At 45.6% G+C, this 288,358-nt stretch overlaps 1 protein-coding gene across 3 annotated transcripts; it reads left to right on the top strand.

The window, feature by feature from the left end:
• Positions 1-59,093: 59,093 nt before the first annotated feature.
• LOC148501293 (follicle-stimulating hormone receptor-like) lies at positions 59,094-239,611 on the top strand. 3 transcript variants are annotated; one of them, XM_088450734.1, is made up of 10 exons: positions 59,094-59,248; positions 119,870-119,941; positions 154,298-154,372; positions 163,127-163,201; positions 197,435-197,506; positions 208,131-208,208; positions 210,761-210,829; positions 210,910-210,984; positions 215,117-215,305; positions 238,269-239,611. In XM_088450734.1, exons 1-10 carry the CDS (start codon positions 59,109-59,111, stop codon positions 239,470-239,472), a joined length of 2,049 nt encoding a protein of 682 aa, XP_088306860.1. In that variant the 5' UTR covers positions 59,094-59,108; the 3' UTR covers positions 239,473-239,611. The 3 variants fall into 3 exon arrangements, with proteins under 3 accessions (XP_088306860.1, XP_088306861.1, XP_088306862.1); XM_088450735.1 differs by having other exon boundaries at positions 59,120-59,248; positions 163,130-163,201; XM_088450736.1 differs by lacking the exon at positions 215,117-215,305 and having other exon boundaries at positions 59,120-59,248.
• The last annotated feature ends 48,747 nt before the right edge of the window (positions 239,612-288,358 follow it).

Below are 288,358 nucleotides of genomic sequence, written 5' to 3'. Positions count from 1 at the left end.
TCCAGTCCAAACCAAAAAAAAAAAATATTTTCTGTGTTTGTGAATTGTGTGCTGCAGTAGCCGCACGTGCATCAACAAAGTAGTGCCAAGCGTGCGCCTGTGTCATAAGTAAAGGGCCGGCTGGCTTGACCGTTAAGGGTGCTGTAACCCCCGAAAGTACACTCCAGTCCAAACCAAAAAAAAAAATTATTTTCTGTGTTTGTGAATTGTGTGCGCAGTAGCCGCACGTGCATCAACAAAGTAGTGCCAAGCGTGCGCCTGTTGTCATAAGTAAAGGGCCGGCTGTGCTTGACCGTTAAGGGTGCTGTAACCCCCGAAAGTACACTCCAGTCCAAACCAAAAAAAAAAAATATTTTCTGTGTTTGTGAATTGTAGTGCGCAGTAGCCGCACGTGCATCAACAAAGTAGTGCCAAGCGTGCCGCCTGTGTCATAAGTAAAGGGCCGGCTGGCTTGACCGTTAAGGGTGCTGTAACCCCCGAAAGTACACTCCAGTCCAAACCAAAAAAAAAATTATTTTCTGTGTTTGTGAATTGTGTGCGCAGTAGCCGCACGTGCATCAACAAAAGTAGTGCCAAGCGTGCGCCTGTGTCATAAGTAAAGGGCCGGCTGGCTTGACCGTTAAGGGTGCTGTAACCCCCGAAAGTACACTCCAGTCCAAACCAAAAAAAAAAATTATTTTCTGTGTTTTGTGAATTGTGTGCGCAGTAGGCCGCACGTTGCATCAACAAAGTAGTGCCAAGCGTGCGCCTGTGTCATAAGTAAAGGGGCCGGCTGGCTTGACCGTTAAGGGTGCTGTAACCCCCAGAAAGTACACTCCAGTCCAAACCAAAAAAAAAAATTATTTTCTGTGTTTGTGAATTGTGTGCGCAGTAGCCGCACGTGCATCAACAAAGTAGTGCCAAGCGTGCGCCTGTGTCATAAGTAAAGGGCCGGCTGGCTTGACCGTTAAGGGTGCTGTAACCCCCGAAAAGTACACTCCAGTCCAAACCCAAAAAAAAAAATTATTTTCTGTGTTTGTGAATTGTGTGCGCAGTAGCCGCACGTGCATCAACAAAGTATGTGCCAAGCGTGCGCCTGTGTCATAAGTAAAGGGGCCGGCTGGCTTGACCGTTAAGGGTGCTGTAACCCCCGAAAAGTACACTCCAGTCCAAACCAAAAAAAAAAATTATTTTCTGTGTTTGTGAATTGTGTGCGCAGTAGCCGCACGTGCATCAACAAAGTAGTGCCAAGCGTGCGCCTGTGTCATAAGTAAAGGGCCGGCTGGCTTGACCGTTTAAGGGGTGCTGTAACCCCCCGAAAGTACACTCCAGTCCAAACCAAAAAAAAAAATTATTTTCTGTGTTTGTGAATTGTGTGCGCAGTAGCCGCACGTGCATCAACAAAGTAGTGCCAAGCGTGCGCCTGTGTCATAAGTAAAGGGCCGGCTGGCTTGACCGTTAAGGGTGCTGTAACCCCCGAAAGTACACTCCAGTCCAAACCAAAAAAAAAAATTATTTTCTGTGTTTGTGAATTGTGTGTGCGCAGTAGCCGCACGTGCATCAACAAAGTAGTGCCAAGCGTGCGCCTGTGTCATAAGTAAAGGGGCCGGCTGGCTTGACCGTTAAGGGTTGCTGTAACCCCCAAAAGTACACTCCAGTCCCAAACCAAAAAAAAAAATTATTTTCTGTGTTTGTGAATTGTGAGTGCGCAGTAGCCGCACGTGCATCAACAAAGTAGTGCCAAGCGTGCGCCTGTGTCATAAGTAAAGGGCCGGCTGGCTTGACCGTTAAGGGTGCTGTAACCCCCGAAAGTACACTCCAGTCCAAACCAAAAAAAAAAATTATTTTCTGTGTTTGTGAATTGTGTGCGCAGTAGCCGCACGTGCATCAACAAAAGTAGTGCCAAGCGTTGCGCCTGTTGTCATAAGTAAATGGGCCGGCTGGCTTGACCGTTAAGGGTGCTGTAACCCCCAAAAGTACACTCCAGTCCAAACCAAAAAAAAAATTATTTTCTGTGTTTGTGAATTGTGTGCGCAGTAGCCGCACGTGCATCAACAAAGTAGTGCCAAGCGTGCGCCTGTGTCATAAGTAAAGGGGCCGGCTGGCTTGACCGTTAAGGGTGCTGTAACCCCCAAAAGTACACTCCAGTCCAAACCAAAAAAAAAAATTATTTTCTGTGTTTGTGAATTGTGTGCGCAGGTAGCCGCACGTGCATCAACAAAGTAGTGCCAAGCGTGCGCCTGTGTCATAAGTAAAGGGCCGGCTGGCTTGACCGTTAAGGGTGCTGTAACCCCCGAAAGTACACTCCAGTCCAAACCAAAAATAAAAATTATTTTCTGGTGTTTGTGAATTGTGTGCGCAGTAGCCGCACGTGCATCAACAAAGTAGTGCCAAGCGTTGCGCCTGTGTCATAAGTAAAGGGCCGGCTGGCTTGGACCGTTAAGGGTGCTGTAACCCCCGAAAGTACTCTCCAGTCCAAACCAAAAAAAAAAATTATTTTCTGTGTTTGTGAATTGTGTGCGCAGTAGCCGCACGTGCATCAACAAAGTAGTGCCAAGCGTGCGCCTGTGTCATAAGTAAAGGGGCCGGCTGGCTTGACCGTTAAGGGGTGTTGTAACCCCCGAAAGTTACACTCCAGTCCAAACCAAAAAAAAAATTATTTTCTGTGTTTGTGAATTGTGTGCGCAGTAGCCGCACGTGCATCAACAAAGTAGTGCCAAGCGTGCGCCTGTGTCATAAGTAAAGGGGCCGGCTGGCTTGACCGTTAAGGGTGCTGTAACCCCCGAAAGTACACTCCAGTCCAAACCAAAAAAAAAAATTATTTTCTGTGTTTGTGAATTGTAGTGCGCAGTAGCCGCACGTGCATCAAAAAAGTAGTGCCAAGCGTGCGCCTGTGTCATAAGTAAAGGGCCGGCTGGCTTGACCGTTAAGGGTGCTGTAACCCCCGAAAGTACACTCCAGTCCCAAACCAAAAAAAAAAATTATTTTCTGTGTTTTGTGAATTGTGTGCGCAGTAGCCGCACGTGCATCAACAAAGTAGTGCCAAGCGTGCGCCTGTGTCATAAGTAAAGGGCCGGCTGGGCTTGACCGTTAAGGGGTGCTGTAACCCCCGAAAGTACACTCCAGTCCAAACCAAAAAAAAAATTATTTTCTGTGTTTGTGAATTGTTGTGCGCAGTAACCGCACGTGCATCAACAAAGTAGTGCCAAAGCGTGCGCCTGTGTCATAAGTAAAGGGCCGGCTGGCTTGACCGTTAAGGGTGCTGTAACCCCCGAAAAGTACACTCCAGTCCAAACCAAAAAAAAAAATTATTTTCTGTGTTTGTGAATTGTAGTGCGCAGTAGCCGCACGTGCATCAACAAAGTAGTGCCAAGCGTGCGCCTGTGTCATAAGTAAAGGGGCCGGCTGGCTTGACCGTTAAGGGTGCTGTAACCCCCGAAAGTACACTCCAGTCCAAACCAAAAAAAAAATTATTTTCTGTGTTTGTGAATTGTGGTGCGCAGTAGCCGCACGTGCATCAACAAAGTAGTGCCAAGCGTGCGCCTGTGTCATAAGTAAAGGGCCGGCTGGCTTGACCGTTAAGGGTGCTGTAACCCCCGAAAGTACACTCCAGTCCAAACCAAAAAAAAAAATTATTTTCTGTGTTTGTGAATTGTGTGCGCAGTAGCCGCACGTGCATCAACAAAGTAGTGCCAAGCGTGCGCCTGTGTCATAAGTAAAGGGCCGGCTGGCTTGACCGTTAAGGGTGCTGTAACCCCCGAAAGTACACTCCAGTCCAAACCAAAAAAAAAATTATTTTCTGTGTTTGTGAATTGTGTGCGCAGTAGCCGCACGTGCATCAACAAAGTAGTGCCAAGCGTGCGCCTGTGTCATAAGTAAAGGGCCGGCTGGCTTGACCGTTAAGGGTGCTGTAACCCCCAAAAGTACACTCCAGTCCAAACCAAAAAAAAAATTATTTTCTGTGTTTGTGAATTGTGTGCGCAGTAGCCGCACGTGCATCAACAAAGTAGTGCCAAGCGTGCGCCTGTGTCATAAGTAAAGGGCCGGCTGGCTTGACCGTTAAGGGTGCTGTAACCCCCGAAAGTACACTCCAGTCCAAACCAAAAAAAAAATTATTTTCTGTGTTTGTGAATTGTGTGCGCAGTAGCCGCACGTGCATCAACAAAGTAGTGCCAAGCGTGCGCCTGTGTCATAAGTAAAGGGCCAGCTGGCTTGACCGTTAAGGGTGCTGTAACCCCCGAAAGTACACTCCAGTCCAAACCAAAAAAAAAATTATTTTCTGTGTTTGTGAATTGTGTGCGCAGTAGCCGCACGTGCATCAAAAAAGTAGTGCCAAGTGTGCGCCTGTGTCATAAGTAAAGGGCCGGCTGGCTTGACCGTTAAGGGTGCTGTAACCCCCGAAAGTACACTCCAGTCCAAACCAAAAAAAAAATTATTTTCTGTGTTTGTGAATTGTGTGCGCAGTAGCCTCACGTGCATCAACAAAGTAGTGCCAAGCGTGCGCCTGTGTCATAAGTAAAGGGCCGGCTGGCTTGACCGTTAAGGGTGCTGTAACCCCCGAAAGTACACTCCAGTCCAAACCAAAAAAAAAAATATTTTCTGTGTTTGTGAATTGTGTGCGCAGTAGCCGCACGTGCATCAACAAAGTAGTGCCAAGCGTGCGCCTGTGTCATAAGTAAAGGGCCGGCTGGCTTGACCGTTAAGGGTGCTGTAACCCCCGAAAGTACACTCCAGTCCAAACCAAAAAAAAAATTATTTTCTGTGTTTGTGAATTGTGTGCGCAGTAGCCGCACGTGCATCAACAAAGTAGTGCCAAGCGTGCGCCTGTGTCATAAGTAAAGGGCCGGCTGGCTTGACCGTTAAGGGTGCTGTAACCCCCGAAAGTACACTCCAGTCCAAACCAAAAAAAAAAATTATTTTCTGTGTTTGTGAATTGTGTGCGCAGTAGCCGCACGTGCATCAACAAAGTAGTGCCAAGCGTGCGCCTGTGTCATAAGTAAAGGGCCGGCTGGCTTGACCGTTAAGGGTGCTGTAACCCCCGAAAGTACACTCCAGTCCAAACCAAAAAAAAAATTATTTTCTGTGTTTGTGAATTGTGTGCGCAGTAGCCGCACGTGCATCAACAAAGTAGTGCCAAGCGTGCGCCTGTGTCATAAGTAAAGGGCCGGCTGGCTTGACCGTTAAGGGTGCTGTAACCCCCGAAAGTACACTCCAGTCCAAACCAAAAAAAAAATTATTTTCTGTGTTTGTGAATTGTGTGCGCAGTAGCCGCACGTGCATCAACAAAGTAGTGCCAAGCGTGCGCCTGTGTCATAAGTAAAGGGCCGGCTGGCTTGACCATTAAGGGTGCTGTAACCCCCGAAAGTACACTCCAGTCCAAACCAAAAAAAAAATTATTTTCTGTGTTTGTGAATTGTGTGCGCAGTAGCCGCACGTGCATCAAAAAAGTAGTGCCAAGCGTGCGCCTGTGTCATAAGTAAAGGGCAGGCTGGCTTGACCGTTAAGGGTGCTGTAACCCCCGAAAGTACACTCCAGTCCAAACCAAAAAAAAAATTATTTTCTGTGTTTGTGAATTGTGTGCGCAGTAGCCGCACGTGCATCAACAAAGTAGTGCCAAGCGTGCGCCTGTGTCATAAGTAAAGGGCCGGCTGGCTTGACCGTTAAGGGTGCTGTAACCCCCGAAAGTACACTCCAGTCCAAACCAAAAAAAAAATTATTTTCTGTGTTTGTGAATTGTGTGCGCAGTAGCCGCACGTGCATCAACAAAGTAGTGCCAAGCGTGCGCCTGTGTCATAAGTAAAGGGCCGGCTGGCTTGACCGTTAAGGGTGCTGTAACCCCCGAAAGTACACTCCAGTCCAAACCAAAAAAAAAATTATTTTCTGTGTTTGTGAATTGTGTGCGCAGTAGCCGCACGTGCATCAACAAAGTAGTGCCAAGCGTGCGCCTGTGTCATAAGTAAAGGGCCGGCTGGCTTGACCGTTAAGGGTGCTGTAACCCCCGAAAGTACACTCCAGTCCAAACCAAAAAAAAAATTATTTTCTGTGTTTGTGAATTGTGTGCGCAGTAGCCGCACGTGCATCAACAAAGTAGTGCCAAGCGTGCGCCTGTGTCATAAGTAAAGGGCCGGCTGGCTTGACCGTTAAGGGTGCTGTAACCCCCGAAAGTACACTCCAGTCCAAACCAAAAAAAAAAATATTTTCTGTGTTTGTGAATTGTGTGCGCAGTAGCCGCACGTGCATCAACAAAGTAGTGCCAAGCGTGCGCCTGTGTCATAAGTAAAGGGCCGGCTGGCTTGACCGTTAAGGGTGCTGTAACCCCCGAAAGTACACTCCAGTCCAAACCAAAAAAAAAATTATTTTCTGTGTTTGTGAATTGTGTGCGCAGTAGCCGCACGTGCATCAACAAAGTAGTGCCAAGCGTGCGCCTGTGTCATAAGTAAAGGGCCGGCTGGCTTGACCGTTAAGGGTGCTGTAACCCCCGAAAGTACACTCCAGTCCAAACCAAAAAAAAAATTATTTTCTGTGTTTGTGAATTGTGTGCGCAGTAGCCGCACGTGCATCAACAAAGTAGTGCCAAGCGTGCGCCTGTGTCATAAGTAAAGGGCCGGCTGGCTTGACCGTTAAGGGTGCTGTAACCCCCGAAAGTACACTCCAGTCCAAACCAAAAAAAAAATTATTTTCTGTGTTTGTGAATTGTGTGCGCAGTAGCCGCACGTGCATCAACAAAGTAGTGCCAAGCGTGCGCCTGTGTCATAAGTAAAGGGCCGGCTGGCTTGACCGTTAAGGGTGCTGTAACCCCCGAAAGTACACTCCAGTCCAAACCAAAAAAAAAATTATTTTCTGTGTTTGTGAATTGTGTGCGCAGTAGCCGCACATGCATCAACAAAGTAGTGCCAAGCGTGCGCCTGTGTCATAAGTAAAGGGCCGGCTGGCTTGACCGTTAAGGGTGCTGTAACCCCCAAAAGTACACTCCAGTCCAAACCAAAAAAAAAATTATTTTCTGTGTTTGTGAATTGTGTGCGCATTAGCCGCACGTGCATCAACAAAGTAGTGCCAAGCGTGCGCCTGTGTCATAAGTAAAGGGCCGGCTGGCTTGACCGTTAAGGGTGCTGTAACCCCCGAAAGTACACTCCAGTCCAAACCCAAAAAAAAATTATTTTCTGTGTTTGTGAATTGTGTGCGCAGTAGCCGCACGTGCATCAACAAAGTAGTGCCAAGCGTGCGCCTGTGTCATAAGTAAAGGGCCGGCTGGCTTGACCGTTAAGGGTGCTGTAACCCCCGAAAGTACACTCCAGTCCAAACCAAAAAAAAAATTATTTTCTGTGTTTGTGAATTGTGTGCGCAGTAGCCGCACGTGCATCAACAAAGTAGTGCCAAGCGTGCGCCTGTGTCATAAGTAAAGGGCCGGCTGGCTTGACCGTTAAGGGTGCTGTAACCCCCGAAAGTACACTCCAGTCCAAACCAAAAAAAAAAATATTTTCTGTGTTTGTGAATTGTGTGCGCAGTAGCCGCACGTGCATCAACAAAGTAGTGCCAAGCGTGCGCCTGTGTCATAAGTAAAGGGCCGGCTGGCTTGACCGTTAAGGGTGCTGTAACCCCCGAAAGTACACTCCAGTCCAAACCAAAAAAAAATAATTTTCTGTGTTTGTGAATTGTGTGCGCAGTAGCCGCACGTGCATCAACAAAGTAGTGCCAAGCGTGCGCCTGTGTCATAAGTAAAGGGCCGGCTGGCTTGACCATTAAGGGTGCTGTAACCCCCGAAAGTACACTCCAGTCCAAACCAAAAAAAAAATTATTTTCTGTATTTGTGAATTGTGTGCGCAGTAGCCGCACGTGCATCAACAAAGTAGTGCCAAGCGTGCGCCTGTGTCATAAGTAAAGGGCCGGCTGGCTTGACCGTTAAGGGTGCTGTAACCCCCGAAAGTACACTCCAGTCCAAACCAAAAAAAAAATTATTTTCTGTGTTTGTGAATTGTGTGCGCAGTAGCCGCACGTGCATCAACAAAGTAGTGCCAAGCGTGCGCCTGTGTCATAAGTAAAGGGCCGGCTGGCTTGACCGTTAAGGGTGCTGTAACCCCCGAAAGTACACTCCAGTCCAAACCAAAAAAAAAATATTTTCTGTGTTTGTGAATTGTGTGCGCAGTAGCCGCACGTGCATCAACAAAGTAGTGCCAAGCGTGCGCCTGTGTCATAAGTAAAGGGCCGGCTGGCTTGACCGTTAAGGGTGCTGTAACCCCCGAAAGTACACTCCAGTCCAAACCAAAAAAAAAATTATTTTCTGTGTTTGTGAATTGTGTGCGCAGTAGCTGCACGTGCATCAACAAAGGAGCAGCGCCAAGCGTGCGCCTGTGTCCCATAAGTAAAGAGCCGGCTGGCTCATTTCTTAAAGGGTGGTGTAACCCACAAAGTGCACTACTCTCCAGCAAAAATAAAATAATATTTTCTGTGTTTGTGTGTGCTTTAGCCGCACGTATATATATCAATATAACATAAATGGAGGACCAAACTTTCTCCGATAAAAATAAAATAGGGAAAGATCAAGAACCACTTCCTCCTAGTGCTGTTGCTGCTGCTGGGAGTTGTTCATCATCCCAGAGAGGAAGTAGGAACATCACTACTTTTACTAAACAATTGACCCTCCAACAGTCCCTAGCGATGAGGATGAAGTACGACAGTAGTCATCCTGAAGCAAAACGTATAACTGAGGCCTTGACTGCTATGTTGGTGTTAGACGTGCGTCCGGTATCCGACATTAGTGCAGTGGGATTTAGACAATTGATGGAGGTAGTGTGTCCTCGGTTCCAAATCCCGTCTAGATTCCACCTGCATCCTCAAAGCAGCAGCGACAAGCGTGCGTCTGTCTGTTAAAGGGTGGTGACACCCTCAAAGTGTGCTACACAAACAATTAAAATATTGTTCTTTTTTTTTCTGTCTTTGTGAATTGTGTGGGCTGTAGCCGCACCTGCATCCTTAAAGCAGCAGCGACAAGCGTGCGTCTGTCTGTTAAAGGGTGGTGACACCCTCAAAGTGTGCTACACAAACAATTAAAATATTGTTCTTTTTTTTTTGGTCTTTGTGAAATGTGTGGGCTGTAGCCGCACCTGCATCCTTAAAGCAGCAGCGACAAGCGTGCGTCTGTCTGTTAAAGGGTGGTGACACCCTCAAAGTGTGCTACACAAACAATTAAAATATTGTTCTTTTTTTTTCTGTCTTTGTGAATTGTGTGGGCTGTAGCCGCACCTGCATCCTTAAAGCAGCAGCGACAAGCGTGCGTCTGTCTGTTAAAGGGTGGTGACACCCTCAAAGTGTGCTACACAAACAATTAAAATATTGTTCTTTTTTTTTTGGTCTTTGTGAAATGTGTGGGCTGTAGCCGCACCTGCATCCTTAAAGCAGCAGCGACAAGCGTGCGTCTGTCTGTTAAAGGGTGGTGACACCCTCAAAGTGTGCTACACAAACAATTAAAATATTGTTCTTTTTTTTTTGGTCTTTGTGAAATGTGTGGGCTGTAGCCGCACCTGCATCCTTAAAGCAGCAGCGACAAGCGTGCGTCTGTCTGTTAAAGGGTGGTGACACCCTCAAAGTGTTCTACACAAACAATTAAAATATTGTTCTTTTTTTTTCGGTCTTTGTGAAATGTGTGGGCTGTAGCCGCACCTGCATCCTTAAAACAGCAGCGACAAGCGTGCGTCTGTCTGTTAAAGGGTGGTGTAACTCTCAAAGTGTTCCAAAAAATAAAAAACTATTTTTTTAATGTGTTTGTGACTTGTGTGCGATGTAGCCACACTTGCATCCTCAAAGCAGCAGCGACAAGCGTGCGTATGTCTTTTAAAGGGTGGTGACACCCTCAAAGTGTGCTACACAAACAATTAAAATATTGTTCTTTTTTTTTCTGTCTATGTGAATTGTGTGGGCTGTAGCCGCACCTGCATCCTTAAAGCAGCAGCGACAAGCGTGCGTCTGTCTGTTAAAGGGTGGTGACACCTCAAAGTGTTCTACACAAACAATTAAAATATTGTTCTTTTTTTTTTGGTCTTTGTGAAATGTGTGGGCTGTAGCCGCACCTGCATCCTTAAAGCAGCAGCGACAAGCGTGCGTCTGTCTGTTAAAGGGTGGTGACACCTCAAAGTGTTCTACACAAACAATTAAAATATTCTTCTTCTTTTTTCTGTCTTTGTGAATTGTGTGGGCTGTAGCCGCACTTGCATCCTCAAAGCAGCAGCGACAAGCGTGCGTCTGTCTGTTAAAGGGTGGTGTAACCCTCAAAGTGTGCTCCACAAACAATAAAAATATTCTTTTTTTTTTCTGTCTTTGTGAATTGTGTGGGCTGTAGCCGCACTTGAATCCTCAAAGCAGCAGCGACAAGCGTGCCTCTGTCTGTTAAAGGATTACATCGGTGACAGCATCCAAGTAGGCATGTCAGACAGTCCGTACCTGTACTGGCAGGAAAAAGAAGCAATTTGGAGGTCCCTGTACAAACTGGCTCTATTTTACCTGAGTTGCCCCCCCTCCAGTGTGTACTCCGAAAGAGTGTTTAGTGCAGCCGGGAACCTTGTCAGCGAAAGGCGTAGGAGGTTGCTTCCACAAAATGTGGAGAAGATGATGTTCATAAAATGAATTATCAACTCTTCCAGGGAGACCAGCCTCCAGAACGTACAGAGGGACCTGTGGTTCCAGCAGGGACGAATTAATACTCTGTGAGGATGAGGATGTACACACTGAAGAGGGTGAGGAATCGGTGGATGAGGAGGATGAGGATGACATCTTGCCTCCGTAGAGCCAGTTTGTGCAGGGACAGATAAATTGCCAGCTTGTTTTGTGGGGGCCCAAACGAACCAATCATTTCAGCCACAGTTGTGTGGCAGACCCTGGCGCTGAAATGATTGGTTTGTTAAAGTGTGCATGTCCTGTTTATACAACATAAGGGTGGGTGGGAGGGCCCAAGGACAATTCCATCTTGCACCTCTTTTTTTTCTTTGCATTATGTACAGTTTGGGGCCTAGTTTTTCAATGCCATCCTGTCTGCCACTGCAGTTTCACGCCTAGATGGGTCACGTGTTTGTGCCGCCCACTTGTGTCGCTTAGCATAGTCATCCAGCTACCTCGGTGCAACCTTTTGGACATAAAAACACTATTGTGAGGTGTGAGGTATTCAGAATAGACTGGAAATGAGTGGAAATTAAGGTTATTGAGGTTAATAATAGCATAGGAGCAGAAAAACCTACAAATTCTGTGATTTTAGCTGTTTTTATGCTTTTTTTCAAAAAAATACAGATCCAAAACACAAAACCCAGAACCCAAAACACGCAAGTGTGGTTTTGGCAAAACCAATCCAGATCCAAAACACGAAGAAAGATCCAGATCCAAAACCAAAACACAAAACACGAAAAGTGGCCGGTGCACACCCCTAGTAATAATAGAGGTTGTCCCCTCAGTCTCTATCTCTCCTGCCGCTCAGTCTCTTTATCTCCTGCTCTCAGGATCTTTCTCTCCTGCCCATCAGTCTTTCCCTCGTGCCTATAATTGTTCCTGTTTAGTTTCTGCCCATTGTTACCCCTCAGCCTCTTTCTCTCCTGCCCCTTATTGCTCCCCATTTCCTTTTTCTCCTTCCCTGAGGTCTCTTTCTTTCCTGCCACTCAGTGTCTTTCTATCCTGCCCCTTGTTGCCCCTCAGTGTCTTTCTTTCCTGCCCTGCAGTCTCTTTCTCTCCTGCCCATCTCTACCTCACATCCTCTTTCTTTCCTGCCCATTGTTGCCCCTCAGTGTTTTTCTCTCCCATCCATCAATCTCTTTCTCTCCTGTCCCTCAGTGTCTTTGTCTCCTGTCCCTCAGCCTCTTTCTCTACTGCCACCTAATTGCCTCTCAGTGTATTTCTCTCCTGGTCATCAGTGTCTTTCTCTCCCACCCATCAATCTCTTCCTCTCCTCACCCTCAGTGTCTTTCTCTCCTGCCCTTCAGTATCTTTCTCTCCTGCAACTCTGCGTGTTCCTCTCTTGCCCTTCAGTATATTTCTCTCCTGACCCTCAGTGTCTTTGTCTCCTATCCCTCAGCCTCTTTCTCTACTGCCCCTTATTGCCCCTCAGTGTATTTCTCTCCTGGCCATCAGTGTCTTTCTCTCCCACCCATCAATCTCTTCCTCTCCTCACCCTCAGTGTCTTTCTCTCCTGCCCTTCAGTATCTTTCTCTCCTGCAACTCTGTGTGTTCCTCTCTTGCCCTTCAGTATATTTCTCTCCTGACCCTCAGTGTCTTTGTCTCCTGTCCCTCAGCCTCTTTCTCTACTGCCCCTTATTGCCCCTCAGTGCCTTTCTCTCCTGGCCATCAGTGTCTCTCTCTCCTTCTCTCCTGCAACTCTGTGTTCCTCTTTTGCCCTTCAGTGTCTTTCTCTCCTGCCCTTCAGTGTCTTTCTCACCTGTCCCTTAGTGTCTTTCTCTCCCACCCATCTATCTCTTCCTCTCCTGCCTCTCAGTCTCTTTCTCTCCTGCCCCTTGTTGCCCCTCAGTGTTTTTCTCTCCCACCCATCAATCTCTTTCTCTCCTGTCCCTCAGTGTCTTTGTCTCCTGTCCGTCAGCCTCTTTCTCTACTACCCTTATTGCCCCTCAGTGCCTTTCTCTCCTGGCCATCAGTGTTTCTCTCTCTTGCAACTCTGTGTTCCTCTTTTGCCCTTCAGTGTCTTTCTCTCCTGCTCTTCAGTGTCTTTCTCGCCTGTCCCTCAGTGTCTTTCTCTCCCACCCATCAATCTCTTCTTCTCCTGACCCTCAGTGTCTTTGTCTCCTGCCTCTCAGTCTCTTTCTCTCCTGCCCCTTGTTGCCCCTCAGAGTTTTTCTCTCCCACCCATCAATCTCTTTCTCTCCTGTCCCTCAGTGTCTTTGTCTCCTGTCCCTCAGCCTCTTTCTCTACTACCCTTATTGCCCCTCAGTGTATTTCTCTCCTGGCCATCAGTGTCTTTCTCTCCTGCTACTCTGTGTGTTCCTCTCTTGCCCTTCAGTGTCTTTCTCTCCTGACCCTCAGTGTCTTTCTCTCCCACCTGTCAGGGCTCTGCCGGCGATCAGCGCGGCCTTACCTCCTCGCCGGCTTCCTTTGATCTCCCGGGCGGTCGGGCAGCTGGCACGGCGGCTGAGAGGACGCTGAGCATTCTCCCCGTGCGTAGGGGACTGCGGGCGGTCCGGTGTCTGGACTCGGGGTTCCCGGCATAGGCGCCGCCATGTCAGTCGGCCCATGTGACTGTACTTCTGGCCTGGGATAGGTGAGCGTCAGCTGATCGCTGTGCACCTATCAAAGGGTTCTGTGGGGTATATAGCCTGCTTCCACCTTTCTGCAAACTGCCTGAACAACGGTTGTCTCCTAGTCCCTAGTTGAGTTCCGGTCCAGGTTCCTGGCGTTCTATTTCCTCTACAGTGTGTTCCATCTCTGCCTGTGTGCCAAGATGTTACTGTGATCCTTGTGCAACAGTGAGTTACCATCTGCCTGTGTGCTAAACATGTCTCTAGTGAACTTCTTGCAACAGTGTATTACCATCTGCCTGTGTGCTAAACGTGTCTCTAGTGAACCTTGTGCAACAGTGAATTACCATCTGCCTGTGTGCTAAAACGTGTCTCTAGTGAACCTTGTGCAACAGTGAATTACCATCTGCCTGTGTGCTAAACGTGTCTCTAGTGAACTTCATGCAACAGTGTATTACCATCTGCCTGTGTGCTAAACAAGTCTCTAGTGAACCAGATGCAACAGTTAATTACCAGCTGCCTGTGTGCTAAACGAGCCTCTAGTGAACTTCATACAACAGTGAATTACCATATCTGCCTGTGTGTTAAACGTGTCACTAGTGAACTTTGTGCTACAGTATTGCCAGACTTCTTTATGTTGTTTGTGGATCACTCCACAGTGCCTTAAACCTTAGGCATCTCTTATTAGGGCCACGGTTATTTGTGTCTCCAATTCCCACTGAGCTCGGGTACCTGGTCAAAGGACCGTGACCTGCTCACAGGGTGCAGCTAAGCCCAAATCCCGATTGGAGGGGTCACTGGCGAACACCATCCTGTGGGTTAGACTCCGCACCATTGCCCAGGTCTCGTCAACACTCGAGAGCTGTGGATGAGGAGAACATATATCCAGGCCCCTCGCCTTCGTTTCCTCCCGCAACCCAGACCCAGAGTTTCCACTCCCCCAGCGCCAAGCGTGACAGTTTGTTCAGGCCGCACAATGGAAGCCGCTGGGTCCCAAGGTACAGGGTCCCTTCAGGACCTGGCCTCTCGGATGGATAACCAGGAGGCAGCCCAACAGCAAGTGGCCCAGTACCTGCAGGAGCTCTCTAGACAGCTGGTCTCGATCCAAACTACATTGGCATCTATTCTCCCGGTTCCACCAGCTGCAGCCGCTGCACCCCCTCCACCTGTTTTGCCTCAAGGGGCTTCGGGATCTAAATCTCGTCTCCAGTTGGCAACCCCGGAAAGATTTGATGGTAATCCCAGGCGGTGCCGAGGGTTTATTAACCAATGCGAGATCCAATTTAAATGTCTCCCCCAGAATTTCCCCACCTCTCGAGCAAAGGTGGCATATGTTATTTCCCTGTTGACAGGGGCTGCTCTGGACTGGGTCTCTCCCCTGTGGGAATGAGCTGACCCCATTGTGTCAAATTATGAAGGATTTGTTTCAGCATTTAAAAGGATTTTTGATGAACCAGGCTGCTCCGCTTCAGCCTCATCCGATTTGCTTCATGTGCGCCAGGGGACCTGATCTGTTGGTCAGTATGTAGTTTATTTTCAAACCCTGGCATCTGAGCTAAAGTGGAACGAGGAAGCTCTCAAGGCATCCTTCCTCCATGGACTATCAGAAAGGATGAAGGACGAGTTGGCCTCCAGAGATTTACCGGCGTCCTTTGCTGATGTCATCTCCCTCTGCATCAAGATCGACCTTTGCCATCGGGAACGCTGGGCTAGTAGAGGCAGGGGGGAACGCTTTCAGGTCCGTACTCCTCCTGTGAACCAGTCTTCTCTCTCTCCTAGTAGTGAAGAAGAACCCATGCAGGTCAATAAGTCCAAGCTTACAGCTGTAGAACGCAACAGGCGTTTCCAAAATAAATTACGCATTTATTGTGCTGCTCCCGACCACATTTTGAAGAATTGTCCTCTGCTTGCGGGAAATGCGTGACCCTGACTGAAGTAGGGAGCATTCAGGTAGGGGTTATGTCCAAGTCATCCCAAATAACAGACAGTCTTCTACCAGTGTCGCTTTCCCATGGGTCCAGGACAAAGAGGGTTAAAGCTCTAATTGATTCCGGAGCAGCAGGCAATTTCATTTCAGATACTCTCATTCGGACTCTAGGTATTCCTGTCGTTCCATTACCCAATAAACTAGTACTCTCCGGCTTAGATGGTAAAACAGTGCTAGGAGAATCTCTTTCTTCTCTCTCCCATCCAGTATCCATCAAGATTGGATGTCTTCATCAGGAATGGCTGGAATTATTTGTGTTACCTAAATCTCCCTATGAGCTGGTGTTGGGGCTACCCTGGTTAAAAAAGCACAACCCTGTGTTCAATTGGAATAAGATGCAAATTTTGTCCTGGGGATCAAGTTGTTTACAGAAGTGTTTGACCAAGGTGGTTCCTTTGCGTAAGTTAACCACAGTTACCTGTCCATCCGAGATGTTCTCTCCACCCTCTATCTCTGTGGGTTCCTCTCAGTCCAATTTACCAGAACCCTACCAGGATTTCGCTGATGTATTCTGCGAACAAGCGGCAGATAAACTCCCTCCGCATCGACCATGGGATTGTGCTATTGACCTGCTTCCGGGGAAGACCCCTCCTCGTGGCCGTGTTTATCCTTTATATGTTCCTGAGACTACCGCTATGGCAGAGTACATTAAGGACAACCTTGCTAAAGGATTTATCCGGCCGTCATCCTCTCCTGCTGGAGCAGGGTTCTTCTTCGTAGGAAAAAAGGACGGAGGGCTCCGCCCTTGTATAGGTTATCGGGGCCTAAACCAAATTACGATAAAGAATCGGTATACACTACCCTTGATTTCTGAACTTTTCGACAAGGTCCGAGGAGCTCAGTTTTTCACCAAACTAGACTTACGCGGGGCCTACAATTTAATTCGAATAAAGGCAGGGGATGAGTGGAAAACCGCTTTTAATACTAGGGATGGACACTTCGAGTACCTGGTAATGCCTTTTGGACTCTGTAATGCGCCAGCTGTATTTCAACGAGATTTTTCGGGACATTCTCTATAAATTTGTGGTAGTTTATCTCGATGATATTTTAATTTTTTCTACAAACTTACAAGACTATCATTGGCATGTACTAGAAGTGTTGTCTCGTCTCCGAAATCATCGTCTCTTTGGAAAGTTGTCAAAATGCTTCTTTAATCAGACCTCGGTACCCTTCCTGGGGCATATAATCTCTGGAAAATTTCTTCAAATGGACCCTGATAAACTGAAAGCTATTGCCGATTGGCCTCAGCCTACTTCGTTGAAAGCTACTCAACGTTTCTTGGGTTTTGCAAATTATTATAGGAGGTTCATTCCACATTTCTCCACATTGGTCTCTCCTATCACTTCTCTCACAAGGAAGGGAGCCAGCCCATCCTCTTGGCCTGATCCAGCAATACAAGCTTTTAAAAAATTAAAAATTGCATTTTCCACAGCCCCAATTCTCCGCCAGCCTCAGCTGGATCAACCATTTACGGTAGAAGTGGACGCATCCTCTGTTGGAATTGGGGCCGTATTGTCTCAGATCGCTGAAGATGGGAAGATCCACCCCTGCGGATTCTTCTCCCGGAAATTCTCTCCCGCAGAGAAAAATTATATTATTGGAGATCAGGAACTATTAGCTATACGTTTGGCACTAGAGGAATGGCGTTATCTTCTGGAAGGAGCTAGATTTCCAGTTACGTCATTACAGACCATAAGAACCTAACTTATCTACAAACTGCTCATAGATTGAATGCCAGGCAGGCCCGATGGTCTCTTTTTTTTTCCAGGTTCAATCTAAGGCTTCAATATCGACCAGGCATTTTAAACAAAAAAGCGGATGCTCTCTCCCGTTCTTTTATGACTATGGTAGAGGAAGAGGAGCATCCGCAGATACGTCCAATTCTTGATCCAATTGTTTTCGCTCCTACACAGATATCCTCTCCGCCTCCGGGAAAAATTTTTGTTATCCCCAGTTTACGTAAAAAATTGTTGACATGGGCTCACGCTTCGTTATTTGCTGGTCATACAGGAATCACTAAAACTTACCAATTCCTACTACGTTCCTACTGGTGGCCCACCATGAAGGGAGATGTCAGAGAATTTGTCCTGTCCTGTATTAAATGTGCGCAGCATAAGACACCTCGCAGGAGGGTGATGGGTCCATTACGCCCATTACCGGTTCCAGTTGCCCCATGGACTCATATCTCTATGGACTTCATTTCCGAGCTACCTCGATGCAAGGGACACAATACGGTATGGGTGGTTGTGGATCGCTTCTCAAAAATGGCACATTTTGTTCCTCTGGTTGGTCTTCCATCGGCTCCTCAATTGGCTGGGATATCTTCAGATTACAAGGTCTCCCTAAGGAGATAATCTCTGATCGTGGGGTCCAATTCGTGGCCAAATTTTGGAGAGCCCTGTGCAATACATGTGGAGTTATGTTAAAATTTTCTTCAGCATACCACCCTCAGACGAATGATCAAACCGAAAGGGTTAATCAAGAACTTGAGACCTTCATCAGGCTTTTTGTATCATCTTCTCAGGATGATTGGGTGGACCTTTTACCATGGGCAGAATTTTCTCACAATTTTAAGTATCATTCGTCATCCAAGTCCACACCCTTCTTCGGTAGACATCCCCGAGTCCCTGACTTCGAACATCTTCCAGCGGTAGAAGTTCCGGCAGCAGTCAAGGAGATTGAGTCATTTTCAACCCTGTGGAATAAGATTCACCATTCCTTGGTACAATCCTCAAAGAATTACAAGAAATTTGCCGATAGGAAACGTTTGGCTGTTCCCTTTTTAAAAGTTGGGTATAGGGTTTGGTTATCTTCCAAGAACATTCGTTTGAAGGTACCCACGATGAAACTTGCTCCACGCTTTATTGGCCCCTATCGCATCATTAAGATAATCAATCCAGTAGTGTATAAGTTGGAACTTCCTCCACAAATGAAAATCTGCAATACATTCCATATTTCTCTTTTACGTCCTCTGGTGCTCAATCGATTTCAAATTGTTTCTCCCAAATTGCCTCAAGTACAGACTTTACAGGGTACTGAGTTTGAAGTGGAGAAGATCTTGGATTCACGCCTTAAGTTTAATACTCTTCAGTACCTCATCGATTGAGGGGCTATGGTCCCGAAGAAAGGGCTTGGGTCAAGGCTTCCGATATGCATGCTCCACGGTTGGTCCGAGACTTCCATAGGAAATTTCCAAATAAGCCTATGGGGTGTTCGGTGCCCACCCTGAAAGGGGGGGTACTGTCAGGGCTCTGCCGGGGATCAGCACGGCCTTACCTCCTCGCCGGCTTCCTTTGATCTCCCGGGTGGTCAGGCAGCTGGCGCGGCGGCTGAGAAGACACTGAGCATTCTCCCCGTGCGTAGGGGACTGCGGGCGGTCCGGTGTCTGGACTCGGGGTTCCCGGCATGGGCGCCGCCATGTCAGTTGGCCCATGTGACTGTACTTCTGGCCTGGGATAGGTGAGCGTCAGCTGATCGCTGTGCACCTATCAAAGGGTTCTGTGGGGTATATAGCCTGCTTCCACCTTTCTGCAAACTGCCTGAACATGGTTGTCTCCTAGTCCCTAGTTGAGTTCCGGTCCAGGTTCCTGGCGTTCTATTTCCTCTACAGTGTGTTCCATCTCTGCCTGTGTGCCAAGACGTTACTGTGATCCCTGTGCAACAGTGAGTTACCATCTGCCTGTGTGCTAAACGTGTCTCTAGTGAACTTCTTGCAACAGTGTATTACCATCTGCCTGTGTGCTAAACGTGTCTCTAGTGAACCTTGTGCAACAGTGAATTACCATCTGCCTGTGTGCTAAAACGTGTCTCTAGTGAACCTTGTGCAACAGTGAATTACCATATCTGCCTGTGTGTTAAATGTGTCACTAGTGAACTTTGCGCTACAGTATTGCCAGACTTCTTTACGTTGTTTGTGGATCACTCCACAGTGCCTTAAACCTTAGGCATCTCTTATTAGGGCCACGGTTATTTGTGTCTCCAATTCCCACTGAGCTCGGGTACCTGGTCAAAGGACCGCGACCTGCTCACAGGGTGCAGCTAAGCCCAAATCCCGATTGGAGGGGTCACTGGCGAACACCATCCTGTGGGTTAGACTCCGCACCATTGCCCAGGTCTCGTCAACACTCGAGAGCTGTGGATGAGGAGAACATATATCCAGGCCCCTCGCCTTTGTTTCCTCCCGCAACCCGGACCCAGAGTTTCCACTCCCCCAACGCCAAGCGTGACACCACCCATCAATCTCATCCTCTCCTGCCCTTCAGTATCTTTCTCTCCTGCAACTCTGTGTGTTCCTCTCCTGCCCTTCAGTGTCTTTCTCTCTTGCCCTTCAGTGTCTTTCTCCCCTGCCCTTCAGTGTCTTTCTCTCCTGCCCTTCAGTGTCTTTCTCTCCTGTCCCTCAGTGTCTTTTTCTCCTGCCCTTCTGTGTCTTTCTCTCCTGGCCTTCAGTGTGCTTATCTCTTGCTGCTCATTTTTATCTCCCCTCTGTGTCTCTTCCACTTACTTTTAACTCCATTCCCCCTCTGGAGGCCCATCATCTTCAGATGCCATATATCGCTAATGACCAATCATTAGTCGAGCAACACTGGCCGGGTGGGTACAGCACACATGCACACCCAGCAGGCATTGCCAAAATTTTTGTGGCTGGTGCATGTAAGGTCCAACGCATGCATACCAATGCAAAATCGTTTTTATTATCATCTGTCATCTTTATTATGTAGATACTGTACTATATTGGCAATTACTTGCTGTACAATAAGATACAATAGGACCGTTAATAGCAGGATATAACAAGTTTTACTAAAATTTTCCATTTTCCAACTCATCAAAGATGATACTACAGTAATTGAGCTCACAACATAAATTTAAAGAAATGTCCAACCTTGAGAATTACAAATCCTTCTGCTCTTTAGGCACTAAAAAGCTGGGGTTTCCTCTTGTCTGTCCACCACAATTACTACACTGTGAAAATGTGTGTCCTTTAGGCACCGATACATGGAGGAATGTGAAAAGTGTTCAGCATATTATGTAAAAAGCTTCTGCTATCCAACCAGGTAAGACCTTCCCTTATTCTAATTCTGGCATCTGGGGATTGTCTGGACAATACACCTTGTTTATGATTCATGGGGTTGAAGGTTGAATTATTATTATTATTATTTACTAAAGTGAGAGTTTTTAAAAGTGAGTTTTAAAGTGATGTTGTCCATAGCAACCAATCAGATTCTACTTAACATTTAACTAGCACCATCTAGAAGATAATAGCTAGAATCTGATTGGTTGCTATAGGCAACATCACTTTTAAAACTCACTTCTAAAAACTCTCACTTTAGTAAATTTACCCCCAAGACTTTGAGTCCTAACAATCCTATTGCTGACGTTAGATCACAAGAACGCCCAGAAGACCATTCACCTAATATGCATCACTTGCATCACAGTTTTGATAATTTTGTTGTTTTTAACAAATTTATAATTAGACTTGATTGTATTTATGTAACCAAGATTAATATACAATAAATATTATGTCTATTTGCTTTTTGTTCTCACAAATCCAAATGCTTGACATCTTATGTGTTTATGTAAGTCCCGGTGACCTTTATTGATAAAAGTGCTCTTTTACTTCTGGTTTGATTATCAGTTTGTACATTGTAGGAGTACTACTGTATATGTCAATATAAGCATTTCAATAGCTCTGACTAGGGTCGTACAATAACTCTTTTACTTACGTTTTCTAATGGCAAATGGAACAAACCTTTGTACAGTACCTGCTATTCATACTTGGCGACTATTAAATTTTCCTCCCCGGGAGAAACCCGGGGGGTGAAGCGGGTGGGCGGAGTTTGATGCGGGGCGGACTGGATTGCTTCATTAAGCCCCGCCCCCTCATGAGAATTCTCCCCCGCGATTGTGCATATTTAAAATAGGGGTGGGGCTAAATGACGTGACGTCCCCAACACTCAGAACCGCCACTCCCTGCTAATTTTCTCCACATTCTGCCCACCCTTCCGTGGGTGCGGTGGGTTACCCGAAAAATCTGGAGCCTTCTGCGAATTCCGGGAGGGTAGGCATGTATGCTGTTATTCCTGGAGTCATTTAACAAAATAACTATTTTCTTTGCAATTAATTTTGGGCACCAGTTGCTCACTTTGTGCTACAGGCCATAAAGTTATTTATGTGTGGTTCCTGATATTTAACTTGTTTATTGCATATGCACCTTTTTTTATTATAAACTGTAACCCTAGTCTTTTCCTGTAGATCAATTTATAGCAAATAAGTTTCCTGTTTATACTGTATCATTTATTTTTTTATCCCGGAGGTTCTGCATCTGTGAGATGTGGACATGTGTTTATTTTTAGTGTTTTTCACTGCAGCTATTTATTTTGGGCTAAATCTCATTTACAGCTTTTCTAGACTGAATCCCCCCCATCCCCCCCAGTGAGTTTCTAGCACTGACACAAGTAAAATCTCAGATTTTATGTGATCCCTATTATTTTTAGAATGTTAGTTTGCTCAAGCAAATCTCTCATTACCTTCTTCTGGGCCTTTACTACAATCTGTAATCTGATTTTATTAATCATTGACGCTTCCAAAGTTGTACACTTTATTAAAACCCTGGGGTTTTTTTTGAGGTCCCAACAAGACCTATATTATTACCGGATGTTTAATGACAGAGCTGACAGCATGGATAGGTGAGCGTTACAATGGTTTGCAGCGAGAAGTGAGCAAACCACTCAGTAGGTTAATGGTGACCCTGGCCATAGGCATCGCGACTTGTATCAGAAATACAATAGCAGTAGTATATAATATGATTTTTCTAGAGCTGTGGCCACAATATGCAGTATATGGGTCAGAACGGAGATGCTACACATGCCCGATGGAAGTTGCTTCTCCTATCTGCTTTTCCTTCTGTGTGTGCAGATCTGAGCACTCAATCAGTGCACCAAACTAGTGAGACCGGAGAACAGCTGCCAGCAAGAAGAGACAGGCATCTTACCAAGAAGTGGGAGTATGTGTACTTAGAAAGCTTCCGTGTCCTACTGGTTTATTATGTATGTATATGTATTATGGGAAGTTTAACCTTTCATGACCACTGTTATTTAAATGAGATAAATATGCTTGATACAGAAAGTCCATTTTTTAGACTCGCTCCACTACAGCCTATACTATAGACGATCTATAGTGTTAATTATAAATACTGTGTTACATACACTATTCAAGGAAAAGGAGACCAATGTATACATATATGTCCACGGCCAATTATATGTTCTTCCGCTTCCCTAGATTCATGAACTTGCTTCAATGCTCCACAGCATTTTTTGTTCAGACATGATTGTCCTACTGCCACCATAATGGCTTACCATGATGGCAGAAGTATTACATGCACTGCACGTTGTATGAGGCAGACTATAGCATGTTAAGAGCTAAATATGCCTCCTCTATGGGCTATCCACACTTGCTCTAAAATAAAGCATTTGGAAACCATCATCTAGAATTCCTACATGCGCCCCTGATGGCTCCAAAATAGGGAGGAACTGCTGCCAATTAATTCAGAAAAAGAATTCACCAAACATACTGTATGCTTTTGATAGAACTACTGTAGAATGCATTGGGACTAGTAGAACTGACACATCTCTTCTCTCCAAGGTATCAGTAGTGATAAAAAAAGAGCTAGTAAGAAATAAACCAAATACATATGTAAAGAAACGGGCATGTGGTCATAATCCTGACAGTCGGGATGCCAACGCTTAGAATGGCAGTGCCGGAATCCTGACACCTGTCAGAATCCTGGTGCCGGCATCCAGACGGTGAGTACCTAGGTTAGGGGGAGAGTTAGGGTTAGGCACTAGGGGTAGGGTTAGGTTTAGGGTGAGGATAGGTGGGGGTTAGGTTTAGGCACTAGGGGGGAGGTTAGGTTTAGGCAGCAGGGAGGCTGGGTTAGGGGTAGGGAGAGGGGGAGGGTTAGGATACTGACCGACAGGTATCGGTATCCTAACCTTGTCAGGATGCCATAGTTGGGATTCTGATCGCGGGGATCCCGAGCGCTGGCATCCCGTACCCAACCTGAAGAAAAGTAGAGATGTGCTATTCGATTTTCCTAAAAAAACAAACAAACCCAAACTTAGGGGTTCAGAGTCAAATCGTGTCCCGGATCAGGTCTGCTGTAAGTTCGGAACTCAGATTTAAAAAACAAATCTTGGTTTTGGATTGCATGTAAACAGGTCCAAATTTCTGTACTGTACATGATTTTAGGTGTTTTTATCAATTTTAAAGCAATCTAAAACCAATACCGAATCCGAACCAAAACATTTGAGAGTGGTTTTGCCAAAGCCAAAACAGGGGGTTCTGCATACATCTCTACTTGCTAGCAGGTTTATACATAGGATCACAATAATCAAATACTGTATAAAGGTGTTCTAAATCCACAGCTGACTTGTGTACAATGGGGCTGATTCAGAGTTTACATACAACATCTGGAGATCTGGAGATCTGCTCATGTGCATGATCTGTATCAAACATGTGCAGCGGCCAGATGCTGAAGCCTGATTGGCAGACTGTGGCTGTTTGGGAGCGGAGCACAGCCATTGTCAGGCAGTATACCAGAAAAAGGGGGTAGTCCCATTTTCTGTGCGTGCTGAAGCCAGTGGCTCCGGTCTTGTATGCAGCTTCACTGGCTTAAGCTGCATGAATATTCAGCCATCCTGACCAACCTGAAGCTTGCTCAGATGACCGATGGTCATGCAGAGTGATTCGTTGCCAGACACAGCAGCGGATCACATAAGCCGGCAGGAGGCGTCTATTCGCATAAAACGCCTTCTGCCGCATTAACACATTTTAGCGTCCAAAAATGCAGCTGCTGTGCTAATATCGTACATCTCTGATTCAGGTTCAATATAAATTTTTAGACCTTCAACTTAATGATGATGACTTTATGTAATCAAGGCCGCCATCGGGGGGGTCTTCCGGGACTGGAGTCCCGGGCCCGGACCCTGGCTGAACGGGGCAGGGGGGCACAGCCGCTGCTACTGCCCACCACCAGTCACTGCTGGCTACCACCCGCCGCTGCTGACCTGGTCCTGGTCCCATTAAGTTTAATAAAGTTTGTTTAGGAGTCGGCGCGCGTGACCTCAAGCCGTAGCGGGGAACTCGGAGCCTTCTTCAAGGAAATAAGGTAAGTGGGAAAAAGCTGTGGACAGCGGGCAGATGGATTTAATAATAATAAACAGGAAGGGGGGGGAGTGGTTTGGAAAAAAGAGCTGGGCAGGGCACAGACTGGACTTAACAAACAGGGGGAGACTGGACTTAGTAAACGAGGAGGTGGGAGAGGGGGGGAGAGAGCGGGGCAGATAATGGCACATATTGGATTTAATAAACAGGGCGGGGGGCAGTGAAGTGGGGAAAGAGCTTAATAATTTTTGCCCAAAACATTTGACAATTTTTTGTTTTATTTTTATTGATAAGGTAGGGAGGAGGGGGGGGGGCCGGGTCTGACAAAATAGGCAGTCCCGGGCCCCACAATTTCTGATGGCAGGCCTGTATGTAATAGACTTACCTGTAAAATAATGTCACCATTAAATGGCTTATGCGCCAGCAATATAACATGCAATATAAAGTCACCCGTAGCACACTACTGTGAAGCAGAGAAGTCAGGTAAGCTCCATGTAGGTGTGGCCCTGCCAAGCTACTAATGGGCTCAATGAAGATGTGCCACTGGGTGAGCACTGAGCGGGGCTATGAGGGCCCAGATTCCAAAGGGATTTCCGAGCCTATGAATCTATTTAATAAATGCGTCCTCGTTATAAGAGAGAGCTGAAGAGGGTCTCTAGAACCATTAAAGAAAAATGTTATAATTATTGGTGCAAAAGCAATTTAGTAACTTAAATTGCTTTTCATAATGTAGGTTCGCTTAATTTATGAATCACAATGCAACGTTCTGTTTTCACCCACTCAATTTACAATGAAACCAAACAGCATTGATTGGAAGTGTTATCTTTGATTTCTGTGACCTTAAAGAGGCAAGTAGAGCTTAGCTTTACTGCAGGTGATAGTTTATGAGACAGGAGCTGATCCCAGCAGACCCAGGAGCTGATCCCAGCAGACCCAGGCTGATAGGAACAGGAAGGAGCTTTTAGCTCTGCACCTGTTTGGAGTCATCATATGTTGGAGGGACTTTTACTGTGGAATATGATGATTCTGATGTTCGTGCTGGAAGCATTTTATCACACCTTACTTCCAAAAATATTAATATGCTTCTTGTCCATTTTTCCACTGATAAGATGAATTATGGCATAGGACACAATGGATTGCAGGCTACGAAATGGCAACATTGGTTAGAGTACTCTAAACATTGTGTTACAGGTTTTTTCTGATCACATGACATTGATTCTGCTAAAACAGTTACTCATAGACAGCCTTGACGGGGATTGATTTTCTCCAGGTTTAATTTTGTCATAACTCCCAGGACAGCATCAAAGAACTCTGATCCACTCCTTTGTACTTCCATTATTCCAGCAGAAAAGATTGTTACTGATCTTACTCATGATTTATCAGCTTTATTGATTGATGCTCAGAGACAGGATCCATCTGCTACACCACCTAGTAAATAGGTTATGCCTGAAAATGTAAGACTAGCGAGACAGGGGAGGGCTCAAGAGTGCAAAACTTCAGGCCTAAGGGGTATTGGCACAACAATTGTGCCCATTCTCTCTTGTGATCAACTCTTGCCAAAGATTCTAAAGAATTGGTCAAAGCATGTCAGGTCTGTACCCAAGGTAAAAGCCAGAGGTCAGTGTTTTTGTCCTCTTATGCTAGGGGTGGGCAATAAGTGCCAACCCCCCCAGCTGTTGTAGAACGACACATCCCAGCCTGCCCTGCCACAGTTTTGCTATTTGACCATGCTAACACTGTTGCAAGGCATGCTGGGATGTGTAGTTCAACAACAGCTGAAGGGACGCTTATTGCCCACGCCTGTCTAATGCTATTACCCATACCCTCACAGTCGCATAGTTTAATTTGAGGTAGAGGAGATTTAGGATTCCAAAAAAGTTCAGGTGCAGGTGCACTATTTAATACACTGCAAAGGTTCTGGCCCCAGGTTCCAGCTAGGGATGTGCATTTCGGAGTCTAAGCTGCTGGCCCAGCAACAAAAGAAAGCATAAGAAAATGCAGGTGAGCTTTGAAGGAATCATGAGAAAAAGGCTGAATCAACAGCGGCCCTGACATCAACCCATACATGACCACCCTCCTGGTTTTCGAGGCAGGCTCCCGATTTTTTAGGTAACCCCCCGCACCCCGGAAGGGTAGGCATTTCTCCCGCATTCGGTCCACTTCCTAGTGAAGTGGGCAGAATTAGGATAATTTCTGCAGCGATCGCGGGTGTCAGTGCAGGGTCAGGGCTTAATGACGTGATTTGCGCAATTTGGCTCCGCCTCTATTTAAATTTAAGCCAATCACAGGCAGTTTACCACGAGGGGGTGGGGCTTAATGACGCAAATCGTCATGACCCGCCCCCATCACCACCCACTTGCCTCTCCTCCCAGGGCTTCTCCCGGGGAAGAGACAGCAAAGGTAGGCAACTATGCATCAACCTTCATTTGTGCATCAGTTGATCAGTCTAGCACACCAGGCGGTACATTTACTACAGTTCGATTTTGTTCTCTGCTCAATTTTGCGTTCGATTTTGGTTCGATTCTGGTTAGATTTTTATGAAAGGATTTACTAAAGGCAAAATCGAATGTCAAATCGAACAGAAAAAGGAATTTGAAATGAAATAGGATCCCTTCATTTTAGGGATGTGCAGGCTCGGTTCTACTCGGTTCCGTTCGTTTTTTTTTACCGAATCTTATTGGCTATCCAAAACTCGCGACAGCTGAAACCCAATAAGATTCGGTAAAAAAAAACGAACGGAAACGAGTAGAACCGAGCATGCACATCCCTACTTCATTTACTAACATTCGATTTGTAAATCGAATGAAAAACGAACTCAAGCTTGAACTGCTAATCCCCAAATGAATAGAAGAACTTCATGCATTCATTTTCAGCTTGAGCAGTTCGATATGAAACAGATACATGCATACATCAGTGAGATCTATGCATGTATCTTATTGTAACAAGCTTGGAAAGAGTTAATGTTAAAAAAAAATTTCTTGGGGTCCCCGCCTAAATACACAACCTGCCCTGAACTTTTCATAGCCAGTCTTGGTTGTGTAAGTACAGGGAAAAAATTGTGCTGGGTTCCCCCTGTACTTAGCAGAACCAGCACAAGGCTCTGATCCGGTCCTGGTTCTGGAATTACAGGGGGAAAAATGCGTAGGGTTCCCCTGTAATTTCCACAAACAGCACCGGACCCTTTCTAGCGCGGAGGGGGTAATGTCAGCCAGGGAAACCCTATCACCAGGTTCCCCAAACATTACCCCTGACTGCTAGTCAGCCCAGGCTGGGGAGTTGGGGACCCCCCGAATAAATGGGTCCTTCTTTCCAGGACACCCCAGGCCTAGACTGATAGACCGGGGCTATCCCCGCCACCCCTGAGTGGTGGGTGGTGGGTTGATAGTGTAAATGTAATGTAAAAAAAGATAAGTGTAAACATTGTCTTTACAGTACAACTGTAGGTCCCAGCAAGCCTCCCCCGCATGCTGGTACTTGGAGAAATACAAGTACCAGCATGCGGTGCATTAAGGGCCCACTGGTACCTGTAGTTCACCTGTAAAGAAATGCTTAAATAAACACAATACACACACATTGTGACCATATAGCTTTAATACATACATACTCACCTACATTACCTGGACTGGTCCCCTTCTTTCTCCCTGTAGGCATCCATGGTCTTCGTAAAATAAAAAAACAAGAAACGTGACCCACGAACTAGGTAACAACCATTATGGTTGTTACCTCCCGAATGAAGAGCTCAGACATGGCTTCTCCCGTCTCTGAGCATTCTTTGGCTGAGAGAGGTCAGCCCCCGCCTCTCTCAGCCAATGAACGTCTCCCTCCATTGAAGTCAATGGAGAGCTGCATCGTTACTAAAGTTTATTCTGCGGTTCCCACCATTAACTTCAATAGAGGAAGCCGTTCATTGGCTGAGAAAGGCGGGGGCTGATGTTTCTCAGCCAATGAACGCTCAGATGCGGCTCTACAAAGGGAGAAGCCATATCTGAGCTCTTCATTCAGGAGGTAACAACCATCGTGTGTCACGTTGCGGCCTAGGATCGGCCGTTACTCACCTTAGCGCCAACTTCCCCTGGTCACTTGCATGGTCAGATGCCAGGTGCGGCAGAGGGTGACACGCTGAGTATTATTCCTAGTGCCATGTAGACTGCCTTGGTTGTGCTGTGCCTTGGTTACTGCGGTCGCCATCATGGATGCAGCCATGACAGTTTGCATCACCTGATTACTCTGTACCCAATGGTAGCATGGTGGTGGTCAGCTGACTCTGGGCCTGATTGCTGGGACCTACAGTTCTACTGTAAAGACAATGTTTACACTTATCTCTTTTTACACTGCACTTACATGATCAACCCACCACCCACTGCCCAGGGGTGGTGGGGATAGCCCCGGGCTATCAGTCTAGGCCTGGGGTGCCCTGGAGAGAGAGACCCCTTTATTGGGGAGGGTCCCCAACTCCCCAGGGACCCCCGGGCCGGGGACTAGTGGTCAGGGCTAATGTTTCGGCTGGGGAACCCAGTGATAGGGTTTCTCTAGCTGTGACATTACCCCCCCACTAGAAAGGGTCCGGTACTGGTTGTGGATATTACAGGGGAACCCTACGCATTTTTTCCCCTGTAATTCCAGAACCAGGATAGGATCACAGCACGGTGCTGGTTGTGCTAAGTACAGGGGGAACCTACACTATTTTTTCCCTGTACTTACACAACCCGGACTGGCTATGAAAAGTCCGGGGCTGGTTATGTATTTAGGGGGGGACCCGATGTCATTTTGTTTTTTAACAGTAACTCTTTAAAAGCTTTTTACTGTAAGATACATGCATGCATCTCACTGATGTATGCATGTATCTGTGTGAAAATTAACTGCTCATGCTGAAAATGAAAGCATGAAGCAGTTGTATTCATTTGTGGATTTTGGACATAAACATGCAAAATCAAACAGCAAATCACTTCTTGAACTGAAACAAAATCAAATTCGAGTTGAAAATCGAAAGCAAAATCCATTATTAGTAAATTTGAGATTTGCTAAGGGATTTTGCTGTTCTAGTTCAATTCGATCTCAGGAGATTTCAGAAATTCATAAAAATGAATCTCAAATCGAACCATAGTAAATATACCCCCAGGCTTTTTAGCCCATCATTCCTCACAACCCATTAATATTTTACAATGTCATTTTAGGTCATGACACATTTAAGTGTTCATAATTTAAGATTCTAGGCCGGATTCTGAGGTGCACGCTAAGTGCACGCAATGCTGTTTTTCACGTAGTTGTGCGATTATTTCCTACTGCGTATTCTGAAAACCTCTACGGCACACCCTGAGTGTATGCCCAAATGTGCTGTTGCGTATGGGGCCGCTGGTTTCAGAGATGGTGAGGGAAAACCATGGGTGTTCCTGGGTGGTGACTGTGAGGTTGCCTGAAATGAGCGCAAAAAAAAAAAAATTAGTCGCGTGGGCGTGTTCTGGGAATATCACGGGCGCATCAGTGAAAACAGCAGTATTCATAAATGCAGAGCCGCAGCCACAGAAGCCATGTTCAAATGGAGACACTGCGTCTGCCATTGGGCTTTTGCAAGTGTTGATGGTGTGCGCTATGGTGTGCCGATGGTGGATTGCAGTGTGCACAGGCACTGAAAGTGGGCATCTCATGGCTTGCACATTCCGATGCACGCTAGTACACAAGGGGAAAGCTAAAATTAGCACTTGGATATTATCACCGTCGCGGCTCCGCAAACAAACGCAGTCATGGTGGCGATTGCATGCACCTCCGAATCAGCCCCTTTGTGTCCAACATTCTAAAACATGATATTTTTTCTGTTTTAGATTTAGGGCCGAATTCACTTAGGTGCGAAAAGTCGCGTTTGGCGAAAAGCGATCGCATGGCGAGATTCACCAGTTTTGATGCAATCTTTTCAAGTATGTTCTCAATGCATATGTGCGATAATTGTGCATGGCGAAACTAGCGAAAAGTTCAGCACATTTTGGGGAAATCAGCCTGTACCCCATAAAAACCTAACTGACACTGGAAATCATTATAGAAGTGTATTAATAGCCCTGATAAAGGTATTTTGGGTTATTTAATTGAGTCAAATGGCTGTTATATACATATTTGCATAAGTGTGGATAAATGATATTAAACAATTTCTTTTGAAAAATAAATGGTGACAACTTTTCGCTGGTGTCTGCATACTGTATGGAGTATTCACACATGCGAAAACTCCGGCAATTAGCGCAATACATGCGTTTGCACAGAAAGCTAACATCCGCAAACGCTTTTCGGCAAATGCGACTTTTCGCACCTAATTGAATCCGGCCCTTACTCTGGGTTTAGGCCAGTTGTCATGCTGGATGTTAATGTTTTCTAAGCATTAGCTAAAGTATGTATACGCCAAACTTCAACTAATGAATTTTCTAGTACTATTCAAAACTAGTTGGGGTACCTACCGGTGCCCGGGTTGAAGAATGAACCTTGAAGTAGATCTGCAGATTTAATTTTTTACATTGTCCTCACCTATAACCCCATTCCATTGATCCTGAAAGGACCTCACTGTCTGCATTTATGTAGAGTATTTAGACACTATTGCCTCAACACTGAGGTATAAACAATGTTGTTTGTTTTTCCATTAGGAGCCACAATGAAAAGACTTTCGGAAGCCCGCACTCTGACTGTTTGGAATGGGTATATCAGGAGCAGAGTGACTTACAGGACAGAAATCATTATACATACTGTAGTTTCCCAAATCACTGCGGTATCAGAAATCAGTGCAGAACAGAAATCATTGCCGAGCAGAAATCTCTGCAGACCAACATTGGTTTCCGGGGACTCTCGCGCGTGGTCTCGGGGACTCACGCATGAGGAATCCCCCCTAATTGAATTAGATCAGTAAGACAATTAGTCGTGGGTGAACTCCCACGGCTGATTGATTATGGCCCAATGAGTTTCACAAGAGCAGAGTACAACATTTATGAGCTGGGCCGAAGAACACTTGTAATTATCAAATATTGAATGCAGGAGCAAATCTCCTGCAATAGGCTACAGTCTACGAGTGCTCAGGTTGAGCAAAGATGGCAAAATGCTGCGATCCATGCCAGTGGGTAAGCGGCTAAAACCACCAGAACACTTGCAGTGGGTGGGAACAACACAGCCATTGAAAGTCACACAAAATGACTCTCAGGAGTTCCAGCACCATGGATGACATCACTGCCAACTTTGTGTAAGTGTCACTTGTGACAACCCTATCTTTTATTAACTCTGTCTGTCTGCTGGAGCACTGCATGGTCCCACTGGAGATTCACTGGCCCACTGTCTGGTTCCTATTCCTATCATGGATCCAGTGTCTCAATGTACACCCACCTCAAACCCCGAAACCCTCAGATCCAATCGGAGTACTGGTGCATATTCCTTCCTGTAGTTATGGTTGAACTACAGGTACTGTACATTGGGATGTGGTTAATTTACCGGCTCCGTAATGCCGGCGTTCGGAATCCCAATGGCAGAAGGCCGCCCCAGGACTAAAGATAAGCGTGGAAATGCAGATGCCTATCTTTAGCCCCATGCCAAAATCCCGACGGCCATCATCCCGAGCCATCATAAGCCAGGGATAGTTAAGTTGTAGCCATGGGGGGGAGGTTAGGTTTAGGCACCCTTGGGGGGACTTAAGGTTAGACACCCCCAGGGAGGGTTAGGGTTATGGGAAAGGAGTGTTAGGCTTAGGCACCCCCGAGGGGGACTTATGGTTTGGCACCACCCCAGGAGTTTTAGGGTTAGGCACCACCAAGGGATGGTTAGGGTTTGGGGGGGGGGGACAGGAGAGGGCTGGCATACTTACGAGCTGCTGTCAGGATGTCCTCTCTTTGGGCTTCCGACATCGGTATGAGAACCGGTGGCTATTCAGCTGTCTGTATTTCATACCGATTCCTGTACATTATCTTCCTGAATGTCAATGTACAAAGTCATTAGCAATGTTTATTTAACGCTTTCCAGCCTAATGAGCATTAACTGTTTTCTGAATTGTGAGACAATAATGATAACCTACACACATACATAAACAGTTATATTGCCTTGTCTGTTTACTGACAGCCCGTTCACCTTATAGCAGTGTGACTGTCAATCAAACAGTGCAGGAAAGAGAGCTGGCTAGTGTAGAAGGACTCCAATCAGAAAATGTTAATAAACCTTGGCAGCATTTCCCAGGTTCATGCTTACAAAATCAGACCTTAGTGTTTGCTAAAAGAGGCTAGCCTGACGGTGAAGATCTCATTTAATACAGTAATCATGGGCGGTTTGTACAGTATATCTTGCAAACAAGAGTTTTCCCAGTGTTACTCATAGGGATGGCTATAACATTTACTAGCACATAAAAATGGACATAGCTCTGCATATTACTTTTGTTTGTTCTAATTACAATTAGACACGCATTTTATTGGACTAATCTTAAAATACAAATTGCTTTATATAAAACCTCTAGTAATAGGATTCACAAAACAGACTTTATCAGAACTGAACATACTGTGAGAATAATCTGATGCCAGCAGCTACCGTACCTCATCAAATTTCTAGAGACAGGCATCTTATAACAAGTGCAGTGCAAAACATGATTGCTCTGCAGTGACCATATATAAATACAGTATTTTTATTATACTGCAAAAAATCTACTAATAGCTGGGGTGTCGATGTTGGCCCAGTGCGCATGCGCACGAGGGAGCCGGCTCCGTCGTGCGCATGCGCGAGACCCAGATAGCAATGGCCAAGCTGTCGCTCTGGGTCTCGCTACAAAGGGGGCGTGCTGTCGATGGTGAGTGACAGCATGCCCCCTTTGGTGGGCGTGCTGGGGCCGTGTCTGGCCAGACGGAGGTGTTCCCATGGGAACACCTACCGTCTGGGGCCGGCACCACTGACATCACAAGTGATGTCAGTGGGAGTGCTCTCGGCTCTGATAGAGCCGAAAGCACTCCAGGGCTTGCGGCAGATGAGACCCTACCACAAGGGTCTTGTCGCAAGGGTCTTGACCATCGCGACCATCTTTTTGGCCTCTCACTATAGCTGTGGGTGGTCACCCACAGCTATGCAAGCGGCCAGGAGGCCGCTAAAAAAAAACAGAGGGACGGCCCTGATTCAGAGCGAGCGCTCTATCAGAGCGTCCGGCTCTGAATCAGGGCCTGAGCCCCCAGGGGATGTTTAAGAGAGGAGGGTGTCTGTGTGCAGTCTCCAGTAACATGGTGCCATGGTCCAGAAGACGTCTCAAATCTCCGAGAAAATGGCCACTGTGCTGCTTCAGCACCAATGCACAACTCTGGAGAAATAAGTATTAAACATGGGTGCACGGTGTGCGGTGTGAGCCCCCCTGCACCCAGGGGACCCTGTGTACTGCACACCCTGCACCCATTATAGATGCCCCATGGCTGTTTGAATGTGTGCCTCCCGCGCAGAGCACTGGTTCCCTACGATTGTGATAAATTTGGAAAGATGGTGTATGCGCAGAAGAGCAAAGACATGTTGAATTGCATCATTGTGGCCCCAGCATTGCATTTCAGGTATCAGGGGCCATGATGATGCCATAGCGCCATCAAACTCCAATGTACCTCCCACTTGCCCATGACACACCCTTTGCAGTGCCGACATATGCGCCACTGTTTAACAGAGCCGTAACTAGACTTTTTGGTGCCCTGTGCCAGAAAGAGCATTGGCGCCCCCTCATTTCTCAAAGGGACATAATGCACCCAAAAAAGGGCTATGGCTTCATGGGGAAGGGCCAGGGAAGAGATAGGAGAGGCCAGGAGATGCTGGGGATGAAATAAGAGTAAGCTACAAGCAATAATGATAGTAAACAGAAATCTGACAGGCCCAAACAGCGCCCCCTGACCTGTGGTGCCCTGTGCGATGGCAACGGGCACACTACCCTAGCTACGGCCCTGCTGTTTAAGTACCATTCACAATTTAAAAAAAGAAAACATCTCTGTACAAAAAATTATTCTAACCACAAATCAATTCTCCTCCCATTTGGAGCACAGTGAATAAAGGTCCTGATTCAGAACTGGACGCTCTGAAAGAGCGCTCGCTCTGAATCTGGGCTTTTTTTTTTGTGCGGCCTCCTGGTCGCTCACATTGCTGTGGGTGACTACCCACAGCTTTTGCGTGAGGCCAGGATGATGGTCACGATGGTCAAGACCATCGCAAGCATCGGGCTTGCGACAAGACCCTTGTGGTAGGGTCTCATGGCCGCAAGCCCCAGAGAGCTTCTGGCTCTAATAGAGCCCGGAAGCTCTCCCACTGACATCATTTGTGATGTCAGTGGGGCCGCCCACAAATGGCAGGCGTTCGCTTGGGAACGCCTCTGTTTGTGAAGCCACCCCCCGGCCACGCCTACCAAACAGGGCGAGCAGTCACTCACCATCGACAGCTCGCCCCCTTTGGAGCGAGACCCGGAGCAACGGAGCACCCATCGCTAGCCGGGTCTTGCGCATGCGCATGATGGAGCCGGCTCCGTCGTGCGCATGCCCAGTGGGCAAACATCGACCCGGTTGTGAGCGCTCAGCGCTCGCGAACGGGTCTGAATCAGGCCCAAAGACAGATATCTTTTATAATATTTATTTATATTTAAAAAATGTAGAAAATGAGCAAAGGTTTTATGAAGTTGATTAATTGATTTAAGTTTATTTTAAGTTGATCATTCAATTTAAGTTTATTTTAAAATTATGTGTCTTAATTTTTATATATATATATATATATATATATATATATATATAATAGGCAGTAATTTTATAGGCCCATGTCTTTTATACTGGTGGCCCATGGGGGTTGGGAGAGCCATAGCGCTTTTCAAACTGCAGCTGGGAGAGGAGGACGTTGTTTGTTCCCCATTCGCTTACACCCAATAGATTACATACTCATTGTCTCCTGGATAGAGTGAGAACCAGCCCCAACAGAATAGTGCTGGGGCTGGCTAAGGTTATTGTATGGGGCAGGAGAGCCAGGTCAAGTCACCGGGTCATCAGTGCTGTAGATAGAAGTTAAGTGATGGTGGATGCAAAGTGCTTTGGGACAACCTGCAGCTCACCAGAGAGGGATTGGAAGATCCCTCTCCCCAGGGCAGCCCCACAACAGGTGAAGATGGCGTTAGCCCATGCAATCAAGAGCCGCAGAGCATGTTATATACCATCCCCATAGATAACTATGGGGACTGATGCTGCGGGAGCCAGCGGATGGACAGCAAGAGATATCTCTGATACTACTGTTTTCCTCTATTGGCAAAAATTGCAAAGTATTTCAGGACACATTGCAGCCCACCAGCAGGTGGCAGGTGGAGTCGGCTGCCTTTGCGGTCATTAGCGGTGGAGCGACCCGGCAATGGCAGTGGGTGGAAGCGGGGACATGGCGGCGGTTGAGCTGGCATCAGCAGCGGTGGTGGAGTGGGAGGTGACTGTGGAGCTGGGTGACAGCGGCATTGGTGTGGACTACAGCAGCGGTGGTGGTGCTGCTGGCTGCGGGACCCGGCGATGGAGGCTGCGGGACCCAGCGTGTTTGCAGGTGTTGGTGGCAGGCCTGGGTCCGTGAGGATCCAGTCCCTGCCAGCCAATCTGCCAAGTTCGGCAGCGGAGCCCATTTCAAAAATGGCGCCTCAGCGCCATTTTTGAAATTCAAATATGGCTGCCTCAGCGCCATTTTTGAAATTCAAAGATGGCTGCTGTGAGCTCACTAAGTGAAGATGCCGAAGCCCTGGTGGGTTGGTGCCCACCAGGTGAAGATGACAAAGTCCTGGGGTGATGGTGACGACGAAAAAGAGCTTAAAGGCTGCCGCCACCACCCAGGTGAATGTGCAGACTAGATTTTAAAATCTAGTCTGTTCATTTTAATATTTCTTTTACAGGTATACTACAAGTACCAGTGGGTCTTAATTACCCTGCTTGCTGGTACTTGTGGTTTTCCAAGTACCAGCATGTGGGGGAGGTGTGCTGGGACCTATAGTTTACCAGTAAAATAAAATATTTTTAAAAATGCACCACATTACACAATCAACCCAACACCCACCGCCAAGGTGTGCTGGGGGTGCCTTAGAGAGGGAGACCCCTTTTTTGGGGGGATCCTCAGCTCTCCAGGGATCCCCAGCCTGGGCTGACTAGCAGCCTGGGGTGCCCTGGAGAGGGGGATCACTTTATTGGGGGGGTCCCAAGCTTCGGCAGGGATACACAGCCTCTGCTGACTAGAGGCTAGGGTTAATGCTTCGGCTGGGGGGCGCGGTGAAAGGGCTCCCCTGGCTGTGGCATTAGACCCCCACTAGATAAAGTTGAGTGCTGGTTCTGGACAATACAAGGGGACCCTATGCATTTTTTCCCTCTGTATTTCCAGAACCAGGACCAGCTCAGAGCCCAGTGCTGGTTGCGCAGAATATGGGGGACCCCTACGTCATTTGTCCCCTGTATTTTGGGAACCAGGACTGATTCTGAATAGCATGGTGCTGGTAGTGTTAAATATAGGGGACCCCTATGTCATTTTTCCCCTGTATTTTCACAACCAGGACCGGCTGTGAAGAGCTTGGGGCTGGTTGTCCTTTAAGGTGAGGGGGCCATGGTGTCAGGCCTGGGGTGCTCTGGAGAGAGAGAACCCCTTTATTGGGGGGTCCTCAGCAATTCCCGGCCTGGGCTGACTAGTGGTCAGGGTTGATGCTTTGGCCGGGGGACCCCGTGGAAGGGTTCTCTTGGCTGTGGCATTATCCCCCCACTAGAAAGAGCTTGGTGCTGGCTATGGATTATATAGGGGACTCCCTATGCTTTTTGTCCCCTGTATTTTCAAAACCAAGCCCAGTGCTGGTTATGCTAAATACAGGGGACCCCTATGTCTATTGTCCCCTGTTTTTTGACAACCAGGACTGGCTCTAAAAAGCCTGCTGCTGGTTGTGCTAAATGCAGGGGACACCTACGCTTTTTGTCCCCTGTATTTTCACAACCAGGACTGGCAGTGAAAAGTCCGGGACTGGTTGTGCTTTTGGTGGGAGGGAGGGCCATGTCCTTTTTTAAAATGAAAAACATATTCAATTTTTAACATAGATGCATAGATATATCTCACTGATACATACATGTTATACATACATCTTATTGATTTTATTTTCTCAGATGCATGACCAGCGCCAGTGAGCCCCTCTGTCGCCTGCTGATGCCCCTGTGCACTGCCCCACTGCTCAGCACGCCCGCTGCTGCCACTGCCCTGCACTCCTGCAGCCCATCCCTGCAGCTGTCTCTCCCTGTGCACCCCCAAAAACACCTCCTGTGTGCCGGCCTTCCTCCACCAGCGCTAATGTACCATTTTGTTGTCCTTCTCCCCTACAGGTGGCCCGGTTTGCTCCTCCAAACCCTAATAGTTAATACATTTTAAAAAGCAATGAAATTCCAAAAACCTTACGGTTTCACATGTCCCATTAAGGCTTCTTAGACATGATCTGAAATTTCACAAAACCTATTGAATTTCTGCCAATCAAATGTAAAAAAGCAATGAAATTCTGATCAGAGTGAGATTGCTGTCACTCACAAAATGGTGGAGCTGCTAATTCACAGAATTGTGTGCTCATTGGCATACACACATGCAGTCTACGCAAGGTATGAGCAGAAGAGTGGTGTGGATGGGGGGAGGAGACTGAGCGTCATGGATGGGTGCGACATATTGAATGCGGATTGTAGTGTGATATTACCGAGTGAATTTGCATTGCGAATTCAGGCAATATCACAGGGATTTACTATAAATCCCTTCCAGGGACAGAGCTTGTGATAAAGCTCTGTCCCTGCGGATCCCATCCGCACTCTAGTCGCGGTATTTTTGGAAAAATACCGCGACTAAGAGCCCGCGCATGCGCCGACCCACCGTCGCTGCTACCCCCCACCGACGCTAAGCCCCGCTCACCGCGATCACGGACCCCCGCGATCCCCCCTCCCTTCATTACACTTACCTGCATCCTCCTGGCCTCCGGTGATCTTCTCCGGGCTTCCCGATCAGGGGATCTCCCATACTGCACTGGGACCCGATCACCTGATGACCGGGCCGCAGTGCACTATGGGAGACCAGCTGACCGAAGAGGAGCCATCACCGGAGGCCCGATCACCGGTCCCTGGATTCAGGTAAGTAAAAAAAAAATGTTTCAATTTTTTTTTCTTTTTTTTACAGCAATCAGCTTGCGGTCTGTTTAGACCACATAGCTGATTACTGGTACCGGCTCCCGCCTCTGCTCTCCCCGTTAGAGCAGAGTGGGAGCCCGGTAACCGGGGGAGACCCTGGATAACGCCACCTCCAGGTGGCGTTATTATCACAGGGCTTCCCCCGGTATTTTTTTACAATTTATTTTTAGTAACTCTGGTCGGATCACATTTCCCATTACAATTATGGGAAATGCGATCTGCTTTACTAAAAATAAGTGATACTAGGGGTTTGAGTAGAATTTTACTAATTTTACTCCAATTGCACTGTAATAACTACAGGTGAAACTAAAATAATGTGAAAAGGGTGTGAAAACACCCTTTTTCACTTTATTTTAGTAAAAATAATGTTAATAAATAGAGCCCATAGTGAGGGAGCCGGCTCCTTCGTGCGCATGCATGAGACCCGCTACGACCGACAGCGCTGGTCGTAGCGGGTCTCTTTCCAAAGGGGGCGAGCTGTCGATGTTGATTGACAGCTCACCCCGTTTGGAAGGCGGGCCGGGGGGTGGCAGCCATGGGAACGCCTGCCGTTTGGGGGAGGCCCCACTGACATCACTAGTGATGTCAGTGGAGAGCTTCCGGCTCTGACAGAGCCAGAAGCTTTCCGGGGCTTGCGACAAGTGAGACCCTACCCTAGGGTCTCGTCGTAAGCCCCGATGGTCGCGATGGTCAATGAGCATCGCGACCATCACCCTAGCGGTCGTTAGAGCTGTGGTTGTTAACCCACAGCCTAACGACCGAAACAGAGGCGGCCGGTCAGGATGCAAGTGGCTGTCCAGTTTCTGAGCGACCGCTTGCATCATCCGACCACCTCTGAATGAGGGCCACAGTGTGGGTTGGATACAGTGCAGGCCATATACAGTGCGGTATACAGTGTTGGTTGAATACAGTGCAGGTCAGATACAGTATGGGATACAGTGTGGGCCTGATATAGTGTGGGTTGGATACAGTGCAGGCCAGATACAGTGTGGTATACTGTACATTGTGGGTTGGATACGGTGCAGGTCGGATATAGGCCCTCATTCAGAGCCGTACGCTCTGAGCAGAGCGCACGCTCTGCATGAGGGCCGGGCTCCTTTTTCATGGAGCGTCCTCCTGGACGCTCGTATAGCTGTGGGTCACCACCCACAGGCTATACGAGCGTGCATTTTGATGGCCGCGATGGTCGTGACCATCGCGACCATCGAAATTGCGAGCCGGAGCCTGCGGTTGAGGTTTTCAACCGCAAGCTCCGGAGTGATTTTGGCTCTATCAGAGCCAAAATCACTCCCACTGACATCACTAGTGATGTCAGTGGGCCGGCTTCTGACGGGAGGCGTTCCCGTGGGAACGCCCCCGTCAGGGAGGCACGCCCCCGGCACGCCCACCAAAGGGGGCGTGCTGTCAATCAACATTGACAGCACGCCCCCTTTGATCGGACACAACGAGCGAAGGAAAGTCCTTCGCTCGTCGTGTCTGGCGCATGCGCACGACGGAGCTCCCTCCGTCGTGCGCATGGTCAGTGCAGACCATCGACCCACTTGCGAGCGTACAGCCGCTCGCGAGTGGGTCTGAATCAGGCCCATAGTGCGGGGTACAGTGTGATTCAGTTACAATGCATGTCTGATACAGTGCAGTTTATAGTGCAGGTTGGATACAGTGCAGGTCGGATATAGTTTTGGATACAGGGCCTGATTCAGACCCGCTCGTGAGCGCTGAGCGCTCGCAAGCGGGTCGATGTTGCCCAAGTACGCATGCGCATGACGGAGGCGGCTCCGTCGTGCGCATGCGCGAGACCCGAATAACGATGGCCAAGACGTCAATATGGTACTCGCACCAAAGGGGGCGTGCTGTCGAAGGTGATTGACAGCACGCCCCCTTTGGTGGGCGTGCCGGCGGCGTGGCTGCCCAGACAGAGGCGTTCCCATGGGAACGCCTACCGTCTGGGGCCGGCCCCACTGACATCACTAATGATGTCAGTGGGAGTGCTTTTGGCTCTGATAGAGCCAAAAGCACTCCAGGGCTTGCGGCAACGAGACCCTACCGCAAGGGTCTCGTCGCAAGCCCGATGGTGGCGATGGTCTTGACCATCGCGACCATCATTTTGGCCGCTCGCTATTAGCTGTGGGTGGTCACCCACAGCTATGCGAGCGGCCAGGAGGCCGCTCCAAAAAGGAGGAGAGACGGCCCTGATTCAGACCGAGCGCTCTGTCAGAGCATCCGGCTCTGAATCAGGGCCACAGTGCGGGTTGGATACAGGGCCTGAATCTGTAAGGATCGTAATTGCAAAGCTGCAGCTTTGCAATTGTAATCCTTTGCGAATATGGTAATGCACAGGAGGCATCACGCCTTCTGTGCATTACTTGACCGAGCTGCGTTCAACGCAACATCCGTTAATCTGCGTACCATTGGCCAGCTGTGTGACCCATAGGGTCCCGCAGCTGGCCACTGCAGTTTAGAGGAAGAGGCCAGGAAATCTCCAGCACCCGGGTAACGGAGGCTGTCGCTGCCCCCTCCCCACCCCCAAACCGCAGCAGACTGTCAATCACTGATAATCTACTGCCGTTTTGCAAGCGGACTCACAGACCCATTCTGCACATGCGTAGAATGGGTCTGGCGCCTGCACATATTCCCAAACATCGGGAATCTGCGTTCAGCAGTGCACAGTGAATCAGGCCCACAGTGTGGGATACTGTGTGGGTTGGATACAGTGCAGGTCAGACACAGTGCAGTATACAGTGTGAGTTGGACACAGTGCAGGTCAGACACAGTGCGGTGTCCCCAGTGTGGGGGTGCTGTCGGTGTCGGCAGTGCGGGGATGCCAGCGGTGTCCTCGGTGCAGGGGTCCCGGCAGTGTGGGGATGCTGACGGTGTCCTCAGTACGAGGGGTGGCAGTGTCTTCAGTGCAGGGTGCCAGCTGTGTCGGCAAAACGGGGGTGCCAGCAGTGTCCTCAGTGCGGGGGAGCCGGCATAGCATGGGTGCCGGTGGTGCCCTCAGAGTGGGGGTGTCTGCAGTGTCGGCAGTGCAGGGGTGTCAGCAGTATCATCAATTTGTGGGTGCCGGCAGTGTCCTCAGTGCGGGGGTGCCGGCAGTGTCTGCAGTGTGTGTTTTCCAGCAGTGTTGGCAGTGTGAGGGTGCTGATGGTGTCCTCGGTACGGGGGCAACAGTGCAGGGTGCCTGCAGTTTCCTCGGTGCAGGGTGCTGGTGGTGTTAGCAATGCAGGTGTCCCTGCGGTGTCAGCAGTGGGTGGGCAACGGTGTCATTGCGGGGGGATGGGTGGCACCTTTCTTCCTCTTTCTGTGCCCATTGAAATCTATGGGCATGCGCTTATTGGATGTGACAGACAGCTCTCTCAGCCAATCAGCGGCAAGCCCATAGACTTCAATGGGACTTTGAAAATGGTTGCTCGAGGCAAAACTGCGAGATCCGACAGCGGGATCTCGATTAGGGATCTGGGGAGGGCGGGGAGATCTGAGCTGTGTAGCGGATCACCTCGGATCCCTGAATTTCGGGTGGCCTCGGTTCCCTGAGAACCTGGCCCACTCATCTCTAATATATATATATATATATATATATATATATATATTATATATATATATATATATATATATATATATATACTTCATATATATGTGTGTGTGTGTGTGTGTGCGTGTGTGTGTGTGTGTGTGTGTGTGTGTGTGTGTGTGTGTGAAAACATGGCTTGTCGCAAGACACATTTTTCAGATGTCAAGTATGGAAATTATACAGTAAATCATTATACCAGAAGAATGCTCTATGTATTCTCTGCATAATATCACTTTAGCAAGATGCTATACTATGAATTTCCTTGCAGAATCATTCGGCTGAATGATGGCCAAAACAATGCAGTGAAAGGAACCTACTTGTGATTCATTCCATATCTCAACACACAACTAATTTATCAGAGAGATTATCTTTTTTTGTCAGTTCAGCAAAGAGCACTTACATTAATTCTCACTAGCTTAGTTTTTATGCAGCTTAAATTTTAAGTCATACTGTGGGTCGCATTTAAAGCAAATATTTTGAAATCATTTCATTTTTTTTTTAAATTCTTTTTATTTCTGAACCAGAGCTGTATTGAGATTTATGTGGACCCCAGGGCGAATTAACTATAAGGGCCCCATGATGCAGTTTCTCCCAAAAGCTGCGCGCAAGTCCATTTTGCAAATGTATCTGGTGATTTTCACACTGCGCACAAAGTGATTGGACACCCCTGCACAAGCGAAATGCATACCATGCAGACCATTGCACACGGGTTCCCAATGGCCACTAATGTGGCAGTTTCGACAAGAACACTTCATAGGGAGGCCCATGCACTTGCAGTTCTATGGAAACCACAAATGTTTTAATCAGGACAACAATGCCACTGGTCATGAGAACCTCTGGGATAAATTGGAGTCACAGGTGCATTGGTCGACCATCTTCAGTGTCACAGTTGGTCACTGTACTTAAGGCTGAACAAACCGATTGCTGTTGTCCAGGAACTTGTTGACAGTTTGCCAAGTAGGGTGTCTGCAGTAATCACTACAGGTGGTGGACCTACAAAGTACTGATGTCAATAACATCTCGTTGATCTATTTGCTGTCAGTGTCCAATCTCTTTTGTCTACATTGTGTATGAGCAATTCGGAGTCGTACGGATCTCAGCCATATCTCTACTTTCAGATGAGTGGATGTAATTGGGCGCTTGCATATAGCATATAAGTGTTCCACGGCATGGGCGTGTGGTTGTAATTGTGGCTATTCAGGGGTGAGTATGCAAAGACACGGATCTTTGGCAACAAGGATAGGGCTGGTGCAATTGTGCGCTGATCTGCGTATAGAGAGCAGTGGTGCAGCAGAAAACATGCAGCCATGTCTGACTAGAGGCAGAAGCGAACAATGCAACAGCACCTGTAGCTGTCTTATATTGTACCTGCCTATTCTCCCAGAAGGGCCAGGACAGGGCAGAGTGGGCAAGTCTCCCTGAGCTGTCCCCCCCACATCTGCCAGGTGCTGACCACTTCCCAAGTGAAGTGGATGGTCTGTGCGGCTGATGACTCAAGTCGGGTTGAATCATGTCATTGTAGCCAACCCCCCACTTTGCAATGCTGTAATCTCCACATTGTATAGAGGGACGGGGCCACGTTGATGTGAATGCGCCACCACAACCCTCGCATCACCCATCTGTGCCTTGCCAATGCACCCACCGTGCCGATCTCCAGGAGAGGGCATACAGAAAGTCACCTAATATGCTTGTATGAGTCAGCCTCGCAGTCTGGTGGGAGTGACTGACCTTGTGGCTGTATAGGGAGCAGCAAGACCTGTGCAAAAGCTGCTGATCCATACTCCTACAGAATGTGAGTGTGACTGTGCTGACACTAGGAAGCAGAAAGCTTGTGTCTTCCAATTGTCTGTGTAGAACACTGGTACTCACTTGTTTTGCACCCAACTAATGTTTGCAATGTGTCAGAAAGGGGGTAGCACGATGGCATAGTGGTTTGCATTGCTACCTCACAGCACTGAGCTTGTGAGTTCTATTCCTGGTATGATTTGTCGACAACCATAATGTTGACAGTCATTATCTATAAACCATAATGTATACACTTGCACAATGTTTACAGACTATATGTTAACACCCCAAAACTAACCTTAACCCCAACCTAATCTCAGATCGTAGTTACTCTCAGACCCTAGATACTAAGCTTAACCATTTCTAATGACTCAAACATTACACTGTGAGTTAGCCTACCACTTTCATGGACCACGAGAAAGAAAGGTAGTGAAAGCAGGATTGGCCACTAATTTCCATGTTATATCATACTCCTAACGTATAATGTATGGATATACAAGATATAACTTCCTTTGGATAGTCTATGCTTCCAGTTACAAAATCTGATATCCCAGTCATTGACCATCCTGATCCCCCTTTAAGGGGTTGACTGCCTCTTATTATTATTGCATCAACTTAAGAACTTTCAGTATTACAAACAGTTTATTAGATGTCAATAGTTCAAGAAAAGAACAATGGAAAACATGCATGACAAAAATAATAGCACTTAATGGCTTCGGGGCATGAAAAATAAAGAAAGGAACAGAAATGAGAACAGAGTGCCCTGTAACAAAAATTGGCTAGTTAATAAGTTCCAAGAATAGCAGCTTGTTATTTGACTGTATTGTAGTCCCAAGTCAAATAAGCTTAAAAGTGCTACTACTGTATTCCTGTACGCTGTTGATGTCCTCTTAATAAGTTATTTGCCATTGTAGTATAATAAATGATGCTCGACAAACGAAGGTGCAATATTCCCCGATACCTGACATTTGAGAAGTTGCCCAACTCTACAAACAATTGATTATTTCCATACATTTAAGCCATTGGTTTTGTACATTTATGTGCTATTTCTGCTAACTTCATCCAAGAGATGAAGTTAGATAGGTTAGAAGGGACTCAATATTAGAATTTAGATAATAGCTCCTCTATAAAAATTGTATTATTTCATTTTCAGTATTTGTAAAGAAAGATTTCTCCATCCAAAATTGACAACTGAGTGTGAGGGTTAGTAAAATAAGTCACAGAATTCTACTTACTTTTTTACTGTCAGGACGAGAATCATTCAGGCTTCTCCTAAGTTCACAGGAGATACTGTAAAGAGTAGTAGTAAGAGAGAGGACTTTTGGAGCATCCAACAGCACTTGTATTTATTTTACCAAGTTAAATCAGTTCCTTGGATTTCATAAATACAACATTTGAAAATGGGTAAAATGGAATCTGAAACACAGACCACGGAGTAAATTTACTAAAGGGAGAGTTTTTGGAAGTGGAGATGTTGCACATAGCAACCAATCAGCTTCTACTTAACATTTACATAGCACCTTCTAGAAGATAATAGCTAGAATCTGATTGGTTGCTACAGAGCCGTAACTAGACTTTTTGGTGCCCTGTCCCAGAAAGAGCATTGGCGCCCCCCTCATTTTTCAAAGGGACATAACGCACCCCAAAAAGGGCCATGGCTTCATGGGGAAAGACCAGGGAAGAGATAGGAGAGGTCAGGAGATGCTGGGGATGATATAAGAGGAAGCTCCAAGCAAGAATGATAATAAACAGAAATTTTACAGGCCCAAACAGCACCCCCTGACCTGTGGTGCCCTGTGCGATGGCACCGGCCGCACTACCCTAGCTCAGGCCCTTGGTTGCTATGGGCAATATCTCCACTATTAAAAACTCTCACTTTAGTAAATTTACCCCCATGGCTCTACCTTGGATTTCAAATATAGGAGGTACTAGGAGCAATTTTTATCACAAGTCCATTGGTTTCTGTAAAAAGGATACATAACTTCTATTTTGCTGTCTGGGTTTGTAGCAGATTCACCCACTATGTGATAGAGCATCAGTAGACAAAGAATCATCCCCCTTTTACACTGGCCACATAACCCAGGTTATTGCCATGTCAACCAGTGGCTAGGGTTGGATTCCCGGGTCGAGTGACCTGGCAATCCAACCAGGGTAGCGAGCAGGGTTGAATACAGGAATGACCCATGTTACCCTGCAGTGTGAACGGGTGACCCGTGTCATCTGACATAGGTCCCATTCACATCATAGGAAGACGCGGATCCCCGGCACTTGGAGATGATGTCCTCTACAAGTGCCAGCAGGAGAGAACCACTGCACCCATGTGCAGTGTAAATGGTGCTGACCCAGGAATAACCCTAGTCAGAGCCCTGTCTGAAAGGGGATTGTCCCGGGTCTGACTCGTTTTGGAAACGTGTTCCAAATCACAGACCCGGGATTTTGGTGTAAAAGGGGTATAAAGCAGGGTACAGGCTTTGACACTCGACGTGATTGTTCTAACAATTTTACTGATGATTGAAATCTACCTTGTGATCCATCATCCTCATCTCTCAAAATCATCTTTTGCATATCTCTATGTGCTGTGAGCTGCTTATCTATTTGCCCCAACTGGGTGCACTGGGTGATTACTTTTTATTCTGGACATAAAACAAAAAATCCTGATGCGACCCTTATTTCTTGAGATAAAATATGATCGTAGGCGCATACACACTCTCACAATATCTCAACAACAGGTCGTAAACTGTTTGATCTTCAGGACGGTTCTATAGGTTGTAGCCAGTTTATGATTTTGGGAAAAGCCTATCCAAGGCAAACTTGGTGTGAAAAAAAGAGATCGGGCAAAGTAGCGTCACAGGTGCGTCAATGAGTTCATATGTTCCAATAAGGGTCTCAGAGGAAATGCACTGCAGAGTTCCCAGAACAAGAGGATGAGGTCAATAACATGGCCTGTAAATGGAGAAACGCGCTGTAACACTGCCGGTGATCGGTTACACACCACCATCGGTGCACCAGCGGCACTCGCACTTACCCTATGGCAGGTGAATTTTCTCCATCTGAACATGGCCTCTGTGGCTGTGCACCTGAGAAGTGAAAGCAGCCACTGTCACTGACACACCTGCGACACTCCCATAACACGCCCATGAGGACCATTTTTTTTTGCGTTCACTTTATACCACCTCACAGCCACCACGCTGGAAAGCCCAACACTCTGCCACCCCATTTCTGATACCGTCGGTACCATTTGTAACAGAACCTTTGAGGGTACACTCTCACGCATGCGCCATAGGGGTTTGAAGGACATCTCGTGCATGCGCAGTTGCAATAATCCCTTAACTACGTGAACATCGGCTTTGGGTTCGATTTGTGTGCGCCACTGAATCAGGACCCATACGAGGGGTCATTAGTCAACTACTGTATATATTTTGTCTAGTGCTGTAAATCATCTACAGTATATGAATAAAACATAATGTGGCAGGTAGCACAGTTCACTTTGTACTCTCATAAATATATTATTAGCTGGGTACAGAAAATTTGGAGCTGAGCCAAAAAAACATTTTGATAGATGATACAAAAGTGTTTATGCTGCAATAATAGTATATGCTCAAGTGATCGATGTTGGTGCTTTGTGAGCTAGAGAACAGAAGGTAGGCAGAAACTATGTAAAAGATTAATAAATATATAAGTTTGTAAATTAACCTATAGGATGATATGACACCAATTATTTTGTATTAATAAATTGTGGAAACAAAATAATTGGTAGCTGCACATCTAAAATCCAGGGATTGTGATTCCCTGGTACAAAGCAAAATACAAAAACCAAATAAGACTGCGCTAATCTGATAATAAACTACTGGACAGTGAGATGGCAGAAAAACAACAACAGTCAGGGCTAGTATTTGGGGGTCCTCTGACGGGTTTATAACCAAGATTTCATTATATTTTCCAATCATCTAACAAGCATCCCTTGCACATACTTATTATAGTCAAGAGAAAGATTCAAAGTCAATGTTCTCGTTCAGACCCCAGGATATAAAGTATGTAACCGGAAAATCCAAAAGGACTATTATGGCAAGCTACTATCACTCCTTGAAAAAGCCTCTATGCTAAGAGGCGAAATGCGTCAGAAAGGACCCTCAAATACTAGCACCTAAAAGTGTCTCAAGTGAACTATAGTATTGGATTACTTTTGGATATATACGGAGGTGATATGGCAAGCTATTACCTTAATCCCGCTGGGCTGTCATTTGACTCCGGAGACACACACACGGATCTATCAGCTGTCCAGAAACATATGTGATATATGGTCAATTATATTGAATGTGTTTAATATAAAATGAATTTTTGATAAACAAGAAGTCCTGACTATTGTTGTTTTTCTGCCATCTCACGGTCCAGTAGTTTATTATCATATTAGCGCAGTCTTATTTGTTTTTTCATATTTTTCTTTTTTTTATTCTAGCCTAGAATAAACCCTTCCTGTTTACAAACACCTGTAAAAACTATTAGGTTTATCATGAGTAACAACTATTTTGTAAAGTATCTATTGTGTAATACAAATACCCAATCAACATTACTATATATATATATATGTAACATGATGGCAATTGTATTATTGAATCATGGTTTCTTGGATTAAAAAATCAGTACACCTTGCTCTGTGTGTGGATACTGGGGTTGATTTCTGGGGCGTCTTAAGAGAGGAGGGAGCCCATGTGCACTCCCCGTGTCGGAGTCCCCTCCTCTCTCCCCGGTAGCCGGCAGCCGACCGACGCGGCTGGCCAGCCACTTGAGCATAAGTAGACTCCGGGCACTAGAGTGTCCGCAGCGGCCATTTCCCGGTGCTCTTAGCAGCGCTAACACCCGATGTGGGACCACGGATAGGTGAGTTTAAAATAATATGGGTGAAGGGTGTGCGGTGCAGGGCCCCCCTGGACCCGGGGGCCCATATGCATGCCCCTGTAGCGGCATTCAAACACACTGACGCTCCTGTGTGTTGCCGACCACCACCCTCGTCACCAACCCCCAAACGCTCTAACAGTATCCATCCACATAGGATAAAACATAATTATTGCTACTGTATACTATTACTTTGCCTCATTTCTAAACTGACTTGTGTATGTTACTTTACTACATGAGAATTTGGGCCTGATTCAGAGGGGCACACAGTGTCGAAGCCGCACGTAAGCGGCCAATGTTATCAGTCTGCGCATGCAGCCGAGTCGCATTGAGCATGTATTTCGATGCTTACCGGCCGGACCCGAGGAACAGATTTGGACGTAGAGGAAGGCGATTCCTGCTGGCGTTTTTGGAAGGTAACGGGGGAGGGTGACTAGCCAGAAGTGGCCAATTTGTGGGCATGTCGCGGTTAGCGACTGAGTTTTAATGTGCAGTCGCACTGACACAGGCGGCCATGTTCAGATGGATAATCTGCGCTTCCATAGGGCTGGTGCAATGTTCAAAGGTTCAAATGCTTCCGATGTTGCATCTTCATAGTTCATACGCACAGTGGAGGATTGGCGCTGCAGTCAGCTGTCGTCTCAGTGCCAACACCATCGGTTGCAGCAGTATCATAAAGATGTAGTCTTGCTGCGGCAGAAGCCGAAGTTGCGGCTCCCGTAGTGACCACCTCTGAATCACAACCTTTATCTCTGGATATTGCATATTAATATACTAACTGTGTGACATACAGGTCTATTGCTATTCAAATTATTTACGTCTTAAGCACCTTTATTTATATAATAAAATAGCAAAGTTAGGTTTTAACTTTACAGTAAACCACAGTTCTATAAGTGTGCCCCCACAAAGGAGCCCTTCTTTCTCCTTACTTCAACTCAGGGGTCTATTTACTAAGCTGTGTTAGGAGATAAAGTGACCGGTGATAAGGTGCCAGCCAATCAGCTCCTAACTGCCATGTCACAGGCTGTGTTTGAAAAATGACAGTTAGGAGCTGATTGGCTGGCACCTTATCACCATTCACTTTTCCTCCTAACACAGTTTAGTAAATAGACCCCTCAGTCTCTATACACTCCTGAAGTTCACTACCAATTCGTTATTGGAAAAAACTTTTTCCTAAATTAAACGTAAGTTGGTTTATGTCCTGGGAATCTAAGCTCTTTATTAATCCTATCAAAATTTAATGATAGAATACATACTTTAAACAGTAGTAAAAACACACAATTATCCATACACAAGTGTGGCTCAATGTCTCTCCAAAACCTTAGATGCGGCTGTTTTAGATGTGTTTCGACTCAGAATTGCCCCTTCTGTGTTTAAGGCGCCCATCTGAACCCTGTCTCAAAGCAACCATCTAGGTTAACCTAGTGTTGGCCCCTGCACTGATTCTTACCCAACCATTTAATGAAAACATTATTAAGCCGCACCATCTGTTAAGCTGGGTACACATTAGCCGATGTGTATCCAGTGCTATATCGTCGACGACGGGGACCGTCAGGGGAGCTGGCATCAGCAAGTGCATACACACTTGCCGATGAAGGCAATGACGGAGCGATGGCAGGGGCCATGCTGCATTCGGTAACATGGCTCTCGCTAACGATATCCCCCATCAGCTCTACATGTAGGATCGACAGAGGATGCCGTTGACGATGCGCGGGAGCGCGCATCTTCATTGACAGTTAGGGTACACACTAGACTATGGGGCCAATATGTTTGTTCCGATTCACCGGATTGGACGACATATTGTCTAGTGTTTAGTTTTCAGGTGTCCCACTCTCAAGGGCAGCTATAAAAAGCAGTCACAGTATTTATAGCATTCCCACGTCCTGTCCTAAAATGTACTGACATACTAAGGGGCAGGGTCATATCTATAATGGGTGCAGGGCATGCGGTGCTACACTCATTGCGCTGCCAGACGCTGGAGAGAGGAGGGGGCCCCGGACGGAGACTGCACATGGGCTCCATGCCCCTGCTTAGCAGTCTATGTACTAAGCCTTGGAGACAGGTAAAGTGGATGGAGGTAAAGTACCAACCAATCAGCTCCTAACAGTCACTTTAAAAGCTGTGTTTGAAAAATGACAGTTAGGAGCTGATTGGTTGGTACTTTACCACCATCCACTTATACATAAGACCCTTCTACCTAACTATAATATGTACTGTATATAGTAGACTATATATATATATATATATATATATATATATATACTTCAACTTGTTATACTTGTTAGCTTAAAAAAAAAATGTGTTCATGTATCAGATATGAAACTAACACCTGTTCTCAGAAATGACATTGTGTAATATATGGTGAGGTACATCCTGTTCCACTGCTCAGAGAAACAACATGTACTAAAAGTACATATAGGAGTAGGCCATGAACCCCTGTGTGCTTTGTGCATGATTTGTATAAAAATACATATATCAACATTATATATGAATGTTAGTTCTTAACAGCTAGGCTCTACACAAGTGATACAGTATGTGTAGACAAAAGTGACTGGACACCCCCGTGCAAGCGAAATGCAGACCACTGCACACGAGTTCCAAATGGCGACTAATGTTGGGATTTTGACAAGAAGACTTTGTAGGGAGGCCCATGCACTTGCAGTTCTATGGAAAGAATGTTTTTATCAGGACGATAATGCCACCTGTCACATGTTTCCAGGGCAACGCTGGACTGCTATACAGAACATTCTGTAACCCAGACTGCCCGGGTTAGGAATGAATTCCTGGCTTTCGGGATGCCAATGTTCAGAATACAGACAGTGGCATCCCGACAGCCAGAAACCCCACACCCATATCGGCTGGTAAGTATTTCCCTACCCCTACCCTAACCCTCCCCGGTGCCTAAACCTAACCTCCCCCTCCCCGCACCCTAAAACTAACACCCCATCCCCAGTGCCTAAACCTAACACCCCCTCCCCGGTGTCTAACCCTAACCTCACCCCTAGTGCCCGCACCGTAAACCTAACACCTTTACAGGCTGTGCTACATAATACAAATCAGAAACTGATTGGTTGCTATGAGCAACTTCTCCACTCTATGGACCTCATTCAGACCCACTCGCAAGCACTGAGCGCTCGCAAGCGGGTCGATGTTTAGGCCCTGCGCTCCGGAGCTTACTACAAAAGGGCCGGCTGTCGATGTTGATCGACAGCTCGCCCCGTTTTGTTGGCGTGACGGGGGGGTGGTTTCACAAACGGAGGCGTTTAAGGAACGCCTGCCGTTTTGTGTGCGGCCGCACTGACATCAGCAGTGATGTCAGTGGGGAGCTCCCTGCTTGATCAGAGCACGAAGCTCCCTGGGGCTTGCGGTTGCCTAGACCCAACCTTAGTGTCTCGTCGCAAGCCCCGATTGTCTTGACCATCGCGACCATCAACCCACAGCTTAGCTAGCGACCAGGAGGCCGCACTTCGAAATACAAGCGGCCGCCCACATTCAGAACGAGCGCTCGCATTTTGCGAGTGCCTCTGAATGAGGCCCTATCTCTCTCCAAGATACACCCCCACCCAGTATTATACATCTACTGTATATCACTGAGTGCTACCAAACAAGAAGTATATTCTGTGGTCATGTGTGTGGCTAAGCAACCAGATGCCAGCAGTGCTGTCACCGAACAAATCAAGAAACTTCAGTGCTGACTTTTGTATATACTTTTGTTGCAGTTGTGCCAAACAGCACTTCTTGGCACGCTGGGTCGCGTGTGGTATGTGGTTTGAGCCAAATGTCTTTTCCACTCTAAATGCAATTAGTTGCAACGCGAAACGAGACTGTACTGATTCATTTTATATACGACACTTGTTTATCTGTGAGCTTTTTTCCATGCCAATTGTGCTTCGTATGAAATAATGGTACTGCCGCACACTGGTGGATCCAGGGGTCGATTGATGTGATCACCCCCCCTAGCAGACAGAGCAGCACAGACCCCACTGCCGTAGTACAGCGATCCGCGTCCCTAGCATCCAGCAGCCGGACATGTCACGCTGCTGCAGGCATCAGGGATTGGCGATCCAGGTACTAGAGGGCAACTTAGAGTAGTAGCAGGTGTCCCCTGGCTTTATCTGTGTACAAGTAATGAGGAGCGGCGCCCATTTTCTCGAGGACCAGCCCCCATCAGGAAGAAGTACCATTGTAGCATGCCCGGATCCCAAGTCCTGCATGCCGATTCAACCTCTCTGCTATAGGTGAGGTCCAGGAGCTGTGGGGAGCAACTGGTGAGACTGGAAGAGGGGACTGATGGGGGAGAGTGTTGAAGCGGAGAAAGGCACAGTTCAGGCTGTGGTAGTGGGTACATCTACGGAAGGGGATCTACAACCAGTAAATACATCACAGGAGAGCACCTGGCTCAGGCATAACGTGGTACCATAACGAGATAGTAACAGCACATAAATTCCTAATATTTTAGTGTGTGTATATATGTTGCTTTCCGTGTGTGCATATGTGACTGTGTGTATATATGTGGCTTTCCGTGTGTGCATATGTGGCTGTGCATATATGTGGCTATCTGTGTGTGCACATGTGGCTGTGTTTATATGTGTGGATATATACAGTATGTGTGCATATGTGGCTCTGTGTATATATGTGGCTATCTGTGTGTTCATAGGCTGAGTGCAGAAACTCACAGAGTCACAGGTCCATCTCTCCTCCTCCCAGCTCACCTCATTGGCTGGCAAGGTGTTAATTAAATTAATTGGAGGGGAGGAGTCAGGCCTGGCAAAGGGAGGAGTCGGGACTGGAAAGGGGAGGAGTCAGTGCTAAACAGTAACCACCCCCCTAAAAGAAGAGTCTAGATCCGCTACTGCTGCCGCACTTATTATATAATTTTACTTAGCATGACAGTCGCTATAAATTTCCAAGACACAATTTTAAAATGAAACAATTTTATTTCCTCTATCTAGTTATAGGGGTCCCTGTTAATTAACATTCTAACTTGCCGCGATCCGAAAATCAGCTGTCCCCACGAGCGGGCTTCACTGCTACTTTCAAAGCAGTGACACAAGTGTGGAGTTTAATTAATTCTGTCCCCATGCTAGTGTATAGGGACAGCGGGCCATTCCACGAGAGGAAGGTAAGCAGGAGATATCTGTGATAAATCCTGCTTTACCTTCTTGATGAATGGCCCGGACACTTAGGGGTAAATTTACTAATAATCGAGTTTGGGTGAGATTGCAATCCCATGTGAGTTTAGGCATGTTTTTCAACTCGCAAATTTACTAAAGACAAACTGGAGTGAGTTTGGAAGAGAGTTCTCTCTTTTCACTGTTAAAATTCGTGTGAGATAGCAAACTTGAAAAAACTCACCCTTTGCTTCCAGCTCCTGACACACTGACCAGCCCACGTGGGAACTGTCAGGAGCCGGAGCCAATCAGCAGCCGCTAACTGTAGAGTGGCTGCTGATTGGCTGATGGCTCCTGAAAGTTCTCACTGAACAGTCGGGAGCCGGTTAGCGGTGTATGTGGTCACACACATACACCGCTAACGTAAATATATGGATCGCGTACTTGGTTTGTTTACTTTTGCAAAGACCCCTCCTGGATTCTACGGAGACCAGCGCAAGGATGGAGGTGAGTATAGGATCTTTTTTTCAGGTACTCCAAACGGGATCTACGGGGACAAGGGGACGTGAACATCTGGCAGCAGGTAAGTATGTGTGAGTGAGGTATGTGTGTATTAAACTTTTACTGTATATGGTGTGTGTGTACTGTCTTTGTTTAACTATTTTACAGTGGAGGTACGGGTGCCTGTCGCCTGCTGGCACTTGTAGTTCCACAAGTGCCAAAGGGCAGACATGCTGGCACCTGTGGTTCCACTATAAAATACAATAGTTTACTTTGATTTTACACTTTATTACCCCCATACTCTCAGCCCACGGGTGTGGGGAAGAGCCCAGGCTTCAGACCAAGCCTGGGGTTTTGGGAGAGGGGGATCCCTTTTTTCGGGGGTACACACCTCCCCTGAGATCCCCGGCTTGGCCTGACTGGCTTGGGGTGAGAATGCTTTGGCCCTGGAGACCCGGTAATAGGGTCTCCTGGCTGTGGCATTACACCCCGGTCTGTTTGGGTCCAGTGCTGGTTTTAAATATTGGGGGCCTCTACACATTTTTTTTCCCCCTATATTTAAAAGCAGGACTGCCTGTAGCCTGGTGCTGGTTCCTAAATTATGGTGTAACCCTACTCGTTTTGTTTCCAATAATTTTAGGAACCAGGACTGGCTGCCAATTCCAGGGCTAATTATGCTTTTGGGGGGGCACCATATGTAATTTTTTAATTATTTCAACCCATTTGTTACAGGTACAACACAAGCAGCCTTCACATATCTCATTGATATGTGCAGGCTGCTTGTTCGGGTGAGTTTGGCAGAGAGAAAACAGTGCAATCTCGGGTGAAATCTCGATCTACTTCACCATCGGAAAACTCACTTTCAGCTAAACTCACTACTTAGGAAATTTGCGAGTTGAAAAACAGAAAACTCACCCAAGTTTCGTCGAAGTAAAGAGTGTTTAAAAAAAAACAAATCTCGACCAAACTCGATTCTTACAGGTGAAAATGTGCATTTTCACCTGCTTTTGTAGAAATTAAGATTGGAGAGCAGGCACCATATTCTTAAGCCCTGCCCCTTGCGGTAAAATTCTGCGATATGAAATTTTTAAAAAAATTGCAGTGCCCCCCCACCCCAAAGCATAACCAGCCACAGGCTCTTGACCCAGTCCTGGTTCTAAAAATACCAGGAAAAAACATGTAGAGTTCCCCCGTATTTTAGGAACCAGCACTGGGCTCCTTGCGCCAGTCTTGGTTTTAAAAATAATGGAAGAAAAATGGCATAGGGTTTCCCCTATTTTTAAAACCAGCACCAGACTCAAATCTAGCCGGGGTGTAATGCCACAGCCGGGGGACCCTTTCACCAGATCTCTCCGGCCAAAGCATTAACACCCCAAGCTAGTCAGCACAAGCTGGATATCTCAGGGGAGGTGGGGACCCCCCAATAAATGCCATCCCCACCTTCCTGAGCACCCTATGCTTATGCTGAAGTCCAGGGGCCCTTCCCTGCACCCCTGGCCATTGGGTGCAGGGGTAATAGTGTGAAATATAGAATTATACTATTGTTTTTTACAGTGGAACTACAGGTGCCAGCATGCCTGCCCTTTGGCACTTGTGGAAATACTTGTAACAAAAAACTACCGATCCATTTCGGACTGTAGAGATGTATGTGTTAACACATACATCTCTACCGCGGTGAATGACAGAGACCCGCAGGCTTTTGTAATTCTCCGGGCCCGCCAGCCAATCAGAGGCCGCTCTACAGTTAGCGGTCGTTGATTGGCTGTGGCCCACATGGCTGACAGTCAACAGCATGTAGGTCACAGCCAATCAGCAACCGCTAACTGTAGAGCTGCTTCTTATTGGCTGGTGGGCCCAGAAAAATGACAGAAAGCACGCGGCCTCTGTCATTCACCGGGGTAGAAATATATGTGTTAACACATACATCTCTACAGTCTGAAATGGATCGGGTACTTGTTTTTTTGTTTTGCCATGTCCCGTGGAGCATACAGCAGAAGGGGACTGAAACGATGCCAGGAGGTAGGTGAGTATTGGATTATTTTCACAGGTAGCCCCAGCTTGTGCTGACTAGCTTGAGGTGTTAATGCTTTGGCCTGGGAGACCCGGTGAAAGGGTCCCCTGGCTGTGGCATTACACCCTGGATAGATGTGAGTCCGGTGCTGGTTTAAAAATAGGGGGAACCCCATGCCATTTTTTCCCCTATTTTTAAAAACAGGACAGGCTGTGGGAGCCCAGTGCTGGTTCCTAAAACATGGTGGAACCCTACAAGTTTTTTTCCCAGTGTTTTTAGAACCAGGACTTGGTCAGGAGCCCAGGGCTGGTTATGCTTGGGGAGGGAGGTCCCGTTTCAATATTTTTTTCAAATTAACCATTTAGTTACTTACACACACACAAGCAACCTGTATGTTTCTCACTGATATGTGCAGGCTGCTTGTTCAGGAGGGAAGCATGAGCAGGAAACACGGTAATTAAACACGGGTAGGAACAATTACATACACCATCGGGAAACACGATCCTGACAAACATGGGAGCTTGGTAAATTCCCGAATTTATTGTCTTTAAAAATCTCCCGGGTCTGATCATTCCTACCCGTGTTTTAAAATGGACAGACATGGGCAGGACACGAATCTTAGTAAATTTACCTCTTAGTGTTTCTTAGAATAAGATTTTCTCAGCAGAGCCCTTACCTATTTGCTTGGATGCAAATTGTGGGGGAAAAAATTTGCATGCCTCCAATCAAAGTCAGTTTCTTTATGTGGGACTTCAAGGAAAAATGTTTGGATGCAGGGGGCATCCCTAATGTAGTGGATGATAGGTTCTTGATTTTCTTTTCTTGATCCGGCATTTGCACATTTTAGCACAGACACTGCGTACAAGGACAAACCAGCTGTGCTCCTACATCCATCTATGAATCAGACCCTCCGGCTGTGCTAGGAACAAATGGGCATCCTACCAACTACTAAAAAGATGTGCCTTTATCTATATAATAAGCAAGAAAGCGTGTCTGTTTGTCCTTTATGCATGGCCAGTGTTTTGGATCTAAAGTAGCTCCACCAAATTTGGCATGGTGGTGTTTTTTTCCTAGGCTTGAACTTCGTCAGGGCCACACACTGTCACACAATCCCTAATAATGGGGACACTCTTAAATTACACAGGTTCTGGGACTGGCTCAAGTGAAAATTGTCAGTCTGCCAAAAGCTACAAAATTGTCAATTTAACCTCATGGTCTGTGCAAGTGTCAAACTTTATGACTCATGCAAGTTCATATTAAATCAAGAGTTCAGCTAGGTACACATTAGACGATCAGCAAACGATGCAATGGTCATCCAGATTTCCCTTGAACTCCTGGACAAACAATATAGTGCATACACACTGTGCAATCTTCCAACGATATGTCCTTCCCCGCCGCATCTAAATGTAATGGGTCAAATCCTCAGATTGAGCAGCATGTGCAGCAAATCTGAAGATCCGATGGACGATGATGCGAGAACGTGTATAGTGTATACACACTTGATTTGAACGCTTTGCCATTCCAATCCATTGGAATCAGACAAATCATTAAAAATATCGTCCAATGTATACCCAGCTTTAGTCCTTTTTAAAGTGACCATATATATTAGTCAGCCCTCTGTGTTTGCATGCAGCAAGGGCATAACTAGAACTTTGGGGGCCACATAGCAAGGTCTTAAAGGCCCCCCCCATAGGTAAAAAAACACATACATTTGTCCCTAAACAGAGCCCATGCCTGTTATGCCACACAGAGCCCATTCAAGGTATGCCACACAGTAGTACCCATTATGCCACACAGCAGTAATGCCCCTTGCACATTATACCACACAGTAATGCCCTTTAGAGATTATGCCACATACATTAGTAGTAGTGTCCCATATAACACATTATTCCACACAATAGTAGTTCCCCTTGCACATTATGCCACAGAGTAATGCCCCTTATAACATTATACCACAATTTTATGTGGGTGGGGGGGGCACCAAATCAAAACCGCTGCCACCCAGGCTCCCCTTTGGTGGCCCTGTCTGGACCGGCCCACCTTGTGTGTGTGACTAGGTGCAGGGGGCGCGGTGGGGCACAGTGGCAGCTCGGGCTCCTTAGTAGCCGCACCCCTTACACCCGCGGTAGTTATGCCACTGTTTACATGCATGTTAGCAAACAGTGGGGTCCTTTTCATGGTCATGGAATCTGGTTATAGGTGAGGATAATGTAAACAAATAAAGGCTGCAGGTTTATTTCAGGGTCCAGTCTTCAACCCGGTCAATGCCGGGTATCCCAAATAGTAGTTCATATATGAATATTTAAATTATGGGGTTAATTTATCCCTAAAAAGTATAAACATTATTAAAGGTTTGGGGTTTTCCATGACAGTCCTTTAATAGTCATATACAGGTATATAGCACTGGCGAGATATTCAAGGACATTTGTTACTTCAGAAGTTCAGATAAACAACTTGTTTGAAAAAAACTGACTGTACTTGCTGTAATGTTGTGCTGTTATCTCTTGTAAGTTTGTGCTTCAAGGTCATTGTGAAGTTGGAAAACTATTTCATATAAAATTGTCACAAAATTGCCACCAAATTATTTGGTCACTATAAGGAATTTTGACGAAATGAATTATTTACTCAGCACTCTGGGGCACGGCTCTGCTGAAGGCGGACCTAACCAGGTTTGTTGTCACAGGACACAAGGATTTCTCACTGAATGGGCAGCCAGCAACGTACTCTAGGCAGTTATGAGGCTTCTTGTTTACATCTACACATTGGTTTTCATGCATCCATGCTGTGGATGTAAATCCTATAGCAGCATCTTTATCTGTCAGGGGAGAGATGTGGAGTATGTGTCCGGGGATATTCCAAAAAACGCTACAGAAGTGTAAGTACAAAACTTCCAGCTTAGAATATTGAAAACTGCATTGATACATTTAGGCTATATTGTGTTCTGCATCAGCAACAACAGTCTTGATATCAGCAATTATGTTTGCATTATAATATATATATTTATATCTGTAATATTTGTTTAATATTTCATATATATTTATTAACGTCATCCTGGTCTGCCTCAGCACTCTAGCTGCAGTGATTCATGTGCAAGTCTATGTTTGTATTCATAGTGCAAGTAGTTGTCTGTAAGTGGCTATTAGCTTACAGACTGTATGTAAGAGATTAAATCTATTTATACAATGGTCTTAAACTGGATAGGAAGATGTTGGTTATAAATACATTATTTAATAAAGTCAATATTTTGCCGATATTTTCGTAGTTGAGAGACTATCGATAAACCCAGCATGCGTCTAATGGTGCATACACACGGTCAGATTTTTCCTTCAGATCTGAGCGATAACGATATAAAAATCGTTCAGTCGTTCATATCTGAAGGAAAATCTGACATATCTGACATGCCTGAACGATGGACGATGAACGATGCGCGTTCCCGTTTGTCAGATAACGATATCTGACATCTGATGTGTTTGCAGTCAGACTTGGACGATTCCATTCATTTTAATGCAGTCAAAAATCGTTCAATCGTTCAAATCGTTCAATCGTTCATCTGACAAATCTGACAAATCTGACCGTGTGTATGCTCCATAAGTCATACTGTGCATGCCTCAAGGTACATTGCCGTAGTCACTCGCAGTGACTTTTACTGACCGTGCGACTGACAGTTAGGGAGCGTTGGGGGAAGGCAACAGGTTGTGGCGACAAAGAACGCAGGTGCGTTGCCACCGTTTTTGGAGTGTTTCACAGTCTGCGCCCTCGATCCTGTACGTAGTGAAGGTGACTCTGGTGTCTTAGGGCCTGATTCAGTAAGGATCGCTATTGCAACTGCAATAGCGATTACGCACACAGTTCAACTGCGATAGTATGGTAATCCATTGCGATTGCTATGTGGCTGCAGCACTACATAAGGATGCCCACTTTACCTTACACACATCCGTAATGTTTAGCAAGACTGTGAAACCATCGGTAACACTGAGTACCATCGCAGCCTCACGCACACTTGCACAAGCTCTGACCTTACTCAGAAATTGCTAACTTCAGCGCACGCTTTCAGACCTCAGGCTGCGTACGGCATCGCAGTGGATAATATATGCATGCCCCTGCAATCACGTTCAAACACACTGGCACGCCTGTATTTCGCCAACTACCCCTCTCCGTCACCACCCACAAATGGCACTTCCTGTCAATCACTCTGTGATGGGATTGCATGGTTACAGCGATCGCAGTCCCAATCGCAGTAGCTGGTTTGCGTACGTGCACTGCGATGCATATGCCTGCACAGTATGCAACAGTCAGACGATTTCTTGCGTATTAGCAACTGCGATCGTTGCTGAATCAGACCCTTAGTTCCTGCGGCCATACTGTGTAGCCATAGGGTTACTCAGAACTGTGACATACATGCCGACTTTTTCTGGCAGCCCCTTCTGGGAGGGGGCTGCCAGAAGCTAACATAATGCTAATCACTTCTGGGAGGGGGCAGCCAGGTCGGTGCAGCAGGGGGGGTGGGGTCGGTTAAAGTGGTCGGAGCGGGGGCGTGTCCGTGCATTCGCGTAAATGCGGCACCACCACCAGCATTATAATACCGATACTACCGGCATTACAAAGCAGACGGCGGGGCTATGATGGCGCAATTCAGTGTGAATTGCCTCATCACCCCCCCGAAACGCCCACTTTCACATACGGTCACGGGAGGTCGCCGGGGGGAGCGGCTGGTGATGTGGGAGACTTGCCTCCTCTTGCGGGGTGCCAGGAGCAGCACCCGATTTTCAGGGGGCACCCGACAGTCCCGGGAGTGTAGGCAAGTATGAACTGTGATAATCGATTGATCAGTGACCGGCGCTGAGTCTTGTACGCAGATGCTTGGACTTGCCGAGCAGCCGGTGGGCGTCACACTATAAATCCAGGCGGCTGCACAGCAGCTGAGTTCACAGACGCAGCAGTGCTGGAATTAGCGGACATCCCTGAATCAGGCCTAAAATGTCAACATGCTCAGCTTTGCTCTTAGTAAACAGAATAATTCAGTAACCGCAATGTTAGGAGTTAAAGAATTTTATTAAATATTGGGCAAACTTAAGCTAACATAATGCTAATCACTAGATGTAAAGCAATTGAAGACTGTTTTTGCACTGATAACCGCTCAACCACATGATAAAAGTAAAAAAAAAACACTCACTTTGCAGTTTGCATAGGCTTATTCAAATACCCTGTGTACTCAGGGCCTTATTCAGAGCCGGAACTCTATTTGCGAACGGTCATTCAGAAAAAGGGGCCGGCTATTTAAATTGAGTGCTCGCTCTTTGTGGTCTATTGACGCCTCTATGTCTGAGCGAGCGAATGAAACATGCGCTCGCTATTTTGTAAAGACGCCCCCTGGCCGTTCGCATCATACGTCATCTCCGCTATTTATTAGATTAATCGAGTACATCGAAAGGCGTCTGAACTGCTCGCAGTGCTTGTGGTTGGATTTTCCTACTGCAATCATGCGAACAGTTAAGACTAAGAGACAACCAAGTGACGTGGCCGATGACGCTGCTTTGTTAATTATGCACACCCTTAAAACGCCCGTTTTGACCGTTTGGCACGCCTGTGTTCGGATCTCCACTCCCCGTTTTCAAGCACCTTCCCCTGTTACCACCCACAAACGCCTAATCCTGTCACTCAAATTAGCAGGCACTCGCTATTTTGCGAACACACGATTTCCGACCGCACTGACTGGTTGGCGCATGCGCATTCCGACCCATACGCATGCGCAGATGTGCAAACATCGCTTGGAGCAAACGAGCGGCCGCTTACGTGCGTCTCTGAATCAGGCCCTCAGGCCCTGATTCAGAGCCGGAATCTCTGACAGAGCGCTCGCTCTGAATCAGGGCCGTCCCTCTTAATTTTTAGAGCGGCCTCCCGGCCGCTCGTATAGGTGTGGGTGACCACCCACAGCTATAGCGAGCGGCCAGGAAGATGGTCACGATGATCAAGACCATCGCGACCATCGGGCTTGCGACGAGACCCTTGTGGTAGGGTCTCGTTGCCGCAAGCCCTAGAGTGCTTTCGGCTCTATCAGAGCCGAAAACACTCCCACTGACATCACTTGTGATGTCAGTGGGGCTGGTCCCAGACAGTAGGCCCCACTGATGGTAGGCCTCCGTCTGGGCAGCCATGCCCCCTGCACGCCCACCAAAGGGGGCATGCTGTCACTCACCATCGACAGCACACCCCCTTTGTAATGAGACCCGGAGCGGTGGCTTACCCGTCGCTATCCTAGTCTCGCGCATGCACACGACGGAGCTGCCTCCATCGTGCGCATGCGCACTGGGCCAACATCGACCTGCTTGTGAGCACTCAGCGCTCGCGAGAGGGTCTGATTCAGGCCCCCAGTGTGATTACATGATGGCTGTATATAATTGGCATGCAGATGAATGTGGTGGGCATGACACCCTTATCCTGGGCACAGGGGCATCTTAAAAGAGGAGGGGGCCCGTGTGCATCCCCTGTGTGGGGCCCCCTCCTCTCTCCCCGGTTGCTGGCCGGCTACCACAGAAGCAGTAGACTGGGAACTAGAGTGTGCCCAAAGTCTACTGCGCATGCACAGAACACCAGAAAAGTTGCCACGGACAGGTGAGTTTTAAATAATATGGGTGCGGGGCCTATCTGGACCCAGGTGCCCGTGTGCCACGCACACCCTGCACCAATTATAGATATGCGCCTGCCTGGGCACATGGCTGTGTATGGTGTAAGTGGGCAGGTATGTGGTGGGTGTCAGGCCTTTATTCTGCACACCTGCTGTGTATGGTGTAAGTGGGCAGGTATGTGGTGGGCATGACACCCTTATCCTGGGCAAAATACTGTGTATGGTGTAAGTGGGCACATATGTGGTGTATATCAGGCCTTTTTCCTGTGCACATGGCTTGTATGGTGTAAGTGAGCATGTGATGGGTATCAGGCCTTTATCCTGTGCACATGGCATGTATGGTGTAAGGGGGAAGGTATGTGGTGCGTATCAGGGCTTTATCCTGCGCACATGGAAATGTATGGTGTACATGGGCATGTGATGGGTATCAGGCCTTTATCCTGTGCATATAGCTGTGTATGGTATAATTGGGCAGGTTTGTGGTGGGAGTCAAGCCCTTATCCCTCACACATGTGTATGGTGTAAGTTGGCAGGTACATAGATGTAATTTCAAGCCAGAGGCAAGATAGAGTTTGGTTTAATTGGATATTTGAAAATTTTACCTGCATTAATTGATTTAAATGTGTTTTCGGTTTGGTTTTGGATCTGGATTTTTTTTCAAAAAATTATGAAAAACAGCTAAAATCACATAATTTTGACTGTTTTTGTTCCAACAGTATTATTAACCTCAATAACATAAATTTCCAGTAATTTTCAGTCAATTTTGACCACCTCACAGCTCATAATATTGTTTTCATCCAGTTTAAGCCAAAAGGTTGCACGTAGCTAGTTGGCTGACTAAGCTAAGTGACAGTAGTGGGCAGCACAAACATGTGACAGTTCAACTTCCAACATGGCACATCTAAGAAACAGAGTGGCACTGTAGTGGCAGACAGGATGGTTAATAAATTATACAGCCCCATATTAGAACCCAAGAATGTTTTTATTAATCAAGAACTAGATCAGAGGCCTGAGGGAGATGTAATATGTATGTAGTGGTAGGCAGAGAAATTAAGGATTAGTTTGTTTGTAAATTTAAATACATTTTTACATTCCAAAGCAAATTTATGAGTGAGGAGGGGGATTCGATGGGATCTGAGCCCCAGCTCAAGTTTTCCCGCCAGGCTCAGATTCCAAATTGAGGCAAAACGTCATCATCCCGGCATCGGATTTCACTGGTTTTGGATTAGAAATAAGTCCCTCCCGCCATGTATCAGGCACCATTTCACACAGGACTGCTGGAAGGAGAGCACACACTAGCCTGCCAGGGCAGAGATTACTTAATAATTACAACTGGGTGAATATGTACCATGTTTTGCAGTTTAATAAACTATATGACCCCATAGAAGAAACCAAGAATGTTTTAATTAATCAAGAACTAGATCAGAGGCCTGAGGGAGATGGAGTATGTATGTAGTGGAGGTAGGGAAATGCAGGAAAGATTGATGTGTTTGTAAATTTAAGTACATCTTTTTAGTCCGAATCAAATCAATGAGGGAGGAGGGTAGCGTTTTACAGAGAAAATGTTCCCATTCACATCAGTCCCTGCCCAAGTGGAGCTTACAACAATATATGTTCCCTATCACAAGCACACATGCATATACACTACGGTTCATTTTTGTAAGAAGTCAATTATTAACCTACAAGTATATTTTTGGAGTGTGGGAGGAAAACAGACTATCTATAGGAAACCCACACAAGCACAGGGAGAATATACAATCTCCACACGTGATTAGTGTTAATAATTTAACCATAAAAAAAAAAATCAGAGAAGTGCAAAGCATTGTTAAAAAACAAGCAACCAAAATCCCAATGAAATGAATTCCTCAGGATTTAAGGCCTAGTCAAATTGAACAATTAATTATATCTTTTGATTATACTAGTCTTCATCTGCTGAGAAACTGCAGGAAATGGGGCCAATATACCTGGATGACAAGCTGATGATGGATGGCATTGCAAAATACAAAGGAACATGAATGCCCCAGTAACATACAGTACACTGCCTGTCAAACATACAAAATCTTGGCAAAGCCCATAATGAAAAGTGGTGCAAGATGGAATTGTCCTTGGGCCTTCCCACCCACCCTTATGTTGTGTATTAAAAAGGTCATGCACAGTTTAACAAACCAATCACTTCAGTGACAGGGATTGCCACCTTTGTGGCTGAAGTGATTGGTTTGTTTGGGCCCCCATAAATTAAGCTACCAATGTGCAACTAATGGTGTTGTTAATATTCTATAGGGTGGCAAGATGTTGTCATTATCATCCTCAGACTCATCAATGTTTATGTCATCTTCACAAAATATTAATTAATCCCTGCTGGAATCCAACATTACAGAAGACTCTGTACTTTGATGTAATTACCGATAAAGCACTTCCTTGTGGAATTTATAGTTCATTTTGATGAACATAATTTTTCCACATTTAGAGGAAGTAGTTTCCTGAACCGATTGGTGACAATGTTCCTGGCTGTGCTGAAAAGTTTCTGAGTATACATTGGAGGCTAGGCAGCTTAAGTAAAGCAAAGGAAGTTTGTACAAGGGCCTCCAAAATGCATTTCTTTCCTCCCAATAGTGAAAGTAACTGTCTATTTGTACACTCTCATTAAAATAACCCTCCACCATTCTATGGATGGTGACCGTATCAGATTGCGTAAGAGGTGTCACTAATTTTAGGCAACTCTTTTAAACCTGACCAAATGTTAAAATTTAGTGTTAACTCTGAATCATCTGCATCACCAGTGGGTCTCTTGGAAAAGCTCACTTTTTTCCTGGCAGCTGCAGTTGCTGAAGAAACTGAAGGAGGAGAAGTCGTTGTGTCATGTGCCACTTGAGCTGAAAAGTTACTCACCAGGAGCTGTGTTAGTTGTAAAGAAAAATATGACGTACGACTTAAACATGGGATCAAGCATGATCGACAAAATATAGTGATCCAATTTCAAGATCAAGATGTTGACAATCTTTGAATCCTGGCGAAGTGAATAAAGGACTTGATCTACAAGTCTGACATACTTAGCGGAATTGCTTTGTTTCATCTCCTTCTTCAATTTATCAAGCTGTTTTTCCAAAAGTATAATTAGAGGAATCACTTGACTAAAGCTGGCATAGTCTGAATTGACTTCACAGGTGACTACTTCAAATGGTTTCAGCACCTTGCACACGGAAAATATTCTCAACTCAGCTGGACTAAGTACATTCCCCCTCCTCTCCCTATGTCATGGCTTGTTGTTTAGGTTTGGATGGCTTGTTGCTGTTTCTCCATTTGCTGAAACATATAAAGGGGGGAATTCCACCTTGTTACTACCTCTTACTTCAGTTGGCAAATTTTATTTTTCATGCAGCCATGTTTGCTGAATGGCGAAAATGTCCTGACATTTTTCGGGTCACAGACGCTATCTCCTGTACGCCCCTGTAATTTTTTTAAAGATTTTGCAACACCAAATTTATTGTGTGAGCAAAACATGGGACATGTTTGAATTCGCGCAGCTGTAATGTTCTCAAAATACTTGTGGCATTATCAGAAATCACAAATCCCGAGGAGAGTCCAAGCGGGGTAAGCTGTTTTGCAGTGACATCACTCAGTTTTTAGAAGTCTTAGGAATCTGTCAATGCGCAATAAACTGAGGGCATGCTACTCAGATTTTCAATAATAAAATCAGTTATACACCTGTAACTGGATCACATAGAAAAATTGTAAAGTATTTGAAGAGTAACTCCAAGCACTCCCCTCAGAAAGAAGCACGGTATATTTATATAAATTCCATATAATATGCAAAATTTATATCAATTATGAATAAAAAATATTAATATAAATATATCTTTGTCAAAGCAAAACACATCCCTCAGTTTTTCTAAGAGGTTAACACTGCCATACCTTTTACTGAAGCTGGTGATACAAAGAGTAGCCTGCCTGGGAATGATCTGGTGTTTTCTGCTACCTACTGCTGCTGAAGGCGATACACTCATCTAGTGGGCTGTCACAGTTATGTAATCTTTTGTTTGCCCAGTATGGCTTTTCCACATATCTGTGATTAATTGGACAGTGGGTACAATTGCATTTTTCAGGCATTAATTATGTTTATTTTGTTTAATGTTCTGGCACAGGCGAGGAATTGCTTTTCTAGTAAAATGGAATCGAGATGGAATTTGGTAGTGGAGACACAGGACCTCAATTAACTGTCTAAAATCAGATGCATTGATGGTGGATATTGGACTCAGAGCTAATACTAGCATAGCTGTCATGGCGTCAGTTATCAGCTGTGCGACTTGATGACAGATATCATACTTTCTTCCTTTTTCAAAGGAATATTTAACAGTCAATTGTTTTTTTAAACTACTTCTAGTAGTATTCTTGGTCCCCTTCTAGGATGAAGATCCACCCCTAGCAGCAGCAGCAGGCCTAGCGCTCCAGGATTCTTCTGAGGAATCCTGGATAGATGAAGACTCAGCCTTAGCAAATTAGATACAGTTCTAGCTACAAGCATTAGTGAGGATATTGATGATGAAGGTGTTAGTGGCAGAGATTTCAGGTATTGGGATCTGGCTGAGAGAAGGGAGGTAGCTGATGCTGGACTGCTTGTTGTTAGTTATTTAGCATAAGGTTCTGATTTTGCCAAACACATTTCATGAATACAGTATGCTGCAAATGACTTAACAGGGAGGAGGTTCCTATGTGGTTAAGGTTTCTACTTCTACTTACTGTGGCTTTACAAACACAACAGATGGCAAATCAATTGTTGCCAGAATTTGGGTAAAATTAGACACATAAGAGGTGGATTTTTTAATCTTATGCCCAGGCATGACAATGGCCTTCTTCTTATCATAGCCAAGAACTGCTTCCACTAGTACCTGACTTCCAGAAACAACATCCTCATCATCAACATCCTCATTAACGGCATCAGCTACACACATCTTCCTCACCGTGTTGCACATATACAGTAGCATCCTCAATTTCTAAATCAGCATATTTACTTGAGCTGCTCATCCCCACTTTGCAGAGCATGCAGAAATGGTGGAAATCGGCATATCTATGAGTACAGTATCAAAATGGTCAGGCTCACACCTATTACTCATGGACATATTTAGACTCTCCTCAGGGATTTATGATGTTTCAGAAGAACGCAAAGTTTGTTCTTTTGCTTTAGGGTTTTTTCAGTACTGATTTTCCAGTTTTAATTTATTTGACACCTCTTCTAGCACCTGAGTGAGAGGGTCTTGCATCATCATGTGAGGGAGAAGAAGATGCCTGAATAATAGCAGTTGCAGAACCACCACTCAGAAATTAAGGCAAAGGCCTGAACCTTTCTTTGCCACTGTGTATGGTAAAGGGCATGTTGGCAATTTTATTATTTTCTGCAGTCAACTTTACCTTTATTAGAGGTGTTTTATTTGTCCTTGGTGTTGAATATTGTTTTGATTTCAAATGCTTTGACTTAAACCCTCTATGCTAGGGGTGGACAATAAGAAGCCCCCCAGCTGTTGTACAACTCTACAATAAGAAGCCCCCCAGCTGTTGTACACATCTCAGCATGCCCTGCCACAGTTTTGCTATTTGGCCATGCTAAACTGTTGCAAGACATGCTGGGATTTGTAGTTCAACAACAGCTGGAGGTCTGCTTATTTTCCACCCCTGCTCTATGCCCTTGAGCACTTGCTTTAGTAGATGACACTGAAGGAATAGTATCACCCTCATGACTGGAGGCAGCAACTGCATTGCTAGTACTTGGTTGCTGCTCCTGCTGTTCTATTAATTGTTCTTCCTGATCCATATTGACACACAGTGTAGATATTATTAACACAGTGATGCTGAAGCTACTGTGCATTAGTCTTGTATCACGGGCCTGCCTGGCGTTCACTAGTCTGAAAGACACAAATTAATTTAAACAAGTAAAATATGATTTGATTTATTTTTATAACTTTGCAGAAACTGCCTGCAACACACTGTGCAGATAACACGGTGACCCTGAATCTACTGTGCATTAGTTTTCTATCACCAGCCTGCCTGGCATTCACTAGTATGAAAGACACAACTTATTTTAAACAAGGGACCCTGAAGCTACTGTGCTTTAGTCTTGCATCACAGGCCTGTCTGACATACACTGTTCTGAAAGACACAAATTATTTTAAACAAGAAAATATGATAATTTTGCACAAACTGTCTGCAACACACTGTACAGATAACATAGTGATCCTGAAGCTACTGTGCATTAGTCTTGTATCACGGGCCTGCCTGGCGTTCACTAGTCTAAAAGTAAAAAATTATTTTAAACAAGAAAAATATGATTTGATTTTTTATAACAATGCACAAACTGTCTGCGACACACTGTACAGATAATACGGAAAACCCTGAAGCTACTGTGTGCTACTCTTGCTTTACAGGTCTGCCAGGCGTTCACTAGTCTAGACGAAAAAACTCACAAATTTAAAATTAAAATAAAAAAGTTTTTTCTCAAGTTTTAAAGTAGTGGCCAACAGTAAATAGATTTTTTTTATTTACAGGTGACCAACAGTGACCACCACAAACAGTAATCATTTTTTTTTTCCGGCTTAGCGCAGCGCTAACAGCCGTGCGGCCAGCACTTTAGTCAGAGAATGTCGGGTCTTGCGACTAAACACCCAGGTTAAGTCGTGAGAACCAGCATTCTCAAACTTAACAGCGCGCTGAATTGAATCGCTCCGGGAGCTCCCTCCCGGGGCTATTCAACATAGAATTTAACTAAATTGTGCTCAAAGTGCCCACTGGCCCTGCTTGAGACTGCAACACAGCTCCCTCGCTTAGTCCAATCTACACAAACACAGCGCCCCTACCTTATATACAAGGGACACTCTGTGACTGTGCACTGCTGTCAAGCTAAGTGAACTAGCCTTTTTTCTTTCTAGTGCCAGAGCCCTACCTGCACTACCTCCCCCACTGAGTCTCCAGCGTGAAATGGTGGCTGAACACATGGGAGGGACTTTTATATGCAATCCAAAACACAGCGAGATCCAACGGGATTATGATATTTTGCGTAGTTTTGGGATCTAAGGCCCTCATTCAGAGCCGTACGCTCTGAGCAGAGCGCACGCTCTGAATGAGGGCCGTCCTCCATAACTATGGAGCGTCCCCCTGGACGCTCGTATAGCTGTGGGTCACCACCCACAGCCTATACGAGCTGCAGTTTGATGGCCGCGATGGTCTTGACCATCGCGACCATCGAAACTGCGAGCCGGAGCCTGCGGTTGAGGTTTTCAACCGCAAGGCCAGGAGTGATTTTGGCTCTATCAGAGCCAAAATCACTCCCACTGACATCACTAGTGATGGCAGTGGGCCGGCTTCTGACGGTAGGCGTTCCCTTGGGAACGCCCCCGTCATGGAGGCACGCCCTCGGCACGCCCACCAAAGGGGGCGTGCTGTCAATCAACATCGACAGCACTCCCCCTTTGATCAGACACAACGAGCGAAGGACTTTCCTTCGCTCGTCGCGTCTGGCGCATGCGCACGACGGAGCTCCCGCCGTCGTGCGCTTGCGCAGTGCACAACATCGACCCACTTGCGAGCGGACAGCCGCTTGCGAGTGGGTCTGAATCAGGGCCTAAGCCCGATGGAGATAACCAAGTCGGGACTCGGATCCCTTTGGACATGCAAACTTCTGGTGGGTTCGAACCCACTCATCCCTAATTGATCCCCTTGAATATGAGGCTGTAACCAAATGTATGATAAGCTGCTATAACTATATTCACATTAATATAATCGTTGCTGCGGATACATTTATATGTCACATTATTATATAATACAGTATCTGTATTATTTTTAATACATTTTAATCATCTAGTTTACCTTCATCATTTTCAGTTATAACCCCTTCTTATAGCCCAGCTTTATTTTGTCTTTTACTCTCCCTCCCTCTTATGTTCTGCATAGCCCCTTCCTTTTTAATGTGCTCCCGCAGTGCCTACGCTAAATGTAAGTATGCAGCTTTTTTGTTCTTGCTCAAAGTCCTCAGCTCGACTGGGCTCTGATAGGTCAGGTGTCAGTGTCGCGGCCAGGTGCCTGGAGGAGGTGCCATCAGTTGCCATAGCAGTGTGCACCAGCACCCCAGTTACAGGCCTAAGCTGGGCGTACTTTCAGGACACTTAGCCAATGGAGGAGGAACCCCCTCAGGGCTGGCACCTGTTAGCGCCTTATTTGTCTCCAATAGTTCTACCCCTGGGCAGGTATGTGGTAGGTATCAAGCCTTTATCCTGTGCACATGTCTGTGTATGGTGTAAGAAGGCAGGTATGTGGTGGGTATCAGGCCTTTATCCTGTGCACATGGCTGTGTATGGTGTAAGGGGGCAGGTATGTGGTGGGTATCAGTCCTTTATCCTGTGCACATGTCTGTGTATGGTGTAACAGGGCAGGTATGTGGTGGGTATCAGGCCTTTATCCTGTGCACATGGCTGTGTATGGTGTAAGGGGGCAGGTATGTGGTGGGTATCAGGCCTTTATCCTGTGCACATGGCTGTGTATGGTGTAAGAGGGCAGGTATGTGGTGGGTATCAGGCCTTTATCCTGTGCTCATGACTGTATATGGTGTAAGGAGGCAGGTATGTGGTGGGTATTAGGTCTTTATCCTGTGCATATGAGTGTGTATGGTGTAGGTGGGCAGGTATGTGGCAGGGGGAAGCAGTCGGTAAGCCGGCGGACGCAATGCCGACCGCCAGCTTCTCGACTGCTTAATCCCGGCAATGGTGAAATGACAGGCATCGAAATCCCGACGCCTGTCATTTTACCTACGTAGGTCGCCCACGGGGGGGAGGGTTAGGTTTAGGGCCTAACCTTCCCTAAGTCCCCCCAGGGAGGTTAGGGTTAGGCGGCGGGGAAGGGGGGGTTAGGATTAGGCACTTAGAGGGGGGATTAGGGTTAGGCACTGGGGGGGAGGTTAGGGCTAGCCACTTAGGGGGGGATTAGGGTTAGGCACCTGCAGCCGGCAGTCAATCATACTGATTCTGTGGTGGGTATTAGGTCTTTATTCTGCGCACATGGCTGTGTATGGTGTAGGTGGGCAGGTATGTGGTGGGTATTAGGTCTTTATCCTGTGCACATGGCTGTGTACGGTGTAGGTGCTGTGGCATATCTATAATGGGTGCAGGGTGTGCAGGGCACATGGGCCCCCAGGTCCAGGGGGGCCCACACTGCACACCCTGCACCCATAGGTTATTATACTTACCTCTCCGCCAATTCCCGAAGTGCTGCTCCGCAGCGCCGGACTGGTGCTGTAGAGCAGCAAACACTCACTGGGAAAATGGCAGCGGACATTTTCCCAGTGATCTGCACATGTATGTGGTGGGTAACAGGCCTTTATCTTGCGCACATGGCTGTGTATGGTGTAGGTGGGCAGGTATGTGGTGGGTATTAGGTCTTTATCCTGTGCATATGGCTGTGTATGGTGTAGGTGGGCAGGTATGTGGTGGGTATTAGGTCTATATCCTGTGCACATGGCTGTGTATGGTGTAGGTGGGCAGGTATGTGGTGGGTATCAGGCCTTTATCTTGCGCACATGGCTGTGTATGGTGTAGGTGGGCAGGTATGTGGTGGGTATTAGGTCTTTATCCTGTGCATATGGCTGTGTATGGTGTAGGTGGGCAGGTATGTGGTGGGTATTAGGTCTATATCCTGTGCACATGGCTGTGTATGGTGTAGGTGGGCAGGTATGTGGTGGGTATCAGGCCTTTATCTTGCGCACATGGCTGTGTATGGTGTAGGTGGGCAGGTATGTGGTGGGTATTAGGTCTTTATCCTGTGCACATGGCTGTGTATGGTGTAGGTGGGCAGGTATGTGGTGGGTATTAGGTCTTTATCCTGTGCATATGGCTGTGTATGGTGTAGGTGGGCAGGTATGTGGTGGGTATTAGGTCTTTATCCTGTACACATGGCTGTGTATTGTGTAAGTAGGCAGGAATGTGGTCAGCATGAGGGACTTACCCAGCACATATGGCTGTATATGGTGTAAAATTCTGGGGAAAGAGAATTTTATACCGTATGTTGACCATATGACTTAAGGATATTATGCTGGGCACGGTAAGTTTGTTATGTCGTGAACAGGTCTTTAAGAGACGCAGACAGAACCTTATCTTATATGCAAACTAACAAAACAGATTGTGTGAATTCTGACAAAATAGTTATACGAGGAGATGATGTGAACAGGAGGTAAACTAGTTCAGAAAAGTCTGTTTCATTTGAATTATTTTTAACAAATAAACATTTAACTGGATAACAGTGTAACTGAATAAAACAGTTTACATTTTTCTCTAAGAAACTTGTATTTCTGTCAGTGATGGACTGATGTGCTGCTGTCAGTGAGGCGGTGATGTGATGTTGTCAGTGAGGCAGTGATGTGCTGCTGTCAGTGAGGCGGTGATGTGCTGCTGTCAGTGAGGCAGTGATGTGCTGCTGTCAGTGAGGCGGTGATGTGCTGCTGTCAGTGAGGCGGTGATGTGCTGCTGTCAGTGAGGCGGTGATGTGCTGCTGTCATTGAGGCAGTGATGTGCTGCTGTCAGTGAGGCGGTGATGTGCTGCTGTCATTGAGGCAGTTATGTGCTGCTGTCAGTGAGGCGGTGATGTGATGCTGTCAGTGAGGCAGTGATGTGCTGCTGTCATTGAGGCAGTGATGTGCTGCTGTCAGTGAGGCGGTGATGTGATGCTGTCAGTGAGGCGTGATGTGCTGCTGTCAGTGAGGCAGTGATGTGCTGCTGTCAGAGAGGCAGTGATGTGCTGCTGTCAGTGAGGCAGTGATGTGCTGCAGGCAGTGAGGCCGTGATGTGATGTTGTCAGTGATGCAGTGATGTGCTGCTGTCAGTAAGGCAGTGATGTGCTGCTGTCAGTGAGGTGGGCATGTTCTGCTGTCAGTGAGGTGGGCATGTGCTGCTGTCAGTGAGGCAGTGATGTGCTGCTGTCAGTGAGGCAGTGATGTGCTGCTGTCAGTGAGGCGGTGATGTGATGCTGTCAGTGATACAGTGATGTGCTGCTGTCAGTGAGGCGGTGGTGTGCTGCTGTCAGTGAGGCGGTGGTGTGCTGCTGTCAGTGAGGCGGTGGTGTGCTGCTGTCAGTGAGGCGGTGGTGTGCTTCTGTCAGTGAGGCCGTGATGTGATGTTGTCAGTGATGCAGTGATGTGCTGCTGTCAGTAAGGCAGTGATATGCTGCTGTCAGTGAGGCGGGCATGTGCTGCTGTCAGTGAGGCAGTGATGTGCTGCTGTCAGTGAGGCAGTGATGTGCTGCTGTCAGTGAGGCGGTGGTGTGCTGCTGTCAGTGAGGCGGTGATGTGCTGCTGTCAGTGAGGCGGTGGTGTGCTTCTGTCAGTGAGGCCGTGATGTGATGTTGTCAGTGAAGCAGTGATGTGCTGCTGTCAGTAAGGCAGTGATGTGCTGCTGTCAGTGAGGCGGGCATGTGCTGCTGTCAGTGTGGCAGTGATGTGCTGCTGTCAGTGAGGTAGTAATGTGCTGCTGTCAGTGAGGCAGTGATGTGCTGCTGTCAGTGAGGCAGGCATGTGCTGCTGTCAGTGAGGTGGTGATGTGCTGCTGTCAGGGAGGCAGTGATGTGATGCTGTCAGTAAGGATGTGATGTGTTGCTGTCAGTGAGGTAGTGATGTGCTGCTGTCAGTGAGGCGGTGATGTGCTGCTGTCAGTGAGGCAGGGATGTGCTGCTGTCAGTGAGGCGGTGATGTGCTGCTGTCAGTGAGGCGGTGGTGTGCTTCTGTCAGTGAGGCCGTGATGTGATGTTGTCAGTGATGCAGTGATGTGCTGCTGTCAGTAAGGCAGTGATGTGCTGCTGTCAGTGAGGCGGGCATGTGCTGCTGTCAGTGTGGCAGTGATGTGCTGCTGTCAGTGAGGTAGTGATGTGCTGCTGTCAGTGAGGCGGTGATGTGCTTCTGTCAGTGAGGCCGTGATGTGATGTTGTCAGTGATGCAGTGATGTGCTGCTGTCAGTAAGGCAGTGATATGCTGCTGTCAGTGAGGCGGGCATGTGCTGCTGTCAGTGAGGCAGTGATGTGCTTCTGTCAGTGAGGCAGTGATGTGCTGCTGTCAGTGAGGCGGTGGTGTGCTGCTGTCAGTGAGGCGGTGATGTGCTGCTGTCAGTGAGGCGGTGGTGTGCTTCTGTCAGTGAGGCCGTGATGTGATGTTGTCAGTGATGCAGTGATGTGCTGCTGTCAGTAAGGCAGTGATGTGCTGCTGTCAGTGAGGCGGGCATGTGCTGCTGTCAGTGTGGCAGTGATGTGCTGCTGTCAGTGAGGTAGTAATGTGCTGCTGTCAGTGAGGCAGTGATGTGCTGCTGTCAGTGAGGCAGGCATGTGCTGCTGTCAGTGAGGTGGTGATGTGCTGCTGTCAGGGAGGCAGTGATGTGATGCTGTCAGTAAGGATGTGATTTGTTGCTGTCAGTGAGGTAGTGATGTGCTGCTGTCAGTGAGGCGGTGATGTGCTGCTGTCAGTGAGGCAGGGATGTGCTGCTGTCAGTGAGGCGGTGATGTGCTGCTGTCAGTGAGGCGGTGGTGTGCTTCTGTCAGTGAGGCCGTGATGTGATGTTGTCAGTGATGCAGTGATGTGCTGCTGTCAGTAAGGCAGTGATGTGCTGCTGTCAGTGAGGCGGGCATGTGCTGCTGTCAGTGTGGCAGTGATGTGCTGCTGTCAGTGAGGTAGTGATGTGCTGCTGTCAGTGAGGCGGTGATGTGCTGCTGTCAGTGAGGCAGGCATGTGCTGCTGTCAGTGAGGCAGTGATGTGCTGCTGTCAGTGAGGCGGTGGTGTGCTGCTGTCAGTGAGGCGGTGATGTGATGTTGTCAGTGATGCAGTGATGTGCTGCTGTCAGTGAGACAGTGATGTGCTGCTGTCAGTGAGGCGGTGATGTGCTGCAGTCAGTGAGGCGGGCATGTGCTGCTGTCAGTGAGGCAGTGATATGGTGCTGTCAGGGAGGCAGCGATGTGCTACTGTCAGTAAGGATGTGATGTGCTGCTGTCAGTGAGGCAGTGATGTGATGTTGTCAGTGTGGCAGTGATGTGCTGCTGTCAGTGAGGCAGGCATGTGCTGCTGTCAGTGAGGCAGTGATGTGCTGCTGTCAGTGAGGCGGTGATGTGCTGCTGTCAGTGAGGCGGTGATGTGATGTTGTCAGTGAGGCAGTGATGTGCTGCTGTCAGTAAGGCAGTGATGTGCTGCTGTCAGTGAGGCGGGCATGTGCTGCTGTCAGTGAGGTGGTGATGTGCTGCTGTCAGGGAGGCAGTGATGTGATGCTGTCAGTAAGGATGTGATCTGTTGCTGTCAGTGAGGTAGTGATGTGCTGCTGTCAGTGAGGCGGTGATGTGCTGCTGTCAGTGAGGCAGGGATGTGCTGCTGTCAGTGAGACAGTGATGTGCTGCTGTCAGTGAGGCAGGCATGTGCTGCTGTCAGTGAGGCAGTGATGTGCTGCTGTCAGTGAGGCGGTGGTGTGCTGCTGTCAGTGAGGCGGTGATGTGATGTTGTCAGTGATGCAATGATGTGCTGCTGTCAGTGAGACAGTGATGTGCTGCTGTCAGTGAAGCGGTGATGTGCTGCAGTCAGTGAGGCGGGCATGTGCTGCTGTCAGTGAGGCAGTGATGTGGTGCTGTCAGTGAGGCAGCGATGTGCTACTGTCAGTAAGGATGTGATGTGCTGCTGTCAGTGAGGCAGTGATGTGATGTTGTCAGTGTGGCAGTGATGTGCTGCTGTCAGTGAGGCAGGCATGTGCTGCTGTCAGTGAGGCAGCGATGTGCTGCTGTCAGTGAGGCGGTGATGTGCTGCTGTCAGTGAGGCGGTGATGTGATGTTGTCAGTGAGGCAGTGATGTGCTGCTGTCAGTGAGGCAGTGATGTGCTGCTGTCAGTGAGGCAGTGATGTGCTGCTGTCAGTGAGGTGATGTGTTGCTGTCAATGAGGAGGTGATGTGCTGCTGTCAGTGAGGCAGTGATGTGATGTTGTCAGGTATGAAACCCAGCATCTGGTGATGTCTATGCGTTCCAGACTTCAGGCTGTAATTGCCTGCAAAGGATTTGCAACAAAGGATTAAAAAGTGAAAGTTAGATTTAGGATTGTTTAGTTTGTCCCATTACTTTTGGCCCCTTAAAAAGTGGGAGGCACATATTGAAACTGTTGTAATTCCTACACCGTTCACCCGATTTGGATGTAATTACCCTCAAATTAAATCTGAAAGTCTGCAGTTAAAGCACATCTTGTTTGTTTCATTTCAAAACCATTGTGGTGGTGAATAGAGGCCAAAATCTGAAAATTCTGTCAATGTCCCAATATTTATGGACCTGACTGTATATATATTTATATATATTAACAGATGTGCCCGGTTTCACCCAGGTAGACCTTCAATATTTACTACTTCCATTTCCATCTCTCCTCTCCAGTATCACATTAATCCTTGTAAGACACAACCTTTCCCCACCAGTGTGCTAACACATTCCCCTCCCTCACCTGTGTAGTAACACATTTTTCTCTCTCCCCTCTGTAGTAACACATTTACTTCCCTCACTATTCAAATATGGGAGCCACGCCAACTGCCTGTGATGTTTGGCAGCATTTGGGGTGACAGTTGGTGATTGAATATGAACTATGCTACAGCCACGATGAGCCAGTGAGGCAGGATATTGCACAGGGGGGAGGAAGCAATTTAGCCCTTTTTACCCCCCTAGGAGTTGAATTTCGAAAAATCCATTTTTAGTGGGCACCTACGTCATGGAAGGTATATACTGCCCGATTTTCATGTTTCTAGGTCCAGGGGTTTAAGCTGAGTGTTGACAAGTTAGTCAGTCAGTCAGGACATCTGATTTTATATACTGTATATAGATAGATACCCCTAAATGCATATATTAGCTGCCTGCAGATATGTACTCTTTTTTGCAGCCATGCCACCCCTCTCCATATGCTCGGTTGCATAGCCATTGTCATTATTAGTGAGCACTTGCACCTCCCCAATCCTTTGCACTCAATTCTCCACAGCTCACAATTTTGACGACACTCCCTCACTGAATTTGCCTATGTGAGAACTATACACCTCCAATGGTTATTTCTCTGCATTGTCATGCAATGCAAGGCAGCAGAGAGCCAAGCAGGGCCCAGGTATGGGGGCGTGACTAATTCCCCCTACCCTGGCAAAAGAGCGCTACAAAAGGGGTAATTTGTCACCTCATCAGCACTGCAAAGGGGTACATCTGTCCTCCTCAGCAGCTGACCCGGAACCCTCCACCAAGCCTGGGCCCGGGTAAACACTACCCACTCCAGCCCCTCCCAGTGCCCCTGCTTGCGTATGCTTGGCATGCAGAAATTGCAATATATGCTCCACGAGCAAATTTCTGAGGTACATACTGTATGATCAAGATGAGTCATATGGGGAATATACTGTATACAGTATAGGTCTAGAACTGAATCTGATTTATATTCTGTGTGCAGAGCTATCTCACTGGTCAGTTATCTTGTTGAGAATAATTAATGACTTCATTTGTTTGCTGGAAAACATTGCTCATTTTTTTGTAGCACACTTTCCAAATAAAGTTTATTCACCAAGAGGCAGTGTACTACAAGATGGCAGCACACAGTGGCAGAGGCGCCACAATGTTTTTAGTTTGGGGCAGTGGCGTATCTAGGGTATTTGGCGCCCAGGGCAAGATGAAAAGTGGGTGTGGCAACATACCACAAAGGGTATGGCTACTGAAAAATGGGGGGGCTGTCAATGTGACAAGCCACCATTTCTCGTCACTCTGGGAACATTCCCAGAGTGCCCCTTATGCAATGCCTCTAGTAGTAGTGCCCCTTATGCAATGTCCCCAGTAGCAGTGCTCTTTATGCCCCCTATAGTGCCCCTTATGCAGTACCCCCAGTAGTAGTGACCATAATGAAATGCCCCCTGTGGTAGTGGTGCCCCTTATGCAGTATCCCTAGTAGAGCCCCTTATGCAGTGTCCCTAGTAGTGTCCCTTATGCAGTACCCCCAGTAGTGTCCCTTCTGCAGTACCCCCAGTAGTGTCCCTTATGCAGTGCCCCCAGTAGTGCCCATTATGCAGTGCCCCCAGTACTGCCCATTATGCAGTGCCCACAGTGGTGCCCCTTATGCAGTACCCCAGTAGTGCCCCTTATACAGTACCCCCAGTAGTGTTTCTTATACAGTGCCCCATATGCAGTGCCACCAGTAGTGCCCCTTGTACAGTGCCCCCAGTAGTAGTGCCCCTTACACATAAAACACACAGACACAAAGAACACAAAATTATACTTACACGAATCCCCGGTCCTGCGCCCACCACCGTCTGCTCCTCCCATCCCTCTCAGCACCTTGGGAGAGACGTCTCTCCCTTCTCCCACTACAGGAGCCGTAAGGTGGAGCTAATGTGTGCAGCAGCCAATAAGAGTCTGTCTGACTCTTATTGGCTGCTAAAACAAACACACCACCGCCGGGTAGTACATTCACTAGCACTGTCAGTGAATGTACTACCCGGCGCTGGCATGTTTTACTGTGTAGTGCCACTGTCCAACCCCCTCCCCTCCCGCCGCCAGGTTTGACAGCACCCAAGGCACGTACTCCGCTCGATCCCTCCTAGTTATGCCACTCATTGGGGGGCAAGATTTAATTTCATTTTGGCGTCCCTAATTGGGTAACTTGCCACACCACCTACCTGAGGACAGTGGGCCTGATTCAGAGCCGGACGCTCTGACCAGAGCACTCGCTCTGAATGAGGGCCCTCCTACATGAAAATGGAGCGGCCTCTTGGACGCTCGCATAGCTGTGGGTGACCACCCACAGCTATAGCGAGCATCCATGATGATGGTCGCGATGGTCAAGACCATCGCGACCATCGGGCTTGCGACGGAGACCCTGCGGTAGGGTCTATCAGAGCCAAAATCACTCCCACTGACATCACTAGTGATGTCAGTGGGGCCGGCTTCAGACGGTAGGCGTTCCCATGGGAACGCCTCCGTATGGCAGCCACGCCCCCGGCATGCCCACCAAAGGGGGTGTGCTGTCATTCAACATCGACAGCACGCCCCCTTTGGTGCGAGACCCGCAACGACGGCTGTCCCGTCGCTAGCCTCGCGCATGCGCACAACGAAGCTCCCTCCGTCGTGCACATGCGCAGTAGGGCACCATCGACCCGCTTGCAAGCGTCCTGTGCTTACGAGCGGGTCTGAATGACCCCCAGAGATCAGTAAGCATGAGAGGTCTTTGCTTTTGTTGATTTGGCCTACAGTATGTGTGTGGACATCACTGCTCTCTCCCAGTCTTCTGACTCATAACACAACACTAAGAAAGTGCTACTGTGCAGCTCCAGGTACACATGCAGCCAAAATTGCAGCCCTATACAGACAATTGATGACACATATGGGCATAATATAGGGGCACCAGGAGGCATAATATGGTGGCACACAAAATTATTGCATTATATGAGGAACCTTTGAATAGTCACAAAATGTACAGATAGAGTGGTGGCATAATGTGAGGTACCCATTGGGTGCTGACAAGAAAGTGGACAATGGATGTGGAGAGGGAGCTTGGTCAGGGTCCTGTACTCCAAGTAATTTAGCAACATAGCATTACCAGTGTTGGGAAAAAATAAACATCACCTTAAAATGACCAGCTGCTAAGACTTTAAATCTTCATTTTGGCATGTTGGTGCAATAATGAGATCAGTTCTGTGCCTCATTCACACTAATGTTTTGGTTTTACAGATATGACACATTTATTTCCTTAAATTCATATATCGCTTGACAAAATAATCAGCTTGCTTTATCCTCAAACGGCAATAAGAAAAAGCAAATCTAACCGTATAAAGGCCCTCATTCAGAGCCGCTCGTTAGCGGCAGTACGCTCGTTCCGAGCGATGTTTGCACATCTGCGCATGCGTACGGTTTTTAGTACGCATGCGCGAACCAGTCAGTGCGGCCGAAAATCGTTTGTACGCTATATAGCGAGTGCCTGCTATTTTGAGTGACAGAATGAGGCGTATGTGGGTGGTAACAGGGGAAGGTGCTTGTAAATGGGGAGTGGAGATCCGAACGCAGGCGTGCTTAAAGGTCAAAACGGGCGTTTTATGGGTGTGTATATTTAAAACAGCAGCGTCATTGACCACGTCACTGGGTTATTTTATAGCCAGAACTGCTCGCAAATTTGTGGTAGCAAACACCAACCACAAGAATAGCGAGCAGTTCATACGCTGGTCGATGTACTCGATTAATCTAATAAATAGCGGACATGACGTAGGATGCGAGCGGCCAGGGGGCGTTTTTAACAAATAAACGAGCGTATGTTTTGCTCGCTCGTTCAGACTTAGAGGTGTGAACAGACTACAATGTGCGTACGGATCATTTGAATAGCCACCCCTTGTTTTTAAACGAACGACCGCAAATAGCGAACGGCTCTGAATGAGGGCCCAAGTCTGCTACAAGCTTCAGAGAACACACAAACATTTCCTGTAATTTGCTTTGGTATCTGTTTTTAAGGGCATTCTTAGTTACTTTTAATGTATCTCCTTGGGGTCAGCACATATTCCGGGTGTCCTGTCTTTGATGTTCCAAAGCGAGACACCTCTTGTTAACCGTAGTGTTGAATTAGATGTTTGCACGCAACAGTTTCATTGGCATCAATCAAAAGTGGGAAGGAAGTGGAGCATCTAGGTAGAACGTGGTTTTGCCACCAACTGGAGGTGACAGTTGAGAACACTTGATTGGGGAACCCCTTTTAAGGGTTCTAAAAAAATGTTAAAAAGAAAAACCTTCGGATCTCTGCTGTCATGGCAAAACCATCAACTTTTGGTGTCATACCATCAATGGTTGTTAACCATCGATGGTCGATGGCCATTCCTACCTGCGGGTTTATAAATCTGAGAAGAGAATTGCATAAACTGCCAGATTATTATGCTTCTCAGCCTTGATCCAGTGCTTCTCCTGCTTTTACTCTTTGCGTATGACTTTACTGCTCTTTGCCCATCATTGTTGCTATGGACATAACTAATTACCTGACTCCAGCATGCACCAGAGATCCTCCTGGCTCCATCATCTTGACCAGTGTGTCTACTTTAATTTACAGTATCCTGGTCTCGACCTATTTTTCCTGGTCCAAATTTCTAGTCCCTATAAATTTATCTGTCAAAGTTTATACTTAGAACGCCATGGTACCTGGAGAACATTAAAGCTAGCAAAACTAAATACATTAAAAAAAACTTAAGAAGTAATTTTACCTAATTCCTAGGGAAATTTTGTTCTGATCCGAATCATGTCTCCCTGTTATTAGGTAAAACAAAGACCAGAAGCATCACACTGGGTGGTGACACCCGTGCGGTACCTACTAACACCCCTGCTCGTGCCCACTAGGCCACGACACTTTAATCACCCCATTTTGGGGACGTTACTGTGTGTCACTCTCCCATTGTCATCACACGGGGGGCTTACCCAGTGCTCCGGGAGCTGCGGGGAAGCCCCCAGCCTCTCCAGGCAACAGGGGTGTGTGTAATGGATGACACGTGCTGCTAGCCGCTCAGTGATACCATCAGATGGGGTGACACCCAAATAGCAGAGCAGATCTGCTATTTGGGTTTCATGCCCTCAGATGGTGTCACCCGGCATGGCCCGCACCCCCCTAGTGATGGCACTGGCTGATTCAGAGGTGAACAGAGAAGCGGGCACGGCTGCTTTTATTGGGGGTTGCAAGTGCGACCCTATGCACATGCCGTTACAAAATCCTACCCTGGTGTACAGTACATCCGTGCGTCCAAATGTGCAAGTACTGAGGCGCCCACTGTCAGCGTCCATAGATGAAATACCGATTGGTGCATCTCTATGGCAGGTGCAGTTTCTCTGTCCAAGTATAGCACCTATGTGAGCAGCTGAGTGTCTGTGCACACAACCACTTTCACCAACGTGCCTGTGACACACCCATAACACGCCTCTAAGACAGACCATCGCCATGTGTGTGCTCAGCCACTTCCCTGTCACCGCCCAGAAATTGCTCACTAAACTTTCATTACACTGGTGATGTCAGTAGTGGACATCCTGCTCTATTAGAGCAGGCAGGGTCTCCTCGCAAGCCCGATGGTCACGAAAATACTAGCTGTGGGTGGGTACACAGCTTAGAGAGCGGACAGGAAAAAAAAAACTCCCCGACCTGATTCAGAGCGTGCGTTTGCAAATAGCAAGCGCCTCTGAATCAGGCCCTCTGTACGGACACAATCGGGGCACATGCATAGTAGCAAAAAATTGTTCCACTACGGGCAGACATCAGCAGTACGTCCACCTCTGAAGCAGACCGCAATACCTGGCAACACTACTCCCAATCAGAGTCATATCTCACCAAGATTTACACTGCTCCATGCCACTGGAATCGTTTAACTGTATTGAACTGATGAGTACAGAAGATTCCTTTATCTCCATATAGCCATGGTTGGATTAAGCCTTTGGGGTCCCAGGGGAATTTAAGACACCCCCTGTCTGCCCACACCTACTCCTCTGACTCTCCTCTTCTTGTCAGTACCGCCCCCATTCATCATGCTGGGACTTGTAGTGCTACTAAAGCAGACAGTGACCAATGGTAACTGTGCCAGCAGGAAGCAGTCTGTATATGAGTGACCTCACTCAGGGAAGTTCACACTCATTTAAGGACCATCGATGATTCAAAATCATCTATAGTATGTTGAATATTTTTACCATCGATGGCTAAGAGCAAATGGTTCTTAGCCATCGATGAATGAGTGGGAGCCGATGTTTTTTCTTGTTTCCTGGATGGGGCGGAGGTTAGCCCCGCCCCCCTCAGTGCCGCTAAACCTCCCCCTGTGATTTGATTGGCCCATGGCCCGGCATTCTCTCACGCACAGGCAGCCATCGAGGGTTGCCATCAATGGTTTGTGTGCCATCAATGGAAACCCCACCAATGACCATCCCTACACTCATTTGTCACTGACTGGTCATCAGTCACCTCTCGTCCAGTGGTGACTCAGTCACTGTAATCGCCGTGCCGCTCACACAGCATAAACACATGTAATGTCCACTCTCATTGATCCGCATGCATGCGTCCAAGTGCTCTGATTGGTCAGAGCCAGCCAGACAGTTCACTCCTCTACCCGCCCAACACACATGGTTTCAGCGTGTCCGCCCCCACTCATCATCCAGTCCCTACTACGGGACTGCAAAGCAAGTGCAGCAGTGTGCTCCGGTTGGGGGAACACTGAGAAAGGGGGGCTTGAGCCACCTCCATAATCTGGCTCTGCATATAGCAGCTCTACTACACTTTCAGTAGTTTATGTATATAGTCAAAAGTTTTTAAGAAAAACATTCTACTGTATGTCGGATTTTTTCTTCCCCATCAGAGTTCTTGGCAGGCAAAGAAAAAAGTATTCACTATATTTTCAGTGCCAGAAAATACAACTGAGAGACTCTATGAATCTTTCACTAGTCTATTGTTGCAAGTGTTCTAGGAAAGGTCTAAATGTTACTACTTCCTTCCATACTGTTTTCTGTAGCTCTCTAGGGAATTTTTCTCATTACACTTTAAACATTGGTAGAGATGAGCAAATGGCCTGATTCAGAGATGTACGCTAACCCGATGGTTAGCGCACATCTCTGATTGTTGGAGGACTGCGGATGCGCAGGATGTGTACTGTGCATGTGCAGCCCTCCATCTGCGAATCCGCTCACAGTGTCTCCCAGTCGCAGCCTGATTGACAGGCTGTGGCATTTGGTAGGCGGAGTGGGGGTCTTCCAGGCAACCCTTCATGGAACAGGGCTGTCGTTCCCATTTCCTGGGAGGGACGAGGCCAGGGGGTGAACACAGATTTCCTGACATCCTAAGTGACAAGGCACTAGGCAGGCTAAGGTAAGCTTCAGCTTACGCAGCCTGGCCAAAGGGACTACCATTGCAACCATTAATGGTGATCTAAGACTGCGTCTACGGATGCTGCACTCGGATCTCTCAGATGCAGCAAGGAGGTGTTTATCATTTTGTTGAATGCTTCTGTGCGGCTGTGCGATACTGTCCATCTCTCAATCACGACCAAAGTGTCTAAAACCTGCAGAATATTCAATCGATTTGCAAAATGCAAACTTACAAATACAGGGCCTGATTCTGACTAATCAACTCTGGCTGCTTTCTACAATCAGAAGCTCCATGTGAACATCCACCAGCTTTCTGAGTTGGACCCATCTATTGGACAGAACCACCTCTAGCCCTCCGTTCCCGAAAGCAGCCGCCATTACTGTCATCAGCATTTGCCCCTTGGTGCAGGCAATTTGACTTAAATCAGACAGATCTCTGTATATGCGCAGCTCAAAATAGCAGGTGACCTGGGCCCCTGCTGGGTCCCTCTAACAAAGCCCGAGGCCATGTAATTAGTACCTGCTCCCCCTTTCTTGGCACCCCACAGCAGCAGCAGCAGGGCAGCAGCAGGACGGCAGAGAGGAGGGGACTTGAGGGTGGGGAAGCATGTGCCATCAGAAGGAAGCCTCTCCCTATAGGTGTGTGCACCTCTCTATTAGTCATGCTTGCCGGCATTTTGGCTGCCCACTCTGGGAGAGAGCAGCCAGGTCGGCATAGCAGGGGGCGTGGCCGGCATAAGGGGCATGGCTGGACATATTATCGGGCATTTATGATGGGTTGGGAGGCCAGGGGCGCCGAGAGGGGGGGGAGCAGGTACAGATTACCCAGGCCCAGGCTTCCTGAGGGGCCCGGCGGGGGCCCGGGTCTGGTGCCACCCCCCCTCACTCACAGCAGAAGGGGGAAGGGGGCGTGGCCATGCATCCCGTGATTAGGCCACACCCCCTGTTACTCGGGCAAGCCGTGGCTCTTGGCAGACCGGTGGGAGGCATGGCCACGCAATCACATAATTTGCATTGTGAAGCAAGGGGCGGGGTCATGATGACGCGATACGCGCTGAATCGTGTCATCGGCCACTCCCATACATGCGGGTGTGTCCGGAGGGGTCGGCGACCACCGGGAGGCTTGCCTGCCTTTCTGGTGGGCCGGGAGCTGCACCCGGTGTTCGGCAGGCTCCCGGCCAAATCGGGAGTGTAAGCATTTATGCTATTAGTAAGTAAATAATGCTAAGATTTATTGGTAGTGCTCTTGACCTGGCTATAGCCCAAACACAAATGATGGTTGATAAGTATAGAAATAAAGCATACATTTAAATAGATGTTTGGAAATTCTTGTCGGAGTTTGTGTGGGTATTATTCTATAATTTGTCTATAAACACAAACTATGAAGTGTACACAGACCACTGGCTGATCAGGTGTTTCCTATAAAGGAACAACAGCTGTTCCTAAAAATATTTTTAAAACAGCAGATGTTAAAGTCAAGGAGACAATTTGTTACAGTACTTGGGATTTCGTGCTCACAAAATTCCCAGGCGCTATACTTGCACGATGTACTCTTATGGAAGATTAGATACTTAGCAACAATAAGAATTGTCTGAAGTCACCAAGAGAATAGTGAAAGAATATTTTCGGTCCCTACTCTCTTCGCCAGCATTTCCATCTGTGTTCTCTTTCTGGGAATATTGTACAAACACCAGGTGTAGCGATAGGGCAATTGCTTCTGTACTGATAATGGGTTAGGAGGAGTTTGTCCTACAAAGGAAAAATAACTACACATGGGTGTAATTGATCTTGTGTATGCTCATTGTTTTATAAAGATAGACAGTGAAGAGATAGAGGATAGAGGAGGAAAGAAACTATGGATATATGCCCAGCCTGCGCTCATAATGTCTGACAAACATGGACAGGAATATATAGGTCACTTTCTATCAATCCAACAATGAAATAAGGCAATATCGAGCTAAGAATGGGTACAGGAGCTGTCTACTGGGATCCATAACTCTAATAAGGACACAAAGGAATCATTAAATTACCTGACACAATTATGTGAAAAATCTGTGTCAATTAATTAGGATGTGAACAGAAACTATATAATTCCCAACGTAAATGAGACAATTCTGTAAAAATGGAAAAGAGAATAGGGTAAGGCAATGGACCCTCAATCTAAAGGATAGATAACGGTATTTGTGAAATAAAATAATTTAATTATACTCAAAATTCATATACTTAATTATATCATATAATAAATAATTTAATAAAATCAAATTGTTTAAGTAATACAATATAATGAATATCATATAATCAATACAATATAATACAATATAGTCAATAAATAGCATATACATTTTATATATCAATTAGAGATGGTTTTGGATTCAGCTTTGTGTTTTGAATTTTGGTTCTGGTTTTGCAAAACCTCCCTCGCGTGTTTTGGATCTGTTTTTTTATTTTTTTAAATGAAAAAAAAAAACAGCTAAAATATGTAATTTTAACCTGTTACCATGTAATTCAAAAACCAGAGTTAGGGTTTTAATTCCGAGTTCTGAACCGCAGGAAGATCCGAACAGGGACCCGGTTTGATTCGGGACTCCTAAATTTGGTTGTTGTCAGTTTGAGAACCGGACCTGCACATCTCTAATATCAAAAATTTCTACAAAAGCAGTTGAAAATGCACATTTTCACCTGCAATTGTAGAAATTAAGTTATCGGGCCATTCATCAAGAAGGTAAAGCACAGATATCTCCAGCTTACCTTTCTCTCGTGGAACGGCCCGCTGTCAATATATAGTAGTATGGATACAGAATTCACCAAGCTCTGAAAATACAATATTTTCGGAGCTTGATTGCAGAAGCATTCGCCATCTTCAGATGGCGAGTGATCCCACTGCCCACTCCTTCACTATGGGAAAGAGTCCAGGGTCGCGAAAAGGGATCCTTTCGGATCCCTCTGCCCCTGTCCAGCTCCTTCCGCCGGACATCAGGGCTCTTGTGCGCATGCGTGACCTGTAGGTCCGAAAGGAGCAGTGAAGCTGCTCGCAGAGACAGCTGATTTTCAGATCAGCTGTCTCCGCGCCGGAGCACGCTCGCGGCGAGTATGTTAATTTAGGGGCCCGTTTAGCCCCCCAATAATGAACATAATAAATAGACCCCGTGGGAACAATGGGCCTGATTCAGACCCACTCGCGAGCGGCTGTCCGCTCGCAAGTGGGTCGATGTTATGGACTGAGCATGCGCACGACGGAGGGAGCTCCGTCGTGCGCATGCGCCAGACGCGACGAGCGAAGGAAAGTCCTTCGCTCGTTGTGTCCGATCAAAGGGGGCATGCTGTCAATGTTGATTGACAGCACGCCCCCTTTGGTGGGCGTGCCAGGGGCGTGCCTCCCTGACGGGGGCGTTCCCACGGGAACGCCTCCCATCAGAAGCCGGCCCACTGACATCACTAGTGATGTCAGTGGGAGTGATTTTGGCTCTGATAGAGCCAAAATCACTCCGGAGCTTGCGGTTGAAAACCTCAACCGCAGGCTCCGGCTCGCAAATTCGATGGTCGCGATGGTCTCGACCATCGCGACCATCACAATGCACGCTCGTATAGCCTGTGGGTGGTGACCCACAGCTATACGAGCGTCCAGGAGGACGCTCCATGAAAATGGAGCCCGGCCCTCATTCAGAGCGTGCGCTCTGCTCAGAGCGTACGGCTCTGAATGAGGGCCAATGTTTTCAATATTTCACTGCGATAATGTAATTGATTGATAATACAAAAATAACAGAAAGGTAATCCATAGTGTCTATTTTTTAAGTATTTCTTTTGCAATAAAGAAAATTATAATAATACAGTACAAAGATATTAGATAAATAAAGCTCTCACATATTATTAGCTCTTACTGGCCTCTTAAGACATACAACTGAGTTAATGGTGCTCATCGCTCTTGTGTAAATCACAATGGCGTGGCGTTTTTGTACTGACATGTTCACCGGAGTTTATGTACCGGAACTTCTGTCAACATAAAATGGTGGCAAATTAACTTCTCCACCCAGCAGCCTTAGATTTGGCGGCACTGTATAATACAGAAATGTCTGACACAGAGCAGTTTTGTGTCATTTTAACCCCCCCCCCCCCTCTTCATAGACCCATGGTTTGTATCATTATGCTGCAATGGTGTGGGAACTAAATATGCAAAGCGCTTGCCCCATCACCAGTCAGTTGTATCTCCCCCCTGGGCTTCTCCTGGAAGGGAACTGTAAGGACCTCATTCAGAGGCGGTCGGAGGATGCAAGCGGTCGCTCAGAAACTGGGCGGCCACTTGCATCCTGACCACCCGCCTCTGTTGCGGTCGTTAGGCTATGGGTTTACACCCACAGCTCTAATGACCGCCCGGGTGATGGTCGCGATGGTCAGAGACCATCGCGACCATCGGGGCTTACGACGAGACCCTAGGGTAGGGTCTCACTTGTCGTAAGCCCCGGAGAGCTTCTGGTTCTGTCAGAGCCGGAAGCTCTCCACTGACATCACTAGTGATGTCAGTGGGGCCTCCCCCAAACGGTAGGCGTTCCCATGGGAACGCCTCCGTTTGGGCTGCCACCCCCCTGGCCCGCCTTCCAAACGGGGCGAGCTGTCAATCAACATCGACAGCTCGCCCCCTTTGGAAAGAGACCCGCTACGACCAGCGCTGTTGGTCGTAGCGGGTCTCACGCATGCGCACGAAGGAGCCGGCTCCCTCGTGCGCATGCGCACTGGCCAAACATCGAGGCGGCCGTGCGGTCGTAGACCGTACGGCCGCCTCTGAATAAGGTCCTAAGTGTGGTGACAAAACGTGCATAAATTAATGTTTGAATGCATCAACACTATCATCAGCATTTGCATTAACCCCATCCGTTGGGCACAAGACTGAAATCGTATGGGTTTCTGCCAAGCAGAGGGTGCAAGTCTATGCACAGTTACATGGCATGCCCACGACAAACAATGCTACCCAGTAACACTTATCAAGCCACCTAGATGCACAATTTAAGATGCGTATTCAGTCCGTGACAGTCCCTTAGTCCTTATGTTGGACACTAAAAAACATAATGAGGCAAATGTTTCTCCTCATCTATAAAAATCCCTTTCCCCATATGTCTTGAAGGCTGTGCGCCACCCATGTCACTAACGTACAGAGAAAGATTGTGTGACCAATTACATGTAATTATAGTGTGACCATCTGCTGTACCAGAATCTACATCAAGCGCCTCTGGAACTTGATAGTCTCCGATGAAGATCAAAATGAGCTGCAGTAAACAGGTCAAAGTATTTTTCTTAATTTTGCAGCCAAAAACAAGGTAGAAAATTTTGCAATAGGTCTTATGCTCGGTTCATACTTAACGATGTGTACCCAGCCGATAGCAATGGTACGACAGTATACGTACTTGCCAAAGCCGTGACGCAATGGAACGACAGCGGCAGCCATGCTGCTTTCGGCAGCATCGCCCTAGCTGACGATATCGCACACTGGACCTGCATGCAGCTCCGACACAGTGGCAAACGCTGGATTTCTAGAGGGGGGTTTCCAAATGCTTGATTTTAGAGTGAGTGTGGCCAGTCCATGAAGAGGGCATAATTACCACCTATCCAGCTTTAATATGCATCATACAAAGTGTATTGTGTGTCATAATTCCAGCATATACAGGACCAGAGATCACAGTAAGCCATTAAATGCGGCAGTAGGGCCATCCTGCCTGAGCAGAATGTATTTATTTTAGATGTGGGCACCATTCCAGAGCATTAGAGCAAGTCCGGGAGCCTGGAGCAGCAGCAGAAGAACTTAGCACTGCCCTGGACATATATGTAAATATTGGGCTCTATAGCAGTGCACCCCTAACAGTGCATGTTTTCCAAATCCCCTAATTGGTGCACAGGTTATTTATTACTGGCTGATACATGTTAAAAGATCCACAGGTGGTGCTAATTATTTCGTTTATAATACTGAGACGAACATGCAGCGCTAGTAAAATTCCATTATATTACTATTTCTATTGTGGTCATGGTGTGGGCTGGGGAAGGGGGTTTCCAGACAGACGGAAACCCCCCCTGCGTTTGCCTATGCGACAGGCGATGCCGCTGACGATGCGCTGGAGCATGCATCGTCGGCGGCATAATGGGTACACACTGGCTGATGTGGATGATATGTACGACATATTGTCTAGTGTCCTTGACAATAGTCCTTGTTTCAAAAACTTACCATGCAAACTGTTGATTACTGTTATAATAGTACCTTAAAATTTGCATTATTTTGTCTCCTGTTCTTTAAGAAGTTCTCTATATATGTTCTATTTCTGTATGTTTTACCATGTTAAGATTCATTTTAAAGTGAGCATTTGTAAACTAGAGATGTGCGCTGAGCACCGAGTTTTGGTTTTGGATCTGGATTTTCTTTTTTTTAAATGATAAAAAGTTTTTAAAAAACAGCTAAAATAATTTTTGCAATCAAAAACCCAAAATTTGGATTTAAACTACGAATTCCGAACTACTGTAAGATCAGAACCACAACTCCTCAGGAGATGAGAATTGCGTCTCGGATATGTCCGGATTCAAGAAATTCTGATGGATTCGGATTTCTGGAGAACCGCACATCTCTATTATAAATAAAATAATTGTGTGGGACATTTAAATACTGTTCATCCAAGTAAAGGGTTGCACCAGTGGGGCTGCAACGTATTCAAAATTCAAATAGAGAAGCCACACCAACTGTCACCCCATACGCTGCCAAACGTTGCTCCGTGGGACTCACTGGCAGTTGGTGTGGCTCCCCTAGTTGAATTTTTGACTGCGCTGCAGCCCCACGTCTGGAACGGCCACTGGGTTGCACCATCTTAATAAGGTATTAGTCATCCCCAAATAGTTTATTCTATGTTGTATTGTTTGGTGAAACATGAGGATAACATCAACGGAGCAGCTCAGCTCTGAACAAAGGCGGATTTAGTGGACAGGCCACCACTAAACACAATATTATTGGCTGCGTCCCACACACACACACACATGGAAACACATCGCCCCGCATACACACACAATTCATGTCACTGCCCTCCAAGTCGGTTTGGGAGAGGTAATGGGATCACATAGGTATTGGGTATACAACTGCGGCTGTCTGAAGTCATTATTGCTTTTGCTGCTGCTATAAGGAATTTAGAAGCAAAGTGTTCCACCATCAGCAAAGTGTTTTGTGGCACTGTTCTTGTTCCCTCTGGGAAGAAGGTGGTGTCCTGGAGTTCTTCAAACATCTCTTCCCTTATCATGAAATCTGACTTTTGCATGTGGGTGCATTGGTTCAGCCTAGGCCACATTCACTAAGGAACACCCCAAATTTTCCAGTCCAGTCACTAAAATCCAGACTAAAATTGGACACACTCATAGTATACTTGTCTACCCTTCGAGACTCACAAATTTTAGGAAGTCCTCCCAGACTCCAGGAATTGCTATCATCTTTTTCCCTCCCATTTGCCACGCCCACTGCGCTTGTCAGTTGGCTGTCCCCTCAAGAAAGTATAGTACATATGCTTCATAGTTTACCACATTAGGGCCTCATTTATCAACGAGTTTTATAATTTACACCGAGTGATAAAACTTGGTGCAAATGATAAATGGTCCTAAAGCCAATCAGCTCTCAACTGGCATGTCATTTTTTAAACAGATGTCAGTTGGGAGCTGATTGGCTGGTGCACCATTATCATACGCAATAAGATTTATCACTCGTTGTGCCTTACGACATTACAAAATCGCAAACTTGCGAAAACATTTGTGCAACAAATATGCCAATGACACCACAATTTATACTGCAGATTCATAAATGATTTTTGTAATAGGCTTATGTTACCTATTTAGCATTTTTTTAAGTATTGTGTTTATTCCTTATCTATTTTGTACCTACATCCTTATTATACAGATTAGGAAGACAGATATGGACAGTACTATATACGTATTAGAGATCTTTTACATTCTTAGGCCTTATGACTACCCGATGTTGTCTTACCCCTGTATGTGTTTTATGATCTGGCTATTCAGCGCTCTACTGGGCTTCCACACTGATAATTTATTGGTCCGATCAAAAAACAAATCAGTTTTATTATGAAGTTATATAAACCAGAAGAAGAACAAGACCAGTATAAATCAAAAAAATGCATTTGAACAATTGGTTTGCAATGGGAGACCTACAGCCAGTGGCCGGTGATAATTGGTTTCAATTGAAGGTTAGGGGTGTGATAAATCCAGCAGCTATGATTTATATTACTTTTTAATACACATTTTAAATCTGATAGGAAATAATTGTCTAAACAATTAGCTAGGTGCATTTACCACTGATCTTAACATGCTTTGTATACAAAAGAGCTATAGATATTTGAGACACTGGCTATTTACTGCATTAATAATAAACTTACTGACTTTGCCACTCAAGGTTAACATGATTAAAGGAGGAAAGGCATCTTATTTGATACTAGTTACATACTGCACACCTGGCTTAAATAACTAAAACTGGGTACACACTAGGACGACAGATCAGCCACCCGTTAATCCGCTGCCTATCTGACGATTGGTAAGTGCATACACAGTTACCAATCACCGGCCCGATGTGTCGTGACTATCGTCACAACAGGGAGGGCACATATATGTGCCCGCCCAGGTGAGCCATCAGTCATCCCTCTGCGGTAATTGTACGGGTGGTCGTCTGACTGCCCGTACACACAGCATGATGTGCCAATATATGTTCAGATTCCTTTAGAATGTAAGCTCTCGCGAGCAGGGACCTCTTCCCTCATGTGCTTCTCTTTACATTTTCTTCTACTCCTTACTCCCCATAAGGGCACCTAACACGTGACTGCCAACTCCCGGCTGCTTATTGTGAGTTCCTTAAATATATATTGCAGCAATGTATATAAATTGTGTCCTTGTCCTGCACTATAATGTACTGTAAGTTGCTTGTTTCTTGTTCACTTACTAGTTTTATGTACTATGTAAGGCCCTGCGGAACACTTGTGGCACCAGATAAATAAAGGATAATAATAATAAGATGTATTAGCCATTGGCTGCGCTGCACAGCCAACGGGATATGTCTGTGAACTACGTTGTTTACAGACATATCCTTGGTACACACTGGCCGACGCACACACGATATATCGGCTGTTGAATTGAATGGCCCATATATCGCCCAGTGTGTACCTAGCATTACTTATCTTTGCGTCGTACGATTCTCGGATTCTGACAAATGTCGGGATTCCGGTACCAGCAATCTAAGTGCCAGCATCCCGACCTTCAGTATTCTGACTTTCTCCTGACTGTAGTCCTGCCCTTGACTCCTAATGCACAAGTATACAGGGCAGGATAAGACTGGAGTCCTGTCATTCACTGCAGTGTGCGACTTTCCTTAATAAATTTCTGGAGTCCATATCCCATATCATGATTTTGGTTAACAACACTTCAGTTCAAAATGAACCAGTGGTGCATACTGAACTAAGGGCCTGATTCAGACCCGGTCACAAGCGCTGAGCGCTCGCAACCGGGTCGATGGTGGCCCAGAGCGCATGCGTGAGACCCGGATAGTGACGGGCAATCTGCAGCTCTGGGTCTCGTACCAAAGGGTGCGTGCTGTCCATGTTGAGTGACAGCACGCCCCCTTTGGTGGGCGGGCCGGGAGAGTGGCTGCCCAAACGGAGGTGTTCCCATGTGAACGCCTCCGTTTGGGGCAGGCCCCACTGACAATCTCTCTGGGGCCTGCGGCAACGAGACCCTACCACAAGGGTCTCATCGCAAGCCCGATGGTCGCGATGGTCACCCACAGCTATGCAAGCGGCCAGAAGGCCGTTCTAAATAAAAAAATAGCCCTACCCTGATTCAGAGCAAGCGCTCTGTCAGACCGTCCGGCTCTGAATCAGGGCCTAAGAATGTACCACCACTACCACCCTACTCAACTGCTATTCCTACTTATACCCCTTTCAGAGAGAAAACCAAATTACCCGGTCAAACATTTCTACCAGTAATTTGCTGATCAACACGGCTCCCTTTTCTGTCTGAAAAAGTCAACCCGGGTCGAAATTCCCAGGACTTCGACCCAGGAATTTACCAGGGTCGGAGACCCGGGAATTTCGACCTGGGTTGACCGTTTCAGACAGAAGAAATCCCCAGCAAATTACCGGGTTGAAAAGTTTGGCCCGGTAATTTGCTCTTCTGTCTGAACAGGGGTTCAGGCTGGGACCGGCAACACCACCCGGCATGCAAATGGCGGATAAAAGCCGGATTTCTGCCATTTTGCTGTCTGGAAGTGGTATTATAGGACAAAAGCCTACAGTGTATATGTATATTACACATATATGTATGTTGATTGCAGCAACCATGTACGCAAGATATGCATTGTGTAGTGCAGTTTTTACCTTTCAGATGTGTCCACATTCACCATTGCTGAAATTGTGCCAAATAGTCCTGTTTGGCATGCCACAGACTTTGAAACTTGATGTAGCTGTGCCAAGCGTCCTGCCAGGGACTTTTTTCCAAAATATGCATCTTATTACAACGCTAATGTGACAATACATGGGTTCTCTAATTCTGTGTGCAACTCAGGGCCTGATTCAGACCCGCTCGCAAGCGCATTGCGCTCGCAAGCGGGTCGATTGTGGGCCAGTGCGCACGCGCGAGCCCCGGAGCGAGCGCAAAAAGCACTCGCAACAAATGGGGTGGCTGTCGATGTTGATCGACAGCTTGCCCCGTTTTGTAGGCGGGGAGAGGGGGTGGCTGGGCAAACGGAGGCGTTCCTGCAGGAACGCCAGCCGTTTGGGGGCGGCCCTACTGACATCACTAGTGATGTCAGTAGGTGGACTTCCTGCTCTAATAGTGCAGGAAGGCCCTTGGGGCTTGCGGCAACGAGACCCTACCGCAAGGGTCTCGTCGCAAGCCCGATGGTCGTGATGGTCTTGACCATCGCGACTATCACCTGGCCGCTCGCATAAGCTGTGGGTGGTAACCCACAGCTATGCGAGCGGCCAGGAGGTCGCAACAAAAAAAACAAGTGGCCGTCCTGATTCAGAGCGAGCGCTCGCTTTTTGCGAGCGGCTCTGAATCAGGCCCTCAGTCGCTAATCTGGGTACAAAAGGCAAAAGACGGAGTTCGGATACCAGCGACCGCCTCATGTTTCATGCCACCTATCGCTATGCCTAATCTGCAGCTTTATACCAATTCTTTTGCGACAAACGTACTAATATGATGTGCCTGGTCCACCGTGAGCAGCTTTGTCTGCGACTATGATGCAAATAAGATGCAACATTTTAGAAAAAGCACTTATTGTATGGGAATCGCTACCCGTGGCAGAGCGTATAAATCACGCCAAGTGTCTCATGTCACAGGGCGCAAAAATTCCGGGGGAATGAGGACACATCTGTAGTACGTGATCGCTAATATTTACTAAAAATCTCACTGTGTTTCAGTTTTGTTTTCCAAACATATTTTGTGTCTATCAAGCAAATCACGCTGAAGCCTTACTGACAATGCCAGTAACTGTGAAAAGGTTAAAACTGTGCAGATCCGGTAGATGAAAGGAAGATCTATTGTATGCAATTTCTAAGACACTCTTTTTGTACAGTTTGCATCTTAAATATCAGACTTTGGCACCAAACGCGAAGAATTGTTCCAAGTAACAGTGATACAATGCATGCTGGCTAGGTCACCATGAAACAGACATTACACAGACGCTGCAATAGACTTTAGAACTTACACTGAAGGCTGAATAGTGCTGAATATATCACCCTGTCCATTTGATATACAGCAGAAATACATTACATTTTATTTAGGCTTAAGCTGAACATCTCATCTTCAAAATGTGAAGCTTCGATAGATCCAGGGAAAGGTAATTGCAATTCTGTACCATTCTGTTGACAAAGTCCTTACGGCTCGGTGATAGGATCTACAAATGCGGGACCACAGTGTAATAGCATTGACTGCGCACTATGGCCCTCATTCAGAGCCGCTCGTTAGCGGCAGTACGCTCGTTCCGAGCGATGTTTGCACATCTGCGCATGCATACGGTTTTTAGTACGCATGCGCGAACCAGTCAGTGCGGCCGAAAATCGTTGGTACGCAATATAGCGAGGGCCTGCTATTTTGAGTGACAGAATGAGGCGTATGTGGGTGGTAACAGGGGAAGGAGCTTGAAAATGGGGAGTGGAGATCCGAACGCAGGCGTGCTTAAAGGTCAAAACGGGCGTTTTATGGGTGTGTATATTTAAAACAGCAGCGTCATTGACCACGTCACTGGGTTATTTTATAGCCAGAACTGCTCGCAAATTTGTGGTAGCAAACACCAACCACAAGAATAGCGAGCAGTTCATACGCTGGTCGATGTACTCGATTAATCTAATAAATAGCGGACATGACGTATGGTGCGAGCGGCCAGGGGGCGTTTTTAACAAATAAACGAGCGTATGTTTTGCTCGCTCGTTCAGACTTAGAGGTGTGAACAGACTGCAATGTGCGTACGGATCATTTGAATAGCCACCCCTTGTTTTTAAACGAACGACCACAAATAGCGAACGGCTCTGAATCAGGCCCTATGTTCTTACCGTAAAAAAAAAAAAGCTACAGTATGGTGTATTTTTAATGACAAACCTATGGTTTTGATAATAGGAACAAACAGTGCTAAAGGATTTTTAAACAACGTGGTGAATATATGAATAATACAAGGATAATTAGTTTTCTATTTATTTTTTTTATATCTAAAAGAAAGTGAATTTGCGAACTATAATAAATGTCATCTGTAGTAAAATTAAAAGATTATTGGGGTATATTTGCTAAAGTGCAGGTTTTTAGAATTGGAGAGATGTTGCCCATAGCAACCAATCAGACTGTAGCTATTATCTTCTAGAAGCTGCTATATAAATGATAAATAGAATCTGATTGGTTGCTATGGGCAACAACTCCACTACTGAAAACCCGTACTTTAGTAAATATATCACTAGGAGTCTATTTATTAAGCTGAGAACAGCTTTTACTATAGATATAGCTTTTATCAACTTGTGAAAAGCTCACAAAATGGTGCTGCATACCTACCCTCATAAGCCTCTAAGGGGACAGAGGCTTACTGCTATTTACTAAGCACAGAAACCCCTTTCGTCACTGGGTAACGCCATATAGAGAGGATGACTCTGTACATGGCAATGGGAAGTTGCCAGAAAGGCTTTTGGCAAAATATACTGAGCAGCGGGATTTAAACCCCGTCGGTTTGGTGGCGGTTTGGCGGCGGATTTGCTATCCGCAGATTTACTAAGGCCAAAATCACTGCAAATCCGCCGTCCAAACAGATTTTAGAATAGAACAGAACAGGGCTGTCATTTAGAAACCACCACTAAACCCCTGGGGTTTAGAACCCGCAGCTTAGTAAATTTTGCCCTTTGGGTCTTCCACTGGGTCAACTTACTGTGCACGTGTGCGGTCGCTGACAGCTCAGATAATGCAGTGTGTACATTAACAGACCCCTATGGCTGAGACATACAGGGAAAAGGATGGCAGTAAATGACTACATATAATAAACAGTGGCCTAGATGATGTCTATCCAGTTGAAAATACTGTATATGCAGAAAGATCATCCGCATTGTTAAGCATTTTACAATGGTCAATCCAAACCTTTCAGACTATTCTGCATCCCTTTATCAAGTGAACATTTACACAGTACTTCTGAAATTGTTAAAGCTCTCTGGACTGTTGTATATCTATCAGGAGATGAACACTTTAGCTGTGTAGCGTTAGACACCAAGAGGCTGATGCTGAGATGTATGTACACGTGCTCATTGCTACATGTGTAATAGGTGAATTTGATCAGCACATGCTGTTAAAAAATTCTATTATTTAAAAAAAAATTGTGCCCCCCACTAAGAGTTGCCAGAACCCGTGGTTATAGCCTGGGCTAGTAGCACATTCGGTTGTCGAGGAACACACACCTAACCTGTTGAACATGGGTATGACATATGAATACACTAAGGGAATCAGGCTTGCAAAGAATATACCCCTCCAGAATATGGATGGACATCGGAATCCCGCCATTGAATGGGAAGCAATCGGGAAGCCGACTGCCTAAATACCAGCAGCCGGCTTCCCAACTGTCATATCCCGGCAAGGGTGAAATGCTGGGCGTCTAGATGTAGACGCCCGCATTTCCCCGACGCCGGGAGACCGGCGCCCGGCATCCCGATCGTAGTGATGCCGGGCGCCGCGAGCGGACAGCCACAGGGGGGGGGTTAGGTTTAGGGCTCCCGGGGGGGACTTAGGGTTAGGCACCCCCCCGGGAGAGTTAGGGTTAGGCTAGGGGGAGGGAGGGTTAGGGTTAGGCACCCCCAGGGGGGACTTAGGGTTAGGCCCCCCCCCCCGGGGGACTTAGGTTTAGGCAGCGGGGAAGCGGGTGGTTAGGGTTAGGCACTTAGAGGGGGGATTAGGGTTAGGCACTTGGGGGGGAATTTAGGGTTAGGCACCCCTATGGAGGGTTAGGTTTAGGGTGGTTAGGTTAGGTTAGTAGATACTCATCTCTCCATGATCGGGATTTCCAGCGCTGTCGGCCTTCCGCTGCTTCGAACTCTGCTCTTGTCGGGCATGCGGCCGGAGGTATTTCATACCCATTCCCCATTGAATGATGGATGGGCTTTCACCTTCGACTCTTGCATCAAAAGAATTTGAGAAATGAACCATCGCAATGGTTCATGCAAGCACAATCAAACTGGCCAGGCTTAACGTTAAACAGCTGAATTAAGGCTGCCAGAACATGCTGCTGCTTGCAGTACCCACTATATAAACATATTGACCATGCCACTTTTTGATGCTCATCTATACAGGTGTCTTGGTTACAATGACTATCAATCCCTTTGGCAAAGAACAGGACAGACTGCATGCTTCAGAAGAGGTGAGGCTATATCATACAGGGGTCTATTTACTAACCAGTTTTAGGAGACAGTGAAAAGTAATAAGGTGCCAGCCAATCAGCTCCCAACTGTCATTTTTCAAACAGCCTGTGAGATGACAATTGGGAGCTGATTGGCTGGCACCTTATCACTATTCACTCTGTCTCCTAACACTTCTTAGTAAATAAACCCCACAGTCCCTGACCTTACACCATCATTTATATAAACCTCCTAACAGCTGATGTGTGTGTCTTGTGTGTGAGTCACATGATCTTAACTTAACCGTAAATAAAATAATGACATGGAGACAGAATGCAGGCGATACCGTCAGGTTTGATTGTAGCACATCAAACCTGAAGACATTGCATGCGACCACGGGCAGGGCTGCCATCAGAAATTGTGGGACCCGATACTGGCAAAATAGACAGGGCCCCCTTCGGGGCAGAGGTGGGTGGAGCTGTGAATAATGTGGATGGAGCTTCAGTAAGGGTGGGACATAAATTAGTGGGTAAAGAAACCAGTTTAAAAATTCTCCAAGCATGGGCTGTGGTGTTATTATACGAGCATCTGCACCCATAAGGGAGATGAGGTCACTCACCATTTGTAGCAGTGCCCACTCACCTCCAAGGTGAAGTTGAGGGCGAGAGGCAGGGTATGGTATGTTCAGTTTGCAGTAGGATGAGATGTGCTGCTCTCTCAGGATAAAACTCAGCACCCACAACTGGATAGCCGCTGGTTCTCATACCGATGCCGGAAGCACAAAGGGAGGACATCACACAGCATCTCATAACTATCCTAACCCTCCCTTGTTCCCCCCTAACCCTGTCTCCCCTGGGGGTGCCAAAACCTAACTCCCCCTTCCACCACCATATAACCAAACCTTCCTGGGGGGTGTGTCTAACCCAAACCTCCTCCTGGGGGTGCCTAACACTAACCCCCCCTTCCTCTAGCCTAACCCTAACACTCCCCAGGAGGTGCCTAAGTCTCCCCGGGGATGTCTAAACCTAACCCTCCCCCCCCCCCCCCCGGGGCTACAACCTCCCGGCTTACCTCATTCGGGATACTGGGCGTCAGGATTTCGGCATGGGGCTAAAGATAGGTGTCAGCATTACGACGCCTGTCTTTAGTCCCAAGTCGGCCCTCCGCCACCCCCCCACGCAGCTAGGTGCCCCTTTTCTGTCAGCAGGATTTTCCTGGTGTCTCCTCAGTCTTCCTATTGCCAGAAGCCCTGTAAGTACCCACTGAATTTTGTTATGTCAAATTATCTTTCACTCAGTCTCCCCTAGGTGACAACACACTGACTGCTGCTGTCAGTATGTGTCATTTCACTCAAAAGTAGAGCGACTTTGTAGTGATCTCAGTGGCCAGCATCAAGTCAGTATGTGAGTGGTCCGTGGCCGCCTGCCTGGACTGACTGTGGACAGTTCCCTACACTGCTGCTGATACCCGGGTGCGCCCCCCCCTACGCCACTACCCTGACATTACCCCATCCCCCGGTTTCTTACCCGGGCACAGGGCAACGCAAGTGCAGTAAGAGTAGGCAGGCGCAGGAACTCCATGTATCTGATATGCACCTGGGGCATAGGCAGCCCAGACATAAGAAACAACACCGGGGGTATTTCGAATATGGCGCTGGCCGCGAGACAATCAGAGCTCGCGGCTGCTCCTGATTTAGTGGCAAATGCAGGATTTCTAGAGGGGGGTTTCCAAATGCTTGATTTTAGAGCGAGTGTGGCCAGTCCATGAAGAGGGCAGAATTAGTACTTAACCAGCTTTAATATGCGTCATACAAAGTGTATTGTGTGTAATGAATCCAGCATATACAGGACCAGCAATCACACTAAGCCATTAGATGCGGCAGTAGGCCATCCTTCCTGAGCTGGATGTTTTTATATTAGATGTGGGCACCATTCCAGACCATTGGAGCAAGTCCGGGAGCCTGGAGGAGCAGCAGAAAAACCTAGCACTGCCCTGGACATATATGTACATACTGGGCTCTATAGCAGTGCATCCCTAATAGTGCATGTTTTCCAGATTTCCAAGTTGGTGCACAGGTCATTTATTACTGGCTGATACATGTTAAAAGATCTGCAGGTGGTGCTACTTATTTCATTTGTGTTACTGAGAAGAACATTCAACACTAGTAAAATTGTATTATATTACTATTTCTACTGTGGTCATGTGTATGCTGGAGAAGGGGGTTTCCAGGCAGATGGAAACCCCCCCTGCGTTTGCCTATGTGATTAGACGCTTTTCCGCGAGATCTGATTGGCTTGTGGCCGGCCCTATATACAAAATGCAGCTAGCGCTGTGTCTGTCACTTTCTCCATGTCTGGTATACTGGTGCGCCAGCTGGCGTCTCAGCACAGATCTAAATAACATATGACTTCACACGATCCAACCCCTAGCCTTGTGGTTTAACCCACAGCAGGCATAGTCTGTCTTCTGTTCTTCAATTGAACTTTAAATGAATTTACACAATGCTTTAATTTCAGCCAATCACAACATGTTGTTTTCTTTAGCATTTGCTGGGATTGTTACTGCAATATTAATTTGTCTACTGATAGTGTTTTTAAATAATTGCAGTAGGAAGATCGTTTTATCTTCATAATGTTTTAGACATTCAGATCACGTTAATTGCAGATAAATGTTGTCTATGTTCCTGGTTGTTATTAGATTGTCTTTATTTCAATTGCTGTTTAGTTTGCTAGACATAACTGTTGTAGAAACATCATTAGTACTTGTTTTCTCTTAGTAGACTGTTTTTCTACGTGAGCTATTATGATTTTAAAAAGGCTCTTTTAGAGCCCTAGGGCCTGATTCAGAGAGGTGGGCATAGAGTCGGTGTCGGACGCAAGCGGCTGATGTTTTCAATCTGCTCATACACCGATGGTCATCGCCGAAAGCTGCAGAATGAATTTGGACACACAGAGAGGCAATTTCAGTGGGCGTTTCTGGGTGGTAACATGGGGGTGGTTTGCCAGACGTGGGCGTGTCATGGATGCGTGGCGGTGGGCGTGCACCTGGTGCAATGTTCGATGGAGTGACCAATGTGCGACTTATGGTGCCGATGGTGGATTAGCGGAAGTGGTGGATTAGCGACACAGCTGGTGGACATCTCTGTACGAAATCCATCGGCTGCGGCAATAGTATAAATCAGCAGTAGCGCTGCGTAAAAAGTCGCAGTCGCGCTGGCATTAGCATACACCTCAATATCAGGCCCCTCTAAACCTGATTATTTGATCATTAATAACGTAAAACGGAGGGTGGTACACGAAAGCTGTGATCTAACCTCCTTTGTCCTGGACAAACAAACAATGGGTCACTCATGTTAAAGAGGGGAATTCCTTCTTCCTGATTATTCAGTCTATTTCTCGGTTTAATAAATTTTTGATAAATACAAAAAAAGGGGTTATAATAATGTGCTCTTTTTTAGTCACAATCCTTCTCCGCCGTGTTGCGTAAAACAAACGTAACACCCTTGTTTCAAAAAGGGGAGTACCTTTACTGCACCAAACCTCCAAACTGCGCTGATATAAGTTTGTCCCAAATTGCGAGGGGGTTAGCAGTTATTCCTCTGCTGTAGGGTGTTTTCTTGATTAAAATGATAACCAGGAGGGGTGGGGGTAGTTGCCATACTAACCAGATGTGGCCACACCCACCAAAACATGGCAGTCACTCCCCCAATGTGCCACATCTATGCACCCCTCACCGATTTCAAACTCCCGAATGTTGGAAGGTATGCATTGCATTCATCTCATGCGAAATAAAAAAAAAATGCTCATGAAAAGTTGTACAAGCAGTATTCCCAGGAGGACAAATATTTTCATCATAGCAACAGGGACAGTGGGTGTAATATGGAAAGAGAAGCTCCTGTTTGTCAAATCTTTAAAAAAAAAAAAAAAGTTGAAACACTTTTAAAAAGGCCAATGAGTCCTAATACACATAATGGTGATTTCACACTGTGTTTTCCTTGTTAGGGGGGGGGGGGGTGCGCTCCTGCACTGTCTCCTCCTGTCTGTGCAGTGACCCCGGCAGGATGACATCATTGAGGCGCCACAGTACTGCATGCATGCGCAGTACTTAACTTCTCTAGGTGAGACCGGTATTACCTGCTTTACCGCCATTATAGGCGGCACCAGTGACCACCGCTGTTACCCTGTGTATACTGCTGCTACTGCTGTTAACACTCTGTGTTACCGCTGTTACCAATAAACCTGCAAGCCTGGTTAAGGACTCTCTGCGTGGACTAACCTCCATTTCATATTACGCTGTTACTCTACTGAAACCACCCAAACAGGGGCACTGAGAGGTAAGGGGTGGCAGGTACTATTTATTTGGGCCTGGGCCAGTTGGAGGGGCCTAGGTCAGAGATCGCTCTCACCTGAAAAATTCTCCTCTCTACCCACTACCACTACATTGGGCAGCGAGAGAGAGGAAATTGCTGCCACTGTGCAGAAGCATTCTCCTCTCTGCCAATGCGGCTACGCTGCTGTACAGACGTGGTCGCAGCAATAGTGGGCACAGAGGAGAATTGTTACTGGTGGGCCCCTGGCCAATCCCTCCCCCTGGAACCACACCTGTGCCTCGTGTCACCGCATATGCTATTTTATTGCAGGCTTTGGGGAGGGGGCGTGACCACACCCCCATATTTGGCTACACCCCCAGTACCAGGACCCATCTGAGTTTTCGAGAGGTTCCACCAATAAGTTATATCAATGTTCCTATGACAAATAAACAGTACTCAGTTGCCTTGTACCACTTCAGTAGTGGTACATTACAGTGATTAACGGCTGGGACACATGTATCAGCATGAAAGGACATTTATAAATGATCTGTAGGAAATGCATGTCTCCTGTTATGGATGCATACAAATATCCATTTGCTGGAGGGGGTTTAAGGATGAAATCACTCGTTCTACTCCCATCTCCCAGCAGATAATAATAAAAGGCATTGCAAATCATTATTATTAATCATTCTGCTGCCTTATAGCTGACATACACAAATGTTAATGCTGTTTACACCGATCCTCTATTCCAAAGCTGGAGAGACCTTTATTAAGCGAGTTTGCATAGAAACTTATTGAGGCCCTCACAGACTTGCACTGTCTGGCTGTTTCTACGCTGGAACACAATTAACCATTTAAACTGCAGTGACTATTGTACAGTAAGTTCTGTGTGTTATGGTTAAACCGGGTTTGTGCAATTTGTGTTTCTTGTTTGGTGACATGATTCTCTTTCAAACAAAACACACATTACAGATGTGTCCTCTCACACCTAGCGTCTTTACAACATACAGAGCGAGATGCCCGGTGCGTCTGGGCCGCTCTGAAAGCAGTAGCACACCGTATTTTTCTTTACATTTAATTTAAATTCCACCAGCCCCGGCAGCGCAGTTTTGCTGGGCATCCTGAGTAACCTGAGAATTACTCAGAGGTCCGATGAAACAACTGATGGTCGCGATGTTGATCCAATGCTGCATCGTCTGAAGTAGGCAGCAATCAATAGAAGCCAGCAGTGGGCGCTTTATACATAAGGCCATACTTGCTTACCCTCCAGGAACGGTCGGAGGCTCCCGAAAAACTGCCACCCGGAAAGGTGGATAAGTCTCCCGGTCGACCACCAACCCCCCCGGCACCCCACTGCCGGCGTTCCCTTTCACCATGCAGCCGCCCACTCATACAATACAAGTGGGCGGTCCAAAGAGAGCCGATGACGCGATGCACGCTGAATCGCGCCATTGTGGCCCCGCCCCCTGCTGCACATTGCCTATAATCTTGGCATTGTGTAAAGAGGTCGGGCCACAATGACACTGTGCCCAAAATTAGTGTAACTCCCCCACCAGGGCCAGCTCCAGGTGGGGCAATGCCCTGTTCCTGTACGGGTCTGCTCCTATATCACCTGCATCCGAAAAGGGGGTGTGGCTCCCCATATGACGTTATTTGGAGGCGTGCCCGTATGTGACATCTCCCGTTTTACGTTATACTGGGCTGTCCCCAGTCCTTAACTGCACTGAATGGACGTTGCGCGCATTCGTGCGGTATCCATTCAGCTTCTCCGGCACCACCGCGCGCTACTTAGCAAAGCCCCAACCTCTCAACCACCCATGTGACACTTCGGCCTGTGGGAGGAACAGCAGGACAGTGCCAGAAAAACGGGGCTGTCCTGCTTAAATTGGGATAATTGGGAGGACTGCACCGTCTGTTGGGTGGCGCCCCTGTTCAACCGAACTGGTCGAAACGCCCCAAGAACCGGCCCTGGCACTCACACCACTACCCCTCTTGTGCTGAAATGGCTGCCTCCTCCTGGGTGAGACAGCAAGATTGTCGACAACTGTGCATTAGGCGCCTCCAGTGGTTTTTTCATATTTTTGCACAATCGCTGCGTTCAAAGACACATGGGTTGTAGCATTTGCATTCACCTCTATATCAGACCCTTAGTCTCACTGAAACGTACAAACATGGCAAGCCTCAGTGGTCAGTGTATGTTAGGAATGCAGTTTTGTCACTTCCGGTTGTTTTCGATGAAAATAAGATGTACATTTCAAGCAAAAAGGACGCTCTGCGCATCCGAGTCGCCAGGGACCTGGCGTAACAAGAGGGGCTTTTTGGCACGACTGAAGCAATAGTATAAAAGGACACATCTGGATTTTGTGACAGATCACCCTGGCAAAAATGTTATTTTATCCTATTTTTGAAATTTGTCACCAACAATGTGCAAATCACATGGAACTTTTGTCCCTGATCTAATCGTGACAGTTATTTCAGAAGTCATGTCGGCAAATCTATTTTTATTTATCCTTAAGCCCTATATATATATATATATATATATATATATATATATATATATATATATATTAGGGGTGTGCACCGGCCACTTTTCGTGTTTTGTGTTTTGGTTTTGGATCTGGATCTTTCTTCGTGTTTTGGATCTGGATTGGTTTTGCCAAAACCACCCTTCCGTGTTTTGGGTTCTGGGTTTTGTGTTTTGGATCTGTATTTTTTTGAAAAAAAGCATAAAAACAGCTAAAATCACAGAATTTGTAGGTTTTTCTGCTCCTATGCTATTATTAACCTCAATAACCTTAATTTCCACTCATTTCCAGTCTATTCTGAACACCTCACACCTCACAATAGTGTTTTTATGTCCAAAAGGTTGCACCGAGGTAGCTGGATGACTATGCTAAGCGACACGAGTGGGCGGCACAAACACGTGACCCATCTAGGAGTGACACTGCAGTGGCAGACAGGATGGCAGTTAGAAAAACTAGGCCCCAAACTGTACATAATGCAAAGAAAAAAAGAGGTGCAAGATGGAATTGTCCTTGGGCCCTCCCACCCACCCTTATGTTGTATAAACAGGACATGCACACTTTAACAAATCAATCATTTCAGCGCCAGGGTCTGCCACACAACTGTGGCTGAAATGATTGGTTCGTTTGGGCCCCCACAAAACAAGCTGGCAATTAATGTGTCCCTGCACAAACTGGCTCTACGGAGGCAAGATGTCATCCTCATCCTCCTCATCCACCGATTCCTCACCCTCTTCAGTGTGTACATCCTCATCCTCACAAAGTATTAACTCGTCCCCACTTGAATCCACCACCACAGGTCCCTCTGTACGTTCTGGAGGCTGGTCTCCCTGGAAGAGCTGATAATTCATTTTGATGAACATCATCTTCTCCACATTCTGTGGAAGCAACCTCCTACGCCTTTCGCTGACAAGGTTCCCGGCTGCACTAAACACTCTTTCGGAGTACACACTGGAGGGGGGGCAACTCAGGTAAAATAGAGCCAGTTTGTACAGGGGCCTCCAAATTGCCTCTTTTTCCTGCCAGTACAGGTATGGACTGTCTGACATGCCTACTTGGATGCTGTCACCGATGTAATCCTCCACCATTCTGTCAATGGTGACAGTATCATATGCAGTGACAGTAGACATGTCAGAAATTGTTGCCAGGTCCTTCAGTCCGGACCAGATGTCCAAACTTGGTCCTGCCTGCCCTGCATCACCGCCAGCGGGTTGCTTAGGATACCTAAGTTTTTTCCTGGCAGCCCCAGTTGCGGGAGAAAATGAAGAAGGAGCCGTTGACGTGTCACGTTCCGCTTCAGCTGACAGTGTGTTCACCAGCAGGTCTTTGCACCTCTGCAGGCTTGTGTCGGCCGGAAAGAGAGACACCACATAGGCTTTAAACCTAGGATCGAGCACGGTGGCCAAAATGTAGTGGTCTGATTTCAACAGATTGACCACCCTGGAATCCTGGCAAAGCGAATGAAGGGCTTCATCCACAAGTCCCACATGCCGAGCGGAATCGCTTCGTCTTAGCTCCTCCTTCACTTTCTCCAGCTGCTTCTGCAAAAGCCTGATGAGGGGAATGACCTGACTCAAGCTGGCAGTGTCTGAACTGACTTCACGTGTGGCAAGTTCGAAGGGCTGAAGAACCTTGCACAACACGGAAATCATTCTCCACTGCGCTTGAGTCAGGTGCATACCCCCTCCTTTGCCTATGTCATAGGTGGATGTATAGGCTTGTATGGCCTTTTGCTGCTCCTCCATCCTCTGAAGCATATAGAGGGTTGAGTTCCACCGCGTCACAACCTCTTGCTTCAGGTGATGGCGGGGCAGGTTCAAGAGTGTTTGTTGGCGCTCCAGTCTTCGGCACGCAGTCGCTGAATGGCGAAAGTGGCCAGAAATTTTTCGGGCCACCCAAAGCGTCTCCTGCACGCCCCTGTCGCTTTTCAGAAAATTCTGCACCACCAAGTTTATTGTGTGAGCAAAACATGGGACGTGCTGGAATTTGCCCAGATGTAATGCCCGCACAATATTGGTGGCGTTGTCAGATATCACAAATCCCCAGGAGAGTCTAAGTGGGGTAAGCCACTGGGCGATGATTTCCCTCAGTTTCTCTAAGAGGTTGTCGGCGGTGTGCCTCTTACTGAAACCGGTGATACACAGCGTAGCCTGCCTTGTAACGAGCTGGCGTTTCTGAGATGCTGCTACTGGTGACGCTGCTGCTGTTGCTGCGTAAGGTGATACATCTACCCAGTGGGCTGTCACAGTCATATAGTCCTTAGTCTGCCCTGTTCCACTTGTCCACATGTCCGTGGTTAAGTGGACATTGTGTACAACGGCATTTTTCAGGACACTGAGGACACTTTTTCTGACGTTTCTGTACAGTCTCGGTATCGCCTGCCTAGTGAAGTGGAATCTAGACGGGATTTGGAACCGGGGACACACTACCTCCATCAATTGTCTAAATCCCACTGCACTAATGGCGGATACCGGACGCACGTCTAACACCAACATAGCAGTCAAGGCCTCAGTTATACGTTTTGCTTCAGGATGACTGCTGTCGTACTTCATCCTCCTCGCTAAGGACTGTTGGAGGGTCAATTGTTTAGTAAAAGTAGTGGTGTTCCTACTTCCTCTCTGGGATGATGAACGACTCCCAGCAGCAGCAGCAACAGCAGCAGCGGCAGCAGTAGGCGTAGCAATGCAGGATCCTCCGGAGGAATCCCGGATAGGAGAGTCAGTCATGCCAGTGATATGGCCTGCAGGACTACTTCCGATCCTGACTAAGGAGGAAATTGACGAGGAGGGAGTTGACGGTGTGGTTTGCAGGCGCTTGGATACAACAGGACAACGGGATTTAGGTGTCCCTGGACTGCTTACGGTCTGAGCCAAAGTTTCTGAACTTGACAGTAACTTTTTATGAACGCGCTGCAGGTGCCGTATAAGGGAGGATGTTCCTAGGTGGTTGACGTCCCTACCCCTACTTATTTCACCTTTACATATGGTACATATGGCAAGACAGTTGTTGTCCGGATTTGGATAGAAATATTGCCAGACCAAAGAGGTGGAATGTTTGGTCTTCTGCCCAGGCATGACCGTGATGGGCTTTTTCATCCCACGGACAACAACTGTCTCCCCCGGAGCCTGATTTAAACAAACCACATCACCATCAGAATCCTCCTCGCCAACTTCCTCCTCAGCGCCAGCTACACCAGTATCCTCATCCTGTTGTACTTCAACAGTGACATCTTCAATTTGCATATCAGCAAGTGGACTGTGGGTGCTCCTTTCAGCACTTGCAGGGGGCGTGCAAATGGTGGAAAGAGCCACCTCTTCCCGTCCAGTGCTGGGAAGGTCAGGCATCGCAACCACCACCACACTTGGACTCTCCTTGGGGATTTGTGATATCTTCTTAGAAAGCACAGTTCTTCGCTGTGCTTTTGCCAGCTTAACTCTTTTGATTTTTTTAGTGGGAGGAGTGCTTCCATCGTCATGTGAAGCTGAACCACTAGTCATGAACATACTAGGGATCGACCTTAGCCGTTCATTGCCACTCCGTGTCGTAAATGGCATATTGGCAAGTTTACGTTTCTCTTCAGCTGATTTAAATGTCTTTTTCAAGGTCATTTTCCTGAACTTTGCCATTTGGGATTGTATGTGCCCTCTACTATGACATTGGGCATCGGCCTTGGCAGACGACGTTGATGGCATGTTATCGTCTATGTCATGACTAGTGGCAGCAGCTTCAGCACTAGGAGGAAGTGGTTCTTGATCTTTCTCTATTTTATTTTTATCGGAGAAAGTTTGGTCCTCCATTTATGTTATATCGATTTGATATATACGTGCGGCTAAACACAGAAAATAATTTTTTTTTTGGTTTGGACTGGAGTGTACTTTGTGGGTTACAGCACCCTTTAACGGTCAAGCCAGCCGGCCCTTTACTTATGACACAGGCGCACTCTTGGCACTACTTTGTTGATGCACATGCGGCTACTGCGCACACAATTCACAAACACAGAAAATAATTTTTTTTTGGTTTGGACTGGAGTGTACTTTGGGGGTTACAGCACCCTTTAACGGTCAAGCCAGCCGGCCCTTTACTTATGACACAGGCGCACGCTTGGCACTACTTTGTTGATGCACGTGCGGCTACTGCGCACACAATTCACAAACACAGAAAATAATTTTTTTTTGGTTTGGACTGGAGTGTACTTTCGGGGGTTACAGCACCCTTTAACGGTCAAGCCAGCCGGCCCTTTACTTATGACACAGGCGCACGCTTGGCACTACTTTGTTGATGCACGTGCGGCTACTGCGCACACAATTCACAAACACAGAAAATAATTTTTTTTTTGGTTTGGACTGGAGTGTACTTTCGGGGGTTACAGCACCCTTAACGGTCAAGCCAGCCGGCCCTTTACTTATGACACAGGCGCACGTTTGGCACTACTTTGTTGATGCACGTGCGGCTACTGCGCACACAATTCACAAACACAGAAAATAATTTTTTTTTTGGTTTGGACTGGAGTGTACTTTCGGGGGTTACAGCACCCTTAACGGTCAAGCCAGCCGGCCCTTTACTTATGACACAGGCGCACGCTTGGCACTACTTTGTTGATGCACGTGCGGCTACTGCGCACACAATTCACAAACACAGAAAATAATTTTTTTTTAGGTTTGGACTGGAGTGTACTTTCAGGGGTTACAGCACCCTTAACGGTCAAGCCAGCCGGCCCTTTACTTATGACACAGGCGCACGCTTGGCACTACTTTGTTGATGCACGTGCGGCTACTGCGCACACAATTCACAAACACAGAAAATAATTTTTTTTTGGTTTGGACTGGAGTGTACTTTCGGGGGTTACAGCACCCTTTAACGGTCAAGCCAGCCGGCCCTTTACTTATGACACAGGCGCACGCTTGGCACTACTTTGTTGATGCACGTGCGGCTACTGCGCACACAATTCACAAACACAGAAAATAATTTTTTTTTAGGTTTGGACTGGAGTGTACTTTCGGGGGTTACAGCACCCTTAACGGTCAAGCCAGCCGGCCCTTTACTTATGACACAGGCGCACGCTTGGCACTACTTTGTTGATGCACGTGCGGCTACTGCGCACACAATTCACAAACACAGAAAATAATTTTTTTTTTGGTTTGGACTGGAGTGTACTTTCGGGGGTTACAGCACCCTTAACGGTCAAGCCAGCCGGCCCTTTACTTATGACACAGGCGCACGCTTGGCACTACTTTGTTGATGCACGTGCGGCTACTGCGCACACAATTCACAAACACAGAAAATAAATTTTTTTTGGGTTTGGACTGGAGTGTACTTTCGGGGGTTACAGCACCCTTAACGGTCAAGCCAGCCGGCCCTTTACTTATGACACAGGCGCACGTTTGGCACTACTTTGTTGATGCACGTGCGGCTACTGCGCACACAATTCACAAACACAGAAAATAATTTTTTTTTTGGTTTGGACTGGAGTGTACTTTCGGGGGTTACAGCACCCTTAACGGTCAAGCCAGCCGGCCCTTTACTTATGACACAGGCGCACGTTTGGCACTACTTTGTTGATGCACGTGCGGCTACTGCGCACACAATTCACAAACACAGAAAATAATTTTTTTTTTGGTTTGGACTGGAGTGTACTTTCGGGGGTTACAGCACCCTTAACGATCAAGCCAGCCGGCCCTTTACTTATGACACAGGCGCACGCTTGGCACTACTTTGTTGATGCACGTGCGGCTACTGCGCACACAATTCACAAACACAGAAAATAATTTTTTTTTTGGTTTGGACTGGAGTGTACTTTCGGGGGTTACAGCACCCTTAACGGTCAAGCCAGCCGGCCCTTTACTTATGACACAGGCGCACGTTTGGCACTACTTTGTTGATGCACGTGCGGCTACTGCGCACACAATTCACAAACACAGAAAATAATTTTTTTTTGGTTTGGACTGGAGTGTACTTTCGGGGGTTACAGCACCCTTTAACGGTCAAGCCAGCCGGCCCTTTACTTATGACACAGGCGCACGCTTGGCACTACTTTGTTGATGCACGTGCGGCTACTGCGCACACAATTCACAAACACAGAAAATAATTTTTTTTTAGGTTTGGACTGGAGTGTACTTTCGGGGGTTACAGCACCCTTAACGGTCAAGCCAGCCGGCCCTTTACTTATGACACAGGCGCACGCTTGGCACTACTTTGTTGATGCACGTGCGGCTACTGCGCACACAATTCACAAACACAGAAAATAATTTTTTTTTTGGTTTGGACTGGAGTGTACTTTCGGGGGTTACAGCACCCTTAACGGTCAAGCCAGCCGGCCCTTTACTTATGACACAGGCGCACGCTTGGCACTACTTTGTTGATGCACGTGCGGCTACTGCGCACACAATTCACAAACACAGAAAATAAATTTTTTTTGGGTTTGGACTGGAGTGTACTTTCGGGGGTTACAGCACCCTTAACGGTCAAGCCAGCCGGCCCTTTACTTATGACACAGGCGCACGTTTGGCACTACTTTGTTGATGCACGTGCGGCTACTGCGCACACAATTCACAAACACAGAAAATAATTTTTTTTTTGGTTTGGACTGGAGTGTACTTTCGGGGGTTACAGCACCCTTAACGGTCAAGCCAGCCGGCCCTTTACTTATGACACAGGCGCACGTTTGGCACTACTTTGTTGATGCACGTGCGGCTACTGCGCACACAATTCACAAACACAGAAAATAATTTTTTTTTTGGTTTGGACTGGAGTGTACTTTCGGGGGTTACAGCACCCTTAACGATCAAGCCAGCCGGCCCTTTACTTATGACACAGGCGCACGCTTGGCACTACTTTGTTGATGCACGTGCGGCTACTGCGCACACAATTCACAAACACAGAAAATAATTTTTTTTTTGGTTTGGACTGGAGTGTACTTTCGGGGGTTACAGCACCCTTAACGGTCAAGCCAGCCGGCCCTTTACTTATGACACAGGCGCACGTTTGGCACTACTTTGTTGATGCACGTGCGGCTACTGCGCACACAATTCACAAACACAGAAAATAATTTTTTTTTGGTTTGGACTGGAGTGTACTTTCGGGGGTTACAGCACCCTTTAACGGTCAAGCCAGCCGGCCCTTTACTTATGACACAGGCGCACGCTTGGCACTACTTTGTTGATGCACGTGCGGCTACTGCGCACACAATTCACAAACACAGAAAATATATTATTTTTTTAGCACTTGGGGGGAGCACCCCTGATGGACAGAGCACCCCCTGGACAACACTACAGCACCCCTTTAGGACTGGGACACTGCACAGGACTTTGGAGTGGACACAGCCCCTATGGAGAACTGACTGCACAACACAGTCCAGCCAGCCCCTATGGACTTTGAAGTAGTGGACACAGCCCCTATTAACAACAGCAGCACAGCACAACACAGCCAGCCCCTATGGACTTTGAAGTAGTGGACAACAGCAGCACTACACTACACTACACTACACAGCACTAACTCCCACCCTCCCTCTTCACTGTCCACAGCCGAGTGAGAAAATGGCGCCGACGCGGGTACCTTATATAGGATCCAAAACCCGCGAGACTCGGAAGGCGGGATGATGACGTTTTGCCTCAATGTCAGATCCGAGTCAGGCGGGAAAAGTCGAGCCTGACTCGGATCGGACTCGGATCGGGGGGGCTCGGGGGGGTTCGGATTTCAGAAATCCGAACCCGCTCACCCCTAATATATATATATATATATATAATTTTATATGTATATAGTTACATACATGCTCTATGCTTCTTGCAGCAAGCATTTCTTCAGGCTATTATGCACGTGTACTGTAGATTACATCAAATGACAACAAAACATTTCTAGTACAGCATAATACCTGGAATTAGCCCCAGTAAGATATACACTAATAGTAAAGATAATGAAGAACATAGATAACAGCAGAAATAATATATAGAGTGTAATAACAGAAATAGTTCTGCTCTGCTCGCTGGAGATGCTAAGATAAAGGGCTTAAATGGAAAATTGATTAAAAACAAGCTGCAGTAAGCACTTCCTTGCTTTAATGATAAAAGTGATGAATTGGCTATTTATCATATAACTTTGCTACAGCAGAGACACTTTACAATGCAAGATTCAATCAGCTCCCTGACCATGTGCGGTAGCAAATATTACAGAGATACAAGATATCTCTTGAAGGGCTGCTTTTTCGGACATTTCATAGTGCATGTGCCTTAAATGTATGAAATGTAGGTTTACTGCAAAAAATCAGGGGAAATAACTTTAATATTTACCTCTTACTAATCAACATTTGTTTTTTAAACCCCAGTTTTTGGTTGGGGTCCCTTTAGCATAGTAATGTATAATAGACAGAGCTTTACTAAGGAAAAGCCTATGGGTAGTATAAGTTTCAACCTAGGGGCAATGACATCCAAGGGGGGGTCCGCCATCATCAGAGGGTACCCAATGTTCACAATGAGGCATGGCTGTGCCTCTGTAGTATAAGGGTCTAACTTTTCTCACAGTGGGCCTGTAGCCAGCATTGCAGACTTAAATGTACTTCTTACCCCAGTCCCTACAATCTAGGGGTATTTCTAAGAGCCTCCTGCTTTTCAGCTAGGTAAATTCATCCATGTTTAGTACCTATCCTTCTAAGCCCTTCAATTATCATTACAAGTTATAGAGAAACAAAGAGAATAGTTATGGAGACCTTTAGATTCATCACTATGAACAATCTATATAATAAAATCAACTGATGATAAAAAAAAAAAAAAAAACCATCACGTTGGAATGTAATGACAGATGGCTTGAACTCCCTTCTACCTGTGTCAGAGATGTACGAGAGAGAGAGAAAGAGAGAGAGAGAGAGAGAAGTCAGGGAGGGAAATAGAGGCAAGGGGGGTGTGGGAAAAAAGTATCATTGGGAGAGAGTGGGGGAAGGGGGGAGATAAGGAGGAAGCTAGGGAGAAAGAGAGGAGGGTAGGGAGGGATGGAGACATAGGGAAAATTTATTAAATTAAATCCAGGCTACGCTGGGCATTACAGCTAGTATGGAATATGCAACTAAAGTGCAAGTATTCAAAAGTATTGCCTTCAGGTAAATGCCAGGAGTGGCTAATGTGCACAGTTACAAGGATGTTGCTTGCCAGCAGGTTGAATGGAAGTAGTTATTAAAGGGATACCTGTTATGGATTTCAAACCTGATCATTTAAACCAACCGGGTTGTCTAGCAATGAGACTCATCTTGATTAATATTTAATCTGTACTGTTTTTGTGTGGTTTTGTTATTTTTTTTTTTTTTTTAACTGAAGACAAACTGCTTTCCGCAGCAGGTCCAGTTTTCCCAAAGCCAACACAGAACGTGTCTTCCTTAATAGCAGCCCTCCATGGACATTGATCACAGAGTATTAGGGGTACTGTATATTTGCTAAAGTGCAGGTTTTTAGATGTGGAGATGTTGCCCATAGCAACCAAACAGATTCTAGCTATCATCATTTATCTAGCACATTCTAGAAGATACAGTAATTAGAATCTGATTGGCTGCTATGGGCAACATCTCCACTTCTAAAAACCCTGCACTTTAGAAAAAATATACCCCCTATAGTAGGCAGCAAAGTTTACAATGCAAAGTTGAAATGCACCAACACAACCGTTTCTTTATTCTCTCTCACATACTGTAATTGCTATGTCAACAACTCTCAGTGCCAACTGTGCCAATGCAGAACAATGTGAGCTGGGGTTATAAATAGCTACTTACCACTCCTAATATTTTCATCCCAATTATTCGTACTACTGCACACTATTTCTCAGACATGTTGTTTAAAAGTGCACTTGATACTAGGGGGTATATTTACGAAAGTCGATTTATGAGTCGATTTTTATTGACTGAAATTGCGTCAAAATCGACAGTATAAAGCACTGCCAAAAAAGCACATTTACTAACATTCGATTTTATATTCCATTTTGCCCTTAGCAAATCTCCGATTTGCAAAATCAAATTAAATTTGACTACAAATACACCAAAATCGACCTTTAGTAAATATACCCCATGATGTCACAATAAAATGAATAAACTAATAATCTTCAAAAGGACCAGTCATACATAAGGAGCAAATATAAAGTGATAAATACTTGTTGTTTTAGCAGAATGGGAAAATGTTATTGCTTGGATTATAATTGGAAAACAAGACAATTTTGCTGGAGAAACTTCTCCCTTCATTGCAATCAATTTGGAATTTGGGGCAACAAAAACAAACTTTTTTTTTTGTAACTGTTTTTGGCTCTTTTGTTTTTTACCTAATAAGGGGCCAGGTTCAGAGGACTGACAACCTCTGTTTATCTGTGCCTTCTACTCAGCTTCTAGGCTAATGGAGCAGATACTGTGTTCTCACTGATCTCTAGTTTTGTCTATTCAGATGTCTACGACGTGCTAACAAGCCCAGCTTTAGCTAGTTCTGAGTAGAGATGTGCGGGTTTGTTTTTTTCGGTTCTTATCGCCAAATTATCGCAAGTTCGGATTAGTTCGTATTTCTCTTATTGGCTATTCAAAACACGTGACAGCCGGGTAGCCGATAGGATGCCGTTTTTGAGATCCAAACATATCCGAGCAAATCCGGCTAAAACGGAACCGCACATCTCTAGTTCTGAGCAACCTCCATAGTATTTAAGACATGTTAGTACACTAGGTTGCTGGAGCATTTTGTAGCATTGCCCCTTTGTCCTTTTGACCTACTATATCTACTCACTGTCTGGACCTTGCCTGGATGTCGTCCTAGGTCTGTACCCATTTACGGCTCGGTGTGATGGCACAATACATTGCGCCGTCCGTGCAAGTTGCATGTGGACGACGGTGTGGTGTGTCGTTCCACGAGGCATTTAGCAGCATGACATCGTTCAAGATTTTGTCCCTTCTACTGTGCGGCACAGCAAATGGGACAATGCGATGAATGACCCGCAGGCACACGCGATCAGGCATACACACTGTGATCCAAGCATTATATTGTTCAGATGTGTGCGGGAACAATGTATCATTTGAGGGATCGCATACTGGCCCTGATTCAGAGCCGGACGCTCTGACAGATCGTTCGCTCTGAATCAGCGCCATCCCTGCTCCTTTTTGGAGCAACCTCCTGGCCGCTCGCATAGCTGTGGTTGACCACCCACAGCTATAGCGAGCGGCCAAAATGATAGTCGCGATGGTCAAGACCATCACGACCACCGGGCTTGTGACGAGACCCTGCGGTAGGGTCTCGCTGCCGCAAGCCCAGGAGTGCTTTTGGCGCATGTGCACTTGGGCACCATCGACCCGCTTGCGAGCGCTCAGTGCTAGCGAACGGGTCAGAATCAGGCCCACTGTATGTGTACCCAACTATAGTACTATCTTACCTGTGGCCTCTGTGATATTTAATCCCATATGTCGTGTTTTTCTTGTTATTATGTGTAGTCTGTGTCTGTCTTGCTTGGTTATTTTCTAGTCTTCTTTTGTCTCCTATAGTCATGGTACTGTCAAGCCTAGCTTGTCCTGCTGTATTTTATGTTCTTTGTTATTTCCCTTGACGGTATTTGAGTAGATTCAAAAGGGAGAATTGGCTGCTATGGGCTTTAGAAACCGTTTTTCTTCCCTAGTGACTTTGGTGTAAGGTCCAATGACTAATATCTCTCATCTCCACTATTCACTGGGAAATAATATCTGTCTTCTCCACTATTCACTGGGAAATAAGCAGCTATCCTGGTAGATACTAAAAAATTTACTTTTGTCATTGATCATAGAGATAAAAGATCACTCAGCCACTCCCATACAGGACTATAGGGATAGCGTCTTTCTGCGGTACATGGGTTTAACTCAGGAGATACCTGTGACATCTCCTTTGTTAAATACCCTGGTGCCTAAATGTGACTTATTTATGCAGCAATAACTATTTCTACAGGAATATTGGAGGAAAATGGTTTCATTAATTGGCCCCTAAGTCTGTCGCTTTTTTCTCTTCAGTTATAGTCCTATTTGCTTATCTTGCTATTCTTCTGTTTGCACCACTTCTGTGGTTAGCTGTTACTGTCTGCTAACATTCCCCTGTCTCTCAGTCTTGGCCCTGTCACACCAAGCTTGCCCTACTGTAGTTCTGAAGTTCCTGGTATGCTATCCAAGTCCCAAGGACATCTGAGTACCAGAGGTAAAAGAACTGGAATAGGTTTAAGAACGCATTGAGGCCAAGAAACAAGTAGCGGTTCTTTCACTCTTTAATATTTTGTGTTTCTGGCCCAGAATTGTTATCCTTTATTGACTCTGTGTACTGCATGGTCTGAATCCTACCTCCTCTACCCACAGGAATGGCATGTCCAGGCTCCTCTCGGGACACTTATTTTAGATGTAGGTAAAATACCCCACCACCCGGCATTGGAGCCTAACTGTTGGTGGCCCTGACAGTCCTCTGGGCTGGCACTCTACTCATTTACATCCTTTGGCCTTGTGTATGACTACGTGCTCCTAGCTTCCTCATTTTCGGAGGTGACCCTTGGCTAGATATGGAGAAGACGTTTGAGTTGGAGATAGTACTTTTTCTCCATTTGATAAATAGACCTCTAGGGGATAAATTTACTAAAGTGCAGGTTTTCAGAAGTGTATTTGTTGCCCATAGCAACCAATCAGATTTTAGCTATTATCTTCTAGAAGGTGCTAGATAACTAAGTAGAATCTGATTGGTTGCTATGGGCAACATCTCCACTTCTAAAAACCCGCAGTTTAGTAAGTATACCTCTAAGTCTGACATTAGCTCAGTTGTATTTTTTTTTTTATGATACCTGTATATGAGTCTTCCATTAATGCAAAATTACTAGACTTTACAGTACAATCATATAAAAAAAATAATAAAAAATAATAATACTGTTGGGAATTCCCGTCATGTAAGGTCTTTTGAATGGCCCCTGGGAGGATGGGAAGTATAGAGTTATTATCGTGTAATTACTGTTTACAAATATTTTTTATCTCCTTTGAGGTATTGTTTCTAGACATGGAAGCAGACCAAACAAATGTATTCGCATAAACAATGTACTCACAAAACTTTAAGATTTATTCAAAATTGTTTATTTTGCTGTTTTTCCTCAACACTAAGGGGTAAATTTACTAAAGTGAGAGTTTTTAGAAGTGGAGATGTTGCCCATAGCAACCAATCAGATTCTAGCTATTATCTTCTAGAAGGTGCTAGTAAAATGTTAAGTAGAATCTGATTGGTTGCCATGGGCAACATCTCCACTTCTAAAAAACTCTCATGTAAGTAATTTTACCCCTAAGCTCCTTCTCAATGTTGTCTTTTTTTTTTTTTTTTTTTAAACAGGAGAATTACGTACACGAAAATTCAGGTTATACCATACGGAGCATTCTCAGGATTTGCAGAACTTACAAACATGTATGTAGTCATTTATTTCTCTCCTATAGGTAGCCAAGTACCATGTTTAAAACTATACGAAGACTAAATATTCACTTTGCATGTACTTTAATTGTTATTTTAACATACAGGCATGGTATAAGTTAAACGGAAAACCATTTGAAATAAAGTTATCAAAATTGGGATGAAAGAAAATACTGAATAATATATGGTGTTTGGTCATGACGTCGTTCAGGAAGGATATGATCACTCAGCAGTTTTTTCCTGCGGTCATTTTAAGGAGTACTGTTACACAATGTATTAATGGGGGAGATGCCTGGGACAGTGGGCCTGATTCAGACCCGGACGCTATTTGCGGACGGCCGTTCCAAAAAAGGGGCCGGCTATTTAAATTGAGCGCTCGCTCTTTGCTGTTTGTCGACGCCTCTATGTCTGAGCGAGCAAACAAAAAATGTGCTCGCTATTTTGTAAAGACGCCCCTTTGCCGTTCGCATCACACGTCATCTCCGGTATTTATTAGATTAATCGGGTACATCGAAAGGCATCTGAACTGCTCGCAGTGCTTGTGGTAGGTTTTTCTTACCGCTATCACTGCGAGCAGTTCAGGCTAAAAGACAACCAAGGGACGTGGTCGGTGATGCTCCTTTAATAATTATGCACACCCATTAAACGCCCGTTTTGACCGTTTGGCACGCCTGCTTTCGGATCTCCACTCCCCCGTTTTCAAACACCTTCCCCTGTTACCACCCACGAACGGTACATTCTGTCATTCAAATTAGCCGCCCCTCGCTGTTTTGCGAGCGCACGATTTCCCGACCGCAATGAATGGTTTGCGCATGCGCATTACGACCCATACGCATGCGCAGTTGTGCGAACATCGCTCAGAGCGAACGAGCGGCCGCTTACGAGCGGCTCTGAATCAGGCCCTGTGTGAAGAAAGACAGGATTACACCCAGTGGCAAACACAGGATTTCTAGAGGGGGGTTTCCAAATGCTTGATTTTAGAGTTAGTGTGGCCAGTCCATGAAGAGGGCATAATTAGCACTTATCCAGCTTTAATATGTTACATACAAAGTATATTGTGTTGTATAAGATCACAGTAAGCCATTAGATGCGGCAGTAGGTCCATCCTGTCTGAGCAGAATGTTTTTTTTTCAAATGTGGGCACTATTACAGAGCATTGGAGCCCAGGAGTCTGAGGGAGCAGCAAAAGAACTTAGCACTGCCCTTGACATATATGTACATATCGGTCTACTTATGTACTGGATAGTGTATTATTATACAATATTAATAATTAACCCTATTGATGGTCTATAGCAGTGCACCCCTAACAGTGCATGTTTTCCACATCTTCTAGTTGGTGCACAGGTGTATTTATTTTAGGGGTGTGCACCGGCCACTTTTCGTGTTTTGTGTTTTGGTTTTGGATCTGGATCTTTCTTCGTGTTTTGGATATGGATTGGTTTTGCCAAAACCACCCTTCCGTGTTTTGGGTTTTGGGTTTTGTGTTTTGGATCTGTATTTTTTTTTTTTAAAAAGCATAAAAACAGCTAAAATCACAGAATTTGTGTGTTTTTCTGCTCCTATGCTATTATTAACCTCAATAACCTTAATTTCCACTCATTTCCAGTCTATTCTGAACACCTCACACCTCACAATAGTGTTTTTATATCCAAAAGGTTGCACCGAGGTAGATGGATGACTATGCTAAGAGATACGAGTGGGCGGCACAAACACGTGGTCCATCTAGGAGTGACACTGCAGTGGCAGACAGGATGGCAGTTTGAAAAACTAGGCCCCAAACAGTACATAATTCAAAGAAAAAAAAGAGGTGCAAGATGGAATTGTCCTTGGGCCCTCCCACCCACCCTTATGTTGTATAAACAGGACATGCACACTTTAACAAACCAAACATTTCAGCGCCAGGGTCTGCCACACGACTGTAGCTGAAATGATTGGTTCGTTTGGGCCCCCACAAAACAAGCTGGCAATTAATCTGTCCCTGCACAAACTGGCTCTACGGAGGCAAGATGTCGTCCTCATCCTCCTCATCCACCGATTCCTCACCCTCTTCAATGTTGTGTACATCCTCATCCTCACAGAGTATTAATTCGTCCCCGCTGGAATCCACAACCACAGGTCCCTCTGTACGTTCAGGAGGCTGGTCTCCCTGGAAGAGCTGATAATTCATTTTATGAACATCATCTTCTCCACATTTTCTGGAAGCAACCTCCTACGCCTTTCGCTGACAAGGTTCCCGGCTGCACTAAACACTCTTTCAGAGTACACACTGGAGGGGGGGCAACTCAGGTAAAATAGAGCCAGTTTGTACAGGGACCTCCAAATTGCTTCTTTTTCCTGCCAGTACAGGTACGGACTGTCTGACATGCCTACTTGGATGTTGTCACCGATGTAATCCTTTAACAGACAGACGCACGCTTGTCGCTGCTGCTTTAAGGATGCAGGTGTGGCTACAGCCCACATATTTCACAAAGACAGAAAAAAAAAGAAGAATATTTTTATTTTTTGTGGAGCGCACTTTGAGGGTTACACCACCCTTTAACAGACGGACGCACGCTTGTCGCTGCTGCTTTGAGGATGCAAGTGCGGCTACAGCCCAAACAATTCACAAAGACAGAAAAAAAAGAAGAATATTTTTATTGTTTGTGGAGCGCACTTTGAGGGTTACACCACCCTTTAACAGACAGACGCACGCTTGTCGCTGCTGCTTTGGGGATGCAAGTGCGGCTACAGCCCACACAATTCACAAAGACAGAAAAAAATAGAAGAATATTTTTATTGTTTGTGGAGCGCACTTTGAGGGTTACACCACCCTTTAACAGACAGACGCACGCTTGTCGCTGCTGCTTTGAGGATGCAAGTGCGGCTACAGCCCACACAATTCACAAAGACAGAAAAAAAAGAAGAATATTTGTATTGTTTGTGGAGCGCACTTTGAGGGTTACACGACCCTTTAACAGACAGACGCACGCTTGTCGCTGCTGCTTTGAGGATGCAGGTGGAATCTAGATGGGATTTGGAACCGGGGACACACTACCTCCATCAATTGTCTAAATCCCACTGCACTAATGGCGGATACCGGACGCACGTCTAACACCAACATAGCAGTCAAGGCCTATACGTTTTGCTTCAGGATGACTGCTGTCGTACTTCATGCTCATCGCTAGGGACTGTTGGAGGGTCAATTGTTTAGTAAAAGTAGTGGTGTTCCTACTTCCTCTCTGGGATGAAGAACAACTCCCAGCAGCAGCAACAGCACTAGGAGGAAGTGGTTCTTGATCTTTCCCTATTTTATTTTTATCGGAGAAAGTTTGGTCCTCCATTTATGTTATATTGATATATACGTGCGGCTAAGGCGCACACAAACACAGAAAATATTTTTTTATTTTTGCTGGAGAGTAGTGCACTTTGTGGGTTACACCACCCTTTAAGAAATGAGCCAGCCGGCTCTTTACTTATGGGACACAGGCGCATGATTGGCGCTGCTCCTTTGTTGATGCACGTGCAGCCACAGTGCACACAATTCACAAACACAGAAAATATTTTTTTATTTGGTTTGGAGTGTACTTTGGGGGTTACAGCACCCTTTAACGGTCAAGCCAGCCGGCCCTTTACTTATGACACAGGCGCACGCTTGGCACTACTTTGTTGATGTACGTGCGGCTACTGCGCACACAATTCACAAACACAGAAAATATTTTTTTATTTGGTTTGGAGTGTACTTTGGGGGTTACAGCACCCTTTAACGGTCAAGCCAGCCGGCCCTTTACTTATGACACAGGCGCACGCTTGGCACTACTTTGTTGATGCACGTGCGGCTACTGCGCACACAATTCACAAACACAGAAAATATTTTTTTATTTGGTTTGGAGTGTACTTTGGGGGTTACAGCACCCTTTAACGGTCAAGCCAGCCGGCCCTTTACTTATGACACAGGCGCACGCTTGGCACTACTTTGTTGATGCACGTGTGGCTACTGCGCACACAATTCACAAACACAGAAAATATTTTTTTATTTGGTTTGGAGTGTACTTTGGGGGTTACAGCACCCTTTAACGGTCAAGCCAGCCCTTTACTTATGACACAGGCGTAAGCTTGGCACTACTTTGTTGATGCACGTGCGGCTACTGCGCACACAATTCACAAACACAGAAAATATTTTTTTATTTGGTTTGGAGTGTACTTTGGGGGTTACAGCACCCTTTAACGGTCAAGCCAGCCGGCCCTTTACTTATGACACAGGCGGACGCTTGGCACTACTTTGTTGATGCACAGGCGGCTAATGCGCACACAATTCACAAACACAGAAAATATTTTTTTATTTGGTTTGGAGTGTACTTTGGGGATTACAGCACCCTTTAACGGTCAAGCCAGCCGGCCCTTTACTTATGACACAGGCGCACGCTTGGCACTACTTTGTTGATGCACGTGCGGCTACTGCACACACAATTCACAAACACAGAAAATATTTTTTTATTTGGTTTGGACTGGAGTGTACTTTGGGGGTTACAGCACCCTTTAACGGTCAAGCCAGCCGGCCCTTTACTTAAGACACAGGCGCACGCTTGGCACTACTTTGTTGATGCACGTGCGGCTACTGCGCACACAATTCACAAACACAGAAAATATTTTTTTATTTGGTTTGGAGTGTACTTTGGGGGCTACAGCACCCTTTAACGGTCAAGCCAGCCAGCCCTTTACTCATGACACAGGCGCACGCTTGGCACTACTTTGTTGATGCACGTTGCGGCTACTGCGCACACAATTCACAAACACAGAAAAAATATATTTTTTTTAGCACTTGGGGGGAGCACCCCTGACGGACAGAGCACCCCCTGGACATCACTACAGCACCCCTTTAGGACTGGGACACTGCACCGGACTTTGGAGTGGACACAGCCCCTATGGACAACTGACTGCACAACACAGTCCAGCCAGCCCGTATGGACTTTGAAGTAGTGGACACAGCCTCTATTAACAACAGCAGCACAGCACAACACAGCCAGCCCCTATGGACTTTGAAGTAGTGGACACAGCCCCTATGGACAACAGCAGCACAGCGCAGCACAGCACAGCACAACACTACTCTGCACTACACTACACTACACTACACAGCCCAGCCAGCCCTAACTCCCACCCTCCCTCTTCACTGTCCACAGCCGAGTGAGAAAATGGCGCCGACGTGGGTACCTTATATAGGATCCAAAACCCGCGAGACCCGGAAGGCGGGATGATGGCGTTTTGCCTCGATTTCAGATCCGAGTCAGGCGGGAAAAGTCGAGCCTGACTCGGATCGGCCTCGGATCGGGGGGGCTCGGGGGGTTCGGATTTCAGAAATCCGAACCCGCTCACCCCTAATTTATTTATTTTAAAAGATCCATAGGTGGTGGTAATCATTTCATTTGTGATACTGAGAAGAGCATGCAGCACTAGTAACATTCTATTATATTACTATTTCTATTGTGGTCATGGTGTGTGCTGAGGAGGGGGGTTTCCAGGCAGATGGAAACCCCCCCTGCGTTTGCCTATGATTCCGCCCACTTCACTTGGAAAGTGAGCAGCAGCAGGCGACCTTGGACGACCTCCAGGAGACATGCCTAACTTTCCGGACATCCGGAAGTGTCACCCGATACACGGGAGTCTCCCGGACTACCCTGGGAGAGCAGGTACTATAAATATGATTTAATACATTTTAGGCATAGTGCTCCATGTTATTAAAAAAAGTCCCATGCATTTCGTATAGTAGATCCCATACCTGCAATGATATTTTTTTATAATATAAACCTGAACAAATATGAAAAGTGATGATCCTAAAAGGGCTGTTTTTACTAACCTGGGTCAACTTGTGTCCTGCCATGATAGAAGTTGTCATTATGAGAGGCATTGGGCGGGATGTACTAAAGGAAAAATGCGGTAAAAACTCAGTTTTCGGGGTATTTACCGCATTTCCATATGTACTAAGCCCCGGCCACTCTATTATCGGTGCGGAGGGTAACGCCAGAAAAACCTGGCGTTATCCTATAAAAGCCTATGGACTTCTTACTGCCAGGGGCGCTGAGAGGGGGGGGGGAGCGGGTACTATTTACCCGGGCTTCCTGACTGGCCTGGCACCGCCCCCCCTCCCTTCTCGCTCCCTCACAGCAGCCAGGCAAACAGCATGTGCAGAGCTAGAGTGGGAGACTGCTCAGCCGCCACAGCAGTCACCTATGCCTGTGGGGAGGGAGCGATCACACTGATCGCGCCCCGCTTGGCTTTGCGCCGGGCTGAGTGGCTCACAGCGCCGCCCTCCCCAAAAGTGTGTATTTTTAATATTTTTCTCCAGGGGGCGTGGCCACGCCTCCCGTGATTAGGCTACACCCCTTCTGTACCTGGGACCGGCAGGGCTCTCCACGGCCCTGCTTACTGCATCTCGCATCCGGCGTTTCGCAGTCGCTCAACAGTGGCCCCCACTCACCTGAGTGTCCTGTTCACCGGCCCATGCTCCTCCTGGGTCCTCTGCCTCCTCCTCCTCCTAATCTTCCGGGTGCAGGGAGGAGGAGGAGCCCAGGGCCTCCTGCACAGGTCACTAGCAGGAAATTCCTGGGGCTTGGAGGGGGCGGGGTCCCACGGAGACCCCCTCACCCGGCATCGGTTGGTTCGCAAAGGGCAGCTCTTATCACATGAGCTGTCCTTTGCGATACTAATCGCATATGTTAGTACATACAGTGTGCGATCAGTAAGGTTGCGGTGACTGGCGGAATGGTCACTGCAACCTTAGTACATCCCGCCCATTGTGTTTTATATATGAAGAGCAAAACACAAATTGTGCCAAGAGAAGGAATGATTGGGATCTCTAATATTACCGTGCAGAATCCACGCCCTAACCTGTGATAGGCTGCGAGTCCACAACCTCATCACCAAATTAATACATTAAAGGGAAACAACTAACATTTTAAATGGGCTACACACTACCAACACTGTGGTTTAATTTAGCTCTGGCTTATTCAGCCCTATACATCAATGATGAACATAACTTTGCGACATAACACAACAGTGATGGAAATGTGAGGTTACCATGGATGCATCCAAAACATGTGTTTACGTGTTATGGGAAGTGTCTCAAACCTTGCCAGAGAGATGGGTCTGCAACCTGGCAAACTGCCCTCTGCCTGCTCCTTTTCCACCCCTAGAACAACCTCTTCAACTCAGGGGAAATGTATCAAGCCTTCTAAAGAGGACAGGTAGAGATGTTACCCATAACAACCAATAAGCTTTTAGCTATTATTTTATAGAATGTACTATATACATGATAGATAGAAGCTGATTGGTTGCTAACTTCTCCACTAGTCCACCTTAGAAGATTTGATAAAACTCTCCTGTTTAATAAATAGAGATCATTTATGTTACAGAGAAGCACTTCCAGTTGCAATTGTTCATCCTTTAGTTAATATGTGATGATACTAAAGTTCCTCTGTCGACAGCCAGTCTGGATTCCGATGCGCTTTGGTGATCAAGGACTTGGGCTTGAGCTTCTGCACTCATAAAGAAAAAAATATTCAAAAAAAAAAAATGTAAAAAAAGAAAAAGAAAAAATAATGATTAAGTTGTAAGCTTGATTCAAAACCAAAAAATATTTATTTTCACATTATTTTTACTTTATTTTATCAGGTCTCCTCTATAAATGTCACGTTGTATAGACAGTTCCTGATTATCTGACATCATCATAGCAACTCAGTTCTACTTCTGCACTGGGTTATATTGTACGTAAAAATACCTCCCAACATTTGGGAATTCAGATTTGTGGCGGAGGTTTGTCTACGGCACACTTCATGCATGCCTTTGTCATGTGGGTGTAGGCACACCTGTGAATTGCCAAATTCCTTCCAACCACCCTGCAATTTGCAACAAATGTTCTTATCGCTAACAACTGTTCAAATCGGGACTGTCCTGTTGAAATTAGGACAGTTCGGGGGTTTGCATCAGTGATGTGCGGTGAGGTCAATGGATGGGGAGGCACACATGTATAATAACAGTTTTTATATCAAAACTCTGGAGCATGACAGGGAGTATGATTGGGGAGGGAACATGACAGGGGAGGCTCTGTCTGCCCTGCCTACCCTGACTGCACATCCCTGGTATGCATAATGAGACTGATGCACAGACAAACCCACATCTGCGGTAATTGCTGCCGCATTGCGTGCACAAAACTAAATGGCAAAATTTGTGCATCCGTCCATTCGCTCGTCCCCGCAGCCTGCACAGTGTGAATACACACAAGATACATCCATAAAAATCACTTGTATACAACTCTACACAGACCCCAATGCGCCCCACTACAAAATCAAACATTTCCCAGACACATTACCAGTAGTCTGGTTTCAGTAGGAAGAGGGTGCACGGGGCTCCCAGTTCATCATGCACATTACACAGCTCTACATCCAGTTGGCCACAAGGGCCCAGCACAAGATAACAAAGGTTTTGGCAGGCACTAAAGGGTCAAGAGTATGTGGAAGACCCCATCAACACCGAAGTATTTTGTATTCGAAAATGAGGATTTAGAAATAGCCCAAGTCAATAACCAGGAAAATGCTTAGTTTGGAATTTTAATTGGTGTTTTATTCACACTGCAATTTCATCATATTATAATTTCATGGTGCTATAAACAAACGCTCAAATTGCAAATTGCATAGGAACAAAGCTTGAACAGCATCATATACTGTCTGCGTTAGTCTTACTCTCATATCCCCTAATTGTCCAGATGGGTGTAGTAGGTATTACCGCCAGCCGCATGGCCGGCGGTTCAAATCCCGACAGCGGCAGCGCGACAAGGGTGAAGATCCTGATCGTCCCTAAGGTAAGTATCGCTAACCTAATTCCCCCCTAACCTTCCCTTAGGGGTGCCTAACCCTAACCTCCCCCCCAAGTGCCTAACCCTAATCCCCCCTCTAAGTGCCTAAACCTAACCCCCCTTTCCCCGCAGCCTAATCCTAAATCCCCCGGGGGGGTGCCTAGCCCTAACCTCCCGCCGGGGGTGCCTAACCCTAACCCTCCCTTCCCCTAGCCTAAACCTAATTCTCCCGGGGGGGTGTCTAACCCTAAGTCCCCCCGGGAGCCCTAAACGTAACCCCCCCCCCGGCTGTCCGTGCCCGGCTTACCTTCGTTCGGTATGCTGGGCGTCGGTCTTCTGGCGTTTGGCTAATGACCGGCGTCTAGTTTTCGACGCCTGTCATTAGTACCACGCCGTTGGCTTCCAGACTATTTCCCGTCCTGATTTTGGCAAGCAGTCATGGTTTTAAGGGACTGCCCCACTGTTCCAACTTGTTGGGAGCTGTCCGCTCTCAAAAATACTGAATTGTAACATCTTTTCCCAGGGCAAGGGGCAATTTATTCACCAAAAATATGCTGACATGGAGTATATTTAATTTTTCTAAAATGCGCCAGTTTGTCCTCTTCGTGGAGACCTGTTTTCACACCAAAGTAATGTAGGAATGCCTGCTCTGGAGAAGGAAAGCTCCCAATGTACTGTGGTCCTGCCTGCTAACTAGAGATAGCCCCTTCATTACATGTGCATTGTCCATGCGAGCCCAGAAAAGGAGGAAGCCAGCCACAGCCAGTAAAGGAGCACCAATAGAGGTAGGCTTACCAACTCACTTGACTGCATGACTGCAAACTAAATGGCTGCACACTGCTGCACTATGGCAGCAGGTAGAGGGTGTCCCATTGCACTTGACTCCCACAGCTGGAGGCAAAGTGCCAGACCCAGTTACCTGGTGGGCCACATAGGGCCGTATTCAATTAGAAGCGAAAAGTCAGTTGCCGGACTTTTTGCCATCATCGCTGGTTTTGGACGCGAAAAAGTATCGCGATCGTCCCCGCTTATCCCTGTATTCAATTTCAATTGTGTGAAAACGGGACCTGGCCAAACTAAAAACGGCAAAAAGTTCTGTCAGTTTTGGGGAAATCAGCCTGACACCCCCCAAAAGATGCTCTGACATGGGGGATCACTATGAGTACCCCCGTATAGCCCTGCTAAAGGTATTTGGGTTATTTAAATCGTCTCAATAGGCGCTTTTTATTAAGTATTCCCATCAAATTTGGGGTACATGAAAATGGGTGCAAGCATATTTTAAAGTGGCTAAAGTCAAGCATTAAAAAGCGCCAAAAATGCACCTTCAGCAAACACCTGCAATCAAAAATACACCTCCCCCATACTTGCAGACCCCCCCAAAGGCTATTTCGCTAGTTTTTTAATTTGTACCCCCACTTTGATTTTTTTTCGCCAAATTTTTCAAAGTGCTTTTTTGGGGTGTCCTTTGTGGGGTATTTGTGTGCGGTTTTTGATGCAGTTAGCATCAAGGGGGTGTCCAAAGGGTTCCGGGTGGTTCCCGAAAGTTTGCTCCCCAAAACCCCAATTCTGCACTTTTTGTCTGCCAGGTATTCATAGGCAAAACTTTTTCGCCTATTACATTGCATTGCGTTTTCGCACCGGCGAAAAAATGCTGAATTTGAATACGGGGATAAATGAAATCGGCGAAAATGATATCATCGGCAAAAAAGTATCTAAACGGACTTTTCACTTCTAATTGAAACGGCCCATAGTGTCTACAGACTATATTATACCCACCCCCCAATAATATTTAGATCTGACAGCTTTTGTGGGCGGCCGGGTGATGATCACGATGGTCACGACCATCACGACCATCGGGGCTTGCGACGAGACCCTTGTGGTAGGGTCTCGTCCGTCGCAAGCTCCAGAGAGCTTCTTGCTCTAACAGTGCTTGTGATGTCAGTGGTGCCTCCCACAAATGGCAGGAGTTCCTTCGGGAACGCCTCCGTTTGTGTAGCCACCCCCCGCCCCTATAAAACGGGGCTAGCTGTCGATCAACATTGACAGCCGCCCCTTTTGTAGTGAGTCCCGGAGCGAGAGAATTTCTCTCTCACTTCAGGGCTTGCACGTGTACGCGGCGCAGGCCGTGCGTGCGCAGTACCCCACCATTGACCCGCTGGCGAGAGGGTCTGAATCTGGCCCAAATTTCTTATCACCACTTACAGTCATAAAGTAAAGTTTTGATATTAAATATGAATCCGAGTTTACAGTAAATATTCATATGATTTGGGTGTGATTTCATAGCACTTTATTATTCCTTACTGAATTTATAGTTGTTTTACGTCTAAAATGTTTTGATAGATAAGAAAATACAGAAACTATTTATTTGCATGCTTCATTTAGCGGCAGAGGATAATGTTGGTCGTTTTCCAGCTTTTACAGCTGCGGCCCCAGAGCCAAAACAAAACTCCCAGCTCCAGAAGATTCCGTTTCTGCTCCTGTGCTATTAAGTAATTCAATAAAAAATGTAAAGTTCACTACATTTTATGTAAACATAGGCCCTCATTCAGAGTCGCTCGCAAAAAGCGAGCGCTCGCTCTGAATGAGGGCGGCCGCTTTTTTTATTTAAAGTTGGCCTCCTGGCCGCTCGCTAAGCTGTGGGTGACCACCAACAGCTTTTGCGAGCGGCCAGGTGATGGTCGCGATGGTCGCCACCATCGTGACCATCGGGCTTGCAACGAGACCCTTGTGGTAGGGTCTCGTCTGCCACAAGTCCCAATGAGCTTCCGGCTCTAATAGAGCCGGTAGCTGACTACTGATATCACTGATGATGTTAGAAGGGCTGCCCACAAATGGCAGGCGTTCCTTGAGGAACGCCTCCGTTTTTCCAGCCACCCTCACCCCGCCTACAAAATGGGGCGAGTTGTCGATCAACATCGACAGCCGCCCCGTTTGTAGCGAGCCCTGGAGCGAGTGAATTTCTCATGCACAACCATCGACCCGCTTGCGAGCGCATAGCGCTTGCGAGCGGGTCTGAATGAGGGCCATAATGTATTATACTTGATGGAATTGTCTAATTAATGTCTATTTAATGGTACATGGTTATTAATATAAATCTAATTTTACATTTCATGCTAAAAGATCAAAGATGTCACAAGTCATGTGATGGCCTCAATGTGCCCTTCTGGAATGTCACATTCGGGTTCATCAACATCCCAAATTTGCCCTCGCATCCATAGAGGTGTGCTGGAACACATGCCATGTCTTGGCTGATGGATGCCCCACGAAGCATCATGGCGATGATTTACTGCTATCATGGGTGCCGGGAGAGCTCCCAGAACTTCTTGTGTCTCCCAGATATTCCGATAGAGTAGACAAGTATTTCTATAGAAAGGGTGAAATATCCTGTCTCATACTGTATGTGCTAAACCTTGGAGAGAGATAAAGTGCTGTTTTATCTCCATCCACTTTATCTCTCTCCAAAGTTTAGTACATAGACCCCAAAGACTCAGACAATAAAAGCAGTTCAACAAAGCATGTGACATAAGTATGCCTATTGATAAGACTTCAATATTAAACAGTTGTAAAGTCGGATCGTCCTGAGAAACACAGTTTGGGACTACTATCATTTGCAGTATTACTGTAGTTGTAGTGTTTGGGTGATTGCAACATGGTAGTGTAGAGATGTAAGGAGTGGGTTCAGTTTATGGGGTCTTGCTAGCATGGCTGGATGCTAGCCAACATGAAGCCTAGGGGAGGTGGTTACCAGAGGTATATATACAGCTCCAATCATGTTACAGGCTATGGGGCCTATTCATCATGTTAATTATCAGGGTCCAAACGGACCCCAATAATTAACATTCTAACTTGCCGCTGCTACCGGAGCAAATCATCATTGCACCGGCGCAGTGACAGCTGATATGATATCAGCTACCCCCGCGAGCGGCTTCACTGCTCTTTTTTGGAGCAGCGAATCCTTACACTGCTCCTCCCGGAGCAGTGACGGGAGTGCGCATGTACGACCTACAGGTCACGCATGCGCACAAAATACCCAACATCTGGCGGAAGGAGCCGGACAGGACAGAGGGATCTGAAAAGGATCCCTCTTCGCAACCCGGATCTTCTTCCTATAGGTAAGAAGCGGGTTGTATTGCCGGTGCAGTAGCATTCGTCATCTGAAGATGGCTAATGCTCCCGCAGTCAAGCTGCGAAAATATTATATTTTCTGAGCTTGATGAATACTGCCCCCAGCACTAGTGTATGGGGACAGCGGTCCTTTTCGCGAGAGGAAGGTAAGCAGGAGATATCTGTGACATCTCCTGCTTTACCTTCGTGACGAATGGCCCGATAACTTAATTTAGACAATTGCAGGTGAAAATGTGCAAGTGATGATGAATAGGCCCCTCTGTTTGCAAAATGACAGTTAGGAGCTGGTTGGTTGGTACTTAAGGAGCTGGACAGGGGTGGAGGGATCTGAAAGGATCCCTCGTCGCAACCCTAGACTCCTACCCATAGGGAAGGTGCGGGTTGGGGGAGCAAACGCCATCTGAAGATGGCGAATGCTCCCGCAGTCAAGCTACGAAAATATTGTTTTAACGGAGCTTGTTGAATTCTGTTCCTATTCTAGTGTATGGGGACAGCAGGCTTTCTGGGAGAGAAAGGTAAGCAGGAGATATCTGCGGGCCTGATTCAGAGGTGGTCGGAGGATGCAAGCGGTCCCGCAGAAACTGGGCGGCCACTTGCATCCTGACCGCCCGCCTCTGTTGCGGTCGTTAGGCTGTGGGTTAACATCGCGACCATTGGGGCTTATGACTAGACCCTAGGGTAGGGTCTCCCTTTTCGTAAGCCCCGGAGAGCTTCTGGCTCTGTCAGAGCCGGAAGCTCTCCACTGACATCACTAGTGATGTCAGTGGGGCCTCCCCCAAACGGTAGGCGTTCCCATGGGAACACCCCCGTTTGGGCTGCCACCCCCTGGGCCCGCCTTCCAAACGGGGCGAGCTGTCAATCAACATCGACAGCTCGCCCCCTTTGGATCGAGACCCGCTACGACCGGCGCTGTCGGTCGTAGCGAGTCTCACGCATGCGCACGACGGCGCCGGCGTGTGCATGCTCTGTGGGGGGCCATCGACCCGGTCCAAGCGCATCGGCGCTAATGACCGGGTCTGAATGACCCCCTGTATCTTTACCTTTTTGATGGATGGCCCGAAAACTTAATTTCTATAATTGCAGGTGAAAATGTTTGTATTCACCTGCTTTTGTAGAAATTAAGTGATGATGAATAGAGCCCCAAGGCTTAGTTCATCTACCCCACTAGTGAGTTATTAGTAAAAGTGTCATGGTGCGTACACACTGGGCTTTAAAGTGGATGACTGAACGATAACGATGTCGTTATCATTCAGTCGTCCACTTTATCGTCCATTTTTAACCCCAAAAAGATGAACGATAACGACGACGCGCGTTCCTGCGGGTCGTTCGTCATTATCGTTCATCGGGCTGACATGCAGGCCAACCTGACGATGTCATCAGGTTGCTGCATGTCAGGGAATGGGGGAGAGAGCCCGGCGCTGAACGATATCGTTAATGATATCGTTCAGCGGCTGTGCTCAATGTCATGAACGACATTGAGCACAGCCTGCCGGGGACACACTACACGAAATCGCTCAGGGAGCATATTGTGTAGTGTGTACGCACCTTAAAATATTGCAAATGATAATAATCATCAACCAATAGTCGAGTTATCAGAAAAAAATCCAAACTAACTCCAACACACACACACACAGCCCCACTGCCCTCTCACCCTTCCCAGCTAATTATCATCCCAAAAAGTGAGCATGGACAAAATAGGGCAAACTACATGGACTCGTCGATTGTTTCTGCTTCCAATTTCTGTTTCTTTGTTTCTCCTCAATTATGTCTTTGTGGTAATAGGACATAGCTGTGGGAGAGACCTTGAGGTTTGCTTTTCTGTCCTTTTTGTTACATGCAGATGTGTAATAATAACGCTGTAAGGGGGAGTTTTCCATAGCAGTAACTGAGAGCGGTTATTTAGTTCCTAATAAGAAAATGATGACATAACTTATCAGCACACACACGATTCAGTGCAGACTCCTTAGGGGAAACAGATATTTGTCAAAATTTCAGATTTTCGTCAAATTTAAATTTGTCATTTTTTTTTTTTTAAAAAGGAGAAAATCAGGCTTTGGTTTTCCTGTTAAAAAAATTGCGGTGTTAATATTCTGCTGCAACTATCTACAGAAGTCTGCGATTTTAACACATCGCTGTTCATTCAATTCCCCCACATTGTATAAATCAGCTTCTAAAGGTGCATACACACGGGGCGACCTAGCAATTCAACGATAACGACCAACGATTTACTTTAAATTTCCTGGCCTCTCTGGTGAATGATATCGTTCACATCGTTCATATATAGTGAGCGATATTATGACCGATTTTACAAACGATCAACGATATCGTCACCGATATTGAAACCCATTTCAATGGGACAATATTTCTTTAAAAGGTGTATATAATTTTTCCCTGAACAGCGTTGATCGTTTATCGTAAAAAAATTTTTTTACCGATATCAACAAATCGGCCTGCATGTACGGGCGTTAAAAGACAAAGATAAACGACCAACGGGAGAGCGTTATCATTATCGTTCATCGTTTTTTGGAAAAAAATTAACGATTTTTTGAACGATTGAATGATAATGATATCTTTATCGTTAAAAGAATCACCCAGTGTGTATGCACCTTAACTGTCATTTCAAAGCCTGTGCTAGATAAATGACAGATAAGATGGGTACACACTAGCAGATAAATTCTGCAGATCCGATAAACGCTCTGACCCAACAGAGCAAACACAGTATCAGATAGGTGTGCCCCCGTACACACTGAGCAATTCTTACCTCAGTGTGTGCTCTCTTCAGATGTCTTCAACAGGATCGGGAGGTCAGAAATTAGATAACATGTGCAGCACACCAGACCCTGACCTCCCGATCCGACCGGGAGTATTTGAAGCCGTTTATCGTTCATAAAATTATTGGCTAATTGGCCCGATAATTGTATAGTTTGTACCCCAGCTTCAGAAGCCGATTAGTTGCTTTGAGAAACTTCTCCACTTTATCTCTCTCCGAGGCTTGATACATCTCCACCAAGATGTTAAGATGGAGATTAATCAAAGCTTGGAGAGAGATAAAGCGGAGAGAGAGATAAAGTACCAACTAGTTAGCTTCTAACTGTCATTTTACAGAATGTGTTTGAAAAATTACACTTTGGGGGAAACGTACTAAGCCTTGGTGAGAGATAAATTAGCAAGCAACCAATCAGTTCCTAACTGAATAATGACAGGATCTGATTGGTTGGTATTTTATCTCTCTCTCCAATGTATCCCTCTCCAGGGCTTAGTACATCTCCCCCTTTAACTCTATCTGGCTGTGTTTAATAAATAAATCTTTGGGAGAGATGTAAGAACAGTTGTTACCTGTAATTATCGGTGCTGCTATACCTACGGTAGATAGGGCGCCTATCTAGTGTGGCAAGTAATGGGCGGTCAGTCCCACTGACCCTTACAACAACTGCAGCTATCGATTGGCCATACTCACACGGTACAGTCCCCGGCTATTCAGACAGCCAGGGACTGTAAATACGAAATAATATTACAGGGTTTTTTTTTTTTCAAACAGCCTCGGGCGCACCAGGGGGGGTTTTGACCGGCGCATGCGCAGAATCCATGGAAATGCTGAACAAAGCACCTGCAAGATGGAGAGCATGATTTGCCAGACCAGGGAATTAAAACGCTCCCTCTTAGGTAAATCAAGTTATAGTACATCCGGGCGATGACTGGACCTGCTTCACCACGATAATGGGCTAAGCAGGTCCAGGCAGTTACCTATCGATATCCACATGATAATACATCTCCCCCTTTATCTCTCTCCAATCCAAGCATTGCTAAATCTCCCCTTTAATATGAAATGAGTCGTGCATACCCTACATTTCACATTTCGTTTATAACATGCAACTGTACATCCTAGAGAAACAATGATTGCTCTCATAAGAACCCGCCTTGCTTCGAACATAATATTCTTCTATCACTGAAGGAAGTTAATCAAATCTGAAAGCTTAAATAGCTAAGTGTCTGCAAAGCAGCCAATCACTGTACGATTCCTGCATACAAAGGTGCGGCAATGGCTTCTGCTTCTCAAGCTACAGTAATTAAATATGAGTGATTATTTTACTTACTAATTAAATTGAATATGGGCGCTAGAGCAGAGCCGGCCCTAAGCAAATGCCTAGGAGCACCCAATCCCGCCTAGGGCCGGCAGAGGTTTGGGGCAGGCATGACCGGGTCACATGCTGTTGGCTGGGCAGAGACTATGGACGCTGTTACTGTCACTGTGCAGCGTTCATGATCGGAGCTCAGCTGACAGCTCCGATCGGGCCTGGAAGCAGCAAACAGTTAGCAGGCAGCAGCGGTTTGCGGGGACGGGGCACCTGGACGATGGCTAGTGGTTAGCGCGGGTGCTGTGCTGGGAGAGGGGTGATGGGTGCTGTGCTGGGAGAGGGGTGCTGTGCTGGTGAGGGGTGCTGTGCTGGGACAGGGGTGCTGGGTGAGGGGTACTGTCCTGTGATCTGTGCTGGTAGAAGGGTGCTGTGCTGAGTGATGTGTGCTGTGCTGTGATCTGTGCTGGGTGAGGGGTGCTGGGAGAATGGGGAAGGGGCCACAGCACAGTGAGACCATGGCCCTTCTGTGAGGTCAAAAGTTTTTTCAGAATGGGGGCACCATCCAAAATGTTGCCTAGGGCACTAATTTGGCTAGGGCCGGCTCTGCGATAGGGTGTACTTCCTTTGTCTTCCTATTTTTTGAGTCCTGCCAGATGAGGACACAGAGAACTTTGGAGGCCATTTATACAAGAGAAGACTAAAGGCCTGATTCATAGGTGGATGATGACAAGATCGTGACTGCAAATGCCGCTACAAAGCCCTTCCCTGGTGTACACTTCTGCTTTTGAATGTGTAAGAACTGAGATGACCCGCTGTCAGCATCTGTCTGCACTGGAATACCGATTGGCGAGTCTTTACACACCATCATCGTTCGCACCATCAAAACTTACACCAGCCCTATTTTGGGTGCAGTTTCTCCATCCATGCACGGCCTCCTTTGTGAGCAATCGAGCATCCGCGCACGCAATCACTTTCACCCACACTCCCATAACACGCCCATAAGATGGAAATCTCTGTGCGTCTGTTTAGCCATCGCCCAGGAACGCTGAGCACTTTTCCAAGACATTACTGATTACGTTTGTCTCCATGGCAATAGCGCCTTTGTACGTACACTCCGTGTAACGCTTGTGCCAAAGGAGTTTTTAAAAGATTTTCGCGCACACGCAGTAGCCATAAATCATTAAACTGCGTTAACGGCGTGCGGCTCTGATTCAAGCCCCTAATGTGAATTAACTGGAAAGCAGGATACATTTCATACAATGTGGTGATAATGAGGTAGATGTACTAAGCCTTGGAGAGAGATACATTAGATGGAGATAAAGTACCAACCATTCTGTTCCTAACTGTCACTTTAAGGGTGTGTTTGAAAAGTGACAGATTGGTTGGTACTTTATCTCTCTCCACTTTATCGCTCTCCAAGGCTTAGAACATCTACCCCATGAATGTATTTGGGGGAGCTTTATCAAATCTTGGAGAGAGATAAAGTGGAGAAGTTGCCCATAGCAATCAATCAGCGTCTAACTGTCATTTTTCTAGCACAGCCTGTGAAATTACAGAAGCTGATGGGTTGGTACTGTATGGGCAGGTTCTCCACCTTATCTCACTCCAAGATTTAATAAATCTCCCCCTTTATGTGATGCAGAGGTTTGGACAGTTTCAGGGCCGTAGTTAGGGTAGTGCGACCGGTGCCATCGCACAGGGCACCACTTGTCAGGGGGTGCTGTTTGGGCCTGTCAAATTTCTGTTTATTATCATTCTTGCTTGTTGCTTCCTCTTATTTCATCCCCAGCATCTCCTGGCCTCCCTTATCTCTTCACTGGCCCTTCCCCATGAAGCCATGGCCCTTTTTTGGGTGCATTGTTGAAAAATGAGGGGTGCGCCAATGCTCTTTCTGGCAGAGGGCACCAAAAAGTCTAGTTACGGTTCTGGACAGTTTTACTCCCCACCCCCATAGGCAAACGCAGGGGGGGTTTCCGTCTGCCTGGAAACCCCCCTCCCCAGCACACACCATGACCACAAAATAAATAGTAATATAATGCAATGCTACTAGTGCTGCATGTTCTTCTCAGTATCACAAATGAAATGATTAGCACCACCTGTGTATCTTTTAAAATGTGTCAGCCAGTAATAAATATACCTCTGCACCAAATAGGAGATGGGGAAAACATGCACTGTTAGGGGTGCACTGCTATAGACCATCAATAGGGTTCATAATTAATACTGTATAATAATACACTGTCCAGTACATAAGGAGACCGATATGTACATATATGTCCAGGGCAGTGCTAGGTTCTTCTGCTGCTCCCTCAGACTCCCGGACTTGCTCCAATGCTCAGGAATGATGCCAACATCTGAAAAAAAAACATTCTGCTCAGACAGGATGGACCTACTGCCGCATCTAATGGCTTACTGTGATCACTGGTCCTGTATATGCTGGAATTATTACACACAATACACTTTGTATGAGGCATATTAAAGCTGGATAAGTGCTAATTCTTCCCTCTTCATGGACTGGCCACACTCGCTCTAAAATTACACATTTGGAAACCCCCCTCTAGAAATCCTGTGTTTGCCACTGACCCCTCCCCCCTCTCTTCCCCTCCCCTCCCCTCCATCTTACCTAAGGGGCGGCCGCGGACTGTCAGGGCTGTGCAGCTTTATAGTAATAGGCTGCACAGCCCCTGCACTGCACGGAGGAGGAAGAGTAATGTGCGGTGTTTTAACTTAAAGACCGCACATTACACCTCCTCCTCCATGCGGTGCAGGGGCTGTGCAGCCTATTACTATGAAGCTGCACAGCCCTGACAGTCCACAGCCGCCACTCCTTTGAAATATTTTTTTGGGGGTGAGCCGCCCCCATTCCAACGCCTATGCAGAGGCCTAAGAGAACCAATATGGTGCAAAGTATAGGGGAGTAACATTTTGCACCATCGGATTGTAGATGTTGAAGAGTTCAGAGGTGTATCTATAATGGGTGCAGGGCGTCAGGTGCACATGGGCCCCTGGGTCCAGGGGTCCCCACACTGCACACTAGGGGTGTGCACCGCACACTTTTCGTGTTTTGTGTTTTGGTTTTGGATCTGGATCGTTCTTCGTGTTTTGGATCTGGATTGGTTTTGCCAAAACCACCCTTCCGTGTTTTGGGTTCTGGGTTTAGTGTTTTGGATCTGTATTTTTTTTTTAAGAAGCATAAAAACATCTAAAATCACAGAATTTGTGGGTTTTTCTGCTCCTATGCTATTATTAACCTCAATAGCCTTAATTTCCACTCATTTCCAGTCTATTCTGAACACCTCACACCTCACAATAGTGTTTTTATGTCCAAAAGGTTGCACCGAGGTAGCTGGATGACTATGCTAAGAGATACGAGTGGGTGGCACAAACACGTGGCCCATCTAGGAGTGACACTGCAGTGGCAGACAGGATGGCAGTTTGAAAAACGAGGCCCCAAACAGAACATAATGCAAAGAAAAAAAAGAGGTGCAAGATGGAATTGTCCTTGGGCCCTCCCACCCACCCTTATGTTGAATAAACAGGACATGCACACTTTAACAAACCAATCATTTCAGCGCCAGGGTCTGCCACACGACTGTGGCTGAAATGATTGTTTCGTTTGGGCCCCCACAAAACAAGCTGGCAATTAATCTGTCCCTGCACAAACTGGCTCTACGGAGGCAAGATGTCGTCCTCATCCTCCTCATCCACCGATTCCTCACCCTCTTCAGTGTTGTGTACATCCTCATCCTCACAGAGTATTAACTCGTCCCCGCTGGAATCCACCACCACAGGTCCCTCTGTACGTTCTGGAGGCTGGTCTCCATGGAAGAGTTGATAATTCATTTTTATGAACATCATCTTCTCCACATTTTGTGGAAGCAACCTCCTACGCCTTTTGCTGACAAGGTTCCCGGCTGCACTAAACACTCTTTCGGAGTGCACACTGGAGGGGGGGCAACTCAGGTAAAATAAAGCAAGTTTGTACAGGGGCCTCCAAATTGCCTCTATTTCCTGCCAGTACATGTACGGACTGTCTGACATGCCTACTTGGATGCTGTCACCGATGTAATCCTTTAACAGACAGACGCACGCTTGTCGCTGCTGCTTTAAGGATGCAGGTGCGGCTACAGCCCACACATTTCACAAAGACAGAAAAAAAAGAATTTTTTTATTGTTTGTGGAGCGCACTTTGAGGGTTACACCACCCTTTAACAGACAAATGCATGCCTGTCGCTGCTGCTTTGAGGATGCAGGTGGAATCTAGACGGGATTTGGAACCGGGGACACACTACCTCCATCAATTGTCTAAATCCCACTGCACTAATGGCGGATACCGGATGCACATCTAACACCAACATAGCAGTCAAGGCCTCAGTTATACGTTTTGCTTCAGGATGACTGCTGTCGTACTTCATCCGCCTCGCTAGGGACTGTTGGAGGGTCAATTGTTTAGTAAAAGTAGTGGTGTTCCTACTTCCTCTCTGCGATGATGAACAACTCCCAGCAGCAGCAACAGAACTAGGAGGAAGTGGTTCTTGATCTTTCCCTATTTTATTTTTATCGGAGAAAGTTTGGTCCTCCATTTATGTTATATTGATATATACGTGCGGCTAAGGCGCACACAAACACAGAAAATATTTTTTTATTTTTGCTGGAGAGTAGTGCACTTTGTGGGTTACACCACCCTTTAAGAAATGAGCCAGCCGGCTCTTTACTTATGGGACACAGGCGCATGCTTGGCGCTGCTCCTTTGTTGATGCACGTGCAGCCACAGTGCACACAATTCACAAACACAGAAAATATTTTTTTATTTTGTTTGGAGTGTACTTTGGGGGTTACAGCACCCTTTAACAGACAAGCCAGCTGGCCCTTTACTTATGGGACACAGGCGCACGCTTGGCGCTGCTCCTTTGCTGATGCACGTGCAGCCACAGTGCACACAATTCACAAACACAGACATTTTTTTTTTATTTTGTTTGGAGTACCCTTTGGGGATTACAGCACCCTTTAGCAGTCAATTCAGCCGGCCCTTTATTTATGGGACACAGGCGCACGCTTGGCACTACTTTGTTGATGCACGTGCGGCTACTGCGCACACAATTCACAAACACAAAAAAAATGTATTTTTTTATTTGTTTGAAGTGCCCTTTGGGGGTTACAGCACCCTTTAGCGGTCAATCCTGCCGGCCCTTTATTTATGGGACACAGGCGCACGCTTGCAACTACTTTTTGGATGCACGTGCGGCTACTGCGCACACAATTCACAAACACAAAAAAATATATTTTTTTATTTTGTTTGGAGAGCCCTTTGGGGGTTACAGCACCCTTTAGTGGTCAATCCAGCCGGCCCTTTATTTATGGGACACAGGCGCACGCTTGGCTTTACTTTATTGATGCACGTGCGGCTACTGCGCACACAATTCACAAACACAAAAAAAATATATTTTTTTATTTTGTTTGGAGCGCCCTTTGGGGGTTACAGCACCCTTTAGTGGTCAATCCAGCTGGCCCTTTATTTATGGGACACAGGCGCACGCTTGGCACTACTTTGTTGATGCACGTGCGGCTACTGCGCACACAATTCACAAACACAAAAAAATATATTTTTTTTTATTTTGTTTGATGTGCCCTTTGGGGGTTACAACACCCTTTAGTGGTCAATCCAGCCGGCCCTTTATTTATGGGACACAGGCGCACACTTGCCACTACTTTGTTGATGCACATGCGGCTACTGCGCACACAATTCACAAACACAAAAAAATATATTTTTTTACTTTGTTTGGAGTGCCCTTTGGGGGTTACAGCACCCTTTAGTGGTCAATCCAGCCGGCCCTTTATTTATGGGACACAGGCGCACGCTTGCCACTACTTTGTTGATGCTTGTGCGGCTACTGCGCACACAATTCACAAACACAAAAAAATATATTTTTTTATTTTGTTTGGAGTGCCCTTTGGGGGTTACAGCACCCTTTTGTGGTCAATCCAGCCGGCCCTTTATTTATGGGACACAGGCGCACGCTTGGCACTACTTTGTTGATGCACGTGCGGCTACTGCGCACACAATTCACAAACACAAAAAAATATTTTTTTTTTTATTTTGTTTGATGTGCCCTTTGGGGGTTACAACACCCTTTAGTGGTCAATCCAGCTGGCCCTTTATTTATGGGACACAGGCGCACACTTGCCACTACTTTGTTGATGCACATGCGGCTACTGCGCACACAATTCACAAACACAAAAAAATATATTTTTTTACTTTGTTTGGAGTGCCCTTTGGGGGTTACAGCACCCTTTAGTGGTCAATCCAGCCGGCCCTTTATTTATGGGACACAGGCGCACGCTTGCCACTACTTTGTTGATGCTTGTGCGGCTACTGCGCACACAATTCACAAACACAAAAAAATATATTTTTTTATTTTGTTTGGAGTGCCCTTTGGGGGTTACAGCACCCTTTTGTGGTCAATCCAGCCGGCCCTTTATTTATGGGACACAGGCGCACGCTTGGCACTACTTTGTTGATGCACGTGCGGCTACTGCGCACACAATTCACAAACACAAAAAAATATATTTTTTTATTTGGTTTGGAGTGCCCTTTGGGGGTTACAACACCCTTTATCGGTCAATCCAGCCGGCCCTTTATTTATGGGACACAGGCGCACGTTTGCCACTACTTTGTTGATGCACATGCGGCTACTGCGCACACAATTCACAAACACAAAAAAATATATTTTTTTATTTGGTTTGGAGTGCCCTTTGGGGGTTACAACACCCTTTATCGGTCAATCCAGCTGGCCCTTTATTTATGGGACACAGGCGCACGCTTGGCACTACTTTGTTGATGCATGTGCGGCTACTGCGCACACAATTCACAAACACAAAAAGATATATTTTTTTATTTTGTTTGGAGCGCCCTTTGGGGGTAACAGCACCCTTTAGCGGTCAATCCAGCTGGCCCTTTATTTATGGGACACAGGCGCACGCTTTGCACTACTTTGTTGATGCACGTGCGGCTACTGCGCACACAATTCACAAACACAAAAAAATATATTTTTTTATTTTGTTTGGAGTGCCCTTTGGGGGTTACAGCACCCTTTAGCGGTCAATCCAGCCGGCCCTTTATTTATGGGACACAGGCGCACGCTTGCCACTACTTTGTTGATGCACGTGCGGCTACTGCGCACACAATTCACAAACACAAAAAAATATATATTTTTATTTTGTTTGGAGTGCCCTTTGGGTGTTACAGCACCCTTTAGCGGTCAATCCAGCCGGCCCTTTATTTATGGGACACAGGCGCACGCTTGCCACTACTTTGTTGATGCACGTGCGGCTACTGCGCACACAATTCACAAACACAAAAAAATATTTTTTTTTATTTTGTTTGGAGTGCCTTTTGGGGGTTACAGCACCCTTTAGCGGTCAATCCAGCCGGCCCTTTATTTATGGGACACAGGGGCACGCTTGGCACTACTTTGTTGATGCATGTGCGGCTACTGCGCACACAATTCACAAACACAAAAAAATATTTTTTTTTATTTTGTTTGGAGTGCCCTTTGGGGGTTACAGCACCCTTTAACAGACAAGCCAGCTGGCCTTTTACTTATGGGACATAGGCGCACGCTTGGCGCTGCTCCTTTGTTGATGCACATGCAGCCACAGTGCACACAATTCACAAACACAGAAAAAATATTATTTTTTTTTGCACTTGGGGGGAGTACCCATGACGGACAGAGCACCCCCTGGACAACACTACAGCACCCCTTTAGGACTGGGACACTGCACAGGACTTTGGAGTGGACACAGCCCCTATGGACAACTGACTGCACAACACAGTCCAGCCAGCCCCTATGGACTTTGAAGTAGTGGACACAGCCCCTATGGACAACAGCAGCGCAGCACAGCACAGCACAACACTACACTGCACTACACTACACTACACAGCCCAGCCAGCCCTAACTCCCACCCTCCCTCTTCACTGTCCACAGCCGAGTGAGAAAATGGCGCCGACGTGGGTACCTTATATAGGATCTAAAACCCGCGAGACCCGGAAGGCGGGATGATGACGTTTTGCCTCGATTTCAGATCCGAGTCAGGCGGGAAAAGTCAAGCCTGACTCGGATCGGCCTCGGATCGGGGGGGCTCGGGGGGGTTCGGATTTCAGAAATCCGAACCCGCTCACCCCTACAGCACACCCTGCACCCATATCTCTAGTCTCCAGAGTGTTGCTCTGCAGTGCCAGGCCAGCACTGCAGGGCAGCAAAAATTACTAGGAAAATGGTGGCGCCCATTTTCCCGGTGACTTGTGCATGCGTAGTACTGATGTCCCCGAAAATAAGGCACAGGTGCCATTTTCCCAGAGACCCTCCAGAGAGGAGGGGGCCCGCACTAAATCTGCCATGGGCCCTCTCCTGTCTTCTTTGTTTGGATGCGAGCCAAAGTAATGCAGGACTATATATTCAGTGTAATGATCGACACGTACTGGTGTAGGTAGGTAAGGGGATGGTGACTATAGGCCTGATTCTGAGTTGAGTGTAATGTGGTCGCAATTCCTGATGCCTGTGCAATTATCTGCCCAAAATCTGAGTCTAATGCACCTATGACATCACACTGCCCCCAGACCTGCGGCTGCGAGGGGCCTCCACCGGCAGCGTCCAGCTCTCAATCAGGCCCTAAGTTATGTTTAGTGGCTGTTAAGATAGTCATAAAAAAATAATGACAAATACAGTACGTGCCATGATTTTAATGGTGGATGTAGAGCATTGTTCAGGGCTCAAAGTGCTCAAACACAATGGCACCCACCAAATTGACTGGCTATTTAGTTTTTGAAAAAGGTTTTACGAGTGCTATTTTTCCTGTGAAATGTAAAAATAAATAATGACCTTAAAAAGTTAAAATACAGTTGGAGTCTCTTTTTTTACCCTTCGCTCCCCCTCACGTCAAAGCCTGCTTACGCCATTGTTACTCTCATTACATAATGTAGGCTCTAGTGAGTAGTATTTTATTAGCAAAACATGTATAGACATGAGGCATTCACATTCCTGTGTCTGACCACAATTTCAATGGCGCTAAGTATCTTCATGAATGCATTTCAGTGATCAGAGACTTGTGTATGAGGACAACTAGTTTTATGCAGGCAATTTCCATCATGTTTCTGCTCGTTATAGTAGGTAAACGACATTCTGCTTTTGTTATTCCAATAAAGCACTGCTTGTCGGATATGTAGAAACAAAATATCACCACGAACTGCCTGTATTTATGGCTACCAAGTAAGAAATAAACAGAAAAAGGAGAAGACACAGTGCTTAGTAACTGCCTAGTAGAGAGAGAACAAATATTAAATTGTTTAAAAATAGTACTTTATATGTTGAAATAAGTAAAATGACACAATCTGATAGAATCAGATAAAATCAATACATCTAATACATATATAAATATAAATAGTCACAGAAAAGATACATAATAAACAAAATCATGTAAGGTAACAAGGTTGCTCTTTTATGAAAAATAGCAGCAGCCTTTGTGTTTAGTTGCAGCCTGACACATGTAGTGAACCAAGTGTCTGTCCACTCATAATATGGAAGAACAAAGTCAAAAATATGAATATGTGAATAGGTAAAAAGTTTAAGTAGCAGCCAGTCAGAGATAACACAGTGAAAGTATATTTGTGTCTGTGCTGTGGTCCTAGCATAGGCACTCGTAGTTAAATCTCAGTTTATACTACAGAAGCCGGCAATCATCCAGGGTAATCTCTGTGAGTAAACTGTTGACCGGTCAGGATTAATCGTGCCTGCGGCTATGAGCAAATGCAGCTCACCTCTCCTGGAAAAGTTGTTCAGCCGGTAATATGTCCGCACCGTTCTCTTCTCCAGTGAGTAATACAAGCCGGTCAGTGATCTTACGATCACAGCTAAGGGAATAAGCCGCTCTCAGCTCTGGGATGTGTCGGTTTATCCCTTTTATGTCCAGACACCTGATCCGGTTCTTAGTACGTATAAGAACAGAGGGCCTGATTCAGAGCCGGACGCTCTTTCAGATCGCTTGCTCTGAATCAGGACGGTTTTTGTTTTTAATGGAGTCGGCCTCCTGGCCGATCGCTAAGCTGTGGGTGAACACCCACAGCTTTTGTGAGTGGCCAGGTGATGGTGGCGATGGTCGCGACCATCGGGGCTTGCGACGAGACCCTTGTGGTAGGGTCTCGCTCCCGCAAGCCCCAGTGAGCTTCCTGCTCTAAATAGAGCAGGAAGCTCACCACTGATATCACTGGTGATGTCAGTGGTGCCTCCCACAAACAGCCCCGTTTTGGTGCGAGACCCGTAGTGACGGAGCGCCCGTCGCTGGCCGGTTCTCGCGCATGTGCACGCCAGAGGCGGCGCATGAGCAGGGGACAAACATCGACCCACTTGCAAGCGCATAGCGCTTGCGAGTGGGTCTGAATTAACCCCAGTGTCCACTATTCCGGATATCAGTGGTTTGAGAGCAAAATCACTTTTAGAGTCCAGCAAATGACTGCCGCTACGATAAAGAGAACAGCCCCACTAGTGGCAACGCATTTCTTCTTTGCCTAGAGACTTTTTCAAGACTTACCAAAAAAGAAATAAAATTTTTTATTTGACTCACAGTCATTATTAGAGTAGCTAATCCGATAATTTTCTGTAGTGTTTTATGGGCCTGATTCAGCAAGGATCACAACTGCGATTACGCACACAATCGGCCGATTGTTGCAATCTGCGCATGCGTTAGCATCGCAGAGCGCATGCGTGAACACTCCACTGTGATCGGGACTGCGAACGCAGTTACTATGCAGGCCCATCGCAGAGTAATTGACAGGAAGTACCATTTGGGGGTGGTGACAGAGGGGGTGGTCGGCGAAACACAGGCGTGCCAGTGCATTTGAACGCCGATGCATGGGCGTGCATAAATTATCCACTGCAATGCCATATGCAGCCTGTGTACTCACTGCGTGCGACGAGGTTAGAAATTCCTGAGTAAGGTCAGAGCTTGTGCAAGTGTGTGAGGCTGCGATTGTACTCAATGTTACCAATGGTTTCACAGTCTTGCTAAGTATTACGGATGTGTGTAAGGTAAGTTGGGCGTCCTTAAGTTCTGCTGCGATGGCATATCGATCACAGAGGATTAGTATATCATTGCAGTGAGACTGCGTGCGTAATCGCTATTGCAATCACATTTGCGATCATTACTGAATCAGGCCCTATGGGTGTTCTATGTAATACTAATTGAGTACTTTCTTTTAATACGATATGGTTTTTACAAACTTTGCTGAGATCTATGCATGCTTTATTATGTGTAAATGTTACAGTAATTGAAACTGATCACAATTATTTTTGCTAATTCATTTTTCATGTAGTTCTCATGTCTGAATCATAGTTACCGAAATATCGGCTGCCCCTCTGGAACATTTTGGTCGCCCTCTTTTGGAGGTGGCAGTCAGATGGGAAGTGCATGGCGTGTGGCACAGCCTGTTGGGACCTCTATCATGTCATTGTGGCCCATTGTGCTCTGGTGCTACCCACAAAGACCCTCCCCTAAATCTGATTGGCCGGCTGCCCAATAGAGCAGGGCTGGCTAATAGAGTAGGGCTGACCATTGGTGGGCAAAACCATTGATGGTGTCACATTGATGGTTACACACCATTGATGTTACCTCTTGGTGGTACCATTGATGGTAACCATTAATGGTTAACCTACTACCCTACTTAACGAGCAGCAGCTGACAGCAGCAAGGTGCTTACAGAAGACTTGCCTACTCTACTGGGGGTCCAGGAGAGCCACCCATGATTCGGGAGTCCCAAGAGAGTAATGATGTTTATATGTGTTGTATAGATATACTGTAGCTATACTTGATCAGTCTTGACCTCTAAAAGTTGCAAATTATGTTGATGATGAAGTATGAAGATATCAGCTATTAAACTGCGTTATTTTTTCCCAAAGTTACAAGGGCTTCAAAATTTCTTTAACTTGTCCCTTCCCTCTCATTGGCATTAAATATTAGGGGGCAAAGTAACATGGTAAGAAAAGGCTGAACTACAGGGAGTGCTGCTATTTTGGGGTACAGAGGTGAGGGGACCCTTTCTGAGGGCAGAGCTATGGGCTCAGGGACTAGAATGACATTGTCATGCATCTACCCAAATTTTCATATGGGACTAGGCAATTACCTGTTTTGTCACTGATTGGAGACAGATACTCTAGAACAGAAAGTAAGAACTTTTTGCAGTAAGACAAAGAACCTCCTCTCCAAAACCATTACAGCGACTATGAGCTTGCCACCAAAATCGCATTTCATTACATTTCCCCCCAAGTGTTGTTCAGCCTCATTTAGAAAATGTCTCTTTTTCCTGTTGGTGTGTAACAAGAGGCATCTCATCTCCTAGATGTCAGGCTATAACATGGACTGTTACTTTTATTCCTAGTAATGACAGAGCCATAGACTTAGTGCATGCACTGTAGCGACCATACGCATCTTTGCGTATCTCCTGGTGATTCTGAGTTGGACATATCTCAGACTTTTCTCTCTGTACGTGGGTGTCAACGAGGCAGCAACTGGGCGTATTCACAAAAGAGAACTGTCTCATGGGAGTGTCGTGAAGCGCATAGAAAGAGTTACACCATGTTCACGCATATGCCGATGAACTGCCTATTTCAGGCCAATCTCTTGCACCTAGTATGGGGTAGGTATAAGTGCCGATACAGGCCCTATGTGTGCTGACTGACTGTCATTCAAAGCGACAATGATGAACAAGGACCACAGGACATACCTGCCGACCTTTGAGCTTCCCCCTCCCGGGGAGGGGGCGGCCAGGTTGGTAACTGCGAAAAGAGTATCTCAAACAAGTGGATGGCATTGGGGGCCTTGATGGCGATCACCGGCATTGTGTAGTGGGGATATGGTCACAATGATGTAATTCAGTCAGGGCCGGCGGTAGGCTGTGCTGCGCCCAGCGCCGTCCTGTGTTGCCGCCCACTCCCTCCTCCGCTCCCTCCCAGCTGAGCTTAAATATATCCCATAAATATATCCCATAGCGCTGGGAGGGAGGTGGACGTTTCCTGCGCCCTCCGGAAACAGTAGCGCTCCGGGCGACGGACCGGCTTGCCCGTGCCTGGAGCCGCTACTGAATTCAGTCCAATAGGATGGCAGATGGCCTCCGGGAGACCATCCTTTTTGCATCTTCCAGGTGTCTGGGATCACCATCTGATTTTTGGGAGCCTCCAGGACCTTTCTGGGAAAGTAGGCAAGTACAGTATGTCGCAGAGGTGCGAGGGAAGGATAAGAGGATGGGTGGTGTGCAGTGAATTTTGACTCATCCTGTTCAATAACAGCTAAATGCATATAAGTCTGTACAGCCCATAGCAATCATTCAGATGTTTGTTAATATTTTGTAATATACTCAAAACACAGAATCTAGGGGTTACACCCTTTTCCAATGTGTGCTCTAGTTTTCAGAAATGAGCCCCAATATTGTTTAGAATGAAGGGATACTCACTTGAATTCCACAAACCAGAATTGCTGTAATGTATTTATTCATTTCACGTACTAATAACCGAACTAAAGACAGTGAAATATCCTAGAAGATTAGTTCTCTAACCCACCTGCTTCATATCTTGTCAGAATAAAGAGAATTTATTTAATACTATTTTCCAGTTCTATTTGAAAGTTGACCTTACGGGCCAGCATCAGTGGGAAACTAATTGCAGCCCATGTTTCTATGGCAATCCTTATTAGTGTTCAGAAACATTCACAACTATATAAAAAGTCTGCATTTAATAGACACAGACGGAGAAACAAACAGCTTTTTTCTTTTCCTTTTCTCAGACAGTACTTCCATATAAGTTTATTATGTTCTTTGTTTATATTTCTGTTGTTACAGTACTTGTTTATTGAAAACAGAAAATGTAATTTATTATGGAACATATTTTTTTAATTACGTCAGGCTTCGTGACACCGCAATGGCTTTTTCAATGCTAGTAATAAATGGGAGTGAAAATGCGTACCAAACAGCAAGCAATTTTAACATACGCGTGTTACTAGTATTTTGGCTAGTGTTTGGAGCTCACTGATAGCTTTTACCCAGAATGCAAATGTAGCATTACTGCAAAGTTTGCTTTTGTGGGTATGCTGTCTAGAGAGGTGCAGGTTTGGTTCCAAGAGTACAGACAACAACCGAATTTAGGGGTTCTGAGACGAACCGAGTCCCGAGATCGGAATCACCTTGAGGCACTGAGTCGAATCGAGTTCCTGTTCGAATCTTTCCGCGGTTTGGAACCAAACTTCGGTTTTGGTTTGCATGTAAAACAAGTCAAAATGACATGATTTAAAAAAAAACAGATACAAAACCAAAACACAAAGATGAATCTGGATCCAAAACCAAAACACAGGGGTCGATACACATCTCTAGTTCTGACACAAGAAACAATAGTTTTTAATGTCATACCCATCTATATGCCTTTTTTTTTTATAACACCCCTTCCAAGTGAGCATGTGGCTACATGGGAGAATGGGCCTTGGTCAACCTGTTACAGTTGGAGACATTTAGAGCCAGTATGGCCTGTATGTAACAGCTAAGAGTAGGAGTTAAGTGCAGAGGAGGGGGCTGCTGTGCTTTCCAGGGGTGTTGGAGGACAGGTCTATGCCCATCTGATGCTCCAGAGTCTGACACATTAAAAGAAGCACACACACCAATGTCCTACTCTAGGTGGAAGAACTAGGAAAATGAGAAGAGGCTATTGAAGGTACAAAGTGTTGCATAGGGGGAGTGTCAAACAAAGACCCCTGCTAAAGTAAAGATGACTGTATCAAAGGGGGTCATCAATTAGTGGAAGTATTGCTGTTGTCTCTACTTGCACATAGCCATCACATGGAAACCATTGGAGGGTTAATTAGTGTGCATGCACGATAGACACCAGAAGCAAAGTCGTCAGCAGCAGAATGGACGTCTGCAGACATCATATAGGCATGGGAAAGAAGCATACAGTGGTAACAACCATACTAAATCCAGCATCAGATGCAAGACATGCGTCCGTCGTATCTGGAATATCAGTGGTTGCCAAGCATTGGTTTACGATGACCATCCCCATGGTAAAGTGAGATAGTACACCATGTGATGAGTTGATCCCTTGTGAAGGGTTGAGTGGCGTGAAGCAGTGTGAGTGCTGCATTGTGAGCAGGGCCATAGAAAGCGGGTATGGGCCTGGTAATTGGATGGGGCACGGCCAAATAGTGGTGGCATGGCTACGCCCCCTACAAAAAAATTGTACACTACTCGGCCAGCGGCAGATCCAGAGGAGGGTTTGGCAATCAGTGTGATTGCTTCCCTGCACATCATGCAGGTAGAGTGAAACTGCTGCTGCTCAGCAGGTGCAGCATTCCTGACCCTCCCCCATAGCCCAGCACACAGCTGCAGAGAGAAGCTACTGATGCCGCTGACAGGTAAGAAGTGTTACGAGGGGCGGACCTGGGCCCCTTCAACAAGCCCAGGCCCGGATAATTGTTATCTGCTTCCCCCTCACTCTCAGCACCCCTGATTGTGAGAACTATGATTAATGTGATGGGTACTGGGCCTGCAAAGCTTTGAGATACAGGTGGAGTAGATTCCAGCAAAGAAATGTGTTTGCTTCTGTAATTCTAAAGTTTGCGTAAACCATGTTCGTGTCCTTACAAGCTACGTGCTGGAGTGGGGAAAGGAGTTGAATACTTATTTTTATGTTCCTTTGGAGCCCAGTATTTATGGAGTCGAATGGCTTGTTAAATAGGCCCATTAGTGCCCACAAGCTAGCCTGGGCAGGTGAATGTGACGGGGAGGAGGTGCATTCCCCACACCTTACACCTCCTGTACACTTACATTACATGTTTGAAAATATAAGAGCGCTGCGCACTATAGAAAATGATGAGGCGGTGTCTGTGGTGTTCAAGTTGTTTTCAAGTGATGTCAAATTTGAACAGAAATGCCAGAGAGCAGCACTTGTGAAAGGTAAATACAATTTGCACTATTGTTAGTATGACAGTACTTATACAGCAAAGGCAAATTATTTATCTGCTATTCTTTCTGGCCAACAATTATATCAAATTCATTCTTTTATATCCTACACTATTTTTCAGGTTAATAATAATAATAATAATAATAACAATAATAGATAGCAGGGACATGGCCACGCCTCACAGGGGCATGCCGCAAATCATGGAGCGTGTCCTCACAGCATGCGCCATCTCTCTGCATGCCGGCCTGGCAGGCCGCTGGGAGGCAAAGCTGATCCCTCTCCTGCTTCATTATTTCGCAGAATACCATTAGGACTGTATCTGTTCATTTTCATTTTCCGGAATGATCGCGGCATTGCACAGTAGGCGGCAGGGCTAAGATGATACAAAACATGCACTTCTCCCTCGGAACAGGTCTTCCGCAGGGCAGGTACAGTATTAAAAGTAGGCATGTATGTTTTAAAATGCACAGGACTGAAGAAAAAAAAATATTTAAGGGGTCTAGTTACTAAGCAGTGTTAGGAGACAGAGTGAAAGGTGATAAGGTGCCAGCCAATCAGCTCCCAACTGTCATTTTGAAAACACAGCCTGTGACATGGCAGTTAGAAGCTGATTGGCTGGCGTCTTATCACTTTTCACTCTGTCTCCTAACACTGCTTAGTAAATAGACCCCTAAGTGACTTGCTACAAAAGTAATAGAAGGGAGGACTTTGAAGTTAATTTTTTGCTTTTTTTCTGTCATTCTATCAATGGGGGACAATCTCACAAGCATCTGTACACATACACTTCAAAGGCCAGACTAGGATGTACGGTTGTCAATCGTTCTACAAAGAAAAAGTGGAGTTGTTGCCCAAAGCAATCAATCAGATACTAGCTATCATTTACCTAGTACATTCTATGTGCAACTACCCTTAGGGGTTTGTACCTCTGAAAACAGTGGCATGGCAGGGAACAGAGGTGCCCTAGGTCGGCAGCCCCCCACAGCCTGGTGCACGTGACATCATAATGTCACAGGACAACCATCAGTAGAGGCCTGAAACAGGATGATGGGTGCTGGGTGCCCCGCAAGGCGGAAAAGGGGTGCAATCAGGGCAACAACCTGGGGGATGGCAACAGTCTTCCAAACCTTATGGTCCTGTTAGAATGAACTATATGCTGCACCACTGAAGGTACCGTACATTTGAGTCATGAAGGTCCAAACTACCGGCTATCACGCACTTTCCAATGCTCATGTTAGGATATCCATTGATGTATAAACACTGTATAAATTATGTTACATACAGTATTATGTATTTTGAGGGAAAACCATTGTTTAACTGTCTTGCTGTGCACTTGTTATTTCAGAGAGATATCGGAAAACTACGACTTGAAATCAATAGAAGCCAACGTGTTCTCAAACAATCTTCAACTACAAGAAATGTGAGTAATTCAATATTTGCCAAAATATCCTCAACCTCCAGATACCGAAAGACTGTACAGTACGTGACCGTGAGAAATTTGAGGGAAGTGAGTCTGCTCAGTCCAAGCGGACAATTCAATTAAGAGCGAGTTGGGTCCTGCAGATGCTTTTTAATGGCAAATTAATTTGCAATTCCATATTTGCAATTCATTTTCCCAGCAAATTTGTGGCAATTTTTGTACGTACTCCTCCTGGCGGTGGTATAAGAGATAGACAAAAATTAGTTAGACAATGTCTAGATCTACCCCAGTTGTTAGATAGTCAATAGATCGACAGGTACAAAAGGTCGACAGGTACAAAAGGTCGACACACTAAAGGTCGACATGTAAGAAGGTCGAAAGGAACAAATGGTCGACAGGGTCAAAAGGTCGACATGGAAAAGGTTGACACGAAAATTATCGACATTTTTTGAAAAAAAAATTAGCATAAATACCATTTGACCCCTTGCGGGCTCGCTGCGCTCGCCAAGGTGCGGGCACGGTGGCTCGCTTCACTTGCCACATGGATTTATTCCCCCTCCATGCCCACTTGGATGGTAGGGAATGATGTTGGATGGTAGGGAATGACGTTGGACACTGGCTCATCTTAAGTGCCTAACCCTAAACCTAAAAAAAAAAAAAGATGTGTCGACCATATTTGTGTTGACCATTTTCATGTCGACCTTTTGACCCTGTCAACCATTTGTACCTGTCGACCTTCTTACATGTCGACCTTTAGTGTGTCAACCTTTTGTACTTGTCGACCTTTTGTACCTGTCGATCTATTGACTGTCTAACAACTGGGGTCGATCTAGACATTGTCTAACTAATTACTGTCTATCTACAGTCTGGCACCCCTCCTCTAGGCAAAACAAAAGGTAGGGAAAATCCTTAAGGCAAAATGGGAAGACAGTGCAGAACCTCTGGTACATCCTTCCAAGGATTAATAATGTACTTGGATAGTTTACTATGATTTGGCCAATAAAGACCTAATTTTTCAGTTGATTTGCTCTAAAAAGTTTAAAATTGGGTTAAGTGATGAGAAATATGTATGTGGATGTGTCATATTGTTTGGAAATGGGTTATTAAACTTGCAGATAATTGCTAAAAGGGTTTTTTTTTTTAATATTTTAGAAACATTGTAATGTACCCCCAAAATACTGTAAAGACTTTGGCCACCATTTACTAAGGAGTTTTATCACTAAAACGAGTGATAAATTTCACTGTGTATGATAAATGGTGCTCCAGCCAATCAGCTCCCAACTGTCAACTGTTAGAAAAATGACCGTTGGGAGCTGATTGGCTGGAGCACCATTTATCATACACAGTGACATTTATCACTCGTTTTGGTGATAAAACTCGTTAGTAAATGGGGGCCTTTATTTGCTGATAAGCACTTGCTGGCTATGATGTTTTCACCAATCAACTAATATTACACAGTTTAAGGACCTCCTTTACTTTCCTTAAGGCCACTAACAGCCTTCAGTACTGTCATTGCCACTACAGTATTTTGTAGTTTAGTAGGATTTCCATGGACTTGTTGATTGTCGCTCTTTGTAGAACAACTGGCATTTCTAACTGAATCTCACATTTCTCGGGAGCGGGCATTTATGAGAGTTTCATGATGCAAGAACAATTTTGCAAACCCGCATCTAACTGAATTGTCCACCAAGTTTGCTCACTTAGAGGATGATAGAAAGTTGGCTACATAACGGGCGGAATTCATACAAAAATAGTATATATCTTGGGAAGGTAATGGGGGAGTAATGGGGGAGTTCAAATGCAGGCGTGTCCCGATCATTCTGGAGGCGTGTGGAAGACTGCAATTGTGATCCCGTGTGCAGAAAACAATGGCTCCGGTGTCTCAGTTCAATCGCCCAATCTGCGCAACATAGGGTTACTCAGATGGTCTATTATTGTCCTGTGTGCATGCAATGGATATGTGAACTGCTGGTGGGCGTCTCAAGACAGATCCCAGAGACTGCGACATTTGCATATTTTCGCTAGTCCACTGTGCATTGCATCTCAGTCATGACAAGATTTGCGCCATCTCTGAATCAGGCCCTCAGATGTGTGAACGCATCAGAATCACGCATAGTCTGCATAGACACCCATATATACAGCGATTTCGCCCAGATGCACTACGCAGCACTGCATCAGCCACGCCAAAATGATGATGAGGATATTCAAAAGATTATTATGGGTCTATTTACTAAGCAGTGTTAGGAGACAGAGTGAAAAGTGATAAGAAAGTGATAAAGTGCCAGCCAATCAGCTCCCAAATGTCATTTTTCAAACAGCCTGTGAGATGACAGTTGGGAGCTGATTGGCTGGCACATTATCACTTTCTTATCAATTTTCACTCTGTCTCCTAACACTGCTTAGTAAATCAGGGTCGAAACTAGGATTTTTGTCACCAGGGGCAAGACAGTAATTTGGCGCCCCCCCTGGTAATTCCCTCTGCAGCAGTGCCCCTATAGTAATGCCCCCTGAGGTAATGCCCCTGTAGTAGTGCCCATATAGTATTGCCACTGTAGTAGTGCCCATATGATAATGCTCCCATAGCAATGCCCCTGAAGTAGTGCCCATATTGTAATGCCCATATGTTAATACCCCCATAGTAATGCCCCTGTAGTGCCCATGCTCCCATATTAATGCCCTTGAGGTAATGCCCCTGTAGTGCCCATGCTTTCATAGTAATGCCCCTGTAGTGTCCATGCTCTCATAGTAATGCCCCTGTAGTGCCCATGCCCCATAGTAATATCCATGTAGTGCCCTTACAGTAATGCCCCTGTAGTGCTCATGCCCCCACAGTAATGCCCCTGTGGTAATGCCTCTGTAGTGCCCATGCCCCAATAGTAATGCCCCTGTAGTGCTCATGCCCCATTAGTAATGCCTATTATTGCCCATGCCCCCATGGTAATGCCCCTGTAGTGCAGCTTATTAAAAAAAAAAAACAACTTACCTTGAACCCTGCTCCTGCATCCAGCGTCGCGTCCAGTCCGCCGGCTGCTCCTCGGAACTATTGAGGAAACGTCATGACGTCTCACCCATAGTGCCCGTGGGGAGAGCCGGAAGCTTGAGTTCGGGAGAGAACTCCAGCCTCGGCTACACCGCATCGCTGCTGAGAAGGAGCCGGGCGCCCTCTGGTAATAAATATTACCAGCGGACGTCCGGCTTGGAGCCTCTCTGCAGCGCCGGGCTGGAGGTCACTGGCACCGGGTACAGCAGCGTGCACCTCCAGCTCCCTAGTTGCGGCCCTGAGTAAATAGACCCCTTAGTCTTGTATGTCTTTTGGGTATAATTACATGGCACATTTTAACTAAAATATGTGTAAGGATTATTAACTATTATGTATTGACAACTATTAGATATGACTGGTATATAGCAGCCTAGGTTTTATATATTCTAATAATGAGCAAAGTTATTCTACCGAGCTGTCAGGCGCTGACAACTTTTTGAGCTAATTGAAAACTTCTGGAATCTACAAAGGATCCATTTTTTTTAACAATAAATAATTCTGGAACTCATACATGACAGTGATAGGTTAAGTCTTTTGCATCCTGACACCTATTCTATTCAACTGTACCCAATTCAATTTGATTGCGTTAAGTCAAAGCTAGTCATGATGGAAAACTTCAATAGAGGAACAAGGTGTTTAGTGGGTTTTAGGAGGCAGTGTGGGGATTAAAGATGCATGATGAAACCTAGACGTATACTTTTTCCAGAATATAGCATCTTGCTTATAGTGTCATGGGTATTTTTAATTAGTGTTTTTAGTTACAAAAGAATTAGTATAAAGTAGGGATGTGCGTCAACCCCCGTGTTTTGGTTTTGGTTTTGAATCTGTATCTCCTTCAAGGTTTTGGATCTGGATTTGGTTTTTCAAACCAACCTCAAGTGTTTTGGTTTTGGATCTGGATTTTTTTTAAGAAAATTGATCAAAAGTTTTAAAAACAGCTAAAATCATGTAATTTATGCAATCCATGACTGGATCTCCTCAGGAGATTAGAACTGCGACTATGATTTACCCGGATTCATGAAATTCAGGTGGATTCGGATTTCTGGAGAACGAACCGCACATCTCTAGTATAAAGTCACAGATTAAGCATAACAAAGCATGGCACGAGACATGGTGTAGGTTACTCGTATCGGACCTCTGTATTTTACCTTGTTACCTAGATTAGCATAGCATAATAGGAACTACATTTGCCAATATCAGTATTCAGGGTACCCGTGCATTGTACTTTTGTTGCATTAGTGATGCGAATAAGATGCATATTTTTTTTAAAAAGTCTCTGGTGGGACGCTTGGTGCGGCTAAGTCGCAAAGTCGGTGGTGCACAAAAAGGGGCTATTTGGTAGTGATTTGAGGAAAGGTGTATGTGGCACATCTGTATGCCACCAGCTTCCTAATAAATCTATAGACTTGAGTCCAGTCTAGCAGTCCCTATTTTCCAGAGTGTGCATACAAAGATATATTAATACTAGATAAAGACAATCTGCAGCGATAATGGTGTACTAGGAGAGAAACAACAAACATAGAACAGCAATAATTGTCAGATACAGTCCAAAATCGGGCTAGTGGCTAGCAGAATAATTATTGTCAGACACCGAGGTCAGAGCAGGTGGCAGACAAGGATAACTCATAAACTAGCAGAGGTCAGTACAGGCAGCAGACAAAGAATAACGATAAAAAGCAGAGCTCAAGGATGACAGCAGGTAAGAGGAGACTAGTCGAGCAGGGTCAGTAAAGTGCAGACTTCAAAAAAATACACTGCATGAACGCATAGGCAAGCTAAGGCTATTACATACAATGAGTGGATGGTGCTGTCAGCCTAATAAACACAGCAGTGGGCAATCCAAGAGCCCATCCCTCACAGGGCTGATCAGTGACGCCTAGCACCCAAGTATCAATGAAACTGAGGAACACCTGTCCCAGCTTCTGTCCATTATCCTGATAAATTCATGGCATCAATGTAATCGTCACAGTACACCTAATATTGTTAAGAACAATATAATAACAATTTAAGTATAAGCTTCCCTGTCATTACTTATCAGGGCACATTAACACATTCCATATATATATATATATATATATATATATATACTGTATATATACACTGCTCAAAAAAATAAAGGGAAGACTAAAATAACACATCCTAGATCTGAATGAATGAAATATTCTTATTAAATACTTTGTTCTTTACTAGTTGAATGTGCTGACACCTGAATCAAACAAAAATTATCATTGGAAATCAAATTTATTAACTCATGGAGGTCTGGTTTTGGAGCCACACTCAAAATTAAAGTGAAAAAACACACTACAGGCTGCTCCAACTTTGATGTAATGTCCTTAAAACAAGTCAAACTGAGGCTCAGTAGTGTGTGTGGCCTCCACGTGCCTGTATGACCTCCCTACAACGCCTGGGCATACTCCTGATGAGGTGGCGGATGGACTCCTGAGGGATCTCCTCCCAGACCTGGACTAAAACATCTGCCAACTCCTGGACAGTCTCTGGTGCAACGTGGCGTTGGTGGATGGAGCGAGACATGACGTCCCAGATGTGCTCAATTGGATTCAGGTCTGGGGAATGGGCGGGCCAGTCCATAGCATCAATGCCTTTATGTTGCAGGAACTGCTCACACACTCGAGCCACATGAGGTCTAGCATTGTCTTGCATTAGGAGGAACCCAAGGCCAACCGCACCAGCATATGGTCTCACAAGGGGTCTGAGGATCTCATCTCGGTACCTAATGGCAGTCAGGCTACCTCTAGCGAGCACATGGAGGGCTGTGCGGCCCCCCAAAGAAATGCCACCCCACACCATTACTGACCCACTGCCAAACCGGTCATGCTGGAGGATGTTGCAGGCAGCAGAGCATTCTCCTTGACATCTCCAGACTCGTCTGTCACATGTGCTCAGTGTGAACCTGCTTTCATCTGTGAAGAGCACAGGGCACCAGTGGCGAATTTGCCAATCTTGGTGTTCTCTGGCAAATACCAAACTTCCTGCACGGTGTTGGGCTGTAAGCACAACCCCCACCTGTGGATGTCGGGCCCTCATACCACCCTCATGGAGTCTGTTTCTGACTGTTTGAGCAGACACATGCACATTTGTGGCCTGCTGGAGGTCATTTTGCAGGGCTCTGGCAGTGCTCCTCCTGTTCCTCCTTGCACAAAGGCGGCGGTAGCGGTCCTGCTGCTGGGTTGTTGCCCTCCTACGGCCTCCTCCACGTCTCCTGATGTACTGGCCTGTCTCTTGGTAGCGCCTCCATGCTCTGGACACTACGCTAACAGACACAGCAAACCTTCTTGCCAGAGCTCCCATTGATGTGCCATCCTGGATGAGTTGCACTGCCTGAGCCACTTGTGTGGATTGTAGACTCCGTCTCATGCTACCACTAGAGTGTAAGCACCGACAGCATTCAAAAGTGACCAAAACATCAGCCAAAAAGCATAGGAACTCAGAAGTGGTCTGTGGTCACCACCTGCAGAACCTCTCCTTTATTTAGGGTGCCTTGCTAATTGCCTATAATTTTCACCTGTTGTCTATTCCATTTGCACAACAGCATGTGAAATTGATTGTCAATCAATGTTGCTTCCTAAGTGGACAGTTTGATTTCACAGAAGTGTGAATGACTTGGAGTTACATTGTGTTGTTTAAGTGTTCCCTGTATTTTTTTGAGCAGTGCATATAATATATATGTATATAATGGTGTACTAGGAGTGAAACAACAAACATAGAACAGCAATAATTGTCAGATACAGCCCAAAATCGGGCTAGTGGCTAGCAGAATAATTATTGTCAGACACCGAGGTCAGAGCAGGTGGCAGACAAGGATAACTCATACATCGACAGCTCGCCCCGTCTACGACGAGACCCCTGATGACGGATCACCCGTAGTTAGCCGGGTCTCGCGCATGCGCACGACGGAGCCGGCTCCATCGTGCGCATGCGCTGTGGGGCAACATCGAGTCGGTCATGAGCGCTCAGCGACAATCATAGGAGAACGGATAAACGCTGCATGGTCCATCTGAACGTACACACAACTAAATTGACACAAAGATCATACGAGGTGAACCTTGTAGGGGTATCTCAAAGGGTCCTTTTTATAGGTTATCCCTCTTTTCACATATATCCCCAAAACATTTCCATCAGGTACCACACCTGACTTACATAAGGTTGTGTTATTGCAAACTTATAATGGTTTCTTTTCCCAATGTGATATCTGAAGTGAAACCTTCCCCTGTGCCCAAGAGATTCCACTTAGTGTAACAGATGATATGATATGCCTCCCGTACTCACGTATAGCACGGAGATGATAAACCTATCTGGGTTGATATGCAAACACCTCCACACCTTGATAAAGAGAACATTATTCTCAAAACACGCTGGTTAGGAGGCTGGAAAAGAGAAGACTGCACTGTGGAAAACTCTTGGGGTATGTCCTTTGTCATTTTTTATTAGAGCCATCTAGTTTTTTTTGCTCCACTGTACATGCCTCACTGCATCCCAGTGCAGCCTCATATTCTCCACCATTTTTTTGTACTAAAGACTTTTCCAACTATTTGTTTTAAAAAACTTTTTATATTTCAATAAATGGACTTTTGGATTAAACCACGTTGAATATGGGGATCTGTGTGAATTAAAGAAACCCAGATACGTTTATTATCATTGCCGTGCTATACGTGAGTACGGTACGCATATGCTGTCGCGTTTCCATTCTGTTTAGAACCTGTTCAAAGTTTTAGTTACTGGGGCCAGGGGCGTAACTAGGTAATTGAAGGCCCGAGAGCAAGAGTTTGTAAGGGCCACTATGTACCACCCAATGGTGAAAAATATAGAATGCATTGAACTTTGAGAAGGAAGATGGGCCCCACTGCAGCTGCACTTCTTGCACCTATGGTAGTTACGTCCATGACTGGGGCATTACTATGGTGCATTGTAACAATTGGAGGCACTACTGCCAGGCATTTTAAGAACAGGTGTATACTGTGCCCCCAGATTTCGGCTACAGGGCTTGTCACTATCTAGTAACAAAGTACTGTTTATTTAATATAAGATAGAGATACTTTGTAAATTAAAACCCGGCATAAAAACTCCACAAAGCTGGAACTGAAAACACCTCCTGACGCACCAGCGAAGATTGCACCTGCAATGCCTCTCTCTGAACATGGCCACTGGGGTCAGCGCAACTGTTTCTTTGGACGCATTCGCTGACCGCAACATGCCTATGGCTCGCACAGGCCAGGCTAGCTACCCCCCCCCCGTTACCTCCCTGAAGTGCCCATCAAAACTGCATCTCTATGCGTACAATTTCGATCTGCGTCTTAGAGCGGTACCCAACCCAAAGCATGCGCAGACTGAAAACATCGGACGATTGCGTGCGGCATCGCCATTACGTGCACTCTCTGAATCAGGCCTATAGTGCGAATTCATGCTAAGTCACGCGTTTTGAAAGTGTACATTCAGCTCTACATCATCCCCACTATGTTCAGCACAATAAAAATCAGTATAGTTTTTATGAGTAAATGCTTAGAAACCATTACTGTATAATAATCACAAGGAATTGTTTTTTCTTCCTTGATAACTGTATTCGTAGGGATCTCGCAATGCGACAGAGAGAACCCTTAAGCCTGATGTACACATTACTCCTAATGAAATACAGGTGTTTCATCTATTTCTGAATATGAATGTGTATTTAAATTACAGTTCCCTCTTTTTCTTTTTAGAAGAATTGAAAAAGCAAACAGTCTTGAAACCATCCACCGAGACGCTTTCCAGAATCTTCCCATGCTCAAGTATCTGTAAGAAACATCTACATCTCTACTGAATAATTCTACAATGTTCCTTCCTAATTTATTATTGACAGAAATGCAGCGTTTGCAATGGTGATATAGGACCAATAAGTATATTGGAGCTGAGTCAGTGGCGTATCCTTGCGCATATTTACAGGGGGAGGTGTCCCACATTAGAAAAAAATCTTGCAGAGTTTGCTCATTTCTGTGCTGAGTACGTATTAAAGTATCATGTATTAACAAGCGCAATCAGTTCTAAAACACTGGTGTCATTCTCTCTTCTAATGTTGCTAATATTCTGTACAAATATTATCACACCCACATCTCATGGGTTGCTCATTCCTTTGTTACATTGTATTTAACTTAACAAATTCTCACCTTTGAAGCTTCTCTGCCATACAGTACGTCTATTTCTCACAAAAGGTTTTGCTGTGGTTCTAATTTATTCTTTCGCTATTTTGTTGCTCATGCTCTATAGACCTTTCACCCACCAGGACTATTTCTAGATTCACAACTCCCGGTCTCTGGTTTTATCTATGCTGCTACTTTCTAAACAAAACTATTACACCTCTGCAGCATGGAAGAAAGGGATAGAATACAATTTTTCACCTTACAGCTGCATTTCAGCAGAGAACTTTAGAATACACGATGTAACAAATAAACACATAGTGTAGTACTTCCTGGAATTGGTATATGATGCTAATTAAAATTTATTTAGGGATGCAGTTTATAGACCGGCGGACTAAGGGCCTGATTCAGAGCCGCTCGTTTGCTCCGAGCGATGTTCGCACAACTGCACATGCGTATGGGTCGTAATGCGCATGCGCCAACCAGTCGGTGAGATCGGAAATCGAGCGCTCGCAAAATAGCGAGTGCCTGCTAATTTGAGTGACAGGATGAGGCGTTTGTGGGTGGTAACAGGAGAAGGTGCTTGAAAACGGGGAGTGGAGATCCGAACGCAGTCGTGCCAAACGGTCAAAGGGCGTTTTAAGGGTGTGCATAATTAACAAAACAGCGTCATCGACCACGTCACTTGGTTGTTTCTTAGCCTGAACTGTTCGCATGATTGCGGTAGGATAAACCTACCACAAGCACTGCAAGCAGTTCAGATGCCTTTCGATGTACTCGATTAATCAAATAAATAGCGGAGATGACGTAGGATGCGAGCGGCCAGGGGGCATCTTTACAAAATAGCGAGCGCATGTTTCGTTCGCTCGCTCAGACATAGAGGCGTCAACAGACCGCAAAGAGCGAGCGCTCAATTTAAATAGCCGGCCCCTTTTTCTGACCGAGCGAGCGCAAATAGCGTGCGGCTCTGAATCAGGCCCTAAATGCGGCCAGTCTACATCCCGACAGGAAAAGCCCGATGGGGGACTTAAGATAGGCGTCGAAATACCGACGCTGGAACGTCGAAGGACGACAGCCCGAACGATGTAAGTTCGGGGCGTCCTTAGCGTTAGCCGTGGGAGGGGGGGGTTAGGTGTAGGGAGTGTAGCGGGGTTGGGGTTAGGTTTTTTGGGGGGGAGGTTAGGGTTAGGCTTCGACGGGGGTAGGTTACAGATAGGCACCCCCCGTGGGAAGGATAGGTTTAGGGTGCGGGAAGGGGGGGTTAGGTTTAGGCACCCCCGTGGGGGACTTAGGGTTAGGCACCACCCAGGGAATTTTAGGGTTAGGCACCCCTAAGGGAGGGTTAGTGGGGGAGAGGAGGGTTAGGGTACTTACCAGCTGGCGTCGGGATCTCCTACTGTCGGGCTTCTCTTAAACAGCCCCTGGTATTTCATACCGATCCCGCTATATATATATATATATATATATATATATATATATATATATATATATATATATGGAAATAATGGTTGTAGGACAGTGCACAAGTAAATGTCCCAGATGGAGGATGTGGAAATTTCAGGTCTGTACACTGATCCTTAGGTGAAGGTGGCGGCAGTCTTTCAGTGTTCCCGTGTGGCAAACGGATTGAGGTGATCTGAAAAACGGGGGGTAGAAGACATGCGCCTAATAGTGTAGTAAATTTAAATAAAGGGGTGCACATGCGCCAAAGTGATTGTGCGTACCAAAAAATAATTCTTTAATGCTTATATGAAAATCCACTCCGGTAGGTCAGCGGATGAGATGGATCCGGGGCTCTTGGTACTTTTAGAAACCTTTATATGGAGGGGCTCAAATAGAGCCAGATAGAAAAGAACATATAGTGTAGTACTTCCTGGAATTGGTATATGATGCTAATTAAATATTATATGCGTACCAGATAGCACTTGGAAAACAGCATATAGTTGTAAGTTTCTGATCACTCCTCCAGTATCCCTTAGCAATCCCAGCAATTTCTCATATGGGTATGTTTGTAAGCTTAAGACCAAGCAGAAATGACCCAGTATCAGTGGTGATATTTCAAAATGGGGGATTTATTGCAGCATAACAAGGGATATGGAAAATAGGAACAAAGGGCCTGATTCAGAGCTGAACGCTCTGACCAGAGCGCTCACTCTGAATCAGGGCCCTCCTACCTTTTTTTGGAGCGTCCTCATGGACGCTCGCATAGCTGTGGGTTACCACCCACAGCTATAGCGAGCGTCTGTGATGATGGTCGCGATGGTCTTGACCATCGCGACCATCGGGCTTGCGATGGAGACCTTGCGGTAGGGTCTCACTGCCGCAAGCCCGGAAGTGATTTTGGCTCTATCAGAGCCAAAATCACTCCCACTGACATCACTAGTGATGTCAGTGGGGCCGGCTTCAGACTGTAGGCATTCCCATGGGAACACCTCCATCTGGCAGGCACGCCCCCGGCGCACCCACCAAAGGGGGCGTGCTGTCAATCAACATCGACAGCACGCCCCCTTTGGTGTGAGACCCGGAGTGATGGTGAGCCCGTCGCTCGCCGGGTCTCGCGCATGCGCACGACGGAGCTCCCTCCGTCGTGCGCATGCGCAGTGGGGAACATCGACCACCTTGCGAGCATCCTGCCGCTAACGAGCGGGTCTGAATGACCCCCAAAGTACAATAGTTAAAACAAAGTATAAATAAAAAATAGTGCTTATCTGCATATATCCAAGGTTCTAGGAGAGGCTGGTATAGTAGTTCCAATGCGTTTCATCCTGTTGGACTTCCTCAGTATATATCTATATACTGTATATATAGATAGATATATATTAGCCGAAGTACCCGGCATTGAAATCTTCTAGTAATAATGTTTTATTATGTGACCTTGTCCAATTCCATCCAGTGAAAGGCCCAGAACAGGCTCCCTGGATCAAAGTTCTGCCCAGCGCACACCGCCATTAAGTCCAACCGGGACCCCAACCACTCCATTAGGCATCCCAGACTAACCACCCCTCTGTGAAGTTTTCATCCAAATTCATCCAGTGAAAGGCCAAGAACAGGCTCCCTGGGTCAAAGTTCTGCTCACCATACACCAACAGGTGGTTTGACCGGTACCTCAACCCAATAATATATATTTTGGGATCCAATGTTACCACTCTGTGAAGTTTTCATCCAAATCCATCCAAAGTCAAAGTTCTTCCCAGCGTACACCAAAGGGAGGTTTGACCGGGACCTCAACCCCCTAATATGTCTTCTGGGATCCAATTTTACCACTCTGTGAAGTTTTCATCCAAATCCATCCAGTGAAACGCTCAGAATAGGCTCCCAATGTCAAAGTTCTTCCCAGCGTACACCAACAGGAGGTCTGACAAGCACCCTAACCCCCTTAAAACCTGTCCAGGATCCACATGGACCACCTCCCGTTGGTTTCATCACAATTGGTACAGGGGTGTCCGAATGCATAACAGACAAACAGACCAATTATTTTTTATATAATAAACCCAAAAAGTAACACCAAGCAGTATTTAGGAAAAATATGATATATTAATTAATATAAAAGGGTACAGGGGAGTTGGTTTTTTATAGAGATGTGCGCAGACCCCCGTGTTTTGGTTTTGACAAAACCACCCTCAAGTGTTTTGGTTCTTTTCTGTTTTGGTTTTGGATCTCTTTAAAATTTATAAAAACAGCTAAAATCATTTAATTTGGACCTGTTTTTTAAGTCCAAGTTTCGAACTTACAGCAGACCAGAGTAAGGACTCTGTTCTACTTGAATCCTGAAAAATTATCCGATTCGACTCAGAACCCCAAAGTCGGGTGTGTTCGGTTTTCAGAATAATGTTATGTTTGCTCATGAACTCATATGATATTTTCACACCTAGGTGCACATATTACAGCATACTGTATTTTGCAGAGATGACTCACAAATACAGAGGATAAATGTGCGCCTTGATGTGTGCTAGGCAGGCCATCAAGGACATACTTGGCTGTTCTATTATATATTAGCTATAGATGATAGATATGTAGACATGTATTTTGCAACATTTCATAAAGTTTTAATGCATATAGCATTGTTATAGTGCCAGCCTCAAGCAATGATAGTAATAGTAATATTAATAATATTAACATTGTAATCATATGCTAGAATTTCAGTGAATTCAAAGTCATGCTGGGATTGTAGTTCATTTAGAATGTTGTATAATCCTGGATCCTGAGTAAAGATGAGCAAAATCTACTGCACTCTGGGCCCGATTCAGACCCGCTCACTAGGGACCGTTCGCACGCAGCCAGACGATTTTTGCAATCTGCCCATGCGTATTGGAGCAATCGGGAAACGACAGCTCGGCTGAATGAGTGACAGGAGAAGCCATTTGTGGGTGGTGACAGGGGCTGGCCATTAAAAAGTCGTGCATAATTAAGAGGCAGCGTCATAGTACAGGTCACTTGCTTGAATATTACACTGAAGTGCTCGCAGTGCTTGTGGTAGGGTTGGTACCAGATGGTACTGATGGTTGCATACACTTCCTGGAGATGACGTGCATTAGTGGGCATCTTAAGACAGACTGGTGGGCATCTGCATACACAAAGTGATCGCTCGCCAAGACATAGTGGGAGTGCTAATGCCTTGCCGTGCGATAGCTTGCCTTGCCGAATTTGCAGACGCATCGAGCAAGCGGGTCTGAATCAAGCCCTCTGTATGACTGTAGGGTTATTCAGAAGGCTGATCTACGACCAATGCTGCATCTTTGGGGCTATTTCAGCATTGCACGCAAGTGCAATACTGAATGCAGGCGATAATCAAGAATCTGCAAGTTCGCAGGACCCGTTCTGCGAATGTGCAGAATTGGTCCTGTGTGATCGCACGCAGCCCCTTCTATGCCTCTACTTGATTGACTGGCAGAGGCATTTAGGGGTGGTGCAGGGAGTAGCGTTCCCGAAAAAGGGCCTTGTCCCCCCCCATTTTCCGGGAGTGGCAAGGCCAGGGGCTGCATCCACAGGTGCAGTTTCCTGGCTTTGCAAGCTGGCCAGTCTGAGTAAGCTGAGGGTGGTGACCCGGCGCTGTTCACCATCATGACCGATGGTTGTGATGCTGATCCCAGCCTGCGACCTAGGTCGCAGTGCTGGGATCACAAATGCAGCAGGGGGTGTCATACACCATGCTTGCGTGCAGCTTTGGAATTCCGTCCCAAGCTGAATCACCCCCTCTGTATGCAGTCGTAGTTGCTTGGCTCTGTGAAGCCGCTGTGAAGCCGCTGCGTCTCAATACAAATCCAGGCGGCTGCGACAATTGCATATTTTTGCACAGCCATTTTATACAAATTTGCAGCTGCAGTAGCATTAGCGTCCATCTCTGAATCAGGCCCAGAATTTGAATTTAAGTGTTTCCAGGACTACCACAGCCACACTACTCAGCAGAATGAATGTCCAGCTGTTCCACCTAAATGTAGCACACTGCAATTCTGGATATGCCATGCACTCATATATTTATCAGTATTAATACAGTACAAACAATTCTTGCTGTGAGTAGAATGCGCTGGTTGGCTGACAGTTATTGAAGCCAATTATAATTTCTTAATGGAAAGACTGAACAGTACTTATTCAGTAGAAACCTTTACAGGTGTACAGTACAGTAGCTTCCCTGTGACTTAGTGAACAAGAGCAACAGTGATTTATATCTCTGAACAGTAGTCTTCAAACCAAGGAGCTCATTCAGACCTGCTCACTCGCACTCAGCGTATGCAAATCCGGCACACACCTAGCAAGGTAGGCGATCGCACGGCAAAGAATAAGCACGGCCACTATGTCTTGACGTGCGATCACTTTGAGCATGCAGATGCCCACCAGCCTGTTATAAGACGCCCACTTGCGCACGTCATCTCCAGGAAGTGTATGAAACTATCGGTACATCGAGGACCATTGGATGCGATCGCAGCGCTTGAAGTTGACTATATCCTGCCGCAAGCAGTGCGATCACTGCAGTGTGAAATACAACCAGGTGACGTGTACTATGACGCTGCCTGTTAATTATGCATGCCTCTGAAACGGCGTTAAGACGATCAGGCACGCCTGCGTTTGCATCTCCACTCCCCTGTTGTTAATGGTCAGCCCGTCACCACCCACAAACTGGTGTTGCTACCCCTCTCAAGGGGAGTGGCTAGATTTTTTGAGGCACTAGTCCACCCCTTACCACCTTCCTTTAAAAACTCCAATTCATTGCCGTGCGCACCAGAGGCAGGTCCGCAAGTGGCCTAGTCACTGTTGCTCTGTTATGTAAAGCAGCAGTGAATAAGACATACCCACCAACTGATCTGCGGGACACAGGTAACAATTGGAAATTACAGTATAGTGATTAGCCTGGTAATTGAAAGTTGATATTCAAAGGTTGAAAGTTACCATTTCAGTTCCCTGCCTAATCTCAGGGAATGTCTGGAAGATTTCCAAATTTTGGAGAGAAGAAAGTCTCCTGTACACCAATACCACTGTGTAGTGGACAGTCCAGGTGGCGATAACTTGATTCTCAGTGAAAAAAGCATTTTTTAAGTGATTAAATCACTTTAATCAAAATAGGCATTGTGGCAGTACAAGTGCCCCCTTAATACTTGTGCAGATCACAAAGGGAAGTCTTCATGGATGAAAGCAGATGAATCATACTGCTATCAGGAATATTACTGGCAGTTGCTTTTGCTGGTGCTATTGGGCCAAAATTATTCAAATCAGAAAATAAACCTTATCTGTCATCGTCAGGTTCCTCCATGTCTCTTCTGATTGGTTACCATCAGGACTCCAACAACTTCAGTGGAAGAGGAGGAGGAAAGTAAGGTGTAAAGAGGGCAGAGGTGAAAGAAAAAGGGGGTGGAACAGCGGGTGGTGAGGAACACAGAGGAAAGGTTGGCGGCGTGGGCATATAGAAGAGGTAGATGGGGGGATAGGTGAGAGGGGGAACGGAAAAGAGATAGACATGCACACACAATAAAGAGGAGACATACTGATATAAACAGTAATACAGTGGTATGAGGGAAGGAAGGTGAGGAAGTGACAAAGAATACCCAGTGGAGGGGGCTGAGCAGAGGTCAGGGGCTGCAGCATCTAAACAGGCATAGCTGTGTTCCCTATGGATATACAGTGGCTGTATACTGCCTCCATCCTGGGGTGCTGAGAGGGGGGGAGCAGGTACTACTTGCTCAAGCCGGTTGGAAGGACCCAGATCAGTGACTGCCCCCACTGCTCTGCCCACTACCGGTTGCTGCCTATATAGCAGTGCAGCCACAGCGCCACATCAGACAGTGAGAGCAACAGTCTCCATTCACTGCCTGATGTGCTGGTGCCGCTGCTGCCCAGGCGCTGACAGCAGTAGTGGGCAGAGAGGAGAAGTGTAACAGGTGAGGGCGATCACACTGATTATCCCCCCTCCTACACCTCCTGGATTTAGATACGCCCCCCCCTTCCCCCCAGTACCTGGGCCCATCAGATTACTCGATGGACCTACCCCCATATGGCAGTATGCAGCACGAGGTTGTACACAGAAGTGGGGGTGCTTCCGCTTGCGCCCCTGTCATTGCAGTGATGTTCTGCCACCAGGGACCATGTTGACAATTCTGTTGGCCATTTGAATAAAATAATTCATGATGGCACCCCTGCCCCTTTACCATCTCCGCCTGCTGCACCCATGCTACGCCCCTGCCTTCATCTAGGTAAATTAGTGTTATCATCCCTCTTCAACTACAGAAGGTGTGTACTGCACATGAGTGGGATTTTTGACCAAAGTGGTGTCATCGAGCCCTGTCCACTGACTCTTTACCTACTTTGCACCCAGATCTCCCAAAAGCATTGTTGGAAAAGTAGGCAACTATGTGTATAGGCCTGAACTACAATTTGGTACACACTCTTTGTTTCCCTATTTTAGTGGGGGGAAAAAATATCCAGGTTATATAGCCCTTTGGCTAGCTAAATATTTTATGGAAGCATCTTGCCCAATGGGGATGCAGTCATAATCTCGACCTCAGGGATTCTGGTGCACAGAATGGCGATGCCAGAATCCAGACACCTGTCAGAATCCCAGTGTCGGCATCCCGACCCCCGGAATCCTTAAAGTAAGTAGCTGGGTTAGGGGGAGGGTAAGCATTAGGGGTAGACACTAGGGGGAGGGTTAGGGTTAGGCACTAAGGGGGGAGGGTTAGGTTTAGAAAGCGGAGAGTGGGTGGTTAGGTTTAGGCACTGGGGGAGGTTAGGGTCAGGCATGTGGTAGGGATGGTTAGGGTAGGGAGAGGGGGACGGTTAGAATACTGACTGACAAGTGTTGGTATTCTAATCCTGTTGGGATGCCGTGTCGGGATTCTGACCTCCGGGAACCCGAGCACCGGCATCCCATACCCAACCCTGCCCAATTCTCATTTGATAAAATGTTTATCAATTTCATGCAAACAAGTTGGTCTGGGGAAGAAGTCACCAGGAATCTAGGGAAGAGCGTTAGCATTTTTCAGGTTAGTGCCGGTAGTCTCTGGCAGAGGGGAGCCATGCTGTGCTTCTGCAGCCTCTCCTTCCCATACAGGAATCAGGCTTATGCTGACCAACTAATGGCTGGTTTCCATGGCAATGGAGACCCCACACTTCCCTGTTTATAGTGGTAACCAGACTAAGCTTCGGCCGATTGATGAATTTGGGGTTAGCATTAGCGCATTAGCAAATTCATGTGAAAGGGCTCAATGTATATCAATCGCGTGCGAACTGCTTGTCAAACGCTTATGAGTTGCATGCACAAATGCAATATATATTTTTATATAATGTGATATATTATTAATTTAATAAAGACTGCAGGTAACTCATGCAAAAACACAATTAGATACTTCATTTTCACAATAATCTGCAATCATGCAAAACAAAATATCCACAGTATGAAGCTATTGCAATGTGCCATATTTATACATTTCACTGTGTGTTACATGTTAATAAACAATTCTGGCAGATGGGTCCACATTAACATGTCTACAAGGAGTGTTTGCAGACTACAGCCTTGCTTATATAGACACACATTTTGATATAATATTAGGTTATTCACTGTATATATCAGCAAAAAATAGCAACACATTTTTAAATCTCTGGCACGCAGCAATTACAGGGATATATCTTGGCATCTGCTGTATCAGTCACACATTTCCTTGTGGACACTGTCAATGTCTATAATAAATATTTTCCTGCGGTACAGATGTAGCTCAACATTGCCTCTAGCCAAGTTTGATCCAGGCACAAGTAACAACATATGCTCCTTTCTTGGAGCTTTGTCAACAAACTTTATTGAACAGCATTATGGAAATAGAATTCTGCCACATTTTTTAAAGCATGAAATGTAAATGTTGCTTACACACAGTGAAGGCAGCCATTTTATGGGTTAAACGCATACCTCCCAACTTCTGAAGCTGGAAAGGAGGAACACCTGCGCGCGCCTGTGTTGTGCGCTCCAAAATTGGGGCATGGCCTATCAACAATAGGCGTGGTCTCAGAGAAATGCTGTGTCCGCAAGCCACGCCCCCATTTTCATCATGCCTGGAGTTGCTGGACAGGCCCCATTTCTCTAACAGAGCTGGCACAGTGTATATGGATGACGCGCGCATGCGCGCTTCATCCATTCACCGCTGATCAGATCTGCAGAGCAGTGATCTCCCCAACTTCCACCCAAGCGCAGCACACTGCCGCCCGCGGGTGGGACAGCAGGACAGTGCCTCTAAAACGGTACTGTTCCACTGGCATCAGGACAGTTGAGAGGTATGGTTAAACCTGGAATCATGTACATAGCTGGGAACTTGCTGGACTTAACTCATAGGGGAATCCAATTAGCCACAGGGTTTACACCGCAGGTACTGTAATTACATGCTCTGGGAGATTCAATTAGTTGGGTTCACCAAGTACATTTAACTGCAGAAAAATCTGCAAGAAAAGGCACCTGTGAGGGGTTACTGCACAGTGGGTTACAGTGCATTAATCGCTGGTTTACCACACAGGGAAAATGCAAGCTAATTGAATAGCATTTCCTCATGCGGCGCTGGTAATTAGCCATGGGGTAAACCTTACTGCTAATTGGATTTCCTCTATAGTTTTGTAAATTTTAAGTCCATTTCCTGAGCTTTGAGAGGGAGATAACCTTTGATTTCTGATTCAAGGTCTAGCAATTGTCAACTGTGTAAATACCAGGAGGCTGATGTAGAGTTAAGACTACACCAGTGTTTGTAGCATAAATTGTGTAATAGTGCTGTACACATGCACAGAAAACTGAGATATGCACATATATGCCTCTGTGACAGCTTTATTATTGAGGATGGACAAGGGCATGTTCAAATTGTGTGGCATAATGTGCATTGGGGCACTATGTGGCATAATGTGCATACCGGGGGTACTGTGTGGCATAATGTCCATACTCGGGGCACTGTGTGGCTTAATGTGCATACCGAGGGCACTGTATGGCATAATGTGCATACTTGATGCACTGGATGGCATAATGCACATATTGGTGCATTGTGTGGCATATTGAACATACTTAGGGCACTGTGTAGCATAATGTGAATTGGGGGCACCGGGTGGCACAATGTGAACTGGGGTTACTGTGTAGCATAATGTGAACTGGGGACACTGTGTGGCATAATGTGAACTGGGGTCACTGTGTAGCATAATGTGAACTGGGGACACTGTGTGGCATAATGTGAAATGGGGTCACTGTGTGGCATATTGTGAACTGGGGGGGCACTGTATAGGATACATTCAACTGGGAGCACTACAGTGTGCCATAATGTGAACTGGGGGCACTACAGTGTGGTATAATGAGAACTGGAGTACTATGGTGTGGTATAATGTGAACTGGGGGCACTACAATGTGTTATAATGTGATTTTGTAGTTACTTCAGTTTATGGCGTAATGCAAACTGGTCGGTACTTCACTGTGTTCCATTATGTAACTTTATGAGTAGGTCCCCCCCAAACCTCACTGCGGCTCTGGGTGTATGACAGAAAATATAAAGACTCCTTCACTAATGACAGACTATTCGTACATTAATTTTTGCACATACAGTAAGCTCCTATTTGTACTGCTCCTATTTGTACTGTAGCACATACATAGATTCATGCTCTAATTTTGCTTTTGGGACCCACCTATACCAACATTTTTAAGCTTCACTCAAAAAAGCTTCCTGAAATTGAGATTGAGGTGGTCACTATTGCTCCAGTGGGTGGTGGTATTGGAAAATTGCTTCACTTGGCCCTACCCCCTGCAATGCAATACTGTCAATCACTGAATCACGTATAGAGGCAGGGTTATAATTACGCAATTTAATGATGATAATGATAATTCAGTAATTACTTTTTAGTATTGTTTGTAACAGATCACTTGCACCAAGTAATTAATAGTGGTAAACTTCTTGTCAAAGGCTTTAGAACACAGGTTCTCAAACTCGGTCCTCAGGACCCCACACAGTGCATGTTTTCTGGGTCTCTTCACAGAATCAAAATTGAAATAATTATAACCACCTGTGGATCTTTTAAAATGTGTCAGTGAGTAATGAATACACCTGTGCACCTGCTGGGTGACCTGGAAAATGTGACCTGTGTGACCTGTGTGGGGTCCTGAGGACCGAGTTTGAGAACCTCTGCTTTAGAATAATAAATACTTAGGGTGAAAATCTAAGTTACAAGTTACAATACACACTTTTCATGGTCTGTTACTGTGCACGCTGCACAGTGAATCAGATTCCTATGTCGCGTGGAAGAAACAAGCACTTGTTTCCAAAAATAGGTTTGACCCAGCCAACTTGGCACAATCATTGCAAATAATGATTAAATCAGATTAATGTTCTGGGTATTCAACATGACAGTGTTAGGAATTTAAACCACTTTGCATTTCTTGTTAATAACAAAAGACATATACGGAGCAGAAATAACAGCTGAATGCAATGTCAGTAGATTGGCACTGCAGTGCTAGAGATGAGCAGAATTTGCAAAACTGTTCCCTGAAATAATCGTCTCATTCCAGATTTGTCTCCAAAATTGAATTGTATTGAATTAAATGAATTAACTATAAATTCAGCAAAATAAGATTTAACAAATACAGTACAGTGTGGAATGGCATTACAAAGAAAATACTTCTGCAAACTAACCTTTTCCTCTGAAAAGTCAAATTGCACAACATTCAATGCAAATGTACTAATTGCAACTCTGTACAATGAACTATTTAGAGATGTAGCAGAGAACAATATAGAGAAAAATAAAATAAGATGAAATAGACTTAGAAAAAGTAACAATGCTATGCAAATCTATTATTAGAGTATTTGTTCAGTACAATGTCCAAGTTTTATTCTGGTTTGTTAATCTTTTATTAACTATTTGCACACTACTACGTCTGTATGCAGTTTTCAGTATCTATTCATATTAAGTATGTTAACACTTAAGTAAAAAAAAACTATTTCGAAATTCGAAATAGAATTACTGTATTCTGAATCACCAAGAATGCACTGCACTGGACATGAATAAATCAACTTGACCAGATGAAAAATGTCCCCAAAAAATTGTAAGTTAAATGTTGACAGTAATTCTGTTTTGTGTCAAAGTTTTTATTTACTTATGTTTAGATTTTTTCCCAGTGTAGATAGATTTGAATTTTGTATGACTTTTTTATGGCTTTTAAAGTAATCTTCAGAACAATCCAGGATTTGTTTAAAAAAAAAAAAAAAATTTTAAAGTGCAACAAAATATATTGATGCTATATAAATAAATGTTAATAAAAAATAAATATATATTATTAATATAATTCTGGAAAGTTACATGGGCATATTCGATTTTATGAAAATGATGAAGCGAGAATAACCTAATATTCTTCAAAAATATTTTAAATGACCAATACCAGGGTGCTGTGATAAAACTAATTAAATAAATTCCCATAAACAGTTGCCAGGAGTGGACAATCTAAATTTAACTTCTGTCTTGAACTAAATATGAATTGGAAGATTTTTATTCAGTTTAAGTAGTACAGTCAAAGCAGTGATGTGTTCATATTTCCATGTAAAGCTCAATATAAGATGTAGATGTCAAGTCCTTGTTGTATGTCAGGGACAATTCTCAGATAGCTCCAGCAAATAGCTCGACTATTTAATTTACAGTCGACGTACAGGTGCCGGCCGCCTGCTGGCACTTGTAGTTCCACAAGTGCCAAAGGGCAGACATGCTGGCATCTGTAGTTTCACTGTAAAATACAATAGTTACTACTATTTAACACTTTATTACCCCCGTACCCACAGCCCAGAGGTGCGGCGAAGAGTCCCAGGCTTCAGACCAAGCCTGGGGTTTTGGGAAAGGGGAGACCCCACTTCCCCTGAGATCCTTGGCTTGACCTGACCAGTTTGGGGTGTTAATGCTTTGGCCATGGAGCCCCGGTGATAGGGTCTCCTGGCTGTGGCATTACACCCTGGTCGGTTTGGGTCAGGTTCTGGTTTTAAGTATAGAGGGACCTCTACACAATTTTCCCCCCTATATTTAAAACCAGGACTGGCCCTGCAGCTTGGTGCTGGTTCCTAAATTACGTGGAACCCTACTCGTTTTGCTCCCCGTAATTTTAGGAACCAGAACTGGCTGACCAGTTCGGGGCTGGTTATGCTTTTGGGGGGGGACCCTACATAATTTTTTTTTTTAAATGAACCCTATTTTTAATATATACAGGCAGAAACATACACAAAACACACTAATCTGTGTATGTTTCTGGCAAACTCGCAGGTGAGTGTTTCTAAATTTTGCAGAGAGTTTGCTGTCATCTCACCTGAGATTGTCATCTTGATTCTTGGTAACTTTGCAAGCTGTATATTTTAGGTGAAAAGTATTTCCGAGTTTGCCCAATGGTGATAAGATTCGAGTTTGTGATCTCACCCGAGTTTTACAAGTGAGAAGAGAGACTGTCTCCCAAACTCACCAGAGTTTGCCCTTAGTAAATTTGCGAGATGAAAAGCATGCCTAAACTCACCCGAGATTGTCATCTCGTCCAATCTCGAATCTTAGTAAATTTACCCCGTAAAGTGGTATCTTTCCTGAGTAAGTAGATTGGCTCTGCGAAATGCGTAGAGATGTAGTGAGAGAAACTTTCTGTGCTGTCTTACCAATGGGACCTTTAAGATATCACTTCCACTGGGACTCTGATTATACTCACTGTATTTCTATGAAGATTTTACTTGTGGCTGCAATATTTTTACATGTTTCATGCTGAAAAGAATTATTGCACAATATCTATCAATATTTACGTGAGAATAAACTAAAAGTTTTTTGTATTCCATCCATCAGAATATTTTTTTTATATTTTAAAAAAATATTACATCATGTGTCAAGATCATATCAGCTCACTTTTTTAGATCTTATAGTCATGACAATAAACCAGATGCAAAGATACCACTTAAGGAAATATTTTAAACTAACATATGTCAAATATACACTATTCTACTAACATTGAAATCTACTGTATTGAGATCTGTATGGAAATATAAACACTTCACTGTGATGAGTGCACTAAGTTTACTATTATATTTTGTCTTATTTTTGTGTCTCCCTATGCTGGATTGCTTTTCATATTATGTAAACAATTATGTTAGCTCTCACGGGCAGGGCCCTCTTTCTTCTTGTTCAACTCCAGCACTATCCTTGCTTCCAGTGCTCCTTGTCTCTGGTCTCCTTGTCCCTTTCAATTACTCTGACTCTCAGTGCTTGCCTTCCCCTCCCTGTGACTCAGCTCTGCTTGCCTTTCAAGATACCATGAGTTACCGATCCCTCGCCTTTTGTCTAGTTTATCGGTTTATTGCTCTGTGCTGTTCTTAAAATATGCCAACTTACTGTACCAGTGATAATGTAAGTGTCACAATTACTTCATATAATCCCTGTAAATTGCTGTGGAAACTATGGTGCATCTAAAAAAAAAAGGTAATAATAATATCAATAATAATAATAATAATAATAATAATAATAATCACAATAGCTGCACTTGTCGTATTCCCACATGTCATAAATATTATAACCTTTCTAGCAATCCCTGTGCTGTCCTTCCAATAATTAGTGCCTATCAGGACAAAAGCAGTACAAGTATATACAGCTGTAACTAGAGCTGGACTGGCCAGCTGGCACTACTGGCAAATGCTAGCTGGGATGATGGTCTGATGGGCCGGCCAGTTGGCAATGCCAGATTAAGGTGGGGGAAGGGGTAAAAGCCTACACAGGCTCAGTGTATTACTAACGCTGGCCATGCAGGTTTCAGGGAAGGAGGAGGGAGAGAGTTGATGAGCGAGTACAGGTCAGTTGTCTGCCCTCAGCAGGCTCTGCTTACAACATATACGGGAATTGAATGTTTGGAGAGTGTCACATTGTGTTCACTATAAAAACAATCATTTGCTCACACAGATACAGTAATAGTGTAATGGAGAACTTGAAAGAGCAGTGCAGTGCCAATTTAAATCATTTGACATATGCAGCCTCCAGCAGTTATGTGTCCCTACTACTCCTCCAGCTGTCATCTATGTCCTTACTACTACCCCCACCCAGCTGCTGTCTTCTACTACTACTACTGCAGCCAGCTGTTATACAGTATGTTCCTGCATCTACTACTACCACACCAGCTGTCACCTGTATCCAGTATGGGATCCCAGCGCTGGAACAGCGGCGGCTATGTGTAGAGTTGTGTCCCACAGGGGACACATCTCGATCGGGGTAGCAGAGGCGCTGGCATGTAGCCGGGACAAATTACCGGGTCCCGGCTGCACTAGAAGCAGCACCACCATGCACTGGGCGACTGCCAGCCAATGAGGAGGCTCGCGGCCGCCAGCCAATGAGGAGGCTCGCGGCCCCCAGCCAATGAGGAGGCTCGTGGCCGCCAGCCAATGAGGAGGCTTGCGGCCGCCAGCCAATCACAAGGCTCGCAGCCGCCAGCCAATGAAAAGCTGCCAAATGGCAGCTTCTCATTGGCACGTATCGGCGCCAGATAACTGCAATGAGGAACAGAGGCTCCCGGTGGTTCTATTCCAGCAGTGCAGGTCAGAGGGAATTAGAGAGAGGGGAGGGTGTGAGAGAGGGCCAGACAGAGGGAGGCAGGCAGTTAGTATTGAAGGGGGTGAAAGAGAGGGAATCAGTAAGTGAGGACAGGGTGTGAGAGAGGGGAGCAGACAGGGAGAAGTGTGTGTGGAAGAAGGGGGGGTGAGACGTACAATGGGGTGTAATGGAAGCAGGGGCCCAAAGGGGGGGGGATTCAATCTCCATACCCCCACCTCTAAATTCACACTTCGAGCACTGCCTATGATACTAACAGAGCTTCCTTTATTATAACCAGTGGCCAAAATCCACTTATCAAAAACAGGAACTGTCCTTTCCTTATAATCTCCTCCTGCTGAAATCTGCATTTATATATGTTCCCATAGACAGAGATGCCGATGTAAATCTCCATATGTGGCAATGGAGTTTATGGTAGCTTCCGGTAGATGGAATCTTAATAAGGTGGACTGCATGCACCGGAAATGGTCATCAATGGAACACAACACTGGAAGTTTTCATTGGGTGGAATACAAACATCAGTAACACCATAATCCTACTGAATTCGTGCTCATCATTCATATAAAATGCATACTTTTTTTTAAAAAAAACATCACAATTAGTGAATTTACATACACTACAAAGGCAAATCCCCTCATAAACAATAATACATTTAGATATCCATACTAAGGCACATGTAGTGTCACCCCAAAAACCACTTGACCTCAAATTCTACATTTAGGGCCTGATTCAGACTCGGTGGCTCACTACAAAGGGGCGGCTGTCGATGTTGATCGACAGCTCGCCCCGTTTTGTAGGCATGGTGGGGGGGTGGCTTCACAAATGGAGGTGTTCCCAAGCGAACGCCTGCTGTTTGTGGGCGGCCCCACTGACATCACCAGTGATGTCAGTGGGAGAGCTGGCTCTATTAGAGCAAGAAGCTCTCTGGGGCTTGTGGCCACGAGACCCTACCACAAGGGTCTCATCGCAAGCCCAATGGTCACGATGGTCTTGACCATCGCGACCATCATCCTGGCTGCTCGCAATAGCTGTGGGTGGTCACCCACAGCTATGCGAGCGGCCAGAGCATCCATCTCTGAATCAGGGCCTTAGTTCCTTAGGGAACATTGTTTTTAATGTATAAATATTTTTCATTTCGGCTTTTGCCAATCTCACATCTCTTTCGTCAACTCTCCAATTGGGGTGCACTACTTGTATACCACAGAAGGAGGACAATCGAGTCATATCACATGAATGCTTTTGTTAAAAATGTGATGAGACATTATGGGACACCACACCCTTCTTAATGTTTCGTGCATGCTCAGCTAGTCGTTCCTTCAGCATACTGGATTTTTTTCCAATGTACTGAGATCTACATGAACATTCCAAGAAATATATACAATATTTACTGTGACAAGTTATGAAATCTTTCATTTTATAAGATTGACTGGTTTGTGTGGATTTGTACCTTGGGGTTTATTCGCTTTACTCTTACATAACCAGCACATTGTGCACATACCACATCTAAAAAAAACTTTGGATTTATTAAGACTAGTGGTTTTAGGAGTAGAAAGGGTACTGCTTACAACCTCATCCTTGATATTTCTCTCTTTCTGGTAATCAAAGAAAGGTTGTTTCCCTATATATTCAGTGAGAGTTAGATCCCAAGTCAGGATTCCCCAATGTTTACTGATAATGTTCTCCATCTATTTGTGCTAGCTATGATTTTTGGTGATGAATGGCATCTTAAAATCATCTTTTCCCTTTTTAGCAGTAATCCCTCTGCCTTCCAGAGCATTCCTCCTATCCATTTTATAAATTTGCTCCATAGCTATATCCACTGTCCCATGTTCATACCCTTTAGAGATTAATTGATGTTTCAAAATTGATGCTTAATGCTCATACATCTCCACATCTCTACAATTCCTTCTATTTCTCTGAAACTGGCTGAAGGGGATACTCCTCAGACAGTTTTGGTGATGATTACTGTTGGAGTTGATGAATGAATTACAGTCGGTGGGTTTATTAAAATTTCTAGTTTTTATCGATCCTTAATTGATATATATACTGTGAGGTCTAAAAAATTAACCTCTACCTCACTGATATGGAACCAAAGTGAGGTTTATTCAAATAAACCACAAAACTCCTCCAAGGATTGCCAAATAAAAATAATATTGTCTATGTACTGCAACCAGGACACCAGTCTGGTCCCAAACTCATGCCTATTCCTATTGGAGTATTCCTCACAAGAGGCTATAAATAGGTTGCCATAGCTTGGGGCCAGCCAGATGCCCATTGCAGTACCATATACATGTAAATAAAACTAATCATTAAACAAAAAACTATTCTGTAAAATAAAAAAAAATACCATCCAAATTAATTAATTATAGACATCTGAGAACAGTGGCATTTAAACCCAATTCATGGTTAATAATCGTATATAACAATGCAATGTCAGCAGTAATAAGAAAACAATTTGGCCCGTATCTTAACTCAGCTAATCTAATATTGTAGAAATGGTATCCTTAAAATATAAAGGGTTTTTTTAACCATTGCTTGTAGGGCATAATCTATAAACTTAGATACATTAGATAATATAGACTTTGTCCCTGCCACAATAGGCCAACAAGGTGGTTTTATCAAACTTTGGTGGATTTTCGGAAGTCCATAAATCACAGGTACAGTAGCGATGGCTTCTCAATTCGCATATATATGCTCTATCACTCTCACTGATCATGCCATTGGATGTATATAGAGCCAAAAAGGTGTAAACATTTTTTGCTACCCTTTTGGAAGGTTTACCTCTTAATTTTTTATGCATATTCCCATCAGAAAGCTGTCTGATGATTTCTGAGTTGTAGTCATCTAAATTCATAATAACAACCTCACCCCCCTTGTCAGCAGGCTTTATTACATTGTCATATTTTTTAGGGACTTAATAGCTTCCCGTTCCTCCCTAGACAAATTAACACAGCTGAATTGGGTCTTTTCTAGATCTTCCACTAACAAACGATATCAAACGTATCCATGAAACACCCTTTTTTGTGTTTAGTAAATAAAGAGGAATTCTTTTTAAAAACTGGACAGGAAACATCAGTAATTTCTGTAATGGAGTGTTCCTCAAAAAGTCTTTTAAGTGCCAGTTTTCTAATAAACCTTTGGAGATCAACAAATATTTCAAATTCATCAGACATGTTAGATGGCTCAAATTTCAGTCCCCTTTCTAAAATACCTTTTCCATGTTCTGTTAGCATATGATTACTCAAGTTATAGATTTTAAGGTTTTTTTAGAATTAACTTGTAGTGACTCTACTTTAGATAGTTTATTATTATTCTCTTCCATACTACCAATGACTTTTCCTTTTTTCCTAGTATTTCTTCTTCTTTTGTTCTTAAAGTTTTGAGTACTCCCCCTTTTACCCCTATGTTTCCTTTTTACTACCTGTAACCTACTGTGTGGTAACTCCTTTCCCTAAAAATATCCACCATATTCCTGGGGACCTTATACCTACAGTATACTCAGTGTGCCACCTCTGGTATTCAGACCTATCTTCATGATGTAGTATGGGTTTGTGGTGTTTATCTTTTGGGATTGATAATGATTATACCCTTCAGATAGGATCTCACAGGGTAATTTCTAGAATTATTATTGCATGTGTAGTAATCTCTGTTTTTCTTTCTATCCCTTCTAATGTACATTCTCTTTTGGTAAGAGGGCTTAGATCTAGGTTTCTCCTCATAATCGTGGTATAACCTATTGGCAATTTTCTCCTCACCTTTCTTATTCTTATTAATAGTGCCTGTCTCCCTGTTTTAAAATCCTCCCTATCTCTGAGGTACTTTTTTGTTTTTTGGCTTTAATTTCTCTCTCATTTTTCACTATTTTTTAAATTATATTCTCTTCCATATAATTAATATCTTCTAAATTAGAAAAAGTTTCGACTAAAACTCTAGGGGGTAAATTTACTAAGGGTCGAGTTTGTGTGAGTTTGCAAACTCACGTGAGTTTAGGCATTTTTTTCATCTTGCAAATTTACTAAAGACAAACTCGAGTGAGTTTGAAGTGAGTTTTCTTTTTTCACTGTTAAAACTCATGTGAGTTTGCAAACTCGAAAAAACTCACCATCGGCCAAAATAGGAAGTACTTTAGATGAAAAAGATGCAACTTGCAAATTTACTAAGATTCCAGTTTCCAATCTCGTGTGAGATTGTGGCAAACTCACTGTGAAATAGAAGTTTTAAACACTCACCTCCTGAGCTGCGAGTTTGGGTGCAACATACACAAATCATTGTGATTTGTGTTTTTTTTTTTTTAACTTGTTTAAGTAGTGTTAATTTAAAAAAAAAATTATGTGAGGTGCCCCCCAAAAGACTAACCAGCCCCGGACTTGCCAGCCTGTCCTGGTACCTAAAATTGCAGGGAAAAAATGAAAACGAGTACGGTTCCACCGTAAATTGGGTACCAGCACTAGGGTAATTGCCAGGGCCAGTCCTGGTTTTAATTATAGGGGTAAAAAATTTGCATAGGGGTACCCATAAAATGAAAACCAGCACTGGACCCTGTCTAGTGGGGAGCTGATGCCACAGCCAGGGGTGCCCTTTCATCAGGCCCCCCAGCCGCAGCATCAGCCCTGACCGCTAGTCAGCCCAGGTCAGGGATCCCTGTGGAGTTGGGGACCCCTCCAATAAAGGGGATCCCTCCCACGGCACCCCTGGCCTAGGCTGATAACCCGGGGCTATCCCCACCACCCCTGGGCAGTGGCTGGCGGGTTGATAGTGTAGGTGTAGTGTTAAAAATGTAATTAACAACATTGTCTTTACAGTAGAACTGCAGGTCCCAGCAAGCCTCCCCGCATGCTGGTACTTGGAGAACCACAAGTACAAGCATGCGGGGCATTAAGGGGCCACTGGTACCTGTAGTTCACCTGTAAAGATATGTGAAAATAAAGATTTATTACTTACACACATACTTACCTGTTCCCAGATGTTCACGTCCCCTTCTCAACGTAAAGTATCCAATGGTTCTACCTGAAAAAAAAATCCAATACTCACCTTTTGTCTCACGATGTTCTCCGCAGTATTCCAAAGAGGGCCCGGAGACACTGTAACAAGACGCTACAGTATATTGTTACAGTATCACTAATGGCAGCTCCGGGCTTGAGCTATCATTAGTGCTGGGGCGCAAGCCAATCAGTGACGGATTCCATTAGTGGTAGCTCATTGGCTGGGACCCACGTGGGCTTAGCCAATGAGTGGCTCCTCCACTTTCTGAGACAGGTCAGCTCAACCACAACTGTATGTATGGGTCCGATGTTACCGATGTTTCGCTGACTTGCGGATGTATGTAACAGGAAGTGGACGATGCGATCGCAGTGCAATCACATTCATTTGCATAATTTTGCAACATGCGGGTGCGTGAAAATGCAGACATGCGATCCAAGCTGAATGAGGCCCCTTGTGCAGAGGGGGTTCTATACAGCTCATCAGCCGATGAGTCTATGCTGCAAATGGGTGTCAGTGCAGGAATCTGCAACAGCGTTATACAGGCATACACCGGGGTCTCTCAACAAGCTAAGCAAGAGACTTCTGTCTACTACCATGTCACTCTTTCACAGTCAAGACAAGATGGCCCCTGCACATGCTCAGTAGTGAACTTGGTGGCTATCTTGAAACAGGGCATAAAGTCTCCCTGGAGAGACAGGAAGACTGGAGTCTGTGCAGTAGCACACTACTCTTTCAACAATGAGCAGAATGCCAAGCGTGATACAAACATTTGCACAAATGCTTCATGTAGCAACTCCACATCAGCACAGAGCCGTAACTAGGGGTGTGTGACTTGTACAGGGAACAGGGCTCCAAAGGCAACACCATTGCTCCCCCACAGAACCTGCATATGGCATGCAGGGTGCTTGGAGTGTCACACTGTAGCCAGTGCCGCTACTGCAGAGTTCCCGGGCAGGCATCCTGCAACTTCCAGAGCTCCGTGAAGTGCTCTATTTCTCAGAGCCAGCAACCCCTAGGCGTGACATGACAGTAGTGGACCGCCAAAGGGCGCACTGCCACCCTGTTACAGTGCTGCATCAGCAGGCATCAATAATGTGCCTGGAGCACCCAGCAGGTTGACATGTGTGATTTAAATTCCACAGATGATTTTTAGTTCCAGCCTTGGCTGTACCACCTGGAAGCAGTCTACTCCACTGCCATACAGGTGAGAGCGGTACATTAACATACCTCCCAACCATCCCGATATTGGCAGGACAGTCTTGCGGTAGGAGGGGGAGATGGAAATCCTCCACTCATCCGCTGCTCTGCTTAGCAGAGAAGCCATGAATGCCACGTGAATAGGCACCACTTCTATTCAGTAGAGAGAAGAACTGGGAATATGCACAGTAGCTACCGTAGTGTTAGGGATGCCCCTAGCGTTATGAAAACAGGGTGGGGACGTGGCTTGCTGGCACAACATTTCCCACAAAGTCACTCCCCATTTAGCATGAGGCCACGCCCACCAGCGTAATGTCATGCTCCTTTTCTGTCTCGCCCCAGAGTCCTGACCAGCTACTCATAAATATTGGTGGGTATGCACTTAAAACATATTATAAGCAGGGGAAGAATAAGAGGAGGGTCCTATGTGCAACCTTCATTTGGGTCCCCTTCATTCTCCCCTGTGCAGATACAAATAGACTGTGCACATGAACGTGTCTCCGGAAACATGGCACCCGTTCTCGGTGTTTTCTGTACCGCACCTATTATAGTTACGCCACTGATGATAGGCTGTTGTGAGTATCTGCATTGAGTGAGGAAGATATGGGTCAATCAGAGGTGGTGAAGCTTGACTGTTTAATGATGTCTATGAGGATTCAGGTTCAGGTGAGACGGACTCGGGCGCCATCACAATTAATTTAAACTGGTAAGTCATTCATTGTGAGATTGGAAAGTGAGCTACAGTAGGTAGGTATATTAATATTATATTAGAGGAGGTATATTGTGGGAGGGTGTGATAAAATACAGTATGATTGTCTTTCAGCATGTTATCATTCCTATTCATATTAAAAAAATATATATATTCTTCCAAATTCTTTACTTCAATGTAATTGATGATGCTCATGATTAAAATTTGTCATTCCTTGTGCAGTTGTATTGTGGATAGAGAGGTAAATTAGTAAAAATGGATAATAGCGTATATCTACTAAGATAGATAACCGAGGTTCGGATAGATCAGAGGCATAAAAACCCCTAGGCAGGAATACGTGGAGTTAATAAAGTTATGTAGGGAGTGTTAGTTTAATGATTGACAGGTAGACACTGAGTAAGGATTGGTGAGTGTTGAGTTAAGGGGTGTGGTTAGTAGGAGTGTGGGTAGGTCTGTTAGGTTATACTGCCTCTTTTGAACTTGATCTGCTTCCTGTACAGATGCAGGTTGTAGAGCTCTGGTTTTATTACTGCTTGTTTTACTTCCATTGTATTCTTGATTTCCTTTTATTCTCTGCATCTCTATTCTACCTTCATTCTACATCTTTCCTTTCCCTCTGTATTCTGTCTGCTCTCTTTTCTGTCTGGCTCTGTGGCTCTTATGTCTCTCCTCCAGTGTGCCCGTTCTGTCCCCGTACGGATGGCTGATGCTGCCGTGTCAGGGTTCATGTCCCCTTCGTTAGGCCCGCTATCCCACGCTGCCCTGGTGAAAACCCAACGTCCACGCCGGTCCTCCCGACACTCCGGGGAGACAGGCGAGGCTAGTCCTGCAGCTGCCATGCCACCCGCACGCACCGTCATTGCGGTCGTGCGCGGCGTGGCCTTATTGTGGCTCTTGTTTTCCCGATGGAGTCCCGTCCTGTGGCCATAAGCAGCAGGGGGACTAAGCGCAGCCATGGGGGAGCGAGCCGGGAGCCTGTCATGGCGCCGACTCACAGCATAGCAGTGGGGGGCGGAGTCAATGGCCATCTTCTCGCTCTGAGGGGAGGGGCCAGCGGCCATCTTCCCGGTCCAGGAGGGGGAATTAAGCGCAGCAAAGGCTGCCTGTTGTCATGGGGTCCCCCATGTCAACCACTGTCCCCCTCACTGGTAATGCTGATATAGTTACAGCTGGCCAAGCTGGTGCTGACACTCTAGATATGGGGGCGATTGCAGGACTGATGGTGGCAGTGGTGGGTGTTCTTACACCCCTGCTGTCTACACAGTCTGGGGGTACAGGGTCACCTGCGGCGTCCTCGGCTGCGCCTGCGTTGTACGATGCGCGGACTCAGTTAGGTCCCCTCATACAGCAATTGGGAAATATTTGCGGTCTCTCCCTTGTAGCACCACCTGCTGCCGCTGTCTCCTTTGCGCCAGTGGTGCATACAGGCAATGTCGCGGCTGATGTAGATTCACATGATTCTGCCTCTGTCTCTTCTCTTTCAGCTGACAGTGTGGGCGACGCTCCATGCGTCACCCCTCGTTCTCTCAGTGTCGCCCCAGCTACCTGGGGAACCCCCGTGGTTGGCGTCATCACAGATTCAGGTCTCCGGAATGTGGTCAGTGTACCTTCTGGTGAGTGTAATAGTTCTTCTGATGTCAGTTCTTCCTCCAGTGCCTCGTCATCTTCTGATGATAGCTCTCGCAGGGCTCGGCGCAAGCGATCAAAGTGATCGCGTGATCGTCGTTCAAAGAGATGTCGTTATTCTACTGATGAGTCCTCAGGAAGTAGTACTAGCGTAGAAGGTGGGGCTGGTCCAGCCGATGAAGTGCACTGCACAAATACAGAAGTCACGTGGGGTTTTTCGCACGCGAGTTAGAAAACGGATTCACATAGGTTGCTATGTGGACATGTTCACACTCACTGCAAAAGCCAAAAAAGTCTGCTGCGGCAAAAAGAAAGGATTCATAGGGGTGGAGGCCTAAAATCATATAGTAATTGGATCTCAGGTTTTTGCGTATTTTCTGCATGCTACTTGAAGACTAGACCATTTGAATACCTTAACGTTATTCGCTATCTCCACTTGATACACGGTCTTTTCAGGTCATCACGCGGTTCGGCATGACGAAGAGTTCTGCAGGAAGCAATATAGGGTGGTCAATTTAGATCTGGGTTGTAAGGATGTGGAAGTCTGGATGGGGGTTTCTCAGTCCGTTGGGGGAACGCCTGAACTGACACAAGGTTGTCAGGTGGAATCCGCGACCCCATTGCCCGCATGGACAACTGGTAATCCTCAGGCGAAATGGAAGGGTTTCGCCTTCAACCACGGCAACTGCACGATGGGGGACGTTGTCCTTTTCGTCACATCTGTATCCGTTGCAATGCAGCCCACCCCAGCAAGGATTGCCCCAGAAACAGCGGGGGACCCCCAGCAGCTGTCCCAGGGCACGCACCGAAGCGTGTTACCTTAGGATCCTCTAAGTAAGGCTACTGTAGGTCCCCAATTCGGCTGGACACCATGTCCAGGTGGTTTGATTGGTATCCTTTACGTGATGACGCATAATTTTTATGCACGGGGTTTGCAGAAGGGTTTTGCCTTCCGGTTTCAGGGGCGTTGAGTTCGGGGTTTCCCAGGAATCTCCGTTCTGCCTACAATTTACCTTAAATTGTTAAAGGTGATGAAGGAGGTTGGTCTGGGGTGCATGATGGGACCTTTTGACGAACCTCCGGTGATGGGTCTCATTCTTTCCCCTGTCAGAGTGGTTCCCAAAAAATCTCCAGGTAGTTACCGGCTTATACAACATCTGTCCCACCCCCCACCCCGGAATGTCATTCAACGATGCCATTGCTGAGGAAGAGTGTTCCGTACGTTCTCAATCATTTCACGCGGCTCTCGATCTGGTTTGTGCTGCCGGTGCAGGCTCGCTTCTAGCCAAAGTCGATATCGAATCCGCATTCAGGCTGTTACCTTTGTATCCGTATTCCTTCCGCTTCATGGGTTTTAGTCAGATGGGTATTATTTGGACAAATGTCTCCCGATGGGTCAGGGCCATCTCTTCCATTGGGCTTGTTGGGCAGTTGCCCAAGGGCCAGAAGCTTGTAGGGGCCCGCTAATCTGCCCCCCACCCTGCAGCCACGGTCAGTTAATAAATTTGTGGTATTTTTATAAACCGGCCGCCGGTGCACTGTATTCTGATCTCAGTCCCAGTTTATTGCTTTGCCCAGGGCCCACACTGCTGTTCAGACAACCCTGCGATGGGTTGCTCAGCATTATGTGCCTTCTTCGAGCACTTTAGTTCCTTCCTCCATTGATGCGTGGCTGCGGGCTCTGGTGAGGTGGGTCTGCTTCACTACTTAGATTACATTTTATGTGTGGGGCCTTCCGGTTCCGATCGTTGCGCTCGCCTCCTTTTTTCGCTGCAAGCTCTCTTCATTGAATTTGGGGTTTCAATTGTGCATGACAAGACAGAGGGTCCTTCCACTTGTTTAGTCTTCTTAGGTATTGAGATCGATACTGTAGTTGGCTGTTGTCATCTGCCTCAGGATAAAGTTCGACGTTTGCAGGATGCCATCCTTCTTGTGCTAGCGTCAGGGAAGGACTCACTCAGACAGTGTCAATCCTTGCTCAGATTGCTGAACTTTGCTTGTAAGGTTATCCCTATAGGGAGGGTCTTTTGCCGAAAGTTACAACGTGCGTTAGGGACTTTGCGACTACCTCATAATTTTTTGCGTCTGTCTGCAGAGTTAAAACTTGATCTCGCGGTTTTATAGGCCTTTCTGTCGGAATTCAATGGGGTGCTTTTTTGGCCTTCAGTTCCACGAACGAATCGTTGCCTTCAGCACTTCACAAACGCTGCGGGTTCCTCGGGGTTTGGGGCCTTTCTGAATGGGTCTTGGTGCTTCGTGGAATGGCCTGAGGAGTGGGTGCAGTCATATCTGACCACAAACTTGCTTCTATGAGAGCTCTTTCCCATCATTGTGGCCCTTGATCTTTGGGGTGGGCAGTTGCGCGATCGATCTGTGGTGTTCTGGTATGATAATCTGGGGGTTGTGCAGGCCATCAACAACCAAAGATCATTGTGTCTACCGGTGCTGCGACTCATAGCCTACTTGGTGCTGCGCGCGTTACAGATGAATATTAGCTTTACCGCCAGTCACGTGGCTGGGGTTGACAATGCTATCGCTGACACGCTGTCTAGGCAGGATTGGGTGAGGTTCAGGGCCTTTGCCCCTGCAGCTGCTTTACAGGGTGACCCGTGTCCATCTCATTGTTGACAAATTATCAAGCCGGCATGGAGGATCTCACACGTCGGTCCGTGGCCCCTCAGACCTTGACTGCGCATCAGGCCTCGTGGCACCAGTGGGAATCTGAGATCAACATGTACTTCAAAGCGTGCCCTCATGCTCGAATTTGTGTGGCCTCTGGGCCTGATTCAGACCCGCTCGCGAGCGAGCCGGCTCCGACGTGCGCATGCACTCTGGGCCACCATCGACCCGGTTGCGAGCGCTCAGAGCTTGCGACCGGGTCTGAATCAGGCCCTCTGTTTGGAGACGGCAGGTCGCGGGCTTATGTGGCCCAGAGGCTTGCCTGCATTTCTTTCTTTTTGCAACTGGCAGGACATAAAGATGTCACTAAGGGTTTTTTTATTCAAAAGGCTCTTAGAGGCTGGTCACGCGCACGCCCGACGGCGGATGATCGTAGTCGTCCCATTTGTCCAGACCTATTATTACGGTTAATTGATAGTTTACAAGTTGTGTGTTTGTCCCCTTTCGAAACGTCACTCTTCCGGCTCGCTTTTGTGATGGCCTTCCATGGGGCTTTTCACATCAGCGAGCTGGTAGCGCAGCCATGCTACACCCCCCTGCTGCTGTGCTCTCACGTTGTCCTGTGTGCCTCCATGCTCTGCTGGATTCAATGATCTAAGACCGAGCAGATGGGCAGGGGTCGCTGGGTGTCCCTGCGATCCTATCCGGTGGAGGGGATTTGTACAGTACACCTAGCTTCCCAGTATATTACTTGCCGCCCCACGCTTAAGGGGGTTTGGCTGATGCATTTAAATGGTTCACCTCTAACTAAATTTCTATTTTGATCATTTTTCAATCGTTGCATCCGGCACATTGAGCTTTCCACCTCGGAGTGTGGTACCCATTCCTTTCGGATAGGCGCGACAACTTTTGCAGCTTCTTCAGGTTTTTCCCACAGGAGATCCAAGCCCTGGGATGGAGGAAGTCCAACTCCTTTAGAAGATATGTTCGTGTGGAATCTTGATGTGCTTTGTTATAGGCTTGAGTGCTTCGGCCAACTTGTCACCTTTTAGGTGGGGGTCTCGAGGGATTTTGCCCTGTTTTTTGCCCTGCATTGGACAATGTTTGCCTATTAACAATATAACAATAATTATAATTATGTTAGTAATAAACCGAAAAGATCCAGCAGGTTTTTTGTAGGGTTTTACCTTGGGTCAAGCTTCCTTCCCCCTCTAATCACCTCCCTCTGCAATAAGTTACTGTAGTCACAGTATCTCATGTATTTTTCTGTGTATTGCAGGTGGTATCCAGGATTGTAAACCCATTTGGTTTGTCGGACACTCTTTTATATTTTGGGCGGGTCAATCCCACTTCGCTGCAGATGCTTCTGTTTTCACTCATTGGGATAGTGTTAGGTGGTTAGGTCAGAGAGGTTTGTGTTGGGGAGCTTTATTGCCCTGTCTACAGTCAGCGGCAGAGACTTTTGGTCCTCCTATAGTCTTAGTGATTCACCTGGGAGGGAATGATTTGTGCCAGCAGATGTCTCTCGAATTGCGGCACACTATTGTACGAGATTTGGGTGAGTTGCTCAGCTTTGGCCAGGTTCTGTGATTGTATGGTCCGACATTATTGCCAGGATTTCCTGGAGGTGTAAATATAATGTGGTGGGGCTGGACAAGGCCAGGAAGAGAGTGAATAGATAGGTGGCCGGGAGAGTTTTGGAAATAGGAAGTTTGGTCGTGCATCACCCTTTAATTAGGGTACAAGATGCCCCTCTTTTTCGTAGTTATGGGGTTCACCTCACAGAGGAGGGGCAATTTTTATTTCTTGAGAGTATATGTTCAGTGTTGGGAGGTTTAGTTTGTTAGGTGGTATGGTGGCAGGCATGTTTCCATTTTGGGAACATGTGTGGTGAGAAAGAACGGCAGTCTATATAAAGCGTCCACCTTGCTGCAGTAATTGGTGGTGCGCCCCCCTTCAATGCACTGGTTAGGCTGATTTTTACCCTAGTGGGGGTCAGCGGCACCTCTCGTCAGCTAAATAGTGCATTGGGATGGGGGCTGGATACCGTCTAACTTGCCAGAGAGGGATATCGGCCCTTGCAAGTTTTTACATCACTCTTACACTTGAATTGGGATAGTGGCCCTTTCAGTGAATGCATTACTTCCTTGCTTAAGTCAAGTGGGGCGTCAGATGACTTGCCGTTCTTTCTTGTTCCACTATACTCTGATTGTAAAATAAATAAAGCTGACCATTTATTTTTGATCGCATATACTTGGTCTGTCTATTTATTTTAGTTGTGATATTATGTTTATGGTTGCACATAAACGCTCGCTCTGAATCAGGGCCAACCTCCATTAAAATGGAGCGTCCTCCTGGACGCTCGTATAGCTGTGGGTCACCACTCACAGCATATACGAGCATGCAAAAAGATGGTCGCGATGGTCTTGACCATCGCGACCATCAGAACTGCGAGTGAAAGCCTGCGGTTGGGTTTCTCAACCGCAAGGCCAGGAGTGATTTTGGCTCTATCAGAGCCAAAATCACTCCCACTGACATCACTAGTGATGTCAATGGGGCCGGCTTCAGACGGTAGGCGTTCCCCTGGGAACGCCTCCGTCTGGCAGGCACGCCCCCGGCACGCCCACCAAAGGGGGCGTGCTGTCAGTCACCATCGACAGCACGCCCCCTTTGATGAGACACTCAGAGCGAAGGAAAGTCCTTCGCTCGCCGGGTCTCGCGCATGCGCACGACGGAGCTCCCTCCGTCGTGCGCATGCGCAGTGGGGAACATCGACCCACTTGCGAGTGTACTGCCGCTCGCGAGTGGGTCTGAATGACCCCCATTATCTGCCAATCGGGAGTTTAGTATAAATGTAAATTTTTTCTAATATATACTGTACTGTATGCCCTTTGTTTAATAAATAGACAATTTAACCAAAAGTAATAATAATCAAGCATGCCATATTTCCGATTAACATCTTTTTTCATTAGGGACATGGGTAGTATTAGTTCAGAGTTATTTTTTTGAGGTAATATTCAAGGGGACATACTGTATATACCACCAGCACTCCAATTCTTATTCTAAAAGTTTTCCTAACTCTTTGGAATTGGATTCTTGTTAGAAAAGTTCAATTGGGATTATACTTAATAGCAAGAGAAGACGGTATTCAATATGGCCTGCTCTGCCACAAAACTCAATTTATGCAAAGTTATTAAGCAATTTCATTAGTGCCGAAGATGGTTATTAATCTTCTCTGCTTTGCATTATGATAAGAAGTACTCCACTGTGTAATTGTAAGCTGTGGCAGACCCGCACACATAGAGCCATAACTTGAAATTTTGGCACCTGGGGCAAGAAAGAAATTTGACACCCCCCAAGTCATCAATTTAACCCAAAATATTAATTCCCTGCATCCCGGGACTTCTTATGAGGGGGAGAGTCCATTGTGTAGTGTCCAAGGAGGCCCCTCCTCCTAGTGCAGTGTGCTAGACTATACCACGCAAGCGCATACTGTACCTCCAGGAAGATGGCACCAGTGATTACTCCATTGTGCATGTGCATATCTACAGGAAAATGGAACTGGCACCATTTTCCTGGAGGTTTCTCATGAGGGAGCCACAGCTGCCACACAGGTATGCAGTCGGGAAGCCGGCGGACCTAATCCCGACAGTCGGCTTCCCGACTGCTTTATCCCAGCGAGGGTTAAATGACAGGCATCTAAATCTAGACGCCTGTCATTTTACCGATGCCGGGCGCCGTGCACGGTCAGCCGCGGGGGGGATTAGGTTTAGGGTTACCGGGGGGGACTTAGGGTTAGGCACCCCCCCGGGAGGTCAGGGTTAGCCTAGGGTAGGGAGGGTTAGGTTAGGCACCCCCGGGGGGGACTTAGGTTTAGGCTGCGGGGAAGAGGGGGTTAGGTTTAGGCACTTAGAGGGGGAATTAGGGTTAGGCACTGGGGGGAGGTTAGGGTTAGGCTCCCCTAAGGAGGGTTAGGGGAGGGAATTAGGTTAGTCTATACTTACCTTAGGGCCAATCAGGATTTTCACCCATGTCGGGCAGCCGCTGTCGGGATTCTAACCGCCGGACTTGCGTCCTGCAGTAAATCATACCGATTCCGCCACACAGGGTAGGTATATTGAATGGGTGCAGGATGTGTGGTACAGGTTCCCCTGGACCTAGGGGCCTCTGTGTATCACATACCCTGCAGCCATTGTATATATGCCACTGTCTGCTCATCTCCAGGACTAGCTAGTTAGCCGATTGTGATTCGCTGATTGATCTCTGAAACTATAGTGCTCTCACCATTGATAGTGACTGTATTATATGATTTTGTATGCATATTGTAGAATTAAATTGTTGCTATGAGAAGGATAATTGGGATATAGGCCCTCATTCAGAGCCACTCGCTATTTGCGGTCGTTTGTTCTAAAACTAGGGGTGGCTATTCAAATGAACCGTTCGCTGTTTGCGGTCTGTTCACGCCTCTATGTCTGAACGAGCGAACAAAACTTGCGTTCGTTTTTTGGAAAAATACGCCCCCTGGCCGCTCGCATCCTACGTCATGTCCGCTATTTATTAGATTAATCGAGTACATCGACAAGGTTATGAACTGCTCGCTATTCTTGGGGTTGGTGTTTGCTACCACAATTTTTACGCCTCTTTCTGTCACTCAAAATAGCAGGCATTTGCTATTTTGCGAGCACATGAATTTCGGCTGCACTGACTGGTTCGCGCATGCGTATAACGATCCGTACGCATGCGCAGTTGGGCAAACATCGCTCAGAGCGAACGAGCTGCCGCTTACGAGTGGCTCTGAATCAGGCCCATAGTTACCATCCTGGTGGCCGGGATGCCGGCGCTCAAAATACCAGTGCCGGAACCCCGACAGCAGTCGGAATCCCGATGGTAAGTATTAGGGTTAGTGGGAGGTTAGGGTTAGGCATTAGGGAGAGGGTAAGAGTAATTGTGCATACACACGGTCAGATTTTCCTTCGGATTTGTACAATAACGATTTTAAAAATCGTTCAATCGTTCATATCTGAAAGAAAATCTGACATGTGTCCCTGCAACGATGAACGATGCACGTTCCCGCATGTCAGATAACGATATCTGACATCTGATGTGTTTGCAGTCAGATTTGGTTGATTTTCATTCATTTTAATACTATCAAAAATCATTCATAATTCATGAAATCGTTGGTAAAATCGTTCAAATCGTTCATCGTTTATCGTTCGTAGTTTGTGGTTCATTGTTTGTCGTTCGTCTGACAGATCCGACTGTGTGTATGCACCATATGACTGTGGGGCGGAGGGAGGGTTAGGGTTAGGATGTGAGTGGGGTTAGGCTGTGGGGGGGAGGGTTAGCTTTAGGCTGCAGGAAAGGAGGGTTGGGGGAGGATTAGGGGTTAGGGTTAGGACAATTACTTAATTGGGTCATGATTCTGACTGTTGAAATGCCGCTGTTGGTATTCTGACTGCCAGCATCCCGACCGCCAGGATCCCACACCCAACCCCGATAATTCTTCCCGCTATAATATACAGTAGATGGATTTTTTTCAAATTTAAATCAAACCTAATAGTGAATTCGTTTATTTTGCTATAAAAACAAATATTAATTAAAATAGTTTAGCATAATGACTTATTATCGCTATTACGTGCGTCTGATTTAATAGTTTTATTTAAACCATGTGTGTCCATCTCCGCATCAGTCATTACTCGTTATTGCTCTTAAACAGTGCAAAATTCATTGTAACAATTAGAGATGTACGCTTCAATTCTCCAGAAATCCAAATCCACCCAAATTTTGAGAATCCGGGTAAATCCGAGTCGCGGGTCTAATCTCCTGAGGAGATCCGGTTCCGATCTTTTTGTGTGGTACGGAATTCGGATTTTAAATCCGAATTTTAGGTTTTGGATTGCTTAAGTTACATGATTTTAGCTGATTTAAAACTTTTTTTTTTTAATTCCAGATCCAAAACCAAAATACTTGAGGGTAGATTTGCAAAACCAAATCCAGATCCAAAAACCTTGAAGGAGATACAGATCCAAAACCATAACCAAAACACAGGTGTCAGCGCACTTCCCTAGTAACAATTAATCACCCTATAACCAAGCCTGCAGTTCTTTATAAGCCCCTTTTTTATCTTGGATAAATGTTAGTATTTATTTAGCTCTGTGTCTAAAGAATTTAAACTGCACTCAGATTGTGGAAGGCTTAATTGTTTCTTAAGAAGCAAAATACATAAGCCACAAGCAGTCTCTGCCTTTTAGTCCTTAAATAATTCACACAGAGCTCATGATTCCAAAACTAATGCAAACATATTATCATGTTGGAAATACAAGACATAAAGTATACATTCTCATAATGCTATCACGCAGGGAATTATTTAGTCGATTGCATTGTGAATTTAACAGCCGTCCCACGGATACTGTAATTATAACACCTGGGGTATTTCAGAATCTGAATTTTAATACTCTTATTATAGAAGAGAATACAGGGGATTTCATTAGCAGCTTCCCCGCATATATATATTATATATATATATATTATTTTTTTTACATAATACAGTAAGTTCAGTATCCCTATAATAGTTCATCATTGTATCGCCACATACTGTATGAGGAAAATAGTGTTTCTATAGATTAATGGTATTCTAGCTTGAATAATTATTAAACTAAGAGCTGCATTTAAGAAAAATGATTTCAAACTTAATTTTCAATGTTATCTTTTCATTTTAGGTTAATATACAACACTGGAATACATATTATCCCCGCTGTTTCCAGGATACAGTCTCTCGACATGGTATTTCTGTAAGTTTTAAGCACCTCCACTAAATATTTAATCATTCCAGAAAGTGGATAAGAATGCCATAGCATGCAGTTTGGAAAAAGCAGGTGCATTGCCTCAGCTACTTAATAATACAAACATGACATTTATAAGGGACAGACAGTTATATCAGATGCAAGGATAGACAGGGACGGACAGGATGGACGGGTGTTTGGATAGACAGATAGATGGACAGACAGACAGATAAATATGTTGATCCAAAGGAAGATGAACATTAAGGAATGACTGCCTCTTTAACCTGACAGGGGCAAATAAATTCCATCCTGACCCCATACATGGCAATCACTTTAATTTCCTGGATCAGTCACCAAACTGCTTAATTCTCCCATTGAATTCATACCATTCCTTATGTGAAACAAGTCCAACCAGTGGCGGCTCCAGAGGTGAGGTTGCAGCGCAGCCCAAAATTCAAATAAGGGAACCACACCAACTGCCAGTGAGTCCCAGCCATCTATGGGCCGTATTCAACTAGGAGCGAAAAGCCGTTTTCACGTGTTTCTTTGCAATAATTTCGCCTTTTTGTTTTACTCCGTATTCAGGGCCTGATTCAGGGCTGAACGCTCTGACCAGAGTGCTCGCTCTGAATCAGGGCCCTCCTACCTTTTTTGGAGCGTCCTCATGGACGCTCGCATAGCTGTGGGTTACCACCCACAGCTATAGCGAGTGTCCATGATGATGGTCGCGATGGTCTTGACCATGCGACCATCGGGCTTGCGACGGAGACCCTGCGGTAGGGTCTCGCTGCCGCAAGCCCTGGAGTGATTTTGGCTCTATCAGAGCCAAAATCACTCCCACTGACATCACTTGTGATGTCAGTGGGGCCGGCTTGAGACAGTAGGTGTTCCCATCGGAACGCCTCCGTCTGGCAGGCACGCCCCCGGCACGCTCACCAAAGGCGGCGTGCTATCAATCAACATCGACAGGGTCTCGCGCATGCGCACGATGGAGCTCCCTCCGTCGTGCGCATGCGCAGTGGGGAACATCGACCCACTTGCGAGCGTCCTGCCGCTCGCTAGCGGGTCTGAATGACCCCCTCAATTCCATTCCATTCTGTTTTTGCTTATGCGAAAACTCAAGGCAATGAAATAGGTGATACTTTTTCTCCACAGAATAGCAGGTGAAAAACAGTGTAAAATCTATATTTAGGGGTGCGGATGTTGGGAAATGCATCTTTTAGCATACTATACATCTGGATCTATTCACTGATGTACGGTTTGCATGCTCACTTACACAATTTATTCTGGTGTGTATGTGATGGTCAGTTGATGCTCAATGCCATGCTTCTTTAGGAAGATTTCAACATCTTGTTGGGATATTCCCCTCCATTGTCATACCTCAACCCTTTCAGTCTGTGACCGGCTTGATTTTCTTCATCACTTCACTCTTTACTTTGATGAAATAAATGTACGTGGCCACTTCTCCTTACAAAATAAATAGTATTTGCCACGGTGCAGCGTGCTCCAAAGCGGTTGCTGTGTGCCCCTCAGAATGGGGCAAATCATGGGGGGATGTGATCAGTGTCGTCACCCCCTTCCCCACACAGCCAGGGGAGACTGCTGCTGCCCCTTCATTAAACCTGTGCCTGGATAATTAGTACCCACCCCCCCACTTCAGCACCCATGGACCCTATAGCTGGTACACAACAGATGGCAGCGGAGTGTGATTGAGGACAGTCCACCAAATACAGATGTGTCCTCTTGGATTTGTGCGGCAAATCGCACCACGCATGGAGTGAGTCACGCACCCGCAAACGGGTACACGCGCTGCATTTGCACCCGTGGCTCCATAGGATTGCATGGTGCGAACACAGGGCCTGATTCAGACCCGGTCGCAAGCGCTGAGCGCTCACAACCGGGTCGATGTTTGCCCACTGGGCATGCGCATGATGGAGCCGGCTCTGTCGTGCGCATGCGCGAGACCCAGCTAGCGACAGGTGCTCCGTCGCTCCGGGTCTCGCACCAAAGGGGGCGAACTGTCGATGGTGATTGACAGCTCGCCCCGTTTGGTAGGCGTGGCCGGAGGGTGGCTTCACAAACGGAGGCATTCCCAAGCGAACGCCTGCAGTTTGTGGGTGGCCCCACCTGACATCACCAGTGATGTCAGTGGGAGAGCTTCCGGTTCTATTAGAGCCAGAAGGTCTCTGGGGCTTGCGGCAACGAGAGATGCATTTATAAACTCAGCCTTCTACCCCTAAAATTACCACCCACACACCCATCCCTAAAATCACCACCCATCACAAAGCAACCAAACAAGTGACTTTCCTTCCCAGAGCATGTTTCTATACCACAACAGCTGACATAGACTAATTTCTGGAGTACATAACAGGGCTGGACAGAGCGAAAGTTAATTACTCTTTTACTGTCACAGATCAGTGACATGCATGAGATGAGGTCAGGCTAGTGTGCACTAAATCGAAAAATAAAGATTTTTATATAAATCAGAGAATGTACAGTATTCCTATACACAAAGACGTTAAACATTATACACTGTACTGTAAAACAATAAGACAGTTTATGAGAGAAGTCACATAAAATGGCTTTTATACAGTATGGGGATCATTTCCAGTACAATATACTGTAGAATGTAACCGTAAAATTCAGACTGCAAAATTATATCCCTTCTTATTTATTTTCAGTTGCGCCTATATTTCGACTATTCAAAGTTGTGAGCTAAAACGAATCTTGATGCAACCACATACTAGATATGCCAGTTGTCCTCATCACATTGATGAGGATGATGATGATGACTGCTTTCTTAAATGTGTATAAAAAATATATATGAATCATTAAAACAGTATATACCCACACCCAAAAACTAACGGAGCACCAGCACTCAGGGGTATATTCACGAAAGTGCGGATTTTTAAAAGTGGAGATGTTGCCCATAGCAACCAATCAGATTTTAGCTATTATCTTCTAGAAGGTGCTAAATAAATTTTAAATAGAGATGTGTCAACAACATACATCTAGCCTCCTTGCGCGTTAAACATCCCTTATAGACGCGCCATGATGTGGAGTGACTCGGTAGTGCCAAGCGTCTTTTGATTTGACTTTTTACCTTCAAACGCATCTTATTCACACAGTGGTGCAAACAGATCTCACAAACAGCTTCTGCTGATTAAAATGACGTGCGGCATGCCTGTGTTCTGTGTACAAGTGCGAGTGTATCTGCATGCGAAACACTGCGTTACAGTGTCACAAGTGCACGAAAAGACACTCGTCGCTACCGAGTCATACGGCACTCTCGCATTATGTGTAGCGCGACTTGTAGCACAGGGAGGATAGATTCATGTGGACACATCTGTAGATCGGATGGGTTGCTATGAGCAACAACTCCACTTCTAAAAACCTGCACTTTAGTAAATATATATCTCCTAGTTAGCACTATTGCACAAGTGTAAAAACCATTGTATCCCCCTTTAAACATTACAACCAGCACCAGGCTATTATAGGTTGTAACAGGCAGTAGGCCATATCGCCAGAGGGACATGCCCCATTCATGTGTGTAAGCTCTTACTGTAATATACTGTTGCATTTGAACATCCTCAATCCACCTGTCCAGAAATAGGGGGCCGCATGTGCAACTTACGTGCATCTCCAAACTCTGCATGGTTTTACTGCAAAAACAAAACAAAATCTGTTCTTCAAACTTGGACATACTGTAAATTCAGCTCTAAATTAGGAATTAATAAATACATTTGTTTTATTATGTCTCTCCCTGAATTTGCTCCCTAGTGCATTTGCAATGTTTAAATTTCTGTCCAATCAGTTTTATGTGGTGACCAATAAGAGGCTCCAATCAGTATCTTATGAATGCCTTTTAGCCTTGTATCATTTCATTTAAATGCAGCCCATATCTTATGTAGCATCAGTAGCCTTTAGAGAACTCACATCAGTTCTCTATAAACCCAAGTCCTACTCCAACGTGACAGCCACTTAATTAGAAAGATATTTGACCTCCGCGCTCAAAAGGAGATATACTGTAGCTGCTAATTCGAGTGAAAGAGTGCACCCCTCACTCCTTATACTGTATCTAAGAAAGCAAAAAAGTATTCACAAACACCAGTGCTTCCCTATATATAATCTATATACTGAAGAGGGAAGTGTATCCTCCAATCTTCTCAGCCTTGGGTTCTGATTAGAGGTGTGCACCGGCCACTTTTCGTGTTTTGTGTTTTGGTTTTGGATCTGGATCTTTCTTCGTGTTTTGGATCTGGATTGGTTTTGCCAAAACCACCCTTCCGTGTTTTGGGTTCTGGGTTTTGTGTTTTGGATCTGTATTTTTTTGAAAAAAAGCATAAAAACAGCTAAAATCACAGAATTTGTGGGTTTTTCTGCTCCTATGCTATTATTAACCTCAATAACCTTAATTTCCACTCATTTCCAGTCTATTCTGAACACCTCACACCTCACAATAGTGTTTTTATGTCCAAAAGGTTGCACCGAGGTAGCTGGATGACTATGCTAAGAGATACGAGTGGGCGGCACAAACACGTGGTCCATCTAGGAGTGGCACTGCAGTGGCAGACAGGATGGCAGTTTGAAAAACTAGGCCCCAAACTATACATAATGCAAAGAAAAAAAAGAGGTGCAAGATGGAATTGTCCTTGGGCCCTCCCACCCACCCTTATGTTGTATAAACAGGACATGCACACTTTAACAAACCAAACATTTCAGCGCCAGGGTCTGCCACACGACTGTGGCTGAAATGATTGGCTCGTTTGGGCCCCCACAAAACAAGCTGGCAATTAATCTGTCCCTGCACAAACTGGCTCTACGGAGGCAAGATGTCGTCCTCATCCTCCTCATCCACCGATTCCTCACCCTCTTCAGTGTTGTGTACATCCTCATCCTCACAGAGTATTAATTCGTCCCCGCTGGAATCCACAACCACAGGTCCCTCTGTACGTTCTGGAGGCTGGTCTCCCTGGAAGAGTTGATAATTCATTTTATGAACATCATCTTCTCCACATTTTGTGGAAGCAAACTCCTACGCCTTTCGCTGACAAGGTTCCCGGCTGCACTAAACACTCTTTCGGAGTACACACTGGAGGGGGGGCAACTCAGGTAAAATAGAGCCAGTTTGTACAGGGACCTCCAAATTGCTTCTTTTTCCTGCCAGTACAGGTACGGACTGTCTGACATGCCTACTTGGATGCTGTCACCGATGTAATCCTTTAACAGACAGACGCACGCTTGTCGCTGCTGCTTTGAGGATGCAAGTGCGGCTGCAGCCCACACAATTCACAAAGACAGAAAAAAGAAGAAGAATATTTTTATTGTTTGTGGAGCGCACTTTGAGGGTTACACCATCCTTTAACAGACAGACGCACGCTTGTCGCTGCTGCTTTGAGGATGCAGGTGGAATCTAGACGGGATTTGGAACCGGGGACACACTACCTCCATCAATTGTCTAAATCCCACTGCACTAATGGCAGATACCGGACGCACGTCTAACACCAACATAGCAGTCAAGGCCTCAGTTATACGTTTTGCTTCAGGATGACTGCTGTCGTACTTCATCCTCATCGCTAGGGACTGTTGGAGGGTCAATTGTTTAGTAAAAGTAGTGATGTTCCTACTTCCTCTCTAGGATGATGAACAACTCCCAGCAGCAGCAACAGCACTAGGAGGAAGAGGTTATTGATCTTTCCCTATTTTATTTTTATCGGAGAAAGTTTGGTCCTCCATTTATGTTATATTGATATATACGTGCGGCTAAAGCGCACACAAACACAGAAAATAGTTTTTTATTTTTGCTGGAGAGTAGTGCACTTTGTGGGTTACACCACCCTTTAAGAAATGAGCCAGCCGGCTCTTTACTTATGGGACACAGGCGCATGCTTGGCGCTGCTCCATTGTTGATGCACGTGCAGCCACAGCGCACACAATTCACAAACACAGAAAATAATTTTTTTTTTGGTTTGGACTGGAGTGTACTTTGGGGGTTACAGCACCCTTTAACGGTCAAGCCAGCCGGCCCTTTACTTATGACAGAGGCGCACGCTTGGCACTACTTTGTTGATGCACGTGCGGCTACTGCGCACACAATTCACAAACACAGAAAATATTTTTTTTTTTGGTTTGGACTGGAGTGTACTTTGGGGGTTACAGCACCCTTTAACGGTCAAGCCAGCCGGCCCTTTACTTATGACACAGGCGCACGCTTGGCACTACTTTGTTGATGCACGTGCGGCTACTGCGCACACAATTCACAAACACAGAAAATATTTTTTTTTTTGGTTTGGACTGGAGTGTACTTTGTGGGTTACAGCACCCTTTAACGGTCAAGCCAGCCGGCCCTTTACTTATGACACAGGCGCACGCTTGGCACTACTTTGTTGATGCACGTGCGGCTACTGCGCACACAATTCACAAACACAGAAAATATTTTTTTGGGGGTTTGGAGTGTACTTTGGGGGTTACAGCACCCTTTAACAGTCAAGCCAGCCGGCCCTTTACTTATGACACAGGCGCACGCTTGGCACTACTTTGTTGATGCACGTGCGGCTACTGCGCACACAATTCACAAACACAGAAAATATTTTTTTTTTTGGTTTGGACTGGAGTGTACTTTGGGGGTTACAGCACCCTTTAACGGTCAAGCCAGCCGGCCCTTTACTTATGACACAGGCGCACGCTTGGCACTACTTTGTTGATGCACGTGCGGCTACTGCGCACACAATTCACAAACACAGAAAATTATTTTTTTTTTGGTTTGGACTGGAGTGTACTTTGGGGGTTACAGCACCCTTTAACGGTCAAGCCAGCTGGCCCTTTACTTATGACACAGGCGCACGCTTGGCACTACTTTGTTGATGCACGTGCGGCTACTGCGCACACAATTCACAAACACACAAAAAATATAATTTTTTTAGCACTTGGGGGGAGCACCCCTGATGTACAGAGCACCCCCTGGACAACACTACAGCACCCCTTTTGGACTGGGACACTGCACAGGACTTTTGAGTGGACACAGCCCCTATGGAGAACTGACTGCACCACACAGTCCAGCCAGCCCCTATGGACTTTGAAGTAGTGGACACAGCCCCTATTAACAACAGCAGCACAGCACAACACAGCCAGCCCCTATGGACTTTGAAGTAGTGGACAACAGCAGCACAGCGCAGCACAGCACAGCACAACACTACTCTGCACTACACTACACTACACTACACAGCCCAGCCAGCCCTAACTCCCACCCTCCCTCTTTACTGTCCACAGCCGAGTGAGAAAATGGCGCCGAGGCGGGTACCTTATATAGGTTCCAAAACCCGCGAGACTCGGAAGGCAGGATGATGACGTTTTGCCTCGATTTCAGATCCGAGTCAGGCGGGAAAAGTCGAGCCTGACTCGGATCTGCCTCGAATCGGGGGGGCTCGGGGGGGTTCGGATTTCAGAAATCCGAACCCGCTCACCCCTAGTTCTGATAAAAGTATAAGTCCAAAACTTACATAGGGGTTCTCACCCGTGTACACATAAAAGGTATCTTTATCTTTTCACCTGATTCAAAAAATGGGGGGAGGACTTACATCAGTATTCTCACCCTTATACCAATAAAGGTTTCTTTACAGAGACGTAACAGCCCTCCAAAGTACTTCAGTAATCCAATAAAAGAAGCACTTACATTTGTTTTCTGTCACGCGTTCCTATAAAGGTTTCTATGTGGAAAAACACTTTGGACATCCAATGCTTTAACGCGTTTCGGGGAGCAGTCACCCCTTTTTCAAGAAGTCTTCTTGAAAAAGGGGAGACTGCTCCCCGAAACGCATTGAAGCGCAGAGCCGTGACTGTTGCCGTACCTGGATTACTGGGACACGCTAAGAAGGACGAGTCGGAGCACACGCCCTATGGAATGCAGCACAGAGGTGGACACTAGCCCTCATTCAGAGGCGCTCGCAAGAAGCGAGCACTCATTCTGAATGAGGGCGGCTGCCTCATTTTTGAAGTGCGGCCTCCTGTGGTTACCACCCACAGCTTATAACCGACCAGGTTGATGGTCTCGATGGTGACCACCATCGCGACCATCGGGGCTTGCGACGAGACCCTAAAGTTGGGTCTCGGCAGCCGCAAGCCCCAGGGAGCTTCCTGCTCTTTCAGAGCTGATGATGTCAGTGCAGCCGCCCACAAAACGGTAGGCATTCCTTAAGGAACGCCTCTGTTTTGGAAACCACCCCCCCGCCACGCCTACAAAACGGGTCGAGCTGTCGATCAACATCGACAGCCGCCCCCTTTTGTAGAGAGCTCCGGAGCGAAAGACCCTACCAACGAGACCCTACCACAAGGGTCTCGTCGCAAGCCCGATGGTCGCGATGGTCTTGACGATCGCGACCATCTTCCTGGCCGCTCGCTATAGCTGTGGGTGGCAACCCACAGCTATGCGAGCGGCCAGGAGGCCGCTCTAAAACAACAGAAGCCCGGCCCTGATTCAGAGCGAGCGCTCTGTCAGAGCGTCCGGCTCTGAATCAGGCCCTGTGTTTGAAAAATGACAGTTAGAAGCTGATTGGTTGGTACTTTGTCTCTGTCCACTTTATCTCTCTTTATCTCTCTCCCCTGTGCCCTCTAATCTCTGGGAGCGTCTACTCAGTCAACTAGAGGCATTTCCATAGGAGCTACATAGCCCTGCTCTGTCTGTTTCAGTAGAAGCAGCCCAGGTTCTGTAGTTCTGTGATTGCTTAATGATTTCAAGGGGGAAGGGAGTGGAACATGCTCATTTTTGTTTTTCATTTATTTATTTTGTAACATCAAAAGTTACTTTATTGCTAAGCATCAAACGTGTACAGCTGAGTTCTTATACACTTGAAATGAACAATTTTAACTGTAAATAAGACACATCTCTAAAGGACATGGCTAACTGGCATGCGCAAACCCTTGCTGTCTTGCACATGATTGAGGATACACCTGATCCACCGCCCTAGGATTAAGCGGCATGATAACATTCAACTGTGAATACAAATGTAGGTCGTGGCACATGCTCCATGCAGCAAGACTTAGGTCCTGATTCAGAGGCGCTCGCCGTTTGCGGATTTTTTTTTTTAAATCAGCCTCCAGGCCGCACGCATAGATGTGGGTGACCACCCACAGCTTATGCGGGCGGCCTGGCGATGGTCGCGATTATCGCGACCATCGGGTTTGCGACGAGACCCTTACAAGCCCCAGTGAACTTCCTGCTCTAATAGAGCAGGAAGTTCACTACTGTCATCACGTGTGATGTCAGTAGGGCCGCCCACAAACAGCAGGCGTTCCTTCCATTTGTCCAGCCACCCCTCCTCCCTGCGTACAAAACGGGGCGAGCTGTCGATCAACATCGACAGCTCCATCTTTTAGCGAGCCCCGAAGCGAGCGGGTCTGAATCAGGCCCTTGCCGTATGTTTATGTGGTGCAAATGGCCTTATATTATGTCCAGCTCCAAAGGAGGACCCTGGTGTATATTGTGAACATAAAAAGGCAGAATCACAGATTTCTGCATCAGTAACAGCCAGGGCAGTCATATGGCAGTGTCCCCAGGCCAACCCAAGAATAGGGAAGCTCAGGCAGGAACAGTGGATCCTATTCCTTAATAAGTAAGGAGTAACCATATAATAAATTGCTTGTGACAAAAGGTGGGAGGTGGAGAGAGTCTCAGGCCCAAAACGTGCTTTATTCTCTTTATTATCAATTACAGCATATAATGCTATATTTATAAGTATATTCTAGCTGGAATGTCTGGCGTTGCTTGGCTTTTACTTATTTATTTATTTCTCTCTGTCTCCATCCCCCCCCTCCTCTCTCCATCACTCTCCCCCTCTCCTCCGACACTTTCTCCCCACTTCACTCGCTCCTCTTCCCCCATTTCTCCCTTCCCGACCACTAAACTGTGTTGTATATTTACTAAAGCTTCTAAAACAGACAAGTGGTGGTGTTGCCCAGAGCGACCAATCAGATTCTGTCTATCATGTCTCTACTGCATTCTAGAAAATGAGAGACAGATTCTGATTGGTTGCTGTGGGCACCGCCACCACTTGTCTGTTTTAGAAGCTTTCGTAAATCTATTCCTTTCTCCCCATCTCTCCTGCTCCCTCCTCCCCCACTGTCTCTCTCTATGACCTCCCTGTCACTCTGTACTGTGCACCTCTGACAATGGTGGGAGGGTTCAGCGTACAAACCAACTGTCATTCCATTCCAACCTAATGACAGTGATGATAAGAAGAGGAGAAAAGGGCCACTGAAGAAGTTGCCGATAGCAACCAATCAGCTTTAGCCTATCATTTTATAGAGTGTACTTGATAAATGCTACCTCGAAGCTGAATGGTTGATATGGGCATCTTCTCCTCTGGCCCACTTTACCACTTCTTCCACCGCTTGCTACATCTCCGTACCTGTATACAAAATATTATCTGGATGTTCCAGGACCTGAATCTGGGTCTACTCTAAGACCTGTATTCTGAAGTCCATTGTAGTGTAGTATTTATCTCAACCGTCTTCTAACAGGTGACATCCATCAAATTTAGTTTCATCTACAGTCCACAGAAGCAATAGCGTAACAGAGATGTGTTCTGCAACTTTCATGCAATTTTAGAACCTGACCTGTACCCTTTCTGCCTTTTAGAGATATCCAAGATAATATTAATATAAAGAAAATCGAAAGAAATGCATTTGCCGGACTCAGTAGAGAAAGTGTCAGGTTGTAAGTATGCCAATGTTTTAGTAGAAGGACGTACAGTACATAAGGACATTTGTGATTCAGAATGTGAAAGACTCCATGCTGCATAGATCTTAACGTAATATTTTCTCGGCTCCTCCCCATCTCATTGGCCCCATAATTCCAAAGCCTATTGTCTAGATTGAAGCAGTTCTTTGCAACTATCTGTAATTTATATACAAGTTACAACACACAGCCTGATTTTGAGTGGGTTGGGTAGAGGATGCTGGCCTTGGGATCCCGACGGTCAAAATCCTGATGTCGGCATCCCAACAGGGTTAGGACACCTGTTGGTAGGTATACTAATCCTTCTTCTAGGGTGTCGGGATTCCGGCGCTGGTATTCTAAGCGCCAGAATCCCACTTGCCAGGATATTGACCACATCCCTTCTGAGTGGCACGACATGTCGTCATAATTCTGGTAGCATCCAGTGAATGAAAGTCATATCCGTAAAGATCCATGAGAGTGCTCCCCCAGATGAAAAGGGCAGCTAACATCACTACTATCTGCATTTGCACTTGCCCCATCTCGGATGTAGAAGATCCGACAGAACATGGTGTGCACTCTGCATAAGTACAACTCAGAATAGGGTGCAACTGTGTCTACACGCCTATGGGACGCTTTTCCTATGTGTGAACAGTTGCCACCCAGTAACACCCATTAAGCTATCAATGAGAGGCTAGTAAGATGCGTCTAACTAGGAATCGCTCGTAGGTGCTCCAAGTTGTGGATGTAGCCACATGCACCGAGTACTATTAATTGTGAGATGCCGCCGCATTATAGAATCGTTTCCAACTCAGAATCAGGCCTCCAGTCCCTCCACGATAATCTGACATACAGTATGTCTCACATATTAGCAGAGTAATGAACGGAGCCTGCTGGTTTTGATATATAATGCGAAGCGGAACGTGCTGCAGACAGTAGTTCTCCAGATGTGTTGGTGCACATAGTACGAGTGAAACTGATTAGATGTATTCACAGTAGTTGGTACTGGTGGCGGTTAGTCCACACGTGGTACAGCTCAATCTGTTATTGGATTTATTATATATCAGGTAAAAAAACAGTTAGCATGTGACACAGGCAATATCACAGGTGTAATGTACTGTTTGTGGCAGCCTGAAGCTCAGGGCATTGCTGGGCATTATAGTGCGCTAGGTGTGACTGGCATCAGTAGACAGTAGCACTGGTGGTGGTAAAGTGTACTTGCAGGCATATAGCAGGGCACTGCAGGCCCTTCAGTGGTGATAGTCTCCTCCTAGAACTGTCCTCATGGACGCTGAGTAGTAAAGATGTGAGGAGACCGTGCGCGTGCCCATTAGTGCATGTCATAGGACAGACATCTCTTACCTGAATTTCTGTACAGTTGGTCTTAGCGACCGCCGGTTCTATCCTACATTGTACTTGCTGAATGGAGGCAGCGCACCAACATCACATGCCTTCTCTGTTCTGCTGAGGTACCGTGCTCCTTCTGCATTCTGCGGCTTCTCGCTTGCATCAATTTCCCTTTCCACATTAGTACACTGCACCTGTGAAGTGCAGCCCCGGTTCCAAATAATATAACATCAGCACACTTGACTCCTGAAAATCTCTGTGCTGTGAACATTTGAATTATCTTATTGGCTACAGGTTAGGAAGAACACCAGTTGCCAAAATAAGAGTGTATTTCAATTATAGATTTGCTGGAATCTGGAACTTAACACCTGTTTGCAACTGTCGGGAAAGGTGTCGGGAAAGGTGTCAGGAAAAGGAGGAGATAAGGGGTCGTTCTACCATGAAGTGAAAGTAAGAACTAGAGATGTGCAGGCTCGGATCGGTTCGTATTTTCCAGTGAAATTTGGATATTTCCCACCAAATTTTGGGTCTCAGACAGAGGTCAAATGTCATGTTTCATTGACAAAAGTGCCTCTTTCTGAGAACTGAAATTTTGCGGGAAAATTCGGACCAATCCGATCCTGTACATCTCGAGTGAGAACATGTTTGCATAGTTGCAAACAGAGGCAGACTAGCAGGAGATGTATACTGTATACACCTGTCAATGTCACACAATTGCGGGTGCCTGAAATCTGGTATTACATGCAGATGATAATAACCATTGCAAGCCTATTGCCTCCGATTGGCTGGTTGCAGATTCAACGCTGAAGCTTTTGTTTGTTTATACCGAGGTGAGAGAATTACACCTACTGTATTAGAGAGATCTTTATATCTTTTTTAAGCAATATAGTACCTGAGCACTTCGCTATGAAAACTATTTTTTTTTAAAGGTGATTGTATGTGATGAACGGCTGATATAAACCTGGTGCATATATTACTGGCCCAGGTCTGCCCTCATCATGGGATCTTGGTAACTCTGCATATGTATGCACCCATTGCATTTTTTTAGTGAATTCAGTAAATTTTAGGCAGAAATTCAGTCAATGGTATCTTCCATGCCTTCATAGCACAAAATGGCTGCCTCCGCTGTGTCTACCCTACTATTGCACAGCAATACAGTTATAACACTGCTTGGAAAACTTTATAAAAAGTTTTACTCTTTCCAGGTCGCTTGTTCAGAATTCTATTGAAGAAATACAAAACTACGCATTCAATGGCACAAATTTACATAAACTGTAAGTTTATGGGAGAATTTCATCTGCTCCATGTTCTTCTCTTATACTCTTACTGATTATTATTGCATTTTTTTTCACAGAGTCCTCAGTGGCAATCAGAGACTAACAACATTACCAGATCTTGTTTTCCACGGAGCTAATGGACCTGAAGTATTGTAAGTTATATCTTTCTTTGATGAGCTTTAGATTAAACTTCTGAAATCTTTTGTTCTGACTTCAGCTCAGATCAATGAGATAGAACAAATCGATACCTGAGATATATAAGATTACTGTAAATTTCTGAGCTGCCCATGTACCACACAATTGCCGGGTTGGGTACGGGATGGCATTGCTCAGAATCCCGGCATCCCAACAGGGTTAGAATACCGACCCCTGTCTGTAAGTATACTACCCCTAATCCTCCCTCCCCGCACCCTAAACCTAACCTTCCCCTCTAGTGCCTAAGGCTAACCTTCCCCCCTAGTGCCTAACCATAACCCTCGCCCCCTAGTGGCTACTGCAAACCTAACCATCCACCTACTGCCTAACCCTAACTCTAACCCACCCCCTAACTCCACTACTTACCGGCACCAGGATTCTGACCGGTGTTGGGATTCCAGCACCAGCATTTTGAGTGCCGGCATCCTGGCAGCTGGGATGTCAACTACATCCCCACTTACTTACTCTCCCACAATGTCTGGGAGATTCCTGAAATTCGGAGAGTTCCCATTGCAGCCTTCTGCATCCTGCCCAACTTCCTAGTGTAACAGCTAAAACTAACATGGGCCTAATTCATTACAGATCGCTATGGCGATCGCAGCTGCGATTACGCATGCAGTCCCACTGCGAAAATATGCTAATGATTGCTATCGCAATGGCATCGCAGCCTAACATAAGGACGCCCATTTCACCTTACACCAGGGATGGGGAGCATCCTACCTGGGGGCCGTAGAAGGCCCTCAGAATCATTTGGTCTGGCCCTCTGAGCTTTTTTTCTGCTAGCCTCATTGGGCCAGCATGGTGCCTAGAATGGTACCCTGCAGCCAGAATCTATGCAGCAGTGTTGCCTGGAGCGTCCTTAGGATGCTTCAGACGGTCACACCGCTGCCCTTACAGCTCCCCAGATCTTCCTCAGGATACTTCGGGCATTGCTTTAACCACCGGTGATTGTGGCCCCGCCCCCGTGTGTCGACACTTGGAGGGGGCATGGCCTGCACAGGGCCTGCGAATAATGTTATATATATATATCAAAATGGTCCTCTGCAGAAAAAAGGTTCCCCACCCCTGCCTTACACACATCCGTAATATTATAATAATAATCGAGTACCATCGCACAAGGTCTGACCTTACTCAGAAATTGCTGACCTCATCGCACGCAATGCAAGCCCAAGCTGCATATGGCATCACAGTGGGTAATTTATGCACGCCCCTGTAATGACGTTCAAATGCACTGGCATGCCTGCGCTTCTCCACCCCCCCGTCACCACCCCAAACGCTCACTTCCTGTCAATCACTCTGCAATGGGTCTGCTTAGTCACTGTGATCGCAGTCCGATCGCAATGAGACCTTTGGGCCTCTGCACAACGAAGCATACACATGCGCAGAACGCAACAATCGGCCGCCTGCGTGAGTAATCGCAGCTGCGGTCGGTAATGAATCAGGCCCCATATCCTCTTGGCCCCGCCCCCTGTTCATGACGCTGCGATTCACGACATTGTGATTCGCCGCTCACTAGCCTCCCTTCATAGAGTTCATTCTCTGCTTTTTATAATTTATTATTGTTCCATTAAATTTCTTCTAGAATAGTCCAAAACACAACTTGCTTGTCAACTCTCCCAAATTTAGGGGGGTTCTCTCGGGTCATTCCACCACATGCCACCCATAAGCCTTACTCATGGCTTAAATTAATTATGAGCAATGAGACAAGTATAGTACTGTAAAACTTTTGACTAGTTGTGAAAACACAATGAACAGACACCTAGGAATAAAAATGTCTGCTCACCCCTCTGCAAAGCACAGAGAGCACCTAAAGACGTGCTGTACTCTAGTTCTGCAAAATGAAATGCCATTTCTGACTGCTCCACAAAACTAGGTGCAGATCATTGCTCTGCATCTATCACCATCTCTGCAAACTCTACTTTCTGTAAGTGACAGCTTAAATGGACTTTGAGTTGTTTTTGCATCAATTGAGCAACAACTGAAGAGTTCACTCAAGGAAACAGGTCAAATAAACAAAATTGGAATCATTCTGACACTGACACAGCCAGTGAGAGCTGAGAGGAGGGGGGCACCCTTTGGTTCTCACTGTGCAGCAGCTACACGGACACTTAAGCCCGTTATATGATAGATACAACATCATTAGTCAGTAAACTTCAGTACCAGTACAGATCATAACCTGGCAGGTAAATTGTACCATGAGTCATCGCCAACTGTGCTGCAACACAAAGACTGCTATAACATCATGCAGTATATTCACAAAATACGTAGATTCAAGCACTCTGGTAAGGCACAGTCAGATATTAAGTCAGAAACTCAGATATTACTTCAAATCTTAGTTTTTCCAATAATTTTGAAGTTACTTCCTTCCTGAATCTTCCTTATAGTCAATTAAACGAATATCCAGCACCTGTTGACCTCCAATCAATGCACAGTTTTATGCAGTTATCCCTCTGTATATCTCGTCATGGTTTACATGAAAAACAAGATTTTTGGGAACAGAATATAGAGTAAAATCCTCAATTTATTAATTGTAATACAAATAAACAGGTGCTGGATATTCGTTGAATTGATTATAAGGATGATTCAGGAAGGAAGTAAGGCCCTCGTTCAGAGCCACTCGCTATTTGCGGTCGTTCGTTCTAAAACAAGGGGTGGCTATTCAAATGAACCGTTCGCTGTTTGCGGTCTGTTCACGCCTCTATGTCTGAACGAGCGAACAAAACTTGCGTTCGTTTTTTGGAAAGATACGCCCCCTGGCCGCTCGCATCCTACGTCATGTCCGCTATTTATAAGATTAATCGAGTACATCGACAAGGGTATGAACTGCTCGCTATTCTTGGGGTTGGTGTTTGCTACCACAATTTTGCGAGCAGTTCTGACTATAAAATAACCCAGTGACGTGGTCAATGACGCTGCTGTTTTAAATATGCACACCCATAAAACCCCCGTTTTGACCTTTAAGCACGCCTGCGTTCTGATTTCCACTCCCCATTTTCAAGCACCTTCCCCTGTTACCACCCACATACGCCTCTTTCTGTCACTCAAAATAGCAGACATTCGCTATTTTGCGAGCACATGAATTTCGGCCGCACTGACTGGTTAGCGCATGCGTATAACGATCCGTACGCATGCGCAGTTGGGCTAACATCGCTCAGAACGAACGAGCGGCCGCTTACGAGCGGCTCTGAATCAGGCCCTAAGTTCAAGATTTGAAGTAATATATGAGTTTCTGACTTAAGATCTGACTGTGCCTTAGCAGAGCGCTTGAATCTACGTATTTTGTGACTATATGGATTTCTGTGATTGGTGAATCACACCTATATTTTTAAGCTGCCGTTATATAAGCATGGAGCGCAAAAAGGACTTATTGTTTTTTTCATCATACTGTATATGTTATAGATAATCAGGCACTGGTAAAATTAAATAATCTGAGAACATATACTCCAAAACATCTGAATCTATAATATGTTAAAAGTCCCAAATACATAACACCTATTTTACTGTGATTTATCAAAATACCAGAACTGACCTCACCCCACCCCCACTCTTCCCAACACTTTGGTTACGGCAGGGATTTAAGATTGCTGTAATGCCAGGACAGCTGTTCCTGAAAAGCCGGTATTATGCCACTATTTAGTAGTGGCGGAACTTTACACTGCCTGGTCTGACCCGGCAGTGTTAGCGCACGTGCCTGACCTGAATTCTGAATGGATCCCTCCTCACGACCTCCTGAAAATGGCGCACTCAAACTCCTAAAACTGTACATTTTTGGAGTTTGATTAATGAAGGCTCCATACTACAGTATCAGTGCTACAAGGTAAGCAGGAGATATCAGTGATTTCTCCTACATTACCTGAATGATGAATGGCCCCGATACTTGGCTTACAAATGTATTTGAAAATGGCAACTTTCACTTTCACTTTAAATGATGACGAATAGGTCCCAAAATCATGCTTTGTAGCAGGAGGTTTTCGGGTGGAGTGGCAGGCCTGACATAATAGCTGAAGTCAGCCTCTTTATTTTTTGGATAGATAGAAACAGAACGAAGTGATTCTCTTTGGGTAATTCTCTCTCTTTAATTTTTTTAAGGGATATTTCAAAAACGCAAATCAGCTCTTTGCCGAGTTATGGGCTGGAAAATGTGAAAAAGCTGATAGCTAACCACGCTTACAACTTGAAAAAGCTCCCTCCTTTAGAAAAGTTGTCAAATCTGATTGAAGCCAATTTGACTTACCCAAGCCATTGCTGCGCCTTTGCAAACTGGAAGAAACAGAAAAGGTAACATTGTATTTGCTCTCAAAATAGTCAGTGCAAATAAGTGTGATAAAATATCATATTTTTATATATATATATATATATATATATATATATATATATATATATATATATATATATATATATTAGGGGTGTGCACCGGCCACTTTTCGTGTTTTGTGTTTTGGTTTTGGATCTGGATCTTTCTTCGTGTTTTGGATCTGGATTGGTTTTGCCAAAACCACCCTTCGGTGTTTTGGGTTCTGGGTTTTGTGTTTTGGATCTGTATTTTTTTGAAAAAAAGCATAAAAACAGCTAAAATCACAGAATTTGTAGGTTTTTCTGCCCCTATGCTATTATTAACCTCAATAACCTTAATTTCCACTCATTTCCAGTCTATTCTGAACACCTCACACCTCACAATAGTGTTTTTATGTCAAAGAGGTTGCACCGAGGTAGCTGGATGACTATGCTAAGCGACACGAGTGGGCGGCACAAACACGTGACCCATCTAGGCGTGATACTGCAGTGGCAGACAGGATGGCAGTTTGAAAAACTAGACCCCAAACTGTACATAGTGCAAAGAAAAAAAAGAAGTGCAAGATGGAATTGTCCTTGGGCCCTCCCACCCACCCTTATGTTGTATAAACAAGACATGCACACTTTAACAAACCAATCATTTCAGCGCCAGGGTCTGCCACACAACTGTGGCTGAAATGATTGGTTCGTTTGGGCCCCCACAAAACAAGCTGGCAATTAATGTGTCCCTGCACAAACTGGCTCTACGGAGGCAAGATGTCATCCCCATCCTCCTCATCCACCGATTCCTCACCCTCTTCAGTGTGTACACCCTCATCCTCACAAAGTATTAACTCGTCCCCACTTGAATCCACCACCACAGGTCCCTCTGTACGTTCTGGAGGCTGGTCTCCCTGGAAGAGCTGATAATTCATTTTGATGAACATCATCTTCTCCACATTCTATGGAAGCAACCTCCTACGCCTTTCGCTGACAAGGTTCCCGGCTGCACTAAACACTCTTTCGGAGTACACACTGGAGGGGGGGCAACTCAGGTAAAATAGAGCCTCTTTTTCCTGTCAGTACAGGTATGGACTGTCTGACATGCCTACTTGGATGCTGTCACCGATGTAATCCTCCACCATTCTGTCAATGGTGACAGTATCATATGCAGTGACAGTAGACATGTCAGAAATTGTTGCCAGGTCCTTCAGTCCGGACCAGATGTCCAAACTTGGTCCTGCCTGCCCTGCATCACTGCCAGCGGGTTGCTTAGGATACCTAAGTTTTTTCCTGGCAGCCCCAGTTGCGGGAGAAAATGAAGAAGGAGCTGTTGACGTGTCACGTTCCGCTTCTGCTGACAGTGTGTTCACCAGCAGGTCTTTGCACCTCTGCAGGCTTGTGTCGGCCGGAAAGAGAGACACCACATAGGCTTTAAACCTAGGATCGAGCACAGTGGCCAAAATGTAGTGGTCTGATTTCAACAGATTGACCACCCTGGAATACTGGCAAAGCGAATGAAGGGCTTCATCCACAAGTCCCACATGCCGAGCGGAATCGCTCCGTCTTAGCTCCTCCTTCTTTTTCTCCAGCTGCTTCTGCAAAAGCCTGATGAGGGGAATGACCTGACTCAAGCTGGCAGTGTCTGAACTGACTTCACGTGTGGCAAATTCGAAGGGCTGGAGAACCTTGCACAACACGGAAATCATTCTCCACTGCGCTTGAGTCAGGTGCATACCCCCTCCTTTGCCTATGTCATAGGTGGATCTATAGGCTTGAATGGCCTTTTGCTGCTCCTCCATCCTCTGAAGCATATAGAGGGTTGAGTTCCACCGCGTCACAACCTCTTACTTCAGGTGATGGCGGGGCAGGTTCAAGAGTGTTTGCTGGTGCTCCAGTCTTCGGCACGCAGTCGCTGAATGGCGAAAGTGGCCTGAAATTTTTCGGGCCACCCAAAGCGTCTCCTGCACGCCCCTGTCGCTTTTCAGAAAATTCTGCACCACCAAGTTTATTGTGTGAGCAAAACATGGGACGTGCTGGAATTTGCCCAGATGTAATGCCCGCACAATATTGGTGGTGTTGTCAGATATCACAAATCCCCAGGAGAGTCTAAGTGGGGTAAGCCACTGGGCGATGATTTCCCTCAGTTTCTCTAAGAGGTTGTCGGCGGTGTGCCTCTTACTGAAACCGGTGATACACAGCGTAGCCTGCCTTGGAACGAGCTGGTGTTTCTGAGATGCTGCGACTAGTGACGCTGCTGCTGTTGCTGCGTAAGGTGATACATCTACCCAGTGGGCTGTCACAGTCATATAGTCCTTAGTCTGCCCTGTTCCACTTGTCCACATGTCCGTGGTTAAGTGGACATTGGGTACAACGGCATTTTTCAGGACACTTTTTCTGACGTTTCTGTACAGTCTCGGTATCACCTGCCTAGTGAAGTGGAATCTAGACGGGATTTGGAACCGGGGACACACTACCTCCAGCAATTGTCTAAATCCCACTGCACTAATGGCGGATACCGGACGCACGTCTAACACCAACATAGCAGTCAAGGCCTCAGTTATACGTTTTGCTTCAGGATGACTGCTGTCGTACTTCATCCTCCTCGCTAAGGACTGTTGGAGGTCAATTGTTTAGTAAAAGTAGTGGTGTTCCTACTTCCTCTCTGGGATGATGAACGACTCCCAGCAGCAGCAACAGCAGCAGCGGCAGCAGGAGGCGTAGCAATGCAGGATCCTCCGGAGGAATCCAGGATAGGAGAGTCAGTCATGCCAGTGACATGGCCTGCAGGACTACTTCCGATCCTGACTAAGGAGGAAATTGACGAGGAGGGAGTTGACGGTGTGGTTTGCAGGCGCTTGGATACAACAGGACAACGGGATATAGGTGTCCCTGGACTGCTTACGGTCTTAGCCAAAGTTTCTGAACTTGACAGTAACTTATTATGAATGCGCTGCAGGTGCCGTATAAGGGAGGATGTTCCTAGGTGGTTAACATCCCTACACCTACTTATTTCACCTTTACATAAGGTACATATGGCAAGACAGTTGTTGTCCGGATTTGGATAGAAATATTGCCAGACCAAAGAGGTGGAATGTTTGGTCTTCTGCCCAGGCATGACCGTGATGGGCTTTTTCATCCCACGGACAACAACTGTCTCCCCCGGAGCCTGATTTAAACAAACCACATCACCATCAGAATCCTCCTCGCCAACTTCCTCCTCAGCGCCAGCTACACCAGTATCCTCATCCTGTTGTACTTCAACAGTGACATCTTCAATTTGCATATCAGCAAGTGGACTGTGGGTGCTCCTTTCAGCTCTTGCAGGGGGCGTGCAAATGGTGGAAAGAGCCACCTCTTCCCGTCCAGTGCTGGGAAGGTCAGGCATCGCAACCACCACCACACTTGGACTCTCCTTGGGGATTTGTGATATGTTCTTTGAAAGCACAGTTCTTCGCTGTGCTTTTGCCAGCTTAACTCTTTTGATTTTTTTAGTGGGAGGAGGGCTTCCATCGTCATGTGAAGCTGAACCACTAGTCATGAACATACTAGGGATCGACCTTAGCCGTTCCTTGCCACTCCGTGTCGTAAATGGCATATTGGCAAGTTTACGTTTCTCTTCAGCTGATTTAAATGTTTTTTTCAAGGTCATTTTCCTGAACTTTGTCATTTGGGATTGTATGTGCCCTCTATTATGACATTGGGCATCGGCCTTGGCAGACGACGTTGATGGCATGTTATCGTCTATGTCATGACTAGTGGCAGCAGCTTCAGCACTAGGAGGAAGTGGTTCTTGATCTTTCTCTATTTTATTTTTATCAGAGAAAGTTTGGTCCTCCATTTATGTTATATCGATTTGATAGATACGTGCGGCTAAACACGGAAAATATTTTTTTATTTTTGCTAGAGAGTAGAGCACTTTGTGGGTTACACCAGCCTTTAAGAAATGAGCCAGCCGGCTCTTTACTTATGGGACACAGGCGCACGCTTGGCGCTGCTCCTTTGTTGATGCACGTGCGGCTACAGCGCACACAATTCACAAACACAGAAAATATATTTTTTTTTGGTTTGGACTGGTGTACTTTGGGGGTTACAGCACCCTTTAATGGTCAAGCCAGCCGGACCTTTACTTATGACACAGGCGCACGCTTGGCACTACTTTGTTGATGCACGTGCGGCTACTGCGCACACAATTCACAAACACAGAAAATATTTTTTTTTTTGGTTTGGACTGGAGTGTATTTTGGGGGTTACAGCACCCTTTAACGGTCAAGCCAGCCGGCCCTTTACTTATGACACAGGCGCACGCTTGGCACTACTTTGTTGATGCACGTGCGGCTACTGCGCACACAATTCACAAACACAGAAAATAATTTTTTTTTGGTTTGGACTGGAGTGTACTTTGGGGGTTACAGCACCCTTTAACGGTCAAGCCAGCCGGCCCTTTACTTATGACACAGGCGCACGCTTGGCACTACTTTGTTGATGCACGTGCGGCTACTGCGCACACAATTCACAAACACAGAAAATATATAATTTTTTTAGCACTTGGGGGGAGCACCCCTGATGGACAGAGAACCCCCTGGACAACACTACAGCACCTCTTTAGGACTGGGACACTGCACAGGAAGCGGGTACCTTATATAGGATCCAAAACCCGCGAGACTCGGAAGGCGGGATGATGACGTTTTGCCTCGATTTCAGATCCGAGTCAGGCGGGAAAAGTCGAGCCTGACTCGGATCGGACTCGGATCGGGGGGGCTCGGGGGGGTTCGGATTTCTGAAATCCGTACCCGCTCACCCCTAATATATATACACTATGTACTGTACACAAAAGTGATTGGACACTGACAGGAAATAGATCAACAAGATTTTATTGATATCAGTACATTGTAGGTCCACCACGTGCAGTAATTACTGCAGACACCTTCTTGGCAAACTGTCCACAGGTTCCTGGACAACAGCAGGCGGTATGTTTTGCCATTCCGCCTTAAGTACAGTGACCAACTGTGACACTGAAGAAGGTTGAGTCGGCCCAATTCGTCCCAGAGATTCTCAATGAGGTTAATATCTGGACTCTGAGCTGGCCAGTCTGGGTTACTGAATTTTCTGTAGACCAGTCCAGTGTCACCCTGGAAACATGACAGGTAGCATTGTGGTTTCCATAGAACTGCAAGTGCATGGACCTCTCTAAGAAGTGTTCTTGTCGAAATCGCCACATTAGTCACCATTTGGAACACATGTGCAATGGTGAGCATGGTATGCGTTTCGCTTGCGCGGGGTGTCCAATCACTTTTGTCTACACATTGTATATTGTATTAGTTTCTACCTATCTAAAGTTGATTTCCTTCACTTTGTTTAATTAAGATATTTTTGTTAGACTAGCCAATAGTATTTTGAGGCTGCTGGTTGTTTTATATAAAACTTATATGGATAGTGCAAGCCGCTAACTTCTCTTAACCAGCTAAAAACATATTGTACAAAAATGGAAAATACTTGTTCTCAGGAATTCAAATTATAACTTATAGCTCCCATGTCATTGACCTAATAATGTGACATACAGTATTCTGGTAAAGTATTGATTGTGGCTGTATAGTCCCAAGAAAAGGCAATTAAAATAAATTGTCTGTGAAATAGGAAATGCGTTCACCTGAGGTCTTGAGAATTATGTCATTGGAACTTTCATGTCATTTTTCAGTGTCTTTACCCAGCGTGCCGAGGCTACAGAATGTGCCATTAGGAAGTCAGAAACCAAGTGCGCTGTTGTAGCAATTTCCAACTTCCGTCCGTGGAAAAATAATATGATATATTCTAGAATAATACTGACTAATACCGACTATTGTTATAAGTGTTAAACTTTTCTGTATACTTTTTATCCTTTATTTATACATAGACTTGCCATATAATCCCTTTAATTCGGGACACATGTGAATGACACAGGTTCTGTGGCTGATTAAAACCAGGTGAAATGGACATGTGTAGTCAGCCAACCACAGAATCTGTGTCATTCATATGTGTCCCGAATTAAAGGGATGATATGGCAAGTCTATCTGTACAAAACTTACATATTACTCAGCGCTGGACAGGGAATGATTAAAACTTACCCCACCCTCCACTCCCAATTAGTTCTCTCTTTCCAATAATTGAAGATGACATCACTGCACTCATCTCATCTTACCCACCTTGCCCCTCTACCCTGTTCCCTCCCAGTTTCTCGGCTGCCTCTCCTCTGCTGCATGGCCACCTCTCGCTCAACTGTTCAATCTGTCTCTCCTCTGGAGATGCTTTACTACACTGGTCTTCATGTCACAGTTATTCCCTGCTCCACCTTCTATTTACGGAAAGTCTCCTTCTCTACCTCTGTCATATCCTCCCCTCACCTTCCACCATATGCTGAAATCCCACAATTCACCATTCTGAGCCCCCTGTTGAACAGTGCACATCTCTCTGCTTCCTTCAGTTCCTCCCACATCTACCTCTCCACCCCTGCTTCATCTTGTCTAATCAGCTTTCTCTCTTCTGTCCCAGCACCGATGTCCCAAAGCTACTTCAGCAGAAGATGTTTAAAACCGAGCTTATGCTCTTCCCTCCTGCCAGAGTCACCACCTCTTTATATCTCCCTTACCATCACAATAGTCTCCCAAGCCTACCGTCTTAAGCTGGGTATAAGCCATACAATGGTGCGATGCAGCAATACAATGTAACGCTTCATACTTCACAATCCGGCGTATGACGGCTCAATGTATCGTTACATGCTATATGTAACTGCACTGCATCGTTCATTGCATCGTCCCATTTACTGTGCAAGACAGCAGATGGGACGATGCAATGAACGATAGATCGAGCATACACACTATATGATGTGCACCATATATATCGTATGATACATCGTATTGTGTGTACCCAGCTTTAGTGCCACACCGGACTCCGCACACCTTTGTTGAACATGGATGCTCACAAAACTATCAACCATCCTCTCATTGTCTTCTGCCTTGATTACTGAAAGCCAGGGTTGGACTGGCCCACACGGGCACAGGGGAAATCCCTGGTGGTCCACACTGCCTGAGATCCCACCCCCCACCTCTAGGTGTCAGGTTCCAGACCTCAAATCATGCTTTGTTACTCAAGTAGATGGTAAGTTACCTGGTGGAGTAGTACCACTGATGAACATGGGTGCTTGGTGCCTTTCTATAGAAACTACACCATGATTTGCCTGTTGGTTAACCAAGAGTCTGTGGTGGCTGGCCACACCCCCTCTGGTTGCTGGCCACACCCCTTAAGCATGGGCCCCTACCACTGCATTCCCCCGATGGGCCCTTCATACCCCAGTATGACACTGCTGCAAGCTCTTCATAACTGGTCTTACCCACATTCATGTGTCCTGCTTCAATCCATCTAAAGACTCATCTTCCGTTCTAACCAATTCATATCTGCTGCAAATCCCTACATTGGCTATTTCTGTCCTCAGAATCTAACCTGCATACAGATTGTGCTGTAAACTTAGAGGCAGACGCTAAAGCACAAGAGGACTCAGTTCATGTCGTAATATTCAATAGAGCACAATAATAGGTCTGGCAGGATTGAGGACCTCATTCAGAGTCGGTCGTAAGCGGCCGCTCAGTCGTACGCATCCGATGTTTCCAAACCACGCATGCATACTGTTAGTTGTGCGCATGTGCGTACGAGACCTTGCGATCCAAAATGCTGTCGATCGTATGGCTTACGAGCAGGAAGTGGCTTCCAGGAGTTGATTGACATGAAAGGCCGTTTGTGGGTGTTGTCGGGGGTGGTGGTCTAAAAACGCAGGCGTTCCTCACCGTTTTCAGGGCGTTTTAGGGGCGTACATAAGTTTCCTGCTACGACTGACATAGAAGGCCGGAAGTAGCAAAACGTCACTCTGCGAGCAGGTTAGAGGCCTGGCTGATCGTACAGCTTGAGGTTGGGTATGTGCTCTCTCAAGCACCAGAGAACAATCGATACTATCGAATGTGACTGATGTTATGTTTGATGTTTCTATTTTGTGCCACACAATGCAAGCAGCTAATAATCCTTTGTTGTTACTAATAACACTGCTAATTGGCTTGTTATTGATTCAGTTGCGTTTGCATTAGAGAATAATAAGAAAAAATATATTTCATGGGGATGGCTTATTCTATGCGTAATTTGCACACAACACAAGCGGCTGCAACCATCAGAAGAAAATTAACATACATTGACAGACAACGACTCGATCGCTAGCTGCTATCACTCGTTAGCTAGAGGAGGTGCTTTGTTCATGTATGGGCGCCACTATGGTTGCGATCGCCCGGCCGTGCGATTGTTTTTTTTTCTGATTCTCGATCGTTAGGCGTACGACTGAGCGGCCGCTTACGACCGACTCTGAATGAGGTCCTGAGTCCTTCTGTGCATTGTGAGATCTGGCTGCCAGTATCAGATAAGGGCAGGTGTTACCAGGAGGTGTGCCATAGGAGCCAAAACCTAGAGATAGGCAATGTATAGATTAGGCAGCAGAAAACATTTTCACCTATTATGTTTGCACTTTAAGGTACATTTTATATTCTAGTATACAATAACAGTCACATGATCTGCTGGTCCTATAGTTACACCCTAAATAAGGATTCTGACATTGTGTTTTATCTCTATACTGGGGGTTATTTTCTATATTTATTCTTTGCTCATTTTTCAAATAGAGCACCATTCCCACTATGGGGCCTATTCATCATCACTTAATTGTCACAAAAGCAGGTGAAAAAGCACATTTTCACATGCAATTGTGACAATTAAGTATTCGGGCCATTCATTAAGAAGGTGAAGCAGGAGATATCACAGATATCTCCTGCTTACCTTCTGTTTGCGGAATGGCCCGCTGTCCCCATACACTAGTATCACAGATATCTCCTGCTTACCTTCTGTTTGCGGAATGGCCCGCTGCCCCCATACACTAGTATCACAGATATCTCCTACATATTGTCTGTTTGCGGAATGGACTGCTGTCCCCATACACTAGTATCACAGCTATCTCCTACTTACCTTCCTCTTTCGGACTGGCCCGCTGTCCCCATACACTAGTATCACAAATATCTCCTACTTACCTTCCTCTTGCGGAATAGCCCGCTGTCCCCATACACTAGTATCACAGATATCTCGTGCTTACCTTCCTCTTGAGGAATGGCCCGCTGTCCCCATATAATAGTATCACAGATATCTCCTGCTTACCTTCCTCTTGCGGAATGGCCCGCTGTCCCCATACACTAGTATCACAGGTATCTCCTACTTACCTTCTGTTTGTGGACTGGCCCGCTGTCCCCATACACTAGTATCACAGATATCTCCTACTTACCTTCTGTTTGCGGAATGGCCCGCTGTCCCCATACACTAGTATCACAGCTATCTCCTACTTACCTTTCTATAGCGGAATGGCCCGCTGTCCCCATACACTAGTATCACAGATATCTCCTACTTACCTTCTGTTTGCGGAATGGCCCGCTGTCCCCATACACTAGTATCACAGATATCTCCTGCTTACCTTCCTCTTGCGGAATGGCCCGCTGTCCCCATATACTAGTATCACAGATATCTCCTGCTTACCTTTCTCTGACGGAATGGCCCGCTGTCCCCATACACTAGTATCACAGCTATCTTCTACTTACCTTCCTCTTGCGGAATGGCCTGCTGTCCCCATACACTAGTATGGGAACAGAATTCATCAAGCTCTGAAAATATTATATTTTCGGAGCTTGACTGCGGGGGCATTCGCCATTTTCCTACCCCCGCTTGGGGTTCGCAACCCGCTCTTCCCTATGGGAAGTAGGTCTGGGTTGCGAGAAGGGATCCTTTTGGATCCCTCCTCCCCTGTCCGGCTCCTTCCGCTGGACGCCTGGGCTCTTGTGCGCATGCGTGACCTGTAGGTCACTCATGCTTAAAAGATTCACTGCTCCGAAATGGAGCAGTGAAGCCGCTCGCGGGGACAGCTGATTTCACATCAGCTGCCACCGCGCTGGAGCAATGCTGAATAGCTCTGGTGGCTGCTGCGAATTAGAATGTTAATTTTCGGCGTCCGTTCGGACCCCGATAATTAACATCATGAACAGGCCCCTATGTAATTTGCCTACAGTGCCTGGGAATTATTTTACATTTGTTTAAGAGGGAAATCGGATCCCTACGCCCCTTAATATCAATTTTCAATAAGGTGTTTAACAGTCCTAAGGTCCCATGCACCACTGTTAAAGCATAGTCACAACATTGTACTTTGCCGCTTTAACCCATCTCAAAGCAATGTTTTGTTTTTATTTTTTGCAACGCTTTTATGCATACTTACCTACTCTCCCTGAAATTACGGGAGACTCACGATTTTTCGGGAAGTTCTCCGCACCCATGGTGGATCTCCCACATCCAGGTCACTTCCTATTGAAGTGGGCAGAATGGAGAAATAATAGAGAATCACATCATTTTAGGCCCTTCCTTGCAGATCCATGATTAGCAGCATTTTGCTGTGACGGGGAGCAGGGAGCCCCGCCTTGCCCCCCGAACTGACCAATTGTATGTCCTCTCCGGGCTTCTCCCAGAGACGAGATACGAAAATTAGGGAAGTATGCTTTTATTTTTATACAGGGTTGCCGATATTCTGGCTGCCCCTTCCAGGAGGGAGCAGCCAGATCGGCATTGAAGGGGGGGGGGGGGCGTGGGCAGGCATTTTTTGTGGGCGCAGTGGGGGCATGATCACAAGATCACATAATTTTGGCCCCACCCTCGCTACACAATGCCGAGATTACCGGCATTGTGAAGCAGGGGGCGGGGCTAAATGTCGCGATTCAGCGCTACCCGCGTCATTGCCTTCCCCCGCTGTGGGGGTTTCTCTTATACCCACAGGGGAGGGGTGGGGGGGCAGAGGGGTCGGCAGCTGATGGGAGGCTTGCCTGCCTTTCCGGGAGGCCGTGAGTAGCACCCGATTTTTGGTAGGCTCACAGCCGAATCGGGAGGGTAAGCAAGTGCCCCCATATATGGCGATGAGGGCACTTTATGGAGTCTTATAACAATAGGTGTGCTTCTGCAAATATGCGGTTTGCACCCAGCATTACTTGCAATTTCATGGCAGCTAGGGCCTGATTCTGAGTCGCACGCGTGTCGCCGCCATTGGGGGGGAGGGAAGAGACCGGGATCTCCATCGGTTGACAGAGATTTCCTGGCCTCTTTGTTGTATCTGCGGTGGCCGGCTTGCGTGACCGCACGGGTCACTCAGCCGGCCAATGTGATTGCAGATTATCCACTGCTCAATGAAGTAATGCATGCAGGAGGCATGACTCCTCCGGCCGCATTAACATAATTGCAAGGACAGAATTGCAAAGCTCCTTGCATGCAGCTCTGCAATTCCGTCCACTACTGAATCACCACCACAGACTCTTAATTGCTTAGATTGGAGGCCACACTCAGACGGAAAGTCTGCACCCACCATGTGGCTGGTGCAAGTTTTAATGATGCGACCGACAATGGCGCCTAAAGACGTATAAAAGTGTCCGTCTCAGTGCTTGCACAGTCAGACGCACACTTGTACACCAGGGAAAGGGCTGCTACTAGCATTATCATATAGTCGCAAACGCAACCACTGCAAAAGTCGCTACGGTCCACACCTTAAATTATTTTTTGAATTTATTTAAATACATTTAACATGGTAGCAGCTGCGATAGCACTAATATGGTAATGCAGCAAGAGGCGTCGCGTCTCCTGCATGAGTTACTGATCCAAGTTGCATAGAATGCAACATCAGATCATCTGTGTGACCATCGACCGGCTAAGTGACCCATGGGGTAACGCAAGCCGGGGACAGCGACAGTTGCTAAAAAGAGATCAGTATATCTCCGTCAACCAGCAGAGATCCTGCCCTTGTCACTCTCCCACAATGGCGGCGATACGCCTCTGTTTTCCCCGCCCCAAAACACCAGCAGACTGTCAATCACTGCCAATCTGCTGCCAAGCTGCGAGCGGCATTGCAGACCAGCACTGCACATGCACAGTATGGGCCTGGTGCATGCAGAGACTCCCAAACATCGGGAATCTGCGTCCTTGGCCAGGGGCGTAACTAGAACTTTTTGGGCCCCATAGCAACATTTTTAAGGGCCCCCCCTAACTTAGGTCTTACACAATAACCACAGTAGTTCCCCTAAAACATTACATGCCCACTGTAATGGTGCCCCTTATGCAATGCCCACTGTAATGGTGCCCCTTATGCAGTGCCCCCAGTAGTGAGCCCCCTGTAGTTGCCCCCAGTAATGAGCCCCCTGTAATGCCCCCAGTAGTGAGCCCCCTGTAATGCCCCCAGTAGAGAGCCCCTTGTAATTGCCCCCAGTAGTGAGCCCCCTGTAGCTGCCCCCAGTAGTGACCTCCTGTAGCTGCCCCCAGTAGTGACCCCCTGTAGCTGCCCCCAGTAGTGACCCCCTGTAGCTGCCCCCAGTAGTGAGACCCCAGTAACTGCCCCAGTAGTGAGCCCCTGTAGTGACCCCAGTAATGAGCCCCCAGTAGTGACCCCCTGTAGCTTCCCCCAGTAGTGAGCCCCTGTAGCTGCCCCCAGTAGTGACCCCCTGTAGCTGCCCCCAGTAGTGAGACCCCAGTAGCTGCCCCAGTAGTGAGCCCCCTGTAGCTGCCCCCAGTAGTGACCCCCTGTAGCTTCCCCCAATAGTGAGCTCCCTGTAATGCCCCCAGTAGCTGCCCCCTGTAGTGAGCCCTCTGTAATGCCCCCAGTAGTGAGATCCCAGTAACTTCCCCCCACGCACGCGGGCGCGTGCGCACACACAAAACAAACAAAAAAAAACTTACCTTATCCCCGCTCCTGTGAAGCCGCCGACGGCCCCATCGCCCGCTCCTCGGCACTATGAGAGTGACGTCATGACGTCACTCCCATAGTGCACTGCGGGACCCGGAAGACGGAGCTCATTCCTGAGCTCCGTCCCCGGCGTCCGCTCCTCGGCACTATGGGAGTGACGTCATGACGTCACTCCCATAGTGCATTGCGGGACCCGGAATACGGAGTGAGCTCCGTCCTCCGGCTGCCGCCGGGGGTTTGAGTAGGAGTCGGGCGTCCGCTGGTAACACAATCTCAGCGGGCGCCCGGCATATGGAAAGTGCAGGGGGTGCGATCGCTGGGCCGGCGGGCCCCTTAAGCCGCCGGGCCCCATAGCAACCGCACCCCCTGCACCCTCCATAGTTACGCCACTGTCCTTGGCTGAACCAGGGCCCTGTCTTCCTGTTAAAGTTTTTTTTTCCTTTTAAAGTTATTGTTTTGTAAATATTGCTGACTTAAGCTGCGTACACATTGGGCCCGATTCAACAGTTCTCACAAGTGCAATGCTGATCACAGATCCTCGATTACCAAGAATCTGCGCGTGCACAGGGCCCATTCTGCGAGTATGCAGAATAGGTCCTGCGTAGTTGCACGCAGACCCTCCTATGCCTCTGCCTGATTTAAAGGCAGAGGCATTTAAGGGGTGGTGCGGTAGTGGGGACATGGGCGGTGTTCCCGTATATGGGGGCGTGTCTGTCCTTTTTTCCGGAAATGGCAAGCCCAGGGACTGCGGTGTCATAGTGTCCTGGGCTCGCAAGCCGGTCAGCCTGAGTAAGCTGAGGCTCCATCCACCATCACGAACATCGACTGCCGATTGTCACGATGGTGATCCCAGCCAGTGACCTCTGTCGCAGTGCTTGGATCGCAAATGTAGCAGGGGGTGTCATACACCTCCTGCTGCATTTGCATAATAGCAAGGATGTAATTGCAAAGCTACCTGCGTGCAATTGCTGTTAAATCACCCCCACTGTACGATCCATTGTACGATATACTGTATATAGTTCCGTTGCGGATCGGAACGATATGTATCATACACAAGATCTAGGGCCTGATTCACTACCGATCGCAACTGTGATTACGCACGCAATCGGACGATTGTTTCGTACTGCACATGCACCGTAGTGCGCGTGCGCGAACCTGCCTCAGCGATCGGGACTGCGATCCAACGTATCTGCTGTCCTGCATGCAATGGACGATGCAGTGTAGTTACATACAACATGTAACGATATATTGCACCGTTGTCTGGCGGATTTTGCAGTGTGTATGGCGCGTGTGATGTATCATTACATCACATCGCACCTTCACTTGGTCGCACAATTGAGTGGTGTGTACCCAGCTTTACATTTGAAAAAAACTGGGGACCTGTATTATCTTGTATCTATGATACTCTACTGTATTGTGTTAAACAAGTTGTGTGCCATTGTATTGTGGAATATACAGACATTACATTTTAAAATAAATAAAAAAAACCATAATGTGTTCTTATAGAAATAATGGTACAGTATAGAAATCGTAGGAGTGGAGGAGTTTACACTTTGCTAGTTGCTATGACATACAAGATCCTGCTGTTTCAGGTCACATTGTGTCTAGTACATTTTTTTTTCTTTAAGTACTGCCAGTAGTTTATAAATAGTTAGAGGGCCAGCTCGCTATCATCCTGTAACAATTTCATGCAATATTAAAGTCTGATGTACAGCTGTCGTATATACTGAGTACTTAACATAGTTGTATGTGTCCAATATAATCAAAAATTAGTAAGATTAGGGTTTTACCGTAGGACTAAAATGTTTAGCAATAGTGTATAAGTTTGTGCATTTCAAAGCATGAACCTATCCAAATTAGTGCCCTAGTCAAGATTTTGGGTGGTGCTCCCCCCCCCCCCCCATGGCATCCTGAAAGGGGATGTGGCTTCATGAAAGGGGCGTGGTCTCACTGTGTTATAGCACCTTCCCCATTGTGCTTTTACTGTACTCCCAGCACAGATCACCGCATAGCACGCATCACCCAGCACAGCACCCCTCTCCCAGCACAGCACCCCTCTCCCAGCACAGATAACAGGACAGCATGCATCACCCAGCACAGCACCCCTCTCCCAGCACAGATCACCGCATAGCACGCATCACCCAGCACAGCACCCCTCTCCCAGCAGAGATCACCGCATAGCACGCATCACCCAGCACAACACCTGTAACCCAGCACAGCACCCCTCTCCCAGCACAGATCACCGCACAGCACGCATCACCCAGCACAACACCCGTAACCCAGCACAGCACCCCTCTCCCAGCACAGATAACAGCATAGCACGCATCACCCAGCACAACACCCCTCTCCCAGCACAGCACCCCTCTCCCAGCACAGATAACAGGACAGCATGCATCACCCAGCACAGCACCCCTCTCCCAGCACAGATCACCGCATAGCACGCATCACCCAGCACAGCACCCCTCTCCCAGCACAGATCACCGCATAGCACGCATCACCCAGCACAACACCTGTAACCCAGCACAGCACCCCTCTCCCAGCACAGATCACCGCACAGCACGCATCACCCAGCACAACACCCGCAACCCAGCACAGCACCCCTCTCCCAGCACAGATAACAGCATAGCACGCATCACCCAGCACAACACCCCTCTCCCAGCACAGCACCCCTCTCCCAGCACAGATAACAGGACAGCATGCATCACCCAGCACAGCACCCCTCTCCCAGCACAGATCACCGCATAGCACGCATCACCCAGCACAACACCTGTAACCCAGCACAGCACCCCTCTCCCAGCACAGATCACCGCACAGCACGCATCACCCAGCACAACACCCGCAACCCAGCACAACACCCCTCTCCCAGCACAGCACCCCTCTCTCTGCACAGATAACAGGACAGCATGCATCACCCAGCACAGCACCCCTCTCCCAGCACAGATCACCGCATAGCATGCATCACCCAGCAAAACACCCTTAACCCAGCACAGCACCCCTCTCCCAGCACAGCACCCTTCTCCCAGCACAGATAACAGCACAGCACACAGCACAGCACACAGCACACATCACCCAGCACAACACGCCTCTCCCAGCACAACACGCCTCTCCCGGCATGGCACCCCTCTCCAAGCACAGATCACAGCACCCTTCTCCCAGCACAGATCACAGGAGCCATCTCCCAGCACAACACAGATCACAGCACCCATCACTCCTCTCCCAACACAGCACCCCTCAACCCGCTCACAGCACATATTACAGCACTCATCACCCCTCTCCCAGAACAACACAGATCACAGCACCCATCACACCTCTCTCAGCATAGATCACACCACCCATCACCCAATACAGCACACCCATCACCCCTCTCTTAGCACAGCACGGATCACAGCACACAGCACGGATCACAGCACACATCACCCCTCACCCAGCACAGCATCCATCACCTCTCTCCCAGCACAGCACAGATCACAGCACCCATCACCCCTCTCCCAGCACAGCACCCATCACCCTGGCCCTCACCCAGCACAGCATCCCCTTTTCCAGCACAGCACGATGACACCTCACTTGACCCAGCACAGCACAGCACCCCATGTCACCCATCACAACATCCCTCACCCAGCACACCAACCTTCACCCAGCACCCCTATCCCAGCAAAGCAGCAATGAGCACCACAGCACCCTGGCCCCCTCCCAGTTCCAGATTTACTTTACTTGAGCAAAGGCTGCAGAGCCGCCCGATTTGAGGCACAGCAAGCCACGGGTGGTGGACGCGCTTTTCACGGCTCAGGCTGGCAGGCTGCATCCCGGTGCATGCTGCCCAAGAGCCACCACGGTATAACCACTAGCTGCCGTCCAGGTGCCCCACCTCCAAAACCACCTCTGGCTGTTTTGCCGCTGCCTGCTCACTGTTTGCTGTTGCTGGGCCTGATCAGAGCTGTCAGCTGAGCTCTGATCATGGATGTTGTAGCAGCAGCCAGAGTCTGCCCAGCCGGCAGCAGGTGCCCTGAACCTCCCTCGGCCCTAGACGGACTTGGATGTCCCTAGGCCAGTGGTTCCAAAACTTTCTTGAATTATGGCGCCCTAGAGTATCAGCATATTTTTCATGGCACCCCTATGTCAAAAGTTTTTTATTTTGAAATTCAGGAAAAAAAATTCAATTAAGCAAATCGTGCTTACGTGTCATCTTTCAGTTCAGTTATGTGATAGTGGACAGGGCTGTGCTTCTGTTTGTCATATATTTTATGATTTGCAGCCAGCAGCACTGGTTTTGCCTATCTCATTGACCATAAATAATTTGATTTGTTCCTGGACCTCCAACCTTCGGCACCCTTGGAAGTGCCCTGCGGCACCCCAAGGTGCCACAGCACCCAGTTTGCACTTCAGAGGTACTTCGAGAATGTATATAATCTAACCATAACCAGCACAGGATCAATGATAATGTTAGGTGGGTGTTTTTGTAAACATATTTAACAGTGAAATTGGTATTACTTCAAATAATAAGGCAAAAATATGTTGCATGGAAGTGTTGTTGTCTGACATGTATTATAAGTGCGATGAGACATATGACGAGCCTGGGCGATACTGAGGAGGCGTGGCCAAATCTGACAGGTGTGGCTATGCCCCCTCCAGCCTGGAACATTTGCCCCCTCAACAGCTGGGCGACCCATGCCAGGCTCCATGTACATGACCAATCCCAGCAATTACGTCCCACCCCTCTCACTGCCCCTGATTATAACTAGAGATGTGCGCCGACCCCCGTGTTTTGGTTTTGAATCTGAATCTCCCCTGGATTTGGATCTGGATTTGGATCTTTTTCCTTGGTGTTTTATTTTTCAGTTTTGGTTTTGGATCTGGATTTTTTCTTAAAATATCATAAAAACAGCTAAAATCACATAAAATGGGCCTGTTTTTGTTCCTACAGTATTATTAACCTCAATAAGATTTATTTCCAGTCATTTGCAATCAATTTTGATCACCTCACAATATAATTTTTTTCATCTAGTTAAGACCAAAAGGTTGCATCCAGCTAGCTGGCTGACTAAGATAAGCGACAAAGTGGGCGGCACTAACCTGTGGTATTGCGGCAGTTCAGCTTCCAAGTTCCAACACGGATACAGTGTGTTATACAGTGTGGGTTGGATACACCAATAGTGCACTTACTGTGACAGCAGTGTTGGCAGTTCGGGGTGCTGGCGATGTCCTCAATGCGAGAGTGCCAGTGGTGTCCTCAATGCGGAAGTGCCGTCAGTGTTGGCAGTGTGGCGGTGTTGGCAAAGTGGGGGCCCTGGCAGTGTCCTGAGTGAATAGTGCCGGCAGAGCAGGGGTGCCAGCGGTGTCCTCAATGCAGGAGTGCTGACAGTGTCAGCTGTGCAGGGATGCCCTCGGTGTGGGAGTAGTGGCAGTGCAGGGTCGCTGACGGAGTCCTCAATATGTGGGGCAGTAGTGCGAGGGTGCTGGCAGTGTCCTTAGTGCAGGGTGCCGGTGGTGTCGGCAAAGCAGGGGTACCAGCGGTGTCCTTAGTGCATGTGTGCTGACAGTGTTGGCAGTGCGGGGTGCCAATGGTGTCTTTAGTGCAGGTTTGCTGGCTGTATCAGCAGAGCGGGGATTGCTGACGGTGTCCTCAGTACATGGAATGGCAGTGCTGCGGTGCTAGCAGTGTCCTCAGTGAAGTGTACCGGTGGTGTCAGCAGTGTGGGGGTGCCAGCGGTGTCTTTAGTGCAGGTTTGCTGGCTGTGTTGGCAGTGTGGGGATTGCTGGCGGTGTCCTCAGTACATGCAATGGTAGTGTGGGAGTGCTGGCAGTGTCCTCAGTCCAGGGTACCAACAGTGTCAGCAGAGCGGGCGTGCCAGCGGTGTACTCAGTGCAGGTTTGCTGACTGTGTCGGCAGTGCAGGGGTGTTCTCAATGCAGGGTGCCGGCGGTGTCGGCAGCATGGGGGAGCCAGTGGTGTCAGCAGCGGGGCTGCCAGCTGTGTCAGCAGTGAGGGTGCCGACAGCTTGTGTGTCGGCAGCGGGGGGTGCCGGCAGTGGGGTGTGTCAGCAGCAGGGGGTGCCAGCTGCTGGCACCCCCTGCATTCAATGGGCTTAATGATGATTGGCTGAGAACCGTGACAGACGGCTCTGTCAGCCACTCACCGCTTTGCCCATTGAAGGCTAAGGGATTTTTTAAAATGGCCGCTCGAGGCAAAACCTTGAGATCTGACAGAGAATTGCAAGGTTTTGCCTTGATTATGGATCCGGGGCAGGAGGAGAGATCCAAGGGGCACCTTGGATCGCCCCAGATCCCCGAAGTTCGGGTGGGTCCAGTTCTCAGGGAACCGGACTCGCTCATCTCTAATTATAACATTAACAAAAATAGGGGCATGTTGAATCAATATCTTTTGCTTCATCTGTTTTTTAATCCTTTTAGAAAAATATCTGTCAAATAAACACCTGAAGTGGAGATATTTGTATTTTTTAATCTAAAGATGTCATTGGTTCCTGCAGTTTGTTGAAACTTAGGCGGCCCCAAGTTTGTGAATGCACATTTTTTTCTTCAGCCTTTGTTTTGTTTTGGTGAACTGATTTGCCCGTTTTAAAGGTGACACGTGTAGACTTAAAATGAGAAGGTGTTGCATGTGAGGTTTCAGAAGATGCTTCACTGTGTTTGGCCCCTGCTTCAGCAATAGACATTCTAGTGCATAAAACATCAGTAGCAGGACTACCACTCGCAAAGGAAGGCCATGGTCTGAGCCTTTTCTTTCCATTGTGTGTGATCTATGGATGTTGGCAAATTTTATATTTTTTTGCCAGTAAAATTTTCCTTTATTATTTGAGGTGATTTTCTATAACTTTGTAAAATATTGTTTAGATTTCAGATGCTCTTTCTTAAACTTTATTTCCCTTGGATCACCTTTAGTAGATGGTGAAGTACCATCATGACTGCTGGCAGCAGCCGCATAACTATTGAAGGTTTGCTGCTCCTGCTTTTCTATCGACTGATCCATATTAACTCACAGTGCTCCTAGTATAAGGGTGGCAACCTAATGACATTATTTTTTATTTATTTTTTTCATAACAAAGTGGGCCTGTAGGCTGTTTTTTAACACCATGCTCCATTCTATTCCACCTAAAAGCATTTTTTAGTGCCCCACAGTGCTGCAGCCCAGTCGCACATCCTCTCCCTTTGGTCTCCTGTGTGAAATAGTGCCCAATAACAAGGGAGAGACATTAATATGCAATCCAAAGCAAGCGAGATCCAATGTCGGGAAGATTACATTTTGCCTCGTTTTGGGATCCGAGCTTGGCGTTAAAACCCAGGGTTCAGGTCAACTCGGGACCGCTAAGTTTGGGTGCATTTGGTTTCTTTCCACAGAAACTAAACTGCACTTCTCTAATAGAAAGCCATAGTAAAGGATACATCAAACTAAGAGGGATGGAATAGGGGAGTGGGGTAAAGAGGAGGAAGAAGGGGAGAGAGAGAGGTTGAGTAGATGAATTAACAGGGATAAAGGGCCTATTTTTAATTTAATATTTGCGGGATAACAGGTGTTTTCGGGGTGTACCCTCAAATATTAAGTTTCCCCAAAATGTATCACCCATTTTTGACTGGAAAGCAGAAACCTATGGGGGCTGCTTTCTTGCCAAATTCACCAAGCTCCAGAATCTGAAGCAGTGGCGTATCTATAATGGGTGTAGTGTGTGGCACACGAGCCCCCGGGTCCAGGGGGGCCCCGCACCGCACACACTGCACCCATATTATATTAGACTTACCTGTCTGTGGTCCCATGTCGGGTGTCTGCGCTGCTCACAACACCGAAAAATGGCCGCCGCAACCATTTTTCCGGTTTTCTGCGCATGCGCAGTAGACTCCGGGCACACTCTAGTGCCCAGAGTCTACTAAGGCTCCGGTGGCTGGCTAGCCGCTTCAATCGGCTGCCGGCCACCGGGGAGAGAGGAGGGGACCCTGCATGAGGAGTGAACACGGGCCCCCTCCTCTCTTAAGACGCCCCTGATCTGAAGCATTCAAATACCTGATAATTAATTCACTACACATTCACAGAGAGGAGAAAATTGGGGGATAAAACGGTGAACAGGAAAGATGGGGCAACTAAACTGGTTACAGACAGGAAATGAGATAGGCATATCAGTGAGGAAAGGAACAGGGAATAGAAGGGGATTGATAAGAGATTGTGAATGCAGCTGATGGTTTATACACACTTGCCTGAATGGCCAGAAGGCACCTGCCTGCATATCCCAAACCCCCTCCCCCTACACCCACACACTCGTAGCAGAGGGGCCGATGACTCGGTTCGTACTGAATTGCACATCATTGTGGCCCCTCCCCCTGCTTCACACTGCCTGTCATTTTAACATTTTGTAGAGGGGGCGGGGCCACGATGATGCAATTGTGCGGTCATGCTCCTCACTCGGCCCCCAATGCCCCCAATGCCACATCATGTGCCCGCCTCATGAATCAAGCTGTGTCTGTAGTGAAATTATTCCTTATGCATTTTGTTGGTGCAGAAAACACTATATTTATAATTGTAAATGTATTGGCATTCGGTTATATGGCAGTAATGTTGATGGTATAGTGAAGTTATTGGAATATATCAAGGAATTGAAGGCAGTGTAAGTACAAGGATGCAAGTGCATCTGAGCCTGATGTGTGCATGCACCCTCTAGGTGACTTGTAAGGGCCTAAGGGGTAACTTTAATTTTTATTATTTTTATTATTATTATTGTTATTCTATATTTATTACAGTTATTTATATAGCACGCAAATTGTAACATAGAACACATTTACAGAGAATATGTCAGCCATTCACATCGGTCCCTGCACCAGTGGAGGTAACAATCTATGGTCCAAATTCTGATCAACTCCGATCTTTGAAGATCTGCGCATGCTTAGGATCTGTACTGCGCCTGTGCAGATCTCATTCTGCTAGCTTGCGCGCAATGCCCGGACGCTGCAGCCATATTGACAGGTTCCGGCCATGTGGGGGTGGAGCTGGGCCGGCGTCAGGTATCATCCCATGAATGTGGTCTGCGCCAAACACAGCACTTTAATATTATTTAGTTATTATTATTCCGTTATTTATACAATAGCACACATATATTCCACAGCGCTTCACAGAAAATATTTGGTCATTGACATCAGTCCCGGCACCTGTAGAGCTGACAATCTATATTCCCTACCACATGTGCCGGCTTTTAGAAGTGGAGATGTTGCCATACTTGCCTACCCTCCCGGGACCTGCGGGCGGCACCCAATTTAACGGGTAACCCCCCCGCACCCCCGGAAGTGTAGGCACTTCTCTTGCATTCTGCGGGTCCGTGTGTAGGCGGCGGGTTCTTATGACACGATTCTATGAGACTCGCGTTGTTTAGCCCCGCCCCCTGACTAAATAAGAGACTTGGAGGGGCTTAATGACGTGACTCGTCCAGCCCCGCCCCCAACACCGCCCACCTACTTCTCCTCCCCGAGCTTCTCCTGAGAAGGAAATCTCAGATGTCAGTAAGTATGGATGTTGCCCATAGCAACCAATGAGATTCTAGCTGCCGGGTGGCCCCAGCCCCCGAGAGACATGTCCACCTTTCCAGGTGGCTGGGAGCGCCACGCGATTTTCGAGAGCCTCCCCGGCCATTCCAGTAGGGTAAGCAAGTATGCCCCAGCTCCCTTCACCTCTCTTGGTGCGCATGACTATACTATGGGCAGCACAGACGGTGTAATGCTTAGCATTATTGCCTCACAGCACTGAGGTCATGGGTTCGATTCCCACCGCAGCCCTACCTGTGCGGAGTTTGTATATTCTCCCTGTGCTTGCGTGGGTTTCCTCCGGGTACTCCGGTTTCCTCCCACACTCCAAAAATATACTGGTAGGTTAATTGGCTCCCAACACAAATTAACCCTAGTGTGTATGTGTGTGCGCATGTGATAGGGAATATAGATTGTAAGCTCCACTGGGGCAGGGACTGATGTGAATGGCCAAATATTCTCTGTGAAGCGCTGCGGAATATGTGTGCGCTATATAAATAACTGGTAATAAATAAATAAATATGGGCCGCACACTGCAAAGGAAGGGGTGATCCATGGCACATATTGAAACAAAAATATGTATTCTGTTTACTTTTGTTGTTTTTTTTCCTAACTTCTCTGTATTTTATTTTCCCAGCTCAGATTTGCATCCATTCTGTGATAAAAGTAATTATGAGCTGCACGGGGAAGCGAAGTCCATGGATAAGAGAGCAGCACACACCGATAGCCAGCTAAATGGACTGAACTTTGACAATGGCGACAGTGGTTTTGACTATAATTTCTGCCTCGATGTACAAAACGTGGCTTGCTTTCCTAAACCAGATGAATTCAACCCTTGCGAAGATATAATGGGATACAACTTTCTCCGAATTCTAATGTGGTGCATCAGCATCTTGGCTATCGCAGGCAACGCAGTTGTGCTAATCATACTAATAACGAGCAAGTCCAAATTTACTGTCCCTAAGTTTTTAATGTGCCATCTCTCCTTTGCAGACTTCTGCATGGGCATTTACCTTTTGCTCATCGCATCTGTGGACATAAAAACCAAAAGTCAGTATTATAATTATGCCATTGAATGGCAAACTGGCGCAGGCTGCCACTCCGCAGGATTTTTTACAATGTTTGCCAGCGAACTCTCTGTTTTCACGCTGACGGCCATAACTTTGGAAAGATGGCATACTATCACCTTTGCCATGCAATTACAACGCAAAGTTCGGTTCCGCCACGCATTCATCATAATGATATCTGGTTGGATATTTGCCTTCGTCGTTGCCTTACTACCGATCGTTGGAGTTAGTAGCTACAGGAAGGTTAGCATATGTTTACCGATGGACATTGAAACTCAACTTTCACAGGCATACATCATATTTATTCTAGTGATTAATGTCTTGGCGTTTGTGGTTATCTGTATCTGCTATGTACATATTTATGTAACAGTACGAAATCCCAACATTGTCTCCTCCAACAGCGACACCAAAACTGCCATTCGGATGGCGGTATTAATATTCACAAACTTTTTGTGCACTGCCCCCATTTCCTTCTTTGCCATTTCGGCATCACTGAAAGTCCCTCTAATAACTGTGTCTAATTCCAAAATTCTTCTAGTGCTCTTCTATCCAATTAACTCGTGTGCTAATCCATTTCTGTACGCCTTTTTCACAAAGGCTTTTCGGAAAGACTTTTACACTTTAATGAGCAAACTTGGCTGCTGCAAATCTCAGGCTCACATTTTGAGAACAGAAACTTCATCTTCCAACCTTAATTCACGAAATGGACATTATGTTCCCGGTCACAAAAATAGCAGCGGATCGGTGTATACATTAGTACCGCTAAATCACTAAAGCTGAATTACATATGGTTTTTTTTATGTTTGTTTGTTTTATTTTTTTATATGGGATGGATTATATACAGTATATAAATTATTTAAGGAAAACAAATCCCTGTATTTTAAGACCTAAAAATGTAGGACATTATTTTATATTTACAGTACATCGGTAAAATGTATATATCCTTCACTCGCACACCTTCCTCTCAATAAATATTTTTGATTGCTAGTAGATCTAGTATCCACTTATTAGTTATTAACTATGACTTAAATGAATTACAATAACACCAGTAACAAGATTATTATTACAAGTAACACTCCAGTAACTCCTAGCCATAGTCATGCAGTTATTAGGCTGAAACAAAACACCTGTGCAGAGCCGGATTTAGATCTCATGGGGCCCTAGGCAAGATACCAGTTTGGTTAATTTTAGAACAAAGCAATCCAGAGCCAGCACATCCATATCAAAAACTTTTTATGTATGTCCTAATAAGTAGCCATATAGGTATCAAACAAATGCATATCAAATTGCATTGCATGGGGTGATGACAAAACACAGACGAATCAACAGCATAAAAAATGGAGCAAGAAAGTCCGTATGATACTCATCATTAATAAAGTGCAGTGCCAGAAACCATCACCTTATCGTCGGCTCAACGCAGTGCGCATGCGCGAATCGGCCTCTGCGATCAGGACTGCGATTGCAGAGGCTAAGCAATCCCAATGCAGAGTGAGTGACAGGAAGTGCCATTTGTGGGTGGTAGTGGGGGGTGGTCGGGGAAACGCAGGCATGCCAGTGCATTTGCACGCCATTGCAGGGGCGTGCACAAATCAACCACTGTGATGCCATACGCAGTCTCAGGTCTCATAGCGTGCATGGTAGTTAGCAATTTCTGAGTAAGGTCTGAGCTTGTGCAACTGTGCGTACGGGTCCGATGTTACCGATTATTTTGCTACGTTGCTAAAGAATATGTATGTGCGTAAGGGGATGTGGGCATCCTTATGTAAGGCTGCGATCGCAATGTGAATGCAATCATTTGCATATCACCGCTGATATTAGAAACTGTGATGCGTAATGTGACACAGTAGGGATAGGGGTCCGTCTCCTGGGTAGGTGGACTCTCTCTTTACACACACAGCAGCCGGAGAAACAGGACAGGACACAATTCTGTGGTTCTCGTACAAGCTGGTTGGAGCTTTATTGTACAGGACACATAAATAAAATAAAACATAAACAAGATCCTAGCCCATCTGGGCTCTAACTTCCAGGTGCAGGCCCTAATGAGCCTGTTACCAGGCTGAGAGGCCCAACACCCGGAGTGGCCTGTGGATGGAGCCCTTCCTCTCCTCACATCCACACCCCCAGGACCCATTCCGGCTTTTCACCAAAGCCGACATTCCAATCTGTTCAGCAGAACAGACTTTTCCTGGGGGTTTAAAAGACATATGTGAGAAATCTGGGACACACATATATGCCATTCACAACTTTTCCAGTGCTTCTATCAGAGTGCGTATTAGCAGAATAGCGATTCTTGCTGAATCAGGCCCTTTATCCATTCACTTCCCTTATCGATGTCACAAGAAGGTAAATAGAATAATATAAAATCTGCAGCTATATATGGTCATTCTATAAAGAACATTTGGTTCCATGATGGCAATATGATTTGAACCTACTGTACAGTACACAGCAGCTGCGATTTCGTACAGACTGCAGCTGCGAAAATATGCTAATAGTTCCAAAGCTTACCCGAGCATAGGGACGCCCATTGCTGCCTTCTCATCTGCGTCCGACATCGCATACCAGCGTAAATATCGGTAACATCGATGCACATCAACCAGTCCTGACACACAGAGAGCTTTCATGCTGCGTTATGTGATCACAATGGCTAATTTATGCAAGCCCATGCGACGGCGTTTAAACGGTAAGACACCTGCATTTTTCTGACCATCCCCCATTACCTCCCCCAAATGCTGACTACCTGTCATTCACTTCGCGAATGGGTTCTCTGCGAATCGCAACATAATCGCTGTGCGTGCGCAGTGCGTCTTTCATGCAAGCTCAATAGCATAAAATCGCTCTTTCTATGTAAAAATCTCTGGATCATTATCTATATCTATATGAACTGATATACTGCAAACTAGAAATGCGCCTAGATGTGGGTAGACGTAGAAAAACCTGAAGAGGCGCGCTGTGCAAACATTTCACTGTCACAAAAGTGCCACCTCCTATCACTTTAGAACTAGAGATGTGCGCAGACCCTGTGTTTTGATCTTGGTTCTAAATCTTAATCGTGTTTTGATTTTGACAAAGTCACCCTCAAGTTTTGGTTCGGTTTTGGATTTCTTTAAAAAAAATTTATAAAAACAGCTAAAATCATGTCACTTGGATCTGGTTGTGTTCCTATAGTATTATTAACATCAATACCATTCATTTCCAATAACTTCCAGGCAATTTCGATCAATTTTGGCACCTGAAATCACGAGGGAGGGATTTACAGTTCATGCAATCAAAAATGTAAGATCCAGTTTTTAGATCCAAGATCCGACTTGTGGGAAGACCCGAGTCAGGACTTGATTCTAATCGAAACCCCCAAAGTGATCCGAGCCAGGACTTGGTTCGAATCGAAACCCCTAGTCATTTACTTTAAACTATCCTGTTGTGCTCTAGAAATACTACTTGGTTTATGGCTTAAATCAATCATGAGCATAAGGGGGCACAGAGACAGTTTTTGCTGCATGCAGGGCCGTAACTAGGGTGGTGCAACATGTGCCATGGCACAGGTCACCACAGGACAGGGGCACTGCTTTAGCCTGTCAATTTTCTGTTTGTAATCAGTCTCACTTGTGCAGTAGCTTCCATTTCTTTTATCCCCGGCATCTCCTGGCCGCCCCTATCTCCTCCCCGCACCAGCTCCCCCTCCATCTGGCTACCTCCCCAAGCACCTTCAGTCACACCCTCTTTATTTAAAAAACACATTTCCAATTATTGTCATGCCCGGGACTCAAACCTATCATCTCTCACATGGCACACAGACACCTTACACATGGAGCTTTCTGCCCCACAATTTGTGATGGCAGCCCTGAAAACAGCCACCGATTCCCGACTGTGCCAGCACACCTTAAGTACCTTTGCCAGTGAGTGTATCGTACAGTACATGAATCCCCCTGCTGCACATATTACACTACAAGAAGCACTCTTTCTATACCTCTAGTCAGTGATCTACACTATGGGCTCTGATGGACAAATTCTGCTGCAGGTGCAGCTTCACCACTGTTCTGCTACATCTAAAGCTGGTGAGTTATACATTGTGTATACTTCCCTACTCTCCCAGAAGTTTGTGGGAAGCTCCTGATATTTTGGGTAGTCCTCCACAGGCCCACACCCCCCGGAAGAGAGTGGCCAGATCTCCCGCATCCCACCCACTTCCTAGTGAAGTGGGCAGAATAGGGGAGATAACAATGTCAATCAAAGTCTGCATGGAGGGGGCAGGGCTAAAATGATGGAAAAAAAAGTGAGAGCCCTCCAAGTTACCAGTTGCATCTCCTCTAGCCAAGTATGACTTAAACTACTATACAGCTCACTGCAGAGAGTCAAGGGATAATGGCTATAAAGTGGTTGTCACGTCCTGCTCCTCTGGATCAGCTTACCTTATTCATGTAGTGTCCTGGCATGTCCTGTGGTCCTCTATGCATGCCATGTCTCTGGGATCACCCTGTGCATGTCAGTCCCTGCATTAACTCTGGTTCCAGTTAGGCTGTGTGACTAGGCCCAGCTCAGTATGGGTGCAGCCATCTTGACTCTAGTCATGTGACCAATCCTACACCTATCTGGTTCTTGCAATTCCCAGGGCAGCCTATTTTAACCCTTCCAGTTCACCAGCACATTGCCAGATCAACAAGTCATATTCCAGACTTCCTGGTTCCCGTGGTCCTTGTGATTTAGTACCTGGGTGTCAGCTCTGCTGTTATCTTCTTCTCTCCAAGCTGCAATTATTCCTAGTTATGCTTGTGTTCCTACTAGCTAGGATTACATTCCACAGATATGCTTTGGTGTCTGCATTATAGAGCTTCAGTGAGATAACATATTGTACTGTCCACCTGAGGGATTAGCTAATCACTCAGCCTGCTGCCTTCTATGGGCCGTATTCAATTAGCTGTGAAAAAAAAAGACAACATTTTCGCAAAAAAAACAGCAAAAACGGCAAACAGGCGAAAAAGGAGAAAAAAAATTGGAGAAGTTTTCTCCATCTCAGACTAGGAGAAGAAAATGCAAACTCCCTATTTTATAATGTGGGGATTTATTGCAGAACCCTTTGGACGGGGGGGGGGGGTAATGATAAATTACCCCCAAAAAATTTGTAAGCTGCGTACTTTGGTGAAAAACGGCCACGCAAATTTTGGGTGAAAAAAAAATCATTGACAATTATAGATAGCAAATTTTTTTCCAGGAAATTGCTGTTCCACGTAAAATGGGGGTACATTAAAATGGGTGCAAGTATATTTTTGTGTCATAGAAACGCAATTTTAAAAACCATTAGAAAACCACCATACCCCCGGAAACTCAGACCCAATACGTTAAAAGCTATTTCAATGATTTTTTTTTTCACCCAAAATTTGCTCGGTTGTTTTTCGCCAAAGTATGCAACTTACTTACAATGCCGGTCCCAGCTTGGTTTATCCTGCTTCCTGCATTGACCTGCACTGAAATAATGCTTGTGAAATATTTAATAGTAAAAGTCTTTTGACCTTATTAAAATAATATAAACATTGGGGACTCCTACGATAATTAATATTGATCAGGTTTCTTTGGAATAGTGATATAATTGTTTTCAAAGAAAAAGTCCTTGTTTATTTCAAAATGACAAACTTTGGTAAGAATCCACAGGTACTTGTTAGTTTGTTTGTTACAATGTAACTTGTGGAAACATTAACTAATTGTTAATAGTGAGAAAGTATTGGTATCCGATACTCACTGACTTTATACAGCAGCTTTGTATTCAGGACAAGGTGTGCACCTCTGATAATTATTAGTCGGCACGACTAATGAACGAGCCGGGCGGTCACGGGAGCACTAGCGTCAGACCAGAATCAGCACGTTGTACTTCTTCTGTGGGAGGCCGACTTCTGACAGCACAGCAGTGTAGTGTTAGGCTTTCATACTTGCGGGCTTATATGTCCGTAATGAAAGCAGCTGCAGGTGTTTCTTTCACAAAGCGATCTGTATCCCCACAGGATTAAACAAAATGTGGTTTTAAAATTAATGTGTAGCTTGGTCTGGATCAACGCGTTTCTTCTCTCCTTTGGGGACTTTTCAGAAACCAAAACACGAAGATTAATCCAGGTCCAAAACCAAAACAAGGGGGTCAGTGCACATCACTAGTTTTGGTTTTGGCAAAACCACCCTCAAGTGTTTTGGTTCTGTTTTGGTTTTGGATTTCTTTAAAATTTATTAAAACAGCTAAAATGTAACTTTAACTTGTTTTTGTTCCTATAGTATTATAAACATCAATAACATTCATGTACAGTCATTCCAGTCAATTTTGACCACCTCACAGCACTTGAAATCATGACTGATGGACTTACATGCAATCCAAAACTTGTGAGATCCAATTTTTAGTTCCACTTGAAACCCCAAATTTCGGGTGTGCCTGTTTTCAGCAAAACCAAAACGCTCACCTCTGGTGTTGAGTAATGTAAGTTAAAGTGCAAAATATTATTTGCCTGCACTCCAGTATTACCCCAATAAAGCAGCAGGACCCCCCAATAACTGAAACAGTTCAGCAGGGGAGATCCTCTCACCTTCCATCCATCCTAGAACAGACAGAGTTGTTGTTGTCCCACTATTATGTGAATGAGAAGTTTTTTAGGCGAAGACCACAAATCTGTTAGTTTGAAACCCACTAGAGCAATAGAGAGGATCTCATCTGCTGACACTATGAATTGTGACATCTCTATAGCGCTGGTTAGTAAGAAATGTAATATTGTATAATTCAATTCAATGATTTTTCTTTTGTTTTTGAGTGGAATTTCATGTTATTAAATGTATTGAGTAAGCTGAGAGGCCAACTCATTCACTCAATTACTGTCTGTGTGGTCTGTGTGGCTGGACCACATCGCACTTTCAAACAATTTTCTTCATGAACAGATACTGTACTTCAGTTTGGTAGTAAGTACTTTAGTTAGTTTGCAGTGTAAATTTTTTATAGAAAGATAGATATGGCCTGTGTGTACCACCTTTCCAATTTGCAAATAAAATTAGTATTTTTTTAATTTAAAATATTAACTAAAATGAAATATGAATCCTCGTATTTGCTAATTTTCTTTAATATTAAACTGAAGTTCTCTTCTCACAGTTAGATATTGACCAATTAAATACAAACATATCCATTATTTGTCATTGTTCACTAGACATTAGCTAGACTTTTTGTTTCTTTTTGCATTTGAAATACTTAATTAAATATTAACAGCATTGTTTTTACTTGTGGAAAAAATAAAATATAATGTAAATGCATACAGTACATTATAAATACAAACAAATATGCATAAGTAAACAAAGAAAGAAATACATACAATTATACTAGGAAAAATGAATAAAAAGTAATATAAAACCATTTATATGCTACCCCGTACCATGCGCCTAGTCCACCGACTGACCACAGATAGTGTGAATGGCATACAATATACAGAATAGGGAATACAAGCTGTGCAGTTGATCAATTTTAATAAATGGAAACATTTCCAGAAACAAAAATCTTTAAGTTAATTTTACTCGGAATTAAAGATATTTGGAAAATAGGCTACAAAGAGGGCTGAAGAGATATTTTTTTTTTATTGAACAGTGCACTAGGTAATGTTTTTCTTATTATTTTAATTAAAATCTACAATTTGTTGTTATCTCTTTATATCATTCTTACTGCAATCAATTAATAGACCAGCAAAATAGATTAAAAGTATAGATTAGTGTGATGAAAAAAATCAAGGTAAAGGTACAAAATAAATATTAGCTAGAAGAGCAAATAGGAGTATAATAGATTATTCCCTGCAGCACCGAGCTAACTTGCTATTTAATAAACAAAAATGTATTTAATTTGTTTCATCACACTGATCTATATTATGTTATTTGAATGCAACAATGCTTATTTAAAAAAAAAAATATATATATATAAATATATATAGATAGATATATAGATATATATATATATATAGATATATATATCTGTATATATATATACACTATATATACACTGTATATATAAAAGTACTGGGCAGCGACACTGGAGGTCTTATGAAAGCAATAGAATATTTTTTTTAAAGTGTTTTTTTTTCTAAGTGTTATTATATACACAGCAGAATTTAAAGAGTTAGACAGGAGTTCTTACTAGCTTTATCATCTGTAATCACTGAGGGATGATGATATGACTGATTTTCCCCTTCTCACCTTACAGGTAATATATTGGCACCAGTCATCTGATATAGAATTACAAGTGCTGTTTGAATATACTTATCTTATAGGTAATATATTGGCACCAGTCATCTGATATAGAATTACAAGTGCTGTTTGAATATACTTATCTTATAGGTAATATATTGGCACCAGTCATCTGATATAGAAATACCAGTGCTGTTTGAATATACTGATCTTATAGGTATATTGTCATTAATTATTATCTGCAAAAACCAGAGTGACTTAAGGTCTGCCTATATATTAACTCCTAGATACATGGGATGCTTTTTTGGGTTTGTTTGTATTAGAATTTTAAGATCTGCTTCTGGTGTGGGTAAGGTTATTGTGGGGTGGGGTGCAATCAGTGACTACACATGTATACTTCACTATATACTCAGTAGGTTAAAGGCTGCAAGCCTGTTACAACGCGGCATAGGTTTTTATTTTAGTGGTTTTTTTTCTAACTGGTATTATATACACAGCAGAATTTGAATAGTTAGACAGGAGTTAAACAGGAGGAACACAGGTGGACAACATTTAATAAGAACTCTTTACAACTTGGAAACAATTTGAAAAGGATCTTATGAGCTTCTGGATACCCTGCAACTCAGCCACCAGCTCTCAATATAACCTGGATACACCTTTTGCCAACATCATGCTTTAGCATTGAAAACAACTACCACTTAGTTTTCTGCATTTAAATGTTTAAATGTATGTTTTTTGACTTTACACTTTTTATATAATTCCTGTACCACTGTCAAATCTACCATTTTAACACCTGTACAACTTTAAGAATACTTTATCCTTAATTTAAAGTCCTGCAACTTTAACAGCTCCAAACTCACTTTGTTTATTATATTCTATTGTAGTTGTGCCTTTACATCTACCAACACTTTTCTTCCTTTTATCTGATTTTTTGACATTTTAACTGCATTGTTCCTGTATCTCACTCTCATCACTACTACTGCTGTTTCTCTCCCAATTCCTTCATCTACACTATGGGTCATATTCAAGTAGAAGTGAAAAGTCAGTTTCGGCGATACTTTTTCACCGTTGACGTAATTTTTGCAATTTTCATTTATCCCCATATTCAATTAGTCCGACTTTTCGCCAGTGTGAAAAGTCAATGCATCAGACCTGGCAGAAAAGTTTAGCCTATGAATAGGTGGCGAGATAAAGTGCAGAATTGGGGTTTTGGGGTGCAGATTTCCCGACACCACTCTGCACCCCTTGGACAGTTCCCTAAAGGAAATTCCCTGTGTCAAAAATTATTTAAAAAGTACCTTAGGATACCCCAAAAAAGTATTCTTGTTTTGGGGGTGAAAAAATAATAAAGTTGGGGGACAAACTTGAAAACTAGTGAAATAGACTCAGGGGGGGTCTCCAAGTATGCCCCATGTGTTTTTTGATTGCAGGTGTTTGTGGCAGGTGGATTTTTAAAAAAATTTTAAATTTCACATTAGCAACTTCGAAATATGCTAGTACCCATTTTCATGTACCCCAAATTTGATGGGACTAGTTATTTTACCCCAAAAACTAAAAAATTCTATTCTTCACCACTTCTTTAAAAACGCTATATAGCTCCGATTGAGACCATTTAAAATCCCAAATACCTTCAGCTGGGCTATTCAGGGGTATCCAGAGTGATCCCCCATGTCAGAGCATCTTTTGGGGGGTGTCAGGCTGATTTCCCCAAAACTGACAGAACTTTTCGCTGATTTAATTTTCTCCGGGTCCCGTTTTCGCAGATTTGAAATTGAATACGGGGATAAGCGGGACGAGTACGATACTTTTTCGCACCCAAAACCAGCGATGATGGTGAAAAGTCCAGCAACTGACTTTTTGCTCCAAATTGAATGCGGGCTCATGTCTCTCTCTTCTTCTGCTCCCCCCATCACTCAGAAGCTACATAATTCTTTCCTCTACCACCAGTTTCCATCTCTTTCCTCCCACCATAGTCTCATCTTTTGCCTTCCTCTCCTCTGTCTCTCTTCATCCCATCTAGTACTCTCCACCGCATCTACCATAACTCCTAAGCACTGCTTCCTCCCTTTTCTCCAAGTTACACCTCTTCTTCTCAACCAACACCACACTAAACCTCCACCTTGCCCACCACTGCTGTCACCCTTCCTCATTGAGAAGCCCACCACATACCCACACTCTCTTTATCCCCCTACACTAAATCAATCTCAACCCCACACTACAGCAGCCCTAACAATCTTCTCCCTCCTCCCAACTCTCTCCCCCTCTCCTGTCACCTCTCAAAAGCCAGTTCTGTCTATAATCAACTAGTCCCCATCCATAACAGCTTCATCTCCAACTCCTTGAATCTCCTAGCCATCACCAAATCCTGGATTTACCCATCTGACACCACCTCTCCTACAGCTGTATCCTTTGGGGGCCTCACATTCTTTCACACTCCCTGGCCTGAAGCTTGCCACAGTCTTGGTGTTTACGGCTCTTCTATAGTCTGGTCACTCCCACCAAGTCTTACCTTCTAAACTCTCCATTTTCTTCTTTCCATTCAATGCTCATGATATTCGCCTTTTCTAACTTCCTCGAGTAGTTGCCTTTCTTCGTCCCCCTGGACGTAGCTCAAAATTTCCTGATATCTTTGCTTCTTGGCTCCTAATCTTCAAGTGGGCTCTCAAAACCCCTTTCTTCCTCAAAGCTTTTCCAGCGCTCATCCTAACCCACTACTGTTTCTTCCTCGCAATCCAGCCAATCTGTGTCACCCCTGTTTTCTGCCCCCTCCTCTTTAGAATGCCCTCTTCCCTCACGTGCTTCTTTTCCTTAGTTATACTTTAATTTACAACAGCACCTAACACTTGGTTGCTGACACCCTGCTGCTTAATTAAGTGTTATGCAGCAATGTTTATAAATTATGTATTTGTCCCACTTTGTTTGTACTGTTAACAACTGTATTTCTTGTGTGCTCATTTGTTTATGGACTTTGTAAGGAGCTACAGAACCCTTTTGGCGCCATATAAATAAAGGATAATAATAATAATTTCCAACGTTTCAGGGCTACTGTGCCCTTTTGTCAAGGTAACAAACAGTACAAAGACATATTCTTACCTTTATAACACCCGAGTGCTCTGTGTAGCCTCTGGAGCCCCCCCGCGTCTGCACGCTGCAGGACGCATCTCTTACTGATGACATGCGGGCGTTCAGCATTCTCCTGTTTCCATAGTAACAGGACGCTGCCTGGTCGTGCCGTACATCTGGGGCAGAAAATGTATCAAATACTAAGTGCTCACACCACAACCAATTGCTAAAAACATGGCAAGCATAGCCTCTCACTGCTATAGGTATTCCAAATAGAAGATGTCCAATAAACAGAATATATGGCAGTCAATTACATGTATGCAAATGGCCCAGACCCAAGTATTCTAATCTGTATCTTACTAATTGATACTGTCCCATATTCTATGTCAGCACAAATCCACATACTAAAGAACCTCAATGGAACAGAATATGCATATTATCGTCAGAACTTATCACAATGCATTCCAGCATATTTTATCATTTAGTCCCATAGGGACAATAGTGTTCAATTTCAAGATCCATTTTGCCTCCAGGCGTAACAACTGACCTGTTCTATCTCCTCTTCTTAATGATGGAGGGATATGATCGATGATCTTATGTTGAAATGATGCTAAACTCGGGGCCGGATTAACAATGGAGCAGCTTGAGCTACAGCTCCAGGCCTCCCATTGAAAATAGGCCCACAGAAAACTGACTGCCATGCAGACAGGAAAAAAAACATATTTTTTTTCCTATCACTACCAACAGCCCAGCTCACTCACCTCCTGGCCGTCCGAATCTTAGCCCATTCCCACACCCCCTTGGTCCTCTCCTCTCTGCTGGTGGACACACACATGCCGGCTGAAGCCCCGCCCACCTCAGACCCGAAGAAGCTCTGCCCCTAGTCACTTGAAGATCCGCCCCCTGGCCGTCTTAATCTAAAGCTGTGTCCATGAGTAGCCTAGCATATGAGGAAAGGCAGCCCTGAGCCCAGCATGATGACCTTTCAGCACAGCAGGTCAGTGTAACTCTAGCCCCCTGTGTACTTATGTTTCCAAATATATATATATACCATTAATCCAGTAGTGGACCAGCACTCAGTCTCCTCCGATTGTAAAGTTCCTGGGTGTCCTCTATATAAGCGATTACAAAAGTAAATAACAGGAAACTTTATGAGATTTATGAGACCTGGAGTGCCGCCTGTTATTTACCATAGAATATGTGTATATATATATATATATATATATATACTGTATATATATATATAACTCTCCAAGATCCGGCACTCAAAGGTATATTGTATAGCTGGACCGGGTGCCCTCCTCACTGTGACCTCCAAACGGGGATACACTGACACATACTCCAACCAATGGCGGCACTCCGGATAACAAACAATACGGACACTTAGCTGGTTTCAGCTAAGCTAAGTGTCCGTATTGTTTGTTATCCGGAGTGCCACCATTGGTTGGAGTATATATATATATATATATATATATATATATTAGAGATGAGCAATTTTGGTTCTCAGAGAACCGAGGCCACCCAAATTTAGCATAACTGAGTCAAATCCAAGCAGGCTCGGAGGTTCCTGCCTTACTCAATTCACGAAACCGAGGCAAAACCATAGAGACGGAAATCTCGCGGTTCGCAAGCTTTTGTCTCTATGATCAATGTAGTATATAAGGGACCACGTGACAGATGCCATTTCCACTCTGGCTGTGTAAAGTGAACAGGAAGGGAGGGTAGTGTAGGGCTGGGAGAGGTACTGGTGCTATCTACTGTGTCCTGGGCTGGTGACTGCTGATCCATTCTGTTCTCTGGTCACTGTGCTGTCACGAATCACTATCACTGTGCTGTCTGTGCTGATCCATTCTGGTCACGGTGCTGTCTGGTGATCCATCTGGGCTGTCTACTGTGTCCTGGGCTTGTGCTGTGTCCATCATTGGGCCCAAGTTCTGGACTCCCAAAAAAAAAAAGTAATAAAAAAAAAAGTGTCTTTATATTTTTCTGTGTGTGCATGTGTGTTAGGCTTAACCACAGTAGCGCCCAAGAGCCAGCCAGCAACGCACGTTGCACTTGCAACCTTGTGCTGCCCGACTCCAGTCGTTCTTAAAAATAAAAAACAAAACAAGTGTCACTGTCTTATATATTTTTTTCTTTTGTGTGTGCGTGGGTGTTACCACAGTAGCGCACAAGATCAAGCGACTACAGTTGTGTTCAATCAAAAAAAAAAAACAATAGAAGTGTCACTGTATTATATATTTTTTTCTTCTGTGTGTGCGTGGGTGTTAGGCTTAACCACAGTAGCGCACAAGATCAGCGACTACAGTCGTGTTCAATAAAAAAAAAAAATACAAGTGTCTCTGTCTTATATATATTTTTCTTCTGTGTGTGCGTGGGGTGTTAGGCTTAACCACATTAGTGCACAAGATCCAGCGACTGCAGTTGTGTTCAATCAAAAAAAAAACAATACAAGTGTCACTGTCTTATATATATTTTTCTTCTGTGTGTGTGTGGGTGTTAGGCTTAACCACATTAGCACACAAGATCCAGCGACTACAGTCGTGTTCAATAAAAAAAAAACAATACAAGTGTCACTGTCTTATATATTTTTTTCTTCTGTATGTGTGTGGGTGTTAGGCTTAACCACATTAGCGCACAAGATCCAGCGACTACAGTCGTGACCAATCAGAAAAAAACAAAACAAGTGTCATTGTCTTATATATTTTTTTCTTCTGTGTGTGCGTGGTCATTAGGTTTAACCACATTAGCGCACAAGATCCAGCGACTACAGTTGTGTTCAATCAAAAAAAAAAACAATACAAGTGTCACTGTCTTATATATATTTTTCTTCTGTGTGTGTGTGTGTGTTAGGCTTAACCACATTAGCACACAAGATCAAGCAACTATAGTCGTGTTCAATCAAAAAAAATACAATTAAAGTGTCATATTTTTTTCTTGTTTGTGTAGGTGGGTTTTCGGCTTAACCGTAGTAGTGGACAAGATCCAGAATGTAATGCAAGTTGCAACCTTGTGCTGACAGACTCCAATCGCTCTTAAAAAAAATACAATTAAAGTGTCATATTTTTTTCTTGTTTGTGTAGGTGGGTTTTCGGCTTAACCCCATTAGTGGACAAGATCCAGCCAGCAACGCAAGTTGCAACCTTGTGCTGCCAGACTCCAGTCGTGATCAATCGTTACTCTGGGGACAAGTTCTTCTGGAGCTGACAAAAAATATAAATCATCATTTGTCATTTTTTCTAATATTTTTGTGTGTGCACACGACTGCACATGTGTTAATTTTGTAACCACACCTTGGCTACACTATTGGTGATTGTGACACTGCTTCTAGACTGCAGAAAAAATATGGAGGGCTGTCACATGACAGGAGAGCAAGGCCAAGAACCACATGTTGTAGCTGCCGGCAGCAGTGCAAGGTCATCAACTTCCTCGACCTCTAAGAAGGCCCATGCCCCAGGGCTTAAGTCACGCCATCGATATGGTAGTAATAGTAAAGCACGTTTTACTGAAATTAAGAAAGAAAAATTGAAAGGATATTTGACTTTAGATAAATAAAAAAATTGGCAATATGCCATTCACTACATGAAGTGGCAAGGAAAGGATAAGGCTTTGGCCTTCTTTATGAAGAAGACTGCTGATTCTGATAGGCCTTCTGATTGTAGTAGTAGTGGTGGTGGTCCAATTAAAAATGTGAAAGTTGTTAAGACAGCTCCGGGAAAACCAACTGTGTGCCCTGAGAAATCGAAATCACAAATCCCAGAGGAGAGTGCAAGTGTGTCCGCGGTTGCCATGTGTGAGCCCGACCTAAATACTAGTGTACTGGAGGATGCTCCAAGTTCCACCATTTGTGTGCCCTCTGTAAATGTGGGGAAGGGTAGTCAACATCTTGCATACATAGTCATTGAGGATGCTTCTGTGGAATTGCACATGGAGGAGGAGGATATTTTGGTGGATGAAGGCGGTAAGGATGATGAGGATGTTGGTGTTGAGGATGCCGAGGTTGTCCTTTGTGTAAGTAAGGCAACAGCTGTTGCCCATGGTTTGAAAAACCCAAAGCCCATTCTTGTCATGCTGGGACAAAAGACAAAAATATCTACTCATGTGTGGAATTATTTCCATCCCAATCAGGACAACAGTTGTCTAGCTATATGTGCCCATTGCCATGCAAGAGTGAGTAGAGGGAACCTAGGAACCACCTAGGAACAGTTATCTAGCTATATGTGCCCATTGCTATGCAAGAGTGAGTAGAGGGAACCTAAACCACCTAGGAACCTCCTCCTTGTTACGTCACTTGGAGCACATTCATCAAATATCAAAGTGTACATCACCAAGTTCCAAAACTCAAAACGTAACAAGTCCAGTGTCACCTACCTGCTCCCTCTCTGTGAGATCCAAGCACCTACGATCTCCAACACCAACACCTGCATCATCAACATCCTCATTCGTCATCGGGAGTAGTCCTGCTTCATCCAATGTTGGTATTCCAAGCATGATTGACTCCTCTCCTATCCGTGATTCCTCGGAAGGATCCTTGATGACTACGCCTGTTGCTGCTGCCGCTGTCATTGGATCTTCATCCCAGAAGGGGACCAGGAGGAAGACTACTTGTAGCGTGTCCTCCAAAAAACAATTAACTGTTAAACAATCGTTTGCAAGGGCAAACAAGTATGACAGCAATCACACAGTTGCACAGCGGATTACTGACGCCATAACAGCTATGCTGGTATTAGATGTGCATCCAGTATCCGCCATTACAGCAGTGGGTTTTCAACAGTTAATTCAGGTCCTGTGTCCTCGCTACCAGATCCCTTCTAGATTCCACTTCGCTAGAAGAGCAATTCCAAATCTGTACAAGGACATTAAAAAAAACCTTATTAATGTCCTCAGAAATGTCGTTGTACCCACTGTCAACTTGACCACTGATATGTGGACAAGTGGGACAGGGCAAACTAAGGATTACATGACTGTGACAGCCCACTGGGTAGGTGTATTGCCTACAACAGCAGCAGCAGCAACATCTCTCAAAAGACAGCTGATACAGAGGCAGGCTACTCTTTGCATAACTGGTTTCACTAAGAGGCATACCACTGAGAACCTCTTAGAAAAACTCAGGGAAATCATTGCTAAATGGCTTACCCTACTTGGACTCTCCTCGGGATTTGTGATTTTGGACAATGCCACCAATATTGTGAGAGCATTACATCTGGGCAAATTCCAACATGTCTCATGTTTTGCTCACACAATTAATTTGGTGGTACAACATTTTTTTTAAAAATGACAGGGGCGTACAGGTGGCACGCAAAATATCCGGACATTTAGACATTCGGCGACTGCTTGTCGAAGATTTCATGACCAGCAGGTACAGTTAAATTTGCCCTTCCATCAGCTGAAGCAAGAGGTAGTAACTCAGTGGAATTCTACCCTCTATATGCTTCAGCGGAAGGAGGAACAGCAATATTCAATCCAGGCCTATACAGCGGACTATGACATAGGCCGTGGAGGGGGAATGCACCTTACTCAAGCGCAGTGGAGAATAATTTCCATGTTGTGCAAGGTTCTCCAACCCTTTGAACTTGCCACACGTGAAGTTAGTTCAGACACTGCCAGCTTGAGTCAGTCAAGCCCTCATCAGACTTTTGCAAAAACAGCTGGAGAAACTGAAGGAGAAGCTGAAACGGAGCGATTGCGCAAAGTATGTATGACTGCTGGATCAAGCCCTTGATTCCCTTCACCAGGATCCAAGAGTCGTCAATCTATTGAAATCTGAAAAATATATTTTGGCCACCATTCTGGATCCTAGGTTTAAGTCTTACCTTTTGAGTTTTTCTCCAAAAGACCAAAATCTAAAACTATGCAAAGAGCTGTTGGTCAAAAAATTGTCAGCTGCAGCCGCATGTGAAATGCCTTCATCTCCTCCTTCAGCTGCCAGGAAAAAACTAAATATTCCTTACAGAATGCCTGCTGGTCATGCAGATCAGTCACCAAAAATGACATCTGGTTGGGCCTGAGAGAACTGCTTACTAGTGACATGTCTTCTACCGTGACTATGTGTGATACGGTCTCCATTCACAGAATGGTGGAGCACTATTTCAGAGATAACATCCTAATAGACATGTCAGACAGTCCCTTTCAGTACTGGCAGGAAAAAGAGGCAATTTGGAGTCCCATACACAAACTGGCTTTGCATTACTTAAGTTGCCAACCCTCCAGTGTGTACTCTGAAAGAGTTTTCAGTGCAGCTGGCAACCTTGTCAGTGATCGGCATAGGAGGTTACTTCCTCAAAATGTGGAAAAGATGATGTTCATTAAAATGAATTACAAATTCCACGAGGAAGACCTTGACCAACAATTACATAAAAAAATGACAGAGGTGCTATGGTGGAATCCAGCAGGGATGAATTAATATTGTGTGAAGAAGAGGATGTACACACTGATGGGGATGATGAGGACGAGGATGATTTGTAATGTAAAGCCAGTTTGTGTATGGGAATATTTTCTTTTCCATGTCCAAAGCACATTGGCAGCTTGTTTTATGGGGGTCCAAACAGACCAATCATTTCAGCCTCAATTGGCAGTCCTTGTCACTGAAATGATTGGTTTGTTAAACTGTCCTGTTTCGTATACAACATAAGAGTGGGTGGGAGGGCCCAAAGACTATTCAATCTTGCACCTTTTTCCTTTCCATTATGTGCTGGTTGGGGTATTGCTGCCTGACATTTTAAATTAATGTTATGGTTGGTTTAGGAACCAATTATTTATTTTTAAATTCATTTATGATCAATTTAACAGCCAAGGGCTGCACCAAATGAATTGTTTTTAAATTAATTTATGATCAATTTAACAGCCAAGGGCTGCACCCAATGAATTGTTTTTAAATTAATTTATGATCAATTTAGCAGCCAAGGGCTGCACTCAATGAATTGTTTTTAAATTAATTTATGATCAATTTTACACCTGGCTGTCACTGTCATCGGCGTAGCTGTGCAGGGGTGCTGTGCTCCTGTCTGTCGAGGGGCTGTTTGCCAAAATAATAAATAAACAATTTTTTTTGTGTGTGTGTGTCAGCCACACCTGTCATCGGCATAACTGCGCAGGGGTGCTGTGCTGCTGTCTGTCAAGGGGCTGCATGAATATTGCAATGAAAACCTTTTTTTTAAGTTATTGGGTTACAAAAACTGTTTTTTTTTTATCTTAAACATAGCGGAAATGTTATCCTAACAGCTTATAAAGTTATATGCTCTAAAAAACTAAAGCCTATATTTGTAAAAAAAGTAAAGCCTAATTCAGCCAAAAGAGAGACTGACACCACGGCTAAACAATAAGAGTCACCTTCTGGATGTGAATTGTCTCATTTGCATGGGGAAAACACAACCCTCAGATGAGATGGATCTCAGCCAGTGGACAACATTGAAATCACCATTAAAAAGTCACAATGGAAGACTACAGTGTGGAGAATCTTTCTTTACAGTCAGGAGAGGCCTCAGAGAACATGAAAAAATATATGCTCTAGGTGCTGAACTTCAAGGGATTTCTCCATCATGTTCTGCAGTGTGGAAAGGTTTCATTCACATGTTTTTTCTATAAAGCAGTTCAAAGTTACAGCCTTCAAAGTGTCTGGCTATAACACCCACCTTTGCCAGGAATTACCAAAGATTATTACAAGCAAAGGATTCATCTGTCTGGGAATTCATGGATCGTATTTGGCCTGAATGCACTAAGACATCCAATGATTCTGTCACTGTGTTCTGTAGACCACTTTATTCCTACCTGAATCGCAAACTGAAATACGGAATAGTAAGCACAGACAACATGGAGGCCTTTGTTATTCCACTGCCTGCATGCCAACCAATACCTCCCAGACTACACCCACCGGGGGGACCAGGTCTTGACAATGACCATCCCCATCTGTTGCTAGGCCTTCTTCTTCCAAACCATCCATCCTGGACTTCCTGTCCAAAAAGGGTAAGCAGGGTACAGAAGAGGAGCTAGACGTCCCCAATGACATTTTTTCTTCTTCTATCATAGATGATGTGGAGAGATAAGAGCTTCAGATATTAGAAGTACAGGGGCTCCCACCTATTTGTCTTCCCTCCAAAGAAAAGAGCTCTGTTCCTCAGGAAGTGTCTATATCTGAGCTGATAGGTAGGTATTCTCTGTCTGTTGGTAAACTAAACACCTTTCAGGAGATGGCAACCCAGAATAACAACAACTATAATTAATAATGTGTCCACTGATAACCAGCCTAATCCCTTAACAGCAACATACCCCATATGGCCAACTCATAACATGAGACCCAGTATGTAGCCTCCTCTTTCATATGACATTAATTCAGTCGCCATGGTTGGTCTAGTCCAAGAATAAGTGGACAGTGGGAACAATGGCAATTTGAAGGCCACTAACTAACTCTGAATAAAATGATGAGAGCGCTACTAATTGTTAAAATTAAATAATGAAAGATATAAATTGAACATATGTGAAAATATGAGAGTATTGTAATAAGCACCAAGGTGGTATGAGAAAAGGAGAGAAAAAAGGGAGAAAAATAAAAGAAAATTGACATACAAAAACTGTTTATAACTCTTTTGAGATAAATTCAGTGGAGACCTGTTAAGATGTTGTAACACATAATGCAGAGGACCACACACTAACTCTCCCTACCTCTATCCTGAGAAAGAAGTGGCAGCTCAGTCCCGTCCGTGTTGTCCTGGCGGTGATGTGACCCCTGCTGATGATGGTTGTTGGCATTCCTTTTCCGCACCGCTACCTGCTGCTGGCCGCTGGTGATACCGCTTGCACGGCTTGCGGGTGGCAGCTGTTCCTGACTGCCGCTGACTGTCGGCATTCTATTCCAGCTTGCACAACCTAGACTGGTCGCGGGTGATGACATCACTCGTGGATGCCGCGGGTTATAGTGCGGGAAGGTGCTACTGAGTTAAAAATTCCTGGTGGTCTCCACTGATAGCCGCCAACACGTTTCATGCGATAAACGCACTTTATCAAGGATGGCTTGTGTCTTAAAAAGGTTCCTATTTATAGGAAAAAAACTTTATTGTTCATATTAAAAACCGGAAGTCCGAAACCGGAAATGAATAAAAATTTGTGGTAACTGCATGTAAAAAAAGCCATTTTGTTTCTATATATATAGATAGGCCATTATCAAAAAGTATGTAAAAAATTGAAAGATGAAAAAAGACACAGAAAAAGGAAAAATTGTAATAATGAATGAAAGAAAAAGTTTGAGTAATATGAAATATTTAAAAAAATATTACTGAAATATACTAATTTGTGTTCTAAAAATTACAGAAATGCATTGAATTCAAAGTCGATGTTTAATCCGGAGGGTTGTAAAGTCTTCATATTAAATATCCATTCTGATTCTTTAATTTTTAAAGTGGCGAGGTGGGGAACAGATAAAAAATTTATATATACACACACACACACACACACACACAGTTACATACCTCCCAACATTTGCTGGGAGGGAGTCGGGACCTGCGCTCGCCGAGAGGCGTGGCCTAATCGTAAGGGGGCATGGTCAGATGACACGCCCCCCATTTACATCACTAATGGGGTGTGCCCAGCATCTCCGTACTCGCAATAGATGCTGTGCACATGCACACAGCGTCTATTCTGACCTCTGCATACACGCTGCTCTCCATAGCACAGCAGCGTGTATGCATCCCCCAACTTCCCCCCCACCATGGGACACTGCGGCCTGTGGGCGGGACAGCGGGACAGTCCCAGAAAAACGGGACTGTCCTGCTAAATGCGGGACAGTTGGGAGGTATGCAGTTAGCGGCTTGGCAGGTTACTGGCCCTGTCCCCTAAGTGCATGACGTCATGCAATCGCACAGGGGGGCGGTAGTGTCATCACCTGGAAGTGCAAAGTGCAGCACTGCCAGGAGTGTCCTGAGGATGCTGCACAGACTGCAGGGTGTCTGTCTGAGCAGCACTGCATCAGCGATACTGGCTGCAGGGTGCTGTTCCAAGCAACCTGTTTGCCAGTGTCAAGGGCTGTGGGGCAGCGATTATGCCGCAAACAGCGCACACCTCTAGTTTGGCACTGTATAAAGTCAGAAATGGCGGCACTCACTTTCACCATGATTGAGAGACAACAAAGGTCTATGATCAACATTTCAGTCTTCTGTGGACTTTTACCAAGAACACTCCAGAGGACTGAAACATTGATTGGGCCAATAATTGGATAGTGTATATGCAGGAGGGCTAGCCGATAAACATCTTCAAATGCTCCTGCAATGGTCAGATAGGAAGGTTGGGATAGCGTGTTCTGCACACACTATCTCGTTCCCTGAATGGTATTGAAAATGCCGGCAAATGTTTAGCCGGTTCAAATACCGACTGCGGATGCCTGACAGGAGGAAGATCCCAACTAGGGCAGGTAAGTACTAATACCCTCCCCTGTCCCCTCCCCCCTAACCATCCCACGGTGGCAGCAGCGTGCAATAGGCCTTTCATGAATTTCAGCTCCAGGCCCATCTGGCACTGGCTAAACTATGGCCATTTTCTACATAGTGCCTTGCCACTGGTTGATCAGTCATGCTGCCTGCCAATGCAGATCTTATGGCAGACCGATGTAGGGCCATACTTTCTCACATTGTTCTAGTAATTTTGCCCACGTAGTATAGGTTGCAAGGGCATATTATAATGTATACAATGAATGTGGACGTACACGTTACTACGTGATTGATCTTATACATTTTTCCACTATGAGGGTTCTTAAATTCAGCCCCTGTGACCATGGATCTCTGTTCAGATGTTTTATTAAAGCCTGAGATGTCCGTGTGGACTATCATGTCCTTAATGTTTCTACTACTTAGATAGCAAGCCATCAGTCTTTGACCCTTGACACAAGGTAGATCTCTATAGGATGCAATGATTGGCCATAAAGCTTTGCTTGCGTGCTGTTGAGAATCTATTTTTCCAGGTCACAACTGAATCTTTCTTCTTAGATTTAGACTGTAACAGTGATTCTCTCGATAATTTGAGAACCTCCTTCTTCTGTTGCTTCAATAAGTTAAGATTGTTTGTATTCTCTATCAACAAACCTCACGATTATTTGGTCAATTGCTTCTTCTACTGCCATAAGATTACTTGTAATTCTGGCAACCCTCATCATTTGAGATTTGGGGAGACCTCGTTTCAATGATGTTGGGTGGTGGCTTGTATCTAGAAACAGGTTATTCTTGTCCATTGGCTTCGAGTAAACGCTAGTAATGATGTTTCCATTCTGTAAAGTGATTCTTACATCCAAATACTGTAGTTAAGGGAATGTGGGCATTAATGATAAGTTAATCTTATTGGTGATGTTTTTGTATTTATTGTGGACATCAATTCAACAAAAGCCTTCTCTCCACCCGTCCAGAACATGAACAAATCGTCTATATATCGACAAAAAAATAGAACATGTTTCGACACCTCAGGATTAGTGAAAAACATTTCCTTTTCCTCCTGTAACATGAAAATGTTTGCATACGTCGGCGCCACGTTGCTACCCATGGCGCAGCCTGACTTTTGGAGATAAAAAGCACCATCATACAAAAAATAGTTACGGGTCAGTGTTAGTTCCAGAAGTAAGATAAGAAAAATCCAGGTCCAGATCTTGCATATTCTCCGTTATCAGAAAGTCCTGTACTGCTTTAAGGCCTGTATTATGTGGGATGACTGTGTACAAATTGCACACATCCATTACACAGATTAGAGTATTTTTAGGGACTGTCTGTATTTGATTCAAATGTAGCAGAAAATGTGTGGTATCTTTAAGAAAGGTGTTTTGTTTCATTAAATATGGTTGCAAAATGCTGTCAAGAAATTGAGAAATTGGTTTATACACTGAATTTTTGGGCCAAAATTAAGGGACAGCCAGGCGGATTCTCTAAGGACTTGTGGACCTTTGGCAATGTATAGATTATTGGTACCACTGGATTTTGGTGTATCAAAGCTTTTTAAAAATTTTCTGTAATTTTCCCTTCTAGAGTCGCAATCCCTAATATGTTCTCCAACTCTTTCTTATAGACATCAGTGGGATCCCGATATAACATCATATACACTTGATCATTCGACAATTGGCCTTTTATTTTGGCCATATACTCTTCAAGATTTTGTATAACTATGGCACCGCCCTTGTCGGATGGTCGAATTATGATGTCCCTGTAATTGCTCAGGTCTTTGAGGGCTACTCTTTCTGCTTTAGACAAATTATAATGTGTCACCGGATCTGCATCCATTGATCTTATGAACGTTTTTATAGATGGATTGTGTAATTGGGGATCAAATCTTGAGGTAGATCTTTTCTGAAGAAAATTGGAGAATCTATTCTGCATAATTTGGTCATCCTGCTTATTTTGGAAATTGTCCCATAATCTTAATTTAAGCAAAAAATTATGTAATTCCATCTGCCATTGGAACTCATTATGTGGATTTGTTGGAACAAAAGATAGACCTTTATTCAAGACACTCATCTCAATATAACTAAAGGACCTTGAGGATAAGTTGTAAATCAGTTCTTCTTTTTGCCTCCTCGCCCTCTGGAGCCCCTGGTTTTGGCCCCCCCTGTTGGAGAGCATCCTGTTGGTTCTACTATGTTGCTTAAGGGCTCGCCTAAAGGAAGCAAAGAGAGAATCTCTGTTACAGTCTAACCTAAGAAGAAAGATTTAGTTGTGACCTGGAAAAACAGATTCTCAACATCAAGCCCAGTTATACAGCAAGCAAGCAAAGCTTTATAGCCAAAGCTTTATGCACTACCTGCCGTAACATGGTCACAGGGGCTGAATTTTAGAACCCTCCTAGTTGGAAAATGCATAAGATCAATCACGTAGTAATGTGTACGTCCACATTCATTGTATACATTATCATGTGCCCTTGTGGGATATACTATGTGGGCCAGTGCTCGAAGTGGGAATTTAGAGGTGGGGGTATGGAATTTTGAATCTTAACACCCCCCCCCTCAAAGCTTTGGGATATGATATGAACAGGATACATTGAACAAAGTTTGCTCACCTCTTTTATATCTTTTATGTGTCCCATCTGCTTTCTCCTGTTTCCTTTCTCTGTCATTCTCCTCCTGTGTCCATATGTTCATCCTAGGTAACCCTCTTGCTCCCTATATACTCTCCTTTTGTGTGTGATCACCTGTGTCTCTGTCCTTTACTTTCCCCCTACACCTCTCACTCGGAATCAGTATGATTTACCCCGATCATCTAGAGAGGTAAGTATAACTAACCTAATTCCCCCCCGTAGCCCTACTTTAGGGTGCCTAACCCTAACCTCCCCCCCAGTGCCTAACCCTAATCCCCTCTCTAGGTGCCTAAACCTAACACCCCCCTTCCCCGCCGCCTAAACCTAAGTCCCCCCGGGGGAGTGCCTATCCCTAACCTCCCACCCGGGGGTGCCTAACCCTAACCCTCCCTTCCCCTAGCCTAACCCTAACCTCCCGTGGGGATGCCTAACGCTAAGTCCCCCTGGGACTAACCTAACCCTCCCCCCCTGCGGCTGTCTGCAGCGGCACCCAGCATAGGGAAAATGACAGGCGTCGGGATTTCGACGCCTGTCATTTAACTCTTGCCGGGATTAAGCAGCAGGGAAGCCGGCGGTCGGCATTGTGTCCGCCGGCTTCCTGACTGCTTCCCTCTCATTCCCTGCTATCCTTTTAGCCCCTGCTTCCATATCGCCCCCTGCACCTCTACCCCTTCAGAAGTGGATAGATCCCCTTCAGTTTTTGTACCCTGATGTCACCAGCTACTGTCCAACGTCATTACCTACCATCCATGTGGGCATAGATGGACTTTCCTCTCACCCTTAAAACTTTTCACTGCCTGCTTCCCTCTCTCACCCCTACCCATTTCTCTGATTCCTTCTCTCTCTCACCCCCTGCACCACTGCCTGTTTACTTCTGTCACCCATGCCCCTCTCTCTAAACTCACTCTCACCCCAACACTTCTAACTGCCTGCTTCCCTCACACTCCATACCCCTCTAACTGATTCCCTCTCTCTCACCCCCTGCACCACTGCCAGTTTACCTGTCACCCCTGCCCCCTCCTACTTACTCTCACCCCCAACACTTCTCACTGCCTGCTTCCCCCTCTCACCTCCTTCCCCTCTCTCTGATTCCCCCTATATATCTGCCTGATAATGTAATGTAAGCATTATTTATAGATCACTTCATTATTTATGTATTTAAGAAGATATGCATCTTGCATGTATATTTTGGGAACAATTTATAATAGTATAAAAATAATAATATATATTGAAAAAAATGCACCCTGCTCAGTGTCCAAGTGCCATGTTGGCATTGCATGGCACATATGCCCCAGCCTAGATGCCTCAGCTACCCCAGCCCATGTATCCTGACAGTGTAACACTGATTCTCCCCAGGCAAAGTAGGACCAGCCTGCACACGAGTCCTAGTCATCTGCAGCCTGCCCTGCTCTGCACACAAAGGCAAGTTAGTCTACTCTTTACCTCTCAGATGGGACTCACTCGGGGAAGGAGAAAGAAAGTCTCCGTGCAAGACGCCAGGAGCTGGCTGCTGTTCATGGTCTCAGAAGGCACCTTCTCATTGGCTGATGGGCCGCAAGCCGTGATTGGCTGGCGGCCTGTGCCAAATATAAAGAACCAACCCTTTTTATTGGCAGCTGGTCCGCGAGCCAGGATTGGCTGGTGGCCTGTGCTAACTGCATAGCTCATGTCTCCAGGCTAGCGCTGCTGCAGTGCCGATGTGAATGAGATGTGTCCCTAGCGGGACACACCTCTATGCTATACCGCTACTGTTCCAGAGCTGGGATCCCATATGTGATCCCAGCGCTGGTACATTCTCTAATGTGGCAAAGATGAAGTGGTGGTGGGAAGTGGCAGTATGTCATACCACCGTATACCGCCCCACTTCGAGCACTGATGTGGGCAAAATGACTATAACAATGCAAGAAAGGATGGCCCTACATCCATCTGCCATAAGATCTGCATTGGCAGTCAGCATGACTGATCAACCAGTGGCAAGGCACTATGTAGAAAAATGTCATAGTTTAGCATCATTTCAACATAAGATCATGGATCATATCCCTCCATCATTAAGAAGAGGAGATAGAATGGGTCAGTTGTTATGCCTGGAGGCAAAATGGATCTTGAAATTGAACACTATTGTCCCTAAGGGACTAAATGATAAAATATGCTGGAATGCATTGTTGTGACAAGTTCTGACGATAATATGCAGATTCTGTTCCTTTGAGGTTCTTTAGTTTGTGGATTTGTGCTGACAGAATATGGGAGAGTATCAATTAGTAATATACAGTTTAGAATACTTGCGTTTGGGCCATCTGCATACATGTAATTGACTGCCATATATTCTGTTTACTGGACATCTTCTTTTTGGATTACCTATAGCAGTGGGAGACTATGCTTGCCATGTTTTTAGCAATTGGTGGTGGTGTGAGCACTTATTATTTGATAAATTTTCTGCCCCAGATGTACGGTGTGAGCAGGCAGCATTCTGTTACTACTGTATGGAAACAGGAGAATGCTGGATGCCCGCACGTCATCAGTAGGAGATGCGTCCTGCAGCGTGCAGATGCGGGCAACTCCGGAGTCTACACAGAGCACTGGGGTGTTATAAAGGTAAGATTATGTTTTTGTACTGTATGTCACCTTGACAAAAGGGCACAGTAGCCCTGAAACGTTGGAAATACATATTCTATTGCTTCCATAAGACCTCCAGTGCCGCTGCCCAGTACTTCTAGTAATTCTATCTATCCACAGACACAGGCAACAGGGGCAGCATAGTATTTTACAGAGGAGTGCTGGACCACTTTTGGCTTTTTATATATATATATTAACGATACTGCCTTTGAACCTTATAAATACCCCTGCCTATACCTTCTAATATCCTTCCTATAAACCTCTAAGGATGACGCTATTCTGCGTGCGCAGTCATACAGTAAATAAAGACTCCAGACCTAGAACCTGTGGTTCCAAAGCACAAAGTATTATTCAAGTAAAAGTACAGAAGTTACATGCTATAATCCTCATATAATCTTAGCGCAAAGAAATTATACAGACCCAAGTAGAGTTATACATATGCGGCGCTCTCTGGTCCAGATGTAGGCATCAGAAAGAAACCCCCGTCAATCAGCATTCAGCATGAAGACTAGGAACCCAGGGTCAGAGCACACATATTTATACCCCCCAGGAATAAACAACACAATAGAGAAGTTTGTTGCTAATACCATTGGTCCTAAAGGAGAGGGCATATGTTACAAGGCATTTAACAGGTTGGTTCAAATAGACACAGTCCAGCCTCTAACAACTGGTGGTCTCTGGTTTCCCGCCTCATGCAAATCCTAACAGTTGTTCATATAATGTCCATTTTGTTGCTTGAAGTCTCTGCGGTCCATAAGTTGAGAATGCATATTGCGATCTCTTCATCATTATTACCGGAATACTGTTGACAGAGTATGCATCAGTACAATACCAAACATGGCTTACTTATCACGTATAAAACCTTAGTTACAAAATAATCTTTATTTCCTAGCAATTATAATAAATGTGCATACTTGAATCTTATACCTTAAAGCTTATGGAACTTTGTATGTGAATATGTAAAGTGTGAGTATGTGGGGTTTGATGTAAAGACGCTAGTTAACTTGGGGCAGATGCGTGTGCATGAAGCTAATATTCAGCGTTTTCATACAGGATGCATTCGCTAATATGCGACTAGTTAACAGCGCAATTGTGCGTATTAATGTGTGTATGAGAAATGGTGAAAGATGCAATCGCATGATGCTAATAGTAATATCGCCACATGTACTAAAGTGTGAGTTTATCTAAAATGGCGCTTAGGCGGCCATTCGCAAAACGGCGTCTTGCAATCTCATTTCCAAGATGTCGTCTTGCGGCGAATCGCAAGATGGCATCGATGCAATCCAATTTTAAACTGATCTTGTCTCAGCCAATTATCCAGCTTCGACAGTCCACCCTTTGATAGCGAACAACATGCTATCACAATCTGATTTTAAAATATAATTTAGGCTTACATTTATATACTATTTAGTGTTATTATGGGATGGCACAAGGTGGTTCTTAATCCATCAATAATGTGTCTCTGAGTGGGGACATAAAACTACTATTATACACACCCCGCTGATCTTGGAAGAGCATGTGAAAGGTGTGGGGATACACCAGTCCTATAAAGGCAGTCTTGAAGGGGAAATTTGAGACTTTACATTATCTGAGGTGTTTTGAAATAACATTTCAATAATACATTCTATGCATGTCTAAATATAATACATTAAATGATGGTATTTCCTAGTTCAGGGTTGTAATGCAGTTCTGTATTTACCTCGGTATTCATACTGACCACCATCATAATTTCGTTTTACTCTATTTTTACATTTTCCACACTTCAACACAATAGGAACACACCGGACACATATACCAATTATTATGATGACAATCAATATAAGGATTAAGAATTTGCCTATGCTGGTGATCACTTCCTGGACCCATTCCCAAAGACCTGAGAACCATTTCACTGGGTTCAGCCATGAAACCCATCCTTCTATCTTCTCCCCTACTTCAGCCACTAAAGCATTATGGTTCTTACGAAATTCCCATTTTAGCTGCAGAATTTCATCCATCTTTCGGTCTATCACCTCCTTGGAGTCGCTGGTATCATTGGTGACATAGGTGCAAGATTTTACTCCAAATTGGGTGGCCAACGTTACGCAATACCCTCCAGTAACAGCAGTTAAATAATTTAACACTAGCCTGTGTTGCACCAGTTCTTTCTTGTACGCTTGCAATTCTCTCCCTGTAAACCTGAATGTGTCATCGTACATCTCGGTGATATTATCTATCAATTTAGCAAGTTCCTGAATATATCTAAAGTTTAATGTACCCCGAGTGATCCTGGTGGGTTCCAATGTGACTAAAACTTGAAAGCCAGTTGTCTCACTAATTAACTGTGTGGCTTTGTGCATGTCACCAGGTATCATATTTCGTTTGCCTCTGTGTTCATATTGTGTGTGAAGATATGGTGACGGTGTGTTTTTATGTATACTAAGCATTTCAACATGTGTGAGGGTCATAACTTCTGGGACTACTCTTCCTAGGTAACACAAACCTTCGGAACTCGGGGAGAGCCACTTATACGCTTTTCTTCCACATATAAAATATACATTATCAGGGAGAACATAAGGAATGGTATGCATCATTATCATTAAGCACATTTCCCTTGCAAGCAATCCTATTTCTGGGTCTTCCATCTGGTACATGCAAGTTTCTGGCTGTATTATTTTAGCACAATAACCATCTGGCACCTTACCAATAATTTCTTTGGTGGAACTCAATGCATACCGGTACCTAAAATGTCTCCCACTAGATTTAATTGAGCGTAACAGATCATGGTTTATGGACTCATTATCAGCTCTTTGTGAGAAGGGTCATCGTCTGATTATTCCCTGTCACTTCCCAACTTCCGAGTTTATTGGGGTTGGTTATGTTTAAACACAAAAGTGATCTATCTACTTGGAATTGATAGAGTTTGAAATGAGGTGGTTTGGATGAGAAGAATTTTCCATCCCATGTTTTCCCTTTCTGTAATTCTAAAATTTCCGTGATATTCAGCAGAAATGGCACCAACCCTACATTATGCTGTCCCTGTGGAACATGTGAACACACCCAGCAATCAGTTTGATTAAACACTTTGCCTACCATGCTATGATAATCCTCTAAAGGATACCCACCACAGTACAGGTTATATTTAGGCTGGCACCGTTGGATACAATTCTCATCAACTAGGGACCCACAAAGCTCACAAATACCGGAATCTTCAGATGATAAACCTCCACACCGTCCCCGAGTATCTGGAATAACAGCTCTCTTAACAATAACAGTACTAAGATTGGTCAGACACTCCCCTGATTGGCATTGCACTCCTTCTGACTCCACTCCATCAGCACTGCCATCAACTCCCCTCTCCACAATCGGTCCCACTTCACAGAAACCGGACATTCCCGAACCGACCAGGATGGTTAACACTCTAAAAGAGATTATGAAATTGAACACAGCAGGCCCGTCCATTGCCACAACAAGACCTGCAGATTTCTTTTAGTTCAGGTATCTCACTACAACCTTTTCAATCCTCCCGGAACAAGCTCATGAGCGACAGGTTCACGCTATCAGCCTTGTCTCCGACTCGTTTCTCCACCGGTTGGTTGACCTTTTTGCAGTGAGTGGAATGGGCCCAGGTATCTCTCTCAGCCACCTTCAAAGATGTAGTACTTGTCAGCAGCACCTGGTACGGACCTTCCCACCGATCAGTCAAACAACCTGAACGCAAGAAATTTCTGATCATAACATATTCTCCTGGTTCAACATCATGACAGTTAGTTTCAGGCATATCATTGGACAACAATTTAAGTTTCTGCTGCTGTTGTTTTAACTGCTTACTCATTAATATAAGATACTTTACAGTTACCTTGTTGTTACCTTTCAAGTCTTCCTGTGGACTTATAATCAAATGAGGTTGTCTACTGAACAGTATTTCAAAGGGAGACAGATTTAGAGGGGGTCTGGGAGTGGTCCTTATACTATGCAGGACCAACGGTAATGCTTCTGGCCAACCTAGTCCAGTCTCTGCCATGATTTTACTTAACTTATTTTTAATACTCCCGTTCATCCTCTCTACCTTTTCACTGGCTTGCGGTCGGTAAGGGGTGTGAAGTCGGCTATTAATACCCATCAGCTTACACATATTTTGAAAAACATCACCTGTGAAATGAGTACCCCTGTCACTCTCGATGATTTTAGGGACACCATATCTGCATACAAATTCCTGAACTATTTTCTTGGCAGTAAACACAGCAGTATTAGTGGCCGCTGGTAGGCCTCAACCCAATTAGAAAATACATCAGTGCACACTAATACATACTTAAGATTCCTGCAGGGTGGTAATTGGATGAAATCAATTTGTATCACCTGGAAAGGTCCATCAGTCGGTGGAATGTGGGATGGTTCGGTAGGGATCACTTTCCCTATGTTCTTCCTCAAGCAGGTCAGACAGGACATTGATATCTTTTCTACTTGTGAAGAAAAACCTGGTGCACACCAGTATGCTCTCACCAACTTGCACATACCTTGCTTTCCCAGATGAGTCAGACCATGTGCTGCCTCAGCCAGGATGGGGTAATATGCCTTGGGGGCTACTGGCTTACCTTGTCCGTCCGTCCAGAACCCAGAGGACTCTTGCCCACATCCCTTGGTCTTCCTAATGGACTTTTCCTGAATTTAACACAAATTTTGCATCTCAATTAATTTCAGCATATCAATTGTTTGGAAAGACATAATTTTTTCAGTGGGAGAAAACATTTTTAACCCTGCTGCCCATTTTGCAGCTTCATTGGCTCTGTTGTTGCCCAGTGACACCGGGTCATCCTCACATGTATGGGTTTTACACTTGATTACTGCCACCGCTTTGGGCAGTTGGATTGCTTCTAAAAGATGTTTTATGTGTCGGGAATGTGCAACTGGTGTGCCTGCTGCTGTCATAAAATTTCTCAGACGCCATAGAGCCCTGAAATCGTGCACCACCCCGAACGCATACCTCGAGTCAGTGTAAATGTTAGCAGATTTGCCTGCTGCCAGTTCACACGCTCTAGTTAGTGCTACTAACTCTGCCACCTGGGCTGAGTGAGGAGGACCAAGAGGTTTGGCTTCTATGATGTCTGTGTCATTTACAACAGCATAACCTGTACATAATTCACCTGTGTCTGTTTGTCTATGACAACTCCCATCCATGTAAAAAGTCACATCTACATTCTCTAAAGGTGTGTCGTGTATGTCAGGTCTAGCAGTAAAGGTCTGATTCAGTTATGCCATACAATCGTGTGTATCATTATGTCCGCTGAACTCACCCTCCGCCAGCAACTCGTCTCCTTCCACCCTTTGTAACATCATGTTGTACATATGGTAAATACGTTGCTGGATTCAGTGTGCTGCAACGTTTAACAGTGATGTTTGCAGGTGTGATTAGAGCTAGTTCCCATTTGGTAAACCTAGCCGAAGAGACGTGTCTGGTTTGAGCAGAGTTCAGATGAGCAGATACAGCATGGGGAGTGTATACATTCATATCATGACCCAACACTTCGTCCTCACTTTTACTCACCAATAAAGTGGTAGCTGCTACACTTCTCAAACAGGTGGGGAGTGATCTCGCCACAGTGACCAATTGGGCACTGTAGTGTGCTACAGGCCTACTGGCATCACCGTGTTTTTGTGTAAGGACACCTGCAGCACAACCATCGGCTTCCGTACCATACAAATCAAAAGGTTTTTCATAATCAGGTATTCCCAATGCAGCTGCTTTGGTTAGACTATCCTTAAGATCAAGGAAAGCCTGCTCTGATTCCTCTGTGTGTATGACACGATCGGGCTTTGAGGAAGAGATTAAGTCCTGTAAAGGCAAGTCCAAAATAGAAAAACCTGGAATCCACATTCTACAGTATCCACACATTCCCAAGAAGGTACGAATTTGCTGTTGATTCTGCAGCAGTGTCATGTTCTGTATGGCCTGGATTCTATAATTTGTGAGATGTCTTAACCCCTGGGTTAGGCAGTGTCCCAAATATTTTACTCTGGATTGGCATGGCAGTAGTTTGTCCTTAGCCACTTTGTGTCCTGTATGCAAGAGATGAAGCAACAAAAGTTTAGTATCATTCAAACATGACATAAACGAATCAGAACACAGCAATAAATCGTTCACATATTGAATTAGAACAGATCCATTTGCAGGTTGAAAAGATTGTAAACAGTCGTGCAATGCCTGGGAAAAGATACTGGGGCTGTCTATGAAACCTTGGGGCAACCTTTGTCCATGTATATTGCACACCTCTGTATGTAAATGCGAATAGATACTGACAGTCAGGGTGGAGAGGCACAGAGAAGAAAGCAGAACAGAAGTCAATGACAGTGAAATGGGTTGCGTTTGGAGGGATCTGCATAAGAATGACAGCTGGATTTGGCACTATGGGGAATTGGCTCTCTACTACCTTATTAACACCTCTAAGGTCCTGTACCAGCCTATAACCCCTCCCACCACTCTTTTTCACCAGAAAGGTGGGACTGTTGGCTACACTAGTTGTACAAACTAAAATTCCCTGTTGCAATAATCGCTCAATTATTGAAAAAAACCCTAATTCTACCTCCTGTTTTAGTGGGTACTGGGGAATTTTTGGAGCTTGCCTACCGTCTTTTAAATTTACCATTACGGGGCTTACGTTTGCCATTAATCCAGTGTCCTGTCCATCTTTAGTCCAAAGGGAATCTGGAATTTGGGACAACATTTGATCTACCTGAGATGAATTTTCATTTAAACTGGTAGAGTGATACATTATCGTTTGGGGAGTGTCCAACATATCCCGCACCTCATGCGCAACTCTCTCTGGGATATCTAGAAATACACCATCAGGGGTGCAATATATGACACATCCCATCTTACATAACAAATCTCTACCCAGTAGGTTAGTAGGAGCCGCAGCAGCCAGAAGGAAAGAATGCCTGGTATGCAACGGCCCAATAGTAACCTCTGTGGACTTTGTTAAAGGATAATGTTGCACTTTACCTGTTACACCCATAGTTGGTACTGTCTCGTTGGTCACCTGTAAATTAATGGGAGATTTTATCACTGACCTGGTCGCCCCTGTGTCTACAAGAAAAGGATATTCAGTACCAGCTACATCAACCATCATGACCGGTTCTTCCCTAGTACTTCCCGTTAACCTGACTATCTGTAGACTACAGGTATGACCTGACCCCTAGCGTTGGCTACCATTCTCCAATAAAGCATTAACGGCCACAATTGGAGCTGGTGCTTGCTGGATATTTGCTGGTCTCTATGCATATCCCTTATGGGGATATCCAGGTACTCTCTGGTTTGGGGGTCCTACCCTTTTTACTCTGCAGGTTCTACTTAAATGTCCTGGCTGGTTACAATTAAAACATATTCGTGGATCGGATGAAGACACGGGTTGTTGTGAGGTTTGAGCAGGGGAAAAGGTGGTGGATATGGGTAGGGATATGGAGGATAAGGGTATTGTGGGGGATATGAAGTTTGTGAGTAGTGTGGGACCTGTGGTTGTGTAGGGTTAGTAGAATAGAGCTGTGTTTGCTGTTGCATGGGATTAGTGAGGGCATATAACTGTTCAGGTGTAGGTGTGTGTGTAGATGCAAGTGAGTTTGTTGGCTGTGATGTTACCGTCATTCCTTCCAGGGCTTGAATACTGACAGCCATTAGTTTTTTGCTCTGGGTCTCTCTCTTCTTTGAGATGTTCTTATCATGTTCTATAGCAGATTCTATGAGTGTATCTATTGTGACTCCCCTCCAGCCAGGTTGTGAGGTCTGAACCCGAGTCTTTAAGTATTCCTTAAGACCGTCCATGAGTACTGTGACTATCATTCCCCTGTGGTGAGTGCTATCTTTAATATCTTCTATCCCAGTGTACTGGGTGATAGCCTGCAGAGCCCGGTCGCAATACTTTTCTGCAGATTCACTCTCCTTTTGCTTTATGGTGAAAATTTTGTTCCAGTTAACTACTACCGGAAAATATATATCCAATTGAGTTACAATGCGGGAAATGTTACCTTGGTTTACTTGGTCCGTTAAGGGAACGTCACCATCCAATACACAATCCGTGATAAATTTTGTCACGTCGGTATTGCGTAGTAGACAGGCCCTTAACACCACACACCAATCTTTATTAGTTGGCTCATGAGAACTACCCAAATTCCTAAAAAATCTCTGACATTTGGCTAGTTCCTTTTTGGGATCAGGAAAATCATTTATGATGGAATTTAGTTCTGCTCTTGTCATAGGACAATGCATTACCACATCCCTCGTGGGCACTACACCGTTCGCATCTGCATTTCCATTCGGAACAGTTATTGTCCGAATGGGATGCAGACCAGTAGCGCTGCTACCTTTGACCTTGTTAGCTGGCTGGGGGTTTAATCTGTTGCTGCTACGTATGGTATTAACAACTTCCTCTACTGGTGCAGAGGGTGTTAGCACTTCCCTTGCTATTACCGATGGAGATGGCGGCACCACTCGTGATTGTCATGGCGTAGCATCTACCATTTGTACAGCATGGGAAATGGCAGACATTACAATAGGCTCATCATCCACATCATGAACATTTTCTTTATAGTTGCTTAAGAGAGGGTACAAATTGCTTGTTAAATTTTTATGGGTATTTTTGATAACTGTACTTGCACCTCCATCCACATAAGGTGGGGGTGGGGCGCGTGAACTTCTGGCAATACCTTCTGCAATGCTACCTTGCTGCACGTGCATGCCATTTTGCGGCTCGCCTGCATTGCAATTTAGCATCGCGGATGCATTCTCTGGCAATGCGCTCGCAACACTAGTTTGCGTCGCTTGTGCATTTTTAAGCCACGCATCCCCTTCATGCTGCCACAACTTTAAGCATTCATAATATTTTACCTTTTTCTCTCGGGAGCGCATCAGACTGATGTGATCCTGGACATTATCTAATACATCTTTATCAAAACTACCAATTCTGGGAAACGGTCTAACACTCTTCATCGTCATTTTAAACCATACATCACAATACCTTATTGCATAAGTACCGTACTTAGTATGCATAATACGACGGGCCAATCCAAACGGCGCTTCCATTAGCAGCACATCATTGTCTAACATCTCTATTGTTTGCATGGCTCCCATTCTGAGACAACTCCTACATTTTTCAATAAAGATTTAAACTGGTGAAAGACAGTCAAGATACTTTCACTTACCTGTGGACGATTTAAACGGCAGCGCCCACACACCTGTGAAGATTTGAAGAAGGCTACTCCACACACCCGGATAAGATTTAAGAAGGCAACTTCCACACCTATGGAAGTTTAAGTCGGCTACTTTCACGCACCTCTCTACAACAAAGACAACATGTACACCTGCTACTGTGTATAGAACGGTAAGCTGCTTACCGAGCAGCTAGCACTTAGCCCTTAAAGGTCATACGGTACCTCTAACTTTAGGGAACAAGTTACCCCTACCAACAAATACTCACTGTTACACACTTTTTTTCCTGCGCAGAAAAAATACACGTTAACCCAGATATTGACAACAATTGAAAATATATATGTATGTATATGTATATACATATATATATATATATTTTTTTTTAATTAATTTTTTTTTCATACAAAAAGAGGAGCATTAACTAGCATATCATTCAATAAAAACACTCACTTTCACCTTCTTTTATCCTTTGTACATTAAAAAAACACCTTTTTGGGGTACAGGCTCACCCCAAAAATGTCTTTTTTTAAAGAGAATATATTGAGCCTGAACCAGTTTCCTGATACAAGTGGATTTTTTTCTGGCCATTCTATACCAAGTGTATGGAATTTGGAAAACACCATGGACATCTGAGGGCTCCGAGTGCCACATACAGGACTGTATGCTATTATGAATAGCCCTCTACCTGGTGATGGGAGTTGGACTATACACGTCAAGTGTAAGGAATTGGATTATAATGAACACCAAGGACATCTGAGGGCTCCGAGTGCCACATACAGGACTGTATGCTAATAGGAAAATCACTCTACTTGGTGACGAGAATTGGTAAATATACGTTGGACATATACGTTATACCTAAAAAAGATTGAGAGTGTGATTAACATTTATTCAAAATCCGGAAACATTTATAGGAACAGGCTATTTTTACCTTTATTGGAAAGAGAGGCTTAATGTTTTATATGCTCTAATCTGTTTTATTTGTTTAATTACTTGTCAATGATTAATTGAGATATTTTATATAATTGTAATAAATTCTTTCATATTATCAACATTGTATGGGTCGATTATCTAGTGCTGCTTCTTTGTATATGTTTCTGTTGGATGGTGTGCAATTGTCCGAGTGGGGTATATCTGTCTTTTTAGAAGACTTAGTTGAGTCGATCAGGGTTCTGTAAGAATTTGAGTATTGTTCCCAAAGGGATTTTCTAACTGCTGGTTAATGTTAAGAACAAATTGATTGGTTTAAGTTAAAAGGTTTAAGGTTTAGAGGAGTAGACAATTCTAAGTAGAGTGGCGGGTGTACGTAGAACCTTTGGTGGGTGGGACTGCCTAATTGTCTTGGGTCTACAGTAGAATGTGCCCTGAGATGTTTCCTGGGACTGTCAATGGGGATGTAGTCGATTACCCCGTAGAGGATTGGGACACCACCGGTCAAGGTGGGCTCCTTTTCTCATGGGGAGAAGCATTGACAGGCACCTCAAGCTTAGTCAGGAAGGGGTGGGCAGTTGGCCACCACCCTTTCACTTTGTGGTCCCGAATGGGGGTGGCAGAAGGCCAACTAATAGGCCTCTTTCGAGTTGAGGTGGAGGTTGGGCTGCAGCTTGGGCCCATCCTCCTATGTGATTGTAATTTGAGGAATGTTGTATTGTTTGTTAGATTTACATATACACATTCCCCAATTAAATAGGTCATCCTTTTTACTGGCCACAATACTTCTTTGTAATTTATTCAATAAAGCTGACCACAATATAATTGGCAATCTGGTTGTCTGTGTAATTTATTTTGCATGTGTGCATGGGTGAATGCAGGCCATGGGCCGATAGAAGTTTTATGTCCAAATAATCAAAATGATTGAGCTTTAGAACATCATATTTAAAAATAGCCATTCATTCACAGCGAGTTTTTCATGGTAACGAAGGAATATTGACTTGCTGTTAACAAAATATAAAAATACTGGTTCTGTGATAGCATCAATATTAAATTATACGTCTCATTGAGGCTTTGATTAAAAACATTTTCTATGTGTCAATTAAAAACAAATCCAATTTGTGCCTCAAAAAGATCAAATTATATGCACTGTATCTACTGGGTTTTCTCTCTCACTGCTGCATTGAGTGTATTCATTATCAGAGAGCTGAGTGCGCTAAATATTTTCCATAAAGTGATCAATCCCAGGATGAAGCTCATTAGTGCCTGAATACACATTAATTTACCAAGTGTATGTATTGCTTATAGACAGATCAGCAGTTATTTACAGTAGAACCCATTAACCCTTCCAGCACCTGTAATTTATATGAATTGGCTCATTTAAGGAGGCCAATTCTATTTTTAGCAGTGCCGTGTAGCATTAACAAAAAAGTAAAAACTTTACATTTTCTCCACCTTCCAAGTTAATTTTTCTATTGTTTTTTTTTTGGGACAGGGGGGGTTCCTTTTGGTACCATGTTATAGTAAATATCTTTTTCTTTTATAGGCATGTTACATGGAAAAAGCAATAATGGAAAAAAAAAAAAGTGCTTTATCGCTATTCACAAATTTTGGACATTTAATTTAATCAAGTATAGCTTATATTTTATTCTACTATTGTTTAGCTTTTCGCAGCTGTCGGGGTTTGTATTGAGGCCACCAGCGGCTTCGGAAATCCAAGCGACTGCGTACGAAGCTCAACAGGGCTGTAGCTAGGGTAGTGCGGCCGGTGCCATCGCACAGGGCACCACAGGTCAGGGGGCGCTGTTTGGGCCTGTCAAATTTCTATTTATTATCACTCTTGCTTGTAGGTTCCTCTTATTTCATCCCCAGCATCTCCTGGCCTCTCCTATCTCTTCCCTGGCCCTTCCCCATGAAGCCATGGCCCTTTTTTGGGTGCATTATGTCCCTTTAAAAAATTAGCGGGGTGCCAATGCTCTTTCTTGCACAGGGCACCAAAAAGTCTAGTTACGGCTCTGAAGCTCAGTAACAGATCAGCCAATTATCAGACTTCTGAGTAACCCTACTGTCGCGCAGAATGGCCGTGGGAACTGAGGATGCCAAAGCCATTTTTACTGCATACGAGATCACGCTCGCAGGCAGAGACTCCACACGTCTGTGTTTGAGTCGCCACCTCCCTGTTGCCGCCCTCAAACTTCCCCTGCCTGTCAATCACTTCGCAAATAAATCCTCTCTGTGGGCATCATTGAAAATGAAACATGGTGCATGCGCAGATTAGCCATTATCACTTAAACTGCGTAAACATCAACATTAAGTCCATCTCTGGATCAGGCGTAATGTGCGCAGCTCATACTGTAATAAAGGAAGCATATAATTTTTTTCTGTCTATACTTCAATTATATTTATTTATTTATTTTGCTTGTTTCTTCTTTATTACTTTATCCCTATAGGCTTGTTGTTTAATTATTTTATTTTTTTAATTAGCATTGTATATAAATTAGTGTTGGATTCAGGGGCGGATTCCCATTGGGCCGAGGGGACTGTGGGGCCGATCTGCCTGTTGCTTGGCCCCACCCCCAGTAGCGCATCACTTGAATGACAGCTGGCCCACTCTCCATTGACGCTGAGGCACTTACAAGGTGTGCGCCGGCGGAGTCAATGATTGGCTGGAGGGAGCTGTGCACCTGCAGACGGAACCTGTGAGCAGGAAGGTCCCCTGATCTCCCAGGTCACAGCAGCAACTGGCTCCAGTTCAGAGATGGAGGCCGAGGAGCTGTTCACGGCTGCTGTGGGTGTGATTGGCCAGGAATGATGTCTACTCAAACAGCAACAAGACAGGTTAGTGCTCCAATCCCTCAAGCCCAGGGACCCCCTCTCCCCCAGCCCAGTGCCCCACACATACAAATAACTCCCCCATCCCAGTGTATCCCCCTTCTCCAGCCCAGTAAACCAAACCATCTCACTGCCCCCCACCAACCCAGTGTCTCCCACCCAGATAGCTCAGTGTCTCCCCCTTCCCTCCCTAGTGGCTTGTGGGCATGGCCTTTCATACAAGGCCACGCCCCTTGCCATGAGGCCACAACCACTTTTCCAGGGCCACTTTTAATTTTTTATTTTAAATTCCCAATCCGCTACTGGTTGGAATACAGCCAGGGGCGTAGGGAGGGTGGTTCCACTGAAGCGTGACCTCCAGGCGCTTTAGTTAACAGGGGCCACCCTGAAGACTCCGAAGCAGCTGTCATGTAGCTGACAGCCTGTGCAGGGTCCGCAGCAGCTCCTGTCCTGCCTTCCTGCTCTAGTGAGAAACTCCTGGTCACTAGAGGAGCTTGTGCTGAGCCCTGATTAGTGGAGCTCAGCACATGTTCATCTGACCCTAGCAGGGGGTGGGGCTACAGCAGCATGTCGATGAGGAAGAAGCTGCAGAGTCCACATTAAGTTAAGGTAAGAGTGGTATTGTACCCCAGTTATGTCTATCACCCTCCCTGTCTGTATGTACTGTATGTGTGTATGAGTGACTCTTCCTGCCTGTATGTGTGACCCTTCCTGCCTGTATGTATGTGTGACCCTTCCTGCCTGTATGTATGTGTGACCCTTCCTGCCTGTATGTGTATGTATGTATGTACAGTATGTATGTAACCCTGCCTGTATGTGTGTGTATGTATGAATGTGTGACCCTGCCTGTATGTATGTGTGAACGTTCCTGTATGTGTATATGTTTGTATGTATGTATGTGTATATATGTAGCAGTTATATTATATATAACTGCTACATATATAGCACACACCTTTGGGGTGGGGCGCGGTAGCACACTCCTGCTCCGGGCACCCTGGCCACATGCTACACCTCTGAATACAGCAAAATATGGGCCCCGCAGGAGAGCTGCTTGGAGTTTCTCCTTCCTGATGGGAATCATTGCACCACTGTTACTATTACTGGTGTCCAGATACTGTATCTCCTGGTAGTGCCTGTGTCAGCATAGGACATGGTGATTTCATAGAGATCGCTCTGTCATTGTTCACAGGAGCCGGTCGGGTGTGCAGAGGGTTCTACATGACATATCGATACTCTCTTACCAAGAACTCTCCCTAATAGAGAGAGACAAACCCATTCAGCTTCTGATTAATCATGTCCCGAATGCAGCCAACTGCACTGTTGCTGCTAATTAGAAAAATGTTGATCCTTCCTCGCTGCCCTAGGTAAGTCTATCTGGCACTCCTATCACCTAGATCACATAACTAGCATTCCCCATGAATGTCCTAACCAGCGGCAGCTCCTATCCTTCTTGATGAGGGGGGCTGCCCGCTGTTCTTCAGTCTGGAAGTTCAGCATTCTGGTCTGGCCGTGTTGCGCCACCTGCCAGGTCTACTGCGCATGAGCAATGGATCTGACAGTTGCCAGGAATTGCGCATGCGCACAAACACAAGCAGACTGGCACATGTGCAGAAGCACCAGTCTGTAGGGACTGCATCGGCTCCAATCCCTAGAAACCGGGTAGGCCAGGATGCTGAACATCCAGACTGAAGCCCCCCACATCAAGAAGGATAAAGAAGCTGCCGCTGTTTGGTTCAGCCCACCCCAATGACAGCTACTATGAATGGTGGCGCGCCGAGCAGGGAAGCATGCTGCAGGGGTCACAGCTGGTCCGGGTACCTGGCAGGCCTTTTAAACAAACCCAGGTAATTAGCACCCTTCCCTACCCTCTCGATGCCCCTGGCCAAAGTTGATATTGCACTGTACCTCTCAGTAATTTGTGCTTCATAAATGTAGCCCTGTAGAGTGTTACTGTAATCAAATTTTTATTTAATATAAAAACTATAAGGAATAAAAGGCATGATTCAGATCTGGGAATAGAATAAGAATAGTAAGTAACTATGGGCCTGGAAAAACCATGTTTTGCAAGGGGTGCAAATAATTTTTTTATTTTTTTTTGCATGCATGGTAAATACCAGCTGCTTTTGCATGTAGACCCCAAATGCTGGACACCTTTATTTTTACACTGCAATTTACATTTCAGTTTGGACACACCCCTCCCATATCTAAGTATCTGCACATGTTACATCAGCCCTGCCTGCTGGGCAGCACGGTATTGCCAAGATGCAGTTACTCTTTCTTACTCTATTCCCAATTCTGAATCAGGCACAGAAAGCAAAAGTGGGATTTGGCTTTTATACCTCACTGGACTATCTCTGTCCCCATCTTTTGTTACCAGGTTTTACTTTTATATCACTTATTTTTATTTTTTTAATCTTCACACTAAATTTGTGTTACGTGTGTTTTTTGGAGTGCTCTCATTTTTTGATCAATGAAGGAAACATCTGTTTGCTTTGAATCCCAACAGCCTGCCAGAGAAGTAATTGTACATGATGGATGACTACATTTCAGAGAAAGACTTTAGACCATTTTCTATTAAATGTTAACTGTAAAAAAAAAAAGAATGTTTGCTGGTGTTTATCCCAGTAACTGATTTACATATTTCAGTGATTCGAGCGGTGGAGACTTCTTCATAAATTTTCTGAAAACATTCCGATGTGGGGTCATTAATTTGTATTTTGTGTAAAGTTCAGGAAGTTTTCTCAAGTTTGTCGTATTGATCTTTAGGTCCATATTCAATTTGAGTCGTAATTTTCGCCTGTTTTATTTATCCCCGTGTTCAATTTCAAAGACTTTTCACCCGGTGCGAAAAGTGTCTGGACATCTTTGGAGGTATGTCAGGAACATTTCCCGAAAATTCCCTGGATTTTTCGATACTTACCTTTCTGCCAGGTCCCGTTTTCGCTGGATCCTAATTGAATATGGGAATAAAGCAGACAAGCGCCCGATACTTTATCCCTGAAAAAACGGCGATGAAGGCAAAAAGTCCGACTTTTCGCCTGTAATTGAATACCCCCCTTAGTCAAATAATTTTCAAGACCTGGTCATTATGGTTCCTGGAACTTTTCTTTTGGTAAACTTGGTGGACGTGCTTTTTGATCACTCTTTGGCATAACTGTACATAGGGCCTGATTCAGAGATGTACACTAATGCCACCTGTGCGAAAATATGCATATGTTGCAGCCGCCGGGATTTGTATTGAGACGCCCACTGGCAGCTTTGCAAATCCTAGCAACTACATACGAGCATCGTTCACAGATCAGTCGATTACCGGCCTTCTGAGTAACCTTATAGTCGCAAATGATGGCCGTAGGAACTAAGATGCCGGAGCGATTTTTGCTCCGTGCGGGATCGCACTCGCAGTTATAGACAAGCACCGAAAATGGTCATGACTCGTTTGCAGTTGAGTCTCCACCTCCCCGTTGATGCCTTAAAACGGCGGTCCCAGCCTGTCATTCACTTTGCGAATAAGTCCTCACTGCTGGCGACAACGGAAATTTATCCTTGAAACATGCGCAGATTACTGATAATCGCTCAATAGCATAAAGATCGGCAAACCGTCTGTCTCTGAAACAGGACAATATAGTTAAAAAAGTCATGATCAAAAATTAGCGGTTACATGATTTGGCGAATGGCACAAATTATTTCTAAGGCATCAACGACATTAAGTTCACTTACATTCATACAGGACTAACCAACAAAAAAAGAAACAAGAAGGATGCATGAACGTCATTACATATAGAGGTACTTTTGAAAAAACGAAAATGCTGTATTAGTTAGACTGAAACTTCATGTCATTATTGAAGTTAGGGAACTCTACTCCTCTCACTATCTAATTCTCAGTGTGGGGCTCGTCACTACACATCATGACTGGGAATTGGGTTCTAGTTCATTAGTATGGCAATTTCAGCACTATCTACGAGATTTACTACACGAAGGAGGCTTTCCACATAGAGCCGCTGGAGACCTGGACACACGGCAAGCGTTCTCGCTAATGGTTCTCTTCTCAGTGATGCCTCTGGATTCTCAATAACTTCTTTATGGCTACCATATGCATCACTGTTATTGAATAGAGTCTATACACTGTTTATGATATTGACATTGGAGAGTCTGTTTACATCTCACTTGGAACTAATTACTAGTGTTGCCAACAGTATTGTTTATACTTTAGGCTTTATGCAATGATGTAGTCAATAGTAGTGTTATTATCAAACGTATTATTATTTTTATAGATATAGCACCGGCATATACCATAACACTTAACACTATGATTAAGGATTAGGTCCAATATCACATTTGATTTTAAAATTACAAATTTATTGTTATAAATAATAAAATGTTTGAATAGCACCCACAATTCGCAGATACAGGTTGTTGTTTTTTTACCAATATTGTGTCTGTGACGCTTAAGTGCTATTTCATTATTTTTTATTTATTACTTTTTTTATCTCTTTACATCATGATACTGAAATTCATTGCATGCAATCCTCTCATCACTAACAAGTGGAGATGTTACTGTCACACCTACAAATAAATAAAATAATGTTACAAAACTAGTAAAAAAAAAGTATTATAAAACAATTATATATTTTTTCAATTGTATTACCCAATGGAAAAAATACTCGATGCAAAGAATAAAGAATTTAAAACAGTAATATGGAAGAAATTATTTTTGTCTTTATATATACTTTAAAAAAACATTCTAGAAAGGCTTTGCAAAGTAGTATTTATTTATTTTATGTTTAATGTATATGTGTTTTTAATTATTTTTATTTTTATTTCATTTATATTACACTTTTTAGGAATACTAGTCAGGGGTCTCTTGGACATCAGGTTGGAAATTAGTCATTTTACCAACTCAGACAGATATTTTTGCAGAAAGAGCGATCATTTACTAATGCGCATGCATGAAAGCCGAACTGCGCAAGTGCAAAGATTACATTGTGATTACTCTTGTACAGAGAAACCACTCACAAAGTGAGTGACAGCTAGTCAGCATTTGGGGGAGGTCCAGTGTTTGCAGCTGGTCATACTTGACTTACTTGCCGCGTGACTGACAGATGTCTGTTGATGGTACCGATGTTTATGCTGCTGCACATCGTTGGATGGATATGAGAAGGCAGCAGTGGGCGTCCCTTTGCTGGGCTGTGCTTTGGAAGGCATTAACATATTTTAGCAACTGCGATCCGTGAGAGAATGCAGCTGCATTTGCATTAGCGTAAATCTCGGAATCAGGCCCTTTATCTTTACTTCTAATTTTCACTTGGCTTACACCATCTGAACTAAATAATCAGGTGCAAAAGGTTTAAAAAAAGAAAACCCAATGGTCTCTTATACAGTATATGCTGCTCCAAGATGAACAATTCTGATCTGCTCAAACACAAAAACAAAAAAAGGCTTCCAAGAACCTCCTAAAGAGCAAAACTATGTATGGAGCACCAGAGCAACATCACAATTCTCTCTACCACACTGCCAGCATTGTGACCCAATCCTCCCTTCCTGTCTGCCGAAGTCTCCTCAATTATTGGTGAGTAGAGCGCACAGGATTTCGGAGCCGCGTGGTCACCTGTGGCCCGCGACCTCTCGCGAGATCGCGGTTGCTGCACGAGATCCGGCATACGGATTCTGTGGAGGCCAAGCCGGTAGCCGTGCAGCGCCTAGCACCGGAATACGGCCCTACCATCGGCGACAGTAGAGGGGAGCAGAAAGTCTCCTTGCAGGACAGAACAGGACCAGGAATCTTCAGATGCTTATCATCAGGTGAGGCCTCACCAAGACTGTGACTACATACAAACTAATTTTTGTTTGACTAAATTATACTCCCAACTGTGAATTTGACTCATTGTTTTGGATCTCTGTTTGGGTTCAGTGGGGTGTGGGACGCCCTCCCACTGTACCAACACCACAAGTTACTGAGCAACACAATCACATTGGGCTTTCAATGTGGTGTTGATCTCCATTCCCCCCCCCCTCCCCCGGTTATCCTCCGCTTATCCTCAGGTTATACATAACCAGTTCCCATCATCATCTTGTTCCTCCCCCCCATTGGGGCTGCTCAACCACATTCACCATCTATATGATTAAGGCCCCCCCCTTTTTTTACAAATAAAGATTTGTCAGTTCATGAGAATATTCCAGATTTATTTATTCACAAATATCACCTTTCACACACAATTTACGGAGCGCAATCCCGCTCCAGATACATGTGTGTCCGCACACATAGATCATTTCCAGTTACTAACTAATTATACATGAACACCACATTTAAAAACACATAACATCACATAACATTGGTGCCCAATCCTTAAGCTCCACCAAACATGAAATCCCTATCATTTAATGACACCACTCCTATGGTAAAAGACAACACTAACATTAATAGAACACCTCCAGCAAGCACCATAGAGATGAGATAAAAGCAAAAAAGAAAAAAAGAAGAACAAAAACATAAGAAAGAAAAAATTAAAGATCAGAAAAACTCAATTAACTAAAGAAATGTACATAACCCACTAGAAACATGTCCCTGGGTATGGTTCAAAGTGCAAAACTGGAGATGCAGTCAGAAAGAGTATTACCACATCCATCCTCAACTGAAATACTGTGTGTTATGCAAAACAGATCAAGAGGAAATCTGCTTTTGAACCTGTCTCTGCTAATCCATCAATTAAAACCTTTGTACGAGTTCTTGACTCAGAAGTAATGCAGACACAAAAAAACAAGGTCCAATGCAATTTAACAGCAGAAGAGTTTAAAGCACTTCAAGGGCTAAGCAGAGAGCAAAATGTGGTCTTTAGGCCACCCGATAAGGGGAGTGCCCTGGTTATACAGGATTTGGAGATGTATAAGTCGGAAATATACAGACAATTGGGTGATGGTGAAGTTTATTTGAAATTGTCCGGTGATCCAACTGAACAATATAAAAGGGAATTGGACGATTTGTTAAGTCAATCTGTTACGAGAGGGTGGCTAAGTGAAAATATGGCTAAGAATTTGATGCACCAATAGTATCATTAGGAGTACTAGAATTTGTACGGGTATATTAGATGTTATTGGCCACTTAGCCCCAGATGATGTCGTCAGGTTGAGTGTTTTTTGATAGCATACTTTTTAGGTGTGTAATAAATTCAGATTTTTGTGATCTGTTTTGCATAACACACAGTATTTCAGTTGAGGATGGATGTGGTAATACTCTTTCTGACTGCATCTCTAGTTTTGCACTTTGAACCATACCCAGGGACATGTTTCTAGTGGGTTATGTACATTTCTTTAGTTAATTGAGTTTTTTCTGATCTTTAATTTTTTCTTTCTTCTTTTTTTTTTTTTGCTTTTATCTCATCTCTATGGTGCTTGCTGGAGGTGTTCTATTAATGTTTGTGTTGTCTTTTACCGTAGGAGTGGTGTCATTAAATGATAGGGAATTCATGTTTGGTGGAGCTTAAGGATTGGGCACCAATGTTATGTGATGTTATGTGTTTTTAAATGTGGTGTTCATGTATAATTAGTTAGCCCAGGTTTTCTGCTACTGCTCGTGGGTCCCAGTTTCTCTCTGCCGACTGGCGTTGTCTAGGAGATGGGAAGCGGGTGACGTCATCCAGCCGCGACGGTGACACGGCAACTTCCTAGTCCCACTGTGATGACGTCGGCGGGGAGTCAGCGGACGCACGTGGAAGGTGGCGTTTACCGGGCAGACTTGTCTATAAAGGTATGTCATACATGTATGTTGTTTGTGTTCTTGATAAAAGTCCGGAAGGACTGAAACGTTGGACCAGACTTAGTGTCTCTGACTGTTATTTTCCAAAAAACCCACGAGTGCCGCCATACATCAACTGTCTACATTCAGGACACGTGAGTGGCCCCAGGAGGGCACCGGGGTAAAAATAGTTTTTGTTATTCTTGTGGAGTGCCGGCATTTGCAACATATATATATATATTAGGGGTGAGCGGGTTCGGATTTCTGAAATCCGAACCCCCCCGAGCCCCCCCGATCCGAGGCCGATCCGAGTCAGGCTCGACTTTTCCCGCCTGACTCAGATCTGAAATCGAGGCAAAACGTCATCATCCCGCCTTCCGAGTCTCGCGGGTTTTGGAACCTATATAAGGTACCCGCGTCGGCGCCATTTTCTCAAACGGCTGTGGACAGTGAAGAGGGAAGGTGGGAGTTAGGGCCGGCTGGGCTGTGTAGTGTAGTGTAGTGTAGTGCTGCTGTTGTCCACTACTTCAAAGTCCATAGGGGCTGGCTGTGTTGTGCTGTGCTGCTGTTGTTAATAGGGGCTGTGTCCACTACTTCAAAGTCCATAGGGGCTGGCTGGACTGTGTTGTGCAGTCAGTTGTCCATAGGGGCTGTGTCCATTCCAAAGTCCTGTGCAGTGTCCCAGTCCTAAAGGGGTGCTGTAGTGTTGTCCAGGGGGTGCTCTGTCCATCAGGGGTGCTCCCCCCAAGTGCTAAAAAAATAATATATTTTCTGTGTTTGTGAATTGTGTGCGCAGTAGCCGCACGTGCATCAACAAAGTAGTGCCAAGCGTGTGCCTGTGTCATAAGTAAAGGGCCGGCTGGCTTGACCGTTAAATGGTGCTGTAACCCCCAAAGTACACTCCAGTCCAAACCCAAAAAAAAATAATTTTCTGTGTTTGTGAATTGTGTGCGCAGTAGCCGCACGTGCATCAACAAAGTAGTGCCAAGCGTGCGCCTGTGTCATAAGTAAAGGGCCGGCTGGCTTGACCGTTAAAGGGTGCTGTAACCCCCAAAGTACACTCCAGTCCAAACCAAAAAAAAAATTATTTTCTGTGTTTGTGAATTGTGTGCGCAGTAGCCGCACGTGCATCAACAAAGTAGTGCCAAGTGTGCGCCTGTGTCATAAGTAAAGGGCCGGCTGGCTTGACCGTTAAAGGGTGCTGTAACCCCCAAAGTACACTCCAGTCCAAACCAAAAAAAAAATTATTTTCTGTGTTTGTGAATTGTGTGCGCAGTAGCCGCACGTGCATCAACAAAGTAGTGCCAAGCGTGCGCCTGTGTCATAAGTAAAGGGCCGGCTGGCTTGACCGTTAAAGGGTGCTGTAACCCCCAAAGTACACTCCAGTCCAAACCAAACAAAAAAATATTTTCTGTGTTTGTGAATTGTGTGCGCAGTAGCCGCACATGCATCAACAAAGTAGTGCCAAGCGTGCGCCTGTGTCATAAGTAAAGGGCCGGCTGGCTTGACCGTTAAAGGGTGCTGTAACCCCCAAAGTACACTCCAGTCCAAACCAAACAAAAAATTATTTTCTGTGTTTGTGAATTGTGTGCGCAGTAGCCGCACGTGCATCAACAAAGTAGTGTCAAGTGTGCGCCTGTGTCATAAGTAAAGGGCCGGCTGGCTTGACCATTAAAGGGTGCTGTAACCCCCAAAGTACACTCCAGTCCAAACCAAAAAAAAAATTATTTTCTGTGTTTGTGAATTGTGTGCGCAGTAGCCGCACGTGCATCAACAAAGTAGTGCCAAGCGTGCGCCTGTGTCATAAGTAAAGGGCCGGCTGGCTTGACCGTTAAAGGGTGCTGTAACCCCCAAAGTACACTCCAGTCCAAACCAAACAAAAAAATATTTTCTGTGTTTGTGAATTGTGTGCGCAGTAGCCGCACGTGCATCAACAAAGTAGTGCCAAGCGTGCGCCTGTGTCATAAGTAAAGGGCCGGCTGGCTTGACCGTTAAAGGGTGCTGTAACCCCCAAAGTACACTCCAGTCCAAACCAAAAAAAAAATTATTTTCTGTGTTTGTGAATTGTGTGCGCAGTAGCCGCACGTGCATCAACA

The sequence above is a fragment of the Taudactylus pleione genome, unplaced genomic scaffold (genome assembly GCF_031769625.1).
Source record: "Taudactylus pleione unplaced genomic scaffold, aTauple2 ptg000522l, whole genome shotgun sequence".
NCBI classification, from domain to species: Eukaryota; Metazoa; Chordata; class Amphibia; order Anura; family Myobatrachidae; genus Taudactylus; species Taudactylus pleione.
The sequence above is the reverse complement of the archived record's forward strand: the minus strand, read 5'-3'. Positions and strand labels throughout refer to the sequence as shown.

Bases quoted from the DNA above. Each gene is read 5' to 3' on its own strand.
- LOC148501293 (XM_088450734.1), top strand. From the start codon at position 59,109: ATGAGGCTTCTTGTTTACATCTACACATTGGTTTTCATGCATCCATGC. The intron at 119,942-154,297 runs GTATGTAGTCAT...TTGTTATTTCAG, and splicing joins TTTGCAGAACTTACAAACAT to AGAGATATCGGAAAACTACG. The intron at 210,985-215,116 runs GTAAGTTATATC...AATTTTTTTAAG, and splicing joins GCTAATGGACCTGAAGTATT to GGATATTTCAAAAACGCAAA.